Here is a 288,358-nt window from a genome sequence, read left to right as displayed (position 1 = left end):
TTAACGGGGAGTTGGTGGGGATGAATAGGGCCAGGAGGAATGAATGGGGGGCTAGGGGGACAACCAGGGGGCTGGGACCAGGCAGACCCCCCCAATGGTCCCTCCCCCGCTTCTCCAGCCCCCGCCCCAAGTCCATACTTACCTGCTATGAAGCTGGGTCTAGGTCCCTACAGCCTGCTTGCCCCACACAAGCAAGCTGAGCTAGCTACCAGAACATCTCTGTGGAGGGCCGAGCCTCTGGTTGCCTCAGGGCATGGTCCAGGACTGAGCCCTGCCCCGCTTTTTTCCCCTAGGGTATTTTTTGACTCCTGGATATCGCAGAGAACATCTTTTTGTTCCTGTACATGCTGTAAGAGGCACATGCGCACTCGCCTGTATAAATGACAGAAGATTCTAGCTTTTCACTCCCTATAGATTCAGAAGCAACTATCCCTCGTAACTTGCAGGCATTGGGTAATATTACAAAATATTATCGCTGTATCACCATTTGTTCAGATGACTGAATTTGCAGATACCAGAAAACATTAATATGGTCACTTATAACCAGCTGCTTTGGAGGACTTATCTGATGTAGCTACAGAAGTTTTACAGTTTTCTCTTAACCCCAAACCCAACCAAAACAAGCCATTAAGAATGATACTTGGATTCTGTAATATTAATCTGGCAAAAGCCCTATTTATACAACAGTATCATCATTTATTAATATGGTAATCATTAACATTTAAACAACATGTCACTATTACAAAAGTGCTTTATTAACATTAAAAATGCACTCAGAAAATAACCAAGAGATAGTTAGTTATTATTATCCCCATATTATTAATGAGAAAAAATAGAAGCATAGCAGTTAAATGATTTGCCAAAATATGCAGAATGAATTAGGGACAGAGCTCAGCTCAGAGCACAAGAATTTCTGGCTTCTGAGCACAGAACATTAGCATAGGAACATGGAGCTACCAGCTTCCTTATTATATCTATCTATTACCTGGAACCAGAAGTTCCTGATATAATTGCCACAAGGCTCTGATTGCTGCGATTTAGGGAAATGAAGACTGACACAGCTGCATGATTAGTCAAAGAGAATTTAATATTTATACAGTGCAAACAAACTAATCAAGAAGCTTATCTATCAACCATTCCCTATGAGGTGAAATAAAATCACATACTGGTTTTTCACAATGCTAAACATTCACTTCCAAAACTCTGACTAGTAAATAAAGAATCTTTTTGTACTTTATTTCTCTCCCCAACTGATAGAGTTAAATTTATAACATTGTGCTAGAATGATGTATACTGCTCACTGACTGGAGGATCCTGACTGTACTGTTTACTTGGTTGCCATCATAAAGAGCTGTTATGCAGGGTTTAGTGGAATGCACCAAAACTGCTTTTATTTGGATTATACAAACTAAGAAAAAAAATCATTAATTTCTTGTTGGTTCAGGAAACAACATTGTTTACTTGAAATAAATATGCTGATTAAGGATATTAAGTGATATGAAGGAGTCAGCACTGAGTGCTGTAATCCCATTTTTATTGATTATGACGTATTTTTAAGTTAGGTATTGATGTTAAGATGTAAGGAAAAAGAGTAAAGTACTATCCCATAACCAACAGATTTCTCAAGTATTACTAAGATTAAATCAAATCCAATATAATATATTTTTTAAAATGCCCCTTAATATCAAACAGATATTAACTATAAACCGTCTCTGAAAATCCTTCTACATTAGTTGAAATATACTGATTATGAAAATACACAGTTCCATAATGCTGTGTAGTCACATCTTAAATTCCACAAATTCAGTGAACAGATGTTAACCAGATTCTCCATGCAACGTCATTAAAATACATTTTAGAATGCACATACAATGATACAAAGACATAATTCTGATGGACTTAAAATTTCAATTTCTGGTGGTCCAGTGTCCACACTACAGGATTTGCAAACACACTTGGCACTCCCTGTTGAAAATTTGTATGCATATTTTATATACTGAATTGCCTTTTCATTGCTAAAGGTGGCTCTCACTCCTACTGTTTATTATAAACTGTTTTTATATATATAGTAAAATGCCACACAGTCACACTAATTGGAACCAGCCCCATGTGGCTATGAAAACATGCAGTTGATTGTTAATCTCTCAAAATATGATTGAAATACCATCTAACTAAAAGACATTGTATTGTAAAATACTTTCTTAACAAGCTGACTCCGCTGTAAACTGATGTCTGTTTTTTTCTTTTACTTCAGCATGGATGGGGGTGGGAAACAAGTAGGAAGAACTGGAAGTCCTTGTACCATCAATGAATTATGGCATGATTGAAATAACAGAGATTTGGTGGGATAGCTCAAATGACTGGAGTACTGCCATGGATGGGTACAAACTGTTTAGGAAGGAGAGGCATGGGAGATGAAGAGGAGGAATTGCACTGTATGTAAAAGAGCTGTATGATTGCTCAGAGCTTCAGTGTGAAACTGGAGATAGGTCTGTTGAAAGTCTCTGGGTTAAGGTCACAGGGGAGAGGAACAAAGGTGATGTTGTGGTGGATGTGTGCTATGGACCACCAGACTGGAAAGATGAGGTAGAGGAGGTTTTCTTCAGACAAATAGTGGAAGTTTCCAGGTGACAGGCCCTGGTTCTCTTGGGTGACATCAATCACCCTGACATCTGCTGGGAAGGCAATACAGCAGTGCACAGGGAATCCAGGAAGATTTTGGAGAGAGTTGGAAACAACTTCCTGGTGCAAGTGCTGAAAGAGCCAACTAGGGGCCATGTTCTTCTTGACCTGCTGCTCACAAACAGGAAGTATTGGTGGGGGATATAGAAGTGGATGGCAACTTGGGCAGCAGTGACCATGAGATGATCAAGTTCAGGACCTGACAAAAGGAAGAAAGGAGAGGAGCAGAGTATGACCCTAGAGTTCAGAAAAGCAGACTTTGACTCCTTCAGGGAACTAATGGGCAGGAACCCCTGGGAGGCTAGTCTGAGGGGTAAAGGTGTCCAGGAGAGCTGGTTATATTTGTAAAGAAGCCTTACTGAGGGTGCAGGAAAAAAACATCCCACTGTGCAAGAAGAACACAAAGTATGGCAGGCAACCAATTTGGCTTAGCAGAGAACTCTTCAGTGAGCTTAAACACAAAAAGGATGCTTACAAGAAGTGGAAACTTGGACAGATGACTAGGGAGGAGATTAAGAATATTGCTTGGGCATGCAGGGATGAAGTCAGGAAGGCCAAAGCACAATTGGAGTTGCAGCTAGCAAGGGATGTAAAGGGTAACAAGAAAGGTGTCTACAAATATACTAGCAACAAGAGGAAGGTCAGGTTAAGTGTGGGTCTCTTACTGAATGGGGGAGGCAATCTATTGACAGATGATGTAGAGAAGACTGAAATAATGCCTTTTTTTATCTTAGTTTTCACAGGTCAGCTACCAGAATACTGTACCGGGCAGCACAGTTTGGGGAGGAGGTAAGCAGCCCTCAGTGGTGGGAGCTAACAGGTTAGAGCTATTTAGAAAACTAGATATGTACAAGTCCATGGGGCTGGATGCAATGCATCTGAGGGTGCTGATGTGATTGCAGAGTTGCTGGCTATTACCTTTGAAAACTTGTGGCGATCAGAGGAGGTCTCAGATGATTGGAAAAGGGGCAAATACAGTATTCTCTTTAAGAAAGGGAAGAAGGAGGATCCAGGGAACTATAGACCAGTCAGCCTTACCTCAGTCCTCAAAAAAAAACCATTGAGCAGGTCCTCAAGGAATCTATTTCTAAGCATTTGGAAGAAAAGAAAGTGATCAGGAACAGTCAAGGCCTGGATTGACAAAGCCCTGGCTGGGATGATCTAGTTGGGGATGGTCCTGCTTTGAGCAGGGGTTTGGACTAAATGACCTCCTGAGGTCTCTTCCAACCCTAATTTTCTATGGGTCTTTGATTTCTCTAATTTTCATTGGGAGATTAGGTGCCTAAATAGGAATCAAGTTTTTAAATACATTTACTGGAATTGGTCTTTAGCTACTAATCTAATACATGATGACATTTTTTGTAAGATGGCCCGGCACTTACTGTCCATCGCAAATTAATGCTCTTCAAATATAACAGTTGAAGATCCTGTGTGGATTCCTGCAACTAAATGTACTATGTAAATTGATTAGTCATCCACTTCCTTACATTGTTCTAAATTTCCTTTAGTTAGTACCAGGGATGCAGACTTACTTTCAAGTCCATTTTGTAGATTCATACTTTCAGCATGTGTGATTATGAATTATTCAAAAGTTGTAACATAATGGATCAATTTTAACTGATGCTTTTGCCAAGAAAAACAAACTAAACTACTTGCATAGTATTCTCAAGTTCCATTAACTATTTAAGTAAATTTAACAGAAAAGATAGCTGTATCACACTGCGGTGTGTTGTTACAGAAGCTAGTTATTTTGCTTGCATTTTATATTTATATTAACTTTGCTTTCATGGCATCTCAGTCATAGAACCACAGAGAATTAGGATAGAAAGGGACATCAGGAGGTCATCTAGTCCAGTGGTTCTGAATCTTTTTCTGTACCAGGACCCATTTGTAAACATCAATGGCCAGTCCTGACCCAGTAAATAATTTAAGTAGAAAAGAGACTCCTGGCCCTGCTGGTGCCCCTCACTGACCCACAGCCTTGCTAGTGCTTTCCCAGAGCTGGAACTGATCTACAGCCCCCCATCCCCCAACCCTGCTGGTGCCCTTCACTCCTGCCCACTCCCCCCACCTCATGGCCCCAGCCTTCTAGTGTGTGGGGTGGGGGTGGGGGTGCGGGTTTGGGAAGGGTATGGAGGGACATGTTCCCCCAAGATTTTTGTGCCTACAGCAGACATGGGATTGCAGCCTGGCTGGACTGGCACAGGCAGGAGCCAACTCTGCAGCCCAGCAGGCAGGACCTGGAGTGGGAGGTAGGATATGGGCAACTGGTGTCACTTTAGTTGGGAAGGGGGGCACATGCCTCCCCAGTGACCAGTCAGTTACCGGGGGAGTCCAATTTCACCAACCAGGGGTGGTCCCCCTGTGGCCAATCATGAAGTAGCTGTAGCACTTCCATTCCCTGGCCGGCACTCACGGGGGCGGGCACCAGTGCTCCTGCCTGGCCCCCCCACCCATCACCTAAGTGGCAAGTGCGGCCTGTCAGGGGGGCATCAGTGCTCTCAGGGTGTGCACATGCATCCCATGCACCCCCTATGCATTGCCACTGAGGTAGGAGGTAGGAATGACTCATTGCTGTGGCTGCCAGGACCCCTGTGCCAGCTCTGTTGCCAGCAGTACAAGGAGTAACAGGGGGATGGGAGGCCACACTGCCATCACCTCCTTGTGCCACCAGCTGCTCATGTGGCAGGCTATGAATCTACCCTGCTGCCATGGCCTGGCTGCCACCATCACCACCACTCCCCTCAGGCTGCCCATGCTGCCCACCACCCCACCTTCCCTCTGAGGTAAAGCCGCAGCCTTAAGGGAGTGGCAGTGAAGGTGGCAGCCAGGCCATGGCAGCAGGTTAGAGCCACAGTCTGATGTGTGAGCAGCTGGCAGCAGGAGATGAGGACAGAGCAGCCCCCACATCCATTACTCCTCGAGCTGCTGGCAGCGTGGATGATGTGGGGGTCCCAGAAGTGGCAGCAATGAGTCTCGCCACCCTGCTCCACCCAGAGCTGACCTAAGCAGGGTGCAGGGCCCCAGGCAAATCAGCCCATGTGGGGCCCCACCCCCACTCTGATCCCAGGCCTTAGACCCAAAGAAGCATCAGTGGCAGGGGGAAGGATAATGAGTGGCTTCATGTGGAGCCGCCATTCCACCCAGCTCCATGCCACCACTGCTCTGCCCCACTCCACAGGGCCCCCCAAAGCATGGGACCTGCAGCCTGGGGCAGGTGCCCTTATTTGCCCCTCCCTAGGGACAGCTCTGGCTCCACCCTCCCACAACAGGTCCTGCCTGTTGTGCTTCAGAGGCAGCTCCTGCCCATGCTGGTCTGGCCAGGCTGCAGTCCCATGCCCACTGTGGGCAGACAAATCTGGGGAAGCATGTGCCCCCTCATGCCCCCAGACTCATCACCTGTGCCCCCCAGCCTCCCCGATGTGTTGTCTGTGTTCCCCCACATAGATTTACCTGCTGGGAACTGCAGAAGGTGCTCTCCACGCTGCCTGACTGCCACATGCATGTGTGCACATGCACGTGGTGCCCCCTGCCTGATCACTTTCCTATTGCTACCCCCAGCCTCAAGCAGCCTCTTGCAGGCTGCAACTCTGCCAGCCTGCAAGGGAGAAACCCATAGTTTACTATGTTTTTCTCCTTTAAAGGAGAAGATCTGCATTTTTCTGCATTTTTCCATGGCAAACAGAAAATCCAGCTCCCTGTTTATTGGCATGTGCAGCATTAATATATGGTGAAGCACAAGTAGCATCTATTTTTTTAAATGTATGCAAAATATGATCCATTTTTAAAGTTTGTGCATGACCCTTTCATATATTGTTGCAACCCACTTTTGGGTCACAACCCACAGGTTTTAGAAACACTGATCTAGTCCAAACTCTTACTCAAAACATGACTACCCCCAACTAGATCATCCCAGCCAAGGCTTCATCTTAAAAACCTCAAAGAATAGAATATATTAACAAATTTGGCTATTAAAGAAAGATGGCCAGTTTTCTTTTCAATTCTGTGAATAGTAAATCAAATTATCATGCTCCAAAAATGCCAAATGCAATTCAGTCCTCTAATTACCACTTACAAAAGCATTTTTTCTCACCTATGTGGCTGAAAAAGTTATAAAAACTGATTATAAGTTGATAGCTACTTTAAAAGTGTCAAAACTGAAATTATTCAAGGGACCAAGTGTATAAATATTTGAATTGTCAACACTGTGCGATAAGAAGAAAATTGAACAATATTAGTAGACTTTTTATAATATTATTCAAATGAACCCTTACTGTAAAATTTAAACCAAAAATTGTTTTGAAGCGATTTTCTCAAAATTCCATTTTCAAATATAGAGAGTACTTCTAGTATTTGATAGTGCTTCTAACTAGCAAAAAGAATGTACAATCAAATGAGTCATTGAGGATTTCAAGATTTTTAGCATATCAGTAAAGTTGACTATTTAATGCAGTTGAATACTGATAGACAAAGGAAACAGTATATTTATCAGTATGGAGGTATGCATCAATTTAATAGAAAATAGAAAACTAAATTATTGTGTAATTCTATTAATGTAACCAGCATACTACATTAAAACATTTTTAAGAATCACCAGAACCTATTCTGTCAAGCTCAATACTTAAATACAAAGTAATGCCTCAATCCACTGCATAGAACAAAACCCACTATTCATAAATTGTAAGAAAGCTTTGTCCTATACAGGTCTTTATTTTCTATTTGAAAAGTTTTTTGCTGCCCATAAGATTAGATGAGGGGTTGGCAAAATACAGCCTGCAGGCTGCATCTGGCCCACCAGGCCATTCTATCTGGCCCACAGGACCCCTAAAATATTTAGAAAATATTTTTCTGCTCCTGACTGTCTGTCAAAGACAACAGAAGTCAGGGACAGTAGGACTCAGGGGAAGCCGGCAGCAGGAGGCACGAGCCCAGATCCTCCCACCCCCAGCCATTTCCCTGCTTCTTGCCCCTGCCCCTGCCCTCTCCAGCACCACATGGCTCCTGGCTGCATGGCTGGACTGGGAAGCATAGGGCTGCACCAGTACAGGGGGTGGTGTGCATACGTGCAGGCAGGGGCAGAGAGTGTGCACGTGTAGACGGGGCAAAGTGTGTTTGTGTAGGCAAGGCAGAGTGTGTGTGTGTGTGTGTGTGTGTGTGTGTGTGTGTGTGTGTGTAGACGGGGCAGAGTGTGTGTGTACAGGCAGGGGCAGAGTGTGTGTGTGTGTGTGTGTGTGTGTGTGTGTGTGTTCATAGGGTGAATCCCACATGCACACCCCACCATACAAATGCACCCACAGCCCCCCTTGCACAGCCATATATGCAGACCCCCCCACACACCCCAGCCACCCTCTCACTACACACAGCCTCCCATAAGCCCCATACACACCTACATAGCCACACATACACCCACATGCTCCCTCACCCCACTTACCCACACACCCACAGCCCCTCAAAAACCTATACCCACCCCCCCACAATATACAAGCCTAAGACTTCTAAACTTTTTAAGCTATTGTGCAATCACCTCTACATATACTACACAAACACATGTAAATCAGGACAAAAATATTTTTTGAAATCAAATTAATGAATGTTTTAGACATTCACTTTTTAGAATATAATTTGGTATTTTTCTGGTTCTGAGATGGAAAAACCCTTTGCTGAAAGTAGTACTTCCTGGAGCAAGGGGAGGGACTTCTGGTGGCAAAGGTCAAGTTAGGGGGTGGGACTTATGGTCCCAAGATGGCAACCAGAGGGTGGGACACCTTTCAAGGGGTGGGGCTACCCAGGCAGCCTTCAACAGCTTGCCAAAACTCGGTAAGCATCCCTCCACCTGAAATAATTGCCTGCTCATGGATTAGATGGAGAAGATGTTTGTCAGATTGCTGATTATTGTTATAATTCTTAGACTGATTTAATGGCAGCACTTTACAGTGCCAAAGGTGCTTGTCCCAGAGGCCAGGGTGACATCGGGAACTCACCGGCAGCAGGAGTCGACACTCCAGAGAAACCTGCGCAGCTTGTGAGCCGGCTCTTCATTCAGCTGCAGCTGGCTGGCGACGTCAGCGTTGAACGCTGGCCAGTGAAGATAAAAGCGGTGGTGGCTGTAACGGAGGGGGCGGATGGCCCCAAAGAGGGAAATCTGTCGACGGAGGAAGAGGAGGGTGAGGCCCCGCGGCGTCCTGGGAAGGACAGGGAGCCAGAGCAGGAGATGCCAGAGAGAAGGAGCTGGCGGCAGCTTCCAGGAGTCGGCGGCAGACAGGAGGTGTCTGAACTGGATAGCGGTGAAGGGAAGTCACCACAGAGGACCCGCCGGAGCCAGGTGCACGCTGGGTGCAGTAGGGCGGCAAGGATCCCTAAGGAGGAGCTAGATCGGGACGGGGTCGCCGCTGGGACCGCGGGTGCCCAAGCCTACTAGAAACATAGGTCCTAAGGGCTGAGGGTCTGGAGCCAGATCCATAACTATAGAGGCTCGACCCTTTTGGTATACAGAAAAGGGGTAAAGGAAGGCAGCAGATGGGCAAGAGGAGCCACGTGCCTCCTCTTCAGGGCCAGCTCCAGAAGGTGGTATAAGGCCGGGGTGTAGGGGTGGTTGGAGCCCCGTGTACATCTGTTGGGTGGACCCGGGCAACGAGAACCCATCAGATGACTCCCTCCCATTGACAATACACCAAGAAGTGGCAGGCAAGAGCGGGGGTGATAACACGGTAAAAGAACATCCGCTTTGCCCTCAAGGTCCCGGGGCAGAGCCGACATCCATACCACTCTAAATTGAATGTGCAGGGCCAATCAGGATAGTGCAAAGCTGACTGGGGCAGTGCTGAGCAGTGCAGGGCCGACTGGGCATCACAGAGTGGTATGGATCCAGTTGGGTTAGTGTGGAGCAGCAGGGAACAGACTGCAGTGCAAATGGGACCAGGCATTATGGAGCACCCTGGGAAGTGAAGAAGCGGGGTGTAGTCGTGCCAAGTGGCAGCCCTACGTTTAAGGTTCCTTTGGTGATCTGTTTTTCTGTTTCCCCAGGTGAAGGGGTCTAGGGGCCATGATCTTTTGAGTTCCCCCAAGTGTCAGGGCTGAGGGGAGAGCCTTGCAGATTTTCTTTATGTTTCCCTGAGAGAAGGGGCTGGAGGGAAGGCGGAAGGCAGGGTAGGGACAGAGCTGAGAGAACAGGTCCTGCGTTGGCGAACAGTAATAGCAGGCAGCCAGCAGAAGGGCACAGCTCCACAGAGGAGGCCGAGGCCAAGGGGGAACAGCGCACATGAGGTGGAGTGAGGCCAGGGTGTAGAGATGACGGAGCCCTGTGAATGACTGCCGGACAAACCACGGGCCACTGAGTGAACCAGGCGATCAACCCCGTCCACTGAGGAACCAATAAATCGTGGCAGGCGAGAGCAGGGAAGGTGAGTCATGGAGGAGACACCTGCTCGGCCAAAGACATGAGCCCAGAGAACGCCCAACGTCCACCACCCAGGTGAAGGCCGCTCGAGAACAGATACTCGAAGTCCAACAGTCACAGCAAGACAAGCCAGTTGTCTGTTTTTAGCCACTGGGTTGGCATGAATGAGCACGGGGCAGCATGGAACAGCAGGAGACAAGCAAAGTGGGGCAGAGGGACACAGGTGCAGGGCCTGGGGCAAATCAGCCTGTGCGGGGCCCCGCTCCCAGACGCAAGGAAGCCGGTGGTGGATACAGTGGCAGGGGTGGGTGGCAAGCAGCCGGATGTGAAGCTGGCAGCAGTATAGAGTCACTGTGGCTGCTCCACCCAGCTCCGTGTGGCCCCCCAAAGCATGGGGCCTGGGGTGGTCACCCCGATTCGCACCCCACTAAGGTCAGCCCTGCTGAACACTGTATGTGGTCGTCCACCGCCATTTCATAGTAGCAGGATTTCTCTTTCTCTCTTTAACTGTAGGAACCATTGTCCATTGCAGTTCTGGGGACAATGTTAACATCAGTTCCAAACTAATACATTTCTAGTACAGTTCCAAACTAACCAGTTCCAAAATAACACTTGATCTGAGCCTTCAAGATGATCCTACACCACTGACTGGTATAGGATCAGCTTTGCCATTGACTTTAACATATACAAGATCTGGCCCTTAATAATGGATTGTCCCAGAGGTGTGACTGGAAAAGACATCAGAACATTGTAATTTTACCGAACTGTATCAAATCGGCTTTTAGAATCTAACTTGGAAATAAAATATGTCTTAAGTTTGAAACTTTCCTCTGCTCCATTGCTAGTTGAGAATAACTTGTTATATTTTCTTGCACGCAACTCAAATAATTTAACTTGTCTGAACTTGTAATTACCTGGAATGGCAGCAGTTCATCACCTTGAACTTTTTTTTAACATTCTTAAAATACAATTATGGTCTGATTTCTCCACAACTATGATGGCCCTGCACCTGTGTCCCTCTGCCCCACTTTGCTTGTCTCCTGCTGTTCCATGCTGCCCCGTGCTCATTCATGCCAACCCAGTGGCTAAAAACAGACAACTGGCTTGTCTTGCTGTGACTGTTGGACTTCGATAGTAAAGACTGGATAGTTGCAAAAGTGATAAGGCTGTAATTACATATCAAAGGTGTTTTAAACTGTTTAACTGAAGTTAACTATTTACAGTGACCCATCATTTTGTCATTTTGTTTGTAACTTCCTTCTCTGCCTGAGAATCAAATGTTTCTCTGACTTCTTAGGATTATCCCTGAAGGATTTCCAAATATGATCTAGACTTCCTGCTTTTCTCTCCCACTCACTTGAACTGTGCCATTATGATAGTATTTCAAGCAGCCCTTAGAAACATAGACATCTTACATACATCATTGTTTTAAATGCAAGTATTTGGTTACAGAAATTAGATTGCACAATACAAATATTTACATTTAAAATACCACTTTTTTTTAAACTTTTTTGTATAAGATTTGAATACTTCTGATTTAATCAAAGCAGAGAATTTTCTTCTGTAGGAATAGCTATTTTAGATCACAACAATGGTCCATTTAGTCCATATCCTATCTTTGATGTTGACCACTAGAAAATGTTTCAGAGAAAGGTGCAAGAACCTGCAGCAAGTAATTATGAAAAAGAAGTCAATGCCACTGGCAGTTTACTGTTGTTACAAGACTGACTTGTTCAGAACCTAAAAAGATGTCATATCTTAACAACTTACTTGTCCATTAAGCATATTTTAAAAGAAATGTTAATACCATATTTTTCTTTGATTCATAGATTCATAAATTGTTAGGGGCTGGAAGGGACCTTGCAAATCATCAGGTCCTGCCCCTCACTCTAGACAGGAAGACAACTGGGGTCAAGTGGCCCCAGTGAGGTGACTGTCCGGTCTCCTCTTGAAATCTTCCAGGGTAGATGACTGTACCACCTCTGGAGGGAGTTTATTCCACAGTCTGGACACCGTGGCTGTGAAGGAGTTTTTCCTGGTATTATGCCTGAAGCAGCTTTCCAGGAGTTTATATCCATTGGTCCTGGTCTTCCACAGGGGTGCCCTAGTGAACAGTTGTTCACCAAGCTCCTGATGCACTCCTCTGATATAGAGGTGAGCCGCTATCAAGTTCCTTCTCAACCTTCTCTGCTTTAGGCTGAAGAGGCCCAGGTCCCTCCGCCTTTCCTCGTATGGCTTGCCTTGCAAGTCCCTGATCATATGGGTGGCTCTTTTCTGGACCCTCTCAAGTTTTTCCAAGTCTTTACTGAAGTGTGGTGCCCCGAACTGGATGCAGTACTCCAACTGCAGTCTCACCAGTGCTGAGTACAGCGGGAGTATCACTTCCTTAGTCTTATACAAGATGCATCGGTTGATGCATGCCAGCATGTTATTTGTCCTGCTGGTCATCCCATCGCACTGATGGCTCATGTTCATGTGATGGTCAGTTATTACCCCTAGGTCCCTTTCGACTGTGGTGCAAGTCAAGCTGTCACTTCTGAGCCTGCAGGTATGCTGAAGGTTATTTGCCCCAAGATGGAGCATCTTACACTTGGAAGTGTTAAACTTCATCTGGTTCAAGTCTGCCCAACTCTCAAGCCTGTCTAGGTCTGCCTGTATCTGCAACCTATCTTCTGCATGGCCACACTGCCCCATAACTTGGTGTCATCCGTGAACTTGGCCAGCAAACTTTTCACTCCCCATCCAAATCATTGATAAATCCAATCATTGCTGAAAAGGAAGCTTCTTTGGCATTCCTGTGCTGGGTGCTTTTAATAAGGGGTGCTGGGTGCTTTCATACTTTCAAAATTGTGATTAAAGGTGCTGAAAAGGTCTTGGATATGGCTCTTAAGTCATACATGCCCAAAGTAATGAAATTACCTTTCGTCCACAACAACAGACCCATTTAATTCTATAAAAATAATACAGACCAAAATCTGTTAGTGCCATCTATATGTAAATTTTCTGCCTTCTATTACAATTACTTTAAGTTGGTTGTAAATTTACTAGGAGGATAAATTCAGCAGGAGGGTGTCACCCTAATGTCAGAATTAGACCTTAGAAAAGTTGACCCAAATTTGGCTAGGTTATGAGTGGGCCTTGCACTTTTCAGTGTTTATTCATTTAATTTGGGGAATGAGAGAGGAGCATTTCCAGTTCTATGCAGATGTCCTAACACTGGGATTTGGAGAATTATAATTTTGTATATACTGCTGTATGAAGCTGTTTTGAGGGTAATTTCCCAAATTCTGTTCTAAATAGGATCTACTTTAATTTCATTACATGTATAAAAATGACTTACTTGTTATCTTAAATGTGTATTCTTGCTTTTGAGCCCCTGGATTACCATCTGTAGCAGGGCACTAAGGTGCCTGCTACTTGGAAAGCTGGAGTAGTGGCTCAGGTGCTGGTTGCTAGGGGTAACCAGGAGGAGCTAAGGGCCCACAACTGGTGAGTCAGCTGACTGGAAGGGGCAGGGCTGACTACTATAAAACAGACTGGAGGCTGCCAATGCTGTCTGTCAGCTGGCAGCCAGGAAGAAGGAGTACTACCTGACTAAGGAAAAGAGCTTGGCCCTGAATGTGGGAAAGGGAAAGGGCTGGATGTACAAGCCGCTAGTCACATGGGTGAGAGATGTAGTATGGTTTGGAGAACGTTTAGCCAGGAAGCTTAGATTTGTGTTATAGCCGACTGGTTTGTGTTATTGGTTTTGTTGTTGTTGTTACACTGGAAGACCGGGTGAGGCTATTAGGGGTTGGAGGAGGCCTTATAGGGGCTCCACAGTAGCATGAGGACCCTGGTGCCAAAGAGGACACAACATTCAGGAGTGCACTGACCCCAGCCCTGAGAAGGGGAGCAGAGGACTGGGGGGGGCCAGGTAAGTCCAAGGCCACCTGAGCCCTACAGGAGGTTTAAGAACCAAGGAGGAGATTTGGGGGCCGGGCACGGCTATGGCCACCTGAGCCCCAAGGCGAGAAGCCCCAGAGCGGGCAGTTGCGAGAAGCCCCAGAGCAGGGCTGGAGATTGCTGATGAGTGCCAGGGAGCATGGTTGCAAGGCAAGCCAGAAGTGCTGGTGGGGCGCAGGAGAGTGAAATCAACTAAACAGCGTTTGGTACATCTGCGAGGCTTGGGGTGTGGTACAGGGGTGGTTGGAGCCACACGTAGCCCATAAGGCTGGGGTGCCTGAAACCCCATTATAGAACTGAGCCACAGGGGGAACCAGTGGAACCGTAGCCAAGGGAACGAAGGGCAGCCTCCCTACATAACTACAGAACATCAAAGACGTGGCGGGCAAGATTGTGAGGGTGCTTTAACACCAACTTGGTGGGGTAGGGGGCACTAGGGGAGAGCACAGCAACCCTAGGACTCCACCCTGTCACACAATGCATTATCTTTTGTATAGTCCTCATTTGCAGTAAGCCTTCATTTTCTACAACAGATATATTTACTGTAAGAAGCAATTAATATTTAATAATATAATTAAAGTGCACTGACCACTAAAAAACAGTGTTCTGACATGCTGGGTGCATCTACACTTGCCGCTCTGGCGATGTTGTTACTGCACCATCATTTAGTATACTTCCTTTTGGAAGAACTAAAAGATTGCACAATTACAGCCTGTACTGTGTTGCATGCACTGCACATGGTTATTTTTAGGCAGTTCGTTACCATAGGTCTTAGCAACACACTATAATGGGGGAATGTGTCGCTATAGCGATGTAGTTGCAGCACCACGGTTCTTGCCCATGGTTGCTATGTCACTGTAGTACATTGCTACAGCAACATAGTGTCACGTGTAGATATGTCCTGTATGTATTGTAATCCCATAGTGCTTTCATATCTTCTTTCACTCATGTTCTTGCAATGATGATCACATGTTTTCTTCTATGTTCTTGCACAAGGAAACATTTTTTAAAATTGCATCCACAGTTTGTAATACATGGTTGTTGTAAGTGTACAATCCTTCCTGTTTATGGTCCAATAGACATGCAAGAATTTGCTGCCACGTATCAATTATGATAGGTTTAAAGTGCCCAACATGAATTAATATTAGGTACTAGCCCAGAGGCAGGGTCATCTCTAATAAACAAATTGCATAAGAATAAGATGAAGTCAACTTGAACTGAGTAACCATTTCTGGTAAAATGAAAAGCTCTAAGTTGTAAGAATATTAAAAACCATTATTTTGAATCTAAATAACTTTGTAAGGCCTGTGACTTAAAAATAAGGAGACTTAGAATATAGTAGTACTTTTATGGCACTTTTTATATCTCAGAGTGCTCATTGCTTTACCAATGAAAGTAACCACCATTATCACCGTTTTCCAGAAGGGGAAGTAGGGGCATAGAGAGATTAAGTCCCTTGTTTATAGTTACAGAACCAGGAAGAGCCCCGGGACTCTCTGATTAGCTCAGTGCTCTATTACCTTGACCACACTGACATGAGGAATCCAAATGTATACCCTCAAATTATAAACAGGGGAATATTCAAAAGGAATATGTACTAAATGTTATCAACAGCAATAAACATTTACAACAAACTACTGAACTGCAAGGGTGCCCCTAATCTTTGCCATTCCAGCAGTTTCAGATACACAGGAATGTGTGTTCGCAGCACAAATAGTAGCAGCACAAATTGTGCTGCAGTGCACACCCCTGCTTGTGCAGTTTGCACTGGGGTAGTGGGCACTGGCTGGGGCAGCAGGCAGCCCCTGCACTGAGGCACCCTGTGCCCTAGCCACTGGGGAGAGGCATGTGGAGACAGGAGCATGCAGCCTGTGGAGCCCCTGTGCTGAGGCACTTAGAAACAAGTCCCCCATCTTGAGGCACTCTACACCCCAGCCAGCCAGGGAGCAGCTAGCTGGGGTGCAGGGTGCCTCAAGACAGGGGCTGTGCAGTGCTTAGAGGCAGGGGAGCAGGCAGTCCTGAGTTGCCTGTTTCCCTGCCTCCCTGTTTATTCCAGCACATTGCACTTTAGCATGCTTTGCGACACCTTTTTTCTGGTTTTTTGCTACCAGAAAATTCTGGTAGCAAAGTTTGCCCCAGTGCTACAAATTAGCAGTGCGGGGCACAGTTTAATATGCAACACATGCAGTTTGTGGCACCACAAACCATACGTGCCTGCATGTCTGGATCTGGCCATGAAGTGCTGATGGAGTTGCTGGGAAGCAGCGGGGATAAATTCAGTTTCAGTTGGAAACCTTAACTTTAGAGAAGAAGATCTCGCTTCTGACTTTGGATAACTTCAGTCCTTGATTGCATGATTCAAAGCAGGAAAAATAAAAAAAAGACTAAATGTGTTGGTGTTAATGGGTACATCTACACAAGACACTTTATTGTGCAGCAGATTAATTTTTTGTGCAGTACAGCATCACTGTCTACACATGCATGGCAATTAGGGCACAATGGACTAATTTACTGTGCTATTTGATAATCCTGTCAGATACAGGTGGTATCCAGAAGCACAGTAAATAATTACATTTAAACACACATGCAGACGGTGACATCAGGATTACTGTATTTTGGCTCAAATTAAGCCAGATTACATTCAGTCATATTAATTGTACATGTAGATGTGCCCATTAAATATGAATTCTTTTCTCTTTTTTTTCTTTCTTCTCTTTTTGCTATTAAAAGTTTTGGCCCATGGATTTCACCCAGCTCTTGTAAGAAACAGAGTATTAAAATTAGGTGTATTATGAAATTTCTATTGCTTGGCAACAAAAAAACCTGGCAATAAGAACTTGTACTGCTTTGTGTTTTCTGTCATATATCTTGCTATCTTCTTGATGGCATAAGACTAGCTGAATCACAGATGCATACCTGATAGCCTGCTCTCTGCATATCTTTTCACGGCATCTGATGAACTGAGATCTTATTCACAAAAGCTTATGCATCTCTGATTCAATTATTCTATAAGTGCATCTCCACTCATACTTCTGCTTGACTTCAGACTAACATAGCTTACTACCTCTCTATGCCATCCAGCGCAGGGTGTCAAAGGCCTGCAGCAAGGCAGTAACCCGTGACTTCAGGAGGGCCTATTTCAATGAGTTAAGAAGATTAGTCCAGGAGGCACTGAGGTCCCAGAGTGGAGGGGAGTTTGGAGTCCAAGACCAGTTGTCGTTCCTTAAAGAGACGATCCTCCGAGCCCAAAGGGTGACAGTCCCAATGCGAATCAAAGGGGGCAAGGGTGCTCAAAAGCCCCCATGGCTCACCAAAGGCATTCAGAAATGTCTGAAAGCTAAAAAGGACACCATTTTTAAAGGGCTAATTGCGTACACCCAATGGAAGGGAGGAGCCATCACCAAGGAGGATTGTACCTCATTGGTCGAGATTGTAGCAGGGCTGTTAGGAAGTCTAAGGCAGAGACAGAAATAGGACACGCAACCTGGATCAAAGATAACAAGAAGTCCTTGTTTAAATACATAGGGAGTAAAAAGAAGGCACCGGATAACGTGGAGCCCCTGCAGGATACACTTGGTAATCTGGTGGTTGCACCAGACGATAAAGCTGACCTCTTTAACAAATTCTTTGCCTCCATTTTCCTGAGCAGAGACTGGAACACCCCCCACTGGGATTCCAGGTGACTCAGGAGAGGCCCAGCCAGGCCTAGGGTCAGAGAGGACCTAGTTAGGGAACTTCTGGTGGGGCTGGACATGTTCAAATCAGCAGGTCCAGATGATCTCCACGCCAGGGTACTGAGGGACTTGGCAGAGGTCATTGTGGGACCCCTGGCATGGCTTTGCAAGCACACGTGGTGCTCTAGTGAGGTGCCAGAGGACTGGAAAAGGGCCAACATAGTCCCCATTTTCAAAAAAAGGAGGAAGGAGGACCCAGGAAACTATAGGTCTCTTATTCTTACCTTGGCCCCGTGGAAGCTCTTTGAGAAAATTATCCAGGAGCACATCTGCGAGGGACTAGCAGGGGAGGATTATGCTTAGGGGCAACCAACATAGGTTCATTAGAGGCAGATCCTGTCAGACCAACCTGGTGGCCTTCTACAAACAGGTCACAAGATCCTTAGATGCAGGTGTCACAGTAGACATAGTCTTTCTGTACTTTAGGAAGGCCTTTGACACTGTCTCCCACCCCATTCTCATTAAAAACTTAGGTGACTGTGGCATCAATGCCTACACAGTCATATGGGTTGCAAATTGGCTGGAGGGCCACACCCAAAGAGTGGTGGTGGACAGGTCATTTTCAACCCCAAGGGATGTGGGCAGTGGGGTCCCGCAGGGCTCAGTCCTTGGGCCTACACTGTTCAACATCTTCATCAGTGACTTGGACAAGGGGGTGAAAAACACTGTGTTCTAATTTGCGGATGACACTAAGATGTGGGGCAAAGTGGGCATGATAGAAGGAGGGACAGGCTACAGGTAGACCTGAACAGGTTACAGGGGTGGTAGGATGAGAATAAGATGGGATTCAGTACTGACAAGTGCAGGGTACTGCACCTAGGGAGGAAGAACCATCAGCATACCTACAGGCTGGGAAACTCCCTTCTTGTCAGTACAGAGGCAGAAAAGGATCTTGGAGTCATTACTGATTCCAAGATGAACATGGGCTGCCAATGTGGGTACGCAGTCAGGAAGGCTAACCACACCTCATCATGCATCCATAGATGCATCATGAGCAGATCCAAGGAGGTGATCCTCCTCCTCTATGTGACACTGGTCAGGCTGCAGTTGGAGTACTGCATCCAGTTCTAGTGCCACACTTCAGGAGGGATGTGGGCAGCATGGAGAGGGTCCAGAGGAGAGCCACTCACATCATCAGAGGGCAGCAGGGCAGGCCCTATGAGGAGAGGCTACGGGACCTGAACCTGTTCAGCCTCCACAAGAGAAGGCTGAGAGGGGATCTGGTGGTCATCTATAAACTCACCAAGGAGGACCAGCAGGGAATGGGAGAATCCCTCATCACCTGAGCACCACCAGGAGTAGCTAGGAATAACTGCCATAAGTTGACCGAGAGTAGATTCAGGCTAGGCATCAGGAAGCACTACTTCATAGTTAGGGTGGCTAGGACCTGGAACCAACTTCCAAGGGAAGTGGTGCTCACTCCTACCCTGGGGGTCTGCAAAAGGAGGCTGGATAATCACCTAGCAGGGTCATTTGTTCCCAGCATTCTTTCTTGCCCATTGCAGGGGGTCAGACTTGATGATCTGCTCAGGTCCCTTCTGACCCTTCATACTATGAAACTATGAAGTTTTGTAGACTAGCTGGGTAATCTGAACTTTGTGCGTATACAGAGCATTCAACCTGGCCCATATGCAGATATTATATATGTGTTGCCTTGTGACTAAGGTTAGTGAGAATAAGCCTTCTGATGCCATTTGGGGGGCAGGAAATCTGCCAGGCTAGCAGGAACTGTGAATGCTTTTTAAAGTCTTTCCCTGCTCCATGCCACCGGGGGAAATGAAATGGGAATGTAGTGCTCCATCCTCTGTTTTTTCTTTCTCTCTTATGCTTCAGGATTATAAATGCTTTACAGATCTGACCTATATACAATATTTTGGACACTTAGAGCATGGAATAAGTGACCCTACTTAAATTCCTTAATGAGGATAAGTGTATGTCCATACCAAGTTGTATATTTCAAACTCCAACCATTCCTACTGCAGCCCTGTTTTGAAAAGCCTAGGGTGTTTACACAGTGAAAGATGTTTATATGTATTTATGCTCTGCTAATTCAGAAACAGGGAAATAGAATTTACTCAATTTGAAACAAAACAAATCACCTAAAGATAGAGAGCAAGTATGGACATGGACACATTCAACCCAAAAAGTAATTGTTCTGGAATGCCATAAGTTTGTAAGACCAGATAAATTAATGGAAAATGTTTTGCCATCATAACTTTGCAGATTTACATATGGGTTTTACATATGGGTTTAATTGTATGCTTTGTGACTAATCCCACTAAAGAGTAAGACTAGTCACAGTGTTTCAAGTTAAACATGTGGAAGTTGTGCAGTCATGGATGTTAAGATTTTACTTCAGATACCTATGTGGTACCTTTATAATGTTAAACATACCAAATGAAAAAGCTTCTTGTAAAGGAGGGAGCAGAAAAGAAGAGAGGAAATCTTGCCATCGTATCACACAGATAACGACTCAAGGACATTTTGTAAATGTATGCAGTAATAGTTTAAGGTGCATGTCTGTCAACAGGAGAGTGGTCAGATGTGTTCCTCTTTTTAGACTTCATAGCTATAACTTGGTTAATAATAAAACACTGTACTTTAAAAAACAAAAACAAAAGAGGATGTGATTTAAAATGCAGCCGGCTCTTATACATCCATGTAACTTTGGGTGAAAAATTAGTTTCACTGACTTTCAGAGAACTGCTCACATGGGCCAGGCTCAGACTTGTAGGTTTGGAACCAAAATGATCATATGAGAGATGCACTCCTTGTGACTTCACATCCATGCCCTCCTCCATTTTTTTAAAAATAAAACACCTTAATATGTAAAACATCTTTAAAGAAAACATTTTAACATGATGCCATTTGTTGGCACATGTGTTGCCTTTTGTTTTCTCTTTCCAGCCCTTTCCACTGAGAGCTTTCAATTCAGTGTGCTGGTTGAAAGCTCCTTGCCTTGCTCCTAGCCAAACAGCTGCTTTGCCAAGGTGGGTGTTAGCTGTGTTTGGCTGATGGGGAAAGTGGAGGTATTGCCCAACCCCAGTGGCAGCTTGGCTTGTTCAGCCTCTTCTCTTTCTCCCCTCCTCAGATGGACTCTGCACCAGCTTCTTCTTCAAAGAAGGCAAAGCTGGTTCAGGGAGTTAGGAGTTCTTGTAGGGGCATCTGACCAACTGGCTGTCACTGTCCTAGGGAAAGCTGGTGCCTCTCTAAATCAGTTGGTTTCAAGGGTTTCCACCCTGCCCTGCCTTCTGCCTAGAGAAGAGGGCTTTGGTGGGATGCCCTGGTTGAGTTGCTTGTTCTCAGAAAGCTGCCAGCAGCACGGTGCCTCCAAGACAGGCATGAGCCTGTCCCTCATCAGGACTCCAGCTAGGGAGGCTGTGACCCAACTTTTTACCTCCCCATCTACGTCTATATACACACACACACAGCTCCAGGTGAGACCTGCCCCTCTCATCCCCCACAACACTGCCCCTCACACCCCCATGCCTCTCCACACACCCACACCCACACACACACACACACACACACCTGTCCATGCACGGCCCCCCCAACGGCCCCAGGTGAGACCTGCTCCCTTCACCCCCTCATGCGTACACGCCCCCACGCCCAACACTTCCCTTTCACCCACACATCCCCACACAAACACCTCCCCCCCCCCCACACACCCCTCACAGCCCCAGGTGAGATCTGCCCCCCTCATCTGCCCACACTCCCCCTTTCACAGCTCCAGGCGAGAGCCGCACCCCCCCCCAGCCCGGGGCGGGGCGGGGCGGCGCGGTGCTGGGCGGGGGAGGAGGTCCCCGGGGCGGGGCGGGGCCGGGGTTGTGTCGGGGCTCGGGACGCAGCAGCGCGGGGCTGTGCGGGCACCTCGGCGCGGGGCCATGCGGGCGGTAGGCGCTGCCGCGCGGGGGGACGCTGGAGCCCGGGCCGCGCCGCTCCTCACCTGCTGCCGCCTCTCTTTGCAGGTCGCGGCCATGCTCCGCCTGGCGCTGCTGGTCCCGTGGGCTGCCGGGCTGAACTTCACGTACCACCACCAGCTGGAGATGGAAACTTTCCTGCGGGGCGTGGAGGAGCAGCACCCCGGCCTCGCGCACCTGCACAGCGTGGGGCGCTCCGTGCAAGGTAGGCGCGCAGAGAGCGGGAAGGGGGATGACTCTGAAACGGCTGTTTTCTTTCTAAAGAAACGCCACTCTGTGCAGCTTCTCCGTCCCCCTCCCTCGCCAGCCTGCACAGGACCCCGGGGCCCCGCGAGCGGAGGAAAATCTCCTTCCTGTAACGCCCCGAGATCGAGGACTCCTGCGCGCTGTCATTCGCTCGCTCAGTCCTCGGGGTGCGCACAGACGTTGCTTTAGTCACCACTCAAGCGCTATATTGCCCTGACTTCACAGAAGCCTCCACTTGAAAAATGAGCACAGCGCTTCAATTAACCCTTGTTAAATGGAGGTGTTAAATTTGGAGCGCTGTATTTTAACAGCTGCATTTCTAAACCTGGGAGTTGTGACCCAAAAGTGGGTGGCAAGAATATATGAAAGGGTCCTGAACAAACTTTAGAAATGGATTCTCCTTTAAAAGAGAAGAACATGGGAACCCGTGGGTTTTCCCATGTGGACTGGCAGAGCTCCAGCCTGCAAGGGGGTGCTTGGGGGCCCCCCATGCCCCACACACCCACCTCCTTCCCCACACATGCCCTTTGTCCCACACTGGTGGGCTGGGGGCAGCAGGTCAGGAGTGAGGGGCACTGAGCTGGGACTGGTCGTTGATGTTTACAAATGGATCCTGGAACTAAAAAGGTTGAGAACCATTGTTTTGCAGTACTTTAAATAACTTCTGTATGCTGATCAAGTTTCTGCCCAGTGGGGAAACCCCAGGAGGCTGTGGAGTGCCCCCTAACACCTAGCCTAGAAAGTGCAGGGACACTCATAAACCCCCTTCAGCCTCCCCTCATCAAATATTGTACTTCTGTCATGTTTTAAGAGCACTGTACCTTTATAGCGCTATAAAAAAGTTTTCTGATGCCTGAGAGCAGATGCTTTTACTGGCTTAAGTAGGGGGTTGAAATGGAACAAGGTTGGCAGCTTGCTCAGATGTGGTAGTTCCTAGAATTGTCTGCTTAAATCTGCCTGGCCAAAAACATCTTTTTTTTATTCTGGCAACGTCTGCTAGGTATTGTTCTTGCCACCCCAATAAACGTTGCTGGAGTCAGTGCATTTCAGGTAATGTCTGTTGCAGTGAGTCATAACTTCTCCAAAGTTACACCGTGAAACCTCTGATCTGAGGCCACACCATGAAACTAGATGTTTTTGGTTGCTGACTTCAAAAGCCAAAGGGATTAAAAGGAGATTCTTATTGTTCAGGGCTATAGTATATAGTATAGTATGATGGTATTGCAGCATGTGTGTGTGTAGGTTTCGTTTTATGTTGTTTCGTTTCCCCCCCCCCCAGCTTAGAATCATAGAAAATTACGGTTGGAAGGAACCTAGTCCAACCTCCTGCTCAAAGCAGGGCCATCCTCAACTAGATCATCCCAGCCAAGGCTGTATCTACCTGGGTCTTAGAAACTTCTAATGATGGGGATTGTACCTACAACCTCTCTGGGTAGCCTTATAACTTGCAGATAACTTTGAAAAATATTTTATTTCTGGATTTGTTCATTATTCTAACATACTAGACTAATTACAAAAAATACTCTGTATGACATGCTGAAAACCTGCCTTTCATTCCCTTCCTTTTTTGGCACCAAGTTTCAAACTCAGCAGGAGAGTATGCCTCTAGCTATAACTGGTTTTCTGTCTGTGTGTATTTTAGTTTGCTCTATCTTCATTCAATTTCAGCATTCACTAAGAATTTTATTAGGGCATTGACACATTCATGTCTTTTGAAATGAGATGTTAGCAACAGGAGTTCTCACTTGATCAGGAAAAATGAAATTAAGATGTAAGCTATAGAATTAGAGATGAAGGGTTCTTCAGTTTCTTGAGCAATGTCATATGTAAGTATAGTCTTCGCAACAATTAAATCTGTGACTTTTTTTTCCAGTAGATCCACACCACTCTATCACAGTTCAGGTAGATCGGTATGAAGAAATGGAGTATCTAGAACAGTGGTTTTCAAACTGTCATTTACAGGCCTCTTTGGAAATTTTGAAGGGAGGTACAGACCTCTTTGAATAGTAAATGTGGGTATTCACTTACTTTTGATTGGTCCGCGTCATCCTTCCGCAGACCCCTTAGACATAGTCTGCAGACCTGCAAGGGTCCATGGACCACAGCTTGAAAACCACGTATCTAGAACGTCTCTGCCAATTAGAGCAGAAAATAAAATACGGCTAAATATGTGGTTTCATCAGGGGCCCTTTTCAAGGAAAGCATTTTTGTTTCTAAGAGTCTTGACTTTTCTGGTTCCTTCCACACACTGTTTGTGTCATCTGTGGAACCAATTGCCATACCAATGCTAGTATGCACAAACTCAGTTATGCTCTCTTTCACTTTAAGAAAAGAACCAAATAGTAACGAGGAAGTATTAAACTAGTTAGAGAACTGAACATTTTAGAAATAGAATGAATACATTAAGTTGTTTGCTCCATTCATGCCAATGGAGAATTGCTCCCAAATGTTAATATTTTACTATGAGGGATCTTAACAAATAATAGGTCCAAATTCTGTCCTCATTGGAAATAATGAACCCCAGGGGTTTCATTCTGTATAGTCAGTGGTTGTCTTTGGACTTCATTTAATCACAACCTTTTTCAGTCTGAGAACTTAAACGTTGGCTCCAATTTATTAAGCAACTCCACAACTGCCATTCAAAAAAACCCAAAAACTACCTCTCTAAGTTGAATCAGTTCAGGAAAGTAGCCCTCCACTCCTTGCTCTGCTTATACATGTAGGAGGGCAGAAAGCATGCTATCAAGTGAGCATCATACCTGCATCATTCAAAGTGGGAAGGGAAATACTTTGTCCTTGTTCATCCTCATGTGGTGATTAGTTTAAAAGAAAATACAAGTAGAACAATTGCAGCACGAGGGACTGAATCTGTCCACTTCTAGATTATTGGGGCAATTGCCCAATAAGTTGGAGACCTTAGTTTTATGTCAAGTCAGGCCCAGTAGATTTGCATGTGGAGGATCTACATTCATAATGTGGGTCCTAACTACTAGGACAGGGGTGGACAATTATTTGGACCAGTGGGCCACATAGGTAGTTTTGGGGAGCTGTTCCAGGCCAGTCACCACCCCCCACACACCCACCCACAACAACCTGGAGCCCACACGCCCTGTGGCTCCTCCTCGCCACTGCCGCCACCACCAGTGCCCAGCAGCAGCTGAGTACACAGCTTACCTCACCCCAGTCCATGCTCGACTTGCCCTGCCTGGGGTGGACCAGCTCTAGATCAGCCAGAACCCATGCATACAGCCCCGAACTTGGCCCTGGCCTGCCCTGTGCCTGCTCTGGACCCGCCCCTGATATATATACAACACCATATGTTTTCTATGTATACAACACTCAAATAATATAGGCCTTTTTCTCATTCAGTGTGCTCTACCCATCTCCTGTCTATACTTAATTCCTTATTTCTAAGCATACAGTGAGTCTTTGTTACAGTTTAGTTGTGGCCTAAAAATGTGGGGTCTGGTACATGACTGGGGCTTCTAGGTGCTATTGCAATTTAAATAATGTTTCACAGTATTATTCTAAAATGATGCAAGTAAATAATCACAGCTTGGGTGGATCCAAAGTGTTGCAATGGTGCAAAAGCACTGCAGATGACTGCACTACAGGAGAAGGACCTGGGGACATTTTTTTAAGCCCCCAAAGCAAATAAGAATTTCTACCTCCCTTCCTCTCTATGCTTAGCGGCATGGCCTCCCCTACCCACTGCTGTCACTGCCTCTGGCAGCCCTTGGTGGGGAGGGACTGGGGCTGGAGGGAGAGGGAGCTTCAGAGCCACTCCATCTGGGCTCTGCTTGGAGCTGGGCTCATCTAGGGATCCCGGCAGCAGCAGCAGGTGAGTCCCTCCTCCCCTTCTCCCTGCCTGGTTTCTACCTCTCTTACTTCCTTCCCCACTCTTCCCTCCTGCCCCCCATCCCTCTGTTCCCTACCAGACTAGGAGCAGGTGCAGAGGATGGGAGCCCATTTGCTGCTGCTACTGCCTCTAGCCAAGCATGGCTCCAGGGCAGGAGTGGCTCTGGAGTATCCCCTGCCCCTGCTTCAGCTGGGGACAGCAGCATAAGTGGGCAGTGGAGTGGAAGGAGTGTGCTGCTGATCGTGGAGGCAGGAGGAGGAGGGAGGGTTTGTTGCGGGTAGGTCTTGTTTGACCAATCTCATTTCCTACTATGACTAGGTGACCTATCACCTGGACGAGGGAGAAGAGATTGATGTCATATATCTTGACTTCAAAAAAGCTTTTGATCTGGTATCCCATGATCACCTCTTGGCAAACTGGCCAGTTGCAGCCTTGGCTCCACCACGATCTGCTGGCTGGGAAATTGGCTCCGTGGTCAGACCCAGAGGGTTGTAATTGATGGCAGTCACTCATCGTGGTGCCCTGTGACCAGTGGGGTCCCTCAAGGCTCTTTCCTGGGACCCATACTGTTCAACATCTTCATTAACGATGTGGACTTTGGAGTCAGGAGTGGACTGGCCAAGTTCACCGATGACACCAAACTTTGGGGCAAAGCATCCATGCCAGAAGACAGGCGGGTGATCCAGGCTGACCTGGACAAGCTCAGCAAAAGGGCAGACGAGAACCTGATGGTGTTTAACACCGAAAAATGCAAGGTTCTCTACCTTGGGAGGAAAAACCTGCAGCATCCTTATAGGCTCAGCAGTGCTACATTGGATAGCACTACAGAAGAAAGAGACTTGGGGGTCATCATTGACCACAAGATAAACATGAGCCTGCAATGTGATGCTGCGGCTAATAAAGCGACCAAACGCTGGCTTGCATCCATAGATGCTTCTCGAGCAAATCCCGGGACGTCATTCTCCCCTTGTACTCGGCCTTGGTGAAGCCGCAGCTGGAGTACTGCGTCCAGTTTTGGGCTCCACAATTCAAAAAGGATGTGGAGAAGCTTGAGAGAGTCCAGAGGAGAGCCACGCGCATGATCAGAGGTCAGGAAAACATCTTACGATGACAGGTTGAGAGACATGGGACTCTTTAGCCTGGAAAAGCGCAGGCTCAGGGGTGATCTGATGGCCACCTATAAGTTTATCAAGGGTGACCACCAGGATCTGGGGGAACGTTTGTTCACCAGAGCACCCCAAGGGATGACGAGGTTGAACGGTCACAAACTCCTGCAAGACCGTTTCAGGCTGGACATAAGGAAGAATTTCTTTACTGTCTGAGCCCCCAAGGTCTGGAACAGTCTGCCATCGGAAGTGATTCAAGCACCTACATTGAACACCTTCAAGAGTAAATTGGATGCTTATCTTGCTGGGATCCTATGACCCCAGCTGACTTCCTGCCCTTTGGGCAGGGGGCTGGATTCGATGATCTCCCGAGGTCCCTTCCAGCCCTGATGTCTATGAAATCTATGAAATCCTTACCTGCTTGAGAGACTTTAAACATGCCTGGCTGCTGCTTCCACAGCATGGTCCGTCCACACTGGTGTGTGGGGTGGAGGGAGGCTGGGAGCCAGCATGCAGCCACCCCTGCAGCACAAGTTGCTGCTCTGCACCCCACCTTTCTGAAATCCTGCATCCACCCATGATTGCAGCTATATTTACCTCTATAAAGAACGCAAAGGGTAACTTATTAAAACCAGACTTATAGCCAAACGTGACATTATTTTTTCACTCTCTACCCAGCATTAGCACTTTCATACTAGGCCGCATTAAATGGAGGCTTTGGAGAGAGCCAGTTAGTGCCCAGACAGAAGAAATAAGAGCAGCCAAGATTGTGATTTGTGTTATAAACATGTATGACCTCCTTGAACAAAGCCAGGGCCAGAGCTGTCTATTACAACAGTGTATATCTTTGATTTCAACATTTACTATGAATTTATGCAAATCATTAGATGCAGGGGTAGCAGTGGACATAGTCTTCCTGGACTTCCGGAAGGCTTTCGACACTGTCTCTCACCCCATTCTCATCAAGAAACTGGGGGGCTGTGGTGTCGACACCCACACAGTTAAATGGGTCACCAACTGGCTGGAGGGCCGCACCCAAAGGGTGGTAGTGGATGGGTCCTTCTCAACCTGGAAGGACGTGGGCAGTGGGGTTCAGCAGAGCTCGGTCCTCGGGCCCGCACTGTTCAACATCTTCATCAGTGACTTGGACAAGGGGGTTAAAAGCACCCTGTTCAAATCTGCTGATGACACTAAGATGTGGGGGGATGTGGGCACGGTAGAAGGAAGCAACAGACTACAATCGGACTTAGACAGGTTACAAGGGTGGGCGAACGAGAATAGGATGGGATTCAACACAGACAAGTGCAAAGTGATGCACCTGGGGAGGAACAACCAGCACCATACCTACAGGTTGGGGAACTCCCCTCTTGTCAGTGCAGAGGTGGAAAAGGATCTTGGAGTCATCATTGACTCCAAGATGAACATGGGCCAGCAGTGTGGGGAGGCAGTCAGGAAGGCCAACTGTACCTTGTCAGGCATCCACAGATGCATCTCAAGCAGGTCCAAGGAGGTGATCCTCCCCCTCTATGCGGCGCTGGTCAGGCCGCAGCTGGAGTACTGCATCCAGTTCTGGGCGCCGCACTTCAATAGGGATGTGGACAGCATGGAGAGGGTCCAGAGGAGGGCCACTCGTATGATCAGAGGACAGCAGGTCAGGCCCTACGAGGAGAGGCTGAGGGACTTGAACCTGTTCAGGCTCCATAAGAGAAGGCTGAGGGGGGATCTAGTGGCCTGTTATAAACTAGTCAGAGGGGACCAGCAGGCATTGGGGAAGTCCCTGTTCCCCCAAGCACTGCCAGGAGTGACCAGGAATAATGGTCACAAGCTGGTGGAGGATAGATTTAGGCTGGATATCAGGAGACGCTACTTCACGGTCAGGGCGGCTAGGATCTGGAACCAACTTCCAAGAGAAGTGGTATAGGCTCCTACCCTGGGGGTTTTAAAGAGGAGGCTAGATGAACACCTTGCTGGGGTCATTTGACCCCAGTACTCTTTCCTGCCATGGCAGGGGGTTGGACTAGATGGTCTACTCAGGTCCCTTCCGACCCTAGAAACTATGAAACTATGCTGAGGTAACTGACAGTTTGGGCTTACCCAAGTGTAACTGAGGCCCTGAGTACCTTTATTTGAAACTTTTAATTGTTTTAAATAAGTAACACCTGAAATGTGTTTCTGGCCTTCCAGTTTTTACAAGCAGAGTACCAGTCCTGTCAGTCTAAAGAATGGCAGATAAGAGGATATTGCAATGTCCTAATAATTGGTTAATCTTTCTATGAATAAAGCAAAGCCTGGCACATTTAAATGGTCAGCAAGTTATATTGTGGTTCTACATTTCAGCAAAATCTTGCGTCACCAAAGGCAAAAATATACTCTGCCTTTGTCCTGAATCCCGTGACAAGTCAACTGAAAACAAATTCTTCTTTTAGTTTTGGACACATGTGTAGACTGGGGCTTGGCAACATTTTCTTGCAGTAGAACAATTGCCCAGCATGGGTGAAAGGAGGCCTTCCACTTCTCCCTACCACCGCTTCTCTCTGCCTAACCGTGGCATGGCAGGTACAAAGCACCCAGCCATGGTGCAGTGTGGACAAAGCCCTCTGCTGCCAAAGCTCCTGCTCCATGGATTGGATCCAATAGCTGTAGAAAGTCCAAGTCCAAGGCACATAGCTGGGATGGTAGTAAATCATCTTTATCTTTCATCTTTATCTAGTCAAATACATTTCTACTCATTGGTGAACCTGTGGATCAAGCACTTTTAATTATTCTCAATATTGAGCTTCCCAGTTCTAGATATTTCTCAGTAGCTCAGTCTGTTCCTCTATTCCTATTTCCTATTCCTTTATCAGATCTAACTTTTTTCTGCTCTTAATTCTGAGGTGATCAAACCATACGTATCAATAATACTTTACTAGGTTACTGATCTTTTCTCCAAGCCTTAATCCAAAATGTTCAGAGGTGCCTCTAATATAGAAATTTGTTACAGGACACTGAAAAAGACATTGAAGTCAAAGGAAAAGCTCCCACTGACTTCACTGAGCTCTGAACTGGGCTTCAGAGCTTCATAGAAGTGGAACATGTAAGGATATTGTGTATTAGTGAAACTCTGCCCCTCACTTTTGCGGAATAGCTGTTGTCCTGGTTCCTTCCTTCTCTTTTCATGACTTTTACCTGTTAGCTTTGTCATCTTTCTTGGCCAGCATTGATCTGTTTTTTGTCAGCAGCTGGGGCATTTTAGATAATGAATTTTAGGTAAGGAATTAATGTCCATTTTATAACCAAATGGATGGTTGGGTTTGGCATAATAATAGTCTTGTAAAATCTGTTCACAAGGCATTCTGTGCATAGTGGGAATGGAAAGTGGGGAAAGATTGTCTGTCTTTTGGGCTTGTCTAGCCTACCCTAAAACATGTATTTTTAAAATGCATTAGCTCATAAATTTTGATCTTTGGTTCCCCGCTCTTCAAGTTGTGTATTAAAATACAACTTTCTTGTTGACGCTATAGTTAATGTTGTAGTTAACACATTTCAAAACCCATGTATTAGCCTAAGCTAGACAAGCCCTTATTGAGGCTGTTGTTTACAGGGATGGAAGAATCTATGTTTTAAATACATCTTATATCTAATTGTAGGAGGAAATACAGTACTTATTCTTACATCAGCAGCTTAAGTGGCTAGTATAATTATATGGCTATTATAGTTTGACCCAGATACTTATTGCAGATTTGTATGTGTATTAAGAACAGGGTGTTGTCTGGTGGTAACAATTATTTTACCAGACTTTCCTGTGAAGCCTGTGTGGTCAGTATGATAGCAGGATGTGTTTGGTTTTGCTTGATTTATTAAAGTCTTTTATTTTTTGTTTGTATTCTGTGTTTGTGTATGATAGACACTGGTGAAAGGTATCAAATTTACCTGAATCTGAGATGACTCCAGGGGGAGGTGGCGGTGAGGCAATCAGCAGGAGAGTCAAGTGGTCCGATCCTGCCTTTAGCCATTTGTTCCCCCCTCACCTCCTCCTCTTCATCTCTGGTGCCTGCCTCTGCTACTTGCTCCTCCTGCCTGCCTGGTCCTGCAGTGCCTGCCTCCTTGGGCACCTGTCCCCATTCTTCCCACTCTGTTGCCTCCCACCCTCTGCCTACTGCCAGTTTCTTTGCTCTCCCACTTCTCCTTACCTTCCCCTTGGAAGTTTGGCTTCTGCTGGGGCTCAGCTCTGGACTGCGGCAGGGAGAATGGAGCACATGCTACATCTTGCTTCAGCCTGGCCAGCACCAGCTTTTGTGGCAGCAGCAGTTTCAGCCCCAGCCTGGGAGCCAGTGCCAGAGTTGTTGGGCTTGGGCTGGAGATCGCTTGTGTTCTATGCGTCCTGCCTCCCACCAAAGCATGGCTATAGTGGGAGCCAGAGCTGCAAAGGGAAGACAAGCAGCAGCAGGAAGCAAAGGCAGAGAGGAAGAGAGGCTGTGAGGGGCAGGTCAGGGGGCAGCTACTGGGGGCCCTGCCCCTCCCCTCCCTTGCCTTGAAATCTAAGACCCACATTGAAGCGGGGGGGGTGGTAACAGATCTTGGATTCAGGTAAATCCAGTAATATTTGTGCTGTCAGCATACTTAACTTGCATTACAAATAAATTTTCTTTATATGCCATAATTAATTATCAAAATAACCACTTTTTAAAATGTTCTCTCATAGGAAAATATACTAGATAAGATGTCCTCTTGACGATTTGATATCAAGTGGAACATGGTGAATGTTGCTTGTGTACAGGCCAAAATTAAAAAAAAAAGTGGGAACCTGCAAAGTTGCATTAAAGTACATGGTGTCATTTTTATGAAGTTGGTAACTTCCTTTTTGGATCGGAAATGCAATGCCCCTAAAGTGCTTTAAGAATTATTTCAGTTTCAACTTCTGCAAAAGAGACCATTTGCAGCTGAAGTTGTCTTTGGGTCCCTGTTTCATAAAAGTACTTTGAAAATGAATACAAAATATTCTTTGGTATCATTTAAACCATTGTGACTTCTTTGTAAAAACTATCAGGTTCAAGCACAAAGAGCAAAGAGATTTAAAAACTACAGTCTATATGTTCTATAAGTAGAACATTTGTTTTCATTATCTATTCTATAGTAAGCAGGAATCTAAGATTGTCCCACTGAGAAATACTTTGGTAACTTGTCTGAAACCTAATGGCTGCTGCTAATTTGTATGCACCAAAGTAAATTGTAACTCCTCCCTCTCAATAAGGAGGTGCAATTTGTATAAATTAATTTTGGCATGCTGTGCCTTATCCAAATAAATCTGTCTCCCTGGGTCACCCCTCCATATTCAAGATGATAGTGATTTGTAGATCATATAATCTAAATTATATGATCCACGTATGATATAGAACATGTAATCTAAATGTAGATCATATAATCTAAATATAATCTAATGTTTAGTCTTGTAAGCAGAAAGAAGTGAAGGAACTAATTTACCAAACATACAAACAAACAAATGTCCTTCTAATTGTGTTGAAACTGATGACTACTTTAGGTATCCTAAATTATACATCCTTTGAATGATCAAAATTGAACAGCCTTACTTTTTCAAAACATCTTGGCCTAATGATAAAAATTATCTGCAGGTAGCAGATCTGAGGAGTGACAGCTATTTTGGGTTCGTTTCTAACACAAAAATATTTCAGGTTGCCGCCCCCTTTTTCTTTCTGTGCTTTCGACAAAAAGAGCTTATAGAGCTTATACAAATCAGTGAGATACAGAGGTGATGCGTAGGGGGTGCACACGGGTGCATGTGCACCCCCTGAGTGTGACTGTGCACCCCCTGCAAAAAAGTGGCACTGTCGGTGGTGCCTACGGGCAGTCACCGCTTGCCACCCTGCCACCAGTGGTGGCGTCTGCGGGCGGTCTGTGATTCCCGCTGGCTGTTGCCGCCCCCCCGACAGTGCCAGTGGCATCTGCAGGAGCTCCCCAACTTACTGCCGCTGTGTTCTCACTGCTGCTGCTGCTGCTGTGCTCCCCCACCCGCTGGAGGCATACACTGTTCATGGTGAGATATTTCTGCATTTCAGTGTTTGGCTTGAAATAGGCAGGCAAAGCAAATGGATGATAGAATTTTTTGCCTGTGAACCTAAACAAAGTGGGTTAATTTAATACTGCCAGAATCTGTGTGAGGACCAGAAGCAGTAAATTCTATTGATCCATGCATTTGTGCCTACCTGTCTTTGGAAGGTGTCATATGGCTTTGGCTTTCTCTTACTGGGCTCCTTGCCCCCAAGCGACATCAGGGTGAGGTTTGAGCTTGGATGCCACCTGGTGGTATGGGTGCTTCCCTTACTAGCCTGTCACCACTACAGTGTTCTTGTTGGGGAGGCAGTTCCCTTCAGGTGCCCCCCCCACCCACGAGGATGAAGACACCTCAATCCCTGTTCTTGCTTCGTGGGGCTCCAAACCTCCCCTTTGCCCCGCTGTTACCACATCCACAGCCAGGATGGATACTATCCTTTCCCTCTTTGCATGGCTTGCCCACCTCCCAGTGGGTCAAGCCTTCCCGGTCAGTTTGCCCTTTACCATAGCTGGTTCCTTGACTTCCGGCTGATTAGTGCCTATAAGCCGGCCCTGTCTTCAGGCTAGTTAGGGCTTCCAACAAAAATCAACACCTGGATTTCCACCAGAGGGTTCCCCCTGGGATCTCGTCTCCTAGTACCCCTTTTATGGTCCAAAGTAAAGAAGAAACTTGAAGGAACAGATGCGGTACCCACTTGTCCCTGTGCCCTGGGTGACTATGGGGGTAGGCTGCCATTCTGTGCCCCCACCCTGGTCCAGCTCCTCAGTTTGGCCAGCACTGGCCCCTAGCTAACCTGGAGTCACTCCTGGTCTTCCCCGGCTTGGAAGAGTGTGTGGTTCCCATGCTGGGTTGCTCATGCCCCGCCCTGCTGTGCCCCCCGTGTCAGGTAACTGCTCCTGCTGGTGCCTCCCACCTCCTGTGCCAGGGTCCTCTGCTCCCCCTTTCTTGCCTGCAGCTGGGCAATCTTCCTCCTCATTGCTTGCATGTCTGGATCGATGTCCTTTCTCCCCTCTGCTGGCGTCTCTGAACTGGTGCTTTCTTTTTCCTCCAGCGTCTCTGGGTCAGCGTCCTCTTCTTTCCCCGCCGGCATCTCTGGGTCAGCTTCCTTCTCTTCCTTCCCCAGCGTCTCTGGGTCGGTGTCCTTTTCTCCCACTGTTCGCCGCCCCTCAGTTGTTTTCCCGCCTGGTATCTGAGCAGCCTGCGGTTTGCAGAGGCTGCACCCACATCCTTATAGTGGCAATTTACAGCTGTAGCTCCCAGTTGTACTTTTTGCTTCTAAAATGTTAACTGGTGTCAGTGCTAGGTTGAGTTTGGAGAAGTTGCACCTTAAGGCTAAAAACCTTCTCCAGCTGCCAACCACCTGCACAGCTGAAGCCTGACTAGGAGGTACAGCTGTGAGTTGCCACTACAGGGCTGGTGTGAGATGGGGTGGGGTGGAGGGACATAAGAAGTAGCTTAAAAATAATACAGTAAAAGCTGCGCTATCCGGCATCTTACAAGCTGGCATGCTCTACTAACCAGTATGCCAGCTTGTAAGATAAAGTGAAACTGAAAGTGCCCACCACGGTACTTCCAGTTTCTCCAAGCCGCCACACCTGGGGGCAAAGCAGCCTGTGCTGCCGAGCCCTCATGGCCTGGGGCATAACAAGCTGCTTAGGCTGTGCAGGGCCTGCCTTCCTGTCCCATGTGCGGGATGGACGGTGATGCAGTGAGAGGGATGGTAATGCCACAGAAGGGGCGGAGGGACGCCCCAGACGCGGCGGGAGAAGTGGTGGCCGGGGCTGCTCAATTAATCAGCAAATTTTGTTATCCAGCATTCCCCATTCCCAGGGGATGCCAGATAACAGAGCTTTTACTGTAAAAAAAAAATAAAGAAGATCTCATTTTAATAAATTGGGACTGGGGTGTGGGAGATGCTAGTTGTGCTTCCCAGGGTGGCTAGGAGGTGGGAACAACTGCCCCTGGCCTTCTGTGGGACCCCATTTTCCCCTCTACATCTCCCCCACTTCCTTCCCCACCGTACTCCTGGACCCATCTGTGCGTTGCAAATGGGTTGTGCTAGGAGGGGGATGGGGGGCTATTGCCACCTCAAAATTTGCTTTAGCCCTCCCACCATAGCCACCCCTCTGAGCGCTGCCGCTTCCCCCAGGCCACTACCACCTGCCCCGTGCAGCTGAGCCGCTCACCCCCCGACACTGGGAGGAGACTGGTGCTGCCCCTGCTTGCAATCTAGCTAGCTGGTATGTGCTCTGCAAGCTATTTGCATGGGGTTGCGCCCCAGGGAGTGGGAGGGAGAGTTGGCTTGGTGCCAGAACTGTCCCATGAGCAGTAGAGTTCAGGGGGTGGAAAGTTTGTCCATGCAGAATAGGAGGGAGGGAGAGGGAGCACTGTATCTTGGGATTCTGGAAGACTGTAAATTGGGCACCTTATCTGTGGAGAGAGGCTACACATTCATGGAACCAAGAGCTGGTAATACGGATCATAGATAAACCTGCCTTGGAGTGGAGTAACTATAAGCCACCTAAAGTATGCTTAACATTAGTTTTAGGTGCCAATGGGTGCCAATCCAGGAATTAAGAGCTCCAGGTGCCACCTAAAATTAATGTGCAACAAGGCCCTAAAAGCCCTTAGAAACCATAAGGAGCTTCTCTCTCAGTAGAACACTGGTAATTGGGATTTTATTGACTCACCAGGGTTCCCTCATTAAAACCCCAGTTGTGTATTTAAGGTCTGTATTTAGATGCATCTGTTTCAGTGTTTTGGAGGCTGTTTTCAAGGTAAAGCTGTATGCTTTTTCCTTGGCTCTAGCCTCCAAATCAAGCTGAGATACAGAGATGGTATCAGAAGTAATTCTTGCATCTGCTAGAGGACTAAGGATGGGGTGGGGAGGGGCATCCTTAAATCTTAATGACTTTCCATTTGAATAGAAACACCCTTAGATGAATAACAAACCTCACTCTGTGATGGGGTTGGGAACCAAGTAGTGCATCATTTGATAGGGTTTGATGCTGTCAACCTGACAGGAGATTGCAAAATTTTAGAGAAATAAATGGCTAGATTCACAAAAGGACTAGAATTTTTTGCCTAACCTTTGGGTGTCTTGCTGCTTAGTAGAATCTAAAGAAGTAAGTTAAGCATTGAAAAAATGTAAGTGCGTGGGGGAAATTATGTATGTAAAGAGTGGGTTCCATAGAAAGTAGCATGCTGAATGGGAAGCTACCTAAGTCAGTTAATGGGAAATGGTGAAAAGAAGTATACATCTTTGGTACCGAAGCCAAGCGAGCCTTAAGCACTTAGCCCTTCCATGTATTCCACAGTTTCCCACTGGTTTTGGATTCAAAGCTCTGAAGCCTCTCCAGAAGGCAAGAAATTAAGGTGGTTGTTACTGATGCAACTGGAAGAGGAAGTGGTGCCTTTTTCAATGGATACAGCACTCGTTGACAATATTTGAGGGACAAATCCCAGAATTCTGTCATCCCTGGGTTATAAAGCATTCTGGGGTTTCCCTCAGTCCTTCTCATTGAAGCAGCTCCACTTTGCATGGCAGAATTAAGTACTCATTAGCCCAAGAGAGAGAACACAAAGGGGTGACAATCACCAACCAATTGTCAAATGACTCGTGAGCTCGTGTGTGCGGGGGGGGGCGGCGGGTTGTTGGTTTTTCCCATAAATCTCTAAATGTCTTGTGCTGTCTTTGAGTAAAGTGTTATCCTTTTAGAATTCCCTGCTTTTTTTTTTTAAGCAGCAACAAAAGCAACCCCTCCCCTTGTGTTTTTGCTTCAGTTAGCATGGAACCTGAATGGTTAAACTTTATATCAGCATATACCCATATAGATTGGGTAAATCTCACACCAGGGAGGAATGCAGAGACTTAGGGCACCTGTACACATGACAGAGCTCTGCTAATTAGCATGCGTCAGAGCAGACTTGATTAATCTAGTCTGCTAGAGCATGTTAATTAGCATGCTGCAGGAGCCTCCCCGTCATGTGTATTCAGTGTCCCTGCTTTTCAAAATGGCAGCTTTAGTTAAAGTACTCATGGAAAAAGCTTTAGTTAAAGTGCCCCCATCGCCATTTTGAAGTGTGGAATACTGAATACACGTGATGCTGCGGGCGTTTAAAGTGCCCCCTCCTACCCCCTCCCCACCCCACCTTACCCCACCCAAGAGCACACGTATAGATGTCCTAAGGTTCTAGGCACCATAACTGACTTTTCTGGAACAGTTAGTCTGGAAACTCTCAGGAAGAAAAGGCTATTTTCGATTTAATCCTAAATGGTGCACTGGACTTGGTACAAGGAGTAACAACTGTTGCTGAGCTGCTAGCTTTTAACTTTAAAAAGAACAGCTTAGAAAAAAGTGAGGATGCTAGTTAGAAGCAAGAAAAGGAGCAATAAAGAAGGTTAAACATTTGTGGGCAGCAGGGGAAACGCCATATTGAAGACACAGAAGCTGCACCTACATAAGAGTTTGCTGCAGTTGCCTACTTAGCTCCGCAGTAAATGTCTCAGCATTTACACATGCAGTGCTATTAGGACAGAGTAAACTAATTAACTCTGCAGGAAGATAGTACTTGTAAATACAAGTACTATCCTACTGCATTTTTTTTACTCTGCAGCAGCGCATGTATAGATGCCGACGGGGCTGGTGGAGCACAGGGATACTTCTGTGCGGGGGCTGCCTCCACACCACGCTGAGCCAGATCAGAGCAGTCCCAGCCTGGCAGGCTGAGCCCCTGGGCCTCCTGCCAGGCAGGGATGCTCCAGCCCAGCTCAATCTGCTGTGGTCCTGGGATCATATTCAAATGGCACATCTGGGAGCAATAAACTCCAGCACAATATGTGCTGGAGTTTATTGCTGTGTGCTAATATCATGTGTAGACATGCCCAGAGTGAATGCATGCTGCAAATAAAAAAAATTAAAAGTGCGGGAAGGGGTGGAATTGGACCAAAATGGAATGTATCATTAACCCTTTACACATGGTGTACCCAGACCTTGAATACTCTATCTGTTTTTTGTCCCCTCACTTCTAAAAGGATACAGAAAAACTAGAAAAGGTACAGAGAAAGGCAACAAGGATGATCAGAGGTAGAGGCAGGTTGCCACATGAGGAGAAACTAAATAGACTAGGATATTTTTGCTTAAAAAGGAGATGCCTCGGTGGGGGCATGATAGATGTTTACAAAAATAATGATGAGAATATACATTTATAATGTACTATATCTTGAAATCCTAGAACTAAGGGACATAAAATGGAACTATTAGATAGTAGGTTTAGAACTAACAGAAGGGAGTTCTTGTTTCACATAGCATTTAACTAACTTGTGAAATTCATTGCCACAAGATGTTGTGCAGGCTGATAGTTGACCTCAGTTCAAAAGGGAATTGGGCTCAGCCTTGTTCTTGAGAGCTTGGGATGGAAGTACTCAAGGAGTCCATTCCTTGTAAATGGTGCCAGACAGCTTCTGTTACTACTGTCTACAAGGCCCGAGCCAGTGCTTTGTTGCTAAAGCCTTTCAAAATCTGGGGGCATTTTTACACATGCAAGTGTGAAGAAAATGGTGGTGTACTTTTGAACTAAAGTACTTTGGGGGTGTTTTAGTTTAAATGTGCACATTAGTGACGTGTAGAGGGTGCACGTGGGTGCATGTTTATCCCTTGAGCTTGGCAGTGCACCCCCTGCAAAAAGTGCCATCGCCGCTGCCAGTGGTGCCTGCAGGCGGTTGCCCCTTGCTGCCCCTCCCACCACTGACACCACTGGCAGCGTCTGTGGGTGGTCCACATTTGCCACTGGCTGCTGCCGGGCTCACCCCCCCGCCACCAACATTGCTGTAGCTGCCTGTGGGAGCTCCCCACTCACTGCCACTACACCACTGTTGCTGCCACCTGCGGACAGTTACCATGCCCCCCAGCCTCCAGGGGCACGCAGCATTCATGAATACGCACCGTCATTTTCTCCACACTGACATGCATTTTGTTGTTTATACAACTGCAAGCAGCGCTGTGTGTCGGCTCCCATGCAGACCAGACTCGATTAATCGAGTCTGAAGTAGTGGATCTCCAGCGCATCCAAGAATTAAAAAGTATGTGTATAAATGCCCTGGGTGAACTCAGAACCAAGCAAAGCTGCCTGCTAAGTGTTCAGCAGAGGGAGCTCAACCACATACATGAAACTAATCTTTGTGTCAGAAGCTTTTTTTTTAAAGACCAAAAAAAGAGAGGTTGGTCAGACTGGACCCATTTGGAAATCCAGGCTATTATGCTCAATAATTCTTGCATCAAGGCCACATACCTGCACATAGCACCATGAATTCAGTTAGCACTCATGACTTGATTTTACCTGTAAATTTTCCAGAGATAAATCCTATTTGAATAAGATCATCCTACTGGAACCCAGCTAGATATATCATCCATAGTAAATGGATTCTCTCTCATGTGCTTCCACCTAGTCACAGGTGCATTTTTGCTAAAAGCCAAAATTAAAATGGGAAAATCTTTTATAAGGGATTAACTGGATGCATGTGTGGGTTTTTTTTGTCAGTTGTATATGATGGTCCAAAACTAGGTTAAAGTACAAAGCTCACTTTGATACAATTAAGCATGAGATTGAACTCAAAAAACCAAGTGAAAAACAAAAGACCCTAGGCAGTATTTCTTTTATGGCAAAAGCTAAGTTATACCTTACATTGCAGGCAGTTGTAATGCCTGGAATTCAGTTACCGTAGAATTTGTTAAAGACTTTTCTTTGTCTGTCATTAGTATTTCCAAAGGATATATAGAATCTTGTTTCTTATTTTAAGGATAAAATCATGGAACAGCTAATGAAATTGAAATGAGTTAGTTTTACTAGCATCTGATAATGTTAATATGGATGTTTTAAATTGGAATTTTAAAACAAGTTTGGTTTAGTGGACTGTTTGCACAATTTTGCTAAATAAGGCTGAAAAGTGATTGAATTTATAGGTTTCAACATACTTTCTTTGCAGTATGTAACTTCTTTTAGAGCTTCTGGCTATAATAAATGGACATACTTTACATATAGGTGAGTACTGACATGTGTGGGACACTAATAGTAAGTTCCTTCTCTATATAACTTACTTAAATTTCCATGTCCTCCTGTGCAGTTTTGGTATGGGTCTAAATTTTGAGATGTGTGTATTGAGTTAAGGAATCCATGATGCTTGGAGCATAGGTGTAGACCTTTATTTCCTAGAAAGTGACAATATAAACTTCATGTCAAACCACTTGTCACTTTTTTTTTTAATGAAGCTTTGTGCCCAAACTGATCCTGTTGTCCTGGCCAGACTACATAGAAGCAAAATCTATATTTAAGATAATCAAAAGCTATCAAGCAAAATTTGCTTTTATTTTCCACGTATATAATTTAATAAAATAATCCAATTAAAACTGAATAGTTGGGGAAAAAAGTTGTTCTCAACTGAATAATTTTTCTGTAGTATCACACTTGTCTCCAAAAGAGGAACATGGATGAAAAATGTAACAAATCATATGTTTTTACATATAGTGTTTAAAACCCTTTTACAGCAGGAACAGAACAAAACGCACAAATTTACTGAAGTAATAATATAAGCCTTTTTATTGTACGTAACAAGGAAAGCCTGTTCAGTTTAAGTGGCCTCTTACATGATGGGCATTCGGTTCCTGCCAGTGACCAATGTTGAGCAAAAGCACTCAACATTGCAGTACAGTACAAAAATTATCTATAAAATTACAGTGTAGATGCTGTGCTGTACGTGGGCAATATTTTCTGTAGTTATGATTTTAAGAAAGTACTTGGGTCAGTGGCAATAAAGGGCACTTGTGCCAATGTATATGTGACCTATGATTGTTTAGGAGAATGGCTACCAGTATCACAGGTCCCTTGGGAATATGCGAAGAAGTTGTGACCTTGTCAAGGTCCAGGGGGGATAATCATTAGGGAAAACATCAGTGAATATAGACTGTTATTTTAAGATCTGAGGTTCAACCCTACCTGCGTTCCTCCTCCAAATGCACAGTACCTTGTTTTTAAAAGGCTGTCTGCTCACTGGGAGTCAGTCACTGGTCAGAGATCCCAAGGAGCAGAACTGCAGGTACTGAACATAAACTCAGCCTGCTGAGTGAATTGTAGTTAGCGCATGAAGCTCTGTCAGTGTGGAAGAATTGTGTGATTCCATTTAAAAGAGACAACATGCCAAATCTGAGTGTGAGCAAGGGCACTGAGAGACAAGTATACGTGTGCATGTAGTTTCCATTCTATGCCTGTGTCGCAGGGCACTAAGGTGCCTGCTCCTTATAGGAGAAAAACTGTGTTGGGAGAGGGCCCTAGCAGTCGGGTAGGAACCCCACAGGTGCAGGTTGACAGAATTAGCCTGCACCTGCACCTGCACCTGGTTATCTGACTAGAAGAGGCAGGGCCCTGGGCACATGTAAACCCCAGGGCTGGGACTAGAGAGACAGTTCTCTGCCAACAGCCAAGGGGAAGGTGTTCTCTTAAAGGAAGCTAAGTGAAGATGCTTGACTGCCTGTTCTGCTTCTGGTAGGATTAAAGGACTCCAGGAGCTCATCAGATACCCTGGCATACAAGGCAAGTAGTGCTGGGAGGAAAGGTCACTCTTTTAAAGCGACAGAGCACTCCCTGAACTGCTTCTATTATGTTATAGCCTAGGGGCTCATGTTTTGATTACTATTGATAAACTGGTGGATCGGGCTGAGGCTACTGGGGAAGGAGGAAACCACACTGGGGGGCCCACTACAGTGGGGACCCCAGCACCAGTGTGGGCACCATGACAGGGAGTTGAGCAGACCCAAGCCCCAGAGGTTGCCGTGACAGGGGGGTGAGCAGACTCCAGCGCCAGTGTGGGCGCAGTGATGGGGGGGTGAGCAGACCCCACCGCCAGAGATGGCATAGTTACTGAGGCTGGACTAAGCTGAGGCCTCAACACAAGGACACAACATTTACATAACATCTGTGAGGCATGGGGCATGATAAAGGAGCAGTTTTGGAGTCACGCATCTAGCCCGTAAGGCTTGGGGGTATAGCAATGCACCTCCTGAGTGTGGGACCCAATGAAGGGGTCCAGCTATCCACAGGGTTTAGAAGAGACTGTCAGTACTGTGACCGAGCAGCAACTCGAGGGAAGCCTTCCATTCCATCATTTATGACAGCAAGACGTGGCAGGAGAGATTACTAGGCACCCATAGGGCGGAGCTAGCATGGTCACAGTGCCCTAGGGACATCACGGCCATCCCTGGGGTGGCTGTATCATGACAGCTTGTAATAGCAGTCTCAGTCAGTGGGCAAACTACATCTTAGTGTCATCTGCAAATTTGAACAAGGTGCTTTTCACCCCCTCATCAAAGTCACTGATGAAGATGTTGAACAGTGTGGGCCCAAGGACTGAGCCCTGGGGGACCCCACTGCCCACATCCCTCCAGGTTGAAAATGATACTCAATGATATAGTTAGCTTAGATGCAAGTAATTGGTATCTTCAAAGTTGTTTCTTTTTCAGATACCTGACAGAAACCCTCTAGGTTCAAAAAAGGCTGTCAGAAACGGTCATCGTGGTTCTGTTCAGAATGTGCATCTAGCTGAACTATTGGGCAAATGTCTTGCAGAAGACCTTCTCCCAACCCATTTTTGATTTGCAAGCTTGCATTGCTACTCATGTCTATGGTTAAAGAAGGGCCAGGAAGCAATTTTACTCAGTGGTCATATTGGTATAGATGGGGGTGGGCGGGGGGATTGCCTTCTTCTGTAGTGGGGGGCATGGTCCTCTTCCTTGGATCTCACTAGTGAATTTTAGCAATCCTTGCAATAGCAGGACGCTGGGTGCCATTGTTCCCCCACTTTACCTATGGCACTTTACTGTGCATTTGACAGGGTACACTATACCTTGTGCTTGCGTCTCAGGGTTGACTGTGTAGTTTTGCTAATACGGTAAACAAGGATTTGTATAGGATAGTTTAGATAGGGATCATCTAGTTCAACCCTCTCACCCGCTTCCTGGATGACCTCTGGAGGTCCCTTGCAGCCCTGCCATTTCTGGAATTCTAAAAGTACTTATTACAGAAAGCAAGAGCATGCTCCCCAAAGGGCCAAGGTACTGGTTGGACAACTACAGCATCACTAAACTCCACATTCTTTCAGTTGTTGTAATGTTCTTTTGCTGGAAGATGGTTGAGTTGCCCTGGTATAACAGAAGATAACCTAAATATTTTTTTTTAAACTAAAACTTAAAGGTTTTGTGGTACAATGCTAATTCTTGGAATTACTAGGCATCCTATATATCCATTACGGCAAGGGTGTCAAACATGTGGCCTGTCTGATGGGTCCTGCCTATGGAGCCATGTGATCTAGCCCATGGGCACTGCACAGAGCACAGGAGGCCAGCACAGTGTGCACGGATGGTTCTGCATGCTGGCAGTGGTGCCAATCCAGGTTGGGACCCTGGCCTTCTGTGTGCACTGGAGCCAGCACACAGGGCCAGTCTGGCAGGGTGCTTCATGCAGTGCAAGCCCAATCCCAATCCCAGTCCCCTGTGCTGCTTATGCCACATACAGCACCCTGGGGTGTCCCACTGACCCTAGCTCTAGAAAATGCAGACAGCCTAAGGCCCGATCTGGACTTGTCCCAGAGTCGGCATGCAGGGGTGGTCTGGTGCATGTGCCACATAGCCTTTGCCCCGGACAAGGTGTGCCACATGTAGTCCACTCTACATGCTGTATGCATGGAGTGGTGTTAGTGTGTGTGGCATATGGGCTGGACCTGCAGACTGACCCAGCAACCCTCATCTGGCTTGTTTGACATGTCTGCACTACAGAAATGACTATATTAGTAGCTGCCTGTTCCAGGAATGCAACAAGTGTTTTTTATTTTGTTCTCCTAGAATAGCATATTTGGTTGATTTGTAATCCTAAAGGGTCTTCTATAAAATCTGCTATAGCTTCCAGAGCTATTCAGATGTCCAGTTTTACCTGTCAGTGTACCCTTTTCTCATTAAATATTGGAAACATTTTCTCGCCTACTAATAGGACAGTGCCTCACTGGTAAAGGAAATAATGCAGGCTACAAGTGGCAATAGTGGAAGTGACATATTTAATGCTGTCTGCCTTCCTCCGTTAAAGTCAAACTGTGGCAAAGTGGAAACTCCCTGACAAGCCACAGTGCTAATCTCCTCACCTGCCTCTGGGCACGCTGGCTGCCTTTTTTGCCTGCCATGCCTTGTTGTCTTTTAGTTGGTTCTTAATAAGGTGGGAGGCTGCCCTTCGGACGCCCTGTTCTCCTGGGGCTTATGTATGCAGCTCCAACCACCCCAGTACTGCATCTTAAGCCTTGCAGATGTTCCCAACAGCTGAGCTCTGCTCTAGTCTGAGGCCAGGCTCAACTCATCCCAGTGTTAGGCCTCTCACTTTCTTCCCTATTATGGGCCACACTCATACTGCCTCCCTCTCACTGAGGCTTCTCCAACTCCACTGCCTCTCACACGCACTCTCTATTACTGCCCCTTTGCAGGGCCACTCTCATATCACCCCATCTTTTCCTGGGGCCACACTTACCCTGCCCTCACCCAAAGGGCCCTGGGGCTTGTTTCCCTGCACTCCCTGGCCAGCAAGCATGCAGCCTCTCCCATGAACCTCATCCGAGCAAGTGCTGGGCGGTTTGCAAAACACTGGGGTGACTGCCTCTAGTCCCTCACTGGGTCACTCACCCAGCTGCTCTGAATTAAGGGCTCCTGACTCACCCTGTTGTTTACCCTTGGCGCTTCCTCAGCCACTCCACCCAATCGGCCCACCTGTGGCCTCAGGCACCCCAAGGCTTACCTGGACCCAACCCGGCCCTCATGTTAGCAAGGCCTACCCTTGAGCTCCCTGCTCACCAGGACCACTTCATGCCATTTCCTTACAGGGCCTCACTACTCACCCCTCTCAGCATTCACATGTAACTATATCCTGTCCCCGAACTCCAGCCTCTCTCCTTGGGCTTTGAGTCCCTCACTGGGCTCCTTCCCCACCCCACCTGCCCCTCCCCACAGTCAGGGCTCCTAGCCTCTGGGCTCCTTGCCTCTTCCCTAGCTGCCATGCCCCTTGCTAGGCTCTCCAGGCCTCCCAAGTGCCACTCTGGTGCAGACTGTCAGGTGCCCCACTGCATCCTGCTCTACACCTCTGCTTCCACTGAGGCCCATTCTTCCCCCCTTATGCTGGGGCCTGGGGTCACCCCCCCCCCACAGGTTAATGTGGCTGCAGCTGTGCCTGGCCCCCAACTATCTCTGATGTTAATTGACCCACCTGAAGGTGGAGGCTGGGGTTTAGGTGTCCCAACCCACCTTTCACCGGGGTGGTATCTCCTGGGGGCTCCTGCACCACTGGGAGCCTCACCATGCCACCCATCCCCAGCAGGGTGCAGTTTTAGGTCATGCCTAGGACCAAGAGCCTCCTAATCATCCCCATCAGCTCTTGCCCATACCTCCTTGTGTTACCAGAGCAGCAGCTCCACCAGGAGGTATTGCTTTCTTGGTGCCGGGCAGCCAAGTCCTGCCTCCAGCTCTGCTGGCTTGCATCTTAAAGTGGCTGCTTGTCAGAGCTGGGCTGCACCTGCCAGTTGCCTCTTCAGGCTCTTACAGTGGCAGACACCAGAGGTGCTCTGCCACACACCTTCTCCCCCTCAGAATAGTTCCTGGGGGAGGTTCCCCCTGCTGCTCCCCCAAAGCAGGCTCCCTTCAGAGCCTGTGAAAGCCCTCGAGTGGCAAGCACCCCAAAGTATTGAGTCTGGCTGAAGGGTTGTACATTGGCTGAAGGGTCGTACTCAGAGGGTGGTGGTGGACGGGTCATATTCGACCTGGGGAAAAGTGGGCAGCGGAGTCCCCCAGGGCCCGCGCTGTTCAATTTCTTTATCGGTGATTTGGACGATGGGGTGAAATGCAACCTGTTTAAATTTGCTGATGATACCAAAATTTGGGGTGAGGTGAGCACACTAGTAGCGAGGGAAAGACTGCAGCAAGGCCTGGATAGGTTACAGGGGTGGGCTAACAAAAACAGGATATGTTTCAATACTGACAAGTGCAGGGTGCTGCACTTGGGCAGTAGTAACCAGCAGCACACTTATAAGATGGGAAACTCCCTTCTTGAGAGCACGGAGGCAGAAATGGATCTTGGTGTCATTATTGACTCCAAGATGAACATGGGCCGACAATGCAAGGTCACGGTTGGCAGGGCTAACCGGACCTTGTTGTGCATCCACAGGTGTATGTCAAGCAAGGCCAAGGAGGTGATCCTCCCCCTCTACGCGACACTGGTCAGGCCACAGCTGGAGTACTGTGTCCAGTTCTGTGCGCTGCACTTCAGGAGGGATGTGGACAACATTGAGAGGGTCCAGAGGAGGGCCACCCTCATGATCCGGGGACAACAGGGCAGACCCTACAATGAGAGACTGCGGACCTGAACCTGTTCGGCCTTCACAAGAGAAGGCTTAGGGGATGACCGTCTATAAATTCACTAGGGGGGACCAGAAGGGTTTGGGAGAGTCCTTGTTTCCCCTAGCACTCCCTGGCATAACAAGGAATAACGGCCATAAATTGTTGGAGAGTAGGTTTAGATTAGACATCCGTAAGAACTACTTCACAGTTAGGGCAGCTAGGATCTGGAACCAACTTCCAAGGGAAGTGGTGCTGGCTCCTACCCTGGGGGTCTTTAAGAAGAGGCTTGATGCCTACCTGGCTGGAGTCATTTGAGCCCAGTTTTCCTCCTGCCCAGGCAGGGGATCCGACTTGAAGATCTACAAGGTCCCTTCCGACCCTGCTTCTATGATTCTATGATTACGCATGCCATATTGTTTTTTTTTTCTCTGCCCTCACCTAAATGTGCCCTCACCCTCACCTAAATGTTTGTCCCCTTCACCTGTCTGTTACCTCTCTTTAGATTCTAAGCTGGTGGTTCTCAGCCTTTTTAGAGTCAAAGCATGCCTTGGAAAATGCCTGCTCTGTTTTTTCTGTTTTTGACAGAAAAATAATAGAACGGTTCTTCTGTTGTGATCTTTCTGGGTGCTTCCCAACAGGTTCAAGTTGGTGTGTGTATTTTTTGACACTATGGAATCCTATTTGAAATCTATGGGTTTATCTTTTAAGGGCCTATATGTAATTCAAAAACCTAAAAGTGCTAATATTTCATGGCACCCCACAGCACCTTTAAAAGGAGCTCATAGCACCCCTGGGTACTGCTGCACATTGGTTGAGAATCACTGTTCTAAGTTCTTTAGAATTTCATTTACTATGTGCATCTGGAGCCAATGGGGTAGCTTTCTAGTGCTGTCATAAGTAGTTAATAACTATCTGAAGAAGGTCAATTTAGTTTTTATGTTGCTTACATTTTTATAGTTAGTTTTACCACCCATTCTTTGTTATGCTACCACCCACATGCCCTAATTAAGATCAGGGCTCCTTTGTGGTAGGCCTGCTAGAAAAGACAGCATCCTACTACTAAAGAGCTTATTACTAGGCCTGTGCAAATAAGGAAGTATTCGATTCGGATTCAGCCAATTTGGAGGCCAGTGATTTGGTTTGGAGATTCGGATTGCTGTTCTGAATTGATTTGGCCAAATCAGCTTCAGAAGATTCAGAGCCAATTTGGAGATTTGGCCATAGAGTATAATAGGAAATCACTGAAATACCTATCACTTTTTTATTTTTTGGCTGATTCAGATGAAATTTGCAAGGATGGTAGCCCCTTCTGAGGGCATGAAGCCTGACATGTTTCAAGGAGATAGGTGCAGGGGTTTCTGGGAAACTGCATCACAAGCTGCTGACAACCAAAACTTGTGACATGAGGAACACTGCGTGTGTGTTAAGGCACAGGGAGATGAAAACTTCAGGGATGGCAGCCCCTTGGCTTGAAGCCTGCCAGGTTTCAAAGAGAGAGGTGCAGGGGGTTCTGGGAAACTACCTCAAGCTGCTGACAAGCAAAGCTTGTGGCATGGGTAACTTTGTGTGTGTGTGTTAAGGTGCAGCAGGGTGAAAACTGCAGACCTGTTAGGCACCACTGTGGCCATGAAGCCTGCCAACTGTCAAGGAGATAGGTGCAGGGGGTTCTGGCTTCTAGGACCCTGAACCTCAGCCTGCTGACAGGTAAAACCCATGACAGGTGGGTGACACTGTGTGTCTGTGTCTGTCTGTGTCTGTGTCTGTGTGTGTTAAGGTGCACCCTCACTGGTGCTGGGGCATCTACACGACACAGTAGTTTGCCCCAATGAGGCTGCCTCCTCCCATACGGCCTCAGTCCAGTCCACCTCTTTAAATAACAACAGGTATAAAATAACTTAGTGAGCGCTAGCACAGTAGTACCAGCAGCATCTCAGGAATCCAGACTGTGACAGAGCCCTTCTTTCCTCTCCTGCAGGATCTTCTTCTCCAGTGTGTGTGTTAAGGTGCATCCTCACTGTCTGACTGTGTGTCTGTGTTAAGGTGCGCCCTCACTGGCACTAGGGTCTCCACACGACATGGCAGTGTGCCCCAGTGAGGTTGCATCCTCCCCTACACCCTCAGTCTGATATATGACTGACTGTGTCTGACTTCTGTGTTGTGTTTTGTTTACAGCTGTATATTGTTGTATACAGTGTACCTAAAAATCTATTTTCTTCTTCTACTGTGACTGACTTATGTGAATCTGTATCTGAGTTCTGTGCTGTCCCTAGTGTGATTTGTACTAGATATGATTGGTGGTCTTCTGTGACTTTCTCCCTGACTTCTGTGATGTTAATATAAATCTGTGACTACTTCTTCTGTGTTGTGTTTTATTTACTGTTCTGTTCTGTTGTTTCATCTAAAATATCTATTTTCTCCTCCTCCTCCTTTTTTCTTTTTCTTCGACTGAGTGTCTGACTTCCATGTTGTGTTAATTTGATTTCTTCTTCTGTGTTGTTTTTAATCGGTACGTAACTAATAACTGTAATTAATACTATTAATAACTATATATAATATCCTTCTTCTATGAATGTGTGACTTCTTCTATGTTGTAATAATATCTGACTATTTCTTCTATGATGTGTAACATGTGCTTCCCTGCACAGTGATGGATCACACTGCCAGGGGAAATACAGCTTTCTTTTTTAAAAGTTTTTTTTGGGAAAAAAATGCAAAAAGAAATATAAGTTGAAAGAAATGGATAAGTAGAGGGATTCTAATTAGTAACCTAAGCTATATCCAATTCTTTCCAAGACCAAAAAGTAGTAAGAAACTGACTAGGAAGCCAAGCCAGTCCAGTACCTTTCATACATTGTTGCTTAGGCAGAAACAACTCACAAAAGCACAGAAAGCCTGCAAACAGAGGCTTATATACTGTTTCTATGTCCCTCCCCAGGACACTGTGATTGGAAGGGGACTCAGGGAGAGATCACAGTCACTGGTCAGCTAGAAATGTCAGTCCTTCCCCTGCCCTGCTCCCCTTCGTTCTTCTCAGTTTCTGTTCTCCTGAAAGACCACCTCCAAATCTTTTCAGACCCTCTGAATTGATTCAGAAAATTTTAAGCTTCTCCCATTTTTTTCGATTCAGATTTAGAGATTCGGCCTCTGAATCGGGCTGAATCTTCTCCGAATTGAATCATGGACCGAAGCTTTGCACAGCCTTACTTAACATTAAACAAAACTCTGACAAATTAATCTGAAAATCAGTACTAGGGAGGATGAATTAAGTAACAGACACAAGTTAATGTGACTGCAATAAACAAGTTTATTTGAGGGAGTTTGAGTTTTTTGCACTTGACCTATTCACCATGTTGAATTGTTGTTTGGTTTTTATGATGTGTTTTAAAAGAGCATGAATGGATCAACATAGATTCTTGCCTGGCTCTTAGGTATTTTTTAGGATCCCTGAAACAAGGCCAGCTTTCCTAATTAGTGGGTGGGCAGAGCCACTTTGTGCAAATTTCATCAAAGAGAACTGAATTTGGGTCACCACACAGCCCTCAGTTGTACTGTAATATGGACAAATGTACACTTGGAACCCAATCCAAAAGGGAGGTCCTGAAATGTTCCAACAATTACGTGTGGACAAGCCAGAAGCAATACAAATGTAGTAAGAACAACTTGTTTCTGGCTTATCCACATGCAGCTGCTGGAAGGCATTAGCAGCTCTCTGAATACCTCTTCCCTTCCTGTAGGTAACTATTAGGACATAACACCTGCTGTGTAATTCGGAGCAAGGGTTTCCCCCTCCCCTTTTGATATGGCTCCAAATATACATTAGTGCATACACTGGGACACGGTTGTCCAAGTTCTGCATGGTCTGCAGGGTCCCTGGCTGTACACTGTGCAAACTGCATTGCCCTAAGCTGCCTACTGTGCCCTATTACGCTGCTCCCCTCTCCTCTCCCACCCCCAGCGCTGCAGGCATACGCTGTCAGCTGCACCATATGTGTCCTTCCTGCTGTGCAGTAGATGACATGCTGTACAATGCTACTCCCTCATGCTGTGCTTCACAAGGTCCCTGGGTCTCCCCAAGCCACCTGGCCATGTGCTTCCTCAGCCTCGTCTCCAAGGGAGGAGTGGGCAGCAGAAGCTGGAGAAGGGAGGGGGAGCTCCGAGACTCCAGTGGCAATTGGAGTGGTGGGGAGAGGAGCAGTGCCGAGACCAGGAACCCAGGGGCCATATATTAACCCCTCAGACGCTACATGGCAGGCAACCAGTTGGACAGCTCTGCCCTAAGAGTCTTGGCTACTCCTGATTTCAACAAGAAAAAGACCTGTTGCTGTGCAGATTGAGATGGTAGACATCAAATAGAGAAATGGGAGCTGGTGAGTGAAACGGACAAGACGGGAAATTGAAAAGGGACGCAAGTCCAACAGGGCTGACCAGAGCGTGGATAGATGATTGAATTTCCTTCCTGTTGGATCTGGTGTCCTAATCCCCTTCCCTCTGCTTTGACTGATTTGCTTGGGATATTGGTATTTTATGCTAGTAAACGAAGAAATCTGATCACACTGCTAAGGACTACATGATCTGACTTGTAGCAGCATTCACTTCAAAGTCCAAGTATCCTACACTCTGACATGGTTGCAGATGCAAGCTTGCTTGATTATTTGAAATGCTATTAATGGATCAGCTGATGTCTGTTTTAGGCTGGTATGAAGAAAGGCTTTCTGGATTTATTTAGTAGATTTACTAGTTAGGAGGAGAGTATATAATATGCAAGAATAAGAAGTAATCTTATTGTTGATTAAAGAAAGCTTATTTTATATGTGGAATTTATCCAATATAGCAGGGTTTTTCAACCTGGGAGTACTTTGGAAGGCCCCAGGGGTTATATGGCAGCGGTGCAGAGAAGCCAACAGTACTTTTGGTTTAGCTGCTGTGTGCCATGCAGGGGACCTGCCCCCGCCCCTCCCCAGCTTGTCTACTGGCCACTGGGGGACTCCCTACTTCTTGACTGGCTGTCAGAGGTACCCCAACCAAAAACGGTTCATAACCCCTGCAATATAGCAGTGATTCACTGAATGTAGAAATAAGTCGCCCATCATCTATCTTGGAAATTCATCAAGTACTACAAGCTATGCAATACAAAATACAAAAAAAATAATTTGAGTCTTTAATGATAAGGTTGATACTTAGAAGCTGGAAATGCCAGAAAATAATTAAAGGGCTCACTTTATGGGAGCATATTTAGATGAACCTTATACAAACTATAATCCAGATGTCTAAATATAGGTGTTGGAAAGATTAACCCACATCTCTACTCAGTTATTATCTATGTGGAGCTTTTCCTTAAATTTCCCAGCAGTGCAACAACACCATGGTGACAGCAATAGTGGATCATAGGACAGTAGGACTGGAAGGGACATCACAAGGTCATCTAGTCCAGCCCCTTGCTCAAGGCAGGATCATCCCTGACTAAACCACCCCAGCCAAGTGTCTGTGCAACCTGCTCTTGAAAATTTCCAAGAATGGAAATTCCACAGGTTCTTTAAGAAGACTGTTCCAATGTCTGACCAGCCTCATAGTCAGAAAGTTTCTCCTCATTTTCAACCTAAATGTCTTCTGCCTCAGTTTGAGGCCATTGCTGCTAGTTGCCCTATTGGTTTTTTCAGTTCTGTGTCAAGAAGCTACATTCTAGAGAAGGAAGAAATAAGGGATACTATGGAGATATAAGGGATACTATGGTGGCTTTCTCAGAGACCACCTCTAGATTGGCCCAGAAGTGATGATACACAGAGACGCAAGCAGTGTTTGGTGGGAGCAGATAGTCCTGGGGACCTGGGATGATGAGCAGTAGCAGCAGAACTTTAGGATGAGCTGGGTACCACTGTGTAAAGCCCAAGCAAATGCAGAGAACAATTCTTTTCTTGGTTTTAAACCAAACATACCTTTTTATTAAGCATTTAAACTGATCAAATGTTATGTGCTGTATCCATGAAGCAAGCAAAGTGATATGCAAACTGAGGGTGTGAGAATAATTCAGTTTGGTCTGGAGAAAGGGAAAAGGGGTGATGTGCAGTCCTTGAAAGTGGCCCAGAAACAGTCTAGCTCTGGTCTTGTGAGCTTACTTGGGGAGAGGAGGGTGTTCTTGTGGGTTGAGTGACAGGACAGGATGCTGCTGCATTGTGCAGTGGAATTGAAGGGGCTGCAGTTCACACCATGCTATCTTCCCTTGATGTTCTAACCCAGGAGCAGGCAATTATTTCAGGTGGAGGGACACTTACTGAGTTTTGGCAAGCCATCGAGGGCCACATAACAGGCAGCCGGGCAGATAAATATTCATTTTCTAGATTTTTTTAGGAGTCCCGCAGACCAGATAGAATGGCCTGGTGAGCCACATCTGGCCCATGGGCTGCATTTTGCCCACTCCTGTGAATCTAATCACAGAGGTCAAGGATGTGGTTCCTAACCCCATGTTCCTAAGCGTTCACCATGACTTGAAAAGGTCTGTGCTAGGGGGACTGCATGCAATGGGTATTACCACATGTTTTATTCAGATGGGCTTCACTAACCTATCCTTGTGATAGGTTCTCATCAGTATGTTTGCTCAATATGGGCCATGTGTTTTATAGTCATGCTCAGTGTTGGCTGTGTTTAATCAACTTCATAGCTGGCTTCCATTGCTGAGCACATGCTGTTTTTGGCAGCAGTTTAATGATGGACAGCATATTATTTCATGAGATTTCCTTGTGTGTGGATGTAAGACATGCCCCACCCCCATACTGATTGGTGGGGGGAGTTCATCTTGTATTCAAGCAAATATGGTAAATAGTTTGGTTTGTGAATCTCTGGGGGGGGGAACTGGAGTGGCTCTTTGCCAGAGCAATTACCTTTCCCCTCCCAAAGCATTTATTGTGAAACTTATTTTAAAAAAAATCTGTTTTACTCAAATGTTTTCATTCTAGGGCTAGAGCAAATAATGTTTTTATACTCCTAAGAATGACTAGTGATGGGTGCAGCCTTAGCTACATTTCTATTTGAGTCATAGTGACAGGTGAACTGCAACAGTACAGATTGCAAACCCCTTGATAATACTCTTGCTGGGGACAAAGGATCCTCTGTCAAAGAAATCCTGCTATGGGGACAGTCTTCCAGAGGATATCAGGCAGTCCAGGGGCAGAGATCACATTTCTGAAAGATGCCTAATGTCTGTGAAGAGATAGGTAGTTAGCTGTATTAGTTTGATGTCAGGCAGAAGACAGGGCAGGGTCTCCTATGAAAGCTTATGCCTTTCTGAACAAGTTAGTCTTTAAAGTGTCACCCTGCCCTGCTTATTTGAGAGGCTCCCTGCTGTGATTCTCACAGTTCAAAGGCCCTTTTTATTCTCTAATCCAGGGTTTCTCAGCCTCTTGGCCCATGGAGCCATTGCATCTGGCCCGTAGGTTTGGCCACAGGTTAGGAAATGTGGTGGCAGAGAAGCAGTGGCCATTAATACTGCCACCCTCCCGCACTGCCAAATTCCTAAACCCTGCATGGCAGGTCAGAGCCAGGCCATGACCCCCTCCCCCTGCACATCTGGAATGGGACTTTCTGCTCCCTTCTCCCTGCACAACTGAATCAGGGCCAGACCATGCTCTCTTCTGTGGTCAGGTTAGGGCCAAGTTACAGCCCCTTCCCCGCTTTGGAGACAGGTTGAAGCCCCTTTGCTCCGCATGGCTGGATTGGGGCTGTGCTGCCCCCTGCCCCATTCCACGCAGTCAGATAGGGCTCTACTGCTTCCACTCTGGGTTCTGGCTCGGGGCCACCAGCCAGATCCAGCCCAGAAACAGATTGGGCACTACCCATCTGGCCTGCCAAGGGGGAAGAAGGTTGATCTTAACTCCCCATCAAAAATATACTTAAAGCATATTTTTGTGCCAAAAAGGGAAGAAGGGCCAGTGACTCTATGAAATTCATTAGGAACTTGCTATTGATGTGGGATGTTTTTATTGAAGATACTCAGCTGCTGCAGTGATGGGCAGTAGCATAACACTCTTAAATACTTAGTTTCTTTTCCATCAGTTATTGTGTCCGGCCTTTGCTGCTGAGGGCTAAATTCTATCACCTTTTTTTACATTAAGTAGAAACTTAACTCTGCAGGTAGTTCTGATACCACTGTGATTATTTGTGCAGTAAAGTTTTACTAGATAGTAACAGTGTTGGTTGTTAAGACCTGGTTGAATTGTATTAACTAAATATGAAGTGAACTTTAGGACTCTTTTGAGGTGGATGAGGAGGAGAGTGCGTGCTGTGCTTTATGAAGAATTCCCAGTCAGTCTAGCTCTGAAAATCAGCTTGTGTATCAAATAAATACATTAAACATGTATCTTGCATGGGGGGTTCCCAGTATTTGTTATCGAACTGATCACCCAGATATTTAGGATGGGGAACAAACATTTCGTATTCCATAGTACTTCTTCAAATGTCTTGTGTAGGCAAGTTTCTGAAGCTTCATGACTACAAATGATCAAATAGTTAGACTGAAGCTCTAATGGTCACAAATATTTTCTGATTTGAATACATGCAACATTAAGTCTGATTTGGGCTAAAGTGTGTATATAATACATCAACAAACAGCAATCAGTTGCAAACAGTTCACTCTGAGGTACAACACATCTGATGATAAGTAGCTTAAAAATGCATGTTGATTGAAAACAGCAGGCACACAATTCCACCAAACAAAGCAGTGGTTTTGTTTCTATGCACTTTCATGTTGATTCTTACTCTGAATATTACAGTTATGTGTAATTAAATTTGTATGTTTAAATACAAATAATATGTACCCATCACTTAAAATGGCTTTTCCTTGTTGTTGTTTTTTTAAATTATAATTGAGATGCTGCATACCAGTAGGCTGTTAATAGGAACAACCATACAGGTATGATTGCACAACATGTATAGGACAGGTCTTATGTGAATTCACTCAGTGCTGCTCAGCCTCCTGGTCCTGCAGAGTCTGGAAGAATGGTGTGGAGCTAGTCTGTAGGCTAGATCCCAGGGGTGGTGTCAGTCTGCAGGCCACATCTAGCTTGAGGTCAGTGTGCAGGGTGGCCCTGTGTGTTTAATCCAGCCATAGAGTGGCCCCACACACCAGTGCAAATCAGTGTGGGGGCTGTTTCCTCCAGCCTACAGAACTCCCATTGGGTCTGGAAATTTGGCAAGTAGGGAATGATGGCGGCAGCATTAATTGCCATGGCTTGGGAAGCCGCAACAATTAACGCTTCCACCTAAGCCCAAGAGAAACAGATAGTTTTTTCTGCCACCTAACTTGTATTCCCCAGCCGCCAAATTTCTAGATCCATTGGGGTGCCCTGCAGGCTGGGTGACAAGGCCCTGTGGGCTGGAGGTGGACCACCACTGCAGTGTTTCTAGTTAAGTAATGTGTGCTCTGGTTGTATTTCAGGTAGGGTTTGCAGTTGACATGGTAAAATTAGATTTGCTGAAACTCAGGACTTTCTCAAGCTGATTGCTCTACTTCTTGTCCAAGGGTCTTTTGCATGTTGGTTCCCATTTAAATTCTGCAGTTTCTGCAACTAGCATAGGCCTGCTCCACTGAGTAATGATTGTAAAACTTGACCTAGGCACTAGCAGCTGGTTCTCAGGCAAAGTATAGACATTCAAAAAGCCTGAGGCTGAATCAATTCAGTCTTTGCAGGTTAGTCTAAGCTACACAGAGTAAATTGAAACAGAAGTGAACAGATATTTACCTTTTGATTCAGGAAATGCAGCCACACACCTGCAGTGGCTTAGGCCAGAACCCCAGGGGGAGGGGGTGGACTAGAGCACAGCTCTCTGGTTTCATAGTTTCCTAGTTTCTAGGGTCGGAAGGGACCTGAGCAGATCATCTAGTCTGACCCCCTTGTGCGTGTTCACTTTTTCTCCTGCTGCCCCCAAGGTCAGCTGTCCAGAACCACAGCAGCAGGACTTGACAGGGTTACTCATAACTTCCTCTTCCTGTTTCCAGGTGCCTCTGGGATTTGTAGTCCACAGTTGCAGTCTGCAGTAAGTTTGAGTTGGGGAAGAGGTATTTAACACTCCTCCCTAGCCCCAGACCCCAGCTGGGGTTTGCCTGCTGGGGACGGTAGTTGTCCCCCACCCTGTAGACTGGGCTGCATCTCCAGCCAGGTTTGCACCACCCCACTTGACCCCCATCCCCTTGTCAGCCAGCCCTCCCTGCTCTAGCTAGGGAGCAGAGGGGCAGGGTCAGCCCTGCTCTCTGGTGCAGACAGCACAGCACAGCCCAGGGCTGGAAAGCATGCTGGGGGGACTCTGATTTAACTTGAACCAGAAAAATAACAGTGAAATTCTTCTGTTGAAATCTCTGGTTTATCTTGTGAATCGTATAGGTGTTTGTGTACCTAAGAGTGCTAATATGGTGCATCACCCTTAACAGGGTCTCACAGCACCTAGGGTATCACTGCACCCTAGTTAGAAATCAGTGAGCTATCACTAGAGTGGGTTAGAAAAAAAAAGAATCAGTGAAAAACTTCCCTTCCCCTATTTTTTTGTTTTTTATGTCTCGGTTTGTCAGAATTGACAAACATCTGACACACCAAACAAGCTTTCTTGCTAGCAGGAGTTTCAGGCTTCCAATTTCCTTATAGCCCATCTGAAAGCGTGATTTGAGCCAGCACATCCAGGTGGAATTGTGCAGAAAATGGCTTGCCCATCTGATGAAAATTTAAGATTTGTTATTTATGTATTTTTCTGTATCAGGACAGAACAGCATTTTAAAAGGCAGTTTTGGACCCAAAATAACCAGTGGACTGGTGGGTAGGGTAATCAGTTGCAATAAGGGAGGCCAAGGTTCAAAGTTCTTGTTCTTTCTGATTCAGATCAGGATTTGAGCCTCTTGTTTCCCATACCCTAAGTGAGTATCCTAACCATTAGGCATTGTATGTTCTAGTGTGTCTTCTGCATGCAAGAAACAACCCCCAACCCCCAGCCAAAGTTTCATTTAAATCAATTAATTCAAATTGATTCTGGATATTTTCTGCCAGAAGAGCTCTGCCCGGATGAATTCCGAAGGCTTCCTTTCCACATGACTAGGTGGGCTATTGAAAAGGTTTTCTAGACACCCAGGTTTCTGAGCTACCCATCAGGCTCTGGCCCTTGTTATGAGCCTGGTCCAATGTCATTGCTGCAGTTCTGTGGCAGACAGCTATGAAATAAACTTCATTCAAAACTGCCACCTTTTCTGCAACCCACCAAAAAGCATTTTAATTTCAGAAAAAAGGTTTCTGAAACAAAATCTTGTGATTTTGACACTTTTTGTGCTATGAAAAGATTCAGGCTTGTCTTGATTCATGAGTTTCCAAAACTCTATTTTTTTTTCCTAACTGAAATCAGGGTTCTTAGTCATTCTAGTTCACGTCTAATTAATGGTAATTCTAATTAACTCATTTTTATGACTCATTCTTTATCCATATTAATCTTAGAAAAATACATTTGGTTACAATAATGTCTCCAGATGTCTAACTAACAATCCATGAACATTTTTATTATGCAAGTTGATACTCTTGCTTTATATGGTGTTGAAATAGTTTACTTAAGGACAGGCAAAGTATTACCCAAAGTTGTGTTTTTAATGTTTTTGTTTGTAGCTGATTCTTAGTGGTTATCTTCAGATCTATCTTGCTCAATAAGCATGAATGAAAAAAATGAATTTGTTTAAAGTATAGGTAAACACTTCAAAAAGTGCAGTTTTGGTAAACAAGAAAATAATCTCATACATATTTAACTTGGGCTTTGAAGGAAAAACAATAAACAGTTCTGATATCTAACAATAAATAGGTATTATTTTAGAGTTCTATTTTTGTAAGCTGTGTGGAGGATAGACTGCAGGGTTTGTTCTATAATGGACAACTCTTAATTTATTTTTAATTTTGTATTCTTTGACACTTTTTGTAAAATGATTTTTTTTCCCCTTCCCCTCTTAAAGGTAGAAACCTGTGGGTTCTTGTTCTGGGAAGGTGTCCAACCAAACATAGGATTGGCATACCAGAGTTCAAGTATATTGCTAATATGCATGGGGATGAGGTACGTCTACAATTTCAATTTCTGCAATGTCATTTATAGCAACATGCTTACCAGAGATGTTAGAAGGAAATTTTTTCATGCACATACTACTTTTATTGGGTTCTACCCCAGTCTGTTAGCAGCTTCCACACTGTTAAAGATGACCTACAAATTTTTTTTTTCAATTGGACTTGTTCCCTTTTTCTCACTTTAGGATGGACAAAGGTGGTTTTAAATATGCATTTCTGTTTTGTGGATTTTTGCTTAACCTCAGACATCTCAGGAATGTCAAATCTGGTATTCCCATTTGGGTGGAAGGCCTTAGGGATATTTGTTTTGAACTCCAGCACCTTCATTTGAGGGACTTTTTTTAACAAAGGCTTTCTTTCTCCAAAATCTGCTATAGAGTTATAGATGTATGTGAAATATGCAGAAAAAAAATTAGATGGACTAAGATGCTCCCTTTGTATAACTCGGTCCTGCCTAACTCAGGCCTGTGAAACTGTCAGTTTCACTAATCCAGTCTGTTTTGTAGCCCAGGAAAGACCTGCATTTTTAAAAAACTTTATAAAGCCTTATCTCTGACCTGTACAGGTCCCTTCTAAAACCTCAGAGTGAGAACACTAGGAGTTAAATTCCAAGTGTTTCTTTAGGTGCCTGAACTCCACCAAAGTTCCACAGAGAAATTCAAAATGGCCCTGGGTCAGCATAAAACTCTTCAGGTATCTAAATTCTAAACACATAGGTGTCCCCATTTGGGACTGCAAAGTGTCTTAGACATCCATGTATTCAGAAGCAATTTGTTCAATTGGGCATATCACAATATCTGAATATTGTTAGGAAGCATCTTGACTCCTCCACCTAGGCCCAAAAGAAACAGATATTTTTCTGCCACCTAATTTGCATCAACAGCACTGAATTCAGGTCACAATTCTTGATGGACTTTGTATCTACATTTTGCCCAATAGCCTGGTCATTAGACCATTTGCCCAAAAGAGGAGCATATGACCTTTAGGCTTTTCCTTAACCTGAGACGGTTTGGACCATCATTGCTTCTTTCCCAAGGAGTGCCATAACCACCAGGCTACAAAATAGGCATGCCACCCTTCTTGATGAAGCTAGGCTACTCTGCAGCTAATAGCATGAGATTCAGGAGACCAAAAGGAAAGCAAGCAAGAATGGAGCCTGACTCTTAATATTGTGATTATGACACTGCTGTGGGAGAGTGAAATCCTAGAGCCTCTGTACAAACCACAGAACTGGCCTCTGAAGTGGAGTAAATGCCCTTTTGCAGTGCTTTAATGGAGTTGCTGTTTACACTCTTGGTGGCATATTGCACTTTAAATTACTTTGGTACGTAGCAAGGTAAAACACCTCCAAGGTGTTTTAATTTGCTACCCTAACAAAGTACAACAGCCAGAGGGAAGCACTGAGCCCTGCACAGCTCAGGCTGCGTGGCCCGGCAGCAGCCTGTGCAGGCAGGCTTCACTGAAGGGCAAAAAAAAAAAAGCAGCGAGCCTGATCTTTTTTTTTCTTCTTCTTCCTGGAGTCTGCTTGCCTGAGCTGCGTGGGGGCCCAGTGCTTCTCTCTGTGGCTGTGGGGAGGCCAGTGCTTCCCTCCTCAGCTGCAGTGCTCCAAGAAACTGCCTGGGCCAGGTGCCAGCAGGTGGGTCCTGCCCGGCGGGTGCTGCCACCGTGGAACAAAGCATTCCCCGCCCCCAGCTCAGGGACTGCTCAGCCCACTGGCAGCTCACTCCCCACTCCCCTGCCCCTGCTGCCAGAGAGGGAGGTAAGGGTCAGGCCCCCAACCTTGTGTACATACCATGGGGGTTTAGTTTGGTTTAATTCTCCCTCAATTGAAGCAGTAGTTTAAAAAACCCACTGTTTCAATTGAGGGAGAATTAAACTGAATTAAACCCCCGTGGCGTGTACAAGCCCCCTACATTCCAGTCTCTGCTTCCAGCACTGTTTTTGTATTTTACATTTTAGTCATTAGTTGAAAGGCAGAAGCAAGCCTGCTGCCAGGTTTCTTGAGCAAGTGCTTTAACGACTAGATAATTTGGCTTCTTTCCCCTCAGTGACTGTCTCTGTGGTAGGACTCCACAATGCAAATAGAGATGCTTAACGGACAGTTTGATATATGGGCCTACAGTCAAACACACATTACTGTGCATTAAGTGTTTCTATTGGCTACATCTTGGCAGCTCTGGGCTTTTTGAATAGCCCATTGAGGTGCCTACTGCTTCTTTACATAAAACACCAGGATGCTAAAATCTAAATCACTCTTAGGAGTCTCTGAAGACTCTTCATTGATTTGTAAATGATCCTAGGCACCTAACTGACTCATTTTGATTTACACATTGCCCCACCTAACTTCAAATACTACTCCAGTAAGGCAATTCAGTGAGACACATTGCCCCCAGCCTATTTTGAATCCCAGCCTAAATTTCCTACGTGGTATCTGGACCTAATGTCAAATATCTAGAGATTCTAACACATAGGGCCTGGGTCCAAAACTCAATGGAGAATGCATTGGACCTCTCTTTCATCAGCTAAAGCATAAAGGAAACTTTACAAATACTCTGGATAATACGCAGAGGCTCTAACCTTGCTGAAAAGAGTGCAATGTTCCAGACTGTGTGGGAAGGTGCTACAGTTTTGAATCATGCCTTATCACTAATAGAATATAGCCAAGCCATCCTAAAGATGAATGATAATTGCCCTGCCTAGCACTAAATGGCATATTCTAGGAATGCCAGATTTATCTTGGTAACCATCCTGAAAAGAAAGGTATGACTGAGAAAGCAGATTATGAATACAAAGTAATGAATTTGCACATTTTGCATTGTGGAAAGAATGCCTTTTACTGAAGGCACAGTGATTATTGCTTGGTGAGAGGCAGTTTACCTCCTGATACTCATAAGTCACTCTAATCAAGAAACTCACCTAAGTGTTAAAAATATAACATAAGAAAGAGGAGACTTTCTTTTATCCTTTAGCTACAAGTGTTTTCAATAGGCAGGCTTAAGGTTCTGTCAATAGTACATCAAAATAATACATTTCACTGTTATTCCAAAATCACAGGCAATTGGCAAGAGTTCAGCAGAATGATATACTCAACAGTGTAAATTCTTGAAATCTAGAAAGCTACAGATTACATAGTATATGCTTCCTTCTTACAGCTATAATTTACAAATACTGAGGAGAGAGAGGTAAGTAGTTGTGTTAGTCTGAAGTCAGTCTGAAGTCAGGCAGAAGGCAGGGTAGAGCTGCACTTTTTTAGACAAATAAACTAGATATAGTAAGTCTAACTAACTATAGTCTGTTTAATTAGTCTCTAAGGTGCATCTCTACCCTGCCTTCTTTCTCTCGCTATTGTGCATTTGTACCCAGAAGCAAATGTGACAACTGTAAAGGATTTTGTAGATTTCTAGAGTCAGAAGGGACCTGGTAGATCATTGGGTCTGACTCCCTGCTCCAGGCAGGAAAGAGCACTGGGGTTAAGTAATCCCAGCCAGATGCCTGTCTAATCTCCTCTTGTACACCTCCAAGGTAGGGGAAAGCACCACCTCCCTTGGACGCTCATTCCATATTTTGGCAATCCTTATTATAAATAATTTCTTCCTTATGTCCAATCTAAATCTGTTCTTCTTCAGTTTGTGGCCATTATTTCTGGTAACCTCGAGGGGCGCCCTGGTAAACAGAGTATCCCCTATTCCCTGCTGATCCCCTCTTCCCCCCGATGAGTTTGTAGGCAGCCACAAGATTGCCTCTCAGCCTTCTCTTGTGGAGGCTGAGGGGATTCAGATCCCTCAGTCTGTCTTCATAGGGTCTTACCTGCAGGCCCTCAACCATATGAGTAGCCCTCCTCTGAACCCTCTCAAGGTTATCCACATCCCTCTTGAAGTGCAGCCCCCAAAACTGGATGCAGTACTCCAGCTGCAGTCTCACCAATGCTGCATAAAGGAGAATGATAACTTCCCTAGAACTGCTTGGGATACTCCCGCTGATGCAAGCAAGGCTACCTGCACTCTTTCTTATTACCTCGTCACACTGGCGACTCATGTCCATTTTTGCATCAACCAGGACTCTGAGATCTCAGTTCCACTGTTGTGGTTCTCAGAATGATCCCCTCCCACCCTCAGTCTATAGGTGTGTTGGAGACTCTTTCCCCACAGCTGCAGCACCTTGCATTTATCTTTGTTGAATTGCATCCTATTCTGATCTGCTCACTTCTCCAGTCTGTCCAAATCTGCTTGAATTTGCTCCCTGCCCTCCAGTGTGTTTACTATGCCCCATAGTTTAGTGTCATCTGTAAATTTGGACAAGGTGCTTTCAACACCTTCATCCAAATTGCTGATGAAGATATTAAACAGAACTGGTCCAAGGACAGAGCCTTGGGGGACACCACTGCCCACATCCCTCCAGGAAGAAACCGACCCATCCACCACCAGTCTTTGGGTGTGTCCCATAAGCCAGTTTTTCACCCACCTTACTGTGAAAAAATCCACATCACAGCTACTCGGTTTGCTCATAAGAATTGGGTGAGACACTGTGTCAAAAGCCTTTTAAAATGCAGGTAAATAATATCTACTTCCTCCCCTGCATCTAAACACTTTGTGACCTAGTCATAAAAAGAAAATCGGGTTAGTCAGGCAGGATCTGCCTGCTATAAACCCATGCTGGCTGCCCCTTAACATTGTGCTACCTGCTGGGCCCCTGCAAATGTGACCCTTTATGACTTTTTCTAAGGTCTTGCCGAGAACAGATTTCTCCAAATTAAACTGGCTTTACTTTGTTTTACTCAAGTGGCCAAGCTAAAAATATGACTGTACAGAGCCTCAGCTGAAGTGGACCATGTTGTGTGACAGGCTTCTTGTGGGAAGGAAAGCCATATACATGCATTCATTACATTTCTGCCACATTTCAGTACTTCAGCTGATCAGATTCTTTAAATGACCAGAGTCTTGAGGCTTAACTGAAACAAAGCAATTGCATGCACATTTTGTATTTTTTTTTAAAAAAAAGCAACAGTTGACTAGCTGAGACATGTTCCTGAAAAGCTTATTTCTGGGATCTATAATCACTTTTGGCTTATATTCTGCATATGGATTTAACATATTCACAGTGGGTATGTCTGCATGTTCATTAATGTGCAGGAGTTACTGTGCATTTAATATAGTACTTGCTTAATGAAGTACTAACTAAATGCGCAGTAACTAGAGTTACTGCACAATAGTGCCAGCAAATACCTTTTTAGTGATGCTACTGTGCAGTAGTGTAATAATACTGAACAGTAGCGTATTAGCACTGTCCATGCTGTGACGTGCTACAGTGCAGTGTTGTTAGGCTACTGCACATTAAGTACCTTGTGTAGGTGTGCCCAGTTAGTATTTGTTTTTCCTATTTGTCCAGCAATGGATTTCAGATTACAGGAAACAGTCTCAGAGTGCAAAGCATCAGAAAAGTTGAATATAAAATTCTGTTAGGCTAGTTCCTGTTGAGAGATTCAACTTCTCCTATAATCTATTAAGCAGATTGTTGTTGCACTGAGTATGCAGTATGAATTGATTTGTTATGCGCGGTCCTTCATAGCATACCATTGCAGGATCGGAGTTATATCAGTGAAACTAGTGTGTTTTAGAGAGACCCGGAACAAGCTTACATTCTGTTTGGCCAAGTTTTTCCCACTGCTGTATCTGAATTGGATTTGAAAACAATGTTAAAATTGTTGGACTTTCTATAAATTTAACCAGGCCAGATATCAACTGATGACCAGAGGTATGAATCACTTGTCAGCTAAACTAAATTTCATCTAAAATATGTTGTTTTGTCAAAATTACAGTGATTTGCAGAGATGTGAGGTGTGTTATTTCATCTGTTAGGAAGGTGAGGGGAGTGAAGCATGTCATCTCCCATGTGAGAATCTCTGCTTGATTCAGAGTAAAGACTTTCATGCTATGTCGTTAAGAGTCAGGCAGAGGAAGACTTGAGTTGTGATCTAGTATGACCTGGGTCAGTACCCTGCCCAGTCAGAGGCTGTGACCTCTCAACCCCTCCAGCACTCATTCTTATTCACTACCGAACTGAAAAAAAAATAAAAAAAATAAGACATATTGACAATTTCCATTTTCACTAAAATATTTGGAAATAAAAATCTTTAATGCAAGCAAAACATTTTGAACCTTCAGCGAAGGTCACAGAATGGAGCCACAGCCCTCCAAGCAGTTGCAGTGATGATTTAGTCATCATCTTTACCACTGAAGACAATGAATCCACATGCGATATGATCTTCTGTCATGATAGAAAAGGTGCAAGAGCAACTGCACATAAACTAAAGCCAGTAAATGTTACCTACCTGGATATTTCAGTTTAATTCACCACTGGGCTACCTGAGCACATGGATTCTTTTTAACTTCAAGTCCTCTGTAATGAAAGCTCCAGTTCAGTATCTTATTACGAACCCCCCCAAACCATCCCATTCACAGTATTCTCCTTTAATTACAACTATGTAATATTTTTTTCATTGCAAGAAATGGGGCACTGTAGTAAGGAGCAAGGAAAAAATAAAGATGCTAAGCAAGGAGCATGAAAAAGGGAAAAAGTTTAATTGTGTAGTGGGCTATTTTCCTTCCTGCTAAATTCCTAACTTTCAGTGCCAGCACAAAACCATTTTAAAAACTGTTATAGGTTGTTCCAGAGTAAAACAAAAACAAAAAGCAAACACAATACTGTATGTCTGAGCCATCTTTAATAGTTTTATACAAATATTAAATATAAGTCTAATATTAAAGACATATTGTTTATGCAAGTGTTCTAGGAGTAGCAGAGTCAACAGGGCCAGTTTAATCTCTGATGCAACTGCATTGCCCTAGATGGAGTTATGCTAGTGTTATGTCACCCTAGTTTTACAAAGTCAATACACTCAGTAGCTGGAGCCAAAACCTGTGAGTTTCTGGCACTCAGTCCCATGTCTAGTTCTGACTGTGCACATCCACTCCATACTGACTTACTAACGAGAAGTGATTTTGCTATGCAGTGCACTGAAACTGGCAGTATTTGTACACCTCAGCACCAAAAGGCTACACATGTCATTAGGTCAGCATGGGTGCTTGGAGAAGCTTGGTATGCATATACTACAGTCACACCATTGAACTGGGTTTAAGATGGCTAACTCGGGTATTGATCATGGGGTAACCAGCAGTACAGAGGTCAACGTGGTCTAAACCAGCGGTTTTAAGCCTTTTTTCATTTGCAGACCCCTTTGGACATTTTGAATAGAGGTGCAGACCACTTTGAAGTGTAAGTGTGGACATTCACATACTTTTGATCATAGTCATCTTTTGCAGACCCCTTAAACATAGTCTGCAGATCCCCAGAGGTCTGTGAATCACAGGTTGAAAACCACTGGTTTAAACACTTGAATATTTAATGAGGTTTTCCAGTGGGTTTTTTGAAGCCCATGCTGAGCTCTATGATACTGCAGGTTACCAGCTATCCATGCCTGAGATAACTAATATAAAGCTAGTTCAGGGATAGCCACCTGAGCCTCAGTGACACATTGTGAATGCAGCGAGGCCACAGTCACTGATGCATATTTTGCAATTTCAAGACCCCTACTAAGTGCTACTGAAGGGATTTGCTTCTGCCTCTGCATTGTCCATTGTTTCTAGTATCTGGTGACATCTGAAAACACCTAGGGAAACTTGATGGCCATCTTAGCCCTTGGGACCCAGGGGAAAGTTTTCCTGGGATCTGATATAATGATTTTCATTTGCCATCTGAACTGCAGACATACAATATGCCTGGGCATAAAGCTACCTTAAGATGTTCCAAATAGTATGGAATACTGTGGCCTGTCTCTTTAGCAAGACAGACTACAGTGAGCACAATCTGATCTGCCCTGCTCCCCACGGTGGCTTTTTGCAGAATAACAAGCAAATATCAAGTGTCAGTCCTGATCTTCAGAACACTCGTTGGCCAGGGCCCAGCAAAGCTAAGAGACAACCAGGAGCTCAGGGATGACAACAAAAATTGCCAAGTGTGTTCCTTAGTTTTACTAGGAACCCGTCCCCCAGGAGAGTAAGTTTCATCTCAGCAGGAGATGGAGTTTTAGAAGGGGCCTGTTCAAGACTGTGCAATGTGTTCCCACAGGAACTAAGGCCCCTCTCAAGACTTGCCACCTTTTGCTTCTAGTATAAAGTAAATTTCTTCAGCCTTGCCTTCTCTAATGAATGCAGTGCAGCATGTACATTGTAAACAAACACATCGAAAGCAAAAAAACCTACAACCCCACTGAAATAAAGTATTCCCTTAAACTCTTCCCTGGGAAATAAATGATGGGACTGATGGCACATGATGTGCACTCAGCAACATGGCTGATGTCCAACTTTAAGGACATTGAATACAACAGCAACAACCATAAAACTAGGTGGTGTAAGCTTGACTGTAATCATGTTTTGACCATAAGCATGCTTTTACTGCTATGCATTTGGTAAGTACTAGTCCTGCGTGCCCATGAATGTCATTAGTAGAGCATGTAATCTGAGAAGTTTACATTTGAAGGGCTGTCTATTGTCGGGTATCACCGCCCCCTGTGGACCTGACAGACGCCGCCTAGGGTTTTATCAGCTAAATTGGGGATCTTACACGTATGTTTGTCCTGCCACGACTTGGTGTTAACGGAGTTGGTTCAGATACCTTCACGTGTAGTCCAATTATTAGTCTCACTGTCGTCCCATGAGGTCCCAAGTTTGAGGGCTCCGCCACCCCTACACCCTCACCCGTTCCACCAGGTGGTGGCCAGCCAATTGGTCCAGCCACGTGTCCTCAGTTCCTCTCGAACAAACAGCAAAAGCAAGGTCAAAAAGAAAAACACAAAAAAAGGAGAAGGCTCTCCTGGCCTGTGTCACTGCTCCGGCTGTCTGCAGCCACACTCAAAATCAGACCTGACCTTTGTCGGGTCAGTCTCACTTGTTGGCTCTCTCTCTCTCTCTTTCTCTGAGAGGCCTTTGTAGAGCTTGCCACGATTTCTCTTACCAGCTTAAGTCTATACTATTGTCTTGTGCCACTATTACATGTACTATGGTACCTCAACGTCAATAGTGCCCCTCCATTAGGGTTATTACGGTACCCTTCTCCCTCCAGGCTCAGCCAGCTCCCAGCCGGTAAACAAACAGTTCTACTCCCGGCAGGGGCCAGCAAGCGGGGTTCCAAAAGCCCGCTGGGGTTTTGCTCTCTGCCAGAGGCTCCAGCAGCACCCACCGTTGCTTTTCGAGTTCCCTGCAGCATGTGCCGGCGTGCTCCTCCGCCTCCTCTTTCCGGTTCTGCATTGTTGCTTCCTGCTTGTCCCGGGCTCTTCTTTATACTGGCAGGAGAATTATCGGCCCCTCCCTTCCCGACACACCTGGGTAAGGGGAATCTCTGCCGGGCTTCTTGGAGCTGCGGATGCGGGGCCGCTAAACCTTTGATTAGCCCGTAAGTCTTGGAGCCTGGTGGCTCCTTCTCTCTTTCACACCTACCATTTATGAAGAAATAGGGAAAGAGGAAGATGGAGGAGACAAACAGGACAAGAATAGACAGCAGCTGGGAACAGAAAATCATTATAACCTTGCTTAGCTACTCTTGAACAGATTATGATATGGCACCATGTGACCATCCGACAAATGCTTTTGTTACCTGTAAATGTTTATTCTTCCCTACCATCTCCTGCCTTCTCTGTTCCTTCCCTCTCTGTTCTGCTCTTGAGCCCCCACAAGCATTTAATGAACACATAGTTGGAGTTCAACAGAAAGAAAAGAGGTTAATTTAACGTCCAGGGATTGGGGCAGTCCTCTCTGTGGGAGGGGGCTTTCATATATTTCTCCATGAACCAGACTCCTCTCTCACTGGCAGGGCCATGACTTGGCCATCTCTTCTCCCTTCTCTTTTTTCTACTCTGTTGTGTTTCCCATCTAAGCTGTTCCCCTGCTGAGCCCAATACTGCTTTTAAGAAACAAGCCCAGTTACTTATGCTCTGTAGGCTCTGGTCAGGTGTTGTTGCTTCCCTCCTTGTTAAGTTTTACATACAATAAAATGAGCTAACTCCTGAAGCACTCTTCCCCTGGTAATAGAACAGGCTTTTTTCCCCCCCAAGAAGTTAAATTCCATGGAAACTAGGACAAATATGCAGAGTTAGTGAGGTAGCATACAGTTTTTTAAAAACTTTTCCCTGGCAGGCTGCTCTGAGTGGCTTCCTAGAATCCATTCACAAAAGAGAAAGACAGAAGTCAAGCATTTCAGCTGCAAATCTGGCATGGGGGGTAAGGGAACCCTGTCCCTTTACCCACACAAACAGTAGAGGGAGGTCCTGTGAGTGCCTGTGCAGGGACAACTAACATGAAAATCCAAATATAACCTCTCTAGGAGGGTATCATTGTAGGTGAAGGGTCTAGACTTGGCTACTACACATGTGATTCCAAGTCAGTTATGGTCAGGGCACATGTTGCTTGTAACCAGAAGAACAACAGAGTGTGTGTGCTAACCTTTCCCAAACCCCACCCAGTGTGGGGGGATGTGGGTACGCTAGAAGGAAGGAATAGGCTACAATCAGACCTAGACAGGTTACAGGGGTGGGCAGACAAGAATAGGATGGGATTCAACACTGACAAATGCATGGTGATGCACCTGGGGAGGAAGAACCAGCAGCATACCTACAAGGCTGGGAAACTCCCTTCTTATCAGTGCAGAGGCAGAAAAGGATCTTGGAGTCATCACTGATGCCAAGATGAACATGGGCCAGCAGTGTGGGGATGCAGTCAGGAAGGCCAACCATACCTTGTCAGACATCCACAGATGCATCTCAAGCAGGTCCAAGGAGGTGATACTCCCCCTCTATGCGACACTGGTCAGACCGCAGCTGGAGTACTGTGTCCAGTTCTGGGCGCTGCACTTCAGAAGAGATGTGGACAACATGGAGAGGGTCCAGAAGAGGGCCACTCGCATGATCGGGGGCAGCAGGGCAGGCCCTATGAGGAGAGGCTACGGGACCTAAACTTGTTCAGCCTCCACAAGAGAAGGCTGAGGGGGGATCTAGTGGCCTGTTACAAACTAGTCAGAGGGGACCAGCAGGCACTGGGGGAGTCCCTGTTCCCCCGAGGACTACCAGGAGTGACTAGAAATAACAGTCACAAGCTGCCAGAGGGTAGATTCAGACTAAACATCAGGAGGTGCTACTTCACTGTCAGGGCGGCTAGGATCTGGAACCAACTTCCAAGCAAAGTGGTGCTGGCTCCTACCCTGGGGGTCTTTAAGACAAGGCTAGACAATCACCTTGCTGGGGTCATTTGACCCCAGTACTCTATCCTGCCATGGCAGGGGGTCAGATTTGATGATCTGCTCCGGTCCTTTCCAACCCTACTAACCATGACACTATGAAACTATGAATCCCTACCAGTCTGGTTCCTGAAGCAGAGTTCTTGCTAGACGGCATGTTTGCTCTTTGTTTGCTGCATGAGCCAGAGTAGGAAATATCTGAGCGCAAACAGTTGTAGAGAATTACTTTCCCCTTTCTCCTGTACTGTTTCTTCCTATGCTGTAACCTGTGCCCACTCTCAAGCAGGGAGATGCTTATCTATAGAGAGCACTGGCTTCATCCAATATAACTATGGTATGCTTCTTGGTCTTGATATTTTTTTTTATTATACAAATATCTTAGTGGTGAAATGCTATTCTAAAAAAGCACTGAAATGCCATGGCACTAAAAGGGAACCCACGCATAAGCTTGCTATAACTTGCAAGACTGTTCTGCTAGTGTCAATGAATATGCTGGAGCATATATACTCACAAGTCTTGGCCTATTCCCACCCCAGCTATGGAGCTACAATCATTCAGAATCATCAGAGGGACAACCCTGGGAAATAAAAGCATCCTTTGGGGAAGTGATGTTAGCCAGAGAAGGGAGTGTATTCTCTGTCCTGGCCAAAGCAGGAGCTAATTGTAAGAAGTGAGGAGTAGGTCTTCTGCCTAGATGTGATTTCATGACAGCTCTGTTACAAGTCCCCATGCTGTCAGAGTAGTTCACCTTGTTGTCAGTGGTTCTGTTGAGTCGCTTCCAATCATTAAGCCCCATGGTGATTCTGCCATAATCTTTCTTTACATCTTTCTTAATTAGCGTGGATAAGAAAACTCCTGACAGAAGAGACCCCTGCTCCAATTTTGAATCGGTATCATTTTTGTTTTTCAATTTAAAGCTTTATGTCTGTAGCTTTACCTTAACTTTGACTGCTTGTACCCAGTCTTTTTGTGAAGCAACTTCATCTGTTTTAACTGCCAGATTTTTTTTAAGTGGGGTCTGTCCTGCACAACCAGACCATGCAGCTTTATATCTTATCACTGGCATCCCTGAAGGAAGTAAAATCCTGCAGAATAAACATTCTTAAACCCAAAGTTTTGCTTGGCAGAGAGATCAGTAGTGTAAATGTTGCATATTGTGTAGGTGTCAAGGATTTGAGAGGGAACAACACTTGTTCAGCTACAATTGTGTTTGAACATTGTGGTTGTGTCTTTTTTCTCCTGAGGATTACATTAATCAAAGTTTGCTTTAAGTTATTCGCAAGAGCCTTGTGAATAATGTTTCTTCAACTGGCACACATATATATAACCTTTTGGGGAGCACAGCAGGTGCCTACAGAGTGCATGAGAGGAAGGAATGAGGAAGGAGAAATAAAAAGGGAGGGAAAGGAAAAAAATGAAAAAATTAAAAATGCCTCTAAAATATCTCTAAGCATTTTGGAGAAGCTCCAGTTTAGTTGTAATGACATCAAGTGTTACACACATATGAATACATCCCTCTTACGCACGGTTCCAAGTAGCTGTGAGCGCAGATGAGGCCATAGTCTCAGAATTTCCTGTAGTCTTTGTTCCAAATCTTAAAGACAGAATTCTGTTAATTATTTAACTTTCTTTTAGTTTTTCAAGACTCCACAAGCCTTTGTATTGTGCTGAACTCTAAAACACTGGTTTAAAACTTTGATTTATGTACCCACACATTATATTTAATCCTAGCAATTGGTCTACACTAAAAAACACAGTCATTCTGTAGAGAGAGTTTGAGTGTGTGTGTGTGCGTGTGTGGATGCACATGTGTATACAAACATACAGAGAAGTCTAGGAGCACTGTTACCTCCCTGGAAGATAGAACTGGCACTTACTGGGGCAGTTGTCTTGGTTGAATTCTAGGCCCTGAAAGAGTAAAAACAAAATAGAGACATTGGTAATTCCATGCAGATGCCCAAGGTTATGTCCACAGAGAGAGAGAGAGAAAGAGAGAAATGCAGCTTTCTGTCTGCCCATGCCTCTCTCTGACCCAGTACTCAGTAGTTTTTTTCCTCATCTGAAATGAATTGCATGTGCCCTGATGAACTCAATTCATGTCAAACACTACATGAAATGTGATAATGGACATGAGGGTAGATTGTGCCACATCCCATTCATCTCCAACTGGGGTTGGACCTTTCCTGTCTTTGCATCCCAACAGATACCAAAATACAAGCTTAAAAACAAAAAACAACAAACCACATAAACTAAATACATGTAATTATCTAGAGGCTGAGAACTGTGACAAAGCAATGCTGACCATAACATTTTTTATTTTGGATTGATTGCTAGAATTGTGTTTATATTGTGCAGTATTATCTTTGCCAGATCCTACAAGCATTGTGTTGAATTCATCCTTCTCTTCACCACTGACTTAAAAAACCTTAAATCTGTGCTTCTTATCACAGACAGTTGGGAGGGAATTGCTGCTTCATTTAATACAATTCCTGGTGGACAAGGATCAGCAAGACCCAGTCATCACAAAGCTACTCGATAACACCCGGATTCATATCATGCCATCAATGAATCCAGATGGATTTGAAGCTACAAAAATACCTAATTGCTTTTTCTCAAAAGGAAGGTAAGGTGTGTGTGGAAGTGGGTGTGAATTTTTTTTAATAGTTAGAGGGGGCATGTCATAACAGGTGAGTAATTATTAATGCAGCCTAAGCTGACTTAGAGATAAATTTGGCCTGTAGTGTTCTGACGACATAATGCTATGGCACGAAGCTTGGCAGAGGACTGACTGATCCAAGCCTCTGCTTGTAAGTGTTTGTTCTTTGAGAGAATTGATCACAGTTTAAAGTGGTTTAAACTTTAAGCTACATATATCTGATTTCTAAATAGAAATACAACATCTCTGGATCCTTAGGGTGCCAAAAATGAAAATAGTCACAGAATTAATGGCAGGCAAAAGGACCTTTTCCTCATTTTCAGATTAGGTAGAGGATGGCTGTTTTCAGTTTGCTGGACAAAAAGGAGAAAATGTTTTAACACTACAGATGTTCAAACCCAGCTTGTTATCTCTCTCATCAACAAAGAAAACAATATAACAATTCTTAAACAATTTTGTCAATTTTTTTATTAAATAAAAGCACAGGTTCCCAGCACTGCCATAAACCTACTGTAAAACGCTTTCTGCAGCTCAGATGATTTGTGTTCTGCATCAGTTGTAGGCAGAATGGACCACTAGAGAGGGCTCTGTCCCTGAGGAGGTGCTGTGTAGTGGCTTCTACCAAAACAGTATTGCTCAGATAATTTAAGGCACTTCTTCAGCTGTCCACCCCAAAGCTTGAAGCCCATACAGCAGCCTTTTCAGTTCCAGATTTGACTTTCAACAAATTGAGATAGAAGCTGCTGATATGTCTGCCATTCTTCCATGATGGCTGAGCTGATGCTAGGTCAACAACAGGAAAATTATGTGAAGCCTCCAAAGACTAGGCTTTGGTTACACTGGCAAAATATCCATAGTGACAAAAAAAAGTTTAATAAGTTCATCCCATTGTGGGCAGTCTTGGTAACAGGGATGAGTGCAAACTGTGGTGAACTCATGGCAGCTATCGGGCGGAACCAGAGGCACAGCAGCAGAGCTTCTGTTGAGAGCTCTATGAGCTCACTGGCTGGTCAGCGTGGGGTTTACCTGGAGTCCCTGCTCACATGCAGCTGTGGAACCCAGGGGTAAGTGCTCTTACTGTTCACTTTGCCCTTCCCTTGCTCCCCTCCACCCCAATTACCCTTGATTTCAGCAGCAAGGAAAAGAAGGGACAGAGGGAGCCCAGGGGCTGTGCACTACTGCTGCCCATCCCCTCTCCTCTGTTTTCCTGCTGCTGATAGGGAAGGAAGAGAGGGGAAGAGCAAAACACAGTGGTACTAATTCCCTGGGCTCCAGAGCTGCTTGAAAGCAGGGTCTCTGGGCAGATGAGCATTCTTCACTGCTCATGTAGCTCACTGCTGAAGGGGACAGGGCTATATCCCTGTCAGTGCAACCCTGGATCTGCCCCATGGCAGCTGTGTAAGGAATTTGTTGTAGAAGGAGTGTTTGTGTAACACTGCCCTGCCTGCAGTCCTTGCATATTCTAATGCAAATTGCTACAGAGATCAAAACAGGGAAGAAAATTTAAAAACCTAGAAAAAGGAGAACAATGAGAGAGCACAGACAAAGACAAAGAAGAAATGACAGGAAGAAGGAGACCAGAGGAACAAATTTGGGAAGATACAGAAAAGCAGAAAGTAGCCAACACAACTCTTACTAATACAGTAGGAGTACTTGTGTAGCTAAGGATCAAGATCTTTTGGATCTTTTATTTTAGCTGCCATAGCAGCATTAGGGGGAACCAATGTGTCATGTAGATGCACATACTACTTGGCACACTACACAACTAAAGTAGGCCCTGTTTAAAATAACTTACTCCTGAAACAAGTAGGTCGTTCTTTTGTGGGGGGTTCCAGTGGCTGAAGCATGCTGGGGATTGACACTAAAAAAAATGAGATTGTTTAAAAGGAACAAATCCCTAGCTAAATGCTAATCACAGTGACTTTGCAGTAGAGGAGAAAGGAAGAAGTATGGGATTGGTGGAACAGGTTGGCACTCCAAATACTCTCAGACATGAAAAGGGCACCCTTTTGGTAGGTGCATTGTTTTTATTGCTTCACAGGATGAGGATGATGGCATTACAAGTGGCTCAGCCATAGGAGAGACGCATACGTTCCCAAACAAGTAGAAAAAACACGCTGTGCATTCTCTATTTGACTTATGCCACAATATTGTTTTTTCTGAGAGACAGAAAAGGAATCAGTGTTTCCATTTGAAATACTCTTGTCATGGTAGAATAATTATTCTATTGTATGCAGAGGCCAATAGCTTCTATGATGTGGAATTATGTGAGTTTATTTGATGGTTAAGTGAGAACAGGTTCATGCTCATTTACCTATGCACTGTTTAAATAATCCTGTTTCCTCCAGCCTCTAGCACATCACAGAAACAAAGCATTGTAAATCATTTAAGGTTGATCAAGTTGTTGGAAATGTCTACATGCAAGCAAATAGGATTTTGTTTTTTCTGTAAGATACAATATGAATCACAAAGATCTGAATAGGAATTTCCCTGATGTCTTCGAAAGTAACGGGGTCCAAACTCAACCAGAGACTGAAGCAGTGATGAAATGGATACAAAACGAAACATTTGTTCTTTCAGCTAACTTGCATGGTGGGGCACTTGTTGCCAGTTACCCATTTGATAACAGTTACTCAGGTAAGCTAATACCTGTGTTTCTCCTTTAAGAGCTTTAGTAACAAAAACCTAAATTCCCTGAAGTTTTGAACAGGGCCTTGCAAACTTAGAGCTGAGGGAGCGGGGTGGAGAAAAATGATTGATCAAGAGGAAGAAAATCTTTTAGAGGTCAAAAAGGTAGAAAAATAAAGTAAGAATCGACAAAGGCTTAAGTGCATTGGACTTTGCAAAGAAAATTAAAACAAACAGCAGGTGCTTCTTCAGCCATTTGAACAGGTATGGCAGGGCACATTTGGGGTGGTTGCCACGTGGCAGGGACTGCAGTAGAGTGGGACAAAGCCAGTGGAGAAGGCAGCCAAGTGAAGCCCCTGAATGTCATGATTAAGGGGGAAAGGTGTGTGGTGGAGCACCGTTGGGGGTGCTTGCCACTTGAGGACTTTCACAGGCTCTGAGGGGAACCTGCTTTGGCAAAGCAGCAGGGGAAACCTCCCCCAGGAACTATTCTAAGTGGGGAGGTGTGTGGCAGAACAGCCCCCAGGAAATGCCAGGCCAATTACCACCCTGGTGGAAGGCGAGTAGGGGAGCCTAAACCCCAGCCCCTGCCTTCGGCTGGGTTATTTAACATCGGAGGCAGTTGGGGCCAGGCACGGCTGCAGCCACCTGAGCCCACGTGGGGTGCAAGACCCCGAGGACTGAGAGTGGTGGGCCAGACACACCGGTGAGTGGCACCTGAGCCTGCGGGGTGGGGTGTTTGACCCTGGGCCCCAGCATAGGGGGCTGAGTATGTGCCTCAGTGGAGGCAGAGATGTAGGGCAGGGTACAGTGGGACATCTAATGGCCTTCACTAGAGTGGCAGTTGGGAGGCGTGGAGAGCCTAGCAAAGGGCATGGAGCCTAGCGAAGAGGCAAGAAGCCCAGAGGTTAGGAGCCCCAATTGTGTGTGGGGGGGGGGGAAGGAGCCCAGGGAGAATGAGGGGCTCAGAGCCCAAGGAGAGAGGCCAAAGTTAGGGGCTGGGATATGGTTACAACATGTGAATGCCGAGAGGGGCGAGTAGTGAGGCCCTCTGAACAGGGGCCCTGAGATGAGGCCTGTGAGGAAAGGGTGTGAAGTGGGCCCTGGTGAGCAGGGGCCTCAAGGGTAGGCCCTGCTAACATGGAGGCCAGGTTAGGTCCAGGTAAGCCTTCAGGGGCCTGAGGCCACAGGTGGGCCAGAGGCCAGTTGGGTGGGACGGCTGAGGAAGTGCCACGGGAAAACAATGGGGCGAGTCAGGAGCCCCTAATTCAGAGCAGCTGGGTGAGTGATGAGAGACAGAGTCACTCTGGTGTTCTGCAGACCGCCCAGCGCTCACTCGGATGAGGGTTGGGGGAGAGGCCCAAGAGGCCGTGTGCTTGCTGGCCGGGGAGTGCAGGGAAACAAGCCCCAGGACCCTTTGGGTGAGGGCAGGGTGAGTGTGGCCCCGGGAAAAAGAGGGGCGGTATGAGAGTGGCCCTGCAAAGGGGCAGTATGAGAGAGACTGGGTGAGGGGTGGAGTGAGAGAGGCCTTGGTCAGAGGGAGGCAGTATGAGTATGGACCGTGATAGGGAAGAAAGCAAGGCCTAACACTGGGATGAGTTGAGCCCAGCCTGAGACTGGAGCAGAGCTGTTAGGAATATCTGCAAGGTTTGGGATGCAGTATAGGGATCATTGGAGCTGTATGCATAGGCCCAGGAGAACATAGGCTTCCCGCCTAATTAAGACCTTAATTTTTGAACAACAAGGCATGGCAGGAGAGAAGGGTGGGCAGCATGCCCAGAGGCAGGTGGGAGACTAGCACTGTGGCTAGTCCGGGACTTCCCACTTTGCTACGCAGGAAAGAACCAGAAGGCTGTTGAGTTTGCTTGGATTGCTGGGGTAGCGACAGGGGATTAAGGAGGGGGCTGGCTTTCCTCTATAACATGAGGCATGGTGCTCTTCCTAGGATCATCAGAGCATGTGTTTATTTAACTAATTTCCTACCATTACAGATCTACCAAGCCCTTTTTCTGTCCTTTTTTCCTGTGGGATATGTTGGGACACAAGAAACTGATAGGCAGGTTTGAGGGCTTCATATCTTTTTGTGAAATACAGAGCTATTCATTGTAACATTGATCAGGGTCATACCATCACCATCTTCATTGCACAGATACGGTAACTACAGAACGCTATAGTGCCACCCAAGATGATGATGTTTTCAAATACCTTGCAAAATCCTATGCTTCCCACCATGCCATCATGTCCAGAGGAATTTCATGTAGCACTCCAAATGTGGAAAGCTTTCCAGGTGGTATTACAAATGGATATGCATGGTACCCATTGAAAGGTAAGAGTGTCAATGTTTTCCTCTCCTCTCCATTGCTTTTATTGTATGCTGGGACACAGGTTTGTTCCTGAACTCCATAACAGCTGTGGCTTTACCTGCAATAGAATTTTTTGAAGTCTGAACTGACTGCCAGTGAAGTTGGTATGTGCAGACATGTTGCACCTGTTATTGTGGACCGTGTAAAGCACAAGCATTTGCAGAGTCTCTGAACTAGCACATACGTGAACGTTGCCCCGAGCCTTTCTGGATAGGGATCCAAATCTAAACAACAGCCAGCTTCCACTGACTGGGTCTTCAGCTCCTCCCTCTGCTTAGGCCCATGTCTTTTGCTGTTGCTGTAGGAAAAATGCAGCTAGCTGGAGAGCTTGCACAGATCACTTCTGATTGACAAGCTACTGCTAAGGTTTCTCCTTTCCCTTCTGCTGTCAACCTGTTTTTGTGCATTAACATAGGTGCCCAAATATATTGAGCCTCTTGGGCCAAAATCCTACTACTTATACTTAGTCAATCAAGTGTAGGGCCACTACTGGCAACAGGTTTCATCTAGAATAGCTAAGATCAAATCTGCCACTTTCTTTTAGAAAGGAGACAACTAATACCACTATCACGTAACAGCTTTCTACCTGGCTAATTACTGAAATGAATGCACTGATTTATTTCTGTATGTAGTTAACCGTATACATGCTTCTGGTTAACCACACTCTGTGGCTTCATATTGTTACGGGAAGTGACACTGTACAAGTTTAGAAGGCTATTTTGGTCATCAACTGGTATTTTTTTCACCAAGCTTGATGAAGCCTTCATACTTCCCAAAAGTCTCCTTATTACTGACCATGACAGACCTTGTTTCAAATGTGGATTTGTCTGTCCCTGAATGGTTACAAACATTTTCACAAGAGTTTTGGAGAAGGGCTGACTAAACTGAAGCTAGCATTGCTCTAGGAAGAGCACCACACATTATAGCTGGAGGTGTTTGGGTTTTGTTAAAACAACAAGCTGGCTTTCCACGGGGGATTGTAAAACTAAGTGACTGCAGAACTGAAAAGTAGTTGCACTTTTCAGCTGGTAGTAGTTTGTCTGACTGACTTATACTTGCCTTCCCGAAATACTTCCTTAGATTGTTATGTAGCAGGTTAGGGAAAATTTGACATTTCCTCACCCCCTTCTTACCGACTGCTGCTCTCAACATTAATCATTAACACTTACTTTTAGGTGGGATGCAGGATTATAACTATGTCTGGGGACAGTGTTTTGAAATTACATTGGAGCTGTCATGCTGTAAATATCCACCAGAAGGAAAACTGAAGCAGTTCTGGAATGACAACAGGGCTTCTTTGATTGAATACATTAAACAAGTTCATCTGGGTGAGTAGGCTTTGTTATTTTAACAGGTAGTAAAGCTGAGCTGCTCTGACCTGGGAACAGAAATACAACCTGCTCTCCAGTGGCCGGCTAGAACTGAGCGCTGCTGCTATCAGGTTTTCTTGGTTCTTGTTGAATTAACAAGGTAGATAGCAGAGCTGTGTGTGCCCTTCTCATTTTAGAAACCAGATAATGAGCATGGGAAGCATCGATTAGAAACCTCACAAGCCACTGACCATGCAGAGGGTCAATTTCTACAGCCATTTGCATAAATACAAATCCAGAGACCTTGCAGCTGCTTGATGAAAGGGATGTGTTGACACTTCCACTGCAAGGCAGCAGTGGACAGGAGAGTTCTTTTTATTGAGTGCCACAGGGAGCTCCCAGGGCTCCCAGCCAGATCTGCCAGGACTTTGGAGTCCTGCTTTGGCTGCAGGAACAGTTTGCTGAATCAGAGGTGATTTGAATTAAGTATTGTGGGCCCAATGAACCAGAATTTTTAATCAAAACTTTGCTCCATCAGAAAATTTCCAGCAGTCTCTCTCATGCAGATCTACCACACAGCTGAAGTCACTAAAAATAATGTCTTGCATTCACTTGGAGATTCAGGGAAATTGAGTACAAACACACCATGACAAATCCCGTGGGCACTCTGAGTAGTCACACAAATATTTCCGCCTCTAGCAGTCAGTAATGGAGATGTGCCTTGCTTTCCAGCTCTGCCCTCGAATACTACAGATTTGGGAGGGAAAAGAAGAGGCACAAAGACTTTAGGATTAGGAGCTACAGGGGATTTGGCATTGACAGATGTGCCAAGCAACTCCTGGTTCCAAGCAACTCCTGTGCCTGGGAAAAACTGAGACCCGGTAGCCCCTGCCCTGGCTACCCTATCCCTGGTGGTGCTAAGCAACAGGGACAGGGCATCCTGGAAGTGTCCCCGATGGCTCCTGCTGGGTGGGCTGTCAGGGATCCAGTTTCTGTCCTTTCCTCCCTCCCTCTGCCTTGGAGGTGGAAGGGAGGCAGAGCAGAGCACTGTGAGATTGTGGAGGGTTAGAGACCTGGCTAGGTGTCAAATTTGTCTTGGTACAACAAAGGAGTTGCTGTTTGAATTGGCAATTTCTTGTGGGACTGCCGTGTTTGTGTGGCAAATCAGCCATTATTCTCTTGGGACAAATCCCTTTAATATTTGGCATGCTACCGTGCATTGTGAGAGAGATGCATATATCCTGCAACAATGCAGCATCCTGAGGGGGCAGCGGCTATTGTGCCAGCTCCAAAGGTTCAAAATCATTCACATCAAAAGATTTAAAATACTGGTCTAAAGCTGAGGCTAAAAAGAAAACACCCTGGATTCTCATTATTTGTGCTTTCTGGTCCTTTAGCATCTACTTGGGGCACATTTTTTCAAGTGTTTTTCCATGGTGTTGAGGTCTGAAATTGTACTTTATTCACTAAGATTCTCATACCACAGCTTGAAAAAAACAAAATGCTGCAAAATTTGGTAACACTAACCATCATGCCCATCTCTTGTAATACTGGCCCTTGTGGAAACAACCTAAGCACCTCATCTTGATCTGCACAAGGAGAAGGAATATTTGCCCATGTTCCCATAAACAGGGTCTAAATAGAAAACTTGCCTGTCAGCTCAGGGTGGCGACTCATGTCACCGCAGAGGAGCCCTTCCAGCTGCACCCCCCCAGCATCAGGGAAGCACCAAGCCCTGAACTACTTTTTTTAAACCTGTAGTTTGAGATTGAATGGCCTTTAATTTTCTGTGCAATGCAGTACACCTAAAATGGTAACTGTCACACTTCAGAGGGTCTAAGGGCTCTGAACAATTAAATGGCTGGAGCAGGGGGTAGATGGGAGATGGGAGAGTTTTTGTATTGGGATGTTCACTAACTAAAGACTAGAGCTTTGGTTTCCTTTCACAGAGACCCAGCCTGTGTAAAGAATTAGGTTTTTTAGCAGTGATGCATAGCGATGCTGCCTCCACGTGGTCAAAAACTGTACAAGTGGGCAGCAAGGAACGGAGAAGCATGGGTGATTTGAAGTGAGACCAACCATATATAAACGGCTTATACTCCTGTATAAGCTGCCTTTCCATTCTGGGCCCTGTACAGTAGCTTGTTTCTAGTTTCCATGTGAATTCCTCATGAATCCATGAGGCCATTCAGTGCTCAAAGACAGACTCGCTTGCATGTGCTCTATCTAATTCCTTGTCCTAGAAAGAAAAGGAAGGAGCAGATTTCTATTTAACAGAGCTCTGGTATTTTATAGTGAATTAGAAAGTCACAGGGTCTGTAGAAATGTAGCATTTTTTTTTTTTAAAAACATGAGTGTAGAAACTGGTTTGGATACCAGCAGGCAGGATGACACCATGCTTTAATTGTTGTAACGCCTTAGGTTTCCAGGCTACAAGTAAGGACCGTGCTGTGCCGGAACTGGGCAAGTAAAGCAGAGAAGTCTTGGGCCTCAGAGAGTGCATAGTTCATGGGATCTTCTTGGAACTGGTTGGGGGTGGAAGCAAGGAAGCTATCAAATACAGGTTTCCCTTGATTTATGCGGGTTCTTTATATGCAAATTTGCTCTTATGCAGTGAACATATTTAGACCCACAATTTGTTATATGCGAGGTAAATTCACTCTTATGTGCTCAGCATAGATGCCCCCACTGCCCCCCCACTGCCCAACAGGTAAGTTCTGAAACACCCTCCCTCAGTGGTAGAAGAGCCATGTGCCATTCACCTCAAAGGCATGCCAGGATGTCCAGTCACCATTTACCGTGCTTCCCAGTTTAACAGCCAGGGTGCTACAGCACTCCCTGGTGTGGCTATTCAGCTGGGCCAATCTGGACTGGACTGCAGCTTTCTCTGCAGTGTGACTCCAAGAGATTGTGCAGTGACCTGGCTGTTTCTGTTAAGGAGCAGTGTCTGGATGTTTTTTTGAAATACTTTTTGGCAGGGGGGATAAAAATCGACTACTTTTTTCTTTAAATAAAAAAATTGGATGCAATTATATTTATTTTTTGTTAAGATGCTTTTTAAAAAAATAAAACCATCTGTCTTGATATCAGTTTAATTTAAGATATGTTAAAAGATCAAAGATATATCATTTTGGAATAGGGATTATAACTTCTAATTATATACTATTTGAGATGATATATTCATGTAATCTTTTAAAAATTTTTATAAAATAGGTCACAACAGGCCATGGACTATTAGGGGCCCATTCTTATGGGTTTCCCAAAGGCTCCTCTACAAATTAGTAAATATTAAAAGAAAACCACTCTACCCAGTAGGACCGCTCTACCCAGTACTCAGTCTAGAAAATCCCTTTAAGCATCTCCATGATGTTTAGTTTCAGTTATCAATGGATTTGTGTCTCCAGAGAGAACATCCTTGTTAACAGCAGTATATGGAGATGACAACTAACAGACCTGATTATCTACCCCTCATCCCTCTTGTCTCTCTACAAGTTTGTGTACACAGTTAAGCCCTTACTTACCTCTAAAAGTGCAAAGTTTCAAGAAGTTAAATGAATAAAGGACATCAAACAACAAGAAAGCACTTTTTGTAGAAAACAATGATTAAATCAAGGCTTCCTGACCAATGATTCCAATCATGATTTAAATCCCTGCTTTTTGGAGTATAGCTTTTCCTCTTTGCTGTGTAGGGAATGGAGAGGATTATTCCTGCTGCAGCCAGGAATAACATTTCATAGACATTAGGGCTGGAAAGGACCTTGAAGATCAAAAAGGCATAACCTGAATAAGCTAGTCCTGTTACAGCCCACTTGGGGCACAGCTATACCACAAACTTCCTATGCAGGGCAGCAGTGGCCTTAAAAAGTCTGGCTGGCTCCATGCTGACTGCCTCCCAAACTGGGAGCTGTGTGGCTTCCTTCATGTAGTGCTGCAGATAGATCTGGTACTATTGCTCAGCAATGCTCTTTAACCTGCCAGCTGCAGTGCCAACAGCTATACCACAGCCTACGTGGAGAAGCACAGTTAAAGGCATTGTTGCCTGACCTGGCCGCCATGGTGATTTAGACGTGTCTCAAGTACTAACTCTTTCACCTCGTAGTGGAGGAAATAAATAGAACTGGCACTGAACACAGTGCATTCAACTTTGAAAGGACTTGCCCTGCCAGGCCAGAAACTGAACCTGACACTTTGTCATATTTGCACCCTCACTCTCTCTCACCCTTGCTCCTAGGTGTTAAAGGTCAAGTTTTTGATGGGTCTGGAAAACCCATACCGAATGCAATCGTGGAAGCTGAAGGAAGGCAACACGTGTGTCCTTACAAAACCAACAAACATGGAGAATATTATCTTCTTCTCCTGCCTGGAAAATACAAAATTAATGTAAGACTCTTGCTTTACTTAAATCTTGGTTCCTATTTATGTTCAGAGAGTTTTGGAAACCACAAGACAGTAAATACTATGAAATTTAGGACTTTTTTCATAAACATGCAGTATCTGCACAGGCAGAAATTCCACCTAAGTGTGGGTTTACCTTTTGATAGCAACATCAACCAATGCTGATCAAGCTGGCATTTAGGAAGTGAGCAGTTTAAGGGTTCAAGAGGCCTAATGTGAGCACAGATCAAAGGTGAGGTAGCAGCAGAGACTAGCATGACAGAACAAAACTACTGCCTGTCAGTGAGATGCTTGAACAGATTGTGCTTTTGCATATTTTGAATGTTTTTTCTACTGATGCTTTCAGTTAAAATGGAGGTGGTAATGAGGAAAACAGGTTGTGAAAAAAAATGGCACCTTTTCACTGTGTATACAGACCTGTTTGCGAACATTAACTACCAAAAATGTTTCTTAGAAAACTCTTCAGGATTTTCTGAAGATTGCATAGCTGGACAAACCTTAGCACCTAGGTGCTGAACCAACCAGCTAAAGACTTATGTGACCTCAATATTGGTGACAAATGAAGTTACTCACTACAGGAAGTAGAGCACATTGTTCTGTTAGCCTTAACAGGGCTGGCACAACACACGTGATCTACACTGTGCGTGTAAAGGGCACTTCATGCTCCCACTCAATTCAACCACAGACTCCCAGAGTGCCATGGGGCTCTGTATAAGAGGATAGGATCTAGAACATGTATACGGAGAAGACATCTCAAACCTCCCTACTTTCTGTATTAAATGATTTCTTTCTCCTTTGAGCTGTTGCCCATAGGGCCATCCCAGTGTTGGTGATCCCATACCTCCACGGGAGATAGTCTCTTGCAGCCCTAGGCAAAAACAAATTGCAGGACTGCATTCTCTAACAGAGAGTCTGATCTGGAAGCTTCAATGGTGACAGCGCTCAATGACAATAAAACTAGAGGCACATGTGGCTACCTTGTGTCTCGCCTACACATCTGCATTCTTGAGAAGTCACAGATGATAGCTGAGCCCTGGTGGAGCATGTGCTCTGACCACTGCTGAAGGCTCCATCTTTGCCATCTTGCAATACACCACAAAATCAGATTTACTTTTACAGCATGTAGATGGAGATTGCCCTGTGCCCTTTGACCTTTCCACTATGGCAGCACAGAGCCACAGGAGTGATCTAAAAGTCATCTGTAGCTAGAAGACCAGGTCTGCCTGACATCTCAAGTATGAAGTGATGCCTCTGCCTTTGAGAAGTGCTGTTTTAGGAAGAACACTGTCAGACAGGTCTGTTGGCTGGGGAAACTTTAATAGCTTTGGGCAGAAACTTGGAACACATCTCCAAGGAGACCTCATCTAGAAGGAACATGGTGCCTTGAGGATTTGCCATTAGCAGATGGGTCTCGCCTATTCTTGTAAGTAAAAACTTGTCTGCTGACCAGGAAGAAAAGAGGTTAGGGTGACCAAGTTATAGCTGACCTGCACCTGGTTCTGAAAAGTCCTTGTGCTCCAGAGACAGGGGAGCTGCTGGTGGAGAAGCAGCAGCAAGCAAGGCCAAAAGATCAAGACCTTGATCTATGTGGTCTTTAAAAATCAACCTTTAAGTGGTTTCAATACTGAAGACCAGTCCATTTACATGGACATAAAAGGAGACTATAGACTCTGGGAAGGGTGTCTCACAGGCCACTTCTCTCACTGGAAAGGTTTCTGGATTCTTAGCAAGAGGCAAAGGAATAGGAAGGAGATAGCCTTGCAGGGGAAGGGCGCACAGGTCAGAGTCCAGGTCATTTCCAGAATGATCAATGAGCAGCCTCTCAGATAAGAAGCCCGGGAGCAGCAGTTCAAAGGCTGATACAGAGGGCCTTCATGCCAATGAGGGCTCCAGCATGGAGTCTGATGCTGACAGTTCAGACTGGCCTGGCACCTTTCTTGGCAAGACATCAAGGAGCAATATTGACACAGAAGGTGCCCTAATGCCATGAAGGGTGGCAGCACCACAGGTAATGGATGCTGGCAGCTGGAGTGAATGCAAGAGCTGCTTTTAGTTGCTGTATGCCAGTGGATCAGACGGTGCCAATTAGAGATACATCACTCCGATATTGGATCGGTACTGATACAAAGAAAACTGGCTGTATCAGATATCAGCCCAATGGGGCCAATAATTTGGCTGATAAATGCCTGTGCACAGCTGCAGCGCATCACTTGGGCAGCAAGGAACACAGCTGGCAGCTGGAGAGCTGCCTCCAGCTGGTAAGTCTGGTAGGGTGGAAGGTGTGGGGGTGAGGGGGCAGATCCACAGCCCCTGCAGTGAGGGAGGGGGCAGGGGCATGTACCGCCCAGGCAGCGGGAGAAAGGGGAAGACTGTTCCTGCTACTGCTTACACCCTGAGAGGGGTGTGCCCCCCAAATCTGTGCAAGGCAGGGCAGGCTGCAGCTGGGGCTCTTCTCAGCAGGAGCTGGGCATGTAGCGAGCGCCAGCGGTGCTGGGAGGATGCTGCATTGACCCGATTTCACCGCCACTCCACTCCCAGTGCAGCCACCACTGCCAGCCACCAGTGCATCCCCAGCTCTTCCCAGCAGGTGGCTGGAGAAGGGGCATTGAGCCAGGGCTGTGCTGGCGGCAGCACTGAGAGCGAAGCTGTGGCCAAATCTGGGGTGGATACAGCATTCTCCCAGTGCCGCCAGTGCCTGCTCCAAACCCAGCCACCACTGAGAAGAGCCCCACGCAGCCTTAGTTGCAGCCCGCCCCACACAGATCCAGGGGGGGCACAAGCCCCCTGCCCCTTGCCCTCCTGGGATGCAAGCAGCAGTAGGAGCCACATTCCCTCTCCCCTTGCTGGGCAGCGCCTGCCCCTGCCACCTCCCTTACTGCGGGGGCATTGATCTGCCTCCCCCCACACACTGCTTCCCTTCCTCCTCCTCTGCCACCATACTACTTACCAGCTGTATCAGAAATTGGATTGCATCAGCCCCAATAATAAATAATCAGCCTTACCCAGAGAGGCTCAGGGAGAAAAGATGTCATTTTAAAAATAACAGATGTGACTGCACCCAGGGAAAGGATTGGTTAAGCAAGAGACTGCTATTTTTATATGGTTATTCTTCATGGTAGAAATGTGTTTTAAAAACAAAGAAAACAGTGACATCTGACATCTGTCACAAGACTGACATCTGACTAGTGTGGTTGCTTTATGCAAGCCTCTTCAGACTGAATTTTCATTCCTGTTACCTGATGCAGACTTAATTTCTTTCCTCTGATAGGTGACCACAAGTTTAGTCATCCAATAGTTTTCCCCTCCGAAGGGTTTCTAAATCGCATTGATGACCAAGTTAACCATTCATTCTTTTAATCAACACATAAAATAAAGCAAAGTTAACTAAATCCTAACTGAAAAGGAAAATCAACTAATCATCACTGAAAAAGATTGCCAAATGAGACCATATTCCCACATTATCTGTATTTTTCATTGTAGATAGGCTAAAATATTTGTAAAAGATGTCATACTCTTCTCATTTAAATGGCTAATTCAATAACTTTAACACATTTGGACGACCACCTAGGCTATGCAAAGAAGCACTCAACAATGTTTGTAATGGAAACTATACAACTAAAATGACTTGAATGAGCAAACCAAGCTAGTGTGAACCCTCTTCTATTTGTCCTTAGGCTACAGTACCCGGAGTTCCATCAAAACTGAAGCAACTGGACATACCAGATGGGACTGCTAACTTAAGTGCTTTCAGACTTGACTTTACTTTCCCGGATTTCATTCAGACACCAAAGGAGCTTTTGTGCCCTACAGAACCTCTTTATCAGATCAGTTCTTCGACAGCTTTCAGACCTACTCTGCTGCTCTTGCCTTTAACAACCCTTTTGCATGCAGTTTTGGAATAAAGCCAAGAAAGAATAAAGGAAGAAGTGAGGGTGTGAAGCTTTGCAGATTAACATACAAGTGTGTTTTTAAAGCAAAGAATTATATTTGCAAAAGAATGTATATTGTACAATTGAATTCTGCAGATTTTTAATCAAGTTTACTATATTTTTATAAAATATTGGCAGGACAATCCAAATAGTTTTGATAATTTGGCTATCCCAGACTGTCCTATTTTTATATATTTTTAATCAAAACTAATTATTGTGTCGTTTATACAAGATAGACTTTACAGAATGTGAATACAGAAACTGGGGACTTATTTGTTAACACTTTTGTACAGTTTGAGATACAGAGAGTACAAAAAGAAATGAATTGCAAGTATTTTTATGTACACTTCACACATACTGACTGAAACAGAAATGTGTGCCTGAAAAATATTAGTAGGCCTAGCTCTGGTCTTGCACCAGTAAAATCAGTGCTAAGTTCACTGAAGTCATGGGGAGTTCACTGAAGTCATGGGGAGTTACATGAATAAGAGATCTAAATCAGACTCATGGGGCAGGTTTACATCTGTCATTATAGCAAAGTTACAACTGTGCTATGATTTAGTACTTCCTTCTAGCATGCGCCGCACATACCGTACTGAGCGGTATGTGCGGCGCATGCTTATTTAGCAGCTACTTTATTATAGTGATGCGCTATACTGGGGGAATACATCGCTATAGCTAAGTAGCTGCTGGTCACGTGTAGACGCACCCAGTCTCTAAGGAGACTATTATATACACGCACACAGACAGGGCTGGTTACGGCTTAAATTAAGAAAAGGGATGAATAGCAGAAAGGTGAATTTTATGAAGAAAGTGGGAAAGAAACTCTCAAGCCCTTTCTTTAGCCAGCTTTATTTCAGCACCCTCTCTTAATCTACCTGCACTGATAAAGGACAATACTCAGATCCTTCTGAACATGTAGTATTCCACATTCTGTTTTTACCAATTTTTTTTTTTTACTGATAAAGTTCTTGATTTTTTTTTTTAAGTCATTCAGTTTTTACTGATTTACACCTTTTTTCAGTTCAAATCCCTGTTAACCAGTATGAGTGGGGAATAGCCCATTCCCCACTTGTGTGGGTTAACAGGGATTTGAACCAAAAAACAGGTGGTGCTGGTAAGCTAAAAGTGCTGCTGTCCCTGTTACTTGAGGCACAGGTTTCTGGCTGGATGTGGTGGGGGAAAAGAGGGTGGTGGCTGCATGGGGGCCAGGGGAGGGTGGAGGGCAGCCTGGGCCGTGGGAATCTCTCCCGGGGCAGGTGGGTCCGAGCTGCACCCTGGCGGCTCTGGCTTCAGCCCTACCCCGGGTGCTGGGAACTGCAGGCCCCCCCTGGGTGGGGCAGACAGGAGAGCCTGGCTCCATTCCTTGCAGCAGGTGCTGCACTCAGCTGCTCTGCATGGGCCCCTAAGGCTGGAGCTGCTGCCTGGGGGCACAGGGCTCCTGGCTCTGACCCCAGGCAGGGCAGGAAGTGCCAGGGCTGGGTTCCCCCTTCTCCTCCCCCACATCCGGCTGCACGCCACTCCCTTCTCCCCAGACACCAGGGCAGCCCAGCAGGGGAGAGGCATGAAAGCAGCCAGGGAAGAAAGGCAGGGTGCAATGCCATGTGCTTCCTACCGCTGATCTGGGGGCATGGGCCCCCTGAGAAGGGCCCAGCACAACCCCAAGCCACAGCCCTCCCAGGGGGTGTGTAGCAGCAAGAGCCACGCCCCCTTGACCCTGCACCCACCTACAGCTCCCCCAGCTTTGCTCCCTGCTGCAGCCCCAGGAATGGCTGATGTGCTGCGCTGCACCCCTCCCCCCACCCCTTTCCTAGTCCCAGCCTTACCTCCCCCTCCCCACTAATTTTTCCCCAATTCAAATTGATTTTTTTTACTTTTCTTCTTTTTATCCTGATTTCATCCAGGTTTTTGTTTTGAAGATAAATCAGGGAATTTTTTCAGGGTTTTGTTGGTTTTTTTTAAAATAAAAACTGAGAACGTGGAACACTATGAACATGCAATACCGTGGACTTTAATTTTTATTCTTTGGTGGGAAGGAGGTCACTGCAGTTCTGTAAAATTGATTTAGTTAACTGAATTGGCTAACTTTATCTTGCCAATTTTGCACACTGATACTACTGCTTACATCAGACTTTTTCAGGTTGAGCAATTAGTTTAGCTGTCTTTTTCTTACATTACTTCTGACCATGTTTCACAACCTTACTGCTTTTAACACAGTTGTCTAGTTGGCTCTTTTTCTGATCGTACTTTAAGCATAGAAGTCTACTGTTATCTCATTATATAAAATGGAGTGTGTCACAGGTGTGAACTATAACAGGGCCTTTGACAATTTTCTTATGAAATATACACTATTTACCACTGTTCACTAGCAGTGACATTGTATTTGGGATTGCCTGTGCAATTAATGTGTGTTCACAGCAAACCAAGACCTGTAGCATTAATTACTTATGTACCTATTTTCTGGTAGTCTGTTTCACATAATCCTGCTTCAGGCCAAATAAACTCCAAACCTAAAGCCTGAAGTTTGTTACCATATTAAAAAATTCTGGGAAACAATGCCATTTTTTGCTATAGCTTGGCATTTTTCTGTGCTGGATGGAAAAAAATTTAGATCAATCCAGTTTCCTCTGATGGCATCAGCAAATCAGAGTGAACAGATTTATATACAAGTCCAGTAAATATTTAACTGCGTAGTGCTTAAGTTCCAACTGAAACAATCCCATACCTGTAATTGGTCCTACTAAAATAGCTGTATGTTCTTAAATAGGACTTAGCTGCTCTTTTACTTGCATAGTTACTTCACAGATTGCATATCCGCATACTGAAATTTAGTTCACTTACTGAATATGTTTGATACAATTTGTTACTGGTTGTAATTACCAGGGATCCAGGTTTTCCATTTGCTGCAGGAAAAAAACCACGCATTTCTCTGTTAAAGGAGAAGAAAAAAAATCTGCATTTTTTCAGTGAATGGAAAACCCAGATCCCTGGTAATTACAGATTTCTCCTTTAAAAAGGAGAAAAAATGTGAGAAATGTTTACTGATATGCTTACAATTTTAAAGCAATTTGGAAGCCTATTAGTGCCTCAGTGAAGCATATGGGGTGGGAGGTATACACACAAAATCCATACAAGTGGCGTTTCATTTTAATCACAGAAAATCATGGATTTTAAGATTAGAGGATTTGGGATTTTTTAAACAGAGAAAACCAGGGTCCCTGGTAATTACCAAAGGTACTTACGTATATGTAGTTAGCAGTATTTTAATAATGCAGTTTTATTGGACAAAATAACCAGCCATGTCCAAAGTAACAGACTTCTGCTCCCTCTCACCATAAGAATTTTCCTCTGTTGTTAATCTGTTCTTGAGGAGGGAGCCAAGGATCGTTATTTAACTTTTGTTAGGGTTTAAAGATGAGCTCCTCACTAGTCAACGCACTCCAAGAGAATACCATGGATGGCCCTACAAACCTGTGGCACAGGAGAGCTCAGAAGATTCCTGCTGGTAGTACTCACACATGGTTCAGATTCTGTCTCAGCGAACCTGGACAATACATCTTCAAAAGCACCATCCAAAACCTGCTGAAGGCATTGAGAAGAATTACTTCCATTTAAAAAGACACTTTAGAAGCGTCTTTTTAAAAAAAAAAAACCTCACACAGCCTGATTCAAAGAATCAGTAAAAAAAGGAAAATATTAGCTGGAACAAGAATTTGTTCAGCATTAAGATCTCAGTTCTACCAGGAAAAATAAGTGCTCTGAACTTGCAAATCTTTTGAATTAAATTGCTTTGATTACCTGTAAAAGATTAAGAGACAAGTGTAGCAGGAATATATTAAAAAAGGTCTTTATTCAGTCTGCACTATTTTTAAACAGAAAATAAAATCTAAAATTCATCAAGAAAGTTGCTTATTTCAAACAAGAACAAGATGTAAATAGGCAGCCAATAATAATAATATTCCTCTCTCCATCCCCATCCCCCAAGAAATGAAATTACTTCTCTTCAAGTGAACTCGCTCACACGTGCACTTTTTAAGTCCATTTCATTTTAATGGAAAGTTGAAAACAAAGTTGAGTACAGTAAAAGCCTTGTTTTCCAGCATGAGTGGGGAACGGGGTGCCGGGTATCTAAAAACACCGGTTACCTGAGGCACAAGGGTTTCCGGCCGCATGCAGAGCAGTGGGTGGCGCAGTCACATGCAGAGCAGCAGCAGCACAGGGCGGTGGCTGCTGCATGGGAGCTTTCCCTACTGTGTCCAGCCAGAAATGCCAATTAGTAAAATACTGGATAACAGGGCTTTTACTGTATTTGTTATTACAAATCCTTTCTAGAATACTTAATATCATAAGCCATTAAAATCATCCATGTACCTCAGCTCCATGTGTAGTGGCCTCATTGTATAGGTATTTGAAATTACTACAAAACAGTCTTTTATGTCAAGCATTAAGGTCCCAGTCCTACAATGCTTCTGTATTCAAGAGCAATAAGATATTTTAGGTGCAAAAAGCCCTGCAGGACTAAGCCTGTATATTTACCTTTTCTTACTCTTACCACAGTAGTGCTTATCCATATTACCTGAAACATTTGAATTTTCAGCCAAAAAAACTGATGCCTTTTTAAAGTCAGCCTTCTTAAAGTAATATACCGATAAAATCAGGAGACAGGTGCCATTCCTATACTACGGCTAATAAAAATCTAGCATAAAATTTATTACAAAGATTTGTTCACTTGGAACTTTCAAGGTGCCTGTGTTATTACAGTATAACAGCGTACAGTACTTGGAAGCAACAACATAGGCTTTTCTTCATTTTTTAAAACATTTTTACTGGACTGTAAGGAGGTTGTTGCATAATTTTTTTTTTAAAATCCTATTGCAAATACCCCATCTGCACCAAAACGAATTTATTTTAGAACTGTGTAAATGTGGAGTTTGGTTTTACCTTTATATAAGATGTGCACAGAAGACTCCACTTCTGTTGGAACTGCTTAGGCAATCTTGGGTACAAATTTCCATGAGGAAAATTGCTGAGTTTTTCTTCTAAAACAATGAAGTGAACACAAAGGCAGATGCATTTACAGGAACACCCTCTCCCTACCCAAGACCCTCACACACTCAAAACCAGCCCATTTCCAATATGAAGTTTTATCTTACTCAAGCACAGAAACAAGTGCTGGTGACATCCCGAGCCTAACCAACACTACAGGAACAATTTGAAACATTAATAGAAAAGACACAAGCACCATCTTTTTTGGGGGTACTCTTAAGAGAAACATTTCGAAGCATTGTACCTTTTGTATTTAACTGCTGCCTGCCTGAAATTTTACGAAGTCAAATCTATGGACAAACAAGATCCTTGTTCAATGGTTTTAAAGATTTTGCTGAGAGATCTTCCAGGTTTTTCCTGCTTTGCTGGTCATTTATTTGTAGCCAAGCAGAACTCATTATCAAACAAGGTTTCCTTCCATAGTCTTTGAGCTTGTGTTAGTTTTCCACTGAATGAAATACAACATGAAAAGCACAAGGAACCAGTCTTCAACCTCTCAGTTGCAGCCAGGGATGTCGTGAATCTGTGGAAAGCGGGTGGGTGCTGAAGAATTCTTGCTACAATAGCACCAATCAGGACCTGTTGGATTTTCAGAGGACTCCAGCTGCTACATTTTTTTTTTTAAATACTAATTTTGCAGTTTTAACTTCCCAGTTTCATTAACAGAAAACTCTGTTAATGAAGTACATAGGACCCTTGGAAAGACGATGGAAGAAGCAAGCCCACTCCGTATTATAGAATATTTACTCTCATAAATTTTCAGCTCCATAAAAAAACAAAAACAGAAAGCAAGCCTATTTGATCTCAAATAAAAAAAGGCCTGCTTTTAGGTTTATGTACACAATAAATTATATCCATGTAAATAATAAATTAAAGCTAGCAAGCACTGCTAAAACAGACATACCTGACCACTTAGAGGCAATAATAAATGAACACAACTGAATTACAACATTTAAGTGTGTTGAATTTTAGAACTATGCAAGTACTGAGCCTGTGACGTTTCTTTAGCATTGTTTTTCTACTCTTGTTCTATTATACCCAGTTCATTAATTTACCTACCAATAATTTAAACATTAAGAAATGGAGATGGTCTGAAGATTGGTCACCATCAACCAGCCTTCATTTCGCTTAATTTGCCCAGTTTTATAGAAACTGAAACAGAACTCTTAGTGAACTCTTGGGGCCCACCTCCACAAAGGTATTTAGGCATTTAACTCCCATTGACTTCAAGAGGAACCAGGCATTTAAATACATTTGTGGATTAGGGCTGTGGTCCTCAACACTTATATCAGACTTAAGAAAAAAAAATTGAGCGAATCTGACCCTGATGCCAACTGCATGCAGATATGCTAATGTGCATTTGATTGATTAGTTTGGACTTCTTCCTCGTTTTAAGACACGTTTTTGAAGGCTTCTCCAACTGTGGTTTAAAACAAAGTAATTACTTTTCTCTCTCTTTTTTTTTTTTAATTGGCCAAATGAGATTGTCTCTCGTTTCTTTCTAATCTTTGAATTCAGAAAGAATTCACAAGACTAGAGAAAAGAATGGGATTGAACATCTGTAACAAATAATGTGGTTTGTTGTGCCAACTGACACTTTTTTTCTTTTAGGTAAAGCACATAAAATTTTCTGGACTATATTTTAAACCCTACTGAAGAAAAGTTCATAAACATTTTTTGTAATGAAATAAGCTGTGCACAGAGTTTCCCAGAAAAGACCTAATCTGCCCAAGAACATGGAAGCCATGAAATCCATTTCTACAATATTGTGTGGAATGCAAAAACATTTTAGTGGTTCGTTTCCACAATTTGCATGCAAGAATTGTCCAACCTTTTCTTATGAGTACGTTCCCCTGTTACGCTACTCAAACCATGTAGCCATGTACAGGCATCTAGCACTCCAAAAGGTTCTACAGACAGCAAGGAGGGGGAAACCATATTTGTGGCCTGCTTTTTTCTTGCTAATGCAGATAGTGACCTGAAAGAGTATTATACTGTGGGGAAAGACATGCTTTCCAAATACTAATACCACTGACATCTTGCAAAACTATGAGGATTAGGGACCCAATGTAGTGGCTAAACCTGCTGGGGTTTTTTAGAATAAAGCTGCAACTTTTGTTATAATTCAGATGCCATGGGGTGAAGGAGAAGGGACATAAAGGATAAACATGCAATGTCACAGCAACTGTTTCCAACTGAAATTAATGAGAAAAAAAGACCTTTGGCTTCAAAAAGTTTCAGATTTGGAATACTGGACTTATCCTTTTGCCTTGTCCTGCGACTTCCCCTGCAGCCACTATAAAACGCTTACACTGAAGCATAGGACTGGGATGGCATCAAGGAGACAGTCAAAAATAAGTTCTACTGCGTTTTCTCATGTACAACGTACCCCTGAAAAGAGTATGCACCTTGTTTTTGAATGGCAGAATGATGGGTGGGGAAATATTTCCTTGAAACCCCCTGGAGGGGGGGGTAGGGAGGTGTAGAGAAAGACTGTGTCCACAACTAGTAGCTAAGGTGCCCTACATGTAGCATTGGTGCAGCTTTACTTTCACTTTCCAGGGCTGAGGCTTAAGTAGAAGAAACTACCATATTTCATCAATTATAAATGTGCACCCCAATTTCCAGCAGCTGAATTTTTGATGGGAAGTCATGATTGTTGTATACAAAAATACAGTATTTGATATGGTCAATGTGGCTGCTTAATCATGTCCCTTAAACTACATGCAACTCTGCATTTATTCTTCCCTTACTGCCTACAACCCCCAACCTCTTGGTTTTCTCTACAGAAGCTGCTGAAAGTTTCATCACCTTTATTTATTAACACAGCATAAAAAAATAGGAAGAAGCTGTGCTTTTTAAGAGCTCTTAAAAGCTGCACCTATACTTTAACTGTCAGAAAACATCACCTGATGAAGATCAAAAGATGCTCATCTATTACAAAAGAATGAGTTTGGACCTACTGTTGTGGCGTGAATACATTTCCTCCACGCCACTAAAGTTTGGTGGGCTCTTTTCAACATATGCAGATGAGAAAAAGAGGCATGCATCAGACACCACAAATATTTCTAAGAAAGGGGAACAAGCTGTTTTCTTGTAGGAGTATTTATGATTCATTCCTTGGGAGACTAATATGTTGAAGAGCCAAAAGGAACTATACACATCAGATACAGTAAAGGCTGTGTTAACCCACATTTTAGTAACTGGAACACTCTACTAAACTGGAATTACTGGCTGACTGGCCAGATGCAAAGGGGGAGGGTGGGGGGAGCTCGCATGCCACTGCTGCCACCCCCCACCGTGTGCTGCTGCTGCTCCGCATCCAGCCGCTGCCACCCCCCCATTGATATCTGGCATGAGTGGGGAATGGGGAGGTGCCAGTAAACATCTTTTACTGTAATGAGAAACATCAGCTTTAAAAACACTCCAACCAGAAGAATAAAGTTGTTAAGAAGGGAAACACCTCTTGCCAAAACTCAGGAGGAAAAGGTTACTACTGACCAATATGAAGAGCCTCCAACTAATGACAAAAATTGCATTGCAATGCTGAAAAGTAAGGATTTACAAATGAGCAAAACTGAAAAAATATCCAAGATGTCTTTTGATAAACAATAGCAAGGAAACACTGAATCACAGTTATGCCCCAATTTAAAAAAAAAAAAAACATACTAGACAAACATTCTGAGTTGTATTTTGCAAAAATAAATGACAAAAAACCTTACTACCATTCTAGGCAATTCAGTCTCTGTTAAAAACTGAGGCAAGAAAAAATTCTTTATGTGCAAATTAAAATCAACAATGCCAGTAAGATTCTACTGTGTAGTTTCTGATTCTTCATTCCTTCATCATCGACTTGGCCACCTCCTGGTCGTCTGTGAATCTTGGACTTGGCCTACACAGATTCTGTATGACTACTATCGTCATAGGCGCTATTTTTTTAAAAACGTAAATAGCATCGACAATGACACCCCCTTCCCATACAAGAATAATTTATAATGAACAAGCATTTTTAGACCAGTTTTGGAGCTTCCAAGCTAAGAGAGCTGTAGTACAAGCAAGCAGTGCAATCTTTGTAAATCACAGAGGATCTCAGTATCTGAAGTCAAAAACATTTATATTTTCACCACTCTTTATTTGGTGGACTTTGTGGGAACACTGCCTCTCAAAGTTAGATAGACCCCCAAAATCTGCTCTTCTAATCTTACTTTCTTCAGGAGCACCACATCAGGTAACAGAAAGGATAAACTCCCAATAAGGATATTATACAGAAGTAGCTATTCAAAGCAAACCGAATAACTTCACTGCATAAGAATCATTTAGTATATGATTTAGTAGCACTTTTGCTACCTCTAGGAATTCACCACAAAAATATGCAACCAGTTCATTCTGTAAATATCCTACAGAAATTATGCAATGCTTCCTAGATAAGGTGTAGTTAGTTTTATTTCTCCCTTTTTGGTAAAGTATACTGATTTTTTTTTAAAAAATTGTAACTAACAAGACTGTAAGAGTTAAAAAACTGTAACTCTATTTTAAACACATTACAATTTTCCCTATAATGTCATAACAAAATGGTTTTTAAAATCTTACTTCAGCAAGTAACTGGCTGGTCTAGTACCTCAAAACTCTTCAACTATCAGAAATAAGCCAAGAAAAATACAACCACCTTAGAGCATAGGCATAAACAACAGGAAAATTACTGACTTTAAAAATGCTTATGCCTTTAAAACCTTAACTCCTATTTTGATTTGGCTGACTTTGAAGTAAGGCTCATTAGAACTCTAATGAATGCATTTTAGTTATGCTCATTAGAAAAACTAACTTTGAAGTTAGGCTCAAGAAGTGTACTATTTTCAACAATGGATGGTGTCAAAACCACAAGTTATATAGTGACTAAAATGTAGCTTTGTTTTTGTAAAAATAACGGCCCCCCACTTCCTAAACTCACTCCTTTCCATTCCTTTTTTTAATTGAAACAGATGACTATTAGAAATGCTTTACTAATTTTCACATTTTTGAGGTTACTTCAAGTCAGCAGAAGTACTTCCCCTTAATTTACCTATCCATATCAATTGTAAGGATGAATGAGTCAAACTGTTATTTTTCCAAAAAGTTATTTCTCTGGAGTTCTAAGCTTCTATTATGTCTTCGCTAAGAAAGACAGACTAGAATTTATTGCTTTTACTTCCCCATCTCTTTACAAATGTTCTATATAGTGATTAAACAGAAGCAGGACTTCCAAGAATACACACTTCTACAAGAAGTCTCTTCTGACAAGCCTTGAATTTCTGTTTTTACAACACGCATGTCACCCACTTATACAGGTATCATTACTATTTGCATGTGAAATGTGACTCTTGGTAGAAAATCTTGCTCCAGATCTTGAAACAAACTTATCTCCATTTTAGAGAACCTCCAAAATGACTAAAAGTAGAATGCATTCAGCTATAAACCCAGTGCAAACGTTATCTGTGTCAGGCGCAAACCTCCAAAATAAGTCTTCAAACATACAAAAATAATTTGTGGCTTTTTTAAAATCAGAGTTTCAGTCCATGAAATCTTGCAATGTTTTAGCTTTACTGCACTTGTTCTGTTCAACATCCTCCTAACCAAAATAAGTTAACACAATCATTTCAATTGGCTGCCTACAGACAGGACAGGGCTTATTCCGCTTTTTTAGTTTCCGTGCACATGTAAAACATGACATGAGATGCCCCGTCTTACCATGTACTATGCAGCCATTTTTTGGTCTACTTTGACATATAACACAGGGCTCTATGCTGGTAATAGGTAGACTGGATTCTGTATTTTCCTCTTTCTCTTGTGACTCTTTGTCCTCTTGACTGCTACAGAAGATATTGCTAGATGTAGATGGCTGAGAGTACTCACTTTCCTGAGATTCAGAGGCTTGTACTGCAGTGTCATCACTTTCTTCAACATCTGGCTCTTTACCTTCATCCATCTTCACCTTCTTACAGTCTGGAACATCAAAACCTTCTTCAGGTTCAAGCTGAGTGGAACTTTTTAATTCGCTCTTTTCCAATATGGAGTTCTTTTCATCAGGAAGCCAGTCCTCACGAAGAGCCCAGCATCTGTGGCAATGCCGTGGGAGAGGTGGGTTCATTTCACTACACTTAGGGCACTTCCAATAATCCTTCAGTAAATCGAAAGGAAAAAATAGTTAAGTCGTTTGGCATTCCTACCATTAGAACACTTCTAGATTAGAGAAACTGCTACTGAGAAAATATTTATTCATAACTGTTGTAAACACAACACTAACTGCTTTGAAATATCTGGCAAGAGCTTTGGCTAGATCAAAGTTTAAATAAATTATACCGGGATTCTATTTTTAAAAGGCAGAAATAGGCAAGAAATCATCTTTACTTCCAATCTGCCATGTGGGAGGAAAAAGACAAAATGTCACCCCCTTTTAAAACTAAATGGGAATAACAACACTGAAAAATACCATTATGCAGGCAGTGCGCCAAAAATAACTATCATAGACACAAGACTCAAATCTATCCTATATACTTAAAAAGCTCCAAAAACCTGATCTTTTACCACTCAAATGCAAATTTGCACACTGTTCAAAAACTCTCATGTGTGTCTATATTTCCAAAGGGGACTGGAGCATGAGTGTGTTGGGAGGGAAACTATTCACAAATGGAATTAGAAGCTGCAAGCATTTCTGAGGAAGTTAAAATTACGATATAATTATGCTAAGACCAAGCATATACAAGTGTTGGTTACACCTGAAAAAAAATTAATACACATTAAGGTAAGAAAATACACAAGGTATCCAACCAATGTCAGCTCTGTCTTTTAATTATTCTATTTAACTAGCTTAACAACAGATTGTGGCTCCATTTCAGCTGGTAGGCTGCAGTAGGTAAGACTGGAACCCTTTTCCTATTCTTCAAATTCACCGCATCTGGTTACCTTTAAAAAAGTCTCTGGCTGGTAGAATCACTGAGATGGGTTTACACTTTCAAAGCTAATGTAACTGATGCAGTGATGACCATCTGTATTCTAAACACCCAAAACAACACCTAAGGGCAAGAACTGACTCACTCCTCTTAGTACATGCCAATTCGCTCATTCAGCTGTAGCACTAAAAATGTCAACTTTGTTCTGAGTACACGAAGAGTATTTTTACTTATTCTGGTAAAGTTGTTAGACAATACCAGCAGAATTTTGCTAGTACAGATTCGGCTTACACTGGCAAAGCTAGACTTTTTATTGGTACAGCTTATTCTGCAAACATACACACCAAGCAAAACAAGCTATACCAGTACGAGCAGTTTTGCAGTGTAACTGTTCCTCTCCATGGAAAACTTTAGTAAAAGGCAAAACATGTATGCAATCTCAAGACATTACACTGTGGTTTTTTTACAGGACAGCTGTCAGCCAAAAATGGTGTAATGGATGTCACTATGCTATAAGTCTGTAGCAAAGACATGGCCTTACTGTTGAAACTAGTGGGGGGTCATACTTTTTGGGAGGTGTGCCATAATTTAGCCTTCAGGAGACAGTAAGCCCAACCCAGCAGGGTATAGGAGTTCTCAAACTTAGAGAAGGGAGGTGTGCCTCTCAGAGCGGGACTGAGGCCAGAAGCATGCAAGATCCTATTCTGAACATCTGCACAACTGTCAGCAAGTGCTGCATCAGGCAGGTGCTTGCACTTAGCAATAAATCACCACTATTTTTATGAGTCGATTTAACCCCATTTTCTAATGAATGCATTTTAGTGTTTTAGTGGCTCAGAGTAATTTAGCAAGCTTTTATTTCTCCCTCCTAACAGTATTAATAAATATTTGGGATTAACATGTATTTTCTACCATTATTTTTCTTAATTGACAATTTATCTACAAAAATAAATTAATACAAAAAAAACAAATACTCTCCTTAGAGAAATTTGTGAATGCTTACATAACAGCTGCTCTCTCTATTATTCCCAATGGACACATGGTCCTAAACCAGCAGCTGATGTCTCCCACTGCTCCCAAGCACAGAGAGAACAAGTTAACATCTCTGTATTGTCACGAGATGGAGAACACTGGTTACTCAAGATGAGTGGTGCTCAATCTCTGGCCCATGGGCTGAATCTGCCCATGGGGCTCCCCACATTTCCAGAAATTTGGCAGCAGGAGAACAGTGGCAGTATTAATTGCTACAGCTTCCAGAGCTGGGCTGGCGCATCAGACTGCACCCATGGACTGACACCATGCTGGACTGGATTGGACCTACGGACTCTCATCATGGACTGGCCCCATCGAGCTGGAAGGTTAACACCACTGCTCAAGACTATGGAATATAGATGCTCTTCTCCAAAATGACCAGCAGAGGGCAGTCTGTGACTTCAGTGCCACTGCAAACCGGCGACAGCAGCCATTTTAAGAGTGTAGTTTTCCGTAGCACTCTGTTGTAAAACCTTATTCTTTAGTCTGAAGAGGCTCTTGCATTTTCAAGAAAACCTGAAAGTGACCTTTAATGTTGTAAGAAATTTTTCAAAGAAGTGACCCAACACAGAGGATGAATAACTAAGTCCTATGGGATAGCTATTATTCAGGACCTAACACAAAATAGCCTGACACCAAATGCTAGAATTTCTTAAAGGACCCACTTCAACTAACATGCATATTGATAAAATACTTCTCTCTATAGTCCAAGAGAAAGTATTGTCATTGTAGAGAGGGGTTTGCCCTGCACTTTGCATACATAATGAAGGCTGAAACTCTCCCTTATGTTCAAAGCTCACCCTCAGCTTTATAGAGCTGCAAGTGGCTACACCATAATAAGAAGGCTTCAAACTATTTTGGATGTTACCTCTTACTCAGATTTGAGCTGTGGAGAGGAATTATAAATAGAAAGTACATTTGTTTTTTCATTCTAAAATAACTTAGATATTCTAAGTCTCACATTTAAAAAGAACCCTTAAACTCTAGGCAGGGAACTTACACAAAAATGAGAAAGATGGAAAGAAGTTAAATGGAGCAGTTAAAAATGTAAAACACCTGCCAACAACCTGGAAGCCATTTAAAAAAAAAAATCTGTATTAGAGGCTCAGGAAAAAGAGTGTATACGATCATTCAAAACAGGTACCACGCAGTCCAATTAAACTCCTGAATGCTTTAACAGCAGAGTTAGGAGGCCATCCGAGGCAAAAAGGAACCCTTCAAAAAACAAAAACAAAAACAACCCCCCCCCAAAAAACAAAAACCTAGCTCAATGAGCTGGCAGCCCGTATCAAGTGGAGTGTCCAAGCATTGACCGCACCCTCAGCAAGTTAGCAGATGACACTTGAATTAATGGCTATTTGACAGAATCTATGAAGAATAAAAATCAGCAGTCACATGGACAAATACAAGCTGCCGGGGAAGTTTCGTAAAAGGAAACCCTGCCCCACACAATCTGCTGAGAGTTTTTTGAGCATGTTAGTAAGCAGACGGACAAAGGGCTTCCAGTTCACATATCTGGGTTTTCAAAAAGCTTTCAAAAAAGGTTCCCTGCCAAAGGCTTCAAAAATAAAAAATAAAAAAATTCATAAACATTTTTGGACCTGATCTTTTAACTCCGAAGATTTGCGATGCTTTGTGAATTAAGACTTTACTTACAGCTAGTGAAATTTCAGGATCTTCATCAAATGAATCGGCATCACTCTCTTCAGTCTGATATATAGTTACTTGATACACCTGATGAAAGAATGAATATTTTAGTTTCATTTTGCTCGGTATTTTATTTCCCACTAAACTTAAAGCAGGTAGTTCAGCATAACTAGGAATATTTAAAACAAAAACATACTTTTAAGATAGGAAAATTAAATGATGCATACATGAGCAGATGCTGCACATATTTCCTCTGTGAACTGAATTTAGGATAAGCACTGCTTTTTATGGTTAGAGACTAGTTAGTCCAAGTGTTGGAAGCTTTTGTTCTCAAATGTAAACTATTTGAGAGGTGCGCAATGCACACATCCTCAAATGGTCCATGTCCACTATGAATGACATTTTTAGCAATAAGAAAACATTTCACTCATTACTACAGCAGGAATGAAAAAGATTGCTGTAATCTAGTGCATATTTTAAACATTAAAAATACAAAATCTAGATGTCTGTAAAGGTCTGTATTCCTAATTTTAAGGTTACGTTCATGGAGTTAAAAACTATTTTAAAATAAAGCATAAATCAAAAAACTCATTTCTATCAACCCATTTCTCCTCTCAAACTTTTGGGCAGGATATCAGTGGGCTCCTGTTCACATTGCAGCTTCACACAGAATCAGAACCTAATCTCATAACAAAAAGTTCTTAGTCCTGAAAGACAACTATGCAAATGCTCTGGGGTGAGATGCAAAACAAAATTATATTTCTGTTTTTCTTCCAAATAAAAACAATACATGCCTCATCATCTTCGTCTGTGAGCTCCTGTCCTTCTTCATTGTGGCTATAATCTTCTGAATAAATAGACTCTACTTCAAACTCAACACTGAATTGGTCCGAGACAGAACTATGATCAAGCCAATCAGAGTTTTCACTTACTGAACGAGCATCAAGATCCTGAACAGAAAAAGACAGAAAATAAATTTAGCTTCATGAATTTATTCTGATAACTACAACTGCTTGATGTGTACACAGAGAAATAATAGTGAAGTGAAACTTCTGCTGCCGCATTGACAGCAATTTGAATTATTGCAGTCAAATGCTTTCAAGGATCTTGGATGCAACCACACAATTCTATGACAAAATACCTGGCTCTGTGGATGCCGGGAAAGCAGTAGACACGATACAGATACAGTCGACTTTAGCAAGGATTTGGATACAATCCCCATAGCATTCTTGCAAGCAAGCAAGCTGAGGAAGGACAGGCTAGATGAATGGACTAGAACAGGGGCAGGCAACGTTTTTTGGCCGGAGTGCTGAAAAACACCACAATGTCTACCTCGGAAGGTGCCGGAGTGCCGGCATGGCAGAAAAACCAAAGTGAGGGCAAGGGGTACATGCCAGGATGCATGCCAGATCTGGGGGCACAAAACCCCCAACCCTCTGGGTGCAAGCAGCAGCAGGAGCTGTCCCCACCCCATGAGCCGCACCTCTGTCCTGTGGCCCCACCCCCAGCTGGGCAGCACCTGCCCCTGCCCCCTCTTCAATGTGGGGGGGCACTGATCTGTCCCCCCACACCCCTTCCCTCCCTTCCTGACTTACCAGCAGGAGGCAGCTCTCCATCCTGCCAACTGCTCTGTGCAGCATTTATCAGCCAAATTATCAGCCCCATCGGGCCGATATCAGATCTACAAAATCTTCTTTATATCGGTACTGATCCGATATCAGACTGATATCAGTGCACCTTTAGTTAAAGAGCTGAGGTGCACAACTTCTGAGGAGAGGCTGAGGGAACTGGGCTTAGTCTGCAGAAAAGAAGACTGGGAGAGGGAGGATCTGATAGCAACCTTTAACTACCGAAAGTTGTAACAAGGGAGGTTTGGGTTGGATATTAGAAAAAAAAAACAAAAAAAACTCACTAGATGGGTGGCGAAGCACTGGAACGGGTTACCTACAGAGGTGGTGGAATCTCCATCCTTGGAGGTTTTAAAGTCTGGCTTGACAAAGCCCTAGCTGGAATGACCTAGTTGGTGACCGTCCTATTTTGAGCAGAGGGCTGGACTAGATCACCTCCTGAGGTCCCTTCCAACCCTCATTTTCTATGATTCTATGAATTCAGAAATATTATCCTTAAATAATGTTTAATTTTTTTTAATATTCACACTATTCTTCAGAACCAGGAAGTCAGAATGAGACAAGTGAAATGTAAACATATATTTCAAAATATAAACTATTAAAGAAAAATACAAGTAAATTAAACAAAAATATTTCTCATCCACCTACTAACTAGACAACTGGTGCTCAACCTTTTGGCCCCATAGGCAAGATGAATGAGGCAGCATTGGTCTGTGGGCCAGATCAGGCCCCCTATGCTTGAACTGGCGGGGGGGGGCAATCACGCCTATGCATTGGGATAGGCCTCTAGGGGCTCAGCATCACTCCAGGGTGCCCCTGCATACCATATTTGATCCCTGGGGCCCCAGCACTGCCTCCCTCCCACTGGGACTGGTCCTTGGAGGCCTGGTACCACTGCCTGCTGTCCCAGAGCACTAAGATTGGGCCTTCAGGCCCAGTGCTACCCCCTGCCAGTTCCCTACTTGCTGGGACTGGACCTTGAAGCCTGGTGTCAGCGCTGTATGCTAGAATTGGGTGCAAGGCCTGGGGCTCCCCACAGGTCCAGAAATCTGGTGAGATGAGCCCCCCCTCCATGGTAGACTGTAAAACCATGGTGCGAGAAAAAGCCTAGTCTTGAATTTGAGCTCCAGCCTGGGACCAGGGCAGGAGTTGCTACCTGGGTAGCTCAAAGGTGGCTTGTACAGCAGGGTGTGGGGGGCGAGACTGCAGGGTGAAGGGGGGTGCAGGGGAGCTGCTCTGGTTCTGATCCTGCCCCAGACCAGAACTGCTGCAGGCACACTGGGTAACTAGGGGGAGGAGAGGGGAAGAAGCAGGCAAAAATCGGGAGGAGGCAAGTGGCAGGGTTCTGGCTGCCTGCCCCCCACCACTGCTTTTCCCGTTGCAGTGGTGGGGCAGATTAATTTAAAAGGAACCCCCACAATAATTAGATTCTATACATACAAAGTTGTATAGAATTTCTAATTTTCCATGTATTAGAATCCAATTACTGAAGGGGAAAGGAAGGTTGCCTTAAATGCGAAGTTTTCTTGGATTTGGGTAATACTTCTCTGCTATAGACACTTAAAGTTATGTAAACATTAACTCACATGTTATAGATGGGAAACTAGGGATAAGACAGGTTAAGCTTAGTCTAATCTTAAACTGTTGTCCATCTTGAAGTACACATACAAGACCATGGGTCTTTGCCTTAAATTAAACAAGGAGATGGCTGTTAAAAGGGAGATAAGTATACAAATAGAAAAAAGTCCGATTGCTATAATTGTTTCAAAATAGCCATGAACTTTAAAACACCAGAGCCGATGTAACATTTGATTAGAGAGGCAGCAACTCCAGGTATTTAACATTCAGCATGACACCCAGTAATCAATTTGGCATTCAGTGAAAATAGAGCACCAGCAGAGGCCAGGTCAGTGATGGGGTAATATGCACCATCTGAATAACAGGGAATTGAAAAGAACTTAAAATGGCAGCTGAGACAAAACTAACTAACTATTTGTGATTTTGCTTCTATCAATCTCATAACACACGGACAGTCAGATCCAGCACTTGCTTGATCCTGTACCAAGAAGTAAAAATGTATTTATTTTCTTTCTGAATACATGTAAAGAAGATACAACACTAGAATTACAGAAGTCCTCAAATACTACTGGTTAATGTGCATATTTCAAATCATAAATGCATGCCAAATTATGAAATTTGAAAACGTAATATCAATGCAACAAATCTCTACTTACAGGAATTGAAGGAGAGTCTGTTGAATCGCTGCTGTTGCTTCTTTCTCTGCATAGCCCACTTACTACACACCATGACAGGCTTTCATCAAAAGTCAGCGAAATGCTGTCTGACTTGTGCCGTTTTCTTCTTTCACTAGGCCATTCATCCGAGGAATCATCTTCTTCATGTGTGTGATAGAGAAAGTGTAGTAAGACAAAGGCATATAATGTAGTTTACCATTTGCATGCAGTTGAGTCAGTTAAAATGAAATTATTTATGAAATTCAATGTGAAAAGTCATTTAGCATTTTACAATAGGCAGGGGAGGGAATCAAAGGAATGCAACGTTTCAAAAAGAGAAGGGAATACTTCTAAAACAGAAACAATATGAAAAATGCTTGGGACTGATATTTCTGCTGCCCCATCATTAAAACATATGAACAGTAATTTCTACAGGCAGTAGAAATAATTCTAGAATCTTATATGCTTTCACCACTTTCAGGCACCTGTGAAAGCTCTGCATTTTATAAGTACATAGCATATAGTCGTACATATTTGGATGGCAGATTTTTTACTATGATCCCCCATTTTTAAGAGTTAATAATTCCGTGCTTAATGCGCCTTTGGGGTAATGCATGATGTACAAGATATCAACCATAGGTCACTGTTTTAAACTGGACCCAGAAAAATGTTTGATTTGAAGGCAGCAAACCAATGCTTTTTGGGTGTTTCACATGTTTCAAATGCTTTCCAGTAGCATAAAGAAGGAGATGGGGAACAGCATTTGGGGACAGGGTAAATGAGTCAAAGTTCAACTCCACTGACTTCAAGAAGTGGCGCTTAAGTGTCTGTCAAAATCCCTCATAAGATCAACTGTGAAGTCAATGTGTAACCGTGGAGCGAAATTCTCAACCAGCATTGTGTAATTGGCTTAATAACGCTTCAAAAGAGCTTGCTGTCCCCTACTGGTGCCTACTGCACACAGCCTCTATTGCCCAGGGCTTATTCTGCACTGTAAAAAAAGTTGAAACTCCACAGATTTCTAAAACTAGCTTCTTTAACTTTAAGAGAAAAGAGAACAGAACACTTGTACATACTTTGTGACTCCTCTTACTTTCCCTTGGTCCTTCTTGGCTCAGTCCCTTTCTTTTCTTTTCTTGCCCTGAGAGCCCCAACATTCAAAATTAGGTGCCCCCAGGCCCAACCGTTGCTCCTGTCCATCGTTGTCCGCATTAAAGTTGTCATCTCTCCGTGATGTACTGATAGCATACCACACCACAAGGGTTCTAAACACTACAGGGAAATATCAGTGGCTCCAAAGGAGCCACTACCATCCCATTGTAACAAGTATAGTGGTTTAAGGGGAAGGTTTCCTATAAATTAAAAAAAAAATTGTACATAAAACACACTATATTAAAAGACCTTTTAAGGCTGTAACAAACTAACAAATGGATGCAAAAACAAAGTTAATGATCAAGCCTGCAATAAGTAGCACCTTATTGCGAAGCTGTGCTAAATATCACTAGTCATGATCCTTAACTGTGAAATTTCATCCTTTTACTAGTTTGAATTACAACATTAAAGATGTTCTTTTAATTTAGTGTGAAATGCTTAATCAATGCGGTATAGTTTTAGAATAGGCTAATAAGTGCCTACAAACTAAAAAACAAACATGATACCTTAGAGATCTAGCAACCAAACAGTGTTCCTGAGCAATAGAGAAAAAAATAAAATACCATGCAGTGATTTTAGGCTACAATTAGTCAATTAATTACAATTATCAATAGTCAGCAGGTAAGTGATGGAAGGTAGTTTGGTAGGGAGGATTCTAAAACATTGTCAGTTACAACAAAAAGTTTGGTGGTGGTGCTCCATAAAGGTTGAAAATTATACCCAACTCCAAACATACCAGCTAGTCAGCCATTAAATATTAGATATAACGTCACATTTTCAGGATGCATTTGCTCATAAATGTCAAGCTGTCATGCTAGTGATGAAAGGGAATGAAGAGACTCAAAGGACCAGACTTTCAAAGTATCTGCGAAGATACTGTGAAAATGTGCCCCTTCATAACTAGATACAATAAAGCTTTTCACCTCTATGTCACTGACTTAAACTGAACACACAGAAGCTTACAAACAGCATAATTTATCTCCTGGTCGCTGCTTACAAAGTTATATGAAATGAGCATAATGGTGTCAACCTCTGCGCAAAAAGATGCTCATATCAGGCTATAACTGCTACACAACTGGTAGTGGCGTTAGAAAAAAAAAAAAAGGTGGATTAAATGGGCACTAAGACTGAGTTACTCTCTGACCCTAAGGGTACTTCTTGAAGATGAAGATTGTAGCATTCTGGCTGGGTGGCTTGGGGTGCCATCTTGTACCTATTTTGCAGATGAGCAAAGGGACTTAGTTTCTAGGACTGTCAATCAATACCTTTTACAGCGGAGAATTTAACATGGAAAAGGGTATTTCCATAAAAGAAAAAACAACAACAGCCAGTGACATGCAGAGGTATGCCCCAAGTTAAATGTTATTACAGATATAAAGTATTGAAAATCCAGTGTTAAACATCTGTACATACCAGATTCACTGTGGGTTCTTCTAGAAGAGGTAGTGGGTCTAACACTTGAATGCGTGGAGGTCTGTTTCTCCAAGTCCTGCATGCCTTCCTATTTAAAAAAAAAGAAAAACAAATAACAAAAGTGTTAACTAAAACAGCACAAGATACTACTGTTAATCTTCCAATTGCATCCAAATCTCAGTGCCAAAGCTAATAAGATTATTAACTTAAAAATCACGGTGTTAAAAACATATCAAGCAGTTAGATCACCTTTAGAACATTTCCTTTTTCAAGAGTAGAGCTGGCATCAGTCTCTGATGTGTTAGAAGCTGTAGATTCTGAAAAAGAAAAATACATAATGCAGTGCATACTTTAGGCTCAAAGTACAAGCTGAAAAGTGAAATAAAACAAAATAATTGTAGGCACTGAAGCAGCAAATACTTAAATTTCACAAATGTATAATTTTGAAACAAGGGGAAAATAAATCAGTTTATACTCTTAAGTGTTTAAGGCTTTTCTGTAACATTACAAATGAGAAAAAGATAAAAATCTCGTTTTAAAGGTCACACCCTTATTATGAGCTTTTTAATGTGCTCAGAATTATAGTCCTGTCTGGTTTGTGTTTTGGGGATTTTCCACAGATGAAAAAAAATATTGTGAGAAGTAAAAGTATTACACAATAATGTATAAATAACTGGTTCAATATTAATGCTGAATATTAAAAATAAAACAATTTTAAACTTATATCAACATAACTGTACTATACTACTCATTAGGAATTATACTGAATTACAAAGGCTTTAAACCACGGGTGTTCAAACAAAAAACTCTCCATCCATAAACAGAAGTTAATTGAATACTGTCTGTTCTGCAAGGCATGGCAATAAAAAACTACAACCAACCATCCTAAACGATCTTACCTTGTGGACTGACAGCTACCAAGTTTCTGGAAATCATTGAATATACTTTCCTTGGAGGGGAACAAGATAAACAATTTGTAAATCAGAAGTATAGTACACCAGCTCATATATAATGTTTTAAATTTATGTATGCTGAAACTTTTTTTGTGACTGATGATCAAAGCTGGTCAAAAAGGAGGGGGGGGCGTTCTGTGAATACATACCATAGAAATGGAAAAGTTCTCTCTTGCTCAATTATTGTTTAATGTTTGGAAGCTAGCTGTTTCATTTTTTTGGTGAAAACAAACCTCACTTTTTAACCTTTGCCTTCCCCATTTTTTTTAAAGAATACGAAAAGGCAAAGCAGTAGCAAAATTTACTCACCAAAACAAAAGTTTTCTGTTTAAAAATATATATATTTTATGGGAAGTATTTTGTAAGAGTTTTGGTTTCGTCTAGAAATGCCCTCTCACCAAATCATTAGTTTGATGAATCTAGTCAGGGTTCAAATTATCTTTAATAGACAGTTTAGTGTCTGTATGCTGTAATTATGTTGTCATTACTCAATGGTTGAGTGGGCAAAATAAAAATTCTTCAGAACAGAGAACAGCCTAAACCTACTGCACACTTCTGAAGTTTGCAGATCTTCTGAGGTGTGGCAACTATGAAAATAAACCTAGGATGAGCTGGGTCTTCAGAGGAAGACCTGGACAAGGTGGTATGCAATTATAAAAATGGTTTCATGAAAATAAAAAATAAAAAAATGCAACAAATTACAGAACACAGCATAAAATTCACTTCACTTTACTTTAACTTCAGTATTGATCATTCATGAGGAATACAAAAATGTTACCTGTGCTCTTTTACTGAAAAGCTTGGTACTCCAAAGAGATCCCCAAGATGATCATTTTCACAGTGGACAATATGCTGCTCTCTTTCATCATATAATTGTTTGGTCATAATATATTGGCCAAGATAGAACATTACCTATAATACAAGTCAAACATACTGACATTAAATACGTTTAACTTTGCAGCACAGAACTAACCAAAATCCCCTACTATCAAACCCACTGAAAAGTCTGCAACTTCCCTTACACAGCAATTTTCATCCACAGTTCTCATAGTTCTGTACAGTTCCCCATTTTGCAAGTGAGCAAGCTGTAGTTTACATGTTAAGCGACTTGTTCAAGGTTACAAAGCAAGTCAACAGCAGAGTCAGGAACAGAACTGTTTCCCAATTTCCTATGCCCAATCCAGTGAGTGAACTACACTACTACACTTGTTCACTCATAAATAAAAGGAGAATGAACTTGTAAGAAGGCAATTTACTGTTATCCATCTTTATTAATGGGATGTTTTGCTTACTTACCTCCTTCATAGTAAAAGTATCCTTTTCTGCCCCAGCAAACTTCAACAACTTCAGCAACAAAGGTTTTGGTCTAACCTGAATAAACAGAAGAAAACAACACATTTAATTTAGAAAGTTATAAATGCTTCCTAAAGCATCTAAAGCACTTTAAAAAACTGTATGACATGTGTACAAAGCTATGTTAAAAGGAAAGTTTTTCAGGTTGCAAAGTCAAACATTTGAAAATTACCACGTAAAAAATTAATTCTTTTCTTTAAAAAAAAGTAAATATAAGCCCCCTATGACATGCAACTATAACCATCCCTCCATGAACCCTGAACCACACAGACTGCTTCCATTGGAGCTACAGGAACAGCTACAGTAGCTGGTTGCAGTAGAAGGCTATCATCCCACAGGTATAGGGGGATACTGGGTTAAGGGAGTTCAGACTACCTTTCTGACCCTCTCTCAGAAACGCAAGAATTTCTATAGCAGATAATGTCCAAAGAAGAGCCATTGCTGCTCACAGCAAGACATGCCATTATGGCTATCCTAATCCTCAGTCTTTCTACTGGTATCACAACCAGGTGTGTAACAGTTACAGACTGCTTGATGTTAGATGATAAACTTGGGCACTGATGGAGATAAACCCAGTCAGCTTCTCCTCCCTCCATCAAGTACACCTGTTCTGACCTGCCTCTAAGTAGTCCCAACACCAGTGGTAGCACTGCTGCCTCAGTGGCAGCACACATCTAGTTTTAAAGCTTTATGTACACATAAGTGTGTACACAGCCAACATTTTTTTCTGAAGTTCTCAGGTGACAGAAGGAAAACAGTAATTTTCAATAGGCTCTCTTAGCAAACCCTAAGAAGAATTGCACAGGCCCCAAAACCCCAGATACTTGGAATCATAGAAAATTAGGTTTGGAAGGAACCTCAGGGAGGTCATCTAGTTCAACCCCCTGCTCAAAGAAAGATCATTCCCAACTAGATCATCCCAGTCAAGGTTCTGCCTAGCCAGTAAAAACCTCCACAGATGGAGATTCCACAACTTTTTAGCCCAATGCCTTCACCCATACTCACATTTCAAAGGCCTGCTGTAAACAGCAAAAGGTATCTGAGCTTCTTCAAAATAGCTAAAAGCACCTTTTTACGTAGAAAAGAATTAACCTAAATACTGGGTTGCTATTAGACACCCCAATACACACACATTTTCACCAATTACTTTCATGCAAGAGCTGTATGCAACACACAAGTTCTGTAAAAAGTGAACATCCCACCAAAAGAGGAAAAAGCATACCATGTATACGCAGGAGTTTACAAAGCCCTGCAATTAGGCCTATGCTTGAAGATTCCTGAGTATGCCTATAGACATGCTGCAGTAATGTCTGAATTAGCAGCAGCATGGCCACATTAGAGCCACACTGACCAAAACCCTCTGCAACATGCTTCAGCATGGCACTGCCCGACGCCGCACAGCTATACCCTCTGTGTCGGCAAGGAGCCTGCCAATCTTGGGGCTCTAACACCATTCATTCAGGTATGATCACAGACTGGGCTTTACACTGATGATCAGTTCCATGAGAAAGTCTAAAAGTCTCTATATCCCCGTCTTTTTAAAAAGTAGCTTTTATATCCTACTGTACTTGCAAGAGTAGAAAAACACGCATGAGAGAACAGCATCTTCCTAACACTTCACCACCAAAGCCTCCCACAACTGAAATCATGCCGTAGCTCCAGTAAGAGCTAGAACATAAAAAGTTAGGGTTGGAAAGGACCTCAGGAGGTCGCCTACAGTGAAAAAAAAAATCATGAGACTCCTGATTTCCAAGTCAAATTAACTCTGACGCATGATCTCCTGACAGACAAATCAAGCCTTGGGATTTTTTTCTTCTGGCATGTTCAGAAAGTGCCACGCTGGTAAGTCTATGGAGGGGAAGAGACGGGACAGAGAAAGGGCCACAACCCCCCCAGCCCTGCTGCTGACCCACAGTACCCCGCATCCTCCCAGGGTGTGCGGGGACCTCCCTCTCCAGGCTCCAAACCCCACACACCCCCAGAGCTTCACAAATAACACTCCTGCCCCGAAAGGCACACTTTAAAAACAGCATCTCATGATTTACATTCTAAATTACTTGATTTTGAAGAGTTTGCCTCATGATTTTTGACACAGTGGGATTAGCAAATGTTTTCGCTCGATGTGAGCCTTCAAGAGGCCGAGAAGCGATTAAACTGATAAGAACAGATTGAAGAATAAATGTTTTCGCTCCATCTGAGCCTTCAAGAGGCCGAGAAGCAATCTACACGGAGTCCAACTCCCTGGTCAAAACGGGACCAGCCCCAACCAGATCATCCCAGCCAGGGCTTTGTCCAGGTGGGTCTTAAAAACCTCCAAGGATGGAGCTTCCCCCACCTCTTGGGGTGGCCTGTTCCAGTGTTTTACTTTCTTTGTGAGTTTGTCCCACTATCTAACCTAACTTCACTTGCTGTGACTTGAGACATTGCTGCTTCAGTGTTGCCAATTTGTGATTTTTGGCATTGTTCCTAAAGTCGATGCTTTGGGAATGTGAAAAAAACTTAGCTCTTTCTTTTATATAGGTATATAAGAGAGCCAAGTTTTTCACATTCCCAACGCACAGGCTTTAAGAACAACGCCAACAATCACAAGAGCTGGCAATACTACTCCTTGTAGTAAATACCAGGCAAAGCGGGAGCTCAACAGCACTCCAGCCTTTCAGACTCAGGCAGCCTGTGGAAAACAATGCGGCTTGACCCTTATTTGTTGCTTTTGGTTATCTGTTGGCTCCGAAAGCAACCAGGGCAGAAGGGTCTTCTGCTGCAAGAGACCCGGGGTTTGTCCCGGGAAGCAGGTGGGGGACGGGGAGGTAGCTGGCAGGCAGGCAGGGGACAAGCGAGGATCTCCATTCTTCCCAGCTGTCAAGAGCAGGTGGAGGCCGCTCGGCTGTGTGGTGCAGCCGCGGGATCCTGATCCTGATCCTGCCCTGAGCAGGGCACGGGCTAGGCGGCTTTGCCAGGTCCCCAGGCCTGCCCCGGGCAGTGCGGGGCAGGAGGGGCGCGCGGGCCCGGAGGCAGGCCGCCAGCCCCGCGCCCGGCACAAGCCCCCCCCCCTCCCCTCGCCCCGGGGACCCCCAGCCCTGCCCCCAGCACTGACCAGCGCTTCCTGCTCGGCTGCGGCAGCGTCCGGGCACTCCGCGGCGGCGGACATGGCGGCGCGGGGCTGGCGCTGCACATCCGCCTGCAGGCGACAGACGCGGGCAACGAGCGCCGCCGCCGGCCTTTAAACGGCGCCGCTCGGGGCAAGTCGGGGCTTAGCTCGGCCGCGACATGTCCGAGCTTGACCCGGCGGCGGCCGCTGACTCACCCACCCCGCCCGGCCCGCACCCCGCTTCCGGCTCAGTGCCCCGCGCCGCCATCTCATGCCGCCCCGGCGCCCCCTGGCGGGCGGGCGGTAGGGGTGGAGCGGGAACGGCGGCGGCGCCTCGGCCTGCCTACCCCGGCTCCGCTCAGTCTTCTCAGCCGCGGGCGGGAGCAGGCGGCTACCTCGTCCGCCGCCTCCGCACCGGCCCCTGAGCCCGGAGCGGAGAGGCGGGGGCTGGGGACCTCTTCCCCCTCCCCGGACTTCATCCATCGCTGCCAGGCGGCGCCATGTCAGCATCACCCGCTTGCCCTAGCGGTGGTTTTCCTCAGCACCGCCGTGAAGCCTGCCCCGGCCACAAGATGGGGCAGAGCATCGGACGGTCTTGCCAAGGCCCCGGGCCGCCTGGTCCCCCGGCCCGGCTCTGCTCGAGCTCTGTGCGACCAGGGAGGCGGCTCTGGCCGGGAGGCCCCGGGGCATTGCGAGAACGTTTCCCGGCCTTGTCCGATCGCGTCTCCGCGCAGTTTCACTGGGCAGCGTCCGCTGACTCCTTGGACTTGTCTGAGGGGCCGTGGGTGCCCTGCTCCTTGTTCCCCGCAGCGGGCTCGTGAACCCACGACCTTTGCTCCCATCCCTGCTTCCTTCTTTTGGTGCCCAAGTAATCAGTGGGCTTCAAGGAAGACTGCGCCCTACTTGCCCAGGTTCCCTCTATTAACGGAGGGACTATCTTGCTCCATGGGGCTAAGGCTCATGACACCACTTTGCATGTCCATAAGGCCTGTGTCAGGGGCAGACAGCGGATGCTGCAGGGCAGAGTGAACGGTGCATGGTCAGGTCTCCCCCTTCCTCTTACTTGCAGCCTCCAGCATTTAAGGTCAAGTCAGTTCTGATTCAGACGCTACACCCCTAACCCCCATGCTCCATTGCTACTGGTACCCCTTTTCAGAGCCATCCCTTGGCGGGGGCGTGAATTGGGGCAAATCTTTGGGGGGCCCTGTGGGCAGCGCCACTAGCACATGATGAGAGTGCCACCGCTCACCAGACCCCGTCCACACAGGCTGATATGCCTCAGGCCTTGCACACCCCTAGGGTTGGCTCTCCCCGCTTTGATCCAAGAATTTGTCCAGTCTCATTTTGAATCTGGCTAACCTGTCATCTGGTGGCAATGAGTTTCACACTTTAATGGCTCACTGTGTGAAAAACAACTTCCTTGCATTTGTTTTAAATTTACTATCTACCAGTTTCATTTTGAGGCTTCTAATTCTTGAGAGAGTAAAAAATAAATTCCTCTTTACTCTCGTTTTGCCATATAATATTTTGTAAACCCTTTTTCATGCATGTCCCCTCCCCCCCTCAGCCCAAACATCTTTTCTAAACTGAATAGGCCTAGATTCTTAAGGTTTTCCTCATACAGAAGCCCCTCCATACCACTAATCTTCCTTATTGCCCTTCTCTAGTTCTTCTTTACCCTTTTTGAGGTGTGGGGATCAGCACTGGGCACAATATTCAAGGTGGAAACCTGCCATGGATTTAACGGGATATAATGACATTTTCCGTTTTGATCACAATTCCCTCCTTAATAATCCCTAACATTTTGTTTGCCTTTTTGGCAGCTGGTGAGCACGGAGCTAATGTTTTTACTGAACTGTCCACAATGACTCCCAGATCTCTTTCCCATGCGGTAACAGCTAATGCGGAGCCCATCAGAGAGCAAGTGTAGTTTGGGTAATTTTTGCCCAGGTGCATCACTTTATATCACTTTGCATCACCTACTCTGAAGGATAGAGGCAAGTATCTCTTCTGGAGATGTTGGAGCCACAATTTAAAACTTGAGGGGGGTGGGGAGAAGGGGAGGAGAGGGGAGACAGAGGGTGGAGAGGAGGCTTCATTGAAAAAGACTTCCAGAATTATTTCAGTTCAATGCTGTGAAATAGAAACAACTGAGAGGTTTTTCCCATTTTTTTTCCAATCAATGTTCATTCTCTGCCACTGTGTGACAGCCCTTTTTGCCATGGCATGGGGAATGTGGGCCAATGCCCAACCAGTAAGTAGAAGCTTCCCTTAAAAAGGGTGACCACTAAAGACATAGTGACAAGTTTCTTGGGACAGATCACAAGAAAACAGAAAGGAGTGAGGGTTAATAAGGCATCTGAAGGGGATACCAAGCAGAGCACACTAGCCAGCACCCATTGCCCTCCGAACAAGGCAAGGTAGCTTGTAGATGCTGACCAGTAAAACTCTGCCTGAAGATGTGAGTGGAGGAGTGAGAAGAGGAAGACCCACCCTCACTTGGGTCCCCACAGCCAGAGCCTCCTTTTTGGTCCTGATGCTGGGCAAGATGGATCTATGGTCTGATCCAGTAAATGGCAATTATGTTCATGTCCACTCTAACCTGCTGATGGTCTCAGGAAGAAGGCTGAACATGCATGGGCATGTAAACTCTTCTATCCTCTTATTCCTGGAAACTGACATTTCAGGTCAGGTTTGAGCTGTCTCATCAGGGTAGCTACCTCTAATTAATCTGCTTTATGGATAAATAAGATTATCACTTTTCATGACTATTAAAAAAAATCAATAAAACTATAACTCTTTAATTGATAACAGTTTTTTTTTCCACTCAAGGGTGAGGTTTTTATTCTGTAAATATAAAAGTTAACAATCTGAGCAGAAACAAAGGCATCAGGCAACAATACAACTGGCAATACTGTATTTAAATCAAAAGTAAATATATGCAACTGGAGCAGAATTTCAGTACAAGAATCTGAACCATGTCTCAGGACCTCAGGCTTGTTCTGTGCTTTGGTGATGCTGCATGTTACAATGCAATACTGACTTTAGGAGGCAGGGTTTTAAAATAAATTATGGACCTGTAACAAACACAATAGTAGGGAGTTAGAAGAACGATAGTCAGCCAAGTCTTCAGAGAATTCTGAAAAGTTGGAAGAACTAAAGATTTTTGTAAGAAATCATTAGTAAAACCTATAAGGAACCAAAAGGCATACCTGATTTGTATGGGAGTAAGTAGGGATTAAAGGTAAGAACTGCAAGTTTTTAATGTTATTAATTTGAATGGACATACTGTATGGTAAAACCTTGATTATTAGAACACCATGGAAACCAGAGAGTCAGTCTGCTCTGAGGTTTTGGATAGTGAAAATTTTCATTATAGGACACAAATCTCTTTCAGTTAGAGTTTAAATATGTACTGTATTAGAATAAGCAATAATCACAAGAACTAATTGTCTGTGACAATTAGCTTATACACACAAGGGGCAGGCAGCTGTCCGGACTTGTCCGCTGGATAAACTGTGTTTCAACAACAAGAAGATCTTGTAAAGATTCCAGTGATAATTAAATCTGGGCAGTTTGTGCAACCACTTAGATTTTCAAGACAAGCTTGTTATCCTTCCAGAGCAGGTAGATCAAGGTTCAGGTGCTTACACAGAGAATGGCATTTGAACAATTGTCAGAATTTTTTTAATGTATTTACATTTCATTAACTCCAGAATTTCAAGGCATAGAAAGGTTGTTTTTATGATGGTTGAATGTCTTGTCCTATAGCTAACAGAGCACAATCCCTTGGGTCATGACCTCTACAGCCTCCTTACCCAAGTTTAGCCAAAGTCTGAGGTAATCATTACTTGAACAATACTTGTATAAAAAGTACAACAAAGGGAATTGCCAGATTTTCTGCTATTGGATTAACACAGAACAGCAGTGATTTTAGTGGTCATTCAACCAATTTCTAGCACTAAGTAAACACTACTTCTCTCCTACGTGGAAGATGATACAAAAGCAAAGCAAATCAAAAAAAAGAAACAAACAAAAATAAACCACTTGGCCTTCATTTAGCCTTTACAAATCCATGTCAAATTATTGAATCTTGCAGAAGTGTTGATGGCATCAGTTTGCTCAGGATGTTAAGAAAAAGCTTTTAAATCACTAGTAAGCTTTTTCTGTTCTTAATATCGTCCAAAGCCTCCTGAAACAGGCATGTCTGTCTGTCTTTTTCCACTTCTCAGCCAGCTATTAGCTCACTGTGACTAATAATAAGCATGTGATTAACTTTGCATTCTTCAAGGAATAACAACCCTTCCCAGGAGATCTAACAATAGGAACAAAAAGTTTCAATCCATGATTTTTATTATTTTTTTAGGACAAATCATGCCTTGCTTCTCAGGACTGATTAGTATAAAGAATTAAATATTAGAATTAGTATTAAGTCAACAGGGGCTGTGCCTGAAATAACATTTACTGTAGATGTGCACTGATATATCGGTTGCATATTGGATTGGCACCATATAAGAGGAAAATAAACGTTATCAGCTATCAGCTTTTTGTGGCTGGTGTTGCCGATAATGTCACTGATAAATATAATAAGGCTTCTGACCGGGGCCCCTGAATGTAGGGCTATCCCTGGTGGGGGGAAGGGGGCAGGGGGCAAATCGGGGCAACTGCCCCAGGCTCTGTACTTTGGGGGGCCCCGTGGAGCTGGGCGGAGCAGCAGCTCCTCATCCAGCTGCTCGTTACCCCTCCCCTCACTGCCACCGGTGCCAACAGTGGCGGCAGCTTCTTCAGGTCTGGGGCCCATGGGACTGGAGCAGGGGCGGGGCCCTGCACGGGCTCATTTGCCCCAGGCCCCACACCCTGCTTGGGTCGCCTCTGCCTGGACGTTGCATGCACGCACACAGCAGGACACATGCATGTGGCCGGGAATACTGTAGCATGAACTGAACTAATGTAGCCAGGCAGCATGGAGAGCAGTGCCCGACAGGTAAGTCTATGGAGGGGAAGGGGTGTACGGGAGGCATATCAAAGCATCCACAGTGATGGAGGGAGGGGGTCAGGAGCAGGGGATGCTGCCCAGTCAGGGCAGTGAATAGAACCCAGGGCTGGGGCAGGGAGTGGGATGAAGCCATAGACAGCTTGTCCAGGGAGTGTGGGGTGGATGGGCGGCTCCCACCGCTGCGCGCAGCCCTGAGGGAAGCATGGCGGGCATCTGACCCCTCCCAATTTGTGCATGGAGTGGAGGCGGGCTGCCCACTGTGGGCTCAGGGCTCCCTGCTCTGCTGCTTTTGCCCCGGGAGCCACACGCTGGCCATAAATCCCCTGCCTGCCTTGCAAGCTATGCCGCCCACCCTGCGAGCTGTGCCTCCTGCTGTCAGGCGGGCAGGGGGCATGCAATCAGCGCACAGCTCCCAGAGTAAAGGCAGCAGAGTGGAGAGCCCCAAGCCCACAGTGAGCAACCCGTCTCTGCCCTTGCCCTGATCGTCTCCACTTCTAAAAGCATCCCTGCACTTAAAAATGGTGCCGGCGGTGCTTGAACTAGAATTCAGAGCTTTAGTTCAAGAGGCTGCCACCATTTTTAAGCACCAGGACACCGATTCCCTCAGCTGGGCCCCAGGGTTCTATTCACTGCTCTGGGCTGGGCAGTGTCCCCAGCCCATGTCCCCCTCCCTCCCTCCCTATGGGGGCCCTCGATCTACACCCCCCCCACATTCCTTCCCCACCACACACACCTGTAGGGAGTTGCTCTTCAAGCTGTTTGGCTGTAAACTGGTTATTGGATCAGTATTGGCTGATATATCCGGTGAATAATCAGCTATCACTATCAGCCAAGAAAATCTTTATCAGTGCACCTCTAATTTACTGGTGTCCCTCTAATAAAACTGGAGACAAAGTTTGCACATTGACCCAGCACAGCAAGTGAGAAATAATTTGGGCGTTGATCAAAGGCCTCTTGATTCTAGGAAGGTGTTACAAAAAGTGACCTTTGAAATTAAAAATTGTAGGTCATACTGAGTGACTGACTAAGCTCCATAATGAACACAGTAGATCAGTTGTGGCTCAGCCTTCCAGCCCTGTGGCCTAGATGAGTGGTACAGGGCCAGTCTATGCATCAGATCCAGTGTGTCATGTCAGTCCATGGGTTCAAACTGGCATGCTGGGCTGGCCATATGCATCAGCCTGACTCTATGCATCTGCCCTGAGCTGCCACTGCTCTCCTGCTGCCAAATTTTTGGATGTGTGGAGATACATGGGCCAGAGATGTTAAATATCTCTTCAGTAGAACAGATTGTAAATGTTCAGCTTTACTGAAAGCAGCATTCAGTTTAGTCCAGAAGAGGCATGGATCATTTATGCAGCGAGTATTTCTTTTTATTGACAGTTTGACTTTTTACAAAATGTGAACGTATACAAGACCAAATAGCTACTCTCCAGGGTTAATATTCAGTGCTTCGAAATAGCTTTTCAGTAAAGGTCTTTCTCTCTCAAACAGCGTGTATTGGCTTTAATAACATGGGCCACATACAACTTGGTTGATAGAGAGATATACCCAGTATGTGTGAAGCTGGCCAAATATCTGAGAAAAGAGTCTCTACCCTCTTGATTTTCCTTGAGGGTGGGTTTCCCTGTGCAGTTTGAGAGGTGCTGGAGTTACCTCAGTATCAGATCTTGGGTAGCATCTTCTGCACTGGAGGGAATGAGTTGTGTCTGAGCCTTTCCTTTGGCATGGGCAGCAGCTGCCCTTTGGGGGCCAGCACCCCATTCATTATGGGGGTGGGCTGGGGATTAGTCAGCCCCTGGGTGAAGGGTTGATGCTGGGATGGGATAGCGGGGGCAGGAGTTGGTCAGGGTTAGTCAAGGTTGCCTCCTTGAGGTGCAGTGTGTGACGCAGTTGGAGGGGTTGTGGAAAGTGGAAGTGGGCTGGTGTGTGTGTTCAAGTGTTTCAGGCTGTAGCCTACCTTCAGGCTAGCTGGCATCATGATCACAGGACTGCCTTCTGGTAAGCATTGTGGAAAGCAAGAAGCTTTCTTTTGGCAGGAGTTTGCCAGTTGATTCCTGAGTCTGGCATGAAAGCATGCTGTGAGCCCCGGTAGCAGACTCAACTAACCTGGACCTTTTCTTAGTAGAGTGAGACTCACAGGGAAGAGTGAACCTAGTCAGTCACCAACACATCTGCTTATCTCCTGTCCAAATAAGTGCCAGACTCAAACAAGCTTAATTGTTACAGTCTCTGATGAGACTATGACCTGAGATGCTACTTAAATGCAAACCTAAGCCAGGGAAAAAATTAAGGCGGGGGGGGGAAAAACTAGTCATGTGTTCTTACTTCCCTCTTAAACATATTCAGTTCAAGTGCAGCCCTGCTGTTTAGAGCAGTAAGTACAAGCTGTTCCCCAAACACTTGAAACTGGAACAACATCAGATGAGAACAGAAACTTCCTTTGCTTTGTTTTTCCCATCATGCATTTCTAGTCAGTCGCTGCTTGCTCAGATCAGATCCGATCCCATTCATGCTGCCTCTTGGTAACAGCTCAACTCACTACAAGCAGAACTCTCAGCACTAATTTTGTCCATCTGCCACGGAGACTTCAATTGTCACAAACAGAAAAATAAATAAAATCCTTTGTGTGTAGAAGTCCCAGCATCTAGAATGTAAATGAAGTATTATAATTTAAACCTTATCTACCCCACAAGAATTGTTTTTAAAACAAAAGTTAAAGAACTTCTGCAAATACAGTTCGGCTGGTGTAAACAGGGCCCGGCCCACATTTATTCAAACTATTTGTAAATAACTTTTGGTTGCAAGGTAATTGAGGCATATTTTTATGGTGTAAGAGAAACTGGAAGAAGGTCCTTTGAAATTCATGGTAGCTTTCACTAAAACATTACTGAGTGGGAAAGCAACATGTCAATTGCTAATGAAGAGCCATGAGGTCCCTGTGTAACTAACCAGCTCTACTTATCACCAGTTGTGGAAGGAGAATTCTCTAGTGATGATCACTCTGGTTTCTGGTTTCACTTTAAATCTGATGACAGAAACCCTAGCTCAACCTAGAATAGTTTATCAGTTTGATTAAAAACAAACCAGGGTAACAAAATTTGCTATTTGGGACTCTTTTATTCAGGTTACCATTGTCACTTTAATGCACCACTTAGTTGCACACAAAGCAAATGTCTGTGGTGAGTAAGTGGCTGAAGACGACCTTATAATCACTGGCTAATAAGATAAATGCTAAAGGCAACAACCACAGAGCAATTTAAAAAATGCACATGCCCTCCCCGCCTAAAGAACCATTAGCCCTCTCTCTTCAAGAGCCTCTAGTACCCTATACAGTCAAAGTAATGGTTGATAGGTGAGGTTCAAGATCATTAATATGGTCAGGATGCCATTCAGAGGAGTGGGTAAGCAGATAAAAGATGAAAGATAAGAAATTGTTTTCCACTGACTGGCTGGACTTTGGATTGACTGACTTTTGGTTGAGTTTAAAGTTTAAACTTAACCCAGACTTCATGACTTGTCATTTCCTTCTCAACTCAGCTGCACCCTACTTGGTGCTATATTTGCATACATCACTTCTCAGCCTCTTGTGGGCTAAGATCAAGTATACTTGAGCTCTTGGGTGTCTGGTGCCTCTCAAGTCAGGGGGAGCATGTGCCCACTGACACCAGTCAGCAACCGAGGTTGGGGTCCCCAGGCAGCCAATCTCACTCACCGTAAAAGTGGCCGTGCCACTTCCGGAACTCCCATGGCCACTTCTGGAAGCGTCATGGCTGCTTTTGCCGGCGGCCCCACTTCGCAGACGGCACTTGCAGCAGGGGTACTGGTGCTCTTGCCTGCCCTCCTGCCCATGGGCTAAACAGAGAGCACAGCCTGACAAGGGGTGCACCAGCGCTCTTAGGGGGTGTACATGCACCCCTGCGCACCCCCTCCGCGTCACCTCTGCTTAAGCTAAAATGCAGTTAAAATGGCACTATGTAGTGTAGGGTGCACCCATGTCTGCATGTGGACAGGACTCGGTACGAGAGCCTCATAGGCAGCTTCCCATTGGCTAGTGGGAGGATTTTGGCTACATTCTGATTTTATGGAAATGGGAGACTCTTCCCTAGCTTGCTCCTGCAGCCATACAGCTGAGGCCAAGCAAAACTCGGGGGCATCCAAACCCCAAGCCTCCGGGCTTGGGCTTGCCTGCCAAAGGTTTTGGAAGTATCTGAAGCCCCAGGCTGAAAAGTCTGGCGTGCAGGATACTTGCCGGTTGTAGGGCCACATAAGGTTTTTGAACGATTAAAGGATTTGGAACTGATCTGGCTAATTTGACCTGGTACACAAAATTTTTTTCCAAAATATATATTAAAAAAACTGCATACATCTGTCCTGTTTTTATCCCTTTCTTCCATTTTGCCCCTTATGTATGGACTTCTGTCCTTCAACTTGTCCACAGAGCCACTACTCTAACCTCCTTTCAGGACTTTAGTTGTGGCCTTTCTACACTTGAAAATTTTGCTGCCACAGCTGTATAGATCAGGAGGCTGATTTTTTTGTCACCTATGGCAGCTGTGCCAGCATAATGCCTAAAATAGTTGCAGTTTTACTGGCAAAACAATCTGATCCCATAAATGGAACTTGTATATGCAAAGCCAGTAAGATCTCTTTTTACCAGTGTAAGCTATTCCTTGACTGGGGGAGTTACTGTTACGGTTTGACTGACAAGCCCTTTTCAGTGCAGACCAGATCTGTCCTGCTGGCTCTGGCCCAGACCCAGTTCCTCCTCCTGTCTTGGCTCTGGCCCCGTCTTCCTCATTGGAGGCCCTCAGGCCCACTCCTGCTCCATCTCAACCTGGGTCTGTCCCCAGAGGCCTTCAAGGCAACTCCTGCTCCTGGCTCCATCCTTCCAGCCCCTCAGGCCTCTCCCTATTCTTTCTGGAAAGCTACAGAAATTTTCTATGCCCTGCCTACTGAAGCTTACAGAAGGAAAAGAAAGTTTCATGTCCCACAGAAAGAGAGCAAAATATTTGGAGTATGGGAAGTACGAAGCCAGCTGACAGTCCCATTGGGGGGAGGGAGATGAAGATACTCACCGGGACCCTACCAGGCAGCCCAGCCTAGACTCATTGCCTAGTTTGTCAAATCTGCCAGAGCCAGCCCCACTGTGGCTGACGATGGCCACTCTTAGGACCTCTTAATTGGTTGCTGGGAAGAGTAGCTTCTTCCTTTCAGTCCATCTGCAGCAGCATACTGCAAGTGAGACAATAGCTCTTTGCCTGAAGGATTGCTGGGGTAAATCTATCTGGATCCTGGACTTTTTTGGTTTTCTGGATTCTGGCCCTGCTCAGCTCTGCTTCTGGGAGCTCCACTTTGGTGACTTGGTCCCTGACTTGACCTATGACTTGGGCTCTGCACCCCTTCAGGTTCCCAACTCCTGTCTCTAGCGCTCCTCTGGTGAGAGCTAGGCCAGACCACCTATGACCTGGCCCCTTACACTGTCTTTTCTCTATGAATAACCAAACACAGATACAACTTGCGAGCGGTGACCACAGTGGCAGGGTTTCAAGCATAGGTAATTTGGTCACAACACAAGCAGTAAGTCCTGCTTCTAATAACACCGCAAAGCCACTGGAGGTGCTCCATGCAATGAGTGCTGCTGCTGCGCTACTCTCATCAGATGAATTCCCATACCCCTCACCAGCCACAGCCCACCTGAGACCAATTCCCCATTCTCTCCCTCTTCCCCCCGCCCTTAGCAGAAGAGCCACATACTCTGAGGGAAGGGTCCTTCATGAATTTTTAAAACATCTTTTTCCTCTATTGCCAGCATAAAGAGGTGGAGAGAAAGAGAAAGGGGATGATGGGGAGGCAAACTACCTCCTAGGGGCCTGTGGCCTTGTAACCATCCATGTTTACTGAATTATAAATACTCCACCACTTCTCTCTCTCTTTTCAATGCAAACAACATCAGCCTTGGTATATTACTATGTATCAGCTAGTCAAGCATTAGAAGCTTTTTTTTTGTATTCTTACTTCTGAGTCTTGGATTAACTTCCTATTTGTGCAGTGTCACTGTTATAACATCCACATGGGCACAGCAGCATTACAGCAAACACTAAATTACAAGTGCCATATCATGTCAAATTCACTAGCATCCACACCTGAACACAGTTACTTCTACATAGCAAGATTTTTCCACAAGACAATATACGTAGTAATCCTAATGAAATAACTTATGTAAAAGCTGTATACAGTTTTTACTACTTATCTTTGGATAAACAGTCTAATCACAAAGCATCTCTTGCCCGATGCCCCCAAGTGCCACGTCATTCTGTAGAGTTCTCTTCTCTCGCTGTTAAGGGAACTCTCACAGGCATATGCATATCCTGCTCCCACCTATAAGTAATATTATCTCCCTTGCTCTCACAAAGGTTATGCAAAACTATCCTAAGAGGAGGATGTTTCTTATCAGCGTCTGGCTTTGACATCAGGGATTCTTGATTCCAATGCACATTCCAACAATTCTGCAATGATAGAATAAGGGTACACTCCTCCTTTTCAGACAAGTGTCCAGCAAAAGCCTTCATAAGCCAGGAGGAGAGGGTCTCTGATGCATCTCAGAATGAACAGAGGAATGATAACACTATTAATGTCTACAGAGATTAAGAGTGCGAATAATTCATTTTGTTGAAAAAAGTAAGCTTAAGTTTCTAAAGATCCTTATGTCTAGAGTGCTCCACTTATTGATGAACCCAACCATGCAAAACCATTAATCAATTAATCATCAATTAAACAGTGCCCAGTCTTGAAAGTGTGAGGCAGAATGCCTTCTTGAGAGCAGCACAAATTTCCATTACCACAGTCCCAACAGATGATCCAATATCAATGCATATCGCTAAAAAGCCCCAAATTGCATACAAGACAGTAAAACAGCAGTGCACTACGGGATATCCAACCAAGCTACAGAGCACTTCTCTCTCAACTTTTACCGTTCTTTGTAGAGACAAAATGAGGAAAAAGGGCCTAGATTTAAAAAAAAACACTGCTGGGTGTGTGCACTGTTGGTACAAGTCTCACTGCAGATCTTTGCAGATGTCTTACCTCATCTACAACAAAACGCATGGAAAATTTCAAATGTACACATGTACACTAAATTTATATTTTAAACAATCTGACTCAAACACAGATACTAGCAGATAAAGTGTGATAGAACAGTTATACTGCATAGTTTATATACAACTATATAACTATATAGTTGTAACTATAACTATAACCAGAGTTCCCTCTTGCAGCACATGCAGCCACGCAGGCGTACTCATGCCACGCTGCTAGGTGTGCCTGCATGGCCACGCATGCCACACAGCTTAGAGGGAACACCGACTGTAAGCCTTTTTAATACATTAAATAACTATAGAGAGAGCAGAGAAAGGAAAAGGAGAGAAATCCAAGCCTACAGCCTACTCTTCCCTGTGGAAAGACCTGGAACTTCTCTGGATGGATCTGTGGCTCAAGCATTGGACTGCTAAGTCATCTCAAGACCCATCAATAGTGGCAGAGATCATCCATGAATTGAGGGATTACCGATGATAGAAACAAATCAGATTCCACACAGATAAGCATGGGTACCCTAATTTGCTACTTGGCCCAGTTAGTTATCCCCTCATAGTTAAACCTCACCATCTTCTCAAGTATCTTTCAGGTATAATCTGCAAGGGCCTTGGCACTTCCTGCACATTATACTTGTGGCCATAGGCAACACATAGTGGAGGTACCAGAGGCACGCGCCCCCCTTCCCTACCGACAGTGCTGCCGCCACCTGCGAGAGCTTGCTAGCTCCTTCCCCCCGCCAAAGACGGTGCCTGTGGGTGCCCCACCAGACTCAGGAGGCACCAGTCACCCATGCTTGTGGCAGCCCAACCAAACCTGATTCTGTCTTACCTTGGTATTTATCCTCCCTGTAGGGCAGAGCTGTACTGCTACCCGGTGTGTCCACAGGTGGTGGACAGTGGAATGACCTTCAGGGAAGGTTAGCTGTGAAATAAGCAGGGGACACTCGGATGAATAAGCACTCATGGTGAGGACAGCACACAGCAATGGTTTCCCTCCTGAAAAGCCGTATGTATCTTTTGACGGTACTGTGACATGGTGAGTACAGGCTGCCACTATAATAAGCCTGCCCAGCCTCCAGCTATGGGTATTCAAGTCCTCAATGACAAAGCAGGTGGAAAAAGATGTTAGAATCTCAACAACTGGGAAGGCGGACGAAGGCTGCAGCAGAATGAGATCCCCAGTTTTGGTTTCCATGCCATTGGATTAAGTTCCTGGTTCTGTCAAGAGCAGTGTGGAAGCTGATATGCAGCAGCTTCTCCACAATAAAAGAAGTCATGCACAAGCATCTTCCATGCCACCACATTCCTTAAGCCCTTTGGCAACCAGCTAATGGTGATGGGAGCCCGATTGTGAGGTCTGTAAGCTCCTAGTCATGAACTGGCACAAAGGCAGCATTACAAGTAGGTTGTCTAGCATTTGGATGAAACAGAAGTGTGATTTGGCAGCTATAGCTGTGACTGAGCAGCCCTCTCCAGGATCCTCTGCCCTGACTCATGATGCCGCTGATGAAACCAAGAAGAAATTCTATACCAACCTTGACAAAGTCCTTTCTGACATTGCAGAGGGAGATAGACTTATTCTTCTCAGTGATTTCAATACCAGAGTTGGAAGGGACTTTAACCTCTGGAATGGAATTATCAGCAAGGAAGGAGTAGAAAAGGTCAACTCCAGTAGCAGCCTACCCTTAACCAGATGTGTGGAACATGGACTCACCATCACTAACACCCTGTTCTGCTACAAGAACAAGCACAAGACATCGTGGCAACATCCACAATCTAAGCATTGGCACCTGATTATGCCATCATCTGTGCCCGGGATCACAAAGATGTCCACATGACCCAAGCTGTGCTAGGTGCTGATGATTACTGGACTGATCACCAACTCATCCTCTTGGTCAAACTGGCTCCCAAATGACAGCTGCAGCAGAAGCAATACTGACAGAGCATCAACACTGAAGGACTCAAGGATCCAAGCAATTGAGACCTCTTCCACCATGCTTCAATGAAAAACTGGTGAATTCCACCCACCAACAATAGGAGAATGTCAGCAGCATGTGGGGTGCCCTCAAGGCCACCATAATGAGCACCGGTGAAGAGACACTTGAATTCTCTATCGGGGAAACATCAAGACTGGTTTGATGACAATGACCAGGAGATCCAAGTGTTGATCCATCACAAGTGGAGGGTCTTTTGTGCTTGGCAAAATGACACCAACTCCAACCTTATTGGAAATTGAATCTCCAATAAGCCAAGATAGAGGTCCAAAGGTGGACATGCGATTTGAAGAACAAATGGTGGGAAGACAAAGCAAAGGAGATTCAACATCTGGCTGACATCCATGATTTATGCGGCTTCTTTGGTGCCATTAAAGCCATCTATGGACTGAGCACTCAGGGGCCAATACCCTTGAGACCTAAGGGTGGAAGAGACCTGATCAAGCAAAGGGGAGCAATTAATGTTGGAAGGAGAATTTTGAAGACCTTCCCAAATGCTGTTGACGAGAGTGTTCTTAACTTCATCCCACAACACCCAGTCAGAGATGATCTCAGAATCCCTCTAATCCTTGAAGAGGTGAGGAAAGTCATCAAGCAGATGAAAAACAACAAGGTACCTGGAGTGGATAGAATCCCCACTGAAATCTTAAAAGAGGAGCTCACATCACAGCTTCATGCCCTCATCTTAAGGATCTGGAATGAGAAGGAAATCCCAAATGACCTCAGGGACATCATGACCGTGACAATCTTCAAGAAAGGAGACAAGTCCAACTATGGAAACTACAGAGGGATCACCTTCCTGTCCATGACATGAACGATCAATGTGAAAACCCTTCCACTTGCTGCAGAGCTCCTCCCAGAATCAGTGTGGGCTTAGGGAATCAAGAGGCACAACTGACATGATCTTCACAGCTCATGAGCTGCAGGACAAATGTCAGGAACAACATAAATATCTCTACATTGTCTTCTTCGACCTCACAAAAGCTTTTGATATGGTCAGCCAAGAAATCTTGTGGAGGATCCTTCTGAAGCATGGAAGCTCACTGTTCAGAAAGGACAGTCAGGGGAGAAGAGGAGGAGTTGCACTTTATGTAAAAAAGACATATGATTGCTCAGAGCTCCAGTATGAAACTGAAGATAGGTTGGTTGAAAGTCTCTGGGTTAAGATTGGAGGGGAAAGCAATGAGGGTGATGTTGTAGTGGGGGTCTGCGATAGACTACCAAATCAGGAGGAAGTGGTGGATGAGGCTTTCTTCAAACAGCTAGTGGAAGTTTCTGGATCATAGGTTCTGGTTCTCATGGGAGACTTCAATCACCCTGACATCTGCTGGGAGGGCAATATAGCAGTGTGCAGGAAATCTAGGCAGTTTCTGGAGAGTGTTAGAGACAACTTCCTGGTGCAAGTGCTGGAGTGGCCAACTAGGGGCTGTGCTCTTCTTGACCTGCTGCTCATAAACAGGAAAGAATTGGTGCTGGATGTAGTATAGTGGATACAACTTGGGCAGCAGTGACCATGAGATGATCAAGTTCAGATTCCTGAGGAAAGGAAGGATGGAGAGCAGCAGAGTAAGGACTCTGGACTTCAGAAAGGCAGGCTTTGACTCACTCAGGGAACTCATGGGCACGATCCCCTAGGAAGGCAGTTTGAGAGGGAGAGGAGTCCAGGAGAGCTGGTTGTACTGTAAAGAAACCTTACAGAGAATGCAGGAACAAACCATCCCGATGTGCAGGAAGACTAACGAGTATGGCAGAAGACCAGCTTGGCTTAGCAGGAAACTTTTCAGTAACCTAAAACACAACAAGGAAGCTTATAAGAAGTGGAAACCTGGACAAATAACACGGGAGGAATATAAGAGCATTGTGCTTGGGCATTCAGGGATGAAATCAGGAAGGCCAAAGCACAACTGGAGTTGCAGCTAGCAAGGAATGCAAAGAGTAACAAGAAGGATTTCTACAAGTATGTTGGTAGCAAAAGGAGGATCAGAGAAAGTGTGGATCCATTACTGAATGGAGGATGCAATCTCGTGACAGAGGATCCATGAATGCCTTTTTTGCCTCAGTCTTCATGGGCAAGGTTAGCTCCCAAGCTACTGCACCAGGCAGCCCAGTTTGGGGAAGAGGTGAGCAACCAACAGCGGCAAAAGAACAGGTTAGGGACTGGTCAGAAATGTTGGATATGTACAAGTCCATGGGGTGGGATAGGATGCACCCAAGAGTGCTACAGGAGTTGGCTGAGATTGCAGAACCATTGGCCATCATCTTTGAAAACTCATGGTGATCCGGAGAGGTCCTGGATTACTCAAAAAAAGGCAAACATAGTGCCCATTTTTAAGAAAGGAAAAAAAAGAGGATCACAGAACTACAATCAGCTTCACCTCAGTCCCTGGAAAAATCATGGAGCAGATCCTCAATAAATCTATTTGTAAGCACAGGAGGAGAAGAAGGTGATTAGGAACAGTCGGCATGGATTCACCAAGGGCAAAACATGCCTGACCAACCTGATCACCTTCTATGATGAAATTACTGGCTCTGTGGATGTGGGGAGACCGGTGTATATGGTGTACCTTGATTTTAGCAAGGCTTTTGATATGGTGTCCCACAACATTCTTGCAGGCAGGCTAAGGAAGTATGGGCTGGATGAATGGACTGTAAGGTGGATACAAAACTGGCTGGAGCATTAGGCTCAGAGGGTAGTAATGAATGGCTTGATGTCTAGCTGGCCACTGGTATCAAGTGAGAGTCCCAGGGGTCAATCTTGGGTCCAATTTTGTTTAACATCTTCATCAATGACATGGAAGATGGTGTAGAGTGTATCCTCAGCAAGTTTGCAGATGACACCAAGCTGGGGGCAGTAGTAGATAGGCTGGAGGGTAGGGCTAGGATTCAGAGTGACCTAGACAAATAGGAGCACTGGGCCAAAAGAAATTTCAGAGGTTCAACAGGGACAAGTGCAAAGTCCTGCACTTAGGATGGAACAATCCCATGCACCAGTACAGGCTGGGGGCTGACTCACTGGGCAGCAGCTTTGCAGAAAAGGACCTGGCGTTTACAGACAATAAGCTGAATATGAGCCAGCAGTGTGCCCTTGTTGCCAAGAAGGCTAATGGCATACTGGGCTGCATTGGTAGAAGTGTTGCAGGTCAAGGGAAGCTATTATTCCCTTCTATTCAGCACTGGTGAGGCTACAACTGGAGTACTGTGTTCAATTTTGGACTCCTCAGTACAGAAAGGATGTGGACAAATTGGAGAGAGTCCAGTGGAGGGCAATAAAAATGGTTTGGGCACTGGGGGACATGACTTCTGAGGACAGGCTGATGAAACTGGGCTTATTTAATCTAGAGAAGAGAAGACTAAAAGGGGATTTAATAGCAGCCTTCGACTACCTGAAGGGAGGTTCAAAAAAGGATAGAGCTAGACCAGGGTGGGCAAAATGTGGCCCACCAGGCCATTTCATCTGGCCCACAGGACACCTAAAAAAATTCAGAAAATTCATATTTATCTGCCCCTGACTGTCTGTCATGTGGTCCTTGATGGCTTGCCAAAACTCAGTAAGTGGCCCTCTATCCAAAATAATTGCCCGCCCCTGTTCTCAGTGGTGGCAGATGACAGAACAAGGAACAATAGCCTCAAGTTGCAGCAAGGGAAGTTTAGGTTAGATATTAGGAAGAATTTTCTCACTAGGAGGGTAGTAAACCACTAGAATAGGCTACCCATAGAGAGATTGTGGAATCTCCATCCTTGGAGGTTAAGACCCAGCTAGACAAAGCTTTGGCTGGGATGATCTAGTTGCGAATGGTCCTGCTTTGGGTTGGACTAGATGACCTCCCGAGCCCTTTCCAGCCCTAGTTTTCTATGATCGGACCTATATACAAAGAGATCATAATCTAAGGCTGAAATTCTGAAAACACTTATCTATATCCTTAATTTTTCTGCAAACTTGTACATCATTTTTTGTAGGATTCCAGGAAGAGAGGCAAAATAAGATAGTATGAGGCTTTATAGCATCATAGTCTTCTTTCTTCTCCTTAGCAGGTCTAAAGTTATGGGAGAAAAGATTACCTGAAATCAGGTGCTCTGAAATGAGCCTGGAACCCCAGGAGAACCTTCCAAGAAGGGCGGATCTAGATTAGCTAACGTGGTGATGCCCGATTTGCCTGTGCATGCAAACTCAAAGATCAAAACCAAACATGATCAAATGGGGCTACTCTAATGACACAAATAGATGCAAGTGCAGTGAAATGCAAACTATGGAGCACATGCTTGTTTGCTGACTTCTTGGTGAGACTTGTATGAAGAAGGTCCTTTCCACAGCAGCGGAAAGTCATTGCTTGTGCATGATTCTGGAAAAAAAACATCTAGTTTATGACAAGGACACAAAACGACACAAAATGAAGAAGTAGCAGCTTTCTTTCTATGTTCTTTCTGAAAAAATAACAAATATACCCATGAAGCAACTTTGTATCTTGATTCAATACACCTCATTTTCCAAAACAGTGACAAAAGTCAAATGATGCCACATCATGGCATCCCAGAAATGCTGGGACTTTGCTCCCTAAAATAAATATGTAGCTGGCTCTACCCATAGGATGGAGAACTGATCATCAATCACTCAGTTAAGAACATGAATCTGTGTAGTCATATGTAGTTGTTTACTGGGCCCAGCTGGACAGGATGAGTAACATTCTTGCAAATGAATTGTTTTTGTTCTTAAAATAAATTATTTCCATTAACTGTGGAACAAAGAAAGCATAAGGGGGTTCCCCCACTGCTAGCCACATAGGTGCAAATGCTCAAGACAGCCTTGGGAGTTAAAGCAGATAAAAGAACAGGGGCATCAAACTCACTTGGCCGAGTGGTGCAGGACCTGCCCTATGAGCTAGATCCAGCACTCCAACCGGTCAAAGACTGGGTGGGAAGAGACTTGGCATCCTGGACACAGCTGCTGCTGCAGGAACAGGCTGCAGTGCTGGGCTGCTCCCACAGTGCTTCTGGGGTTCCAGCACCAGTGCTTTCACCTGGGTGCTTGGAGGCCAAGGCAAGAAGAGCCATGGTTTTGGCCCCTCAGCAGCACCATGCTTCTTCCCCATGACGGCAGTCAACTTGCAGTGCCAGGCTTCTTCCTGCGGCGCAGCTGGGGAGCTCCAGCACTGTGGGTCTCTCCCAGGTGCTTGGCTGCCACCAGGGGAAGGTGTCTCATCATGGGCTGGGTGACCCAACTCTACGGGCCAGATGTTTGGCATGCCTGAATTACAAGAACTGGTGCATGTTTTATGAAGGAGACAAGGTTAGGGAAAAAGAAATAAAATTGCTGGAGAAAGGACATCTGTAAAGGAAGAGGTGAGGAGGAGAGGGGGCAGGGAAACTGCAAACTGAGAAGCTTCACAGTCAGTCAAAAAGGGCATTGTACTTCCTTTGCTAAGTGATTCCTTCAAGGTAAAATTTATTTTAAGAATCACTCAAGAGACCTTTGTTTTAGGATCAGAATAAAATCCATGTTCTTTACAAGGGCAGGCAAAGTTATTTGAGTAGATGTGATATTTTTTATTAGACCAACTGAGTAGTTAGAAAAAAGGTCTTTGCAAGCTTTGGGGTGCAATCGCCCTTCTTCAGGCATAGGAAGCCTCTGCTGTTCTGAGACTCCAAGGAATGAAAGAAGCTAAAAGTGAGAATGTAAATAGGTGGAAACTAGAAAAACCAAAAAGGCAGTGGTGCAGGGAAGAGAGGGGGGAAAAAAGCCAAGGGTAAATAAGGGAGACTCTACTGTAGTAGTTTTCCAAGGTAGGAAAGAAGCTGTCTGTGAAAAAAGGAAATAGCTGGAAATTAGGAAGACAAAAAGTAGAAAAGGAAGGGAAAGGCAGAAGGGAGGCGTGGGAAGAAAAGTATAAAAGGTCAGGTCTGGCAAGTAGCTGGTGAATCAGATGTTACGCAGGTTGTAATGCGTCATAAATCCAATGTCTATATCGAGTCCATGATTTTTTGTATCCAGTAGATTTACAAGGGACCATCACAGGAATGTGCTAGTAACAGTGCCATCTAGTGGCAACAAAAGTCAGCTTTATAAAAAAACTCTTGAGATCAGGATCTTGGAAGTTAATGAAAAATGCTGCAGATAATTTAGTCTTGTGGGGGCCAATCTTTTTGGCAGGCATGCCACAAAGTAAGCCCCACACCCTCTAAGTGCCTCTCCAATCCCCTTCCTGACATGTTGCTCTGATTTCTGCTCCCTGCCCTATCTGCCAGTGTGTTTCTTCCTCACCAGTGCGTCACGTGCCACACACACAGGCTCCCTGCTCTGCTTGTGGCATAAATTCATAGATTGTAGAGTCGGAAGGGACCACAATGGATCATCATGTCCGACCCCCTGCCCCTAGCAGGAAAGAGGACCGAGGTCAGATAACCCCAGCCAGGTGACTGTCAAGCCTCCTGTTGAACACCTCCAAGTTAGGTGATAGTACCACCTCTCTTGGCAGCCCGTTCCAGATTCTGGCCACCCTTACTGTAAAATAGCTCTTCCTAATGTCTAACCTGAATCTGCTCTCCACTAGTTTGCATCCATTATTCCTAGTTAGTCCCTGGGGTGCTCTGGTAGATAGCACATCTTCAATTCTCCGTTATCCTCCCTTGGTAAACTTATAGGTGGCTACAAGGTCTCCCCTCAGCTGTCTCTTGTGAAGGCTGAAGAGATCCAGATCCCTCAACCTCCCCTTGTAGGGTCTTTCACGGAGGCCACTAATCATGTGAGTGGCCCTCCTCTGAACCCTCTCCACATTCTCCGTGTCCCTCTTGAAGTGTGGCACCCAAAACTGGACACAGCACAGTACTCCAGCTGTGGCCTGACCAATGCCGCACAGATGGGAAGCATCACCTCCCTCGATCTGTTGGTCATACATCTGATAATGTAATGCACGACAAGGTGTGATTGGCTTTGCTGACGGCCTCGTTACACTGCTGGCTCATGTTCATCTTGGAGTCAACTGTGACTCCAAGATCCCGCTGAGCTGCTGAGGAGGTCATTCCCTAACCTGTAGGTGTGCTGGGGATTCCTCCTCCATAGGTGGCGTACCTTGCATTTATCTTTATTGAACTGCATCCTATTTCGTTCTGCCCATTGACCCAACCTGTCCAGACTGGACTGTATCTGCTCCCTGCCCTCCAGTGTGTTAACTTTGCCCCATTAACTTGGTATCATCTGCAAACTTGGAGAGGGTGCTCTCCACTTGCTTGCCCAAATTGCTGATGAAGATATTAAACAACACCGGTCCAAGGACCAAACCCTGTGGGACCCCACTGCCCACCTCCTTCCAGGCCGAGAATGACCTGGTCCACCACCACTCTCTGGGTGTCGTCCCCAAGCCAGTTGCCACTCACATGCCATAGGTGGGCAACTCCTGCCACAGACCATCTAGAGTCAATTCCTCTACAAAACCAGGGAAGTCTGAACATCAGATCATTTCTACTCTTGATCACAGAAGGCTGCACTGACTTTTCTATATGTTCTGCCCCATATTTAATTTGACTCCATTCAAATTTGTCACATAATATAACCTATCTTTTGCCTCCAGAATTTAAGCCAAAGAGTTTCAGCTTAGACACCTTCCTTACAGTTCATCACAGGCACAAATAAAACTGGACAAAGCAGATGCTGCAGCTCAGGAGGAGTACACCAATAAAAGAAAGAAATGACTGGGACATGCCCAGCATCACTCTAAAGCAGCTGCATTGCTTCCATTGAAGGAGAAAGCACGTGAGACATGCCTCACTGATACACTCCTGAGCCAGGTACTGAGGTGATGTAAACATCACCTGATGTAAAACAGAAACCCATAGCAGCTGACTGAGCCTTCTGCCTCTGTTATTTGACTTTCATTTACCTGGACTGGCTTGTCTCACAGTTTGTGTCCCAGCACATTCACACCAGAGACATGTTAGGGTGCAGACACACAACACACAGCTCTTTTAAAATGCAGTTTAAACTGCTAGTGTCCAGATGCACAAGCCAGTATAAAATGGTTTAAAACTTCCTGGAACATTTCAAAAGCATACCTGGATGATCAAGTCCTCTGTGAAACAGTTTGGTGTCATGTATGGACACCAAGCTTTCCATGACTAGTATCTGGTCACTCTTTCAGGCATCCCACAATGCATACATACCTGCTTCCCTACTCCAACTTCCACAGGACAACTGTCTGTTTTGGTAATGCTCATCGCTCAGGGGGTGGGGAGGGATGAATTGGAATAAATTGAGCAGCTTTCTAGGAAAAAATGTTTTTAAAGCTGTAGGCTTAGACACACAAACCTTGTGCAGCCCCCAGAATACCTCATCCCCTGGCAATGCACAAGCAGGGGTCCACGCAGCTATAACCAACCCCATCCAGGCAATTGGGGTCTTCCGCCCGGCTAGGAGATTCCTGGGGTAGCTCCAGGCACTGGGAAGCATGCTGGGCTGGGTACTCACCCCCACCCCTTGGTGACTGTGTCAGCACTGCAATGCCTGAAGGCAACTGCTTTGATCCTGCCTTGGTTGTGTACATGCAGATACCTCCGATTCATAATCCAGTTCCAAATTAGTGACATTCTTGAAACAGTTCACTTGTTATGTGTCTGCACCCTTGTTGTTTACAATGAGTTGTGTCTAATCTCCAGCAATTTTCCTCTGCCAATAATTACTCACAATTATTGTGTCTAGGATAATTAAAAGGTGTATATATTACCTCTGATGCTTGCTTTAGCTTGCTCTATCCCACTTTTCCTGCAGTGCAATGTTACAGAGTTATTTTCTCTGCAGTACTTGGTGCAAGATACTGATTATAGTCATTTTCAGGGCAGCTGCTGTTCCCTTTCCCCTAGTTCCTGGATCTGTACCTCAAGCTGAACCTGCTTTATGGAAACTTTTTCAGCTAAAGGGCTTCTTCTCAGCTATAAAGTTACACCTCAGTGTTTTGGAATCCTTCTGTACCTTGGCTTATAGGAATTACTTATTTATGATGGCAAGAGAGGCTGAAACTTGCATCTTTTCAGCTTCATCTTAATTCCAAAGCTAAACCTATCCAGTAACTCCAATCAGAGAAAAATAAAAATACAATGTTAATAGCATTGCTCCCCCCAACAAAAGAGTGCAAGACAACAGAAATCTTGAGGGACTCACCAAAGGTAAACAGGACAGAGGCTCTTTTTGTTAGAATGTATCACAGATACAATGTTTAAGGCCAGATATGTCAAATATAGGTTCCCAAAATAAGATCTCTAACTCCAGAGTAATGCATCTAAAAGAAAGCAGCCTCCTTTTCAGGATCCAAGAATCTGCCATTCTCTATTTACTGCCATGGAAGTAAAGTTGCCTGTTCATCTCTGAAAAGTCTGATCAATTTATCCCAGTACCTAACAATGAAGTTTAATGCCCACATTTAGGTACCATATTGAAAATCGTGGGACATAGTTCCTGTGTTCATTTCTCAGTTTATTCCCTTATCCCATTATCTGATACTTTGTTTTTTCAGCCTAGTACTCTCTTCCGGAGCTTCCAAGTCTCTAATGAACATGCAGGTTCTACATGAACTTTCCCGTTCGAACACAGGCAGAGGTAGAGAAACTAACCCACTTAAACTTAAAAGCTGTCTTTCCCAAGATCATTAGAAATTACAATTCTTTTTTACGCTTCATCCAGGAAAGACTGGCCAATTCAGGTCCTCTGTCTGCTCTGAAGGTAACAGAGCCATCTTTTTACTATTTATGGTTATCAAAATAAGTCCGTCTCATCTGTGACACATTTCTTGTGAATCCTGTTGGTGTTAGTTAACTAGCTAGTTTTTTTGGCATATTTGTGTGCTTTGATATGGAACACACATTCTCATTCCAAAAGTTACTGATATTTTTATGAGTTTTGCTCACGCCTCCCTTAATTACTCACTTCAAACAAAGTAATTTATTCCTCATTGCTGCTGCAGTTAGTTTGCCAACTAGACTGTCATGGTTCTTGCTTTACACATAATAGCAAACATGCCCATTCACTGCTGAACTACAGGAACTATGTAGGGACACACAAGTACCATATCAGCAAATTACATATTATCTTAGGTTACATGACTCCCTACACATTTCTTGGAAAAGTTGACTTTTTACTACGTTGGAGGGCATATCCAGGGTGCACACTCTGTGCAACAGGTAAGGGACCAGGTAAGAAGGGAAAAGGTCAAGGTCTTGGATAATAATGTAAATATTCAGGCATATTTTCTCCGATTTCCAGAACTAGTTGAAACATATAAACATATATATTTAAATCATGGGTTTAAAACACTCTGAAGCAGGAAAGAGATTTTTTTCTTGCTTCATCCAAGGAGAACAGGGCAGGGTTTTGTGCTTGCCCAAGGCTGCAGAAGGTGGGGGACCTGCTCTGCACTCTTTCTTACCATAGGCCTAGTACAGAGGGGATCATAACCACCAGCCCAAAGCCTTGGCTAGGTCCACAGCACAGCTGATCTGGTGCTAGGGTGATGGGTTTAACAGAATCTCTAAAGGGCTGTGCCTTTTAGTTCCTGGAGTATTACAGCATAAGAACTTTAAAAAAGCAAACTAGACAAAAAGGACTTTATAATTTAAGTTCCACAATGTGAACCGGAGGCGAGGCAAAAGCTCTCTCCTTCTCTCAAGAAGCGTATGGCCTCTAAGAGAGCGCTCTGGTAAAATCTCCATGAGATGCAGTTTTACAATTGCTGCAGCCAATCGTTTATTTTTCACATGGGATTCATATTTCCAAGCATTACTGAAAGCTATTCTAAACCAAGTGTGCAGTATTATGGTGTACTGAAAGCTCACATGCAATTCTGATCTTTGATTCTTTGAAAAAAAACACCTGGAGATAAACTAAGAGCCTCTTCTGCACTGTATTTCTTAGCCTGCGGGGGTTTCACATGATGTTTATTTGTTTGAAACTAGAAACTCCATAGCTCAAGAAGTCATCAGCTCCTGCTACTTATTCCTCCCTTCCTTAAGGCAATAATTTTCTGCAAGTGACACCACAATCTCCATAGTAATTAACTGTGATGTCAAATATAAAGGCTGGAACATTGGTGGCGGGATAAAGGAAGCAGCAAAAGGAAAATGATTTTTTAAGGAACGGAGTTCAATGGCCCAGGAAGAGGTACTTAGTGATAATCGAGTGTAGACAAGTGTTTGAAAAGAAGATAAAACTGCCTCATTAGAAATTATGAGAGTGAAACATGTTTTCAAGATCTTTTGCCAGCCTTTGCTGTTTACTTACCATCACTATATATGTTTTGTTTTTGCTAAAAGGAGGTACTGTTCTATAAGTAAGTTACTCCAGTGCATGATAGCTTCAGTTCTGCTGTATTTAAAATGCAGCTAAAGCACCCACTAATCAAATGGGATGAGCACAGGTTGACTGGGGAACAAAACATTTTCCAAGCAGACTGGCTTTTCAGCCTCCTGCCTAGTTAAGCTTTCCATCAGTTTCTGAAAACTGCAGCCAAAGGGTTCTCTTGCCCATCATCTATTGAGTCCCTGTTGCCTCTGCCTCTTTCCTGCTTTTCCAAGTATGCTGGCAATCACCACTAGCAGGGCACTAGCACATGGTCTATAACTATATCATTGTCAAATGTATTACTACTATCTGCATAGCAACAAATTTGTATTCCCTCACAGGTGTTAAGCAAGAGCAAAATCCCTGAGCATTTACAACCCAAGTGCATAAATAGACAAAAACCAGATGGAGCAGGGGGGTGTATTTCAGTGAGTTTTGCAGAGCAGATGTGCTAAATCAGCAGTTGGTTAGAACCAAGTTATATATCCAAATGCTTTAAATGTTTCTGCAGCTACTACTGTGTGTGAAGTCATTTGGAATTCAGTCATTTTTATCTTCAGAGCTTCACAAATATTTTTTTTTCCTAGCCTTATCTACAGAATAAACCCTCTATCAAAAGTGATCTACCTGCTGGTATGTCTCAGAGAAACTTAATCAACTGACAGGCAGACTGAATAAGGCTTTAATGTTCCTTTGGCCCCTGCTACAACCATGCATTCATTCAGCATAAGCAGACAGAGCCAGCATATATTTCTGCTGAACTGGAGCTCTGTCCTGAAGGCAGACTTGCAGGAAGACAAGCTCCCTTTTCACCAAGAAGCTGCACAACATATTCCTTCTACCTCAAGTCTAAGAATGCAGCTGTTTTCCCATCAGCAAAAACTCCCCTGGAACAGTACACTGAACCCCTGCCCTAACTTATCAAGTCATACAAGATCAGCAGATACAAAATGCTGCCAAACGCACAAGGTTATCAACGTTACAGAAAATAGTGAGCCTTGAAATAGTGAACAGTCCTAATGTGAGCCAAATTTAAAAAAAAAAAAAATCAAGGCTTAATGTTTACTTTTTTAGGGGTAAAAAAACCCCATCAGAGGACAGTGACCTCAGATTTTTTTCCCCTAGAATTTCCCAGCAATATCTCTGACAGCAACAGTGCCAGTAAAGACAAGATGCCACAAGCCACTGGTGTTTTAACCACAGTCGGTCTACTTTGAGTATGCTCAGATAACACAATGGTTGAAGTGCCAGCAGCACGTCAAGCCAAGCACTCCAACTTGGAACTGCTGTGGTGGAAGCAATATCGAGAAAATTTAGAAAGAACTGCTAATACAGGGGATGCTTTGCATTTTCATCATAGGATAGAACCATGGCCTAGCTCCTTAACACAGCTCAGTCACCTTTGGAAAATGAAGTCCAACAACAAGCAACACATATTTACTACTCATTGCAGTCTTCCTGCAAACCCAGAGCTGGTTTTAGTAGAGAACCCCTTGATTCCTTTCTCCCCAAACCTCAAAGACCTTTAAATAAAGAATATAACAATATTTTAGTGTACTGTTTGCTGTCCCTTCACTTCTAAGGAAGCGTGAAAGCGTAGTGAGTACATTGCAGAACAAATATAATAAGCCTATAAATGCATTCCTGGTACATTTCTAATGCATTATTTCAGTAGCTGCTCATTGGATATATAGTTATGGTTGTTAAAATATTATATACAGTGCAATTCTACTGGTAAGGTCAGGTAAAAGATAGGAACCACACATACTAAAGACATTAATTGCGTTTTTCCTCTTCATGCAAACAAAAGTAACTGAAATAGAGATGTTAGAAGAATAATATTAAAATAACATTTTGTGTATTAAACGTTTTCCCCCCCATTGAACAAACAATTTGAGACAGATTGTTGATTTGTATATATAAAAAACCCCCAAACCCAAAAACAAACAACCCCCCGCTTTCCAGTAAGCAGGATTACTTTTACCTCAAGTTTGCCAAGTTTGGCTGCATTTTCACTACATGACTTCTAGCACAGAGAACATTTGTAATAAAAATAAAAAACACTCACAGAGCACCTAACAAGCAAATGTCCCAGGACCACCAAATCCAAATACTTGTTTCTAAATCCAAGAACCGGTTGATGGCAACCATTTTCATTTTCCAGCCCCATCTCATTTCTGCCCAAGATCCCCCATACTGCTTAAAAGGTGGACAACCTGAAAGACTTCTTTGTACACACAGAGCTCTGGCATGTGGAGAAAGCAGCATCCCTGCCACCAGACAAGGGTTGATGGGTGGATATACAGGGACCCTGGTGCAGGGATAAAGGATGACTACAGAGTCCCCAGTTATGGAGAAAGGGTGGGGGGAATAATGCCATTTATAAAAGCTATAGTGAAAATGGGGAACATACACAGTCCCTTGCATGAGTGAAGAGACAGAATGAGTTTATAAGGAATCCCTGAAGTAGAGGAGGATGGGAGGATGGCACATGAAGAGCCTGACAGGTAGAAGAGGGATGAAAAGAGTCTCCTGTGTGTACAACTAGCATAACTAAACAAAAACTACAAAGGGTGCATCCACATATACAAGTTTAGCACCACTTGTAGCTTTGTGTCTTGTAGTGCAGATGCTGTATTTAAGTAAAGAGCCAGCCAATTCAATCAAACCCGGAAACATATGCAGCAGCAATTCCTGCCCCCCAAATATAACAAGTAACTAAAATTCTGTGTGTTCCCCAGGACATTGATGCTTAAGCTACATAACTGTATCAAGGCAGCAATGTCATCCCAAGATTAGGCAAGTCTGGCTGTTAATGTCATGAAACATTTGATAAAGAAAAAGACAAAAAGAAAAGTCCAAGAAATTATTTTATTCATTAGGCATAATGGGCAAAACCCAAAGTAAAACTGTTCAATATATGAAAAATATCCAGTCAAGCACCCTACAGGACTTTCCAGCAACAGAGAGTATTTATTGTGTACCCTCTTAAATAGCCAGTGTTTAAATCACTTCCTTAATTTTCTCTTGCAGTTTTGAAGATCTGCTCCTGTCCCATTTTTAAGGAGCCATTTTTACTATCACACATTTTTGGCTAGTTTTCTCCCCATGTAATCTATTCACATCAATCCCATCTTAGGTCTGGTCATACAGGCTTCGAAATCAGTCATTTCATTTCTAACTCTAAAATGTAAATAAATCACAAGGACATTCTTAAAGGAGCTTGTGCACAGCACAAATTAGTGCAACCTGCTTTCTCAGTGCACAGACTGAAGAATGTGCACCTAGAGATCAGACAGTTCTAAACACATTTCTCAGCACTTCAGGTTGGTTTTTAAGCTAACAAATTATAGGATTTATAAAAATGTTTATAAAAGAAATTTTCCTTGGACCTGTCCAATGCCTAAGACACAGTTGGTAAAGACACAAAATTCTTTAGCTGTTCATAATACTGAAACAATACAGAATAGTATGATGTAAACTTAGGCTACCCTACCCAAGAGAAATAGATTTTTCAAAAAATCAAGTACTTTGAAAATTGAATAAATAATTTACAAGCCTGAAAACAGGCTTCACTGTAAAAGGTGACTGAGATTGCTTCTTGCACATTAAAACAACATTAAAGTTTTTGATCATTTGCAATGTTAAAAAGCTTAGAGGACCCAGCTATCCAGTCATTTTTGTGGGTTGCTGTAAAACCCAAACACCTGTTTCTGCTTATAACTTAAAACTACTGCAGATAGACATAAAAATGCAATGATTAAAGTAGTGCAAATAAATTTTAAGCACTTGCAGATCTGGTAAACACATTTAACAGATTTATTGAAAGCAGGAAAATTGTCATGTTAATGTTTTTTATAAGATGGTTCTTTAGCCTTTCCCAAATGGCTAAAAAACTAAGCCTGGCTTTGGCACAGAGCAGTCATTTATACACCACAAATTACTGCAGAACATGTGCCCACCACAAGCTCCTCATTGGTTGCTGCAGATTTCCTGAAGGAACCCCAACGTAAGATTCCCAGCAATTCTTTGGGTTCTTATACAAACAGTGAACCTTTTCAGGGAAAGGTATCCGCATGGGTGAGATGCAGAAGAGCAAAAACTAGAACAGTACGAGGTTCACACAACTTTCTACCCCAATGACAGTTTACACATACTTATTAAAAAGATCCCTTTGGGCCACATCTGGACAGTTTTTTTAGCTGCCCCCAATAGTTCCACGTGCTAACCATAAAGCAATTCTCATTAATGTAAGAAAAATGTGAAGCAGAAACAGGAAATGTTCCAAATATCAGTGACTTTATCAAATACTGTTAGATCTAAAGATCAACTCAAAGTGCAGATCTTGTTTTCAACATCTCCAGCATTTGGGGGGCGGGGGGGGCGGGAAGCGGGTTCAAGTTGATCATTACAGCTGCTGTCTCCATTCATCATTTCACTAATAATTCTACTCGAACCATTCAGCTGAAAGTAATTCACATAGTTAACCAGGATCCCTACATATGTATTTTGCTTTTCTCCGATTTAAAAAAATCCCCAATTTTTGGTTAAAAAGTAATCCCAAATCCACATTTTTCCATGTTTAAAATGAACGACCATTGTATGTATGCATGCATATATATATTAGTGGTGTTTCATTTAAATGACAGAAAAATGTGGATTTGGGGTTACTTTTTTTTTTAACTGGAAATTGGGGATTTTTTTAAAATCAGAGAAGACCAGGATCCCTATACATAAGGAATCATGTTGGAACCAGGTTATGGTTGACAGCTTTTTTAACATAAACAGCAAAAAAGCAAGGTGCCCTTTCATTGTCTAAAAGTCAAAAAGGCAGCAAGTGTCTTTATATATTGGAATACCTGCACGTATAGGCCTCAAAGCTTCTTTACAATAATAATAATAATAATACTGTCAGGATCACAGAGTCAGAATTCCTTCAATATTTACTGAAAGAGTAGTCACCATTAGTTCATTTGGTATGGATGTGAAAGTCACAGCAACTCTCAGAACATTTACCCCCTGATATAATGAACACTTTTCTCAAGAAATGTTGGTTTATGGACGCTGAACCAATTTACTCTTACTGCCTTCCTGTTCACCAAGTTTGAAGTGGGTATATGCTAAAATGCCTAACAATGTGCACAGAATCCCAAGACCTTGATTTACTGATAATGGATCCTTAAATAAGATGTACCCTCCCAGAAGAGTGATGCAGAACTTGAAGTGTCCAAACATATTATACCTGCGTATCTGTTAAGGATAACAATTGTCAAAAAAACAAATCACCATCTAAACTAAAAATAAACTGTGGCATTTCACAGAGATTTCTTTCCCCACAACTTTCCATTTTAATCTGTGCAATTACAATACGTGACAAACTGCATTTACATGAGATGTTTCATCCAACTTGCTGCACAAATCAAGCAATACACAAACAACAATCACTTTATACACTTCTTACAGAGCCACAAAAGTACATGCAAATGTTCTCAGAGACAAAAAGATCACATTACTGCATTAACGACCAGTGTCTAAATGAACCATAAGAAAACAGGCTAAAACTGGATTGAGCTCTTCCAATTGTAATATTCAGGATAAAGTTGGTAAATTTCCAATTTGCCCAGGCTTTTATTTCCATTATAATATATAGCTGAGTTACCACAAATCCTATTTATTTGAAAATAGGAAGTGACAAACACAAAGGATACGTGACAGGAGAGGTATTTCCAATGATCCAGTAAATGGACAAGTTTACCATAAAGGCTATTATACCAGACAGCAGCACCATTATCTGTGGATTAACAGACACAGTCAGTAATCCAACATATTTCTCACCGTCTTCAGTTATACCTCAAGTTGTTTAAGTTTCTTTACTTTTAAATACAAATCAGGAAACATCACATATGAGAACAAAGAAAATTGAGAACCAAAAAAATCAAATATTATTTCAAATTCAGTGCAGACAACTTGAGTAAGAAGTTCAAAACATGTTTGTGAAAGCCAAGCAGTACTACAACACGCATTGTTTCTTCTTTATTCCCTCTGTCTGAGGCAGTGGCCCCGGAAATTCAACTGAGCCCTCACACAACAATTTTATGCAATAGGTATATTTGAAGGTAATTTGCCATTTCCTTGATTTCTTGTAACTAAGACTCCTACACGCAAACATGAATGGGCTGAAAAAGACACTCAGTCAAATCTACTGACAAAGATGCCAAAGTGGCACAAAGTCACCCCTCTCACTTCCTTTACTGTCAAAAGCTATATTTGAACCTGTTGTACTAAGTGATAAAAGCACTGGTATCTAATTTAAAATAAAATAAAAAGAAGAAATAAATCTTACCACAGCAGAAAGCGTCCATGGTCCAAATATCCCCCCTTCTCCAAATACTGGCTCAAAGAAGGGTACGGTACAGAACAACATGGCACAGGACATTGGTGCCTGATAGTACAACAACTGCATAGAGTTCACCTGCAGCTCATGCTGCTTGGCTCCCACCCACTAAAACCAAGAGGAAAAATGGTGTTAAACGTGAGAAAAACCAAACCCTAACATAAAAGCAAACTTGGTCACTGATGTGGAGGGAATTTAATATGGACAGTATAGTTTTCCACCTCTCCTTATGTCTCAACCAGAGATGTACTGGTCTTCACTTTACTGTGGGTAGGCAGTGCTGAGCAGACCGACGAGGAAAAAAAAAAAAAGAACATGAATACTTTCTTTCAACTAGCTAACTAACAGTTAGCTCTTGACTTTTTTTTCCCCTTTGTTTCTCCTATATCTCTTCCCATATTTTATGAGAAAAGTCTTCTACCCAAGTACAGACAGAACAGTGGAAGGGTTGTAAAACTGCTGGCTCCTGTCTTTCTAATACTACACTCCAAACCAAGCATAAAAACATACTGAGTGCCTTCCACAAAAACAGCAAACAGAATTGTGAGAGCTATTAGTACTTGTAATATTCTGTATTGGGGGATGCCACAACATGATTATCAAAGTTGCAACAGACTACACCAAGTTACTGGCATGCTATCAACATAAAACTGTTAAAAATCTCACATATTTTAACACAGAATATTTTATGCTGTTCCTCAAAGTATAACAACTTTGCAGTGTTCCTTATGACAGAGGTCCACAGGGAACCAATATTTCAAGTACTACATGGTATCATTACATTACAAATAAAGCTCCTACCATAATATGCATGTTACTTATCCTTACCTCTTCCTTTTTATTTTCCACTTCATTTACCATTAACCACTATATTGAACAAACATGCATGATGAATACCAATTTAGCTTTCAGTTATACTATGCATGAATTTATTTTGATATAGAAAACCCCAGTTTTAAACAATATGCATAATTCAGAATAACTGCTGCATGTTAATTTCTATGATTACTAAAATGAATGTTATAAAAAGCTGGGAGGCAAAGGATTTTTAATGCTTAATCTGGCATTTTACTGAAGACATGCTCTACAGCTAATGTTTAATAAAATTAATACAGTGAAATGATCATAGTTCTAAATTAAAAACATCATAGCTTTCTGTGAAAGTACAAGACATGATTTCACCTAAATAGCAATGAAGATTTTTGCAAGATACATGCAGTCTGACTATTCCAGGTAACGGTGCCTGTTTCTCGTTTCTTTTAATACATTTTAAGACTAAATAGAACCTTTATCTTCATGTAGTCCAGGGGTGGGCAATTATTTTGGGCGGAAGGTCGCTTACCGAGTTTTGGCAAGCCATTGAGGGCCATATGACAGGCAGCCCAGGGCAGCTGAATATTAATTTTCTAAATTTTTTAGGGGTCCTGCAGTCCGGATAGAATGGCTTGACAGGCCGCATCCAGCCCGCAGCCCACATTTTGCCCACCCCCTAATGTAGTCTGACCTCTTGAAATACAGGCCAATTCACTCTACCAATTCACTCTACCCAGAGATACTTTTTGTGCTACCACTTGTGAATCAGAAAGGTATCTAGTTTAGGCATTTTGATCTAAAGATACCAAGTGATGAAGGATCCACCTCAACAGGATGAGAACTCTATCCTGGGAAAAAGGAATTCGTAAAAGGACTTTGGGATCCTGATGGATAATAGGCCAACTCTGAGCTTCCAGTGGGAGGCCAGGGCTAAATGTAGCCCTGGATGCATAAACAGGGGAATGTCAGACAGGAATGCTATACTACCTCTTTATTTGTCATGGGTGCAACCACTACTGAAATACAGTGTCCCACTATGGTATTTATTCACAGTTCAAGAAGGATGTTGAAAAATTGGAGACAGTTTAGGGAAGAGCCATGAGAATAATTAAAGGATTAGAAAACATGCCTTAAAGTGGGACACAGGGAGCTCAATCTGTTAAATTTAACAAAGAGAAGGTTAAGGGGTTACTAACAGGGAAATAATTCTGATAATAGAGAGCTCTTCAATCTCAGACAAAAGTGTAAGAAGGTCCAACAGCTGCAAGACGAAAGTAAGCACAAGGTTTTGACTCTTAAGGATAATCAAAACTAGAACAACTCACCAAGCACTGTGGTAGATCGTCTGTGACTAGAAATTTTTAAGTCAAGAATGGATGTTTGTCTTTTCTAAAAGATATATGCCAATTCAAGTAGATATCAACTCAGGTAAGCCCAATGTCTTGCATTAAGACAGGAGAGCAGCCTAGATGTCCACAATAATCCCCTATAACTTTATAATCTTAGAATCCTAAAATAACTGTCAGTCCCTTGCACTGTTAAAAATGTGCACATTTTCTGAAATAGCCCACAAGCATTTTAGTCACTGTATCTATATACCTTTTTCTGCTAGAACAAAGAGATGTCTATTAAATGAAATCTCTTTCCCATCTAGGCACTGGTATAGTGTTGCAATAGCTTTAAAACATTTTTAGACCATTCAGCTCATTGACATTATGTTCCAATATTTGAAACAGTCAGTTCTGTTGCAACACTTGGTGAAAAATAAAAAATAAACAATAATAGTTACCAACCACTTGATACAGAGATGTAACCAGAACACCCAGGGTAGCAAACACAATTCCAAGGAAGTTAAACTTGACATCGTAATAGGAGTTTAAGAACACGCCTAAAGTTATGGGAATCTGCAAGAAAAACCACAGAGCAGTTGATATTATTTACATTTACTGGAGGTGGAAGTCAAAGGCTTGAAACTTAGTCTACCCATGATGCTTTGGAAGTGCCTTCCCCCATCCATCCAGTAACCAGCTGACCCAGGATTCCCCAGGCCTTCCAGGAGTTACAGAACAAGAACCACTGACATTCAACGTCCACACGCAACTTTGCAGCTGTCCCCATCTCACCGCTTCAGGCAGACCTGCATTTCGTCCCCGGCTGGCTCCTACCCAGGCTCATCAGAGATGAGACTTGAGCCATGTATCCCTCAACACGTGAAAAGCAGAAAACTGCCACAACCCCACCAAGCCTGAGCCAGACATTAGGGCTCTGCCGAGTGGCCTGTCAGGGCCCGTGGGGCGGCTGTGGTGTTGGTTCCAGGGGGTTTAAGGGACCGGGATGTGCCCAAGGCAGTGGCACCCCAGCACGGAGCAGCCCAACACGCCTTTCTTGCCCAGAGGCTTTGCCAAAGGGCTGGGCCTGGAAGAGGCAGGGCAAGTGAGGGAAAGGCCCCTGCCACACACCCTCGCCCATGGTCCGCCCCAAGCTCTCTGAGCCCCGGTGGCAGAGGGCCCCCCTCACCACGGTGAGCTTGATGCGCAGGGGGAAGGTCTTGCCGTAGGCCAGGGTCTGGATGGCCACGATGGCTGGGGTGGTCATGGCCTTGGCCAGCTGATAGGTCCCGATGGTGTTGTTCTGCAGGGACAGGTTGGTGAAGACCACGAAGCCGCAGAAGCTGAGGGCCAGCGGCAGCACCTGGCCAGGCCGCAGGCTCTTGGGGGCAAAAACGCCCAGCGCCTGGCACAGCGACAGGCCGAGCCAGGTGGCACCGAAGTGCACGAGCGTGAGGCTCAGGTTGGGGAAGCCCAGGTGCACGTACAGCCACTTGTTCAGGAACACGATGCAGATGGACGAGCCCAGGTTGGCCACCAGCGCCGCCGCCAGCCGGCCCCGCGCCGCCGCGCCGCCCATCTCCTGCTGCTGCGGCGGCGGCCCCGGCAGCGCGTAGGGCGCGGGCAGCCCGGGCCCGGGCCCGGCCAGCGCTCCCCGGGGCGGGCGCCGAGCTGCTGCCCCCGCCCACCGCGGACCCGCGTGTCTGCGGCGCAGGATCTTCCGGTTGCACAGGAAGGGGGCGGGGCCGACCTCGCAATACGCGCAGGCAGCCCCTCCCATCACCCCTCTCTCAGGCGCATGCACCACCTCGCACGTCTCGCAACTCCCATGCACCCCCCCCCACCGCGCACACCCACCCCTCACACAGCCCCTCTCCAGCACCCCCCCATACCCCCCCCACACACACACACACGCGCGCGCGCGCGCGCGCCCTTTGACATCCCCCCCCGGGAGATTCACCTACCTACATGTCACACAACCCCACACATGGATACCCCCTCCCCAACCCCCCTTGGCACACACCTTCACTCATCCCCCCAAGCACATACACTTTCACCCCCCCCACACACATCCCCTTGATACACCATTGCCCCCTCCCACCTGGGGGGCAGTCCCTCCCACAGGTCAGCATCCATCATTTTTGGTCTTTGGCAAGAGAAAAAGCAGGTACCCAAAATCATTTTTTCATCCATTCGCACCTGTGCCCCCTTACCTGTCACAAACCTCTGAATCCCTCCCTGAACAAACACCCTTCTTCAGGCAAACGGAGAGGCTACAGCTTCTCCCTCTGCCTGAAGAAGGGTTTTTGTACCTGAAAGTTTGCAAAGAACAATTTTTCCAACTATTTTGTTTGTTTAATAAAAGATATCACATTTACCCCAAGAAATGGCTGCAACATTCCAGCTGCTTCATTCTCCAGTCCCCAAAAGTGCTTGTGCTGTAAGGATTTATACACCGTGAAATTGAGTAAATTAAGTCGAGGTTTGAAGTCCAATTTTTAGTTCTTGAAATTCAACCTTGACTTATACACCGTATCACCCTGCGAGTGGTGCTGAGTCCACTCGCAGCAGACAGGGCCTGCTGGTGTGGCCCCATCTCCCGTAAGCCCAGCGGTGCTTGCAGGGGACAGGGATAGGGATGGGGCAGGGTCTGGGCTTGGTGCTTGGCTGGGGATATGCCGCTTGCAGTGGACAGGCTTGGTGCTCGGCTGGCGCAGGCCCATCCGGTGACTGGCCCCAGGCCTGCAAGGGACGGTGGCCCTGTCTGCTGCGAGTGGCACTGCTGAGTGTGGAGTCCAGTGCTCAACAGTGCCTCGTGGATGGGGCTGGGAATTGGTACTTGGCTGGTGCAGCCCAGGCAGCACCGCTCACAGGGGGTGGAGCCGCAACAGCCAAGCGTGGAGTCCAGCCCCGACTTATACATCACGCTTATGAAAATCCTCGCTTTTCAAATCAGAAAGCTGGGGAGGGGTCAACCCATATACCATTAAATACAATAGGTCTGCAGAACTTATTACGAGTAGCAAGGAAGGAATGAAGAGAAGCTAGGGTTTGACTTGGATCTGGGAAATTTGCACTTAAACTGAACTTACAAAGACACTAAGTTCTTATACACAACCTGATGGCTCATGTTTAGCTCTCAGAACTTACTCAAAAGTCCTCACTTTCTGATCCCAGCCTTTGTTAGGCTCCGTACTATTCCCAGCCCTTGAAAGCAGGGTGGATTTTTTTTTTGTTATTCTGTGCCCACTATAGAGAAAGCAATGACAGAGTAGTATTGCCCGATGCTTATTAATACAGCTTCTTCATATACATATAGTCTGTGTGAAACAATTAGAGTTTCCTCTTCTATTGCTGGACCAGAAATTTCTAAGCATGGACTACCTAAATTAAAAATCCTCATGCAAAATGCCCCTAGGCTCTTCATATTCTTTCAGAGATGACAAGAAATACAGCTTCAGGTCTCAGTTGAAATAAGAACTAAAACAGATTTGAACATGCACAAGTGAGTTTTGTTTTGTTTTTTAAAGGAAATAGCCAGTCATCCCTGTTTATGCATTCTCAAATTTGCATAATATAGACAGACTACTCTTCCTTCCAGTTGGAGATCACACAACCCTGAAGCAGTTATGTTACTACTTACAAGCAGCAGCAGCACACACACATTTTTAACAACCTTGAAAGCAGTAGGTAGCCTTTCTTTTTGAGAAGTCTTAGTAACTTCAAACTATTTTTTGCTCATCATTTAATGCCCCTTCTTTCTGACTGTTGTCTTCTGTGCTCTCCAAGAACTTTTTTTTGCAGCCTCATTTCCTTCTCCACTGCATTCCTAGACATTCTTCTTCGGTTCCAAATCACAAGCAGTTCCTGTGGAAACTGCCTGGTTACACAGGTACTGGGGTTTGCTCACACGGAGCCACTTGCACATAGGACAGAAAAAACCCACTAAGATTTGTGCCTGTCAGCAATTTTATTGGAAAAAGACATACTAGAAAATGCTGAATGGCCAATGTTATCCATGCAGCTTAAATCAGCATTTTTCCAATACAAAAATTCAAATCTCAATTATTTTATTTTACAAATGTCAAGACATTACAGTCCCCTAAACCTGATAAATATATTTACTTTTTCAAACAGAATATGATGTCCAAACTTCCTGTGCAGAAGTTCTGTCAACATATTCTACAGCTATGACTGAATTTCATATCCCAGAGGATCAAGACCCTGGTCCAAGAGCATTACAGAAGATTCCCTTAGCTTCTGTAGTAGCTTCTTGAGTTCTTCCTTAGAAAACACCTATGAATAAAAATATGAAGACATGAGGTTATATTTTCTTTTGTATATGAGAATACATTTGAAAGTAAGCAATGGATTAGCATGCCTAAAATAAGTTGAACAGGTTGAATCTAAGTGTTGAGACTTAGACACAACAAAAATTAGAATAAAAAAGCCTAGTAATCGTCAATCAGCCCAGAAGAGTGGCAGTACTCCAGCTCCAAAGTTGCTCACAAATCTCAAAACTGCTTAACATTTCTACTAGAAAGATAAGCAGGGAAACATTTAATAGTAACAAAGATGGTGACTGGAATTCAGACCCCCTTGTAGAAATAGAGAGATCACGATTCTTAGAGTAGTTGGTTTACCTGCAAACCCTGCCTCACAGTCCATTGTTAAAATGCAATTCCCTCCCTTCCCCCTGCTATTTTGCAGCCAGAAGGATTAAAACCAAGAATGCTTCTGTATCTTTGGAAGCACTGGTAGGCCATGTCCAGACAAATATGTCCAGACAAATATGGACGTTTGTTTCCCTGGGGACAAGGAGCAGCAGCAGCATACCTTGTGCCTGGGGAATTCCCACACTCTGGAGTGCAGCAGGTTACCTTGGGTGGGGTAGGGGAGGCTGGGGCCAGCAACTGTTCTGGTCCAGCAGTCTTACATGCGGTCCTGGGGGCCTTGGTGAGCTGCAGCCAATGCTCCTGCAGCTGGGAGCATGACTTTGGCTGGCCAGGCTAAGGTTTTGGGCGGCATGGCTTTTTTAGACCCTAGGATCTCCCAGAATCAAAAACCCCCAAACCTGTGCTGCAAGGTAGCAGTGCAGGGAATGCCTGCATGTTCAGTGTGTGGTACCGCAAATGGGTCTGTGGTACCACATACCGCACGCACATCCACGTTAGCCTGAATGTGGCCATATAGTGCATGAGGCTTGGTTGCTAGTAGTGAAATGCAACAGCAGAACAATGAATCTTTATCTTATGATTTGGGAGGGAAATAAACACATGCACAAACATAGCACTATTTAGAGGAAATATTCAGATAACCAAATTTCTCAGGCCTACCTCTTACAGGCCTTAATGACTTTTAAAGAACACACAGCAAAAGGCCAAAGTTAATCCTTTATACCAGTGGTTATCAATCTTTTTAGTTTGAAAGCACCACCCTCAGAAAATGCCAGCTCTTAGCTTTCACTTGTTTTTCAAATATGGAGAGCAATTTTTCTGCTGTAAAGACCTCAAAAATACCCCAATATCAGAATAGTTTTGACACTACGGATTCCTATTTAAAATGTCTGAGGTTATCTTGTGAATCACATGTAGATGTTTGCATGTTTAACAGTGGTAATACTATGTGGTACCCTTAAAGGGTCTCAAGGCATCCCCACGGTGCTGCAACGCCATGGCTGAAAATCACTGATGGGGAAGTCCTTTACTATTGCAACTAACAGGATAAAACAGGAAAGATTCCAGATTATACTAATCATAACTTTGTATCTTCTTTTATTAACAGCTATTTTCTAAGCAACTGTATGCTTCTTTAAATTAGTTTTAAAAGTAAAATCAAGAAGCTCTAACTCACCATGTACAGTTTATGCCGCTCTGAAGCAACAGTATCAGCTAGCCTCAGACATTCCTGATATTGCCCAGTACTGTGTAGAACTGTATGAAGTAAAAAGCACATCATGGGCAGGCACAGCTTTCTCAGCAAAATCATCTGATGTGTTCGTTCAGGATCATCTTTAGCATCCTTTTACCAGGAAAAGATGCATTAGTTTGAAATACATTTCCTTTACGCAGTTTTACAACAAAGATGGCCAATCTGCAGCATGTGTGGCACAAGCAGCCTGTGCATGTGTGGCAGATCAGGGAGGGAGCAGGCAGCACAGCTTCAGATATGGCAGGGAGCAGGAAGCAAAGCAGAAGATTGAGCAGGCAGCATAGGACAGGGAGCAAAAAACAGAGCAGCACATTGGGCAGGGAAGAGGATTGGAGTAGCACTTGGACAGGGTATGGGGCTTGTTTTGTGGCACACCTGCCAAAAAGACTGCTTTACACCCCCACCCCTACCCCCACAAAGCAACAGTGTCAGAATCAAGACATTGGAACAGACAGACTACAGGTCTGATGGGTATGGCAACTGCTCATATTCCAAACTATGGAAAAAAATCCATTCAAGCTAGTAAAGCCACGAGAGCAAATTATATAAGCAAACAGACAAGAGAAACAGAAATTTGAGAATGCCAAAAGATTCTTATTATTGAGTAAAGACAGCAATTTAAGATCTGTTCCAGGGTACAAGAATCTGTTTACCTCTCTAACATCAACCATCCATCCTCCATCAACAAACAGCAAGACATTATACATTTTTTCTTTTACATCAGCTGTTAGTGCATCCAAGAGACCTTTCCAAATTCCATAATCCATCTGGAGAAGAAACATTACAGTAAATAGCGTATGTATATATTGCTGAAAAGAACAACATCCAAAGCCTACACAACATCTTATGTACAGAGGCTAATGTGCAGTTCTAATTCTAAATAAAAAACTTAAGTTTTTAGCTGTTGGCCTGCAATGCCAGCTGCCAACAGGCATTTGCATACATGCTTAATAGTCTGTTTAAAGAGAGTAAAAACAGATGGTTCAGGAGTAAATGCAACCCTTCACAGAAAGCGATAATATTTTGACAACTTATTCTGCCATATTCTCTAGAACAAATTGCACGCTTCAATTCAACTGCATGCTGTACATTTCATACTTTCCGATATATGCAGTGGGGACTTTTGGTGAGAAAAAACAGCAACAATCTTATGGGAAGGGTGTGATAAATGTAGTAGGTCCTTCCACAAAACAGTACTGCCCTTTATTCTCCATGGAAGAGTTAATGGCAAAACGTTGCAATGAAGTTTTACATTAAAAAAAAAAAAAATTAATCAGTTTTAGTAATCTACTATTATGCTATGAAGTCCTGCAAGTAAAGTTGCAACAGAATACAAATAGAAAACACAAACCTTATAAAGAAAGCAGTCTTATGCTTTTTGGAATTTTTCATTCACTGTTAGAGTTCACAGTGAGTCAAATCAGTCATGCCAATTAGTCGATTTCTACTGTATTCTAGTCAAACCAGAACCGTTCCTTTAAACAGGAACATGCAACACTCATGTCTGATAATTTATTACAACGTATTTTATCAACAGAAGAACTGTATTTTAGTAGATCTTAATAAACAAGATCTACATACCTCATATTTTTTCTCTTTATGTTCATGAGCTACTTTCTCAGTGAAGCTTGCTTGTGGCAGCAGTGTAGGTTTCTGTGGAGCTGAGTTCATATGTTTAAACCATTCATTGAAGGTTTCATGGGCTTCCTAATTTGCATTGCAAAAAAGAAGAGTTTGCCATTAAAGATTACTACTCGGACATTTTGAATTGATCCATGGATCACTCTGTTATATCTTTTCAGTCTTGTTCTCATTAAAAGCTACTTAAAAAGTTTTTTTTTCATGAAGTCATCAAACAGAAAAATTAACATCACTTGCTTCTCTAAATGTACAGAATCAACATTTGGTATATACTACATTACAAGCTTCTCAATCCTTTAAAACGGAGGTCAAACTCATCAGGCACAGAGGGCTGGACGAGCAGCACAGGGCTGGTCTGCAATCTAGATGAGTGCTAGGGGGCCGCCAGGCAGTATCATGAGCCAGGTAATAGGGCTCCATGGGTGAGGTCCAGCCTGTGGGTCATCTCTGACACCTACCCCCTCCTTTAAAATCCCCCCCAAAAGTGCACCCAACACAATGTTGCTCAAATACATGCAACTTCTTTGGAATCATAGGAACATGTTTACTCCTTTGGCAAAGTCAAGTACTCATCATTCAGTGCATTTGAGTCTTACCAGGTATGCTCTAATACATAAATGTTCTCTTATAGCATTATCATCTTCAGGTGGAAGAGGACTATCCATTCCTTGTTCCTCCCACTGATTATATATTTCTGCTATGGAGTCATGCGGAATCTTCACAAACACGTCTTTTGCTGCTTCGTGTTTTTTGGATGCTGTGAGAACAGAGTCTTAGTGTCAGCACTTTTATTTTACAAAATTTGTTAATGCTGTCAATTAAGCATGATGCAAATTCTCTATAATTTCAAGACTGCAAATCCTCTATAATTTCACCACCTTGTTTCTGTTCCTTAATAAGATAGGTAGGGATGTATCCAAAGTCCAATGCTCTTAGATAACCATTATTGCACTTACAAGACTATGAATAGTATGTTTAAATCTACTAAAATCAACAAAATCTATAATATTATCTTACCCAAGAACTTCCGCATTATAGCATTGCTTTGCTTAAGTGCTTCAGCCCTCTGTGCAGGATCAAACACCAGCCAGTCAATTACATCTATCTTCAAGCGATCCTCCTATAAGAAGCCAATATACTTATTAGACATAAACAGGATTTCTTCAAGGATCAGCCAGTGTTGAATCTACTAAGTCAAAAATATGTATATAAACAGTGTTCTTCCTAGAAGTCTTCAGGCAACATTATGAGATACTTATGGTAGTTTACTTTAAACACAATTTTTGTATCAACTGTCTAAAAAAAGAGGAACTGTCCAGTAGCCCAGATCTATTCAAATCCATTCCAAGCATCTCTCTCTTTCCCCCACCTACAGGGCAAACTGCTGATCTTCCCTTAAAAGTCCTAGCAGAATTCGTTTGAATTGTTAGTAGTTGCATCTACACATGCATTAATGTGCTTTTCCTAACGCACATTAAACATGTGCGCCTTTGGTACTGTGCATTAGGGCAGCCAAATACATTTATTTAGTGCCTCACATTGAAGGTGCTAAATTTAAAGTGATTCTTAATGCACAGTAGCTTATTTTACTGTGCATTAGCATGATTGCACCTTTTTTACGTAACGCTTTAATGCACAGTAACATAGGCTACTATGGATTAAAGCGCATGTGTAGATGTACCCACTGAAGAAAACAAGTTATCAAGACTCCTCCTTCAGCTCCACTCAGTCAATTGTTTCCTGAATAGTAATTTGAGAAATGCCCATAGTCAATTACAATATGCCTTTATTATGTCACTGTTATTGTCTGATCAGAGGCATAACAGTTCAATGGTGTTGACAAAGAACCCACAGCAGAAGGCAAGTTTTCAATTTCTTCATTTGATTGAGAATTAGAATTGGGCACATGTGCGAGCGTGTGCATGCATACATAGAATTATTCAGGCAGAACAAGCTTGCTGTTTTAGCACGAAAATTGGTAAACTATTTTAATAACAGCTGTCATTCTCCCTCCCAGCAGACCTTCTTTCACATTTTTGCCACAGATGAGCCACTGATTTTATCTTCCCTTCCTGTTACTCAAACACGTACTGCAGCCACGAAGATTCAAGAAATATGCAAAAAATCGAAATCGAAACCCAAACCCTGTTCTTGTTCCCCAGGTATGCATCTCACATTCACTCACTCAGAAAATACTGCTCTAAACTTCAGTTAAAAAACAGAAACACTGGGGACACTGCATGCCCTGAGACTCGTGTTCAGTTGTTACATGGGAGAACATTTGTTTTACTGACTTTGCGGACATTTACCTCTGTTGTGCCACTATCTAGTGCAAGGTCATGGTGAGTGAACTCGCCAGCATCTTTCTTGCGAATGTTTTCAACAACTGTTTTTGTTATGGTTGCAACATCCAAACCTACATTTAAAGACAAAATTATATAAGCAATATTTAACTATCAATTTAGATTGCCAGCAAGAAGAATTTTATTGGGAGTTTATTGGTCCTTTTACTTTGGTACTAAACATTCTTAATTGTTTGTTTTTATGTTCAGAGTTTCAGGCTGAGCCATATGTTTCTGGAATGGGTAATTTATCGTTGCCTTTCAGAAAGAGGGGACTGGAGTTTAAGAAAAAATAAAAACATTGGGAAGGGGCAGGATTAAAAAAAAAGCAAGTTTGACATATCCTTTTCAGTCTCTGCAAAAGGGGAGGCATAGACACATTTCTTAAGAATTAACTATTCTCATAACCTTGGATTAAAGGGGCAAAAACTGGTTTAACAGGAGTTGGATGAGGGGGACCCCAGAGCCATGCACTTTTGTAGATTCTCCCCAAATGTGAGAGCCAAGTTGTCTCCTACTTGTATAGTTTGTCTTGCAAAAAACAAAAGAAGGCAGGATTTGTCATATATAACAAGAACTTTGGAACCCAGGTTATATGAGTAGGAGTTGAACTAACTGAGAAAGTACAGCAGTGGAGATATTGGTTTGAGAATGGTACTAGGTGTCTCCCAAGGAAGGAGTCAAGCAGATCATTTTACTTTTCTTTCTTTTTTTTTTTTTAATTTTGTGGGTAAGAACAGAAAGGAAAGATTGTAAATTACTCTGACATTACAGTAGATATTTTGAAGGATCATTAAAGCAGCACAGAAGAAAGCTTTACACCAAATAATACCTGAAGTAGTATCTGGGTCTGTCATGAGTCTTTCCTACATAATCTTTAGTTTAGGGAAAGACAAGAATTGGGAAAAGCCTTGGGCCCTTTAGTATGTCTGCTATTAACTTAGCAGTTCTTTCTGTCTGGCTTGGAAGTGATTACATGTTCAAATATTGTGCTGAGTTTAGAAAGAAAAGTCCAACCTCAAGAAAAAAGTACAAAGACAATGTTATCCTCTCAAACCAGAAATCATTCTGAAAGGCTTAATTTTTTCCAAACATCACCACCAATCTAAATGTAAGAGACACTGAGAAAGGATACATCCATCAAGGAGGAATTCGTCCCACATTTGTATGGCTGGGACCGGTGGTACCAAATTAACATCACTGAAAGATAACATAGCTGACAAATAATGGAAGGTAAGCACTTAATTAGCTAGCTTCAGCTGGTCTCACCTGCTTCCTTTGCTAGTTCAAGACAGTGATGGCGTTGCTCAGTTTCCATGACATCTTCTAAGAATACAGCATACTGAGCAACAGCGAGCTCCTGAGGCAAATGGCTGACATAGAAGGCTATCAGATCCGTGTGCTTCTCAGCCATCATTTGCTGAAGAATAAAACCCAGCAGCATGTACACAGGTAATGAATGTATACTTCTGTACAAATTCTATATTTCCTGTGGGTATTTTTAATACATACAACTGAACACAAATAACAGCTATCAGACAACATGGAACACAAATTTCTGAGGTTCCCCGACTCCCCGCTCTTATTTTGGCATTCCTACTACAAAGTCTGGCAGGTGTGGCTGAGGACCTGGATATCTATTAGGAGATTATAATTAATATTTTCCTGAAGGCTCATGCATTTTTTTTTTTTTTTTTTTTTACAACTTTAAAGCTTATTTTCTTCCTCAGCCATTAATCATAAGCCAAGCAGGACAAGATACTTTTGAAAGCTTACCTGAATGTAAGTCTTTAAGACTTCAACAGAAACTTCTTCCTGAATGGGAAAGAAGAATTTTAATTTTGAATAAAATAATGCTATGAAATCAACTAAACTTCTCTTTGTGCAATTTTATAGCTTACTGCATACCGAAGATTACATACATAAGAGCTATACGCATATAAAGCTAACTGCATACCATGTCTTCAGTAATCTACTCCTTGTAGCAAGCTACAACAGAAAATGCATTTCTGTGATGTGCTCTTCTGAGGCTGACAGACCCAAAAGATAGGTCTACATAGCACAAGGTAGTGCAGGGGTGTCACTTGCCTTATGCCCTGGGCTGGCTCTGGACTGGAACATGTGGTGGCAGCAGCTCTGGCCCTGGACAGGAGCATGCTTCGGCTCTGTACCAGAGCACATGGTGGAGGCTTCTGTCCATGTGTGCCCCATGCCATAGCTCCAGCCACACATGCTCCAGTTGAGCTCTGGCTCCCACACAGGGCACATTACAGAGGCTGATGGACAGAAAGGGAGGGCTGTGGCAAAGTGGCCAGAGGGCAACCAAGGCTGTGTAAGCCATTACTCATCCTTCTTGCCACTGATTGCCATTCTGCAGTAGGCCACTCCTACCAGCCCCACCCGTAGTCTGGTGGCCGGTATGGAATGGCTCTATGGACTGGATCTGGCCCACAGGCCACACGTTTGACATCCTTGCTGTAGAGAAAGCCAAACTGGTTCTCCATGCAGCAGCTCCCAAATTAGAAGCAAAGCAAGCATTTGTCTGGTACTGCATTTGAGCCAATTGCTCTGCTGAAAAGAGGTTTCAAAATTCTCTGGATTTTACTGCTTACAGTTTCTGGTTTATTAGAAATATATAACCATTAGCTGTCCCCAAAATACTAATGGAAGAACATACATATCTTTTCCTCGTGCATTCTCTCTAAGTTACCATGTTCTTTTGATTACATGAGACAGAAAGATGCAGAAAGGTCAAGTTGCTACTGGCTGAAGAATATTCTGAGCATCGCTAGCTATTTTACAGAGAATTTCTGCATTCCTATGTTATAGAATGATTGAAGTAGAGCATCTCTCCACATCAGCTGGATAACCTGTCATATTTTACTCACAGGAACAGTTTCAGACTGTAGAGAATGCAATTAACCGAGACTACCTTAGCTTAGAAGAATGGAGCAATCCTTATTATGAGGAATTGCCAGTTTAATGTAATGATGATATAGTATCAAATACACTGGTTCTGTACAAGCACAACTGCTTGCATGGCAGCAGAGCAGGTGGTGAGAATGATACCACCTCACGTAGTTTTCAATCTTGTATTGCTTTGAACTACTAGATGTGCTTAGAGATCTGTGTCTAACTACTGGCAACTGGCTATATTTTGTGGCTTCTTATGGCCACCTGATATTCCAAGAAATTCCAAGACCATAACCATGGGGAACTGTTACTGCCTACCCTATATAGGCAAAAAGTGTCAACTGTCTATCAAAAGGTGGTGACCGGTTTTGTTCATGGGCATCAGGCTTATTAGCTCAGATGATAACCTCACTATCCTTCATCTACCTTAAATATAATGAAATGGCAAAGGAACAAGCCCCAGAAAAACATGGATTTGATAGATCTTCTACATCTCCAGTCTGGTTCCAGACTTGGGATAAGTGATATTTACTATCTATGACAGGTATTCTTCTGCTGATAGACTAAATAAAACTGATTATGAGATATTAACAGCTTTGAATGCTACTGAGGTTGACATCTCCAGCACTGCAAATCCCAAGAATTACAAGTCATGAGATAAGATCTGCAAAGCCATGAGATAAAAACAGGGTTTTTTGCCTCTATTTTGACCTGTTTGGGGTACTCAGGTCATGTCTGAGCTTTCCTTTAGAATCATGAAGAATGGAAATTTTTTTTTTTTTTAAATGAAACCTAATATTCTCCCCGACCACATGAATGAAAAAGGGGATGCCTTAAGAAAAACAACATAATGGTACTTTGCAAGACCGCCTCTTTGAGAAGTCTACTGAGAAATGATGGCCATTTAACTAAATTCACTCTGTTCCTCCTCAGAAATCCTAAAGTGTAGTAATCAAGGTACAGGGTACAGATTTTGGTTATCAGAATCTAATTTAAGAAACTCGAGCTGCATGTTAGCATCAAAATCCAAATGCCTATAGCATTCCAGCATGGGCATTATCCAACACTTAATCTCACTCAGTAGAATCAAAGTCTGAAAGCACACTTTGTATGTACAAGCTTTTACCCTCACCAGCTGTTAGAATCAGGTCTGCGCACACATACTCTGCACAACTAGGTTGCTATGCAATGGTCAGCAACTACTAAGCATGAGTGTGCCACTGCGTCCAACAGTAAGCAAGAGTGGAAAGGCTTTAGCCTCTCCAAAAGAGGAACTTTATTGAAAGAGTCACAAGCAGCTGGGAAAAAACAAAGGGAAGTGGCAGTTAAACTTAGCATCTCAATCAACTCTCAACAGAATTTTAAAGCTAAAAGGTAAGCTTGAATCCACTGGTATTGGGAACCTCTATGACCACCATAATACGCAAGGGAATAGGGAGAAAAGACATTGAGACAGAAATAGCACTGCTGCTTGGGTACGCACACACACACCAACCTAATCAATGCATTAATCAATGTTTACTTTGCTCCTCACTCTGCCACTGCTCAACAGAATCACTGCTTATTAGCATCAAAAGGGCTCTGCCAAATGCGATTCTAATAAGTAGTGGATGCTGTAGTCACCCTCTTAACTGTGCATAATCGTCTTCTTACCCCCTTCTGCTAAATGTAGTATGTTGGTACCTAGTTCTATGTTCCTTTACCTCCATCTCTTTTTTAATCAAATTTAGATTCTACAGTTTCACTACTTTCTTGGTGCCTGGCTGAGAAAGAGATCCATCTATAGACAAAGTTTTGAAGAAAATCCTGACAAATTATTAAAGTGTCAACTGTAGATATTGGAAAAAAACTAGAGGGAAGGGCTAGGATAGGATCTGCATCAGGTAAGCTCTAATCATCTTACCAAAATAGTTTGCAACTATCAGCTTCTATTGAACTCATACCCACCAGATTTTTTAGGTAGGAGAAATGGTTTATAGTGCTTTTCATTATCTGGAATTGGTCATGAAGCTGAAGCTACACATTTCAAGGCAGTCTTTGTCTCTGAGAAGCAAGTTGGGTATGCTATGGGTGTGTGGGAGTGTGGGTAAGCTTGAAGAACACCTGACAGCTTCAGCTGGTGCATATATGGAGCTGCACATCTTAACTGGAGGACCTTAAAAGCAAATCAACACCAGGTGCAATTTCAGGTGCTGGTTATGATCCTTAAAAGCTTGAATTCTACAACATCTGGTTATCCATAAGACCTTGTCTTCCCTCATATCTATGTTAGCCAAAATGCTCTTGACATCAATTCTTAAATCGAGAGACCGGCAAAAGTCTCTCTCTCAGTAACAGGCTATGTTAGATTCTCCTTACACACGGATCTGAGAAGCACTGCAGCATACATTCAATTTTATTCTGTGTTTGTTTGTCCTTTCAATTTTATTTTGATGCTGAATTTGGATTATAGCATTGACAACTGGTCTATTTAGGTATATCACTATTTGGCAGCCTATTTGTAATTTCGCCGTCATTTCTGTATAGCTTCTGCTATGAACTTTTAGATTATAAAGCACATATTTTCAGTGAAGGTCCCCACTGTACTAGACAGAATACAGTTAAAATTATCTTACCTTTGTCTGAAGCCCCAAAGTGTGGAAAAATAGAATGAGATGCGTCATGAACCGAAGGAGGTGCCCCGGGAGAACACTCCTGTCTTTGGAAAGCCACTTGTTAAATTCGTCCATCAAACCTATAGCCACCAAGTACACAGTTATATTACCATTAGGAAAAGGGAGGCAAAGAAATATTTCAAAACAACATATATGCTCAATTAATAAAACATACATGTGGGAGCCAGAACACACCATCAAAAGTGTATCAATTTGTAAAAATTTATGCGGTTGCCATGAAGTCTAGTATTCATTCTGAAAAGTGCTAATATAAAAGTATCATGTACAAGTTCAAATTGGTTTAATATAATTTTTTATTAAACTAATCTTTTTCCTACAAGTATTCAGATTTGAACACCTTCTTTACTAAATTAAAATTTTATAAATATTTGCTTCTAGAACTGGCAGGGCCAGTGTAACTCGGAGAAGCACAGCTAAAATTCTGACGCTTTCTTGATCGCTTCGTATCAGCCAGAAAAAAATCAATTTAAGTTTCAGATTGAGTATGCATACCTGGCAATAGTAAAACATGTTCACTTATGGAAAACTTCCATTAAGATCCTAAGTACTGCAATGAATTAACTTAAAAAAAAAAATTACTTGGGGGAAAAAAAAAAAAACACTTACCATCTACATCTCCCAAAATAATGAATTTCTGAATCACATGATAGTGTTCTTGATTCTCCTCTAGAACTCTCTGAAAAACAGATCAAATTTTCAGTAAAAAAACCCCAACTGATGCATGATGAAATATCACCTTTTACATGCAAAAAAGTAGGTCCCTCTCTGAAACAGGCATATCTGAATAAGAGGATACTGTGAAAAAACCCTGAGAGAGTACACCTGAAGTACAGCCTGGTACTATGGAGTCATGTTATAAGAAGAGAACTGGTGAACTGAAAAAAAAAAGCAAAAAGGAACAGGTTGATAAGCTAAGGCGTCAGTGCCTGGAGGATGAAGGGTGTTTGTGAAGTGTGTTTTTCAGAGACAAGAATAAATATGAGGCTGCAGAAAATAGTGAGACACACCTAAGAGGATGATAGAATAGATATGGGCACTTAAAGAAGACTGTGTGCGCCTTAAGGGGATTTAGGAGGCATTCCATCACAGACAGGAATACAGATGCAACTGTAAATATATCTCAACAAAATTCATCATTGTCAGAGTTCCACAAGGTAGAAGGGATGGCAACTATACACTTAGTTAAATAACATATATCTGCATGTTCTTCTTCAAACCATTAAGATGAATTCCATCTATAAACACAGTGCTCGTATAGTCCAGCAAATATTAATAGGGAAATTCTATGCAAGCAAAAAGGCATCTGATACATATAGTTTAAATTGACATCCTGCACATTAATAGTACAGCAGGTACCCAAAGTGAATAAAATCTTATATAGCTCCGAGATGTATACTATGCACGTTATATAAAAGCTTAAACATCTTAATGGTACATTTAACTTAATCATAGGTGAAAATTTTACCTGTTATAGCAAACAAGATTAGAAAAAGTTCTATTTTTATAATTTGCCCATTCTGTATATTTGATGGGGCTTCATAATCAGCTTCACTGTTTCTTTAGTATAACCAGTCACTCTGGCATGGGGACAGAGCCAAGTGTGCCTCATTTTTTAAATCTGATAGGTTTTCAGTTTGCTCATTTCCCTTTCACTGTCAAAGGTACTAAAAATGTGAAGGAAGAGGAAATTTCTATCTTAATTCCTTTATATTCAAGAAAATACCTGCTGGAGACTGGAAAACTATGTTAAAATTCTATAATATGAAATTAAAGTCTGACTGACTTTTTAAAAGTCTAACTTTACTTCTGATTTCTTCAGTCTCAGCGTATTATTTGTAGGATCATTCTCTTAACAACCAGATTAAAAGTAGTTGCCCAAACAAACAATATCAATAAAAAGGCACAATACATATTTACCGTTTTGTCTGCAGCCTGAAGTTCTTCAAAAACCTTTTCTAATGTCCAGCTTCAACAAGGAAAAATGCAAGAAAAGCAACAGTTAGTCTGAATAATAATTCTAGGTCACAGAGGACTTTTATTGAGGTTAAAATATACAATGCTACTGAAAACCTACTTTGTCTCTAAATACTCTCTGGGGAGTTCTTCCATCTCTTCTGTGCTCATTACTGATGTACGGATTTCCTGTTCTACAAGAGTGTCCACCATAACCCTGAAATATGCCCAGACTGTATCTTCCCAGGTGTCACAAACTGGAAGCAGCTTTATGTTTCAAACAGACAAACAAAGACAAGAAAAAGACCAACAACATTAACAAATCTGAAAAAATACCAGAATGTGATCATACAAATATGAGAGGCACAAGAATTTCTTAGGATGATAACTTTTATTGGACCAACTGCATAGTTGGGATAGAGTGAGCCAAGCTTTCAAAGGCAAGACATTCTTCTTCAGATCTCCTGATAAAAAAGAAAGTCTTGCCTTCAAAAACTTGGCTCACTCTATCCCAACTATGCAGCTGATCCAGTAAAACAGGTGTCAGACATCTGCCTGCAGCCTTGATAGGGGACCTTCTCGCAGCAGCAGGCACGTGCCTGGTTGAGACCTGCAGTGCTGGAGCCCCAGCAGTACCACAGCTTGTTCTCAGTGGCAGCCAAGCACCCGCAATGCCAGTCTTCTTCCCATGGTGCTACTGAGGCTCCAGCACTCCTGCTCTCACCCAGGTGCTTGGCAGCCAACCCAGTAAAAGTCATGCCACTGGAGCCCCAGCACTGCAAGAAGACACCTGGCATTTCAGCTTGTTTTCATGGTTGCAGCCAATTACCCAGGTGAAATCAGTGGCATCATGGCTTATTCCTGTGGCTGCAGTCAATCATCCAGGCAAGAACAGCAGCGCTGGAGCCCCAGCACCACAGGACGAAGTCCAGCACTACAGCTTGTCCAACAGGGGCAGCCAAGTGCCCAGGATGCCAGACCTTTTCCAGGCAGTGACAGCAAGCACTTCATGCACTGGATCCGTCATGGGCAGGGGTCCAGAGACAAGATCTGGCCCGTGGGATTAGCCCTATGCCACTGATCAGGGCCCATGGACCAATCATGTATAATGCATTCAGCCTATGGGGCCAAATCAGTTTGGCATCTCTGCAGTAAAAGATATCACCCTAAGAAATCCTTGTCATTTGCATAATTCCTAGACTAGCATGGCTACACAATATAACTCTAACACTACTATCATACAAATGGCCATTTGAGATCAGATGTATGGTCTATTTAGTTGAGTGCCCTGTTTTAAACAGCAGTCTGAGGCTTCAGTGAAAGGTGCAAGAAAACCTGCAGTAGTATAACCTTGCTAGTTAGAAAGTTTTTTTAATTATTATGATGTGCTGAAGCATACCTTAAGCTTATAGTTTATATACTTTAGCTTTTCTTTGTTTACCTTGATATTGTAGCTCTAGAAATTCTTGCTCCACTAAAATAAGATTCCCAAAGGAGCAAGGCCACCATGTGAGACTGAAAAAAAAATCAGTGAGATTTGTATTGTAGTGCACTTAAAACTCCCTTGAAATTCCCAGGCCTTTTGTCCAACTCTTCTCTGAATCCTGGCAAGTTCCTGGCATCACTGAATGTGTGTGGCAAGGAGTTCAAAAGGTTAACTTTAGGTTTCATTATGGAATCTTCTATACCTTCAATCATTCCTCCTGGCATTTTCTGAATCCCCCTCCTATGATAGTTTTTCATGATGCAACAACCAGAACCAAACATTATATCCAAAGTAGAAGCATACTACCAAATCATACAATGACACACTAATAGTCTGTTCCTTTCCTTGTGCATCCCAGCACCACTTCATTTTATTTTTCTTACTGCTACACATCAGAGGTTCACATGGAGAAATCTACAGCAATGCTCATGTCCTTTAGTTACTAGTTAATGCAGTACTTAGAAAAGCCTACTCCTATATCTAGATGCCTCCACCTACCTATTCTGCCACTGAGGTTTGAATGACTACATAAAGAAAAAGTAGGCAGAGCTTGCTCAAACTGCAAGATAAAGGTGCAGAAGAAATCAAACACATCTGAACTGTCCCCAAGAAAAGAGATTAATTTAAGATGTTAAAGTAGTCATACGAAAAACTGAAAAAAGGTAAAGTCTGGCTCAATATCATGAATACCTTACAAAAGTAAGGTGAGGTTGCTGAAGTCTCTTGAGGTTGTGAGAACCTAGTTATTTGAAATTTAAGATTAGACTAGACAAACCAATGACAGTATTTTGTGTGTCAAGCAGAGATGGATTAGCTCAGCGGTTCTCAACTTTTTGAACCTCATGTCCCACCAACCATTTTGTTAAAAAACCCTGGTCCCACCATGATAAAAACAAAACCCCCACAACATTTCACTGTTCAAGATAGCTGTTGATTCATCTATTTGAAGTGCAAACAACTTTGATTTTTTCCAATCAGGCAATGAGTTGAACTCCCATCTACTCAACCTTCGCATCCCACCAGTGGGATGCGTTCCACTGGTTGAGAAACACTGGACTAGATAACCTAGTAGGGCTCTCCCCTCCCCAATCTGAAACATTCATGATTAGAGAGAAAGTAGTTTAATACCGTCAAAGAATTCTGAAATACAGGCTAACCAAAATGGCAAAAGTAGAATTGGTTTTACTGGCCAGATTTATACACGTATTTTTCTTAACTGATTAATCAAATATGATAAAGATGTCCACCACAATGGTAGGTTTAGTGTTTCTTTTTTGGTTACTAAGCTTTTAGAAATGGAAGATATTATACATGGAATTATTCGATTTTAAACAGCTGCCAGTCAGCGATGAGAAAAAACAATGTATTTCCAATAAATATTACTTATATGAAGCACCACATACCTGTTTGAGGTTCCCACTGAGTGCTGCATAGATTGCTCTCTCATATCTATTAAACTGATCCTACAGTAAACAATAAAAACAAAAAAAACAAAAAAACCCCCAGAAATTTAGGAAGCTTGAGAATTTTTTTCATTTGATGTCAGAATCAATTGACATTTTAGTAGGTACTATTCCACAAACAACTTATTTAATAGTTTCCACAATAACTGAACTGTAGTGACAGATGAACCTCCATGATGAATGGATCAAGAATCCACTTACTGTAGAACCATTTTCTGCCAGCTGCCAATTGGATCATTTCAACAAAAGGCACATAGCCAACAATATACCCAGCCAAGAGATACTACAATGAGGTGGGAAAATGTGATTTTTCCTGAACTCATTGCATGAGCTTATACAAACCAGACTGAAGGACAGTTCCTGTTATTTTATCCTACTCATATCTGCATGTTTACTCTCCTTAATCCATTTGCTGCAATAACTGGTTTCAGTTCCAGATATTCATTAGGCCACATAAATATGCTCAAGGAACCCTTTTAGTAATACTGAAAACAAATCTCTATGAGAAGCAAGTGCACAAAGCAGAGACTTAACTATACAGAAGCTGATAGAAATATCAGTTCAATTAAAGTAAAGAAGTTTTCCATTTACAGTATCAAACAATTCAATACCATCTTACATCTTCTGCCATTCGCCAACAACTTATTTTCCAAATGCATCTGTATGGATTCCCTTCCACTGGTTCCAGCTCTGTTCCTACAAAGAAAATAATTTAAAGGCAGTTGGTATTTAAAATGGTATTAATTACTAACCGAAGTTGCATATTGCTGCTATTATGAGCTCAATTTCAACTCTGCTGGGGCTTCCCCAAAAACATCTGATCCTTCTGAAGCTGAAGGAGACATCGGGCTCCAAAAGTAATTTCCTGGGAAATTTGGTATATTTCTGTTTTAAAATGATAGCATTTGAAAGTTTAGCCACAGGTTAGCCAATCATTGAAAAGATTTAACTTTTTTTTTGGCTCTCAGTCTCTACATTGACTAGAAGCTCCATATTTATTTTGTTAACCTTATTGAGATGTAGCCAAAGGCAAGGGCACAGAGTATGGGATATTGACTCAAAGATGCAGCAGGGCAGGAGGGTGAGTAGTTAAAGGGAGCTGTGTTCTCTCATTTTGGAATTCAGGCATAGAAAGGGAGAGACTGGACTAGACAAGAGGCAATGTACAGAGGGGTAAGACGCTGGTGGGACACAGATGAGAAACAACGGAATAAAAGAGACCCAGATACAGAGGGATTCGTTTTGAAATGTTCTGAACAAGGTAAAAAGGGGCTTAGTGACTATACACAGGGTGTATACAAAGAAAAGGGGAAAGGGGAAATCCATTTCACCCATGTGGCTGAAGGTATCATCTTTTTCTGCATTTCCTACTCCCCTAAGTGGGAAGAGAAAGTATCAGCTACAAAGATACAGAAGACTCTCCCTCAATACACATAGCACTCGAGCATTTTTTTTTAAGAAACAAAGGCACTTTAAGTTGGCAAAGAAAGGCTTGTGCCTCCTTGAGACCAACCTAATGTTTTATGTTTATGTTCATGTTCACCTGATGTGCATACCTCCTTTTATGTTGGGATCATGATGCAATTTCCATCCTTCAAGCGTTGCAGCTCTCCAGGCCTGACCACATCGTTTGCACAGGCGTTGTGCCTGAAAAACAACAGACTCTCTCAGCAAGTCTTCCAGATGGTGAAAATGCTTGTATCTAAGTAGTACTAGAGCCTGCTGGTTGCACAAAAACATTCTTATTTGCTAACTTATGCTTATGTTTCAAAAACTCTAAACTCAGACTAAGTTTTTGAGAAATGAAAAATATTTACACAATAAATAAAAGTATTACTAATTTTTAACAAGATTAGAGTTTTGCAAAGATATAGGATGACGATTTTTTTCATTTAGTCCAACTCTTGGTAGATGGACTGATATAAAAAACTGTTGTTTTATTTCCCAATGAATATTTTAAATATTTTTAAGTCAGAAAATGCAAAAATGTTACTTCTCATTTTACAAAGACACCTTTCCCAGCTTAATCTGTTATTGTACATCTTTTAATTATAATTTGTTTTAGGTTAAATCTTTTATAGTTTGTGAAATCATACCCCTTGTTGCATACACCTAAGACTTGCGGATGAATGCCAGAAGTCCACAGGTGCCTTTAAAAATCCCATTTTGTGCTGACAAAATGCATCAGGCTATTCACTGGCACAGTTTGTGTTATTTAAGAACTATATTTCTCCCAGGCTGGTTTTAGTGTCTTGTCTAGCAATATGAAACAGCAAGAATTAAAGTGTTAGGGAGAAAAATAGGCTTATTAGCAGTAAGCAGATCTCTGTGAAGTAAACAGGCAGTGCTCAAGAAAGATTAATATGTAATGACGTTAGTAAAATAACTAAGTAATTTCATGACTGACAGAGAACAACCAAAATAGTAGGGCAGACTTAAATTGTGGTTGTAATTTTTTAAAAATCAAACTTGACTCTTTTCAAATAGGAAAATCTTCAATAAATTGACTTTTTGAAGAAGGGACTTAGAAAATGAGCATGTAGTTGATGCTGCAACTAGGAACCTTTTCTCCAGAGACAGAGGACTGATCCTGCAAGAATACTGCTGGGTTAAAGGCACTGGCAGCACATGCATGCACTATGCCTACCTCACCTCAACAATGTTATACTTCCTTTCAGATCTGTAGGCAGTGAATTTATACCACAAATACTGTAAGTTAGCAAAAGAACCAGAACTATATTTAGCTACAGGATTAATGGAAAAGAAAACCAATCTGCTGGTGAAAACAAAGATTCTTAATTTTCTAGTCATGCCTATCCACAGGTACTTTCAGAGAGATTTTACTTCTGAAGTCCCTGTCAAGCTGTAAATTCAAAGGAAACAGAACACCACTCCCACCCCACAAAAAACAAAAGTAGAATACAATAAGTGGAGTACAATACAATAATTGAAAGCAATTAATAAGCTTTACACATCATCCTAACAGGGTGAAACCTTAAGTTTTACTGTCAGATGATCAGGTGCTGTTTCCCTAGTTTGAAATTAGAGTTAAATGTAAGAAAGTATTAATTGTTAATATCTAAACAACAATCATAATAGTAATATATCAATGGAGGAAAAAGTGCATTTGTAATGAAGGTACTTTTAGAAATCTGAGAAGAACTGATTTTATATTCCAAGTTTGCGTTGTTCTAACATATGATAACAGACAAGCACATGACAATGTAGTACTCACAAGATATCCAACCTGTAAGTTCCATTCATGCATTATGCAGCATTCCACCATCAGCCCAAAACTACCACAGTAACAAGTCCGATAATTAGCATGTTAGCTTAACAGCATCAAAACCTGAAGTTCAGCTTATTTACTATAACCATCCTCAACTCATAAAGTTACATCAGTATAGCTAAAGTCTTAATTAAACCTGTGTAAACCTCTAGATGCAGAAAATTTGTATAATTTTAAGCCTGGCTTATAGCAGTTTAGCTGACAACTATAGTTATGTAAAAGCTGAACTGCTATAAGCCAAGTTTAAACTGTATGGATATGCAGGCACAGAGCTCTGCATTAGTTTCAACAAAATCAGGGCACCTATACGTGATCACCAGGCTCCAGCAGCCTCCTGCATCTTATATATCAGCATCCCTGTGTTTAAAAATGGAGGCACTGAATGAGCTTTAGTTCAAGTTCTCCCGCTACCATTTTTAAATGCAAAGATGCTGATCACAGGTAACACAATGGCACTTAAATTAGAGCGGCTCTCTGAGCCACTCTAATTAAAGCACCACCCCTCCTCCCTGCCAAGCACATGTAAGAGTGCCCTTAGTTTGTAAAATGTTGATACAAACTCTAAACCATGCACACTACAAGTGCCTCTTACCTCATCTGTCATTCCTGCTCTGATAAGAGTGAAAAGGTACTTGAGTAACCTTGCATCATCTTCCCGATCCAAGTCATCAAGTGGCATTTTCTGTCTTATGGGAGCATCTGGATCCTGCAAGGGAAAACAATAATCAGTGAAACCTTTGTTCTACACACTGCAGATATTTGTCTCTGTCAACGCATAAAGATTATAAGTGACAGTAAACCAGTCCATAATCACTTTTCCCTGTTCAGGCAACAGTCTGACAAGCTGCATAAAACTTGGCATGCTATTCTCTCTTCCCTCTTCCTCAAACATTTTCTCTCCTACTCACCTGTCAGCAGCCCAAGGCTGCTTACTCACCTGCTTACTAATTTCAACCTCTATACCCATAACTCCTTTATCCTCAGGCTCTTTTCACCTATATTATTCCCCCGTCTCTCAGCCTTCCTTATCACTTACATTTCTAACCATCAAAACATCTGTCCCTTCTTTTCTAGGAATTCACAGAAGTTTGTTTGCATTGCACAGACTTCTCTCTTTCTTGTGAATAATGCATTTAAGTTACATGTCTTTTGCACAGTTATTAGCATCTTATACTCCCTTCTACAAAACAGCTAATGACACACTTAATCACAGTCTTTTCTTGAGTAGCCCCTCCAACCATGATTTCCTTCAATTAAGAAAGTATATCACTGTTCCTAAACTCACAAATCAGTAGTGTGAGTGCTTGTTTAAGGGCGTTTATTTGGGCATCTCTAATATTTTGGGGAATTAAAAAAAAAAGTGCTGGAAAGTATTTCTACAAAAAGGGAGAAGGTTGAAAGGGAAAGAAAATCCATGCATCTAAATAACATAGGATTAGAAGGGACTCATGGATCATCAAGCTGAGTCTTCTGTTATCGAACCAATCCAGGTCTTAAAATCCCCCTGAAAAATTGATCAAGTTACATCTCAAAAAATCGTTCGGTTTCTTACTTTCACTACTCCTATGAGAAGGCTGTTCCAGAACCTCATTTTCTCCAACTGTTAGAACCTTTGTTTTAATTTCCAGTAACTTAATTCATAGCTAGTTGATACCTATTTGGTCTTGTGCCAAAGTTGTCCTTTAGTTTAAACCCTTGGTCCCTGGTGTATTTACACATTTAAATAATAAATATCCACTCCTTGCTAGGCTAAATATGCCTAGCTCTTTCCAGTTTGCCAAAACAGGACCGATATTTCTCAAATCATTCTATGGTGGTATAACAGCAATTTCAGGCTGTGATGGTCCAGAAATTATGCAAGAGGTAAGCATTTCCTCAGGCAATATCTTTTACTGGACCAAGTATGTAGTCTGAAAGTGATCAGAAAACTCAGCACACTACAGCCTATGCTCAACAAAGATCAGAAATGAGAGAAATATTCCTAGCCCTTCTGCTCTTGGCTTTCAAACAGCTCCCTAACCTTGCTCAACTCATCAGCAGAAGCAAACTCTCCACTGCCTAACAGACATCAAGTGGAACACAGCCTTGCCTTGCCAAGAAATGCTTAACTTGTGACGCTTACTCTGCCTGACCAAGGGTAATTGTACCCAAAAGGTCGCAAAGAAGAATTTTTCTAACTATCTGAGTTGGTCTAATAAAAGATGTATAATCATCTACCCAAAGAACGTTGTCTAACCTGTCAGCACAATCTCCACTACCACTACTATCAACACGCCCCCGCAGCCCCATAACAAAACCATCAATATCCATGGTTCCTACCCATGCTTTTTTCAAAATGCAATAAAGCTGATCCAATGTACCAAGTGCACAACAACTATGTGGGTAAAACAACAAAGCAACTACACAGTAGAATGTGTTCTATGAACTCTCATAGAAAAAACAGGAAGGACAGAGACCCACCCCGCCTCCACCCCATTAGGAGTACAATTCTCACAAAACAAACACTCCCACTCTGATCTCACTATCCTCATGCTCAAGGGAAATCTACTAAACACCTTTAAAAGGCAAACTTGGGGACAAACATTCATAAGCTGCCCAGACACCAAGAACAGAACAACGCCACATCAGGGTGGATTTGATTTAAATCGAATAGATTAAAATCATGATTCAAATCACAATTAACATGTCTGGGCAGAAAGCCTTGATTTAACCATTGGTTTCTACAAAAAGTGCATTCTTGCTGTTTGATGTCCTTTATTCATTTAACTTCTTGAAACCTCACACTTTTAGAGAGAGGCAAGGGCTTGACTCTGTGTACACAAACTTTCAGAGACAAGAGGGCTGATGGGTGGGTAATCAGCAGGGATCTGGGTTTTCCATTTCCCATGGAAAAACAGAGAAAACCACAGATGCCTTCCTTTTTACCGTGGAGAAAATGTGGATTTTCCCTTTTAGCAGAGAAATCTGTAGATTCATAGCTTTTGCAAAGAGCTCTTGCAGACTGCTACAGTTCCAGCCTGCAAGAGCTGATTGCAGAAAGGGCAGAAAGCCTCCAACCTTGCCTGGAGGGGGAAGGAGAGGGGGAAGGGCACGGCCTGAGCCTCTGAGTCATCCAAGGCTCAGCTCAGGCTCACCCTTCACCCCTGGAGCCCAGAGGTAAGTGGGGCAGGGCTGGGGGTGGGGGAAGGTAGCTGGGGGCTGAGGGGGCATGCTGGGTGCCACTGGCTCCAGGCAGAACACAACAGCACTTCCCTACCCTCCATCTCAGTCTGGGGGTGAGGGAGGGGTGCCCCTCTGTGGGCTGCGCACACACTGGCTGGCCAGGGGGGTTCGCACACTGTGGCTGCCACTGCATCACTATGCCCCGTGCTGCCTTCCTGTAGCCGACTGCATGGCTTTTCAGGCAGGCGGCATGGGGTGTGACAGTGGTGGCTGCCACATGTGGGCTACACACACCACCCGGCCAGTGGGGAGAGAAGGGGTAGCTTGCATGTGGCGGCTGCCACCGCACCACTGCTGCTGCCCCTCGTGCCCGGAGGACCGGGGGTGGGGTGGGAGGCGGGGGGCCTCGCACCTGGCGGATGCCTCTGCACTAGCATGGCTCCATAGGCAAGCTGAAGTGGTGGCAGTCCCCTGTGTGCAAGCCCCCCCCCAGCCAGCATGCAGCCACCACCCTGCACCGCTGTGGAGCTGTGCGGCCAGTTGCGGCACAGAAGTAGCAGTGCAGTGGTGGCTGCCACATGTGAGCCTGAGCCTCCCCCCAGCAGTCTGCCAGCCAGGCAACATGTGTGTTGCCCACACGCTGTTGCTGCCACTGCCACGCCCCACGCTGCTTGCCCACAAAGCCATGTGGCCATGTAGCATGGGGTGTAGCAGTAGAGTTGGGGTGGTGGCCACCATGTGCAAACCCTTACTTCCTGATTTGGCTCCCCCAACACCTTCCCTTTCCCCTGCCCTGCCCCCAACACACACCTGCTGCTGGGGTGGGTGTCAGTATCTGTGAGTGTGTGTCTGTGCCTCTGTGTGGGGCTGGGGGGCTGTTGTGGGGGAGAGAGGGGGTTAAGGGGCATCAGGAGGGCTGAGGAGGCTGGTGGGGGGGGAGTGAGGGGCACCAGCAGCACTGGTAGGGTGGGGTGGGGGGGGCTTTAATTTTAATCACGAATTTGCGGTTTTTAAATCAGAGAATTTGCAATTTTTTAAATCAAAGAAAACCAGGATCCCTGGTAATCAGGTCTGTTATCTCTCATCTCCATATACTTTTGTTAACAGGAATGTTATCTCTGGAGACAAATCCAGTCTGAGAACTGAAACACAGCATCACAGAGACGTTTAATGAGATCTTCTAGTCTGAGCACTGAGTCCTATAGGGTAGAGTGGTTACATGAATATATCATTTCCAATAGTACATGATTAGCAGTTATAATCCCTATTCCACGATGATATCTTTGAGCTTTAACATATTTAAATTAAAATCATCTTTATATAGGTGTTTTTTTAAAAAGCATCTTAACAAAAAAACCCAAAACACAATTAAATAAAAAAACTGATTTAAATAAAAAATGTGATTTTAATTTTTTTTAAAACTTGTTCCAGTTTGAATTCCCCTATTCAACACGAGCAAGCAGAATTATACACAATATTACAACAGATGCAATCTTCCCAGTGCCTTGGCATTAATATTTCTTTATCTCTACTATGAACTTCACTTCATAGATCTACTGGATACAAAAAGTCATGGACTAAATAAAGACACTGGATTTATGACACATAACCTCCCTGACATCTGAGAACTCCAGGTAACCTCTCTACAGTTTACTAGCTGTATTCTTTCACCAGGTCAACATTCCCTTTCCCCAGCCCACCCACTCATTTTTGTGGAAGTTGTGTCATTTAAAAAAAAAAAACACAAAACCCTAGTTAATCACATATACAATTTAGTGATACTCTGAAATCAAACTCCATTTTAAATAATACTTACTAATTCAGTTACCAGGGACCGACCACTTCCAACATGTGTGTTTAGGTGTCTCTGCTTCAAAATATGTAGAGTGTTCTCCCTGAAGACAGCAAGATAAGTTATTTTTAGAAACACATTTACTCAATCTTTTTCACATCAAAAATGAAATAATGGATATTTTGATTAAGGACACCAAAAGTACATAAGCCAAAATGAGCATAGTTTGGAAACTGGGTACATTGAGAACCAGTCAGATATAAACCCGAATTAATCTGAAAACATGAAAGTGTAACACCATAGGGTATATGATCCAATTAATCTAGATCACTTCTCTTTCAAAATCATACTCATAAGCCAATCATTCACTTGTCCAAATTATGGAATCATTTCAGTGTGATGAAGTATCACAGACCATTTATGGGAGAATATTAAAATTCACCCAAGATTAATCTAGGACAGTACATTAAGATCAGGACCAACTCAATATTTCAGAATTTATCATCATTAGCCTTTAAAATATGATTAATTATAGAGATGTGAGATACATGTGGTAGTTGATATTTTCTATCTTGGAACCCATTGCTAATTGTACGTAAAACAATAACTACTGTTGTGAAAAGGTTAACAACACAGTAGTATAGTAAGGTGAAAAAAGTGATCACTGTAAAAAAATACATACTAGTATGATCCATTTTATCCAGCTTAAATAATAATACAACCTGGCTAACAGGTGGCCATCTAATATCACTTTTTATTTCCATTGCATTATACCCAAAAAGCTCAAAACAGAGATTACGGTCCCATTGTGCTGGGCACTGTACGAACAACACAGATTGCACTTTGCTGGAGAAAAATAGTAATATTCTAGTTTGTATTTTCAAAATCCTATAAATAAGCAAATGAAGAGGAATATAGCAACAGTGAAGACAGGTCTATAAAGGATAACTACAGTGATGTCAGCAGCCTAACAACTATGGACAAATTAATTCTTTTCCTTTAGGGACACTGCAATATATACACACACACAAAATATTAATTTACTCCCAGGTTAATCTTAAACCATTCACTTCAACACTCATGTAACCCCTGAGAAACACACTCATTCTTCTTGAAAATCCCTGCATCAACCATTAGGATCAAAACCCAAACCTTACCTTCTCAAATTGCTAAGACTTAATGAAGAAGAATACAAGAAAAGAAAAGCCACAAGGGTTCTATGACTCACCAATACACAGATTTTGCATAAAACTCAATCTTGTCAGAAAAATCTCCAATTTCATCTTTGGCAATGCTCTCTAACCAATCTACCACCAGCTGGAAAAAAATGAAGGTGGTTATTTTTTAACAAACAACACTGCTGCAAATGTTACAATACCACCCCCCTGCTTTACAGTATTCTGGTCTGTTCATGTATACTAATGAATGTGAAATGAATTTATCTGCATATCACTCTGCTCTTATTTCCAAAATACCCAGCAGAACTGCCTGCGCTCACATCTGTTAGTGGCTGCAGTTAGAGCAATATGGCTTAACAGTTAAAGAAGCTCAATATGTAAAGAATGAGAAGCATAATATACATCTCAATCTCAATACATCTGATCTACAGCAGGCCATTCACACACAATACGTGTAAGATCCTACTGAGATTATAGAAACAAATTCAGTTAGTTATCGAGAAATCTTTTACATTAGGAGTTAAAATACCTCAGAGAAATTGCATGGCTCAAAAAGTGTACCAAACATCCAAAATTTACCTATTCCTATATCTCTCTCTTAAAATTGTTGTCCTACCTGGCTTTGTCGAACCAGTGAATCCTTCTGAAATAAGATGTTCACGGCCATCTTTTCACTAGCATTTAGAACCTATTTAAGAAAAAAATCCTGATTATTTTGTAGTATGTAAGAGGATGTGTCACTAGAATACATGCATTATGCCATACTGTTTTCTGAATAGACAAACTGAGGGGAAAATACTTGTAGGAAACTGGTAAATGTGATATTTAGGAAATACTTAATATTGTTTATATTGCCTTTCTTATTTGAGAGGAAGTTTTATATTATTTGTATTAAGAAATAAAGTCATGGAAAAGTATGACTGAAGAATCAATGTGTTACAAATTAGATGATGACACCAAATAATGGTTCTTCATGAGTCTCGTTAAGTTGTTCAAGTATTCTTTTCAGATTTGAATAAAAATAAAAAGGGGTATTTATCCAAGACTCTTAGCACACCACATAACAGTATAAAACAAAAATGGAATTAAGCATACATAAGATTCTAAGATTCTTCTTCCATATAAATTTATCTCTATTATCAAAAAGATGTAAAGTTTATTTTGAGTCTATTTATTTATTTATTTTTGCAGAGAAAGGGTGGGAGGACAAACTGCAAGAAGGAGGTTGATTTTTGGCAGAGATAAATTTTATTTAGATATGCTGATAGGCACTTCCTGCCTGAATTAAAATAGCTTCTACTGCTGTTGCGAGACAAAGAAAAGAGCATCTGCAGCTCACATTTCACAAAATTATTTTATCTTTCTAAACATATTCTATCAGCACAGATTACAACAGTACTTTGTTACACAAACAAGGAGACATGCAGCCCAGAAAGGGGTTTCAAGACTCCAGCTTCTCTAAAGAAATAAAGATTGTGAAATATTAGAAATCCTGAGACTCCCCAATGAAACAGTACTTCAAGGTAGTGTCTGAACTCTTGCCTATCCCCAGAGGAATATCATAGTCTAGGTTGATGGCACGTGTCAGAATGTACAAACATCTACCTCACAAAAGCGATTTTCAACCAGGGTGCCGGGGCAGGATCAGGCTCTCCCTGCCTAGCTGCTCTCCCACCCCCACACCCTTCTCCCTCTGCAACGAGGTATAAATAAATTCATTTTTGAAATAAGGTGCCACTGGATTCACAAAAGTTCACAGGGGTGCCTCAAGTTTAATGAGAGGTGTTGTGAGTCTAAAAAGGTTCAGAACCACTCACTTCCAATTGTACATATGAAGATTCCATGTTATAAATATGCAATTTTTAATCTTCGTCTCCATTTGGATAATGGAATCAGTTTCAATTTGTTTATATTCACTTTTACTTTCAACCTTCAAATAGAACACTTAGACAGCAAACAATGTAGACAAGTCATTTTAAATTTTAAAAGCTTGAAAAGGCTTGCTATAACACAAAACTTACTGCAATATCAAATACAGTTTCATCTTCTAGGGCAGACTGTATTCTGTCTCTAAAAAGTGAAGCACAAATATTATCAAAGTTAATACTAAGATTGTTAATTCAACCAGAATATAACAAGATGTTATTTCAACCAGAAGTACTAACATATTATAAAAACAACTTTAGAAATATTTCTACACAAAATTTACATGCTAGGAAGTAAAACTGTAATAAAACTCGGTGGCTACTTACAAGTTTGAACATACACATTATTTCCATCAATAAATGGATATTAAATTAAAAGACTTAAACTGCACTGCTTAGCATAAATGCACTACATTTCTTGATAAAGAAGATGAATTTAACATAGACTATATGACTGGTGAAAAAAATTAATATAATTGTTAATGTCAGATATAAAGCTGAAGAGAAGAATTTAAGCAAGTGCTCCATTTCTCTTATTTTAGGTAAAAATACTTGAATGAAGAGCCTAGGAAATAAACTGACAGAGAAGAGTAAAGCTAGAGGCAACAATAATGGAGAACATCAAGCATTCCTATTAAGCCAGTTCTTAACAGAGGATTCTGCTACAGAAGCATCAATTTCTTTCTTCCTGAAAAGCAATTCTAGAGCACTCCTGTCACGAATGATTTCATTTTGCTCTCCAAGAAAAAATGTGAAGCAAGTGACTCTCAAAGCCAGGTTGAAGAGAAAGAAAGAATGGACTCCTTTCATTTGGTACCGACTAGTTTTCATATGTTAGGTCATCATTTATGGTGTCACAGAGCAAAAATATACTGTTCTTTGAGAGAAGGGAAGCATCTGATAATGCTCAAGGACAAGCCACATGTGAACAACTATGAATTTCCAAGACAAACTGGCTGAGGCACAGTAACCTATCTCGGTCCAACCTACACCTGAAATACTGTCAAACTTATTGAAAAATAGTAATTGCTAGAAGCCACAGAACCCATTCATTGTGTTTGGGAAATCTGGTGTATATGGCTATTATACATTTCCCGTCAAGAAATATGGCTTAATTATCCTTCTTCCAGCCTCCAAATTTGTAGTCTGATAGACCCTACAACCAAATGACAACCATATTCTTCTAATTATAAACTTGGCTCTGAATACAAGTCAACACTATTATTTTCAGGTTGAATTTAAGGATGAACAACTCTTCCCTGTATACAGGTCAAAAGCCACAGATGTACTTCTACTATCTCTGCAAAGTCACACAGGAGAATCAGCTATCTAAGAAAAGGACCCAAAAGTTTAAATGCACTAAAAATATTAAAATTAATAATAATAAAAAACTGTACTGAAAAAAATCTGATCTGGTATTTTTATTGCATGAACAAAAAAATAACCAAGTACAGTATTTATTAGTTGATCCAGTGTTGAAGTCAAGTGTAATATTTGTTTTCTTGAAGGGAGGGTGGAAATGGTCAACTTAGGCAGACAAAATACAGCAAGTCACCGCAGAAGTATAACTGAACTGTTTTTAAAAAAGAATTACCTATAGAGTGAGGAGAGCAGTCTCCATGTTACCATTTCTTGCTTGAGAAGCCACAGCACGCTGGCAGTTTTTGAAAACTTCTGCTGTCCAGGAGTTGCTCGGTAAACTATTTTCCCCAGTATGTTCACCTGACAAAAATATATATTGCACACAGAAGGTTACCTGTTTTCTATTTTGTTGCACGCCTGTTGGATAAATTTTTTCATTGCTCTAAGTGCTCTCACTTGATGCCTAAGACAGCTTTTAAGGTAAGCATCTTTTATCTCAGTTGGGAGCAGACATACTAAGCCTACATACTGCATGAACTATTATTATTGTTATGACAGAGTTTAGAAATCTCAAATGAGATCAAGGCCCTGCCAATCAAACACAGAAAACAGAACAAAAAAGTATTAATAAACATTAATCCTGAACACTGAAAAGTCCTATCATCTGTGAGAATATATGTGGCTCTTGAAAAAATGTACTTGCCTACTTACTCCAGGTAAATTTGGGGGACCCAAGATGCTACTTTCTGGAGGATTTAGAAATATTTAAAAGAGTTTCTAATAGTTATGAAGACAAAATGGCAGAGGGGTCAGACTAGATGATCTGTCTAGGTCCCTTCCGACTCATTGATTCTATGATTCTAAAAAAGTGAATGGAATACAAGTTAAGCAATGCTGTTTTCTTGGGTTCAAAGAACTGTAACTAACTACTTAAAATTTTGCCTACCCGTCATATTTCTAAGGGTGATATTCAAGTTAGCTGAGTATCAACTATCCAGGGGTTGATTGGAAACTGAGACCCAAGCTGATAGAAAAACAGCTATTTGGGTTATTTTTAGATCCCCAGCATCCTCCATCTTATCTACAGCTGTAAATGAAAACCATGTTTCTCCTGGAGCACAATCCAACTTCAGACAGAAATAAAATACCTAATAGGTGCTTGCCCTTGGATTTTTTATATATCAAGAGAAGTAAAACACATTCGTTACTTTTTCAGGCACAGAAAGGAAATCACCACCTTTTAAATTCAATCCCAAACTCCATAACCTCACATAAAGGCCAGTTTCCATTTATTATTTCTCTTTTTTCTCCCATCCACAAGGAAACAAGGACTGCAAAGGCCAGACACAGATATCTGAGACTGAAGAACCTGGGATTTTGTGCTGGATCCTCAACCTACAGAATTTAACACACACACACACATCACCTCCTACCCATAATTCCTTTGTCTAACAGGCACCAAGGGGCAAAGTCCCTTGATAAACACTGAAATTCTCTTCAAAGCCTCACTTCTCTTTTCTGACCAGTAGTTTTACAAACATAGCAGCTCAGATCCTCCCCTTTTTTAACTTAGTGTCACTTAGCTGCAATTAAATTAATAATTAATTATTAATTATCAATTGTTAATAATTATTAGCCCATCAAATTAATAACACCATGAGGATAAATCAGAGGTGGTTATGGTTTGATACCTAGACTTCTAATGGCAGCTTGCAAGGAGTTCAACAGGAAACATCTGAATTACCTTACCCCACCCCCACAAAAAACAAAAGATCTCTTCCCACAAATGCAAAAAAATATTCCACATTTTCAAATTCTGCAGGATGCACTGTGGGCAATCCTGAGCTAAAAGAACACCCCTTTCTAATAAACTAGTATCTACTACAACTAATGGGTCATAAAGTTACTGTATTTACGTGAAGACAAGATGAAGTTTTATTCCCTAATCAGCATATGGGGAAAAAAGCTCCTCGTCTTATAGCAGCATACAAGAAAACCTTATTAAATACACTGTATCATTTAACTGATGCCAAAAGCAGCATTTGCTCAAGAATGAAAACCAAGTTGATTAAATGCAGCCAACACTAAGCAGGACTATAAATGGTCATGAGTGGGGGGCTAATTAGCACATTAGAGTCTTTGTGTGGGTGGGTGGGGAGGTGGAGTATACACACACTGAATGGTGCCGAGCTGTGAAGCCACCATGGCATGAAATGCTGGTGACTGCCGAGGCCCAGCCCAATGATTGACACAGTAAACCATGAGCCTTTTAGGTTTGAACTAACATCATGCACGGTTTGTACTATATATGGGTAAGTACAAGAATGCTGCTTAAAACTATGTTTATGAAGTACCTGTGCTAAAACTTGCAGCAGTCTCAAAAAAGGTAAACTGCAAAAATTCTGGATGAACTAGGTCTATGGGTATCTGTAACAATTTGCCCATGTGCAAATTACTACAGGTATGTTTATTTCAAGGTCAGCATTTTCAAATTCACATTTCACTTCCGTGTGCTCAGAGAGACCAGGGTCTGACAGTAAAGAAGGGGAAAGGGCTTCAAGACAAAGAAGCTGGGGGAGTGGCAGTGGGCAAGGGGCTACCTGACCTTCCATATTTATTTTTCTGGGCTGTAGAAGTGGGAAAAGAAACATTCAGGGCTAACCTCCAATAATTAGATGCTATATTTGGAAAATTATAACAAATCTATAGCATTTTCCCTATATGGAATCTATATATTAGAGGGCCGTCTTATAATCAGGGTCATCTTACATCCATGTAAATGTGGTATATCCAGCTGTCAGATTTTGGGGATCAATCCTAAGTACAGCGACCTCTTAACTGAAAGAAAACAAATTCCTAGTTTCGGCAGCCAGTTTCTGGAAAGGAGTGTGGTGAAAACATTTCAAACAAATTACCTGACTGTTACAAATATTCTCATATTCTTCTACAAGTTCAAAGACTGTAGTTGAAGTGTGCTTCAAAAAGGAATGCAGAAAATCCGAGTACATGCTCATTGTAGCTACAACACATTAAAAAAAAAGAAAAAGAACAAGAGGCACATCAGAATGCCATAGGAAAAACATTTTTCACAGGGAAATTTAAAGTCTCAATTTCCCATGAAAGTTCAAAAGTCCATTTTACAATGAAATACGACTTGCAGAAGTTATCCAACATAACAAGAGAAAGTAAAATGCAAACAATGCCAACATGAATTGTCATCAACTGCCTGTGACCCATGTTGTACAGAACGTTAACTGCTCACACTAAAGAGTCACAAAGTTCTATTAACTGGGTAAGAGACTTTAGGAGCTCTCTCACCAACAAGCAGCAGAACGAGGAAAATGAAGGAAAGAGAACACACAGGTCAGCATGCCACAGTCAAAAATGCTGCGGTTAGCTTTTTAATGAAAACTCCAAGTCATCTCACCAGCTTCTCCAGGATCATCTTCACGCAACAGCACAGCACTCATTGTGATATCTTCAGTCATATTGGACAAGTCCAAGTTTGCAAACATTCCTGTACGGTGAGGTGTGAGTGCAACTGTCCAATTACTCTCATCCATCTAAAAAACAACACAGAACAGCAAAAGGAAAATAAACAAAAAAAAGAAATCTCAGACTGTCATAAGCCTAACTCCAGCCTATTATTAGCTCTTGTAGCCATAAGCAGAGTAGAACTTGAAATGAAGAATGAACTGATCACCTTTTAGACATGACACACACGCTTCTTAAAGTGTACAAGTAGATGTGATAGAAGATTCAACTTCATTTATTCAGGTTAAACCAGCAAGATCTTTGTCTCTTGTATGAAGGGTGCAGTATTTGACTCCTGAGCTTAACACACATTACTTACCGCCCCCCCGGACCCTTCTGTGCTTTCCTCAACCTGGTTGAAAGTCCTATGGTGTCCAACACAGGTAGGAGAAGGCAGAATCATTTCAACTTTTATAAGTTGCTTGCAAACCAAGTGTTGGAAGGAAGACCCCAAAGAACAAAGATAAAAAATGATGTAAGCAGAATTTATCTAAGCCGGAACTTTTCATTAGGGGGTTTCAAGTCTCTCAGAATGATTATAAAAGATCATATTATGGTCAGATTAGAATACCTTTAAAATAAAAGGGAGCATGCAGAAATGGATTATGCAAGTTATTTGGGTTTAAATTTACAGCTATGATAGAAATATTTTAAAAAAAATAAAAAAGCTAAGGGAACACCTGTTAACTTGCCCAGATGACATAGCAGCAAGTTGACCAAAAGTAGCAAAGACATCACCTCTCAGACTTAGTTCCTTAACAATAGAGGTGTACTGCTACATCAGTTCAATATCGGATTGGAACAGATATAAAGAAAAGTGTCTACATCTGATATCAGCCTGATAGGGCCAATAAATGCCTGTGCAGCACACAGCCACAGCACAGAGCAGAGCCAGCAGCATGAAGAGCTGCCTCCAGCTGGTAAGTTGGGAGGGAAGGGGTGTGGAGGGGCAGATCAACCCCCGTGGTGAGGGAGGGGGTAGGTGTTGCCAGCTGGGGTGGGGGGGGAAGGGGGAGAATGGTGCATGCAGGACTGAGGCGTGGCTCATGGGGTGGGGGCAGCTCCTGCCACTGCTTGCACCCTGGGAGGGCGGTGGAGCATGGTACCCTAGTTCTGTATGGTGTGGGGCAGGCTGTAGCTTTGAAAAGGTGAATACAAGCAGAAAAGGATGGTAAGGAAGGTTAAGTGAAAATGTAACATTTTTAAAGGTTCAACACTTCTATTTTTTTCTTGTTAAATTTAACTAAATATTATTAAATCATACATTTTGGGGGAGCATAACAAGCAAAATCAAGTGTCTTGCAACAAATCTATGACCCCAATTTACTTTTAGTTCTGGGAGTACTAAATTAACATAAAATAAAATAAAAATACCACTCTAAAACCCTTATTTCTCAAAGCATCAACCGAAGACCATTCATATGCCATAATTATGCAGCTGATATGCAATTAACTGCACCTTCTGCTTATGTCAAGCTAGGTTTAAAACACTAGGAACTTCTACCATTTTTAAGATTCATAGGAACAAAGAAGGGAGAACATGATGTATAACCTGCATACCATAGACATATTGCCATACAATCCAGTAGTCTGCATAAGCTGAGGAGATTTCCCTACTGTTCCCAGGAAGGTGGATACATCTGGCTGCTTCATGGAACTTCGAGTTTGTGAAGTAACTGAAAAGTAAAAAAAATGTTAAAAGCCAGAGTGCTTTGCTAGGGAGTTCCTACGATTAGTAACCAAGATTAAAAGTAATTAACTGTGGAAAAAGGTGAACCAGTTTCTCTCCCAAATTATTCTCTATTAACTTTCTGGATTCTGAGAGGAGGCTTGAACAGAAAGAGAATATCAGCTCCAGCAAACTTTATATATAAAGAAGTAAAACAATGCGTGTAGAATCACAAACTGCAAGTAATCCATACATGGAATTACACATTAAAGGAGAAAAAGAAGGATTCTTACAGGGGTGACGAAATAATGATACCGGAGTTTGGGGAACCAATTGGTTCTTTGGTGTTGCACTACCAGGCCTGTCATCCAAAGATGCAAGACCTGATGAACAAGTTAAGAAAAAGTCTCCTAAACTTTGTTTCATATTTACTAATAACAGAACTACTACTGAAATACTTTATCAGATAAGCAAATCATCTCTGCTGCTAGCATTAAAGAAAAATTGCAAAGCACTTCAGGTATGTACATCTAACCCAGGAGCGGGCATATTCCAACCTGCAGGCCGCATTGGGCCTGCAACGGACCCCATGGCCTAGCAGCCCCTGCTCGTGTTGCTGCAGCTGGATTCCATGGAGACTCCAGGAGCAGCAGGGCCATGGGTTTCCATGCAGTACTGGCAGGGTGTGCAGCTGGGCAGGAAGCTGCTCTGTAACCAGGATCTTAAGCTAATTTTGCATTAGTTCCAGAAAGTAACAGAAAGAACAGACACACTAGAATTCTTTACCATCAAAATCGGAAAATTACTACCACATTCATTAAATTTATACAAAATTATTTTAATAATAAAATAGCCATTTTGAAAATGAAACACTGACATATCCATTTCCATAGTCAATTATATTAATTTGCTAAATCAAAACCCCCAAATTTTCTAATAATGTTGAAAAATTTTAAAAATAATAATACAAAAGTCAGAATTAAAATGTTCCAGGTGTTACTCCGAATTATCACTACTAATTTTTTCTACCCCTTTCAGCTTGACAGACGTGCAAAAATTAGGAAAAACTGGCTATATGTTGGATACAGTAAAATTAACAAAATACAAATGCTGTTGAGAGCCTAAGTCCAACAGAGGGATTGTTTGTACTACGTAATCTTTCACCAGTAGACACACACTACTTTTGAACATTAGATTTAAAGTTCTTAGAAGTGGTATTTCAAAATTAGTGAGTGATATTTCAAAGTTAGTGATGTTCCTTTATATTATGAATGAACAGGACAAGAAAATGCAAGTTTCATATTAGTGCTATTTCAAATTTGCATAATTTCAAGGAATACAGTACTCTACAGCAGTTGAAAATTAACTAGATCTCATGAGCGCCCATAATTGCTATAAGCCAAAACCAAGAAAAAATAACTATTCCATGGTGCAGTCAGAATATTAAGGGTTTCACAAACATACAAAAACCCTGACAGAGAAAGGATACTAGAAACTCTTTTTTGAGAACTCTGTTTTCGAGCAGGCCTAGTCATCTCCGCATCTTGTGGGGATGCCACATTTCCAAAATCAGTCCTACAAAACAGAAATGGAGTAAACAAACAGATACAAGTAAACAAACAGATTTAAGTAGGATGAACTATGGGAGAATAATTCTATTTTCTTTTGCTAATTGGATTGTATGACCAATAACTACTCTCAAATAATACTTTAGAAAGGAAAATAAGTGTAGCCAGTAGACTGAAATTAAAAAGAAACTATTTTCTCAAAACAACCCTCTCTCTCCCCCCCTCCAAAAAAAAAAAAAAAAACCTCTTGTGTTTGTTTCTATCCAGCAATGTCCTTTAAGTTAAAGGAAGAGGGAAATGTTTGAGAAGAAACAAGTTCTCCACAGTGCTGAAAAGGTTACTCTACAAATATGAAGTAACTAACTCCAGGGGAAATATTCTAACAGATACGCAGTAGTCCCTCCCACAGCTAGTCCAATTTTAACTAAGACCCTTGACAAACGTTAACATTTATGCTGAAGTTCTAATACTAGCTGATTTTACATGAGAACAGAATGTTTCTGAAAAAGTTTAAACAAATCACATAATGAGTTTGAGAGACATAATATTTAAAATAAAGAACGAAGTGATCGCACACCTTTGATTCTTTACCCACATATTTTGATTGATCTTTGGCCCATGAAGTTGACCTGTGCTAGGGAGAAGGGCAGATTTAGCTTTCCCATGCAGCAAAATGCTTGTGAAATGCATAACTGCATATAGACCCCCAAATACGCTATATTTGTAAGGACTCTGTGGAAAGCTTCAGAATCCAAAGAATCAACTTTTATGCACAGAGGAAACTGGAACTTCACTTAAATGAGTAAGTTCAAAGGCCTGAAGAGACCAGCCTCCACACCATGACACTCCTGTATAACACAGACCTAAGGAACTCCCACAGCAATTCCTGCTCCAAGTGCTCAGCTTGTTTGAACTATAGCAGGGCTATCAAAGTTGATTGGTTCATTTCCCCCACATCACTCCCAGCTAGATTGGATTGCAGCACTCCTCTCAGGCTGGATCCAGATCTCCAGCAGCAGGGCAAAGCAGTGGTGACATTAAATAGGCAGTTTATGCAGAGGCTCAGACATTTCAGGGAATCAAAGCTTAATACATCTGTTGCTCACCCTGCCAAAACACATTCCCAGTGGGACTTCATACTCTGGAATTCAGGGGCAGGACTCATCCCTGCTCACCCCCAAGTTCCCAACCCCTTCAGGAGCACCATATGCCAGATGACACAGCTACGCAAACCAGATCCACCCTACAATGACACCCCCCCCGCCCCAACTACATTCCTTTAGAAAGATACCCCACTTTGATTTAAAGACGTCACGTGACAGACTACCCTATATCTGCAGATAAGTTGTACCATTGGTTAGTTACCCTCTTAAAAATGTGCACCTCGTTTCTAGTTGAAGCTATGTGAGCTCCCAACTTCTGATCCTCATGCCTCCTTGTGGCTTTTTCTACAAGGCATGTGTACATTCAAAAGCTCTTTCCCTGCTAGCACTAACCTCATTGCCTTCTCTGGTATAAAAAAAAATAAACTGAACTCCGATAACACTTTTTTTTCAACCCTCGTTAAAACCCCTGGCAGTTTTTCATAGATTCATAGATGTTAGGGGCTGGAAGGGACCTCACAAGATAATTCAGTTCAGCCCTCCTGCACTTGGGCAGGAAAGACTGCCAGGGTCAGATGACCCCAGCAAGGTGCATGTCAAATCGTTTTTTTAAGGTCTCCAGGGTAGGTGACTGTACCACCTCTGGGGGGAGTCTGTTCCAGACCCTGGAGACTTCAATGGTGAAAAAATTTCTCCTTATGTCCAATCACAAACGATCTTCAACCAGTTTGTGTCCGTTGTTTCTTGTCTTCTCCTTGAGGGTGCCTTGGTGAACAGATGCTCCCCCAGCCCCTGGCTGTGCATCCCAATATATTGAGGCTGCCAAGGCCCCTCTAAGTCTTCTTTTCTTCAGGCTGAACAGTCTCATGTTGTCCAGCCTTTCCTTGTATGACCTGCTCTCTAGACCTCTAATCATGCATGGGGACCTTCTTTGGACAATCTTGAGCTTCTCCCCACCCTTCTTGAAGTGTGGCACCCAGAACTGGACACAGTACTCCAGTTAGTCTCACCAAGGCTGAGTAGAGCGGGAGGAGAACAGCCTTAGTCTTACTTGAGATACATCAGTAGATGCGTGCTCATATTTGATTTGCTCTGTCAGCTACAGCATTGCATTGGTGGCTCTGTTACAACCTCCAGATCTCTTTCAGCTACGGTGCTGGCAAGTATAGCACTGTCAAGCCTGTAAGTGTGTTGTGGATTATTCCTCCATGCAATAATGATGGAGCGCTTTACATTTCTCAGTGTTAAACATCATCAGGTTTTGATCCACTCACCTTGCAAGCCTGTCCAGACCTGTCCTATATCCCTAGCCTGTCCTCCAGCGTGACTGAGCTCCCCCATAATTTGGTGTCATCCACGAATTTTGCCAGTCTGCTTTTAACACACAAATCCAAATCACTGATGAACATGCTGAAAAGCACTAGTCCGAGCACCAAACCCCGAGGGATGCCACTGGTCACTTTCTGTTGTGTTGACTCAGTGCCGTCCATTAATAGTTTCTGGGTGCAACTTGCACTCAGAGCTAGTCACCTAGCCTGGCAAGTGCACTACCTAGCCTCACAGCCAGTTTCAACCCTTTCAATGTAATCACTCGTAGCTTTTTTCTGAACCTTTCCCAAATGACACCACAGTCCTGCTCCCATTGCATTCAGGAATACCACATTGCTACTACGCCTGCTCCTGTCCTCCTGCAGAGCTCTCACTCCCCCTTTCTTCAACTGTACACCTGCCTCAATGCAAGTCTCCTAGAGATGCTGCTTTCAGGACACCACCCTCCTTCTTCAACACATTTCCTTCCCTCCCACATGTACCTCCTAGCGCTAAGGGGCACCGAAACACAGGGTGTCAACAAATGCAGACTAGCAAGACAGTGCATGTGTGAACAAGGAGGGCACTTCCCGCCAGCACAAGGAGAGGCAATGCCCGCCGACAGGGCGCCCTACTGTTTGGTTAGGAAACCGGCGGTGTCGGCGGGTCTCGCCCAGACCGGGAACGAGCTGCCAATACCGCGGCCCCACTATCAGTCCGCTCAAGGAGGGCGGCTCTGCGGCGGAGGCGCCACACGAGAGCCGGCACTGCCCCTCCGCAAGCTCCTGGAGCCGGCGCACAAGCAACACCGGACAAGCGACCAAGCGAAGGCCTCCGACACAAGCTCTGAGGAGAGGCCGCGCCAGAGCAGCCAGCAGCCCAAGCCAGGGAGACAGCTACGGCGCAGCCAGCACCTTCTTCCGCCCTGAGCGCATCGGGCACAGGAGCCCCTGGCAGCCTCCACCCGGCGCTAGCTAGGGAATGGGAATGGGGGAAGCGTGGGCGCTTACCCATCCATGCTAGCAGCCCCGGCCACAGCCGCTACTTCAGCCTTCCCGCTTTCCGGAAGTACCCGCCCGCCACCGGAAGGTGACCCCACGCTCTGGCGCCGCGCACGGAAGGCGCATGCGCCCCCTGCCGTACTCCTGCGCACTGCTGCCTGCGATGGACGGGCAGAGCTGTGGGTGTGCGCATGCGCACATTAGCCTGCGGTGGCTCGGGCGTGCTTCGTCCCCCACCGCGGCGCAAGGGGCGGGGCGGGGCGCGCCTTTGCTCTGCGGCCTGCCGGGGCTGTCGGTGAAGCTTAGTGCTTCTCGCAAGTGAGTCTTGCGGCAGGCATCAGGCCTGAGCAGGAAACGGCGCTGGGGCGCGCCCGCCCTTGGGAACAGACAGGGCCTGGGGTGGGGTCTCTCCCTGTGTCACTTCTGCCTGCAAACTTCAGCGCATCTTGCACTCAGAGCTCCTCGAGCAGCATAGCTTCCTTGGCACAGGCACAGGCTTGTACCCTGATTTTTTTTTTTTAAATTAGTATATTTCGCGTTCCAGGTCAAGTCAGCCAAATCATACGAATGGAGCAGAACTCAAATCGTTCTGAAAACCCCATTGAGGGAGCAGGCAGAACTCAATCCCTTCAAAACACCATGCATGATGCTACAACCAGCGAGCATCCTCTGTCTCAGGCTCTCACTCCAGGAATTCAGGTACTTCCAAGTCTACTGGCAGGCATCCTAGTGCAGGCCCAAGGCCAGAGGGCTTAGAATTTAGGTGCCCCAACTCGATCTTAGCCCACAAGAGGCCCAGAAGCTTGCACTCTGATGGGCCAGGTGGCTAACGTTATTGCAGCAGAACAAGGGGAGCACAGGTGTGAAGATGATACATCATCCCTTTATGGACAGGATCCTAGAGAAGGCCGGATGGATGGGGGCTTCTGGCATCACCCAACATCCTACAGTAAAGCAGCCAACATCCTAGTTCTGTAAAACATTGTCAACATTTACAAGCATTGAAAAAAAATATAGGCTCAAGAGATCTGGGGAAGAGGGCCATACCCCAACTCTGCAAAGGAAGGCAACCCTCCACTCTCCCCTGTCCATCCCCCATCTGCCCCCATTGGTTATTTGGCACTGAACAGAGACCTTCCCCTTTCTACCTTTTTGCATTTTTTTTCCTTTTTCTTTAAATTTAGTTCAGCCATAAGCACCTGAACTATGCTTGGTTGTCCTTAAGCACAGTAAATAAGGAATTTTTTTTTACATTATTTAGTTACACCTACCAGATAATAGTTTATCATTGCTAGTGGACAATCCCAGGAGTTAGTTCCAAGTAATTCAAATCAGACCAATTTTCCATAGATAAGGATTACCCACAATTATGCCAGTACATTTCAGGACTAGATGCACAAAAGGGGTTTTGAACCATCTGGGGCACCTATCTGAATTCATGTTTGTGTCTTACACCATATGAAAATAAGGCTTTAACACAGGCAGGCAAAGTCCAGCCCATGGGCCAGATCCAGCCAGCAGTGGACTGTCTTTCCCAGCAGCCCCTGCCCAGTGGCTGGAGCCAGTTTCCGTGGAGAACCCAGCAGCAGTTACCCCCATAGCATGGGGCCAGGGTTTCCATGGAGACCAGCCCCAGCAGCACTGGCAGGCAGCCACAGTGCCAGTTGCTTTCTGGTGGAGTTGGGGGGAGACTGTACTACATAAGCAGGGCAGGCTCAGCTGCTGCCACCTGTGTAGGGTGGGCAATGGAGGAAGCCCCCTTGGGAGGGGTGGCTGTGGGGAATTGAGGGGTTGCTCCAGCCGCTCCAAGCCCCACCCGCAGCACCTCCCCTGCTGGCAGGGCAGATTGCTGCTTTGGAGCGGAGCTGGGATCTTTTGGCAGTGAGGGCCTGATCCAGAGCTTGGGTAGAGCCATGACCCTCTACCTACACACCCCAGCCCAGGGCATGCATGGTGCAGATCACGTGGTCACTGCCGAAAGATCCCAGCCCAGCTCCAGAGCAGCTCTGCACCCTGCCAGTGCTGGTCTCCATGGAAACCCTGGCCTCCCATCATCACAGCACAGCTGCTCCTGGGGTGTCCAGAGACTAGCCCCAGCTGCACAGGCAAGGGCTGCTGGGAAATGGAGTCCAGCTGCTAGCCAGATCACCCATTTTGCCCACCCCTGCTTTAACAATTCACGAGTTGTAAGAAAAATACCTGCTCTCTCCCTAAAAAAGCCATTAAAATGATTATTAAAAACCAACAGTAAGAAATCCATCATACAAAAACACAGGAGAACTAGCAAAGCAAAACATTTACTTGAACTGCCTCGAGAACAAACAAGCAATAGGCACATCCACGTTGCTTCCCTTACTCTTGGCAGTCAGTAGGGTGCAAGGTCTTACCACCCTCCCCTTCCAAATGATATACTGTCAACAGCTTGTAATGTCAGATTCTAAACTAATATGTTGTCCTATACTAGTGAAAGAAAGTGAATGTGCCAACTTTATTTTAAAATCATTTCTGCTCTTTCATTTACACAATACAGAAAGTAGGAGAACCCAGCAATCTGGATTTTGGCTCACAAGCCTACTACTCTTAGGTGTTACAGAGGTCAGTGGGGCAGCCTTCCTAGTTCTTTATAAATTGGAGAAGTAACATGCTGTGCTAGACTAAAAATTCTATTTTCTTAAACTGTAGAACAATCATTTGGTAGCGGGGGGAGGGAGAAGAGAAGGAAGCTTCGTTGTGCCCAATGTAAAACATAGGGATTTAATATATGGGTAACTAGGAGTTTCAGGGATTGAAATGCATACTCCTCTTTCACCTGAAATATTACTGTGTTTTTGTAGAGAAGAATAGAAGCTTTTATTCTTGAATATACCCAGCATGACTGAAGCAACTGATCAACTTCCTTCTAGGACTTAAGGAATTATGTATGATGTGGTTAAAAAGTACATGAAAAGTTCAGTTACACTGAACACAGGAGGAAATAACTACAACTGCAATTTCATTTTAAAATCAGACACAGATCTTTTAATAGGCAGGCAGAGATACTGCATTTGGAAAAAGTTTATTTCCCAGTAACTTTAGTTCAGCTATGGTCCTTTCAAACAGTGGTGGCAGTGAAAGTAGAAAATACTGAAACTGCAATTCTGCACTCTGCAGAGCTTCCTCTTTGAATGTGTTACAGGAGCATGGAATTAAATGCTAGTCATTTTGCTTAATCTGTGATTCTGCCCCTTTACCATACTGTTTCAGCAGAAGAACTTAAAACAGCACTGATACAAACTAGCCCCAAAGAAAGTGGAAAGATGGTCCTCATCTTATCCAGGTCTTAGATTACCAAAAAAATTTTAGAATTTAATGAAACTAAGGCTACAAGAATGGATTCTGTAGCTATTTAAACATTTGTATGAAGACAACCACATACAAAACAAAATGAAGATTTACTACAGGGTTTAAAACCCACAGTGCAACATAAATTTGAAATCAGAGTACAAATGGACTCAGCTGTGCCATTTCATTTTTCTACCCAACCTGGAAGAGAGAAGAAGTAAGAAATCATGGAATCTTACAATTTTAAGTATGTTATTAAAAAAAAAATTGAATAGGTTTTTTAAAACAAACAAACAAAAAAATCCAACTTGACCATGGCACACTCACTAAAAAGAGAAAAGCAAATTAAGTAATTGAGGTAGACCAACTGCAGGTATAAGAACTGAATTTGATTAAGAGTTCTGTTTGTCTAATCTTGTTAGATATGCCTTCAGGTATATACAGTTGTAGTTCTTTGAAGTTTAAGTTGCTTTCACTCCAGTTTTCCTGTTCCTATTCTCTAAACAAGCTGGACACAAAGGTCTAGAGACTGTTGTCATTCATGTATGAAATTCTTTGGAAAAAAAAGTTTGGATGGAAGCTCAAGGATTTTTATGCATCTTCATGCTTAGCTACATCTGCATTACAATTGAAAGAAAAACATTACACACACACCCCTGCATACAGACTATCCAATTTTTCTTTTTCAAAGAGGAATAGCGTAGTGTTGCTCAGACAGACAGGTTTCAACTGAAAAAACAAAGAAACTTTAATTCAGACTGAGTAACCACTGGGGGTCTAGGGGATGAGGATTGGAGGAGAGAGGCTTGGCCTCAATTACAAGAGAAGAAAAGCTTCCAACTCTAAAAAAAAAAAAAAAAAAAAAAAAAAAAAAAAAGTGCAGTAAGGTTTGCAAAGCACCAGTAATTTAGGATTTGTATCTATACTACTTAATTTAAGTCTTCCCCAGATTGTAGTTATCATCTCTAAATCTCACATGCCTTGCAACAGCAATTCACAGATCCAATCCATAAGCAAGACAGAAACCTACTGATCTATCCAGAACTCTCTCAAGCTTTTTCCACCTCCTTTTAAAGGCAAAAATATCAATCGAGCTTCAAATATCAAATGAGCATTCAACTTTGTGGTACTTCTCCTCAAGTTTAGGTACTGTTTTACTTGAAATTACTTGTTTCAAGTGGTGAGGTCTTCCAGCCATGGGGCTCTTTAGCCTGGAAAAGTGCAAGCTCAGGGGTGACCATCAGGATCTGAGAGAACGTTTGATCCCCAGAGCGCCCCAAGGGATGATGAAGTCAAACAGTCATAAACTACTGCGAGACTGTTTCAGGCTGGGCATAAGGAAGAATTTCTTTACTGTCCGAGCCCCCAAGGTCTGGAACGGTCTGCCATTGGAGGTGGCTCAAGCACCTACTCTGAACACCTTCAAGAGTAAACTGGATGCTTATCTTGCTGGGATCCTATGACCCCAGCTGACTTCCTGCCCTTTGGGCGGGGGGCTGGACTCGATGATCTCCCGAGGTCCCTTCCAGCCCTAATATCTATGAAATCTATGAAGTTAGGGATTTGAAGCCATTTTATAAATTAAGTTTCAAAACACCCTTACAAGATGTAAAACAGAAATATTCAGAGTTGGGACTCAGCGACTCCCCCAAGGTAAAGGCAGAGTTTGGGAGGAAGCTGACACTCAGATTCTGCTTTTAAAGAGGAATGTCTTTATACATTTGGCCAATGAATAGTATCTTTTAGAGAAAACCTTAAGAAACTTATTAAAAAAAATAACGCGACAGACATGCAAATTCCAGAGTGTAACCAATTTTCAGCTCAGTATCTTTTGCCTACTATTGTCTATATATAAATAACTCCACACAGTAGCATATAAGAAAGAATGCCAGATTTCAGTGCAAACATTTAATGATGATCAAGTGCATGAACTAGCAAAACTACATACAGTTCTTATATTTGCTGGGTGGAAAAAACCTTCAAAGGCTAGTGAGAAGCTTGCATTTTTAAGACCCAACATAAAACCTTGTTTCTTCTGAGAGCAGATTTTGGTTCCTTCACCAATCCCGTGGAAAAAAGATGAAATGAAAAGAAAGATAAGGCAATCTATATTCCCAAAGTGTACTTGCTGCAATATATTACTACACTGTTAACCAATAGCATGCCCTTTTTTAAACAGATGCAGAAAAATGTTTGCCTTACACCTTTTATTGTATTTAAAAAATGTTAAATTCTTACAGACATAGAAGTAAGTCTGACCTTGGACCTTTCCTTCAAGGTCTTTCAATGCTTCCTTCCAAGCTTGCTAACCAAACAGGTTAAATATAAAAGGAACCTCTCCCTCCCTCCCTCTCTCTCTCTCTCTCTCTCTCACACACACACACACACACACACACACACACACACACACACACACACACACACACACACACACACACACACACACACACACACACACACACACACACCCCGCCCCCCATCTGTTCATGATGCTTTAATTCATGAAAACGTAGTAATTCCTTTCACATTGAACAAACCATCAACAACATTCCAGGAACAAAAGACAACTACAATTCTTTTCTACTTCCTCAAGTGACAGTGGTATCTCCCACATTGTTACTTGATCTCCATTGCTGCCACTCCCTCAATGTCTTTCCTTAAGTGGCTTCCCTAATTGCTGAAGTAGTGTCCTCAAGTCTACCAGGTTTTGCTTATGAAAGGTTCCTCTATAGGAGGCATACACAGTACTACAGGACTTCACTAAGTCTATGACCTGGGTAACAGGCAGTCATCATTTTACCCATATTTGGGAGTGAGCTCAGCATCAGAGAGGTGATATACAAGATACAATTGCTTTTTGTTTTTTTTAAATGACACTTGGTCTATATACAGTTAATACTTCCACTACTTGCCAGCTGTTTGTGTGACCCTTCATATATACCAGTTCTTTTCCCCTTCACAAGAATCCACTGAAGTTGGATGCTTCCTGAGCAACTACAGTCAATACTGCTGCTGAGATGTTCATTCTAGAATTCAAAGATTCATAATCAGCTCAGATTTTTATCCAAGCTGATTATGCTGCATTTACCAAAGGCTCTACCTTGATACAGCCAATAGAGCACATTTTTCCTTTAAAGCGATGACAGGAAGGATCAGAATTCCCTTCCCCCGCCCCCCACCAAGACCAAACTTGAGTTTCCAGCAAGACTCTCAGAACTCAGTTTGAAGGTCACCATAACCTCCCACATTACAAAACTTTACTGCAAGATTAATTTATGAAATAAAATTTATTGTATGTGTGCATGCCTGTGTGTGTAAAACTGAAAATATATTCAACACAAAAAATCCTTTAAGTATGGGAAAAAATAGTGCTAATGCTCCCTTTAGTGTTAAATTTTGGAACTTTTAAGGTCCATTTTATACTTTCACAAGTATGGCAGAGCATATTGGCCAGCTTTTGAAAAGCTAGTCATACCTTCTCACTAGCAGTAACAAGCTAACTGATCTTGTTATAAAAAGAAAAACATTCCATAAAGTAAAGTCAAGTCAAAACAGTAGTAATAGGCAATACACTTCAAGTACCCCCAACCCATCACTAATTAATCATTAAAACAATATCAAAAGCCCCATATACACTTTCTATATACAGCTTCCTCTAGAAAAAAATCTGTGCCCCAAAGGGAATGCTTAAAAAAGTGGAAGTTGCTAATATTTTGTGCTACTGCTAGTATTTTGGCAACTAACCAGGATTAGTCTTTCACCTAATGAGGTATTTCTTCAAAGAGCTTTTACTTACCTGTATGTTAAACTGGAGGAACTGTTAGGTCTAGCTTCGTGAATATGAGGCCAGAGCCTCTTTTGGTCTCAGATGTATGAATCCACACTGTGCAAGATGCTCTGCTCTCAATTGTATTTAGAGAGAGGATGTAATATTTACTAGCGCTGTTAAAACACTACACAAAGCATTCAAGTAGTAGATAACTGTAATGCAAGCCCTTGCATGGCAATCCAAATTTATTGAACTACTGATGCTAAGTCATACAAAATTGCACCACTTTAATTAAGGCTTTTAGTTTACATTTGGCCACCTCAAAGCAGTTGTAACATTAGGTTGGTCAATTTAAATACTGTGGCTCCCTGTTGGATATACACACAATCTTTACACCCAAACGTTAATGCATACAAAGCAACAAGGCATTGTTAAATAAAATCAGCAAAAGTTAAGTACTGCAACTTAGGCCCTGTGACCAATTACACATGATTAAAATTACTTCCCACATTCACATCCACAGTACTCTTCCACCATTTAACATCTCAACCAAAACGTTACACATGTAAAACAATCACTAACAGGCAAAAGTACTAAACCTGTATATTTGGTATTGCAAATACACTTATGCATGAGCAAGCAAGGGAATTCACAGTGAGAATCTACAGCTGCAGAAGCCCAAAAATGATTTACAAAAAATTGTTAAATCATTAAAAAATTGTTTTAAAATATACACTTCTTGTTGTAGACCCCCACTGTACACACAACTATAAACATTGTTCCCTATGTAAACAAGGAAAAGGAAACATACAATAAAAGGTTGAAAAGTCTGGACATTTCCTTCCCAACAGATATTAAAGGCCATGTCTTTAGTCAGACATTATACTGAAAGGACTCTTAAAGACTAGATTCACTGTCTCCACAGGTTTTTCCTAAAATTAAAAAACTATATAGCTGTTGTGTTAATCAAAGCGCTTTTGTACAATACAATGATGATGATCCTGTATTTCTTTAAAAAAGTTACAATAAGCTACAAATACCGATGAAGCAAAGTTATCTGGAGTAGTCTATAGAGGAGCTCTTTGGACTTTCTTTTATTATGCTAAAATAGTGGTGCTTTTAGGATTTACATTATTGTACTCTCCAATAGAAAGTATGGGGATTGTTGAAGTATACAGTACATAGTTTTCATACATGTACAACATTGGTGGATGAACAATGTCTCTTATCAGTAATACTGGATGTAGGCTCTGGTTTTACCAGTTGCATACATTTAGAATATTTATAAGTAAAAATCTCTCGTGACACTGGAAAGTGATTAGAATGTGCAAACTGATGTAGTAGCTTTCATCCATTTCTTAAAGGGTACCACCACAGGAAAGTCCATTTATGATGTTGGTAGGTTTAATAAAGTTGGAATGCTGGCACTGTTGCATTGGGCAACAGTTCTTCAGACCTGTAACAGTGAAACAAGTAATTAGCCTCAGAAAAACATGAATACCAACATATTGTTTTGCAGTTAAGAAAACTAATACATTTTAATTGTTCAACACCTCTCTCCAAGACTTTCCTGATGTGATTTTGTCAGGGTTCCCCCCCACAGAAAAAAGTCTCCCCCCTTTACAGAGGAACTGACCAAAGAGATATACACAAAGCAAAAAAATCGTGTGTGTGTGGTGTGCGAGTTACTTGAAACATTATTAGATACAGACATTATTTGAGTTACTGGTACCCACATCGCTTCTTCCCAACTCCCCAGCATACTTGTTCATCCTGGGTCTATACAGGGGATTGGACTAGATGATCTCTGAAGTCCATTTTATCCAAATAGTTCTATTCTTTACATATCTATGAAGATCAGATCTTTAGAAGACAGCTGTGCATTTCCCCTGAAGTACCTCATTTGCATTCACATACAGAGCCACAAATATTCACTTGTGAAAATCCTAAACCACCATATAGTAACTAAGTAGATTTTGGAATGAACAGCACAGAAGGCATATTTATAAAAGTTATACAAAAAGTGAGATACTTGATGGCACTCAAAAATGTAGTTGAAGTAGTTTTATTAAAAAGAGCCAAACCATTATGAACAGTTTTAGTTTAAAAGCGTCCTCCCCCACCCCCGGCTTTAATTTTCTTCCAAGTATGAGTATATATAATGGTTAAAGACAACACACATTTTTATAAGCACATTAATGTGCACTTTATAACTGTAATTAGAAAAAGGAAGATAATGCAAATACTGTTGATCAGAAGAAAACTGGTACACTAATTACATATCAATTTACCTTCGGCCTCAACATACCATAATTATGTGAATATTCAAAGTATCCAGACACCTGATTGTATGCTCATTTATAACTCATTACCTAAGCCTGGGTACAACTTTTCAAATGGACATAACATTCTGTTCATTTACTTGGCATCAAGACTAAATGAACTGATAATAGGATGATGAACACTGACTGGTCTCTGACCCCTATTAGCAGTTTTCAAGTGTCATCATTTGACAGTAAGGTCTGTGGCCTCAGAGGCCAGGGTCCAAAGGGCAGAATTTATACCACAAGAACTACTAAATTCATCTAAAAGCTTATGAGTAAATTCAGGTGGTTTGCTCACTGAAGGTGTGTGGAGCACTTTAGCCAAACCAAATTCAAGGCCATTTTGAATTCACAGTACAAGGCCTAAATCCTACACCAAAATCCACATGGGTGAAATTCTGCACCCAAAGATGCAAGAGAAGAAAGACAGGTGTGCAACTTGTCTGCACGGATAACAGGCTACAACCAAGAATGAATGAAGTTCCACAGAGTCTTGTCAAACTGGGTTTTTGAACACATTCATTTTTTGAAGTGCACCAGTATATTGGTCACACCAATAACAGGAAAATTAACATAATTGGCAATAGACTTCTTTTTAGATGATAATGTTACCGATAAATGCTGTGCGCATTCGCAACAAGCATGCAGCCAGGAATGCAGCCTGGCAGTCTGGAGAGCAGACTCCTGCCTATAAGTCCATGGAAGGGAAGGGGCATGGGGAAGGCAAATTGAGGCCCCCACAGTGACAGAGGGAGTGGAGCAGGGGTTGTGCAGCCAGGACGGCAAATGTGATCCCAGAGCAGGGCATGGGGCAAAGCTGCAGGTGGCTCATCCAGGGGGTGTGGAGGGCTGGGCAGCTCCTGCTGCTGCATGTACCCCAAGGGGAGGCATGGGGGAGGGTATGTCCCCCCTGGATGTGTGTGGGGCAAGAGCAGGCTGCCCGCTGTGGGCTGCACCAGCCTATTCCTGGTGGGAGGCTGGACCAGGGCTGCACTCAGGGTACATAGGCAGCAGCAGCAGTTTGGAGGGCTATAGCCACCCTAAAATTCCCAGTAGCACCCTCCCACCCCCCCCGTAGCCACTCCTCCCAGCGCTGCTGCCACCTCCTGCCCTGAACAGCCCCCTGATCAGGAAGAGGTTGGCACAGCCCCTGGCCCTGAGCCTACAGCTTGCCTTCTCCCTATGCACAAGTCTGGGGGGGAGGTGCACATACCCACCATGCCTCACCCATGGATGCGGGCAGCAGCAGGGAGCCACCCACTCCTCACTCCTCCCTCCCCCCCCCCGGTGCCCTCGGGATGAGCCGCCTATGGGTCTGTCCTGCTCCCCACCCCAGAGTGGCTTTCAGTGCCCTGGCTAGGCAGCACCTACCCCAGCCCCACTCTCTCCTTCACCGTAGGGCAGGGATGGGTAGCGGGCTGGATCTGGCCCATGAGGCCATTCTATCTGGCCCATGGGGCCCTTAAAAAATTTAGAAAATAAATATTTAATCTTTCTTTGGTTCCTGTCAAAAAAGTGACAAGAACCAGGGGCAGTAGGACCCAGGGGAAGCCCGGCAGGCTCCTGCAACAGCAGGGCCTGCCTGGCCCAGCCTCCCCCAATCCAGAAGCCCCAGCAGGGGCTTCTGACCTAGGACCATGCAGCTGCAGCACACTGGAAACTCAGTTGAGGGCAGAGGTGGTGGGGAGGGCAGGGAAGGAGCCCAGGGAAAAGTGGCCCCTTGCCTGCTGCCCTCTGGCCGGCGCTCCCTGCTGCAGCCCACACAGGGTTGTCCCGAGCAAGCACTGGCAGCCCCACGGGGCACTGGCCACAGGGTGAGTAAGGGGCTGCTTTTCCCTGTGCTCAGCACCAGCTTGTAACCCACCCCCACTGCCAACGTGGGCCCCTTACTGGCTCACCCATTGGGGCTGCACTGTAGTGGCAGCAGCTACCCCTCCCCCCCCACTTGACACGTCAGGCAGTGTTGGCTACTGCTGCCCGCCAAGAGCTCGTGCACTGGGCAGCCCAAAGGCGGTAGTGGCAAACACTGCCTGGCACAGCAAGCGAGGGGGCCGCAGCTGCTCCCACCATGGTACAGCCCCAACGGGCAAGCCCGGAGCCAGCACGGGGCCCAGGCTGGCAGTGGGGGTGGGTTACAAGCTGGTGCTGAACGCAGGAAAAGCGGCCCCTTGCCCACCCCATGGCTGGCACCCTGTGCTGCAGCCTTTCACAGCCTGCGTGGAGCTATTTGTGCCTGCTCAGGACAGCCCCGTGTGGGCTGTGAGCGACTGGAACAGGGAGCACTGGCCACGGGGTGGGGGAGGGACTGCTTTTCCCTGCGCTCAGCACCAGCTCATTCCCTGCTGCAGAGCAGGGGGTCGGGGCTGCACACTGCCCCCCGCCTGTACCGCAGGGCTGGGGGGTACTGGGAGTAAGTGGGCGCAGGGTCCACACTGGTGTTCTGGAGCCAGCGCTGGTGGGGCCCAGAGCAGGGCAGCAGGAGTACAGGGGTCCTGGTGGGCAGGGGCTCTATGGAGCTGGGCCCGGGTCCCCCCTCTCCCTGCTGGTACAGCCTAGCCCAGCCTTCCTGACTGCGTCCCCACATTGTCAGCCCATATTCATCTTGGAGTCTAATTAGCTTGAGTTTAGTTAGTTGTTTATTATGAATGAAATTACAATAAAATGCTGGAGATGTGAACTTAGCTTCCTGTTTCTTGCCCCATTCAACGCCACCCAAAGTTAGAGGCCCTCTGATATATTTGAAAAACAAAACATCACTTAAAATTGCAAGATTTGAGAATGGTTTCTAGTAGACTGTATAGCCTTTGTTAACTTTTAATTTTCACTTTCCTGTACAGTCAGGTTTCACTTTCAACATTTTCCCAATGTGCTCTGCCTACTGTGCTGAATCACTAGCACAAATCATATGAAAATCTGCTACCTCTCACAGACACTTGGACTGTTGGGGGGGGAGAGGGAGGGGCAAGATCGAATGTAGATGCTGATGCACCCAGATGGCAACATATGACAATACTATTTTGATGAGATTGGGGAAATATTGGCATAAATGCATTTAAATGACTTAAGGAACAATCCTATTTACTATTCAAAAAATCATACATGTTATAGAACTGTGATGCAGAATTGGTTAAATGGTGTAACTATGTGCTAGAGAACCAAAAAACCCAAGAGCCAGGAACAAAACTTATTTTACGGCAAGTATGTAAAACTCTAGTAGTTCTTCTTTCAAGTCTGCTGTCCAGTTCCTGGGTAGATTCCCCTTTCAATCAATGAGTTCTGACATACTAACTTTCATTTTCCCCAGATCAGGCAGTATTATACAACATTAGGTTATAAGCTCAAACATGAGGTTCAGAGGTTGTTGTCTAGTTTATTATTCTTTCCCTTGGTTGCTGTTTAGCTTATGCATATACATACTTAATGGAATGCTACCAAATTTGTAGAGGGGGAAAAAAATTTATTTTCAGTCTTTTTGGGTGATCTATAAAGAGGGACTTTGTGGGAGCTGCTCCCCGATTTCATGGGCAGAATGCACGCCTGGGCAGCCGTTTCACAGGTGAAGCACAGTGCACCCGCTCCCCCAATTGGGCATGGCCATTGGGGGCTGCTCGACCATCACCACGGATTGGCTGTGGGGGCTGTCTGTCATGTAGCCCCCCCTCTCACTGCCAATTAGTGAAGGGAACATGAGTCCCCATGAAGGGACTCATGAACATGAGTCGTCAATCTGACAAAATCAGCAAAACTAACCGCACTTTATCATGCATCAGCAGATGCATGACAAACAGAACCAAGGACGTGATACTTCCCCTCTATGCTGCATTGGTCAGAACACAGTTGGCGTACTGCATCCAGTTTTGGGCGCCGTACTTCAAAAAGGATGTTGATAGACTTGAGAGGGTCCAGAGGAGGGCCACTTGTATGGTTAAGGGCTTACATGACAAGCCCTATGAGAAGAGACTGAGGGACCTGGACCTCTTCAGCCTCTGCAAGAGAAGGCTGAGAGGGGATCTTGTGGTTGCCTACAAATTCATTAGGGGGACACAGCAAGGGATCGGAGATGTTCTGTTCACCAAGGCATCTCTTGGGGTAACACGGAGCAATGGTCACAAACTGACAGAGAGCAGATTTAAGCTAGATATCAGGAAAAACATCTTCACAGTAAGGGTGGCCAAAATTTGGAATGGACTTCCAAGTGAGGTGGTGCTCTCCTCTACCTTGGGGGTCTTTAAGAGAAGACTGGGCAGGCATCTGGCTGGGGTCATCTGACCCCAGCACTCTTTCCTGCCATGGGCAGGGGGTCTGACTCGATCTGTCAAGGTCCCTTCTGACCTTCGCATCTATGAATATGGATGGAGTCACATAACAGGCAGCCCTCTCAGCCAATCAGTAGTGAGGGGCAAGGTGGCAGCCATCTTGGTGGCAGCCCCCCATACCCTCCAGCGAGCTGCCACAGCACTTAGCGCGACTCTACCCCTTCCCCCCGCAGTGGATTTTGTGGGCATTGCCGATTTCATGTAATCCACACAACTGCAAATTCAGTAGGCCCCTACCTATAAATCAAGTCTCTAAATTCATTTCAGTCCAGAAGCTAAACAAAACTGGTTTGGAATGCTAACAGTTTGCAAAAAGGTCATCCAATTTCACTACTTCTATTAAAGTGCCAAAATAATGAGTTAAACATACTGATATGTTTTTGTTAGTCACACCTCAAAACCAATTTACGTTAAAAAAAGAAAGACCAAGCATTGTGGAGCCTTAGGTAAGGATGAGATTTCTGCGCACATGAATCAATCTAATTTTTAAAAGGGGACACACACCCAATTCTGCAGTCATTACACTTTAGACCAGGGGTTAATATTTTCAGGTTGTGGAGCCCTACTTTAGATTATAGAACATTCATAAAAAGTCTAACAAAGCGCTCCACCAGCTACTGTTCTGCTGTATTTCATATGATGCAAGTCTGTGCAATGCTATTTTTTTTTTACAGTGCTCTTAAAAATTGAACTCTGCCATAGCTAGGGCCAGAGAGAGATTCCATTGGAAGACTAATCTCTATATTTGAAGATCTAGAGACAGGCTAAATGACAGCACTGTTACCAATACAGCACCCTGATGAGGGAGAGGATTGTTCTTGAAGCATTATCCAAATTGTTTTAGGGCAGCACACCAGTGTATGCAGATATACCATATCTGGTATGCTACTTGAAATTAGAGTATAGTTATTATAGATTATTCAGATATACTTCAAGTCACCTCATTTACTTCTGAAGTCAATGTACCAACTTGAAAGTTAATTATCCATGGCTTTAAAGATCCATAGTGACACACTGAGTCACACCAGCAACAAAAAGGTACCCTCACAGGTTTTAGGCTTGTAGCACTACAAACATAAGCTGCTTTATTTTTCACCAGCAGCAGCTTAAGTCATCTTCAAGGATGGCCTCAAATAGAATGTGCCTTATAGTACCCTATTCCTTTGACTTCAAGTTTCGTTTAATTATAATCAGAGGGATGTAGGGAAGATGTACTACCAGAATTAACAACAGCTAGAGAATAAGCCCAATCCTTAAACTGAAAACCCAATTCAACATACGGCACAAACATTCCTTCCATCCTCCTCCTATGCGTCTGGCATCATAATGTAAATCTCAAAGTCACTTTACTCAGCCCAAGGCAGTTTGCCTATAAACTGTAAAGCAAAAGACACCACACTGCCTGCATGCTAGCATAGATCTCCATGCTATAGCTGCATTAATACAAAAGCTACAACAGTAAAATTATCTCCCTCCAGAGACCTCAAATACACTGAGTAGAAGGATGACAAAACCAAAAAAACCCCTATGCAGCATGGCACTGACAAAGAACAGAACCAGTAAAGTGTAATTCTATCCATCTGAACAGCCTGGATCAGCAGACAAGTCCACACCTTATGGTCAGTGATATCAAAGGCTAAAAACAGACCTGAAAGTACCAAAATGAATAGATAGTTGCACTAAAAGCAGGGGTAGGGAACCTGCAGAATACATGCTGGAGCATGGGACGCAGGCATTTTGTTTGACAGGTACACCTCAGAGCAGATGCCAGTGGAGCCACAAGGAGTCCAATCTTTGTTGTGCCAGTGCAGCCCCAACCCCTTCCCTGCCATCCGCCTCAGGGTGCACATGAACCTGCCACTGGCAACAAGCAGCCCAGGCTTTGTGGCAGACAGCAGGGGCCTGCCCAGAGCCCATGCTGGCTGTGGCAGGCACCTGGGAGGCTGCAAGTAGCTGCACCGGGGTCAACTGAGCCCTGGCCCAGCTTATCACTGGCACTAGGTGCATGCACATCTTGATGTGGATGGTGGGGAAGGGGCCAGGGTTGCACTGCCATAAGGATCGAACCCCACGTGGCTCCCCCACCATCCGCCCCTAGCATGGCAATGTCTTACAGGTTGTAAGGTTAGAAGGTAGGGGTGCACCGATAGAGATTTTTTTGAGCCGATACTGATAGCCGCTTTTTAACAAGCCATATTGGCTGATACCAATCCAATTGCTGATATGCAGCCCGGCAGAATGGAGAGCAGCATCTGACTGGTAAGTCTGTTGTGGGGGAAGGGGCAAAAAGGGAAGGAAGGAAGTGGGGGGCAGACAGAGGCCCCTACAATGAGGGAGGGAGTGGGGCTAGTGTTGGGGCAGACGCTGCACAGCCAGGGTGGGGCAAAGCTGTGGTTCGTCTGGGGGGTACAGGGAGGCAGCTCCTTTCACTGCACACAATGCCAGAAGGGCATGTGGGGCATGCACTCCCCAGATATGCATGTCGGGAGATGGTAAGCTACAGCAAATTTTGGGGTGGCTGTAGCCCGCCCCTATAGTCTCCTCTCCCAGCACCACCACTGGCACAGCCCTAGCTCAACACCCTCCACACTCCCCTGGGAAGATCCCAGCACCAGCCCTGGCCCCAGCCTGCAGCAGTAGCTTGTCCTCACCCCACGCACAGATTCAGCGGGCATGTGCCCCCCTCCCCGTGCTCTTCCTGGGTGCATGCAGTGGTGGGAGCTGCTGCCCCCGCTCCCCAGACAAGCCACTCAGCCCTAGCCCCACTCCTTCCCTCACTGCAAGGGCCTTGGTTTATCCCCCTACACCCTTTCCCCCACAGTAGGCTTACCAGCCGGACACTGCTCTCCACACTGCCAGGCAGCACTCCTGGCCACCTACATGCTGTGCCATGACTTCACTCACGCACAAATCTTTTATCAACGACATTAAAATCAGCCACATCAGCCAAAAAAAGCCAATTGTCGATAATGTAAATTTTCCTTATTTTGGTGCTGATACAATATGAACCAATGTATCAGTGCACCTCTACTTAAATGTGTTTTTGGCACACTACCCAAAAATATTGCTGACCCTTTCACTAAAGAGACTGATGTGCCCAGGCTGAAAACTCAACTGTCAAGGAGCAAGGAAGTCTGAGGATACAATGATAACAGTTGACTCACTTCCAAGTTGTCAAAAACAGCATTCTGAAGATTACTCTGAGCCTTCAATGGCATTCTTAAAGTATGAGTTTAGCCTTGCCAAACTTAAGTCAATTGTCATACTACTTTAAAGTGAAATAACCCAATAGTTCTAAATCAAAACATTAAGGACAATAAGAAGTCCTTTTTTAAATACATAGGGGGCAAAAAGAAGGTCCCGGGTAACATGGGGCCCTTGCAGGACGCATTGGGGAATTTGGTCATTACACCAGATGACAAAGCTAACATGTTTAACGATTTTTTTGCCTCTGTCTTCCTAAGTAGGGACCAGAACAGCCACCTCCCTACTGGGCCCCCCTCGGGCCCCAGGGGAGGCACACCTGGGCCAAAGGTTAGTGAAGAACTAGTTAGGGAGCTTCTGGAGGGGCTGGATGTATTCAAGTCAGCCGGCCCGGGCAATCTCCACCCTAGAGTTCTAAAGGAATTGGCCAAGGTCATTGCAGGACCCCTGGCACAGCTTTACAAGTACTCGTGGTGCTCCAGTGTGGTGCCGGAGGACTGGAAGAGGGCCAACGTGGTTCCCATCTTCAAAAAAGGGAGGAAGGAGGACCCAGGAAACTATAGGCCAGTTAGTCTCACCTCAATCCTAGGCAAGCTGTTTGAGAAAATTATGCTAGCACACATCCACGAGGGGCCAGCAGGGGACTGCATGCTTAGGGGCAACCAAAACAGGTTCATCAGTGGCAGGTCCTGTCAGACCAACCTGGTGGCCTTCTACAATCAGATTAGCAGATCATTAGCTGCAGGGGTAACAGTGGACATAGTCTTCCTGGACTTCCGGAAGGCTTTCGACACTGTCTCCCACCCCGTTCTCATTAAGAAACTGGGGGACTGTGATGTTGATGCCCACACAGTCAATTGGGTCGCCAACTGGCTGGAGGGCCGCACCCAGAGGGTGGTAGTGGATGGGTCCTTCTCAGCCTGGAAGGACATGGGCAGTGGGGTTCCGCAGGGCTCGGTCCTTGGGCCTGCACTGTTCAACATCTTCATCAGAGATTTGGACAAGGGGGTAAAAAGCACCCTGTTCAAATTTGCTGATGACACTAAGATGTGGGGGGATGTGGGCACTCTAGAAGGAAGCATCAGGCTACAATCAGACCTAGACAAGTTACAAGGGTGGGCGGATGCGAATAGGATGGGATTCAACACAGACAAGTGCAAGGTGATGCACCTCGGGAGGAACAACCGGCACCATACCTACAGGTTGGGGAACTCCCCTCTTGTCAGCACGGAAGCGGAAAAGGATCTGGGGGTCATCACTGTCTCCAAGATGAACATGGGCCGGCAGTGTGGAGAGGGAGTTAGGAAGGCCAACCGCACCTTGGCACGCATCCACAGATGCATCTCGAGCAGGTCCAAAGAGGTGATCCTCCCCCTCTATGCGGCGCTGGTCAGGCCGCAGTTGGAGTACCGCGTCCAGTTCTGGGCGCTGCACTTCAAGAGGGATGTGGATAGCACCGAGAGGGTCCAGAGGAAGGCCACTTGCATGACCAGGCGACAGCAGGGCAGGCCCTATGTGGAGAGGCTACGGGACCTAAACCTGTTCAGCCTCCAAAAGAGAAACTATTATAAACTAGTCAGGGGGGGACCAGCAGGCATTGGGGGAGTCCCTGTTCCCCTGAGCACTGCCAGGAGTGACCAGGAATAGCGGCCACAAGCTGGCAGAGGGCAGGTTTAGGCTAGATATCAGGAAGCGCTACTTCACAGTCAGGGCGGCTAGGACCTGGAACCAACTTCCAAGAGAAGTGGTGCTGGCTCCTACCCTGGGGGTTTTTAAGAGGAGGTTGGATGAACTTCTTGCTGGGGTCATTTGACCCCAGTATTATTTCCTGCCACGGCAGGGGGTTGGACTAGATGATCTATTGAGGTCCCTTCTGACCCTAGAAACTATTTCTTAGCAATATAGGACTGCCCCATGGCTTTCTTCCAAATAAAAGTTGTATCATACTTTATAGATTAAGTTCTAAACAAGACAACATACATTTTAAAGTTATCCCTTACAGTGCTGTGGACTTTAAGTAGCTAAATGCATATTCTTATGAACCTATATACAAAAAGTAAAGTGACATTTTATGTTGAGCAGAATATTGCAGTTTGCAAGGCATTTATATGTTCTATCAGCCCCTTTTATACAAATGAGCCCATTTTTTTTTTAACTGAGGTCATAAAATGTAGCTATCTTCAAAGTTAGTGTGGTATACACTTTTTTTAATATTAGGTTGTTTCTTTAGTCTGTCAAATCACTTTTGTCCATCACTACAAACACCACACCTTAAAAGCTACAAAGGCGTACTTACACTATAATGACAATGTCAAAACAGTCATTTGAAATACCTTTATCAAAGAGCTCGACTCAATTTGCGTTCACCATTACTTAAAAGTAAAAAAGAATACTTAAAGCAAGGTACCCATAAGTCAATAGAAACAACAACAAAAAAGTGAGGAAACTAAAAATAGGAGAACCTACCTGGCTCAGAGCTACAGTACAGCTATGCATTAAAGTAGCTGACAAGATGACTTTTTGCGTGCTTTTCCAGGCACTGGAGTTTTTCTGTTAATTTGCCGCACAAGGTCATAAAAGATCTAAGAACACACACAAAAAGAGAGCTGCTGAAAGGGAGAAAAATAACCTGTATGTGCCTCATGCATTTACCCCACAGAAACATTTAATTTAGTATCAGAAAACATTAAACTAATTATGTATGCCACTAGTACCTACTTGCTTTCTGAGTCAGATATACTGAATGATGCCAAGGTTCTTCCAGTCTAAAAATGAGGTGTATACATAACACTATATTTGGCATCCACAGCAGACACCGATGAGAAGTTTTCCGTATCAACACTTGGAATACCATGATGGAGCATGTACAATTTGTAATCGGGTGCTCATACCAAGACAGCCACATACACTAGACAGAGCCAAAAGCATGTTTATACTTTTGTAGAATTACACCTAAAACGAGCCTTTTCCCTTGAAGAAAGTTCTAGTCTATTTGTTTTGTATGTTTTACCATTTTACATACACCTGAAAATGGTTAAGGTTACACACTGGATACTGTTTATCAAAACTTCTGAGTCGCACTGGACCAGGATGTTTTGTTTTTGTTTTTTTATAAGTTACTTTTGATATCTCAGTACTATAATATATTGATTTTGTACAAAAAATTAAACATCAATTTGTTAGCACCTTCAGCAGTACACGACAACAGTAACAGCCCACAGCAAAAACACTTAAGGTTACCACACTCTGCCTTAACTCCTCTACATGAACTGTAAAAGGATGAGGATTTTCCAAGATCTCTAATTAAAGAGCAACTCAATAAGCTTCAAATACTACAATTAAATAGCTTTTGCTTCAATTAACATTCGCTCCCATCATGTCTCCTTTCAATCTCTGAATATTCTAAAACAAGGAAATGCATTGGCTGCAGAAACACTAGTAGTTTTAGTCATTTTCCATATTAGCATATGCTACTTCTACAAAAGGAGTCTTTTAAATACACGAATAGAAGTTCTATAAGCCATTAACTATACTGCTTTAACAGTTTACATAATGGAATTCTCAATTTGTTAATATACAGATGAATAGTCTCCAAAAAATCCAGTGAGTCAAATGCTTGCATTTACTGATACATACTTTTAAAACCAGATATGCCTCAAGTCATTTATATTAACCAAACTGATAGCTACATTGTGGAGGGGCATTTCCTGTGGAATAACTGGCTAACGTTAACCATACTCAATACAGGACTCCAAGTTAACCAACACTTCAGTTACAGTCACACAGCAAAAACCCTTTTGAGAAAAGGCAATAAACATACATTCTTTCCAACGTTTTCAATACAGTATATTAACACAGTCCTTACACACCACACAGAATGCATTAAGCAAGCAGAAATAAGGGATTAATACTCCAAAACCATGTGTTTATGGTAACGAAGCTAGCTTTAAGTTATAACGAGACCTATCTGTTAAGCCTGTGCTAACAGGGAAGTATTTGATTTGGATTCGGCCAATTTGGAGGACAGTGATTGAATTCGGAGATTCAGAATGCTGTCCTGAATCGATTCGGCTGAATTGGCTTTGGAAGATTCAGCAATTTGGATTAGCTGGGGAGTGGCGATTGGGACCTCTGGACACTCATGGCAGAGCCCCCCCACCAGTACAGGGCAGTGGGGATTGCCCCTCTCACCCCACTTGGCACCCACATGGCAGCTGCCCCCTGGCATGGGTGGAGCACAGCTCGGCAAGATGCTGCATGCTGTCTGGGAGCTGGGGTGGCTCCATGTGGCAGCGCTCAGCCCTAGTGGCCCCAACTCTCAGGCAGTGCACGGTGTCCTGCTGAGCTGTGCTGTACCCACGCCATGGGGCAGCTGTTACGTGGGTGCCAAGCAGGGGGACAGGGGCAATTCCCACTGCCCTGCATTATATTTGGGGGGGCGGGGGGGCGCTCTGCCACAAGTGTCCAGAGGCCCTAATTGCTGCTGCTTCAGCTGGTGGGTATGGGGCTTTTTTTTTCCCCCCCCCCAAGTGCCAGGACTAGACTGGGGCTGGGCAGGGCAGCCATGGAGGCTTCTCCTGCATCTCCCACAGCTGCCCGTCTCTGCCACAGCAGGGGGAGCCAAAGGAGTTATGCCTTGCTGCCACTTGCCCAGTTGGTGTGAGGAGGTGGGGGCTGCAATGCAGGCGCAACTTGCTTTGGGCAGCAGCAGGGCATAGCCCCTGCTCCCAGTGCTGCCACACCCGCATCAGTGCTGGGAGAAGGGGCTCTGCCTTGCTGCCGCCTGCCAGCTGGCATGGACGGGGTGTGTGGAATGTGGGAGCAGCAATGATGCAAGCAGAGGCTCTGCCCTGCTGCCACTTGCCCCCTTCTGCCTGGGGCGAGCCGTGCCCGCATCTTGTCCCCCCCACTCTACCCCCCCGCCCCAGCTGAGCAAGCAGCAGCAGGGCAGAGCCCCTGCTCCCAGTGCTACTGTGCCTGCATCCTGCACCTCCCACCCTGAGTAATGCACCCCAACTGGGCAGCTTGTCCCAGCCCCAATCCCTCCCCCACGTCCCTTGCCCCCTCTGTCAACCCAAACAGACTTACCAAATCAGTCAAATCTTTTTCCTAATCAGTTCGGATGCTTCGAATTGATTCAGAGCTTTTACTTGGTCTCCAAATTCGATTCAGATTTGAAGATTCAGTCCCCAAATCAGGCCGAATCTCCTCTGAATCAAATCAGCTACCAAAGCTTTGTACAGCCCTACTATCTGTTACTACACATATCTGACAATGTAAAATTTCTTGCATTGTTACGGGAAAGTTGTGCCAGCCGAACTCAAGGGGCACCGTTAGGAGAAACCAAAATCTGGTCCCTAGGTAATATTAAGCAGCAAAGCAGAACATCAATTTATTTCTTTATTAGGTCTGAAATCTTACCTCATTAACATTTATCTTTGATTTTGCAGATGACTCTAAGAATGCGCAATTATTCCATTGCCTTGCTAGGTTCTGACCTTGTTCCTTTCCCACAACTCTTTCATCTTCCAAGTCACACTTGTTGCCAACCAGAATCATAGGCACCTAATCAGGACAGATATTAAGTTATACATAAACTTTAAAACCAGAAATAGAATATAGTCATAAACAGGGGACAACACCAGCCTACATGAAAAACTCATTTCTTTATATCAGGGGTGTCAAAATTCATGTGGTCCTGTGGGCCACATGCGTGGTGCAGGACCAGTCCACAGTCCAGATGCAAGGCTGGCCTCAAATGTCCGATCAAGACCATACAGCTCCCCTCCCTCCCTGCACACTGGATCCAGCACCCATAATGCTTGCTCCAGCCAGCCCAGGACTGCACTGCATATAGCAACAGATCAGGATGCACATTGTACATGACATACACTCTGGGGTGAGTGCTGAGGGTCCTGGACTGGCTGGATTGGGCACTGTGTGTAACCTGTGCCCTGAACCAGCCATAGTGGGTATTACACCGACAGCAACAAGACAGCACAATCCTCCATCACAAAATTAAGTTTCATTATGGTTTAATCCTGAAATCCTCAATCTTCTTAGGTTTGTACATACACAACATAAACACAGCCAATTAAAGGTTTGTTCATCAATTAAACACATCTAGAGCCTTTTACCACCCAACAAATTTAAGAGATATCATCAACTTTCTTGAAACAAGTGACCATATTTACTCAAATACAAGACAAAAGTGCCTTCCCCTCCCCTGACCGAACCCAACCAGCATGTGGGAAAAGCTACTCGTCTTACATTCACATACAAAGCCTCATTAAATATACTGTCTATTGTTAAACTGTTGCCAAAAGCTGCACGTGCTCAGTAAGAAACCAACTATGAAGTTAATTAAATACAGCCAACACTGAGCATGGCTAAGACACATAGGCCACATTAGGCAACCATACTGATGGGAACTGTGCATGTGTGCCTTAAAAAAAGCAAAACAATAAAATAAAATAAAAGGGTGGGTGTTTTCTCCACAGGGAACTGGTACCATTTCTGGAGGTACTACAATACTAGGTTGCCACCAGGAATGCCAGAGCCAGCCCTCATACCCTCCCCTTGGTACCAAACATGCTATTGTTGTTCTTAGCCAAAAAGGTAGAGATGCTGATGGGAAAGATAGGAGACTGCAGCCCTTCTAAATAAAAAATACGATAGTGCCTATTGTAGTCAGTGCCTATAAGGGCCAACTCTTTTACAAGTCATGGTGAACCACCACACATAGGCTATGGGAGTGAAGAGGAAGTTAAAACTGGTTTCTTTCCCATTTCTCATGTGTCCTGCTTCTTCACCAGCCTTAAACACTGGCAAGCATCACCAAACAAGTCCAAACAACTCAGAATCTCTCTGTCTGTTGCATATAATTAGTGTGACCCTTCCCTTTGTGAGGCAAAGCCTGACCTGGCTGCCCTGTGCCTTATCTGCATATACATTTTTGGAGGATCCCAGGACATGTGACAAGAACACATGGTTCCAGTCTTTGAGGGGGTGGTAATTAGCACATGAATCCTCTGGGGGCAGGAGGGTAAAGGGGGACGGTCATATCTTTCCTCATTTCCATGTGGGCAGGGAGAGCATGGTCTGACAGTTAGAAGGGGAAGAAATTGGAAGGGCCATTCCCCCCCAGTTTAAAATTATTCTTGCTGTAGCAGTGGGAGGTGGACAAATTCAAGATAAAACCAACAATGATTAGATGCTATACCTGGAAAACATTAAGTCTATAATGTATTTTCCATATACAGAATCTAATTATTGAGGGGGTGGGGTTTGGTAATGTGTTTCCTAAATTCACAGTTACCAATAAAACAAGTAGAAGAATACATCTAAATGTATACTTAAGTTTCTGTCTCACATGTATACTTGTTCATCCCCTTACCCAGTTACCACCAAGGCATTAGTTGCAGCAGCATAGCTTTTTCAGGGGAACAATGTAAAAACAGTGGCTGCTATTTGGAGTAATCAACTTCAAAGAAAAAAATCCAAATGCCTTCTCCCTACTCCCAAAAAGATAATTCACAAGCCAGCATCGCTAGCAGAGCACCAAAATAGCCTGCTGTATCATGCAGGAAGGGAAGAGATGTTTGTTCCTTCCTCCCAATCTTTATTAGCATCCAAAAAGACCCCAAGCAGCAAGAGAAAGATGAGTTGATGTGAACTGGATACCAAGCATATAAACTGAGCACTACCAGACATATATGGCCCTCTAGCTACAGAATTCCTGTAGATGTTAATGTGATTTAGGTAGAATTTTACCCACAGGTTTCTCCCATGTCAAGGAGGAAGGAAATTTTAGCATATCTGCATGCATGATCTGCACACAATTACTCCTCAAAAAGAATAAAGATAATAAAAGAGAAAGAAAAAGAGTATCAAGATTTGCTACTGTGATGCTCTAGAAGTTAGCCTTAATAGCAGCCCAGTTGCTTCTGAAGTATTTTAAGCAAGAAAACAAAGAGAAAGGAGTTCCTGTTCTATGCTGCAGCCCACTTTAAGCACTTAAGAAAAATCTACTTTTGCCAGAGAATATTGCAAAAATAAGATTTTAAGCCTATCTGCAACTTGAAAATAGACCCTACTTATTAATCTAAATGCCCTTAAAGTTCAGCAACTGAACAGAAGGGGAGGTAGCAGCAGAGACCTGAAATATGTATTTAACACATTAAGCTAAGGGTGAGTGAAAAGAAAGAGAGCCTTTTCCTTTACTACTTATATAAGTAAAGAGCATGGTTAAACCCTGTACAAACTAGGGGCTGTGACAAGCTTAGTGACGCCCCACACATGCATTTTATAAAAAAGCTAAACACTGTTCTGATATAAAATTTTCCCCAACAAGCCAACACAGAAAAGAGAACAGCAACTAAAAGTAAATAAAGAACACAGATATAACGCACACAGTGGTGCAAGTCACTCTTCTCATTAGCTTTTCTGGGGTTTTTACACTGGAGGAAAAGGGGCAAGAAAGAAGCAGGCATGGGCAGCAGCACAGGTACATGAAGTAAAACAACCACCAATCTCCAGCTAGCCTTAACAGTTAAAACTGCAGCCAGTTTAAAAATGGGCCTATCCCACCCCCAGCAAAAGAAAGCAAAGAATCCAACAGAAAATGAGGAGGTAAACAAAGCATAAAAAGATTTCATATAATCCTTTGGTAGCAAATAAGTGGCTATGGGAGTTTAAGTTTAGGACTTAACAGATGACTTGTGGTCAAAAAACCCAATGGATATAGTTTACTGAAGGTCCTTTGCCAAATTCTTCTCGCCTTGCCAGGAAATATTAACTTTGTATTCCTCCATCTTCCCAAAAATATCTTTCCTAATTGTATTTATTAGTAAAATACTGCAAAAAAAAGATTCAGTCGCTACACAGGAGTAGGCAATTATTTCGGGCAGAGGGCCACTCACTGAATTTTGGCAAGCCAAAGGCCACATGACAGGCAACTAGGGGCAGATAAATATGAATTCTCTAAAATTTTTAGGAGCCCCACAGGCTGGATAGAATGGCGTGGCAGGCCACATCTGGCCCACGAGCCACATTTTCCCCACCCCTGCACTACCAGGTACTCAAGTAGGGGATGACCTAAATCAGCAACCTAGTGATCGATGGGAAGCTGGGAGACAACAACCATGAGCTGATCATCTTCACTATCGCCGTAAAGCTGGCAAGTTAGTCAGCAACACTGAAGTCCTTGACTTCAGGAAAGCAGACTTTGACAAGCTCAGGAGGCTTGTCAGTGAGGCCCTAGGGGACCACAACCCCAGATGGAAGGGAGTTCAGGAAGAGCAGTTGCTCCTCAAGGGAGCAATCCTCAGTGAAAAAGCTAATGCTATTCTATCTCGGAGGAAAGGCAGCAAGAGGGCAAAGCAGCCCCCATGGCTCTCCAGGGATCTAGCAGACCTCCTGAGGCTAAAAAGAAAGGCCTACAAAGGATGGAGGATGGGATTCACCTCCAAGGAGGAATATTCTGCACTGGTCCAGGTCCTGCAGGGAGCAAACTAGGAAAGCCAAGGCTGCAACTGAACTCCAACTAGCTTCAGGCATCAAGGACAACAAAAAGTCCTTTTTCACATATGTGGGGAGCCGGAGGAAAAGCAACGGCAACACTGGACCCCTGCTCCACCAGATGGGACAGCTGACGCCCAGGAAAAAAAACAACCTATTAAACAGGTATTTTGCATTGGTCTTTCATCAGTCCCATGGGACACCCACGCCCACTACGGGACAGGGAGGTCAGGGTGAGCCTGCCTTCCACCAATGCTGACCTCATGAAGCCTTGAGAGGCTGGATACTTTCAAGTCAGCCAGCCCTGACAATCTACACCCCAGGGTACTCAAGGAGCTGGCGAGCATCATAGCCCAGAACTTTGAGAACTCCTGGAGCTCTGGTGAAGTGAATAGCAAGGGCCAATAGCAAGGAAGACTGGAAGAAGGCCAATGTGGTGCCGATCTTCAAGAAAAGGAGGAAAAAGTGGATCCAGCTAACTATAGGCCCATCAGCCTGACTTCTAACCCAGGGAAGATCTTAGAAAAGTTTATTAAAAAGGCCATCCTTAATGGACTGGCCAATGCCAACATCTTGAGGGACAGCCAGCACAGGTTTGTTGCGGGTAGGTCTTGCTTGACCAATCTCATTTCCTTCTACGACCAGGTGACCTATCACCTGGACAAGGGAGAAGAGATTGATGTCATATATCTTGACTTCAAAAAAGCCTTTGAGCTGGTATCCCATGATCACCTCTTGGTGAAACCTGGCCAATTGGGGCCTTGGGTCCACCATGATCTGCTGGCTGGGGAATTGGCTCTGTGGTTGGACCCAGAGGGTGGTAATTGACGGAAGTCAATCATTGTGGTGCCCTGTAACCAGTGGGGTCCCCAAGGCTCCGTCCTTGGACCTATATTGTTCAACATCTTTGTTAATGATGTGGACACTGGAGTCAGAAGCAGACTGGCCAAGTTTGGATGACACCAAACTTTGGGGCAAAGCATCCACACCAAAAGACAGGAGGGTGATCCAGGCAAACCTGGACAGGTTCTGCAAATGGGTAGACGAGAACCTGATGGTGTTTAACACTGAAAAATGCAAGGTTTTCCACACCTTGGGAAGAAAAACCTGCAGCATCCTTACAGGCTCAGCAGTGCTACGCTGGCTAGTACTATGGAAGAAAGAGACTTGGGGGTCATGATTGACCACAAGATGAACATGAGCTTGTAATGCGATGCTGCAGCTAGTAAAGTGACCAAAATGCTGGCTTGCATCCATAGATGCTTCTCAAGCAAATCCCGGGACGTCCTTCTCCCCTTGTACTCTGCCGTGGTGAGGCCGTAGCTGGAGTACTGTGTCCAGATTTGAGCTCCACAATTCAAAAAGGATGTGGATAAGCTTGAGAGAATCTGGAGAAGAGCCACGTGCATGATTAGAGGTCAGGAAAACAGACCTTACAACAACAGGCTGAGATCTATGAGGCTCTTTGTGCCACTTAGGGTGATCTGATGGCCACCTATAAGTTTATCGGGGTGACCACCAGTATTTGGGGGAATGTTTGTTCACCAGAGCGCCCCAAGGGATGACGAGGTCATTTATCAGATCGGAGATAATCCAAAGTGATTCGGAAACATCAAGAAGATTATATGAATGTGTTAGAATTAAGTTTTTTGAGAACACCTGTTTCTAGTAACTCAGCTTTTGCCTCCACACATCCCATTTGTTGTGGAAGAAACAATAGGGCCTATACTACATTGGTATAAGGGCTATGATGTTAAGAACTTAAGGGAAAGTTTGCACAGCCTATCAAGTTCTGCCACTGACATTTATAATATAAGCAGAAGCCAGGGCAGAGTGGTACCTTGTAGACCACAGGTGGCCAACCTGCAGCATGTGAGCCCTAAGTGGCACAAGAACTCTCTGTGTAGGACACAAATCAGGAAGATGACAGGCATCACAGGAAAGGAACAGAGTAGGCAAGGAGATACAGCAGAGAGCAGAAAGCCGAGCAGCAGATTAGGCAGGGGAAGCAGATCAAAGTAGCACACCTGCCAAAAAAAGTTAGCTCTTACTGTTACAGACTAACTCTGCCCTAGTTTGGAACCAGTTGATTTTCTAGGATCATCCAAAATATATTTGCTAAAAAGTTATGAAAGAAATACAGGAAACCCATGCTATTCACAAACTCTGGGTTTGCGGATTCAAATATTTGCAGGGGAGGGCAGAGCCAGGAGGCAGGCAGAGAGCAAGCCCTGGGACATGGAGGGAGATGGCAGCAGCACCTTCTCCCCCAGCGGCATTTTTTTGTCGCCACCGCCAGAGGCAGCCGTGGCAGCACTTGAAGCAGCTGCGGCCGCACTCGGGGGAAGGGGATGGTCTCCAGGTGCTGTGGGGGAGCAGAAAGCAGCTGTGGGGCCTGACATGGAGCCCCATCAGTATTCGCAGATTTCACCAATTACAGGGATCTCCAGAATGTATCCCCTGTGAATGGCGAGGATCTCCTGTACTGCTATTCAATTTTACATAAAGTGTTTTGCTTCTACCCAAGTCATACTGGCTTACTCTAGTAAGACAGTTTTTAACTCCACTCTTGTTATGCAGGGCTACAGTTACAGAAGGAGGAGCTGGATTATACTCTTCTCGTGTCTTAATAGACGATCTATTTACAGGGCCAGCTGCAATTATGAAAACCCTTCTTAGAGCAGCAAGTTTGCATATATATTACCAAAATGATACATGAGGAAGGAGTGCGGAGGGGGGGGAATCCGCTGACATGGCAAAACAAGCAATTAGAAAAATAACCTTAACGTTTAACCTTTGTGGTACAAAAATCCCACAAAGTCTTTATTGGATCAATCAATCAGTTAAAGCAAAACTGAATTCGAAGGACAAATCACAGTTTTTCAGGCAAAACTTTTATCAGGTTTAATAAATAAGGGTTGTAGAATCTGGCTTACGAGAGTTTACCTAGACATATCTTAAAATGACTTTCCGGACCAAACTGGTCAATTTGCCTTTCAAATTAAAGCTTGGAATGAATAAAATCATACTTCTGGTTAAAGTATGAACAGTTTTTAAAAATATTAGGATGAGGACTTTAAAATATCAGTTTTTCTACAGTGTTTTTTTAGGCTACTCACATCATCAGTGTCTTTGACTCGAAGAATCTGTTCTCGTAGGTCCTGTAAATCATTAAATGTGGATTGTGCTGTGATAGAATATACTAATGCAAAGCCTTGTCCATTTTTCATGTAGAGGTCTCTCATTGCCGTAAACTGTTCCTGTAATAAGGAGAGACATTGGATTTGATTTTGTGCTTTTTTACTTACTGAAATCATACACAACTGAAGGATAAGCCACACAAGGTTAATGCAAGTAATGACAATTTTTACATCTTAAAACCTTTTGTTAAAAAAAGTTTAACCTATGCATTGTGCTTTATGAATAGTATTGGGTTTTAAGTATGTGTATATAAACAAAATATCTGCACTAAAACTATTATTTGGGAAAATGCTAAGAACTGTAGTCTCCAGGTCATTTGATCTGGCTGGAAAAGCTTTGTGAGTCCAAAAAAGGAGACATGATACAGAAAAATTACAATGATTCTAACCTCAGAGAATCCTATTGCCTCCGTTAAAAAGTAGGAACAACTGCAAAGAGTTTATTAAAATAATGCACTGTTTTAATTTCATAATAACTTATTCAGTCACAAGAGGCACTGTCTGAAATGAAAGCTCCTGGTTAAAACAAGTATACAGTCAAGTTCTCACTAGTTAAGACCCATTCTCTCTTATAACTTAAACACTAGGGCAAACAAACTCAAGACAGTGACATTTACTTGCTTTTGCTGTACCTGACTGAACCTTGGAATAGAACAGAACAATGCGTGGGGTCACATTCAACTAAAATGAGAAAACTGTACAAGAGACTAGGTCTTTTAAAAACTGGTAAGGTTCTGATTTGACGCTCTTCCATTGTATGGATATAGTGAAACATGAATTCTCAGATTCTTCCATTTTAAAAAACACAAGCAAGAAGAAACTAAATTCAAATTAAGTTTCATCAACCACTCATTTGTTTGGCCTCAGTCCATGACATTTGTATTGGAACACCAGATACAAGACTGGAAAGAATCTCCCACATTGTTAAATCCAACTCTCTAACACTGTAGGTAGGCAAAACACAATCCTTTCTACAAACTGATTAAATTGATTCTTAAAAGTAGTTTAACAAAAAAACCCCAAAAAACAACAAATCAAAAAACCCACTTACTAGCACCTCCTTGAAATTCTAACAGAAGACTGATCCACATCTTACTGCTCTGTTTATTATGTGGCTGCTTGAGACTATAGGAGACCAACTCAATGAACTGGTATTTCCCATCCACGCCTTTATTTCAAAGTTCAACTACTCCTTCACAGCTTTAATACCACTATTTTTAAATTCTAGGTGGTTGAAAATGAAATAAGTGCTCCTGAATTAAGTGAAATATATCAGATGCTAGATGGCACACAAACTCATTACAGTGATATTTACAAATATACAAGCTTCACATTTCACATAGGGTCTCATTTCAAGGGTCCAACACTATTTTGTTCTACTGTAATAACTGAAGATAGACACAACTGTACATTTGAATGCTCGATCCTGAGCAGTCTGAAGAGATTCTGCACCTTTTGAGAAGCACAAATCCCTTCCGAATGGCTCTTTGTTATTTAATTATAAATGAGGATAAAAGTACTATTAAAAAAAAAAGAGAGAGATGAGACACTGGCAAAGACTTAAATTAGATTCAACTAAAAAATTAAAACTTGGTATGACCAGAAGGAGTGTCTAAAATTAAGGGAAATTAAACTTTAAAGTAATAAATTATAGCAAAAGGCAGCCAATACTATGCAATGCCTCTGCATGCTGCTGTTGTTCTATTACTAATGCTTCTGGCATTCAAAGTTGGATAAAAATATTAGCTGTTTTGATTAAAATGCCACTCTGTCTTTACATAGTTCTGCACCATTTTAAGTGAAACGCTTATTTATCCCATGGAAGTGATACTGGAGCACAACCCCAGAGCTCCCAGTTTCTTGTTACTGTACAACTGCTTATCCCAAGGAAAAGGCTGTGGTTTGCCTTGGGATAACTCCTTATCCCCACAGTTCCACTGCCCTTATAACTGGGAATCTCTGGCAGTTCTAGGTGGCCCACATGTTGGGTCATGAAAGAAATTTTAGGTTTCCCTTTCCAGAGAAAGGTCTAGCCTGGAATACCACTTGCCCAGAAATCACTCTCTCTGCAGGCAAGCAATAAAAGGAGACAAAGCAACAAAATGATTTATTAATACAGGAGAAGAGAATTTTACAAGAAAAGCTGACCATAAGTTTGGAAACAGAAAAGCAAGACAAGTAAAGTTACTTACACTCATCTGGCTATACCCTAGCCTTTGTGAGAGCCCTGTCAGTATGTCCAGAAAAATAAGGCTTCTTGCCAATTCTGCCAGCCCTGGCTGCTGGGGACCCTGGACTCTCCTTAGCCTGGGATCATCCAAAGACCCCAATTCTATCCTAACTAATCTCTAAAAACCTTGAGTCAGCATCCCCTCATCACTATTATTTTAACTGCTAATGAGTCACAGAATTCCCCAGAGATTTGTTGTCCTGGTTCTGATCAGACCTAAGGAAGGATGTCTTGTATTCGAAAGTTTGTCTAACTCTATCCCAGGGACAAGGAGGCGATCCTCCCCCTCTATGCAACACTGGTCAGGCCACAGCTGGAGTACTGTGTCCAATTCTGTGCGCCCCACTTCAGGAGGGATGTGGACAACATTGAGAGGGTCCAGAGGAGGGCCACCCAAATAATCCAGGGACAGCAGGGCAGACCTTACAATGAGAGACTGTGGGACCTGAACCTGTTCAGCCTTCACAAGAGAAGGCTGAGGGGGGACCTGGTGGCCATCTGTAAACTCACGGGGGGGGGGGGGGGGGGGGGGGGGGGACACGACAAGAAGGGTTTGGGAAAGACCTTGTTTCCCCTAGCGCCCCCTGGCATAACAAGGAATAACAATCATAAGTTGTTGGAGAGTAGGTTTGGATTAGACATCCGTTAAGAACTACTTCACAGTTAAGGCGGCTAGGATCTAGAACCAACTTCCAAGGGAAGTGGTGCTGGCTCCTACCCTGGGGGTCTTTAGGAGGAGGCTTGATGCCTACCTGGCTGGAGTCATTTGAGCCCAGTTTTACTCCTGCCCAGGCAGGGGGTTGGACTTGAAGATCTACAAGGTCCCTTCTGACCCTATGTCTATGATTCTATGATCCCAATGACATAATTCACCCAATAAAAGATAACATCCTAAGAAATCCTTGTCTCTCGAATAATTTCTGGACCATCACAACTACAGGATCACTCTTACACTACCACTGTCTCCCCAACGCACTTGGCCTATTAGCCATAGGTGCTCCATTTCTCTCAAATGCCTTTGCTATTGTCCAGTTGTTTTTCCCCAGTACAGGCCGACAATGCCTTGTGTGTCCAACCCAATAATGTCTCCTGCCTGTGTCTGGTAGTGGCAATTGTTTAACTATGCACGCTTCAGTCCCTTGGCTAAACTATGCCCCAAATTATAAAAAAGACATATATAGACAGTATAATCTATAGAGCAATAAAAGCAACATAAATGGACACATGGGCTTTCCAGTGAGACCACGCATAGCATATCAGAACAAAACACAAAAAAAGGGTGAGGATACCTGATGTTTTGGTGGTTTAATGGGGTTTATAACAACCATATACTGTTACTGTATACACCCCTTCCCTCAAACACCCCCGCCCCCTTCACTAAATGTTGATCAGGCCATAAAGGCAAAATTCACCCGTGTCTAGCCTGTCAGCATAAATGGTATTCAAGTAATGCATAGGCTTTATGTCCAACATTGCCTAAATAAACAGGAAGCAACACTAAGTGTTAGAGACCATCCCATACCTTAAAATAAAGGAAAAGACACAATGTGGAATCTCTAACAGTAATACTGTGACTACTCCAAACTATCACCTTTGGGTTAAATTTAAGACTCATGCACAGGTGAATTATCCTTTATAAAATGCTGGCAGAAGGCCTACGCTGATCACCATGCTTAATTTTATGTTTTCCTAATAAGACAGAATGAATCATAAGCAACTACAATTCATTTTCTGCAGTTCCAATTCTGCTTAAAAGGCTGGTCTGGTGAACAGCTGTCTTCAGGGGATAAGTGTGATCAGTATAACCATTTTTGTCATTCCCTTTCCTGCAATAATTCAGCTTTAAATTGCCTTAAGTCTTGTGAATATGTACTTAGGATAGCTGGTTTTACATACCGTTCCTGCAGTATCTAAGATTTCAAGCATACACTGTTGTGCATCTACTTCAACTTGCTGCCAATGGAAGAGAGAGACCATGTTAAAATATTTTTCTTCTCAAAACAAGTACAATCAAATAGGAAACTTATTTTATACAATCAAGCGTATTATGCACAAGTTAAAGTAACGGGGAAAAAATCTTGAGTTTTTAAGCTCACACACCAGAAGCAGGCAATATTTTCAAGAATGACTGACACTCGATTCATTTTTGAAAGCGATACTTTGATGCTTTCAAAAACTTACCCACATACTAAAAAGGAGCCATTATTTTTAAACATAGTAACTAGCAATAAAACAGCTAATTTCTACTTGTTTCATGTGCTCACTGTGAACACATATACTCAATATTTTAGGGGAAAAAATATTCAAAAGCTAGAGCCAGAGTAGCATCCCTGCAATCATTAGAAGAGCAATTTAGATCAACAAGGGGATAGAAGAAAAGATAACATATATACAAGCTTATAAGCAGACTGATAACCTAATCTGTGTTTTTCCTAGCCATATCAGTTCATTTCATCTGTTGGTTTGCCAACTGAGGACCAACAGCCTTGCTCTGCAAATTCATACCTATAGCAGAATTTTTTGCATGTGTATAAGCAGCACAAATTTATTCAGAAGCGAGCCCAAGATTGTAGAAGGACAATGAATATTACGTTTTCATGTCCTTTGCTCCTTTTACATTCTTCTGATTCTGACAAAAATTAAATCCCATCAGCAAGAAATATTCACTTCAAACTACCTGTACAGGGAAGCTGTTAAGTAGAATTAGTTTCCTTTATAAAGGTATCTTTGGGAAATGAATTTCAGGCTTAAAATTTCAACCCAACAGTATGCCTAAATAAATCAGATATGTAATCACTGAATTAAAGTTTTAAAGAACAAATTTTATAAATAAAGCAAATCATAGGTTGAAAATATTTGATGAAAGTTGTATCAAGTTAAGATGCCAAAATGTTTTCTAACATACAAGCCATGAAGATGGCTAAAAATGCTATCACTCAATACCAGTTTTCTCCCTCTACTGTCAATTCAAGAATCAGGTCAATTCAGAGAACAAGAAAATTAAGGAATTTCCTTAGTCAGTCAAGACCCACACCAAGCGAGACAGATGGATTTGTCATTATAAATACCTTGCTGAAAAACCTCATTAAAACAAAAAACAATATGATTTTGTTCCCTGAACCCACCTGAGTTTTACATATCTCATAAAACAGCTAGGGGTTCTAATCTTGTTTGAAAGGTGATTTGGAAGATGTCACATGTCTTAAGATGACCTCCCAAATGATGAAAACCATACTATACAGAAAATGTTTTGCATATTTGTAATGTCTGCCTTCGTTTTGGTGTAGTATAGTACGGGGGACAAACCGATCTCCGGCTCAAAATTCCTGTCCCTATTTGTAGAACATATTTTAAGCAGCACGTTGCCGTGTCAATTTTTCTTTCTGGTTTCTTGTATGTTAATTTCAGTTCCAAATCAAGTTTTGTATGCCCAGTCAATGGTAATCAAATAAAGCCACAAAATGCAGGATTACCCTTTTGGCTTTCAGTGATCCTTCTCTGCAGCAGTCACCTTGCTGACAGAGAAGCACTCTAGATGATATAGGAGGATGTGGGGGGGTCAAGATGAAAGCAGGCAAGGGTTAGACTGGCCCTGCACCTCCAGGCTGCAGACAGGTGGTACACACGGTGCTAGACAACTCTCTAGAACAGCCATTTCATTGCTCTGCAAAGCTAGCTATTTCTAGCAGAATGACTTTTCTTTATTTTAAGACCACAAACTGCTTAAATGTCTATATGCTTACTATCTGTTGGGAACAGGGTAATTCAACCCTAAAACAACTAAACTCAAGAGAGATCATCTAAAATAGCGGTTCCCAATCTGTGATACACAGACAACCTATCAATGGTACATGGTAACAGACTTTTATAATTACTTGATATGACAAAAATTTGCTGATGGTACTTAAGGTTGAACTAAAAAATTTGCTGATAGTACTTAATGTTGCATCATTTTCAATTGGTGGTGCATAATCTGTCAGTTTGGGAGCTGCTGACCTAGAATATTTACCACCATTCCAGGTTTACTGCATCAGAAACACACTGCTACAATCAATGCATCCCTGTAATGCACACCAAGTTAATTTAGTTTGCTAGCCAGCAACACTTTTAAAGTTTTCACTGCAGGATTTTAAAATTGGAGTTATCCTTTTAGGCAGGCTCTTCAAAAGGAGGTCACCAGCAGAGACCATACCGATATGTTTGAGCGCCAGAGGTAGTGACCTAAAAGACTTGCACTTCCTGGACTTGACATGGATGTGCTATAAACACCTTGCTTGTCATTTGTATTTTGATTGTCAAAATCTATTAACTTGTTCATTTCAGCATTTTAATACAGTATTAATTGTACATCTATAGCATGTACCTTTCTGTAAGAGTCTTCTATCGTTGGATCGTATTTTTCAACAAATATTCCTTGAACAAACTGTACGGTCTGTAACAAAAAGAGTGTTTCCGTAAACAAACTTTTCTTGGCCACGTATATGAAACATCTTAAAACACAAAGCATCTTTCCAGGTCTACATAAAAACTGCCAACAGTATATTTGTTTTTATTGTAGGCACATGAATATTTGGGTAATGCTTCTGAACTGCTATAAAAAAGTTGTACAAAAGAATTCCCTCCCCATGATTATTAAAGAAAATAAAAGCCTATAGGCATGGTTACCTCAGACACATTTATATTTTATGTATGTCCCAAAATAGTTTGGATAATTGTTTAAAAGCAAAATTTGTGTTCACAGTATTGCAAGCATTGAAGTCACTAAGAAATCATTATTTAAGTACACTGGACAAAATCTTAATAAATCAGCAACAAAATTTAATAAATAAATGTTATATATTTTGTTATGCACCCTTTAACCCAAAATTCAGATTACTGACTTGTCAATAGCTGATTTTTCTGAATACAAATCTAAAATATGCAGCCTGGACTAACTGCCAGTCTTTTTTAGACTTCTGAACTATTCAAGCCAAGCCCTCTTCTTCTTTTTGCAACAGGCTGTTCTCCTGCAAAGACACAATGTATCAGGGCAAAATTCAAGCGGCTTATGAAAGACCATTCAAAACAGTTCCATGCTGCATAAGCTACTCTTTCTGCATGCCTGCTGAGCCTCTATGGGTCTAGCACAGTGGTTCTCAACCTCACTGGATTCAAGGCACCCCTCAGAAAATTCCAGGTCTGAAACTTTCACTCATTTTTCTGACTATGAAAAATAGGGACAGGCCATACAACTTCTGAGTGGTTATGGGCTGCAATGTATGGTCCCATTTCTCCAATGCACAGTGGGCGAATCCTGCTGCACTGCACCAATACCCCCCAGGCACCACTAAGACCCCCAGTTGCAGGTTTTTTTAGCCCCCCCACCCGGTATGAACTGTCCTGCCCCTAGGGGTGGAGGCAGGAATCAGAAGTAGGAAGGAGGGGGAAGGGGATCTTGAAGATTTTGGCAGTAGCAAAAAAACAATGTGGGGAGCACCACGCAGACCAGGAACCTGGGGGTCCACAGGTTAACTGTCCAGGGCCACACATGGCCCACAGTCCAGGTCAACATGTCTTTGGCCCTATGGATTCCTTTTTGAAATCTTTGGGTTTACCCTGTGAATTGTGTAGGTGTCTGCACACCTAACAGTGCTAATGTTGTGTGGCACTCTAGGTGAGAATCATGGATTTAGTATCAGCGTACAGGGACCATGTATGTATGACTGGTGCCTCCTGAGACTTGGGCGTACCATTTGTAGGTAGCAGCGGTAAGCAGGGACCACCTGCAGATGCTGGCGGCGGCAAGGGGGGACGGGTGGCAGGAGGTGACCACCTGCAGATACCAGTGGCAGCCAATCTCAGGGGGGCATGCCCCCCCATTTATCCCCCCCTTACAACTAGCTTATGGTAGGAACTACAGAACTCCTGCTCTGTTGAGCCAACTAACATAGCCTTAGCAAAAAGTTTGCCTAATAATATCTTTTTCTTATAAAAACAGGTTTTGTTTGGATCCTGCAGGCTTCTGACGTAAGCTGAAGTGAGTACTAAAAACCTGGAAATTCTGAAACCCAAAATACTTTCCCAGCATGCACAGGAACTCTGAATTATAGGTCAGGGTTACCAAGGTTTTCCATGATGCAAGATCTATTTTACAATATCTTGTTATTAACTTATCTCTGTAGTTGGAAGACATGTTGGATGTGCCCAAAATCTTATCTTCATACCTCTGCTGACGATAAAGTTGCATCTAAATAAGACAGATCCAGTGCAACCTCATTTTTAAAAACAACACACTGCAAACCAAGTGACTTTATTATAGCAAACACCATCTTTCAACAATCTTTTTTCCTGGTCCCACGAGGGTTTGTTATAAATGAGATTGTAATTGTATTACACAGCGAATCTTGCCTCTCACACATTCTCTAAACCATTACAGCTACAACACTACTACAAACTTTTCCACAGCCTCGACAGCATTTTATTAGACTTTGCCGGACACCTTCCCTCTCATTCACAGTCATGCAACATTTGTTACAACTGCACAGACTGTTTGCATAGGAAGTTAAATGCATTTACATGAGCCCTTTAAATACAAGTTAAATGCAGGAGACAACAAACTGGTACAAACCACTGTCCACAAACCATTAGCAAGTGTTATACAGGTTGAGGTTCTAGAGTCACCCTAGGTTTGTCCAGTGGGAAATAAGCTTTCTAGGAGGCTGACAAATTTAGGAACAAATAAAACATTGCCTATTGTCAGTTTTGCGTTAGTGTTCTTGCATTAAGCTTAGGGCCCCTACACAAATGTAGACCTAACACACTAGGCATCGCTCAAGTAAGATCATCCTTTGCTCACGTGAATTTAGTCTGTAATCTAAACCAGTGTTTCTCAACCCATGGGTCACAAGTATATATGACTGCAAAAACAACTTTACAATGGATTATCGTTTAAAAGAGAAAAACATGGGAAACTGTGGCTGCTATAGTTCCAGCCTGCAAGTGGCTGCTTGGGATCCCTTCCCATATCCCCTACACTTCCACCCCCACCCCCACCCCACCTCCCTCCAGCCCCACACATGGGAGGTCTGGGGCAGGACTGGCCAATGTTTATAAAAGGGTGGTGGTACAAAAAAAGATTGAGAACCACTGATCTAAACGATATGCAACGTGTTGAGTTTATCGCAGGAAACAAAGATAAGACATAATGCAGGACTGAGTTGCAAGGGAATAGCTTATCAAGGGAGAGATCGGCAAGTCACTGGCATGACGGTAATCAAAACTAATTATCTAAATCACCAGTTTTAAGTTTGATTTAAAACATGCAAATCAGCCATGTCACCACTTACCCCCTCAAAATTATGTAAAACTGCCAAAAACAGCCTTCTTTCACCCTAACAGTCCTCAGTTTCTCCCCAACTTTCCTCTCCACTCAGAAGTTAATTCCATGTTTTTATATAGGATTTCCTGAATAAGTGCGTCTCCATCTACATTCGTGCTACAACTTTCCCCCTCTGCTCTTAATGCATGTTGCTGCTGCACTTTCTAGGCTTGAGATCCAAGGGGACTTTGGACCTAAATTCGGTGGCACACTGGCACAAGAGACTGAAAATTCTATTAGATATGAAAATAATTAAAGAGAATCAGTAAGTAGCCACCCACCCCAACACATTTTCTAGAACTATACTATTAATGTCATTAACATACTGCAAATTTCTATTGGTAATGTGCAATTTTATTACAGAAGTTTCTATAAGCTCTGGCAGCTTGGCATAGCTGAAACATCATTGAATCAAGGATGAATGTGCTTATTTAGAAGTTTCAAATTAAGTGATACAATAGATCAGCTTGGAAAGAGTTCAAATAAAATTTATACTAAAATGTTACTCTTTTTTACATTTCAGCCAACAATCCACTGAAATGAACAGGTTAGTTCAATCCTCTTACAGCTGTTGTCCAAGTTGCCTATAACCTCAGGAAGAGGCTACTCTCAACACAGACTTCCTAATTTAGCTTGACAGCCATGAGCAAAGTTTATTTAAGTACAAAAATTGTAGCACCATTCTGTGACAGCCAAAGATGCTGTCCTGTCAACAACAGCTTCTGCAGTAAGATCCTCACTACCCAAACTACGATATATTCAGTAACTAAGGTTCTCCAAGATATGTCTATCCCACAGTAGCTGCACTACCTATTCCGCACATGAGACTGCATTATTTTTAACTGCAGCATCCACTGGGGTTACACATCTACTTTGGTTGTGTCCACACATGTGCTTTAATGTGCATTAACCTATTTTAATATGCATTAAAGCATGACAACAAAAACATGCTTTTTAGCTAGTGCACATTAAAATAGGCTAATGCACCTTCTTCTAGTACCCCTGCAATAGAGGTACTAGATTTAATGAGTATTATCTAAAGTGCATTAATGAACATGCAGACATGCCTTTTGTTACTACTTGTGATTCTAAGTGATCACAACCCTCCTTCTGTTTCTTTCTAATTAAAAAAAGATCCAAATTCGCCAGACTCCAAAAATATTAATGTAAAGATTCATACCAACTACACTGCAAAGCAAATAAAAGTTTACTTTGAAGTACATTGATTTTAAACACACAGTAGTCTGTGAAGATGAGAAAAACAGGTTTCATCAGCAGTGACTATAGGACACACTCCTAAACCTAGCTTCACACCTATTCCTAAATCCAAAATGTAGAGGTCAACATATCTGTGAGTTATTCCACACTGTTGAAGATATCCAGTATTAGCCCATTCCTGAAGCAGGCAAAATACTGTAGCTCATTCTACGTTATTCCAAGGCCAGTGAGGACAGAGATACTGGATAACAAGTGCGATCCATTTAGAGATTTTCTACACATGCATGCACCGCCATACCCCCACATTGTGAGGGTCTCAATCTAGCTTTCATTTTTGGAAGAGTGCAGTTTTGGGTAGATTGATTCAATCTAATCACAGCTTAAGACCACCACCTGGGACTGAGACTTTTTAGGTAAGACTTCACTACCAAATGGTCCATACAGAATGTCATACAGGAAAATTCAAGTGTCAGTGGTTGAAGCTTGGTCACTTCTGACCAAAGTGGAAACCATAAATAAAAATAAAAATCAGCCATTCCAAAATTAGCTTGAGGACTGCTGGAGGTCCCTAGCAAGAGTAGGTAGGATAAACATTTGTTCGAGGGTTAAGCAAGAAAAGATCAAACTTGACTGCACAGGCAGAATTCAAGCTGAGCTGCCAGGCAGACCTTAAAGCCAATTGAAAAGGCAGTCTATTCCAAGCAATAGGAAGGATCTTCAGTGCATACCATGCTGGTTTGCCCATATTAAAGAACATCTTCCATTTAGTTGGATAATTCTTGTTTGTCTATTTCTTTTACCCTGCAAGAGGAATTTTTGGACATGGAGGAAGCAGTCCCTGTATGCTCCCTCAATCGTCATTAACCACGTCAGATCCAGCAGCAGTGTGTGCAGACAAAAGTGCAGCTCCCTGCTGTAACTCAGAATGCTTTGCAGGAAACACTGAGTTACAACGATCTCCTGGACCAAACAGAAGTTCACTATTGGTTCCAGGGGGAAGGGGAATCTAGCTGCTGGCTGCCAGCCTGTAGCTGGTTTTCTCTAGCAACAGCCCCTCCACCCTGCCAGCCAGAGCTGTTTTCAGAATTGGAGGGAGAAAAAGGGAACTGAGGGAGCTTCTTCTAGGGGTTCCCCACCAGTGTTGGAGGGTGGGCTGGGAGAACTGGAGACCTTACACCTCAGAGAAGGAAAGGGGGAGAGCTCCAATTCACCCACCCCACCCCACCCTCCAGTGGGGCCAAAGAAGCCCCAAACTGAACTGCCTCAGCTCCCTTTCTCCCCTCCCATTCTGCAAACAGCTCCAAGGCTGGCAGGCAGCGCAGACACAAGTTACAGAAGATGTTATGCTTTGAAACGTTTTCAACTGAACCCTTATGCAATGAGGGTTCAGATTTTCACCCAATCAGCCACTTTTAAGGGGTCTCCAACCACACACTTCCGTTTGGCCACAACTATAAACTGCTTTCTGTGGCGAGATTGGGTGAAAATTGTCATGCTTTGTATGTACGTCAATAGTGCTGCAAGGTCAAAATCAGATATATTCAACTTCCTAAGTTGAATTCATGTTTCAGGTTGATCAGCCAAAACTGTCTTCCAGTTGGGAGTTTCGATGATTTGTGGGTTTTTCTCCTTTATATTTTATATCGTTCTGGACATCAGGAGGCAAAGACAAAATTTTCAAAATATGTTCCAGATAGGATGTGAGCTGATCAAGAATTCTGCCATGTGGTGCTGACACTGATAATAAACAAGTCTATCAGAGGGCTCCTTCACAGGAAAACTGCTTGGGATACACCTCTGTAGTAACTGCTTGCAAGTTAGAAAAACTGGAAGTTATCTGCTCAGAAAATGTGAACTTATTCACCACTCTTGAGAGCCATCCAGACTGTTCCATGTTCAGAGTTTGATAGCTTCCAAAATAGAAGATTGATAGCTTCCAAAATAGAAGATGGATGCGTTCCTTTCTGTCAGCTGACAGTGCATTGTGTGATAATGCCCATCAGGATCCACACTTTCGAGTTTTGAACAACTAGTAATTAAGTCATACATGCTAGTCTAAGTGTGGATGCCCATAACATCTGAGGACAAGGTACCTGGTATTTGTAGGTTTGCCCAAGTTGGCTCCCCAATCTGGCCCCAATGCATCCATGATTAAAAAAAATCATGGCTGAGTAAGCAATGGTACACCTCCAAACACATCCTGCAGTCTGGAAGTGAAATTATCACCTTGTTCATTTGGAATTTTACTGGAGAATAGGACAACCAAAACAAAAGATGAAGAAGTCAAACAAAAGTTGATAATATTTGTGTGTCTGAACACAATGCTATGGCTTAGTAACCTCAGAAATGCGCACACCACCAGAGTATGTTTGGCTTCTATTCAACGAACAGCAACTGGGAAAAAAAAAAAAAAAAAAGACAACAGACCTAGGTTTGAAGACCTGGTACACACTATGACCTGGACTCTCAAGGCTTTCAGGAGCTCCTTGTGATAACAGCATAAAACGTAGCTGAATCAACAGTGAGAGAACAATCTAGGCTCCCATGATCTCCTGCTGGGATCTGCATTTGATAAGCCCTCCAGATAATCGCTGACACAAATAACTTCCCTTCTGAGATTTCCACTACTGCTAGGCACTTTAAAGATTCCTGATGCAATCCAAAGCTCAGGAATCAGTATTGTCTACTGGTACTAGCTGGTTCTATGATAAGCTTCTGGTATTTCCTGTGGGTCATATTGTTTACTAGATGGAAATTTGTATCCTGTAAAGTGGCATAACCTGCCTTTTGCCTTAAAAGATGAGACAATAGAAGTATTACCTAAATGAGGCCAAGTCCTTCAATTATAAGTAGTGAGAGAGAAGAGTTGGCAACTCTTAATATTTCCTTAGGTGCTACTACTATGGGTCCTAGACAAAGCATCAAGGCCACTCTTGTGCTCGCAACAGGCTCTTATGCAAAGGATCCCTGAAGAGGAATGGGAAGAAGGTAAATCGAGATGTAGAAGTGTACTAGATAGCTTTGAGAAATGTCCAATGCCTGTTTGTTGTATACTAGCAGCCCACACCAAAAGGTAGGGAAAAACAGTTCCTAGAGGTGGGGGCAGGTTTCCAGTGACTGAACACTACAGTAAAACTCCCTGCATCTAAGGATGGAGAGCATTCCTCAGATAAATTTGCCTTCCTTTAAGCTATTCTGACAGTTTACTCTAGCAATGGGATGAGATCCTCTGCTGTGCTTGGAACTTGTATGGTTCCCTATAAAAGGAAATTATTATGTACATTTTAAAGAACTAAAATGTAGTCCATGAGAGTATGAGGCATTATTTCTGTTCTTTGGCTGAAGAGCACTATCCAAAGGACAAAGTACTGCAAAATCCATGCATCCTCTATGGTAGTGTTTTTCAACCCATGGGTCACAAGAATATATGAAAGGGTCACAAAGAAACTTTAAAAATGGATCAACACACTTTAAAAATTAGTTCTCTTTTAAAGGAGAAAATAAACCCATGCAAAACCATGGGTTTTCCCTTCCAGGTTGGCAGAGTTCCAGTCTGCAAGGCTGCTTGGGGTCCCCCATTCCTCACACACTGGGGGGGACTTGGGCTTAGGGGTGGCAGGCAGTGGGGTCAGGAGTGAGGGGCACCAGCAGGGGCAGGGGGCTGTTTTCTGCTTAAACTATTTATTGGGTTGGGGCTGGCCACTGATGTTTACAAGTGGTCCTGGCACGAAAAAAAGTTGAGAACCACTGTTCTATAGCACTTTAGATGCCTAGGGCCAGAAGATCCAACTTACAGGGCAGCCAAATGATTCTGGAGCCCTATCAGATAGGGACTAGGCCACCTATTAATTATGTCCTTGTAACCATCTGGCCTACCTTGATGCACTTCCTTCAAATATTTCTTATTCTCCTGTGAAATTTCAGATGGGTAGCTCTCTCCCAACTAAAACCTGTTTGCTACATCTAGTTTTTCTTCATAAAATTGAGGGGGTTGGTAGACTTTTTTGGATACAGAGTATACTAAAGGACAGGGCTAAGATTCAGAGAGACCTAGACAAATTGGAAGACTGGACCAAAAAGAAATCTCATAAGGTTCAATAGGGACAAGTGGTAATTATACATCACCACTATGCTGGTGAACAGAAACAAGGAAATATTAGGGTATGAACAAAAGATACCATTGTCTAACTAGCTGGCAGGTTTATCCAGGCACGGCACTGACTGGACTCAGAATGTAAGTCCTGGTTCTATTTATATTTACAGCTCTCTGACCCTTTGAGCTAAGCAAATCATTTCACCTTAGCAGCCAAAATTTCTCATCTGTGAAAGGATAATGATACTTGGCTTCAACTGCAAAACAGATTTACAACATAAGAGAACTGTACAAGGGCTAGGTATTATTAGCAAAAAACAGATGGATAAAGTCAAACATATCTCAGATTCCAATTTTAAGCTTCAAGCTGAGACCATACAGAAGACTGAGTTGTTGTTAACATTTTAAACTTAAGCACTCTTTTTAATACCAAGGGTCTGATTTCCAGAAATTGAATAAGTGTACTTTCTTGCACAAAAGTAGTTACAGCTGATGAATGTCTATGCACAAACCACCGGAGGCAGAGATGAACATTGAGTTAAGTGACTATCTAGCAATATATACTCACAAGTCACAGTATGTTTATGAACGTACATCTACCTGCTTACTGAAAAGAACTTATAAGCAGCATGCCCTCTAAAAGAGAAAAATTACTTATAGTAGTTAAAGAAATACTACTTACCAGAGCAGACTTTCCAACACCTCCCGAACCAAGAACCACTAGCTTGTATTCACGCATGATGGAAGCGTTGGCTTACCCCCTTGATACCTAAAATACACAATAAATTACTTAGCAATCCTGTACTACAGAAATACTAATTTAGATCTTTATTTTACAGTGTCTTTATGTTAGCAGTTAATTCCTATCCAATTGTCAAACAACAAAAAGCTCTTTTTAACATTAATTTTATATCCACTAACTGCAGAATAGATACCACTCACTATATGAGTAATAACCACTATTATTCTGTAATATTACTTTCAGGGTTAGTATGTATAATGCAGTTTATCACTTATCCACATAGTAAAAAAAGAATCTTTCAGAATATTTTCTTCACCAACAGAACAGGTAAGCTGGTATCTTTTAAAAGAACTGTTTCTCACTCAGTGCTGAAGTTTTCAGTGAATACTTGTGAATGGGACCTATGCTAAGCTTCATTAAACAACTCCTAGTCTTCCAGCTCCCTGAAGACTTGTGCCTACTTATCTTCAGCCCCCAGGCCACCCTCCACAAAATTAGACACAACCCCACAGCCCATTTCCCTCCCTCATCTTTGCCAGTACTATGTAAAAGCAGCTCTGCTACTTTTCATGCTAAAATCAATCCACAACTAAGCAGTTTGGCACCAGGAACATTTAGCTGGGTGTGTGGGGGGAGGAAGCAAGGAAGTAATCAGCAGGCTGCTCCCTGCCAATGGACAGTCTACTGAACCAGGGTATCAAATCTTTTGTTTAAGGGCATTTTGTCCACTGCTTTATAGATTTCATAGACATTAGGGCTGAAAGGGACCTCACAAGATCATCAGATCCAGCCCCCTACCCAAGGGGCAGGAAGTGAGCTGGGGTCAGATCACCCCAGGAAAATAAGCATCCAAGCATTTCTTAAAAGGTATTGAATAGGTGCTCGCACCACTTCTGGGGGGGAATCTATTCCAGAGTCCGGAGACTCAGACATTTTTCCTTATGTTCAGTCAAAACCATCTTCCAGCAATGGTCTTCCTGTTTGTTCCATCTGTGGTTCTCTTGTGAACCCTTCCCAACTTTTCTACAACTTGGTTAAAGTGCTGACACTTCAACTAGATGCAGTATTTAATTCCTGGTGTGACCAGTGTTTTAGAAGATAAAGTCTCTACTCCTACTCACTTTCCCCACTATATGCATCCAAGGATCAAACAGAGTTCAGAGTGGACAAATCAAATGAACCTTAAATTCTTTTAAGAGGTGCTGCTTTTCAGATACTATCTCTTGCTTTCTCTTTCATGATCATGGCTTTTCGTCAAGCAATGGACCCCTCTTAAAGAATGCTCTTAAAAGAGTTACCTCATGTAAGATGCCGAGCCTTCTGCACTACAAAGTGACCTATAATTTTAGAAATTAATTTTTTTTTGTTACTGGCTATACAAGATCTTTATTATGGAGGCAAGTCCCCCATGATAATACAAGGGTTCTGATTTGATTAAAGGGTCTCTTGATTCGATTTGGCTGCTGAATTGGACCAAATCTCTACTGAATCGAATCAGTGACTGAAGCTTCACACAGCCGTACCGCATAGATTCATAGATTGTAAGGACGGAAGGGACCCTGGAAGTTCATTGGGTCCAGCCCCCTGCACCAAGCAGGAAAAACAACTGGGGGTCAAGTGACCCCAGCAAGGTGACTGTCTAGTCTCCTCTTGAAGATTTCCAGGGTAGGCGATTGTAACAGTTAAATCAGGGGTGGGCAATTATTTTGGGTGGAGGGCCACTTACTGAGTTTTGGCAAGCCATGAAGGGCCACATGACAGGCAGCCAGAGGCAGGTAACTATTAATTTTCTAAATTTTTTAGGGGCCCCGCAGGCCAGCTAGAACAGCCTGGCAGGCCACATGTTTGCCCACCCCCGAGTTAAATAGTTTGCAAGCATCCTGAGGCCGGCCTTCCTTTTACCCTGCCTACTGTCATGTCAGCCCATTGACAAAAGTATGCTATTTTTCAGGGAATGGCTGCTAAGAGGCACTGGAATATCATAATACCACATCTGAAATAATCTAAATAAGCTCATCAAATAAAGGACCGCTACCCTAATACTCTCTGCCGTACATGCATTAGGGGTATTTGTTGCACTGATGTCTCTTTGCTCTGCGTTCTTTTTCCATCCTCCCCTGAAACTTCATACTAGAGTCAACTACAAGACATTATCATCATTTCAGATGGTAAAACATTCACTTATCACATAGGTATGCATGTTTTCATCCAAAATTTCAAACTGAACCCTGGACGCACAGAAGGCAAAAGAAGAAATATAGTAACAGACAAAACAGAGGAATAGCTTTTAACTCCAGGATACATTTACCTGAATTAATGCTCAAGATTTCCATACGTGAACTTTTACAGTCAGAGAGTATAATCCAAAACAACATCCCTAAAGAACACACTGTAATTACTCAAAAGAAGTCGACCCCCCGCAACCAGCCCAGAGAAAAAGCCCCTCAATCCTACCTTCATATACAAAGAAACCTCAATAAATACAGTCCATTTTTGAATTGCTGCTAAAAGCAGCATGTGTTCAGTAAAAAAAACCAACTATGAAGCTGATTAAATGCAGCCAACACTAAGCATGACAAAATACATGGCCCATATTGCAGAAACATGCCAACTGGCAACCATCAGATTAAGAAACATGGATATCTTAGTGCTCACTGAGCACAGTCCCCTTCAGCACCGACTCTTTTAGAGTCATGGTGAATACTAATTTTTGACTTCCTCTTTACTCCCACAGCTGAGCTGGACCTTTGCTTCCCATTTCCAATGATTCCCATTTCTTCACCAGCCTTAAATGTCTAGCGAACATCACCAAATGAGGCCCCAAATAGTTCACCTAGAATCCCCCCTTTCTCAGCCTGTCACATAGAACTGGTGTGGCCCACCCTCCATGAGGTAGAACTGGACCAGGTTGCCTTGCACCTCATTTGCATATCAGCTTCTGGAGGATCCCAAGACTTGTGACAAGAACACCCAGTTCATCATGAGTGACAGCTAATTACCACATAGATCCTTTGTGTGCACGGGGGCAGGGTGGTATCTGGAGTACACACATACTGAACAGCACTGAGCTATGCAGTCACCATGGCTTGAAATGTTGTTGAGTCTGCTGGGACCCAGACCAATTAACTATATGGTATACCATAAGCCTTTTGGCTTTAGACTAATATTATGCATAGCTTATGTTATATACAAGTAAATGCCAAAATACTCCTAGAAACTGTATTTCATGCTAGAACTTGCAACAGTTTTTATAAAGCTAAAATGCATTGACTCTGGATCAACTAAATCTATGGGTACCACATGCAAATGACTGTAACTGTTTATTTCAAGGCTTTTCTTCTCCCCACCCCAACATTTGTTCCTCATTTCTAAGCACTGAAAGAGCAGGGTCTGATAGGGAGGAGGAGAAGGAGCTACAGACAGAAGCAGTTGGCAAAGGGGCTACATGACCCCCAGGTTTATTTTTCCCTGCTATAGTAGTGGAACGGGGGGCAAAACTAAGACAAACCTCTAAATAATTAAATTATCTATATAGAAAATTTAGACATTTTCCAGGGATTAAATTTAATCTTAAAAATCAGATGCAGCTTGTATTTGAGTAAATATGATACTTCATTTCCAGTCTGTCTTACATTAGAAATGAGCAATTAAACACTAAATTATACTTGCAGTGCATTATCTCCACTTTTTAAAACTGTTTGCAACAATTTTATTCAACAAATTAAGAAGAAAACAACTTTTCCTTGGGGTAATTAATGAGTTTTACAGTGCTAAAGTTTGCATGTTAACTACTTTTAGAGGTGCACTGATACATTGGTCCCCTATCAGATCAGCACTAACACAGGGAAATTTGACAGTATCAGCAATTGGCTTTTGGGGGGTTGATGTGGCTGATAAGTACCCCATGCATGTGCCAATAAATACACCAGCCTGCAGAGGCACCCCGGGGCACATGCCCCCCATACCCTCCTGGGGCACACGCAGTGGCAGGAGCTATTCCCCTCCACCCCCCAAATGAGCTGCTCACAGCTCCGTCCTGCACTCCACCCCAGCTGTGTCCAGCCCCAGCTCATCCCTCACCTCAGGGGCATCAATCTGCAAGCTCCCCCCCACCCCCACACACACCCCTTCCCTCCCCTCACAACAGACTTACTGGTCTCCAAGCCACTGGGCTGCTTACTGGAACTGGATCGGTATTGACCGATATGGCTCGTTAAAAATCAGCCATCAGTATCTGCCCAAAAAATCTCTATCGGTGCACCCCTAACTACTTTATAAGATAGCAGTAACAAGAGATGCAGACAGCAATATTTAAGTGAATACAACATGTATTCTCTATGAAAGCCCACACGTTTTGTCATCTTTTCAAGTCAAATGCTATGATAAAATACTATTTCTGTAGGAATTACTATACTAGACCAGACCAAAAACTTCAGCAACAAAATTCTTTCGGGGCTAGTACTTCAGAGTGGAATGATCCAGAACCATAAAGCTCCTGAAGAAGGAAGGTGAGGTCACTGAAATTAGTATTAAAAAAATCCCAGTTTTTATCTGAAAACTGACTGAATGCTTAGTCATTAAATTAGTTGGCATAAAAGCACTTTAAGAGCTGCAATAAATAAGTGAAATGTGTATCAAGTATTACCTGTGTGTGCATATACACCTCATATTTCATTAAAATGCGAACAACAGGCAATCATGCTATCTATGTAGGTGGCCAACAGCCTGGACACTCCCAACAGCATTTTTAGCTGCAGACAGAAACCAAAACAAGCTGCTAGTTAATTCTGTTCTTCTGCAACACACTGCCATGTGGGAGATCATTTACGCATCTAAAAAAAAATTCTAACACCTTTACCAAGCAACAGTTGGGAGCGTAGGGAGATGAAAACAGGCAAACAGGACTGACTAGATGCTCAATAAAAACCAATATAGAAGGTATTCCTCCAGGCTGGTAAAGTTGTAATAAGCATCATTAGTAATTCTAGTACATTTTACATGGAAGTGAACCATTTCAGGCAGATGTGGGTTTTGGAATTACAGAACAGAAAATCCTTCCAACCTTCCTCTGAGACATTTGGTGTCCTCCCTGTACTAAACTATTTCAATTGCAGATCCTACTAACTAGCAGAACCCATTTACATGTTATTACAACACTCCTCACTTTGATCTGCCCATTAAGCAGTTCTCTAGAATAGAGATGCAATACTTCAGTGCATCACTATGATATGCAGGCTCAAGCCTAATGACATTCAGCTATTTTACTAATCACTTTTTGCAGAAACATTCAAGTGATACAATTATCCAATAGTTCTTTTTGTTTTGGGGATATGCCACTAGAATGAGGCTGCAAATTCAGTGGGAATGTAACAAGGTAAAAAACAGGGTAGAGTCTGAAGGAACTGGGAGAGTTAAAAGCAGTGGACTTACAGGATGTTGGAAGAATCAGAGACATTTGCTCGTCATAGACAAAGATTTAAAGCAACAGTTTTTGCACCTGGAAGCCTGCAATAGAGGTGCACTGATAAAAGAAAAATTAATATTACTGGCAATTGGCTTTTTTTGGCCAGTGTAGCTGATAATGTCACCGATAAATGTTGCATGTATGTGTGCAGCCACAACTTGCATGTGGCCAAGAATGCAGCCTGGCAGCTTGAAGATCAGTGTCCAGCCAATAAGTCTGTGGCAAAAGGGGGGGGGGGCAGATCAAGGCCTCCACAGTGAAGGAAGGAGTGGGGCAGGGGCAGGCACTACCCAGCCAGGGTGGTGAATGAGACTCCATGGGCTGCTCATCCAGAAGGTGTAGGGGGTGGGGAGGGGAGGCGTCTCCCCAATGCTGCACGCCCCCCCCCCCCAGGGAGGCCTGTGCCCCCCCAGATTTGTAAGCAGGTCAAAGGCAGGCTGCCCATTACAGGCTCAGGGCCAGGGGCTGTGCTGACCACTTTCCAGCAGAGACTGCGCTCAGGGTGGGCAGTGGGGACAGCAGCACTGCTGGGAGGGGTGGCTATGGAGAAAGCTATTCACTGCCCTAGCTGTGTAGTGCCTGTCCCTGCCCCCCACCTCCCACCACTCCCTGTGGGGGCTTTAATCTGCTCCCCCCCCACCCCTTCCCTCTTGCCCCACCCCCAACTTACCAGCCAGATGCTTCTCTCCAAGCTGCCAGACTGCATTTCTGTATATTGGTTATCAAATCAGTATTGGCCAATATAGCTGGTTAATAATCAGCTATCAGTACTGCTCAAGAAAATCTTTACCAGTTCACCTCACGTCAGCAATGCTGCAAGCTACAAGCATTCAAAATATTTTTTTTATATTGAAATGCAGAAGTCCACTTTGCCCTCTAAAGTAGGGTGTTTAACATTAGCCCATATTCAAATTTATATTTTATTTCACTGCATACTGTTGTGGCATGGTGGCAAGTTGCATACCTGCCTGCCTTTAGGACAAATTTAAAACTCCCTTTTCAAGGCTCATTATAGCCAAAAAGTCTAGGTAAACCTCATCTAATCTCCACCAATTTGTAATTGAACTAAGCCCACTTCAGACAATTTGGGCAGAAAACTCTGACCCCCATCTCTTTCCTCAGCTCAGTAAGGAAGCAATAAGCAACACGTATGAGATCCCACTGTCCTTTCCCTTGGAGAGCTGCTTTATCATCATGCTCAACCAGTTCTCTTCCAGCTACACAAGAGGAACCTCAGATCAGCATACCTACACCAGTGTAAAGCAGGGGCCCTAAGAGCAGCCCTGCATAATTTTTTTGAATTTAGGAGCACCCTTTGTAGATGCACAGGCAACTTCCCCCCCCCCAACATTTAACTTAATGCATGAAGCCCTGGGGGCAACCCCAGCCCACTGGAAAGTGCGAAGGCAAGGGCTGCGTATACTGTGTCCTGTCTACAGTGGTGGCATTGCCAGTCTCCTTCTGCAGCCCAGCAGGAGCAGTATCAAGGGACCCCTTCTGTCAGGCTGGGGTGCAGTCTGAGTCCCCACCTCCTGCCATAGCTACCACAGCTGCTTTCTGGTCTGGCCCTACATAGCCGCTCATTTAAACATAGTATAGGAGGGCACTTCTACCTGCTGGCCAGGATGGGCACCATGGTTGAGGAATCACTGGTGCAGAGAACTTTAAACCAGTGTTCCTTAACCCATGGGTCGCAACCAAAAGGTGGGTTGCAAGAATATATAAAAGGGGTCGCAAACAAACTTTAAAAGTGGATAAACAAGCTTTAAAAATGAATTTTCCATTAAAGGAGAGAAACATGGGAAACTGTGGCTTTTCTCTTGCAGGCTGGCAGAGTTACAGCCTGCAAGGGGCTGCTTTGGGGCTCCCCATGCCCCACACATTGGGGGACTGGGGGTAGGGGGCCATCGAATCAGGAGGAAGGGGCACTGGGTTGGGACTGGCCAATGTTTACAAATGGGTCCTGGTACAAAAAAAGTTCAGAACCACTGCTTTAAACCACCTAACTCAGGTACCAGACAACAACCCAGCCACAGCACCATGTAGCCACTTCTTGGGAAGCAGTGTAAATTAACCCATGATGAGACAGATTCATGCTTCCATAGCTAGCCTGCTTTCCAGTACTTGAGCAAGGTCAAGTACCTCTGCACAGTACTGCAGTCTGCAGGGTAGCTTACTTTGCATTCTACTCTCACTTGGGCTTAAACAACTACTAACAGCTTAATGCTTCTGTCCCAAAGTTACTTAGCTTCTTCTGTAGTTCTGTAACAACCAAAAAATATGGCAACCTTCTCCAAGTAAAACTTCTAGGCAAAGAAAATTTTCCCCCTCAACATGCAAGTGTTAAGAAGGGTTTAAAATCCTGGCCTGGCAGGCAGGAGAAGTATGAGGGTCTCCAAAACAGTTTTCCCCCTACCAGTCCCCCAGAAAGAGTACAAGACACTTTCTTTTCTAAATAATATGTAGAAATATGGAGGGAAGAGGGAAGAAAAAAGAAACCAGAAATCAGAAACAATAAGTTACACCTTCACTAGCAAGAAATGCCAATATACCACTTATTTTTCAGTATGGAATTGACTGCACTGAAAGTGCTACTCTCTCTCTCTCTCACACATTTCAACTACTGTCCAAGCCTATTTTCATGCTATAAAGATGGTTGAAGTCAAAGTAAGAGAAGGAACAAAGAATGCGGAGATGCTGACTGCTCTCCTACCAAGCCTTATATTTAGGCGGATCAAGAAACAGAAGTCTAAGCCATAACATTATCATATTAGTACTTAATAAAACCCAGGGTTTTTCTAAATATACTTTAACAAACTCTTTTCCTGAACCATGCCAGCAAGATGGAGTGAAAAAAAGGATCTTTCCAGGGTCTGGTAAATGTGAAAGCAGTTCCAAGGCTGGCAAACCTCAATGCTCCCCAATAATAAGCATAATCTAGGAATCAAAGAATACCAACACAGATGAGAAGCCAAATTCTGTTAAAATATTAAAAACGGTATGCACAAGTGAACAGAAATTCCTTCAGTTTCAATTTATTTTCTTATTCGGGAATGGGAAGCCTACCCCAACAAATGTCACCTGAGAGAGATCATAGACAAGACATGAAGAACTAAATAAGTAATCACCTAGATTTACGTTCAAGGTTGAAGGATTGAACGCCATATGTGGTCACCACCTGATGAACAGTCTACTGGGACTATGCCTAGACTGATTATTCAGGCAAAGAACCAAACAAATTCCCCCCTTCCAGAAGCATTAGCAACACTTACCTGAGGCCTACTCCTAGAGTAAACAAGTTTTGGGGTTGGTTTTGTTTTTTGTTCATTTATTTGGGGGGGGGGGGAAATCAGGTGCTTTACATCCAATATAACTTCATCATAACTATCAGAATTCAGAGCAATACAGATTACTATGAAAACTGATTTGTCATTAATGCCATCTCTGTGGACAAGGCCTCAATTACATCTTTCCAAAACCAGGGACAACAGGTATTATTAAATAGTCTACTATGTGGTAGAAATTGCTTGAGACTGGGATTTATCTGGGATTAAGACAATGCTTTGGCCAGGCTTAACTGCTGAGAGCAGGGGAAGTGGAGAGTTGACTTTTATCAAGACATGAAGGAGACCGGTCTTTTACAAAAAAAGAAAAAAGGGGAGGAGGCATATATGATCAGGGCCTAGGCCTTACAGAGAGAAAGTAAATCTTTGGCTGGAGGAAATGATAGAGAACAGGTCAAAGGAAGCACATGGGGCTGGAAAGATTAAAATGGTATTGGAAGAGAAATCGAGAGCGGTAGAAAAAGTTTCCTGAAGGATATCAAGAGAAACTGACCCAAGTTTAAAAAATATATTCCAGAGTAGGGAACCTGAGGCAACAAAGTATACTCAGGTTGTCATTTTTGCCTAGATCTCAGTATTACTTGCATTAATAGAAAAAGAGCAAGGCTGCAGGCAGAAATTCCTGAAAAGCTGGACATCAACCAGAAGGCTCCTACCTTCAACAACCAGTTCTGGTATAGCAGGGGTGGGAAAATGCAGTCTGGACAGGCCAGATGCAGCCCGCCAGGCGACTCTATCTGGCCCATGGGGCCCCTAAACAATGTAGAGAATTAATATTTATCTGCCCCCAGCCACCAATCATGCGGCCCTCTAAGGCTCGCTAAAACTCAGTAAGCAGCCCTCTGCCCAAAATAACTGCCCACCCCTGTGGTATAGGAAGCTACTCAGCCAGCAAAAAAAACAAAACAAAAAAAAACAAGAAGATTATTATAGAAGCAAGATTATTGTTATGCTAAATATGACCAAACCTTAGGTTCACAAAAGCACTTCACCATCTAAATTCCACTTTAGCCTAAGAATGTGATCCACAAAACTTGTGCTTTAGTATTAATTGCTGTTACTACACCTAACTTTTTATATGATTCAGACAAAGAAGATGCCCACCTTTCATATAAAAAGTTAGGCAAGGTAACACCTAGAGTTATTTGACCACCACTTCGTTGTTGATTTGGACCACAGCTCCCTTAAAAAGACGCTAGATCAAGGGTGAAGTCCTGGCCCCTATGTGAACTTTGAATTATAAACGAGAATTCCTCTTAAAACACTTACAATATTTTAATTAGACTGACTTACTATACAGAGAGAGGCAGAGAGCTGCTGGGAAGGGATGGCCTCCACCTCTCTCCACTGAGGAGGAGGCTCTTTCTCAGCCAAACCAGCTGTCCTGCTCCACCGGGCTTTAAACTAAGCCTGCCGAGGAACTGGCGGTGGAACAGGGAGAGAAGGACTACCGCCACTGTTGGACCGCTGAGCAACCCTTGCAAAGCCAGCAGGCCAAGGCGCTTAAGGGAACCCACTACTGCCCTGGAATAATTTGTGGGCAAGGCAAGGACCACCAAGGGGACACTTGCCTGCCTGTACACAAATGGTAGGAGCTTGAGAAATAAACAGGAAGAACTTGTCCTCCTGCTTAACACAAATAATTACAATGTCTTAGGGATAACGGAGACCCAGTGGGACTCCACCCATGACTGGACCACGGGTATAAACAGCTATACCCTGTACAGGAGAGATCGAGTAGACAAAAGGGGTGGGGGCGTAGCTCTCTATGTCAAAGAGAGCTACACGTCCTTGCAAGCTGATATGGGCAACCAGAGTGGATGGCTGGAAGACCCTCTGGGTTAAAATCTGTGGGGAACATGGCACAGGGGACACGACGGTGGGAGTCTACTACAAACCTCCCACCCAAAGTCAAAAGCTTGACCACGAGTTCACCAGGGAATTGGCTGAGGCCGCATGCTTCAGCTCCATGGTTGTCATGGGAGACTTCAGCTACCCAGACATCTCATGGGAAAAGCGCTCAGCTAAATCCGAGTGGTCACAAAGCTTCCTCTCATGAGTGGATGACCTCCATCTGACACAAGAGGTCTACGGGCCAACGAGAAGTAAAGCACTGCTCGACCTGGTACTGGCAACCAGGGATGACCTAATCAGCAACCCTCCTGGCTCTCCAAGGGCCTAGTGGACCTCCTACGGCTACAAAGGATGGAGAACGGGATCCACCTCCAAGGAGGAATATTCTGCACTGGTCTGGACTGGTCTGGACCCGCAAACCACGAAAGCCAAGGCTGCAACAGAACTCCAACTAGCTAGCTACAAGTATCAAGGACAATAGAGTCCTTGTTTAGATATGTGGGGAGCCAGAGAAAAAGCAAGGGCAACACTGGACCCCTGCTAAACCAGATGTGACAACTGACAACCAACGCCCAGGAAAAAGCCAACCTATTAAATGGGTACTTTGCATTGGTTTTTCATGAGTCCCACAGGACGCCCCTGCCCACTAAGGTATAGGGAGGCCTGGGTGAGGGAGATTCCCTGCCCTCCATCAATGCTGACTTCATGAAGGAACACCTTGAGAGGCTAGACACTTTCAAGTCAGCTGGCCCCAGGGTACTCAAGGAGCTGGCAAGCATCATAGCTCAGGCCCTGGCACAGACCTTCGAGAACTTCTGATGTTCTGGTGAAGTGCCTCTCAAGCAAATCCCAGTACGTCATTCTCCCATTGTACTCGGCCTTGGTGAGGCCACAGCTGGAGTACTGCGTCCAGTTTTGGGCTCCTCAATTCAAAAAGGATGTGGAAAAGCTTGAGAGTCCAGAGGAGAGCCATGTGCATGATCACAGGTCAGGAAAACAAACCTTACAACGATAGGCTGAGAGCTATGGGACTCTTTAGCCTGGAAAAGTGCAGGCTCAGGGGTGATCTATCAGGGGTGTTCACCAGGATCTGGGGAAACGATTGTTCACCAGAGTGCCTCATGGGATGACAAGGTAGAACAGCTATAAACTTCTGCAAAACTGTTTCAGGCTGGACATAAGGAAGAATTTCTTCATTATCTGAGCCTCCAAGGTCTGGAATAGCCTGCCATCAGAGGTGGCTCAAGCACCTACACTGAATGCCTTCAAGAGAAATTTGGATGATTATCTTGCTGGGATCCTATGACCCCAGCTGACTCCCTGTCCCTGGGGCAGGGGGTTGGACTCTATGATCTTCCGAAGTCCCTTCCAGCCCTAATGTCTATTAAATCTATGAGACATACAGAAAACTGTAGGAACAGACAGAAAACAAAATTTGTTGACATTTTCAAAAACTTCTTTATCTATGGCACCAAGTACAAGCATCTTGGAAATGAGGCTCTCTTTTCTAAATACAAAGCTGCTAAAACAAAATTGAAGCTGCAAGACTGTGCATCTTAACCAAGAAAGGGAAAGAGTGCAGCTTTTACAACAGTTAAGCAGGCCAGGCTGCAACTATTTTGACAAGAGCCAAATTTACTTCTACATCTATAACACACAAAGTTATCAAAACAGGTACAAATTAAATCATTGCTTATGTTGGCTGAATACCAAACAACTTCCTTCAAATCAATCTTATGAAAATACAAAAAGCATTTACACAAACCAGCCCGCTCAATGCCATCTTCAAATTGTAAAGAGTTAATGTCTCAGACTAAGCGTTTACCATAAGCAGGGATCCTGGTATTCCCTGATAAAAGCAGCAAATTCTCCAATAACCACCCCCCCCAATATCCATGATTAAAATGAAAGCCCCCTGAGCCCCCTCCCCCCCGAGCCCCTCAGTCCTGCTGGTGCACCTGGCCCCCCTACCCACAGCTCCTACTCTCCCAACCCTGCTGGACTGGGTTGCCAGCTGCCAGGGCAATGAAGCCAGGGACCCAGGTCCAGAGCCCCCTGCCTATGGCAGGAGACAGCAGCTGGTGCAGTAAATCTGAGCCCAGTTCCCCCTCTCCCGCCCCAACCCGCTGTCTGCCTGCTGGGGGCTTAGCCAGTGAGGGGTGGCTCCCCGCTGTACTGCACACTCCCAGGGTGCAGAGGGACCCGTGTTTCCCAAATCTGTGTACACAGCAAGGGCCATGCACTGCCTACTGCAGGCTCCCACTCTGCTGTCTTCCCCCAGGGACTCCACAGCCCAGCGTGTGCAACCCAGCATAGCACGGCCGCACAGCAAAGCTGCTTGCCACTGCGAACTCCACACTGCCCTGGCAACACATGTCCCCTGCTCTCATGGCTGTATCCTGCAAGGCAATGCAGGAAAGCTGCTTGCCACCGTGAGCTCCACGCTGCCCTGGCAACATGCCCTCTGTGCACAACGCTGCACTGCTGCTCCCACTGCAGCCACAAGCGCAGGGGACACAGTGTTCCCTGGGCAGTGCAAAACTCACAGGGGTAAGTAACTTTCCTGCATGGCCATGCTGTGCCCTGCAGCATAGGGTCTTGCACACTGAGCTATTGGAGGCCTGAAGGGAAGGCAGCAGGGCAGGAGCCTGAGTCTGAATTGGGCAGCCTGCGCCCGTGACCCACTCACAGTTCTGCATCCCGTGCCCTGAGAGTGCATGCAGCAGTGAGGAACTGGCCCCACCTCCCCACAGACAAGCCACCCACATCCCCATCCTGCTGCCCCCCAGGGCCCTGGAGCCATGCATTGCAGCCGGCCCCAAGCCCCAGTCACTGCCCAGCTGGGCAGCTGCTCCAGCCCCAGGCCATGGAGGCCCCCACCTTACTTGCTGGCACTGCCCTCCAAGCTACCTGGCAGCCACATGCTTATAGCTGCACAGGGCACCCCTTGCCTGATCACCCTCCTCTCACTCTCTCCCAGCCCTTTGCAGGCTGGAACTCTGCCAACCTGCAGAGAGCTTGTTGCAAATTTCAAAATCCTTGGGTTTCTCCAATAAAATAAGAAACCAGTGTTTACCTTGGGTAAAAGGTTAAATCTGCGGTTTTCTCCGTTTTTCCATGATAAATGGAAAACCCAGATCCCTGATCATAAGTTAGGATGGAGAATGTTATCAAGTGATATGATCACAGCAAAAAAGAGCTTCAGACATTCATTGCCAAACATTACACTTCAGAAGAAATATTTTATTCAACAAATAAAAGCTAAACTAAGATAGTAATTGGCTTCAAATAGGGAAAACACTTCCTAATGCAAGACAGTATATCAAGTGCAATGCTGAATGCAATTAGGCTTTAAGTCCATTTGTTTTCTAACTCTGAAATGAAGGTGTATCGATGCTCTGTAGTTAAGTCTGCAAAGTACTAAAGTTCACAAACCCTCCAAAAACAAAATGAACACAGAGATGAATTCAATTCAAAGTTTAACATCATGTTGAAAGTTTGGTGTCACTGTGAAAACTTAAAACATTCCAAATTCAGACTTAATAAATGCACAGTGCTATTGAGATTTTGAAAATATTAAGCAAACTCAACAAAAAAATACTATTATCCATTTTGTTTAATTTAATCCTAGTCTAACGATTATCCTGCTCCATCACATTTTTGTAAATCCCCTTCCCCCCCATCCATCCTCTGCCAATTAGTCTTTCCTTCCTCTATGCACATTCACCAGCTTGACCAACAGTCAACTTTTTGCTGAGGTGAAGTCAGAAGATCCCTACACATGAAGAGCATAAACAACTGGAGAAATTAGGAAAGTGCTTGGCATGTGGAAAAGAAATTTGCAGGTAGTAACTGGAAGGCAAAAAAACAGCATTTTTAAAAAAATACTGAACACCAAACCATATATTTTTAAGAGCTGTATATTTGTTATATTTCAAGTATCTGTGCCAATCACCATGGTTATTTGAATACATTAGCTACAAGTCAAACATTCAACTGTCCAGTGAATTGTGAAAATTAATGTTGCATGATTTGTATTTTGCCATCAGGAAGAGACCAAGAACTGCTGTCCTTTCATGAAGTTTATCTCTCTGGAGGTACAACATATGCAGCGGCTTACTCCTGTATTAACAGAAATACAGGCCACCACTAGTGTGCTTCATGAGTAACTGGGCCTTTGAATTACTTCCTTGGATTGGGGAATGCTATACTTTAAAAGCAAAAATAGGTGTTCATATGCACTGTGTTTCTAATTTCTGCATAACTAATTTCACTTGCAGGTTGGGAAACATGAACGTTTCAGACAGAGTCATGGTATTTTCTTAACGCTTGCTGATTGTGGTTCAGTTTTGCTTGAGATATTATTGATTGCCTGCTGAGCCACTAAGCCTTTGTGTTTGGTTCCCTTGATGTGAATGGCCTTTATTGACATTAGACAACGCATAGTTCACAAACTATGATGCTATTATCCTGTTGTGACTGTAGTTCTTTGTTACCCGCACTTGTTTATGTCATGCAATCAACAGGCGTTGCATACATCATTAGCAAGTGCTCCTAACTGGTGGTCTGGCGTGAAGAATCATCACTAACTGTACTGCCTTTAATGCCAGCAATATTTTTTCTCACTTATTTTCATTTTGACACTTTTCTGTGCCCCATTATGTACCAAGTAGACTTCACAGCTGTTTATATGGACCTGGTGTTACTAAGGCTCTTGAAGGAACTGGTACAGGTCCTCTGCATAAACATACAGCTATTCCAAGCACCACCTGGGGGATTTTTCTAACAACCCAAAGGGTTGCTGGATCTCATCTCCTCATGGTTTATAGTCACCAACTTGGAAAAGACATGTTCATAATCAACTGTGGTTTTGAGGAAGTACCAATATATATATTCAATTTCCAGTAATTTACAACAGTTCAGGCAAGTAGTAAAATACCTAGTCACTGAGCCACCTTTTGAAGTTTTGCATGCTTTGCCTCCTTTTTCAGTTAAAGGATATGCTATCCACAAGCACGGAACTTATCACAGCAGACTGATGTTATATGCTTACTAGAACAAAAGAATCCATTCTTTTCAATAACTGCTACTGCTTCTGGAGAATTAGCTACACAATAGTCCAGATATGAATATCTTCTACAAAGATTCCTAAAATTCTTAATGTGATCAGGGCAGACCAACTGCTAAATAAGGCAGTCATTGATTAAAGACCACTAGTGATAACGATTATTCATATAAAGTTACCTATAGTACTTGGAATGCATCATGTTTTCACTCTTCAGAGAGAGGTAGTTAGCCATGTTAGTCTGAAGTCAAACAAAAGGCAAGGTAGATTTGCACCTTACAGACCAACTAAATGAAGTAAGCTGCTTCTTATGAAAACATAGGCATCTCTGATTTGGCTGGATCAGGGGTGGCAATTATTTGGACCCGAGGACCACACATCCTGTTCTGGTGAGCTGTTGTGGGCCAAGTCATCCTCACCCCTCCCTATGCAACAACTCACCAATACCACTACGTGGGATGGGACCTGAGATAGGGTGTTCAGGAATGGGATGGGCAGATACAGGTTCCAAGGGCAGGGCCATGCAGAGCAGATCTCAGCTCTGCTCCACCTGATCCCCATGCTGTTGCTGCTTCACAATCCAAGCTCAAGCCCCAGATGCAGATCCCCACCCACCCCACAGCTTCTCAGAACTGTCAGGGGCTGGGATCTTGGGGAGGTGACAGCATGGGGTCAGGGCAGAGCTTGAAACCACTGCCAGACCTCATTGGGGGGCACGGCACCTTACAAGGGGGACAGGAGGGCTGTGAGCCCCATGGAGGTGGCTTGGGAGGCAAAGGAGGGAAGGCAGGGGACAGCTGCATTTCACCACCAAGCCTGATAAGTGGGGGCAACTTCGCTTCCATTCACCCTTCCCTCACCAGTCCTTCCCCCACCTCCCCCGGCCTGGGGCATGCAGCCCACAGACAGAGGAGAGAGAGGGTGGACCTGGTAGTATCTCCACGCCCCGCCACACACTTGGAAGCAGTGGCCAGGACCAGGCCAGGGTTGGGGAGGCAGGTGGTTCTGGGGATACCCGTCCTGCCCCAGCCCACAGCTCACTCCAGTATGCCCGCACAGTGGCAGTAGCCATCAGCCCCACCAGTTCAGCATGGGGTAAAGCAGCACGAAGCAGTGCAGGGGCAGTGGCAACCCCACTGAGGGTGCTGGGGCCAGAGCCAAGGCCAGTCTCTACGGAGATTGCAGGCAGGGAGCAGCATGCAGGGCAGGGGCTGCTCTCATTAGGGCTCCTGCTGCTGCCACTGCCCCCACACTACTCTATTCCGCCCCATTCCAAGCCAGCAGGTCTGGGGGATGCCACTGCCACATAGGTATCCCAGAGTAAGCTGTGGACTGGCACAGGACTGGGGTGCCACACTGCCACCCATCTCTCCTGGCCCCAATTGCTGCTTCCGCACCCCCTCACCTGGTTGCACGTGGTCTTCAGAGAGACTGGCTCCCAGTCCCAGACGCAGCTCCCTATCCAGCTATGCATGGTCTCCATGGAGATCATGCCCTGGCCCCAGACAGCACCCTCACTGGGGCTCCTGCTGCTGCCACTGCCCCCACACTGTGCCACTCTGCCTTATGGTGAGCCAGCAGGGCTGGGGACTGCCACCACCATGTGGGCAACCCGGGGCAAGCTGCAGGTTGACATGGGACAGGGTGCCCCAGTGCCGCCCAGCAGGGCCAAGGGACCTGCTGAGGGCTGGGCAAAAAATAAATAAAACAAACAATAACAATCTCTCTCTGCAGGCCACAACTGGCCCATGAGTATTTTGTCCCCCTGAGTTAGACTATAGGATGCACTGACATTTATCAGTGACACTAATCGGCTACACCAGCAAAAAAAAAGTGACCACCAATAATGTCAATTTTCCTTTTATCGGTGCCAATCCAATATGGATCAATATACCAGTGCATATTTACTGGTTTTAGTGAATCTGCATAAGGGCTTTGCATCAGATCAACTAGACTGACTTTAAAAATCAGCTTTGTAAAGCCAGTGCAAAATTTGTGTCACCAAGACCTGACTTCTGGTCCCTTCCATCTTTTAGGCAAATTTGTTCTTATTGTGTTACATGTCTCTCCAATAAAGCCACTGTTACAAGTACATTAATGTTAGATTAAACTGGCACTCTGGATTACTGTACAGTAACTTTTCTGGCAGCTCCACCTAGTTATACAGATTTAACAAGAACCCCTAACTTTTGTTGGAAAGAACTAAGTTGGGGGTCGACAATGTTTTGCTACTGTAGGGGGCTGCTTAAACAAAGCTTACCTCAGAGCACTGAGCGCTTCCGACCTGGTCCATACTGCTGGAGCTGGAGCCAACCCTACTGCTTCTCTTGACTTGAAGAGGAAAGTCCCCAGCTTTGGGGGCCAGAGAAAAAGCCTCTGTAGGCCACAAGGTGCCAACCCCCACTATAAGCAGTTCAGAGTATTCCTTTGTATATGCAATATTTGATAGCTATCCCCACTATGACCATAAACATAGCAAGGGAACACCTCTCACTGCTATCATTAGTTAAAGCTGTCTTCTTAAATTATGACATTCAGTTATGTCATGTAAAACTATTTTGGCAAAGGTCATACAGCTACTCTGGGACTTCTGTTTATGCTCTGCTCTAACACTTACCAGAAGAGTTACTGTTTTGAGAGAGAGAAAACATAAATAAGTAAATAAATAAAATCTTGTATTGGACCAAACTGCAGCTGGGAGAGATGGCAAACAAGCCATTAGGCAAAGTGCCCTTCCTCAGGTCTGAGCTGAGGAAGGAAACCTAGCGGACAAGCTTTCAGGGATGAGCTCTCCCAACTATACACTCTGGTCCAATAACAGATAACAGCCTTAAAAAACAACAACAACAACAACCACCCTTGTTTCAGTATGAAGCAATTATCTATCCCAGCTATAAGCTTCGGCGAATCAACAGTCCTCTACATTTGTTATGGTGTTCTCATTCTGACAAAACTGTCCTCTGTTCTAGTGAGTAATATTACTTCAGTCTGTTTTGTAGGGAAGTCTGCCATCGCTCTATTTCTGGGGGGAGAGGTGGAGCTTTTTTTGTTTGTTTGTTTTTTAATTACCAGACCAGTCAGACCCTCATTATAAAAGAACACACCCTCAAATGTTGGCCTACAAGACTTATAATACAACTAGTTCTGAAATAAAGGCTTACAAAGATATCAAACTGATGTAGACAAGTTTTACAAAATTACAGGTCATCTTAAAAATGAGCTTGTGTACTTTTGCCTCCTTGAAAAAGAGCTCTAGAAACTGTTTATAGAAAGGTCTGTTTTCCCCCCAATCACCTTGGAAAAGTTCTGTAATACAAACTCATCTTCCCTGGTTTTACTATGATACATTGAAGGTCTCCATTTTTATTTTAGCACTTGCACTTACCCTAAAGTGGCAATGTCTTCCATTTTAAAGTCATCCTTTCTTCATAATATTTAGAAACATAGTTGACAGAACTGTAAAGCTAGTTTTAAGAAGTCCCCCTCCCCCTTCTGGTTCTTCAAAACTATTGAAATGAAATTAAAAATCATCGTAACTTTTCTTTTCAAGTAGCTAGGATCAAAATTTCTAATGTAAAAAGAGAATTAGAAAGATCAGGACTTTTATACATGAGAGAAGTTGAAGGGTACCAACACTTTTTTTTCTTTCCTTTAAAAACTGCAATATGCAATCTGCTGCCATTTCCCGGTTGACTTCTTAAATATACAAGCATAACTCAGGCTGTTTTCTTTTATTTAAAAAAAAAAAATTAAAGAACCAAAAAAAGAAAACAAAACCCAGTAACTTCAAAGCTCAGCTGAATTGGAAAACATCTGGTATTAGTAGAAACACCGACAATTAAGGTGGCCTAACACTTTCCAGTATGAGACCCTGTTTTCAGTTTTTCAGAGGTTTACCAAACTTCATCTGCTCATACTGGCATCTTCCAAGAAGGATCTCTGCCTCAAGCTGAATTTTTCAGTTCAGCTTTTTCCTCAAGAATGTTTACAGGGTTTAAAACAAAAGCTCTTAAAAAAAGGGTTAAATTTTCCTTGAAACCATTTCAATGAGTTGTTGAGATCAGGTCCCTAAATTTACCAGAAAGACTACTTTGGAGTAGAGCAGTGGTTCTCAATCTCTTTGGACTCAAAACACCCCTCAGAACCTGCTCATTCTTAGCTTCCACTTGTTTTTTGACTATGGAAAAAATAGTAGAACAATTTTTCTGTTGCAAAGTACTAAGGAAGACCACAACAGGTCAGTATACTTTTAACACTATGGATTCTTATTTGAAATCTCTGGGTTTACCTTGTGAACCATGTTTGCACAATTTAACCCTATGTTAACCCTGTGTGGTACCCAGTGGCATTTCTGAAAACTTCTTAAGGCACCTCAGGGTGCAAGAGCACCCTGTTTGAGAATTGCTGGTGTATAGGATGTGCCTTTGATGTGAAAGTCCATACAACTAGGCCATGTTTATGGGGGGAATCTCAGTTTACATTTCTTCAGGGATGTGTTTGAAGCTGGCATCATTCACATAAGTTGCCACCTGCACAAACAATACTTAATTCCCACATTGTTCTTACATACCGAGCAAACACTGTGTCCTTACCAGAATAGCTAAGCACATTTATACTAAAGCAGGAAAAGCTGAGGAAGCAGGGAGCTTTACCTGAATTTGCTCCTCCAAGCAACCAAGAGGACTGTAGAGCCACATGGGACACTGCCTCTTTCTGCTTTCTGTATCTCTTGCTGACATCCAGGCAGCATCAAGGAGGGGGAAAAAAAAGGCTGCCTGGCTTGCCCAAAAGTAGTGACGAGAAGAGAATGAGTAAGAATATGCAAGAAAGAGCAAAACTCATTAACCATAACACTCATTCCCCTTCTGAACCTAGAACTGAACTCAGGATTAAGTCTCAAAATTCAATCCATCACTAGCTGCTGACAACACCCATGCATGTTTCTTCACCCCCTCTAGTGGCTCATCTACATAAAGAATAGCAACCCACTACTGCTACCAGCTATCCTATTATGTTTAAGTGATAGAAGACTGCTGTGGATCTGAAGATTCCCACTCTTATGGTCCGTATCAGGATAAATGTGTATTTACACTATAAAATTTGATCATTCAGTTTGTCTTCCCTTTTTTTCTAAACAAAAAGCAAAGCATGGTAAAAACTACACCTAAATACCCTTCAAAATCAAGCACTCAAAAGTTAGATGTCATGAGAGTTGTTGGGGTTTTATTTGTTTTTTTTTTTTTATAGTACAGACGCCAGTCTCATTCAGTGGACCATTTTAAGGAATGGTGTTGCTGGCCTTAAGCTCCCTATCTTGCTTACTGCTGCAGAAGCCAAAAGGTCTGTAAAAAAACACAAGTATAGAGATAGAGAGTAAGGATAGTCTTGTGGTTAAGGAAAATGAATGCCATGATGCAGAATTAGACTCTATCCCTAGCTATTCCAAGTTGTTAAGCAATGCTGGGTTGATCACTTCAACTGATCTTTTCACATATAGACATTTAATGTTCTTCATTATCTGTCTACCTAACAGAGAATACAAGGCGTAATTCCTAAAAAGTATTGAGAATTCAAATGCAACTGAAGTAAATAGAAGCTGTATTTAGAACATAGTAAAAGTTATAAAAACGCTAAACACTGAAGTCTGGATCTAGGCATTAAACCTGGTGAATTCTTTACTTGTCCTCAGCACTTCACCTCTCAGATAAAGATAAACTCAACAGTGAAAATGGAGTACAGTAAATTAGTTTACAAAGAACTCAGATCCTATAATGATACGCACTCTCAGAAAAGTCCAATAAGAAGTTAAGACAGAACTCAATAAATAAAGCATACAGCTATTCAGTAAATCAAGAGGAAAATAAGTGAATAGCTACTTATTCAGTATAAAGGAAGACACCCCACAAGGAAAAAAAAAAAGTTTGTTTCCATGCAGCTAAGATAACACAAAACATATACAGCCTTCACTAACAACCTGGATGAAGGGGTAAAAAACCCACTGGCCAAGTTCCTGGATGACACTAAGACATGCAGTTGTGAGGACACACCTGCAGACAGGCTGCAGATACAAGCAGACCTAGACAGGCTGGTTGGCATGTTGGGCAGAACGGAACCAGATGAGGTTCAACATACAGAAATGCAAAGTGCTGCATCTGGGAAGGAAGAACCCCCAGAACAGCTACAGGCTAGGCATTGCTAACCTGACCAGCACTACAAATGAAAGGGATCTGGGGGTAACAATAGACCCCAGCATGAATATGAGCCGGCAATGCGACACAGTAGCCACTAGGGCCAATAAACTCTGGCGTGCATCAACCGATGCATCTCCAGTAAATCCAAAGAAGTGATTCTCCCGCTTTACTCAACATTGGTGCAGTTGCAGCTGGAGTACTACGTCCAGTTCTGGGCACCGCACTTCAACAAGGATGTGCTAAAGCTCGAGAGGGACTAGAGTAGGGTCATCCATGTGATCAGAGACTTTCATGACAAGCCATACGAGGAGAGCCTGATTCTTCAGCCTAAAGAAAATAAGGCTGAGATGGGACCTGACTGCATCTTACCATTATATCGGAGGCGTATATCAGGAGCTTGGTGAACAACTGTTCACCAGGGTACCCTGGGGGAAAACTAGAAACAACGGCCACAAACTCCTGGAAGATAGTTTCAGGCTGAACATTAGGAAAAACTTCTTCACAACTAGGGTGTCCAAACTATGGAACAAGCTCCCCCACAGATGATGCAATCATTTACCCTACAGGTTTTCAAGAGAAGACTGGATGGTCACCTGACCCCAGTTTGTTTTTCCTGCTCATGCAGGGGGCTGGACCCAATGATCCTTCAGGGTCCCTTCCAGCCCTATAATTCTACGATAAGTCCAAAGGTTTGAATAATTAAGGGCAACCTTAATTACGGCATTTCCTAACTTTTGAGAGTTTGACTGCAATTTAATAACCACATTCTTAAAAGAACACTGTTAAACTGGCAATAACTCAACTACACCTCAAAACCAGAATTCATCCCATCAGACCCCAGCTGATTTCCTACCCTTTAGGCATGGGGCTGGACCTGATGATCTTGCAAGTTCCTTCCAGCCCTAATGTGTGTTGTAGCTGTGATGGTCCAGAGAAACCTATGAAATCCCACTTACCAAAACAAGAAGCCGTTCTGAGAAAATGAAGAAATTCACAGCTAAAAAAAGCTTAGAACAGGGTTGCTGCCTACCTCTTTCAAACTGTCCAAGTCATATGAACTCCTTCACATTTTTACAAGGTCACGTGGATTGAGCAAAGGGTATCTGCAGAGATATAGTATTAAGACACATGCACATCTAATGCTTGCGTAACTACTCAGCTAAGCTTGGTCACACATGCAAGAGCAGTTCAATTTCTCAACTGCAATGTTACAAGCTTAGCAAATAAATCCAATATGAAGTGTACTTTAAGTGTGGAGAATGAGATTCAGAAAGTCATAACCTGAAGACAGGAATAAGTTTCACTTAAGTGCACTTCAATGGTAGCTGGAATGTGGAATGGAAACTTTCTACTTCTGGTCATTTAAACTTTACTTATTTTCAGAATAGTTCAAACATTTATGATCACGACTCCTCTGAATTATTTTTGCTTAAACGTCTCTCAATAAAGTTAACTTTTAATTACAGGCAAAACAGAAATTTCAAGCCGTGAGTTTAAAGAGAGAGAAAAACTGTGTTGAATTTTGCACAGGGATAAAATGGATACCACCAAACATATTAGCTGTTTCTAAACTTCCCACTACAACTGCCTAACTAACCCAAGTTTACACACAGTACACTGGAATTCAGCTTCATCTTAAAAGTTAACTTTCCATCCCACTTTTTTAGAGCAGAAATATAGATGGGTTGTGGCCTGATCCAATGTCTGATGAACATAAAACTTAGTTTTCAAAGCTTGGGTTCTCCCTACCTCCATACATTTGTCCATTAAATATTTTGAAAAAAAAAAAGCAAGTTTAACAAGACCCTTGTGAATGCTCCTAAAACAGGAAATCTAGAATACCTTCAAGATTCTCAAAAAGTCTACTAGCAAAACAAGAAAAAGGCCTGAATTATGGTTATACAGATTTCTAATACACATGTGAATATACACCATGAAGCAAAAAAAATACAAGCCCAATTTAAAAAAATATTTCAGAGTTATCTATAACACTATTCTTTTGATCCAAAAAAAGAAAAAAAAAATGTTGCTTCTTGCATATTCCCCAGACCATCACAGCTACAACACAACTCCAAACCTATCACAGCTTATGTGAAAAAGGAAGTTTCAGTGTAGTTCTAAGATTATTTAGACACATCAATTCAGTTTTGAAGTTACTAGTAAAACACCACTGTCACAGAACCTTCTTTGTTTAGAAGAACTGGACAAGGGGCCCAGGAACCTCACAGTACATGTAAGAACATGTAAAAGGCATGAAATCCAGGCTCCCAGCCACAATTCCTAGGAAAGAAAACCCTAAATCCAATAGAAGTGTTAGGCCAGGGGTTGCCAACCCCCAGGCCATGAAGGGTTAGCTACTGGTCCGCAGAAGGGTTGGCTGCCATGGACCAGAAGTGACCAGCATACCAAGGACCAGAAAACTACAGACTGGAAGTGATGAGCATCCTGCAGACCGGCAGCCAACCCTTTTTTATACGGAAGGGTATACTGAGTATAAAAAAGGGTTGGCTGTCTGTCCGCAGTATGCCAGTCACTACTGGTCTAGAGTTCGCCAGTCCTCAGCATAAAAAGGTTGGGAACCCCTGAGCTAGGCTATCCTAATCTGTTCTCTGGTCTTTCTCCCTATGTACCTGCTCAGCTGGGCAGTTTTTTCTCCCTGCCTACATATTAGAAGTCACTTCAACTAGAGTCAACTCCAATACAGATGTTTAGTTATGGATCCAAAATTAAGATTGAGGGATACTGCAGAATGCGGTTCCCCTCCCCACTCAATCCAAAGAGTAACCTGCTGAGGGTGTAGCTGGTGAGTAAGAAGAATTAGAGAGTCAAAGTAGAAGGCAAGACTAGTAAACAAAAACAGCTTTTGAATAACAGAGATGAGCTACAAATTAATTTTGTGTCCCATAAAAGGGCTCCCAACCCAACCCATCCGCAGCACGAGCAGCTCAGTAAAAAACTGATTTAATTTCATCTTGGAAAAGGGCCTTTTACTATAATATATTCAATAGGGATGTTGATCTTCGCTAGATAGCTTCAACCATGAAGCTCTTGCCAAGTGCTGGTCTAACACATGGCAATAAACTGGTATAGCTACAAGAGAATAGCCATTCCACTGTAATGATACCAGCCAGTTTCCATATAAGCACAAGGAGAAAACAAAAAAAAGAAAAGACTCAAAAGGCTCTTTAAGAACATAAACACTGGATGTTTCAGTCAGTGCTCTTTAAATGGTATTAGTAACTGGCACAGAAAAGGCTGAACAACTTTCTCCTTGGAACAGCATTTAAGGTATTTCACCTAACTTAAAGAAAGAGAGAAATAGGTAGAAAAACTCTAGAGAGTCTTTGAGGCCCTGACTCAGGCACACCTGACCAGAGGAGTCACATGCACTTGAAAGTTATTTCAGATAACACTTCAACATTGTAGAACAGAAAGAAAATTGTGTAAAATCTCTCCGCCTTTGGCTCTGGTGCATCTGGCTGGACAGTATCTGCCCTAACTCAACAGGAACTCAGAGATCACAAAGCACATTGGTCCCAACGCCAAATGCATGCAATAGCTATGCAACTGTACACCAAATGTACCTAATGCTATCATAATAAAGGAACTACTAAATCTATTCTAAGTTAAAAAGGACAGGTAAATTTCCACTGAGATATGTGACAGTCTGAGGAATTTTAGTTTTTGCAAGAAGCAAACTGGGGGTTTTCAACAGAGTATCCTTTAGATCCACAATGTCATGACAGGAGAGAGATTTTATTTAGATTCCTAGTCAACCTTATGAACTGCTAGATGTTAACTAAGCTAAGTACACTCCAGCACATTCTTCTTCCTTCTCAATCCTCTGAAAAGGTTCTACTTTCCTTCTCTCTCAGATTCATACCTGTGCAGCTACTGCTCTAGAATGACCCTATTTCTTTTTGGTTGAGCTTCTCTTACCACATAAAGCTCACACAGCATGAAACAAGAGATTGGTGAGGCTCACACCTACATTAGTCTTGATGGACTGTCTGACAGTGGAGTTCTAAAAAGACAGCACAGTTCAATCCAACATACTCTGTCGTCCCATACTGACCTGTCATCTGAACCAAACACTATATAAAACCAGGGCACATAAAAGGAAATAACTTTCTTCTCTTTTATTCCTTCAGTTTGTATATTTGCAAGTCAGTTTCACAGTTTCTTTTACAGAGGCCTTTTTAACACAGGGGAGGGAGGGAGACTGACTGACTAACTATGTAAAATAGTGGGGGACCAGGAAAACCGCTAAGCAAACTCCAGGTTTATTCTTGAAGACAGAAATTAACTTTTTCCAACTTAACAATAGCAAACAGATAGCATAGTTCTAGCCTGTAAGTAACAGGATAAAAATTATTGCTGAGTTAGTCTTTACTAGGAGTAGGGTATGGAGGGAAGGGCTGATCCAGTAGTCCTAAGCATGATCAATTTTGTTGCAAGAGGTATTATGCAAGAAAGGCCTGAATACTTAAGTTCAAGACTCATGGCTATCCTGTAACTTTCAGAAATCTCCTAGCACCGTTAGAAGACATGTCCCTACAATAGGCAGGAACCTAGAGAAGGTGAACTGCTTTAACCAAACACAGCCAATATCACTGCCAAAGCTTTTGCTATCTAACAGTTACAACAGAAGCCAGAGTACATTTTACAGATCAGTTAGCAATCTCAGTTCTAGCCAGAAGGAAGAAAACATTTTATACTGTAGATTCTTCCCAGTGAAAGGAGAAATAAGGAACTAGAATCCTGAACAAAGCAGATAAAAGCACTTAAAAGCACCCTGAATTAACTTCTTCCACAGGTTCCATTTAACAAAGGCATAAGTCAGACATGAACCCGTTGCACAATTAAGGAAACCATTACTATGAGTTTACCAAAGGGTAGAAAAACCCCTTTGAAGCCTCAAAGTATGACCTGGTATAACAAGGAACTGTGTCAGCCTTGTATCTAAGTATTTGTTGTACAGCAGATGCATCAAGTAGGTTAGCCACACTTAATTAGGGCATCTCTCAGTTACAGGACATTTGTTATAACTGAAAAATGAGTTTCCGATATCCTTTTTTGGAATAGAAATATTTAGGTGAACCCACATTATAAAAAAAGCTTGGGAAAGCACCCCCTCCACTAGCTCACTGCCAAAACATTTGGAAGTGGAGCTGATGTGTGTTGGAACTGAAACCAGACCTTTAACGCAGCAAAGTTCCTCTAGAAAAGACTAATGTTCTGTACAATCACATTTTGGACTAGATTAGTGATTGTCATCCTTTTTTGGACCAGGACCCATTTGCAAACATCAATGGCCAGTCTCAACTGAGTGCCTTCCACCCCCAGTGTGCCGAGCAGGAGGTGGCTGTGTAGGCCCTGGGGGGCCCAAGCAGCCTCTTGCAGGCAGGAGCTCTGCCAGCCAGTAAGGGAAAACCCACAGATTCCCACACTTTTCTCCTTTAAAGCAGCATCTGTTTTTTAAAGTTTATTTGTGACCCTTTCATATATTCTGCTGACCCACTTTTGGGTTGTGACCTACCGGCTGAGAAAGGCTAGACTAGATGATGACCTCTGCACGTCCGTTCCAGCCCAACTTATGATTGTCTATGGTTTACCTAAGCAAACTTAGTAGAGACAACCCAACCCAGATTGTTAGCGCTGCTTGAACCAGACAATATCTGTGATAAATGCCTAAGCATTTTCCTTTGGAACCGGACATTATTTCTTTAAAGGGACAGCTTGCAGGAAAGGGCGATACACAGCAGATCGGTAGAGGTTTCATGGCCCGCCACCTCTTTGGGCTGGCCCAGAGCCTAACGCCCTAAACACAGCCCGGACATATTCCGCTGGGGCGCGGCGGGGGCTCCGGAGCCGGGGTCTGTTCAGGCCGCGGCGACTCTCCAACGTGTTGCCCCCGAGCTCCTAGCTGCTAAGGCGACTGGGGGGAGGGGGAACAGAGGGACCCTCCACAGGGAGCCGCTCGGCGCGGCTCCGCACACAATAGCGCATGGGGGAGCGGAGACCCCGCGGCAAGTTGGGCAGGACCCCGCGGCCGGGAAGGCGCTGCGGACCCCTCCCCGCGGCGGGGCGCCCGGCCTAAGCGGGGCCGTGGGCTGCCGGGGCGCCGCAGACCGACCCCGCCCCGCCGCCTCGCAACTTTCCGCTTCCGCTACAACTTGGGCGGCGGCGGCGGCGGCGCCGGGCCGGGGCCGGGGCTGCCTCCGCCATGTTCCCGCACTTGCCCCGCTACCATCGCGGCCCCCTCGTCCCCGGCCCCGCTCCCCGCCTACCGGCCGGCGCCACCCCCGCCGCCGCTGCTGCCCGTGTGGCCTCCGGCCGGACGCGCCGCTCCCGCGCGCACCCGCTGCCGCTGCTGGGCGAGGCTCCGGGCCGCCGCCGTGACGCCACACGCCCAGCCTCGCTCTGGCGTCCCGGCTCGGCCTGGGGGCGGGGCAGGAAGCGAGCGGGGGGCGGGGGTGACCTCTTCCCCCCCCCCCCCCCCGGCTCGCAGTGCGCAGGCGCAGGCTGTCGCGGCGCCGTCCCTTCGGCGGGGTGGCGGTGTTATGGCCACCTGGCTCCAGGCGCGGGAGAGCGCCCCCTTTTACCCGCTGTTTGTCAAGGTTGCAGACAGCGGGCCCGGCCCTCACCCCGTGGTTGCAAGTGCTCCCGTGTCCTCAGCCCCACTAGCAGAGGCCTGGCCTCGCCTGGGTGGAAAGGCCTCATTCTACATACCCACCATTGGTCTGTACCTGGGTCACCTCTGCTAGCCACGGATCTGAGCCGCTTCCATGACTCAAAAACCTGTGAAATGTGTGTAAGAAACAGAAGTGCGAGGCCCCTGATTCTCAAACACCTCAGATGCTCGCCCACATAGCAGCAGAAACCACAAAACGCTATTACTCTTCCCTTGCATTATTAAGCCTCCTGACAACTAGAGTTAGCCTCCACTGAAATGCAGCAGGAGATCCGTTAATGTGGAAAGAATGGCAACGTGTTTTGGCTCTTCTCCCTGCTCCACATACATTCATTTTCTATTGAAAAAGGAGCCCTGGTGACTTTTGGAAAAAAAATTATTCTATTATTTAATAGAAAATGCCTTTTTTTTTCCAAAAGTCACCAGGGCTCCTTTTCTCCCCAGATCAGAGTGGGTTAGAAGGGTAAATGTTAAAAATAAAGAAGTCAGCTCTTCTGGGAAAAGCTTGGTAGCGAGCAAACAGTTAATACACCATGGCAGATAACACTTATTCAGAGGAAGTCCACCACAGTGAGAAACTGACAGGAAGTTGCAATGGTGCTGCTGGCAGAGGGAGTGGGTGTAGAGGAAGCACTCACTTTTTGTTTGTAGCGCAAGAGATAGTAGAAGCGGGGGGGGCGGGGAAGATTACATTTCCCTCCAAATGCATGGTAGTGGGGCATTACTTGCTGTAGTGCTTGGAGGTCATACTGTTTAGAATAAAAGTAGAGTGGAAGCGGCCAAAGTAGTCAGCAGAGTGACTAAGTCCACATTACATGTCCTATCTACATTCAGGTCATCAAGTTCTTCTTTTTACTTTTAAAAATAGTTTCCCTTAGGCCCTTGCACCAAAACTCTACAAAGTGCCGTAAGATTTCTTGGTCTTTTTACAGCTAACCCTGTGTACAGCACTTGGATAATGAATCCCTATAAATGGCAGATCATTAAAGGGGACTCAGGCAGGGAGAAATTAAGTACATAGGCAGTTGGTCCCTTCTGGTTCACTTTTCAGGGTAAAAATCATTCATCTGGGACATATTGGTTGCTTAACTAGATATATTTACAAGGGGCTATTTTAAGTAAAATGATACTCTTGTGTTTCTTGAGACTATTTTTTTTTATTATTTACTCTTAAAATAAGAATATTTGTGTTTTAGCATACTTTTATTCCTGTTCATGTAATTTCTATCAGCTCCCTCAAACATCCGACAGATTAAAAGAGAAACACTGAAATACGTATCTTGTGCCTTCTCTTAAAAAAAAATCCACAGCTTTCCTGTATGAACTAATCACAAATAATAAATGCAGTACTTAGTGCTGATAGAAGTACTGTTAATCGCAGCAAAAAGGTAGCAATGGCTATAGTTAAGGTTACAAATTAGTTTCTATTATGATAATACCTTACCCACCCCAGCACTTTTCCTAACAGTGAGCTAAATCTTGCCCCTTTATTATACTAAATGATGACTGATGACACAGAAGAGCTTGAGGGAGTTTGTGAGAGTCTTTAAGCTTGGTAACAGAGTTTCTTAGAAATCAGCTAATAAGAAGTACAGGCATACCTCGTTTTATTGCTCTTCACTTTATTGCACTTTGCAGATACTGCGTTTTTTACAAATTGACAACCTTGCATTGAGCAAGTCTATCGGCGCCATTTTTCCAACAGCATTTGCTCACTTGGTGTCTCTGTGTCACATTTTGGTAATTCTCTTAATATTTCAAACTTTTTCATTATTATTGTATTTGTTATGGTGATCTGTGATCAGTGATCTTTGATGTTACTATTGTAATTGTTTTGGGGTGCCACGAACCGCGTCCATATAAGACAGTGAACTTAATTGATAAATATTGTGTGTGTTCTGACTGCTCCACCGACATAATGCTATTGCACACTTAACAGACTACAGTATAGTGTAAACATAACTTTTATATGCACTGGGAAACCAAAAAATTTGTGTGACTCGCTTTATTGCGATATTCGCTTTATTGCGGTGGTCTGGAACTGAACCTGCAATATCTCCGAGGTATGCCTGTATAGACATGCGTGATGTGGACTCAGAACAGCTAATTGCTAAATATTACTACAGTTAGAAGAATTAAGCAGGTGGGATCTCACTTGTGGCAAAAGGCTGAGTCTACTTTCTCACCTGACCACACTCTTTTAAGGTAACTGAAGTCTTTAAGTTTGAGAACTCTCAGCCAGCCCACACAAAAATACTTAGGCCAGCCTTGATTATTTTCCCCCTGTTCTGCACTGGTGAAGCCACATCCTGAGTGTCCAGTTTTGGGCCCTCCACTATAGAAAGGATGTGGCCAAGTTGGAGAGAATCCAGTAGAGGGCAATGAAAATGGCTAAGGGTCTGGGGCATATGACTTATGAGGGAACTGGGCTTATTTAGTCTGGAGAAGAGAAGACTGAGGGGGGATTTGATAGTGCCTTTTAACTAACTGAAGGTTAGTTCCAAAGAGGATGGAGCTAGACTGTTCTCACTGGTGGCAAATGACAGAACAAGGAGCAATGGTCTCAAGTTGCAGCAAGGGAAGTTTAGGCTGGATATTAGGAAAAACTGTCTCACTAGGAGGGTAGTGAAGCACTGGAAAAGATTCTCTAGAGAGGTGGTGGAATCTCCATCCTTGGAGGTTGTTAAGGCCCAGCTTGACAAAGCCCTGGCTGGAATGATCTAGTTGGAGATGGTCCTGCTCTGAGCAGGGTTTTGGACTAAATGACCTCCTGAGGTCCCTTCCAACCCTCACTGTCTATGATTCTATTTACTGTGGTCATGGTGAACAGGTTTTGGGGGGGAGGCAACCAGTTTGTTTGCTAAATGCTCAGCTTATTAAATGTTTCATATTCAAGTCCATCAGCTGCTCTCGTGTGGATGTGCCCACTATGAGATATAAATTATTGCTAAGGGAATGTCCTTTTTCTGTGTCTTTCTCCCTAGTACTGCTAGGATGGGTTGCATCATATGTTCTCTGGAGAACTGTTATTGAGAAAGAAGATAGAAGCTTATGTTCCCTAACCACTGCATGCAAGTCCCATGTCAAGAGAGACTCATTTCCCAGTTACCAAAGGTCCCTATATGCTTTTTTTCCTAAGTATCACTCACTTTGGGGGTCAAAATGATCTACTGCTACTCAACCAGCAAAATGATCTATTGCTCAGAGGCAGCCGGACATCCTACCTACAAATACTTCTACTACATGCTGCAAGGGAAACTGCCTAATATTTCCATGGCTATACTTAGGAAAAACTACAAGGGCTCATATAGGCAATATTCTATGATGTTCTAGAAGGGAGGACTCATGGAGAGAGTGGGAGAGAAAAGACCGATGTATCTGAGCATGGGGAGCTTGATAGATTTGACATAACTAGAAGCTTCAGTGGATTTGCTATGGTCAAAGTTTTTCCTGTGCCTAACAGCCCATAAAGTAATGTGGCTAAAGCATGCCAGTTCAGGCAGCCAGCATCAGTCAATTGCTTTTGATTATGCAGTCTGAAGGATCAGATGCCTATTTACAGCAGAGTCAACTGAAGACATTCTTTAGTACAGAACAAGGCTTAAACTCATGTCTCTAGAGCCAAAGTAAGAAACTATCACTGTTTTGCCATTGCATCTCTATTCACAGGTCTGCAGTGGGTAAAATGTGGACTCGATAGATTATTTTGGGCAGAGAGGAGAGTATGAAAATGATGGGCTTTTGGGGACACAGGGGAATATGTTCTTAAAGAGCTCCTTGATGAAAGGTTAGCAGCATATCCCTGGGTTACCCCGGGGCACCTTTTCTAACTTTATTGTTATTATTCTCAGTAAAGCAGGAAGGCTGTAACAGGACAAAATGTAGTGCTGTCTGTATATTTCACTTTCATTACATCTAAATACAGGGTCTGAGGTGGCATGTGCATTAAGCCATGCTGCTGACAGCCCAAAAGGTTGCCCAAAAATTTGAGGCAGTAGCAGAAGTGCTCACTGTTCTTTGCAGGCAACTCTGAAGTTTAATGGGCATGTGTCAAAGAATATTAAGACAATTGCTTGCCAGTTAACTACTGTGGACTTTCTAGAAATTTGTCCCAAAGGGAATGAAAATGTCACTTGTCCCTTCTGGGTAGATTCTTTGCTTTTAGAAGAAGGAAAATCCTTGTTTTGTGAGTGAAATGAAGGGCTGAATTCCTAGCTTGAAACCTCAATTTAAGAGAGCAGACTGTGGTGTTATGGTGGGAACAAACACTCCGATTCTCAGGAAAGTGATAACAGTTTTATTAATGGACACAGAGACAGATTTATAGAGGGATTCAGGCCTCAGCATGGCCATGTCTAACTTTTAGGCTCTTGGGTACTGGAGTGGGGAAGAGTTAGGAACCTAGGAATGGGATTCACAATAGCAATTCATTGAGTTGAGAGAAAGAAATGTGTCTCAAATCTTTCCTCTCTCCTTGATTTGCATACCTACATGAGACTAGGATTTGGATGCAAACATCTAAGTGGTCCCTTAGTGTCACTCGTTTTTATGATTGCAACAGTGGTGGTTGCAGGCCTCTTAATAACCTACTGAGTACAGCACTTGCCCAGATGTCTAGCACCATATCAACTGGGAGGATTCAAACTTACATTTCCCACATCACAAGAGATTAACCTAACCACCAGGATTGGTTGAGACAGGGCCTTTTTCCAGCTTTTCCTTTAAATCTGTGCCACTGTTGAGAAAGGAATGTGATTACTGTAGCCAGATATAGAGGAAGCACGACTGCAGTCCAGTGATAAGGGCACTGCCCTGAGAGTCCATATCTAATTTACACCTCAGACTTACCATGTAATGCAGCAGTGTGCTCTGCATGCTGTTACATGTGGGTTACCTCCCAAACTAGAATTAATGTAGCCTTGCCTGGCTCCATGGGTGCCTTTAGATTCCTATGGCCTTTCAGGTCTAAAACCCCTAATGGTCAGGCTGGGTTTTTCTGGATAATTCACTTGGATTTAGATGCCTAAAATGCACTTTAGGGCTGTGTCCAGACAAGCAGAGCCATGCAGTATGTGACACTGGAAACATGTCTGCGGTACCACATACCGCACAGTCAAGTGTTCTCTGTGCTTCAAGGTAGCAGCAAGCAGGGGGCGGGGGTGGGGGAGAGGAGGTAGGTTGACCCTGGGAGATGCCAGGGCCAAAAAACCCATCACAAAAAAAAAAAAAATCAGGGCGGTCCACACAGGGACAGCATATGCCACCCCAAATCAGAGCCTGGCCACCCGAAGCCACACTCCAGTTGCCACCCATGTGCCGAGTGGCAGAATTGCCCCTGCTGCAGCCCCAGGAGGACCTCGGGATGGAAGCTAAGGTTGCTGAGGCCAGTCCAGTGCTGGCCCCAGCCTCCCCTACCTCACCTGGGGTAAACTGCTGTGCACCAGAGGGTGCATGGCACAAACATTCTCCAGGGACAACTAGCAGAGGTACAAGGTATACTGCTGCTTCTTGTCCTCAGTGAAACAAACATCCATGCTTGTGTAGATGTTGCCTAGGAGTGCGTATAACCATTCACCACACCCAGTCTACGTTCAAGTGGCTTACTTTTAGCCACATGTACATAGGCCAGGAGTGGTGCATGCTGGTCCCAGGAGTCACATGGGGAAACTAGAATAAGTAACTTGTGGTTGAATGAGGAATGGATAGAATTGCAGAGGCTAGGAAATCGAGGAGGAGGATGGCGGGTGTTAGACAGGGGTGTCCATCTCAGGGTAGGGGAGTCAGGAGCTAAAAACAGCTCGCTCAGGGTTGAAGGGGTAGGAAGAGCACAGTCCTGTTGGTGGGGTGAGCAACTGGGGCTGCACTCCAAATGCACACAGGCATTCAATAGATCAGGTTAACCCATTCCTGATATAAGAACTAACTTAGATTGGGCCCACCATTTTTCCCTTATTTAACTCCCCTGAATGCCTGCACAGATGAGCATTTAGACTGACCTAAACTAGTGAGGTTGATCTAAATCTAATGGCTGTAGATACTTTAGGTGTGCAAGCCCTTTTTTCGATTTTGTCTACAGATGTTATTTACAATACAGCATAGTTTTCATCTGGTATTTTTCTAAATACTAAGTCTTGGCTTATAAATACTTTGCCTAGTTTGTTCAAGTCTACCTCAATTTTCCCTTTCCCCAATGTGTATATTTGCATATAGCTCTTTACCAGGATGACTTACACACTACACACTGTCTCTAGGTGTTCTCATCTCCTTGTACAGCTTTAACTTTCTTTTTTACACTGATGACCCTTTCTCTTCATTCCTGACGTGACTTTCTCCATGCAATCATGAATCTTAGCCTGCCTCCCCAACATTTCCTAGATGTCTTTCCAATAGCTTAAACACAACATGGCTCAAACTGAATTCCTGAATTTTCTTTCAAAACCATCTCCTTCATCCACTTCCTCTTGTCACTGCTGAACATAACCTTCAGTCCCATCTTCAGTCTCTTTCCTGCTTCTCTCTCCCTTCAAAACTGCATCAAGTTTGAGCTCCTTCTTGTTATCACCTTAACAAACCCTGTGTGTTCATCCTTGCTTCCTATTATCCTGCCTCCATCTCCACCATTCTACCATTCTCAAAATCCTATTGTTTGCTTGTATAAGGTGTTCCCCCTCTCTCACCTTTCATTTGTCCTTTTAGATTGTGTGCTCTCTGAGCTGGGGATTGACATTTTTCCATAACAAGATACAAGCCTAACATGTGATGAGCACTACTACTGTCTAAATAATAACAAATGTCAATATTTATTTACAGTGGGGTGGTTTTTTTGGTTTGGTTTTTTGGGGGGGGAGTTGTTTTTTTGTTTTTTTTATCTTTTCCCTCTGTTTACTGGAGACTGCTTTATCTAAAACAACAACAACAAAAGTAAAAACATAAGGAATAAGACACAACATGACTATGTGATCATAGTGGGGTTCAAGAGGATGTCCTTGGCCTTGAAAATGAAACTAAGAAATACATGTTATTTTGGTAAAAGGAAAGGCTTAATTCATTTTGTCCTCTGTTGAAAATGTCTTCCAAATCACATTGGACAACAACCTGATCAGATAAGGAACAAGACTGTCACAGCAATAGCAACATTTTAATGGAGGAAATGAATAGTAATGCATTTGTTTGGAACTAGAGAGGGAATGTATTTACCTGAGGGAGAATGTAGCTGGGATATGGACTAACACCTCTAACCTTGCAAGAAATGTCATAGGTATTTTACTAGTTTCATGGGCATTTTACTAGTTTCAATGTTCAGGACCTTGGTTTTGCTTCTTTTACAAAAGACAGCCCTTCTAGCAACACATACCTCCTGGTTCAGTACTGACTCAAGAGGATTACTGTCTCCTGAGTCACCAGGCCCACTTCCTGCAGTACCTGGATTTTTCTTAGAGGTCTTCCATCAAAGGAGTGGCAGGGTGCAACCCCACTTAAGTAATTTCAAGGTAGTATGACAGCATAGGCTTTAACAAACTCATGTGATTCCCTCTATGTGACTGTTTCACACTGTACTGGAAACTGATGCAAAGCCTTTCCTCAGTCTGCTTTTATTTTACAGCACTGAATCCAAAATAAAACCTAAACCACGTGGGGAAAGGGAACATATGGGCTGAATCCTGTAGTTCCAGTGAAGTAAATGGAAGTCCTGCTTGAATTAGAACTGAGCTGTAGGAATGAAAGCATAGTGTTGATGGGCTCCAGAGGGGCTTGGGTCTAAGCCAAGTTGGTCAGAAGGGTAGGACAATCAGTCTGAAGATGGGATGACAGATGAGGATTTGTGAGCCTGAGGATCCCTCCTCCCCTTAGAAAAAAATTGTGGGGGGCGGGGGAAGGAAGGGAAGCAACATTATCACACCTGTGGAAAAGATGCTTTTACTTTAGAAACACAAGATTCTTGAATTCCAAAAACAATACTCTGCGTTGTACATCAATTTCAAAATATTCTTTTTTTTCCCTTCTTTCTTCTTGCTAGTACTCATTAATGGCCAGATTCATCGTCCATTCAAGTCAGTGGAAAATATTCCACTAACTTTAGTAGGCTTTGTATCAGGATTTGGGTTCATCCATCCTCCAAGGCTATGCAATGTTTAACAATACTGATTTCTTAAAATATATTCACTTCTGTGTTTATTTAAAACTAAAAAAGGAGATGGTCTAAAACTATTCGATACTTTTTTGCCTTGCTTTGCCCAGCAGCAGACTCCTGCCAGCTTCAGAATGCAACCTAATTAACACATTGGGCTAAAAGTATCTAGAGAAATCTCTTGAAATTGTTAGAGTTACATTAGGAATAAATTAGGCCCATTTTTCTTTTCTGTTTGCTGCCCATCTTCAGCAGCAGAACAAAATGCAGAGCATGGCCAGCAGAATTTATTTTATACTTTTATTAGGATTGTTTTCTATTTGATTAATGAGAGGTAGTTAGCCACATTAGTCTGAGGTCAGACACAAAGCAGGAAGGGTGGCCCCTTAATGACTAACTTGTTCAGAAAACCATAGCCTTTTATAGGCAACAGCCTACTTCTTCAGTACTGATGAAGTATCTGACAAAGCAGCCTGTTGCATATGAAAGTTTATGCTGTTCTGAAGGAGTTAGTCTTTAAGGGCACCCATGCACATACACGGAGTCTGTTTTGATGCGCTGGAATTCCACTGTATTGGAGTAGACTCAATTAATAGAGTCTGCTGGAGTGTAGCATTTCTCGTGCTCCAGCAGCCTCCTGCATCTCATGTATCAGTGCCCCATGCTTAAAACTGGTGATGGGGCACCATCAAAAAGCTCAAACAAGCTTTAGTTCAAGTGCCCCTGCCACCATTTTTAAGCATGAGGACGCTGATACAGGAAATGCAGCAGTGCTTTAATGAGAGTGGCTGTCAGAGCCTCCCCCACACACACTGATTAATCCAGGATTTGGTCCATGATTAGATTTGAAATAAGGTCAATACTTTTTCACATGTTATTATAATCAATTAAATTAATCCTTTATACTCTTTCATACTCCCTCCAAGTACAATGTGATTCAATGCACATCAGTCCTGTCGGGCTTTGAACCGAAGACTTGTTAATATCCTGTGCCTATTGCATTTTTTTTTCACTGAATGATGATGCTTCTACTTTGTTATATTTCCCAGTTTTGTATTATTTGAAATATCAATTTAAAAAACAAAAGTCACCCTCTCCCCTTTCCAATGTTTTTTCCAAGCTGCCTGACAGCTGGAATGACACTTCAGGACATTTCTTGTACAAAAAGAACTACAAACACTAATAAGTTGTGTTATTATTAAAAAAAACTTATCATCCAGTAAATTGCATAAAATAGATTTAGATTAGCTGTCAGGAAAAAGAAAGAAAGAACTTTCTTGCTGTCAGAGCAGTTAGGCAGTGGGGTGGACTGCTCAAGGAAGTCAGGGAATTTTCTTCATCACAGGTTTTTTAGATGAGGCTGGATAAACACTGGAGGGGATGGATTAAGAATAACATTTATATAGGGGGAACTGGGCCAGACTAATCAACTCTTGAGTTGCCTTCCAACTCTATGATTTTATAACTCAAGATTAAGAGTAAAGCAGGATGGATCCCTGGTACCTCCTGGTTTGCGTATCTGTCCTATCCAATGGATAAGCAAATGCTTTAGTTTTCATAGGGGTGTAGGTTGTAGCCATGCTGGTCTAAGGGCATAGGCAGACAAGGTTCTTTGCATGAATCTGATATCTTTTATTAGTTTTCATACACATTCTGTCTTTGACATCTTTGCTTAGACTGATATTTAGAGCTGCTTGTAGTGTCAATTTATGTTATGTGGATACATATGCTTTAGACACTGGAATAGTTCCTACCCTGCATACATCTAGTTTGCTGCTGGTTTAAAGTAGGAGCAGGTTCTTGCCTCTGGTTTACTTGGTGAAAGGTTGGCCAATATTTAACATTGCTTTCTAGTCTAGTAAAAAGCATGATATGTTATGTAGAATTCATAAAAATTAGGTTTTATTCTCTTCATGAGTGAATCTGAACTGATCTCAACGTGCTGGGAGTGGACAGAAAGGCAGCTTAAACACCATGAGCACTTTAAATCAGCTTTGCACAGCAATGACCAGTACAGAGACACAACTGTTTCTTGGTGTCATTCTGAGTAGCACAAAAGCTGTTCAGTCTTGTGTCCACTACCAGTGGTCCCAATGCACTTTTTCAATGTCCACGTTTTTTGAGGTAAAGTGTCCCTTTCCCATGACCATGCCTCACATACTAGTTACAGGCAGAAGGATAGTGTCACGTGTGTCACTTTGGCTTATCCTCCTGTAGTTTACTATGCTGGTTTTATTGTGTGTGGTTTGAAGCAGACCAAGTGCAGAAAAGAATGTGATCTTAGATCTTAAATTACAAAACATAAAGTTAAACATATATATATGGGATTTGAGGGACCTGGTTATTGTTTGTGTCAAATGGCAGCCATTATATTTGTAAACAAACCAAATCAAATATATATATGATCCAACTGACTTCAGTGACAGTTTTGATGAGTAAGGACTGTAGGATAGAATTATAGAAAGTAAGGGCTAGAAGAGATCTCTAAAGATCGAGTCCACCCCCCCTTTTTTTCAGAAAGAAAAAAAATAAAATTCTTTTACAGTATATTTTGTGACATTTTATTACTATTAACCAGAGATTTGGTTTGTTTACAAATATAATGGCTGCCATATGATGCAAACAATAAAAAAGTCTCTCCAAATATTAAAATTTTACATCATGATTTTTGTTAACCTGAGTAGTTGTTGCTGCATCAAAAATGAATAGGGAGTAACTAACTAAAGCAAAAATAACTGTTTTTCAGAATTAAATTTAGAAATTAATTGAGAAGCTTGCATAGAAGTTTCAAAGAGAGATTCTCCTATTAGTGTAAAAAAGAAATCAAATTCTTTCCACAATGAACACTGTTTTAGCTCCAATATTTACTTTATTATACTTTTCACATGTTTATAATCTATTTCATACTTTGTCATATTTAATTGCATTATCTATGGCATAGCAAACCATTTTTGATTTTTACCATTTCTTGTATCTTGTATCCCTTACATTTCAACACAACACTCTGAAGATAAGCTTGCTCTAGGGTGTGGTTATTGATATAATCAACCTGAAGATAGTCTTTCAGTTGTACCATAAAACTGAAACCTGAGTTCCTAGATCAGCACTTAATCTTATTTTACTTGTTTATGCCCTTCTAATGGCAGAAAAAAGGAAAAGATTATACCTTCTCACAGAAGACACTCTTGTAAAACATCATTTTTTCATAATCCTTAGAAAACAGAAAGCTCAGAGCCTTGAAATTATCAGTCATTTTCAAAGGAATACTTAGGAATAATATTTTCCTTTTCCTTTTTCCCCCTTGTGCAATCAGTGATGGAGTGAAAGCCATGAAGATAAAACCCGTCCACTTACAGAAGTGCTATGGCAGTCAAACTTCCTGGCTGGTACCTTCTGGTGTATGCATCTGTCTTGTCCAAGGGATAAGCAAATGCTTTAGTTTCCATACACATTCTATCCTTGACTTCTTTGTTTAAACTGATATTTAGAGGTGCTTGGAGTAGCAATTTATGTGATGTGGATAAATATGCCTTAGAAACAGAACAGAAACTACCAATCTTATTTTACTTATTTTATGTGGAACACCTGATTATAATAACTTTCAATCACTACCAGCCTGGGCAGAATTCAAAATAGTGACCTGTAGCTGGAAAATTCTACAGCCAGTGATTCTCAATGTTTCCTTACTAGAAACTCCTACTAATTTAGCCAGGATTTAGTTGGATGCCCTTCCCAGGTAACAATATAGGAAAGTGAATGGTTATAACCCCCTGACATCTGATCATTACCCCATTACAGCTACAGTGCCCATGTTGAGAAGCTATGCCTGCATCTTTCCAACTACTTTTCACTTAATTCCTTTCAGCTAATTCTATAGCTCCTTTAGAGACAGTGAGCGTCTTTTTTATCTGTATGCATAATGCCTAGCACAATGGGATCACAATCTATGACTAAGGGTTCTAGCTGCTACAGTAATATGATTAATAAATAAATAAAAAATATTTTTGGAGTGTCACATTGACCAAAAAGCCAGCCAGCAGAACTTGTGGGGGGGACATGAAATTTTTTAAAGGTCAGTTTAAAATGTGTTACATACTGACTGTTCCATGTGATTTGGCACAGTTAACACAAAACACATTTAGTTCATGGATAACTCTATCCTCTTCTCTGTTCACACAATATATAGATAGTGACATAAAATAATACCTTGTGCATATAGGAGAAGATAATGTTGAAACATAAACAGTGGTAAGTTCATTTGTTCACATCAATTATAAAAATAGTACAGAAAAAGTTTAATTGACTTTTTATCTATATACCACATACTGTTTTTGGTGATTTAGCTGAATCAGCCATTTTCTGCCAAAATCTTCAAAAGGCCTGTTTCTATCCAAATGAATCAAATCTCTTAGGATTATGACTATCTGGTAAGACTCATGAAATGTCGTAGATTCTTAAAAATTATAGGTGTCTTGCAAAAATTTCCACTGACAAACAGAGGTCCTAGACAATAGGTGTATCTCTCTATTCTCCAACATGTATGTTTGTGTGCATGTGCATGTGTTGCAAAGACAGACAAGATGGAAAATCTCTTTGAGAACAGTGGATGGAGGATTTCTCTGATATTCTAGATAGAAAATCTCAGAGTAGAAATGGGGAGGCAGATAGTCTCTGTGGAGGAGGATAATAAGTTAATTATAGAATAGTTTTAAATACATCTCCAGCATGAAATTCATCTTCTTCTCATCCAGTTATCTATGGGATGTATAAAAATGCATTTTTGAGGGACAGTTTTCTTTCTAATTTGCCACTATTATCCATGGATATTGAAAGGCCCCACTGTGAATATACATGAAAGACATACTTAAATTGCACTGGGAAATTTAATTCTTAATTTCCTCACTTATATACAACTAAATGTTCAACCGTCACCACGTATTAACATATTATTTTCTTATTTAATATAGGGATAAAATTAGGACACAACACACAGCTGAATGTCTCAGAGCCTTCAGGCTCCTGATTATCTCAGGATAATTGTGTCTTTCTGGAGTTGCTCAACTACAGGCATTCATTTTTTATTGTGAAGAAAGCAACCTTCCCCCTCACGCCCCCTGCCCTGATAAGAATTATTCAGAAGAAATTCCTAATTGTTCAAGTAAACAGAAATAATTTGCCTCAAGCATTAGTTGTGGTTAGGTGTGGTTTTTGTACAATCAAGAAATGTCTTTGACTAGTATACACTCAGTGTTGTGTCATCCTTTTATTTTAATTGACAATGATTATTTCACTTATTCAAATGTATTTACAAATCTTGATTAATTCACAATAGTGAAGTGTCAATATACACGTGGAGGTTTTATACACTAGAAGTGCTATTCACTTCTTCACTGTTTGAACAGTTGACAGACTATAAAGCAGGCATTGATTAGATTAGAGCCAGCCATAGTAGCCCAAGATGCAATATGGTAGAAGCTGGGATCTGAGTAATGATGAAGATATCCTGGTAGATGATTGTTCTTCCTGATTAAGCTGTCTTTAAAGATAAATCACTTTTCTTGGGCTTGCAGTCTGGAATGAGGCCCAGTGCTCTTCAGGCTGGAGAGAGATGTATCTAGCCTGTCCAGGGCCACTATGAAGCTTCTAAATCCATCAGTCGACTGGATTAGAGCACTAAAGTTCTGTAGCTGCCTCAGTTTCTGTGGAGACTACAAGCCATACAGAAGTTCATGCAGGCATTTTGCAATTTGTCCTTTTCATCATGTACTTCATATGTTTTTAGACATGTTGTTTCGTATTAAAATGGGAAACAACAGGCTTCGTGCAGCAGCAGGAGCTGCCCTTCCCCAAGCCGGTTGCGGCTATGTCCAGTGCGGCTGTTCAGCACCTACCCCTGCCCCACTCCCACCCTCACTGGAAGAGCCCAGTGCTGCCCTGGCCACAGCCATAGCCCACCCCATGCACAGATCTGGGGCACATGGCCCCCATGCCTTCCTGGGGTTGCATGCAGCTGCGGGGGCCACCCCCCACAGGCCCTGGATGAGTCACTCGCAGCTCCATCCCACACCTTGTCCTGCCCCAGCTGTGCAGCACCTATCCCAGCCCCACTCCCTCCCTCACTGCTGGGGCCTCAATCTGCCCCCCAAAATATAAGGGGGTACAGGAGTCAAACTTTGAGTTAGAAGGAGTACATTTATTTTAAAAGGTTGAAAACCCCTGTTGTAGTGCTTATATTGAGGGTTCCAGTTACATTTGATTTGTATTACTTATCAAAAATCAGTTCATAGAATCATAGAATCAATGAGTCAGAAGGGACCTAGACAGATCATCTAGTTCTACCCCCTGCCATGGGCAGAAATGAGCACTGTGGGTGGCAGGGGTCATAAGACCCCAGCCAGGTGCCTATCCAGTCTCCTCTTGAAGATTTCCAGGGAAGGTGAGAGCACCACCTCTCTGGGAAGCCTAGTCCAGGCTCTGGCCACCCTTACGCTGAAGTAGTTCTTCCTAATATCTAACCTAAACCTATCCTCCCTCAGCTTGTGGCTATTGTTCCTGGTGACTCCAAGGCGGGCCCTGGTCAACAGACTTTCCCCGAGTCGCTGCTGGTGGCCCCTGATAAGGTTGTAGGCAGCCACAAGATCCTGCCTCAGTCTCCTCTTGCGGAGACTGAAGAGATTCAGGTCCCTCAGCCTTTTCTCACAGGGCTGGCCATGGAGGCCACCAACCATATGAGTGGCCCTCCTCTGGACCCTCTCCAGGATCTCTGCGTCCAGTTTGTGTATTGTTTTTCCATGCATAGCAATTGGGCTGGTGGCCTTTCCCGGATGTTTCGAATCTGACTATTCCCTGAATTAAAAGAAGAAAAATGATTGGGTTATTTTATTCTATTACTTTTTCCCATTTTGGGGAAGTCTTACATTAAGCACCTATGGACATAGCGCATATTTTTATCACACTAAGAATTACGATATGTATAGCATTGCCTTTGTGTACAAAAATTGTTGTTAGGTCATGTATTGTATACTGGTTTTGTTTAGAGTTTTTCACCATTTGCTTTATCCAAGGTGTAGAACTTAAATTAAAATATTTTTTCATCTTCATTTCAAAATGTCCAGGACTCTTCCTTTGCCAAAAGCATCTTTCCTGTATGTGGGCTTGGATATACACATGTAACAAGGTATACAAGTAACAGTATACTCATTGTAATTAATAGGAAGTATCCATGAGGGAAAAATAACCAGAATATCTATGGCTGCTATGGAATAAACTCTCTTGCTTTAAATTCCTACCCTTCCTTTATCTGGAATAGTCTTGATACATAAACTCCAATATCATAATCTTAGAATGAGAATATCAACATTTTAGAATTAGAACTACTGGTAATAGATCACTATACTACTATAACAATTCAGAGGTGTATACTATAAACATTTAATTACAACTGTAAATTACAAAACTTTTACTGAAGCTGTGGACTGCCACAGAAGTGTCAAAACTTGTTTTTCAACATTTGTGGTTTGTTAAAATTAACAACACCTAAGAGCTGTTCTCTTTCTAGAACAGGCACTCACAACTCTATCTTAAAAACCATTTACAAGCCTAGGCTGTTCTGCTTTCTACTCAGCTCCAGCCTTAATGCTACTCTCTTTCCACCACAAGTGCTGAGCTTTACAGAAGTTATTCTTGAGATTCCCACTGCTAGAAGGAAGTGGGGACACATCTCCATTTTCACATGAACCAGACTTGTGGGTATGTCTGCTAACACAAGAGGGTGTAGCAGAATATTCCAAAAGGAAACAAGAAATGGGACATAGTTGCTAAAAACAATGAAACAGATTAAAAATAATTTACTCAGCAGTTCTCAAGCTGTGTTACATGCACCACAGATGAAACCCAGGTTGCAATCATGTGGTACATAGATTGATTTAAAAAAGAGTGTAAAATAATCTATTATAATCATGCTAATACAGATTACAAAGATGCATGGCATACTTTTGAGTTTTAGCTGTCGTATGGTAAGGCTTATGGGTTAGATCCAGGCTGATATAGCTGCCTACATGGGAATTAAGCAGAATTTAGGTCAGAAAGGTTCAAAAAGTTATTTAGAAAATCTCTAAAGATGCCACAAGATCCTCATGAAATACCAACATTTTGCACTGCAAAGATCCCTAGGTGCCTAAAGTTAGGTTTCTGTACATACATGGAAGCCGCTGACCCTAAATAGCTAGCCACCAAAGGCAGTGGTGGCCAACCAGTATGGCCACAAGTTAAGCTCTGCCCAGTCTCCTGCTTGGCTCACCACCCTCTGCCCAATCTGCCGCATGCCAAAAAGCAGCTGCAGTGCCACTTCTGACATTCATGCTGGGGGTTGACTACACTTGTTCTAAGGTAAGTTGAGATCCATATACAAAGTAGAACACTGCCTAAACTCCACTCAAATACCTGGATGGGGCTGAACTAATAAGCTCAGAGCATTCATATTAAAGTACCCACTGTCAGGTTCTGTTACACCCTCTAGTTATATAAGTGCCCCCATTATTGGAACTGGGAGATGCCTGCTAGGTTCTGTGCGAAATGGCACTGTTCCATTTCAACTTGAGTTTTGAGGTTTGACGGGAATAGCGTTTTGTTTCAAATTTCATTTTGAGTCGAAGCAGCTGTTCCATTTCACTTCATCAAAATAATGAGCCTGTTTTGACGCTGTTTCGATGTTTCGCCTATTGGCTATAATGGGGAAACTCGAAACAGCCTTTGTCATCTGGCAGGCAGATTGGGGCCCAACCCTGGGAGGGCTGTTGGGGCTGTACTAGTCATCCCAGGGCTGAGGGCCCCCAATCTGCCTGACAGATGAGAGAGGGAAGCTGATGCCGCCACCTGGGACTGGGGAAGAAAACTGAGCCCAATTGCTCAGTTCCCCTCCCCAGTGCGATGGTTGTGCTAGGGAGGGGAACTCAGCCCTGCTGGGCTGAGTTTGTTCTCTAGCACATGGTCGTGCTGGAGTTGGGAATTCACCCCAGCTGGGCTGAGTTGCCTTCCCCAGCCCAATTGTAGGGCTGGGGAGGGAAACAGAGTGATCCAGCTCAGTTCCCTTCTCCAGCCCGATTGCAGCCAGGGCTCAGTTCCCTTCCTGTGCTCTGTGATCAGCTTCCCCCACAGGAGGTAGGGAGAGCAGGGCTGCGCTCCCTGCCTGGCTGAGCCTGGAGCTTCTGGGAGCGCAGCTCTGGTTCTCCCGTCTCCCATCACCTGGCTGCTGGCTGCTTCGAAACTCAAAACGTTTTGAAACTTTAGAAACGTTTTGACTAGCCTCGTTTTGTTTCAAGGCTGTTTTGAAGTCCTTCGTTTCATTTTGATTTTGGTGTTTCAAGCTCAAAATGAGTCGAAAGTGTATCGAAATGAAACTGCCAGGGAAATCTCGCACAGCCCTAATGCCTGGATGCCTCTGAAAGGTGATCGTATTTTTATAATGGGGGCACTTACATATGCAAAGCGGGCAATGGAATAGCTCCTACAGCATAGATGGCTAGCTCAGGGTTAATCTTAAACTGCACTTTGGTTGTCCACTAGATGAAATAATTGTGCCCCTAATGTGCAGCCCAGTGTCAGGTATGTAATCTTTGCATTTCCTATTCAAAGGCATATTGGTGGAACAGAAATCTCCTCCAGTCAGATCTCTCTATCTGGAAAGTAGGATGAATATTCAATGCTAACCATGTAGCTACCCACTGGCTCTCTTTGACAAGTCTGTGGAGAAATGTTATATTCCCTAGCTACCTACTGTAAGGAGTTTAGTATCATAGGAAAGTGGGACTGGAAGGGACCTGACAAGGTTATTCAGTCCAGCACCTCACTAAAGATAGGATCATCCCTGATTAAACCTTCCCAAACATGTTTCTGTCTAATCTGCTCCTGAAAACTTGCAAGATATAATGTTCCTAGGTAGCCTGTTCCAATGCTTAACTACCCACATAGTCAGAACATTTGTCCTAATCTCCAATCTGAATTTTCCCTGCTGCAGCTTGATGCCATTGTTTGTAGTCCTGTCCAATATGATCACAGAAAAAAGCCCACCTCTATCCTCTGTCCTCTCTGTAATCACCCTTCAGGTATCTGAAGACCATTATCAAACCCTGCCTTGGTCTTCTCTTCTCTAGACTAAATAACTTTAATTCTCTCAGCCTTTCCTCAGAAATCTTGCCTCCCACATTCTTCATCAGTTGTGTTGCTCTATGCTAGACTTTTTTCAAAATGTCCACATCCTTTTTGAAGCGTTGGGCTCAAAACTGAACAAAATACTCCAGGTGAGGCTTCACCAGTGCTGTGTTGGCAATTCCTCGGTTCAAGGATGGTCTCTACCATGGCTCATTGATGGGTCTTGAGGTGTCTTAAGAGGCCAATCCTTGAGCCACAGACCCATCCGCAGAAGTTACAGGTCTTTCTTCAGGGGTGCATAAACTGTAGGCCAGGAGTCCCTTCTTTTCCTTCCTCCATTCTCACTTCCCTGCGTCAAGGACAGAGTGCTCAACGGAATGGAAGAATCACTCTCCCTGATTTGAAAGTGACACTCCTTTTAATGCAACCCAGTATGCTGTTGGCTTTTTTTGCAACAGGAGTACGCTAAAATATTCAGCTTTGGTGTACTGTAACCTCAGGTTCTTCTGTGTAGTACTGCAGTGTAGCCAGGCATTCTCCAGTGTGTATTTGAGCATGCACTTATTCTGTTCCAAGTGCAGGACTTTGCATTTGTCCTTGCCAAATCTCATCTGGTTGATTGTGGACCATTTTCTTAGTTTATCCAGACCAGTCTGGCTCCTAGTCGTACACTTTGGAGTCTCTGCATGGACTCAGTCCCATCATCCAAACAATTAAAGGAGCTATTAAACAATACTGGACCCAGGACAGACCCCTGGTGAACCCTACATGATACCACCTCCCAACTAGACATTGAGCCATTGACTCGTTAAGTACAATGATCCGACCAGTTACATATCCATCTTTCAACTACTCTGTATTTCCTTAGCTTGTTAATGAGAATGTTGTGGTTGTGGGAGACTGTATCATAAGCATTGCTAAAGTCAAGGTATATTTAGGTTTAGCAGAATTCAATTTTTATTTTTATCTTTTTTAAAATGATGGCTAAAATCAATGTATATTTCTAAGCATTTATTTCAATTTTTGTTGATTGAAATTTTCAAGACAGCACAAAATTAGGGGTGTTTTTCAATTTTTATCAATTTAGTATGTGTGTGCACACACGCACACACACACACATGCAGTAGCCACAGAAGAAATTGGGGGCTGTGCTGGTAAGGCTGTGTCAGGAGGAGGGTTGGAGGGGCAGGGCTGGCAGCACCTGGGAGCCTGATGCTTCTGACACTTTGCTCTGCCCAGGCCCCAGCCAAAGCACGGGCCAAACTCCCATGAAGCCCAGCCTGGCCTGGCCTCCGCAGGAGTTTGGCCCTTGCCCCAATCATCCAGGGGCCAAACTCCTGTGGAGGCCAGACCAGCAACATGGGCAGAGCAAGCGGCCAGTGGCACCAGGATCCCTGTTACTACCAGCCCTGCCTCCTTCAACCCTGTTCCCAGCACAGCTTTATTGGCACAGCTCCCGGCTCCTGCAGTGGCTGCCATGTGTGTTTGTGTGTGCGCACATGCCTACAATGCTCCCTGCACTGGATTTCTTTACAATCCTGGATTTTATTTTACATTTTTACAATTTATGTAAGTTTTGATGATTACTGATGGAACTATTTTTCTGTTGGTCTGTGAATGTGAGGTGAAATCGATATTTATTGATGCCTGTCAATAAAAATTGAATCCTGCCAAGCCTAGGTATATCACATCCACTGTTCTCCCCCTGTCCATAGAGCCTGTTGCTTTATCACAGAAGGAAATCAGCTTGGTCAGACACAGCTTGGTCTTAATTAATCCATGCTAGCTGTTCCTGATCACTTTGTTCTCCAGTAGGTGCTTCACAATAGATTCCATGAGGACCTGCTTCATGATCTTTTCAGGTGCTGAGGTCAGGCTGACTAGTCTATAATTTCCTCCTTTGATGACCAAACTCATTGATTTCTCAACCATCTAAGTGTAGTTATTGGTGTAGTACCCCAACATGTCATGTTATATATCAGAGAAACTAAACAGCATAAAAGTTACAATATCTGACAAAACATTTCAGCAAACAACTGAAAGATAATGACAGGTTTCAGAGACTTTTTTTTCTAGTAACATCAAGTACAAAACACACATAGCTGCAGAGATATTTGCACTGAAATAAATCAGTAAAGACCAAAGAACTAATCTTTTCTTTTCACTACTCAGCCTGCATCATTCCCCTCTCCAAATTCCTTGATTTCCTTTCTTCCTCACAGGGTTCAAGCACCTTGCATTGACCGTTAAGGTCCTATAAACCTGCACAGATCTCCACCTACATTTCTGGTCTCATTTCCTTCTTCTCCCTCTGCACTTCCCCTGCTTCCTCTACATTCCATTTGAGCTATTCCATCTTTTGTTCTTCTCTCACTTATTTTCATGCTTCCCTCTATGTCCCCTTCACTTTTAGGTATTGCCTTCCTTTCTTGATAAATCCATAGCTTCCTATTTTCTAATGAACACTTTTCATTTATTTTGAAAAGCTTTTTGGCGCTGTTCTAACAGACAAAAAATGTACACTTTCATGCTGAAATTGTCCGTGATGTGCCCTACAGACTGGCACTCTTCTGCTAGAGGCACTATGGCTAGGTACAGACATTATACTTTTACTACCATAAGTGATTGAAAACTGGTCTGTATTCATAACAGAAGTTCAGCACACATAAAATGGTATAAAAATGGTGGAACCAGTCTAAGATTTGCCACCCTACCAAAGGATGAATGCATGTTCTGTTCACTTCTGATCTCAAGTACACTGTTTACAGAAAACCACATAATTACATTGATTCCTTGTGCTTTTTGAATGTCTGTACCTAGCCAGAGTTAGGAAAGCAAGTGTAAGCAGCCAGTGGAAGATTCTAAGAAGGTGAAATCTGAAATCTTGGGACATGTAGCTGTATGCCCACCTCCCTGTTACAGGTATTACTTAGCCTAGTTTAGAGCAGCCCCAGACCTACCATGACTTTTTTTTGGCTGAGAGACTACAAAAAGCTAGTAGACCGCTGCTGCATTCCAATTGATCCAGTTGGCTTTTTGTAGCTAAAAAAAGTCATGGTAAGTCTGGGGCTGCTCTAAACTAGGCTAGGTCCTCCTCTGTGCAGACCTTTGCCACACCTATTACCTGATTTAGGTTGTATTCCTGTAAAGGGATTATCTGAATTAGGGCGTCTTTACATGTGCTCTGGGGGTGGCGGAGGCACTTGAATTAAAGCAGCTCTCAGGAGCCACTCTAACTAAAGTACCTACAGTGCAATGTTCTGTGTATTCAGCAGCCTGTACTTCAAAATGGTGAGGGGGGCACTTTAATTCGTATGATGAGCCTTAGTTAAAGTGCCCTCACTGCCATTTTGAAATGTGGCGACACTGAATGCATGAGATGTTGGGGCTGCTGGAGCATGCTAATTAGTATGCTCCAGCAGACTTGATCAATTGAGTCTACTCTGACACACTGCAATTACAGCGCATCAGAGCAGGCATCCTGCATGTCTATGGTCACTGAAGTTGACAGTGCAGGCCACTTGTTACCATTCCTGTTTATACAGGCCCATAAACACTTGCAGTGCTCTAGCAGGGTTTTTAAAATAATAGACTATGTCCCCAAAACTAGATTTTATTCCATCATAATCATACAACATCTGCCAAGTCTTTATAGTTATTAATATTATTCTCCAAATCTGTTTTGTATTGTTGCTTAATAACACTCATATATAACTAAGTTTCTTTAGAGCTCATTTTAGGCATGGTGTCCATTGTTTTGTATATCTTGAAAATAGTCCTCCAGAGGTTTGAGCAGACTTGTAATTGAGAGATAATTGAAGAGTAAAGTGAAACTGATAGAAAGGTTTGAATTTGAAGAAAAATCTGTACTGAAAGATGAAATTAGGTTTTTTTTTCAAAATGTTCAATTTTGACTCTCAAATAGGCATTTTTTCTTGCATGCTTTATTTTAAATACAGCACAGAATCTATTCTTCTTCAATCTATTCTGCAAAATTCTAAGATCCATCTCCCTTTTGTAGGCCAGTTATTTGAAGGAGGGGTTGTGTCTTTACTTTTATTCCTTCCTAAGCCTTTGCTATACAGGGGATGTATGAGGTAAATTGAGAGAGGGGATGTAAGATAAAATAGGCCATCTTTTAAGATCATTCAGCTTGATTTCTCAAAATGTAAAGAGGAGTTGAATCATGGCCCTGCTTCCGTCCTGTCTTCTTAATGACGCAAAGTTGCGGTGGGGAGCACTCTTTGTGCTTCCAGCAGTATTCAGAATGCAGCTCTCCCTGTCTCTGTAAAGGGTGTCTTTTTATCTTTTGCTTCTTGAAGGCTCAGATCAAATGCAGTCTATGCTTGCTTGGCAAGGAAAACACTGTGACCATGGAGGTGGTCTTCCTAGCTGCACCAGGGAAGGCTGCTGTCTTGGCATGGGGATACCTGCCAAGGTAATGTATAGTAAACCTCCCACTTAGCTTCTGGAGTGGGAAGGTAAGCACACTTTATGGAAATGGGAGACTTCTCCCTGGCTTGCCCTGGGGCCATATGGCTGAGGGCAAGAGAAACTTGGGGACATCCAAACCCCAAGGCTTCAAGTAGGATGCCCGCCAAAGGTTTTGGGAACATCTGAAGCCCTTGATAGGGGTGGAGGATGTTTGCTTGCAATAGGGCTGCTTGTGGATCTGGACTCTTGGATTTGGAATTAGTTTAGGCTAATTTGGCCTGGGATGCATCAAATTAAAAAAAAAAAGTCTCTGTATCTTTGGCCTAGACATCAGAAAGCATAATTCTAGTCCTACAATATTTTTTAATGAATCTTTTGTGTAGCATCTTTCATACAAACTACAACTCAAAACATTTTACAGAGTTATGGGCTTTTCGGAAGCCAGATAAAAATTATGGGTCTGCTAGACCCTCCTAGGGTCAAATTCTTTCCCTCAGGGAATTGATTTCAATGGAGGTTTCATCATTCACAGAGTTACAGGCCTAGTGGGTAATCCGGAAGCAGATATGATATACCTTGACTTTAGTAAGACTTTTGACACTACCCCACATGACATTCTCAGAAGCAAGCTAAAGAAATATGGTCTAGATGTAATCGTCACTGTCAGTTGTTGAAAAAACCCTTCACATTTAAGATACCCTTTAATTTATGACCAAATTTTCCAACAATTAGTTTTAAAAAAATCAAAATACATTACAAAGATACAGCCTCTGTGGTACATACAAGAGCTACCATATTTACAAATGAACAATATTCAGCAGTAACCTTTCTATTTGTATACATCATAGCATTCATGAATTTTGTTTTCCTTAAGGTGTGCATTATATTTATTTTGTTTTAATTATTTATGATATTATTTTATTTATTACATATTTACTTTCTATTTTTATTTATTCAAATTTAAGGTTCAAGCCATTTTTAGGAAAAAAGTATTTGGTTTTCATCAGTCTTAAATTTGCAGGGATGCAGTGCCCTCAACTGCATGACTG

The 288,358-nt window shown here is 43.3% G+C and overlaps 5 protein-coding genes across 7 annotated transcripts; 1 reads left to right on the top strand and 4 right to left on the bottom strand.

Moving 5' to 3' along the window:
- Window positions 1-21,582: 21,582 nt before the first annotated feature.
- Window positions 21,583-92,616, top strand: CPM (carboxypeptidase M). The gene is made up of 8 exons (XM_090042503.1): window positions 21,583-21,882; window positions 58,321-58,418; window positions 72,160-72,332; window positions 74,818-75,002; window positions 77,143-77,319; window positions 78,532-78,684; window positions 82,898-83,046; window positions 86,736-92,616. Exons 1-8 carry the CDS (start codon window positions 21,642-21,644, stop codon window positions 86,961-86,963), a joined length of 1,404 nt encoding a protein of 467 aa, XP_089898629.1. The 5' UTR covers window positions 21,583-21,641; the 3' UTR covers window positions 86,964-92,616.
- A 146-nt stretch (window positions 92,617-92,762) lies between these two features.
- MDM2 (MDM2 proto-oncogene) lies at window positions 92,763-113,967 on the bottom strand. Of its 2 annotated transcripts, none has more exons than XM_090042501.1 (10): window positions 113,810-113,967; window positions 110,318-110,392; window positions 109,800-109,933; window positions 108,968-109,017; window positions 108,318-108,385; window positions 108,069-108,156; window positions 105,504-105,664; window positions 102,436-102,591; window positions 101,651-101,728; window positions 92,763-98,190 (listed from the first exon to the last, which is right to left on the bottom strand). In XM_090042501.1, exons 1-10 carry the CDS (start codon window positions 113,939-113,941, stop codon window positions 97,642-97,644), a joined length of 1,491 nt encoding a protein of 496 aa, XP_089898627.1. In that variant the 5' UTR covers window positions 113,942-113,967; the 3' UTR covers window positions 92,763-97,641. The 2 variants fall into 2 exon arrangements, with proteins under 2 accessions (XP_089898627.1, XP_089898628.1); XM_090042502.1 differs by lacking the exon at window positions 113,810-113,967 and adding an exon at window positions 113,469-113,756.
- A 27,748-nt stretch (window positions 113,968-141,715) lies between these two features.
- SLC35E3 (solute carrier family 35 member E3) lies at window positions 141,716-149,114 on the bottom strand. The gene is made up of 5 exons (XM_090042500.1): window positions 148,588-149,114; window positions 147,864-147,974; window positions 145,207-145,365; window positions 144,572-144,654; window positions 141,716-144,105 (listed from the first exon to the last, which is right to left on the bottom strand). The coding sequence occupies exons 1-5, from the start codon at window positions 148,975-148,977 to the stop codon at window positions 143,919-143,921; spliced, it is 930 nt and encodes a 309-aa protein (XP_089898626.1). The 5' UTR covers window positions 148,978-149,114; the 3' UTR covers window positions 141,716-143,918.
- A 2,241-nt stretch (window positions 149,115-151,355) lies between these two features.
- Window positions 151,356-190,785, bottom strand: NUP107 (nucleoporin 107). The gene is made up of 28 exons (XM_090042499.1): window positions 190,703-190,785; window positions 187,203-187,288; window positions 186,007-186,096; window positions 185,605-185,720; window positions 183,938-184,073; window positions 183,426-183,529; window positions 180,743-180,870; window positions 179,245-179,293; window positions 177,840-177,911; window positions 177,274-177,362; window positions 176,070-176,148; window positions 171,684-171,797; window positions 169,359-169,449; window positions 168,422-168,498; window positions 167,743-167,802; window positions 164,975-165,120; window positions 164,818-164,866; window positions 163,507-163,576; window positions 162,841-162,959; window positions 159,089-159,127; window positions 158,582-158,732; window positions 157,280-157,386; window positions 155,988-156,090; window positions 155,567-155,727; window positions 154,911-155,036; window positions 153,983-154,096; window positions 153,252-153,419; window positions 151,356-151,694 (listed from the first exon to the last, which is right to left on the bottom strand). The coding sequence occupies exons 1-28, from the start codon at window positions 190,708-190,710 to the stop codon at window positions 151,587-151,589; spliced, it is 2,760 nt and encodes a 919-aa protein (XP_089898625.1). The 5' UTR covers window positions 190,711-190,785; the 3' UTR covers window positions 151,356-151,586.
- A 7,200-nt stretch (window positions 190,786-197,985) lies between these two features.
- RAP1B (RAP1B, member of RAS oncogene family) lies at window positions 197,986-264,354 on the bottom strand. 2 transcript variants are annotated; one of them, XM_090042497.1, is made up of 8 exons: window positions 264,195-264,354; window positions 235,927-236,013; window positions 226,940-227,008; window positions 224,473-224,529; window positions 220,266-220,406; window positions 213,049-213,192; window positions 210,094-210,209; window positions 197,986-199,239 (listed from the first exon to the last, which is right to left on the bottom strand). In XM_090042497.1, the coding sequence occupies exons 2-7, from the start codon at window positions 235,981-235,983 to the stop codon at window positions 210,123-210,125; spliced, it is 555 nt and encodes a 184-aa protein (XP_089898623.1). In that variant the 5' UTR covers window positions 235,984-236,013; window positions 264,195-264,354; the 3' UTR covers window positions 197,986-199,239; window positions 210,094-210,122. The 2 variants fall into 2 exon arrangements, with proteins under 2 accessions (XP_089898623.1, XP_089898624.1); XM_090042498.1 differs by having other exon boundaries at window positions 264,266-264,329.
- Between the last annotated feature and the right edge of the window lie 24,004 nt (window positions 264,355-288,358).

The sequence above is a fragment of the Crocodylus siamensis genome, chromosome 4, assembly GCF_052110815.1.
Source record: "Crocodylus siamensis isolate JL-2025a chromosome 4, ASM5211081v1, whole genome shotgun sequence".
Classification (NCBI taxonomy): Eukaryota; Metazoa; Chordata; order Crocodylia; family Crocodylidae; genus Crocodylus; species Crocodylus siamensis.
This window is presented reverse-complemented; position numbering and strand designations above follow the sequence as displayed.

What these genes read in the sequence shown, in the direction of transcription:
- CPM (XM_090042503.1), top strand. Translation starts at nt 21,642, where the DNA reads ATGCGGGCGGTAGGCGCTGCCGCGCGGGGGGACGCTGGAGCCCGGGCC. An exon ending in CTAATATGCATGGGGATGAG is followed by an intron (nt 58,419 to 72,159) that starts GTACGTCTACAA and finishes TTCTTATCACAG; the next exon opens with ACAGTTGGGAGGGAATTGCT. An exon ending in TGCATGGTACCCATTGAAAG is followed by an intron (nt 77,320 to 78,531) that starts GTAAGAGTGTCA and finishes ACTTACTTTTAG; the next exon opens with GTGGGATGCAGGATTATAAC.
- MDM2 (XM_090042501.1), bottom strand. Translation starts at nt 113,941, where the DNA reads ATGAAGTCCGGGGAGGGGGAAGAGGTCCCCAGCCCCCGCCTCTCCGCT. An exon ending in ATACTTTTACTATGAAGGAG is followed by an intron (nt 109,934 to 110,317) that starts GTAAGTAAGCAA and finishes CTTGTATTATAG; the next exon opens with GTAATGTTCTATCTTGGCCA. An exon ending in GGTAGCTGTCAGTCCACAAG is followed by an intron (nt 108,386 to 108,967) that starts GTAAGATCGTTT and finishes TTTCTTTTTCAG; the next exon opens with AATCTACAGCTTCTAACACA.
- SLC35E3 (XM_090042500.1), bottom strand. Translation starts at nt 148,977, where the DNA reads ATGGGCGGCGCGGCGGCGCGGGGCCGGCTGGCGGCGGCGCTGGTGGCC. An exon ending in TGCGCATCAAGCTCACCGTG is followed by an intron (nt 147,975 to 148,587) that starts GTGAGGGGGGCC and finishes TTTTTCTTGCAG; the next exon opens with ATTCCCATAACTTTAGGCGT. An exon ending in CATGGACGCTTTCTGCTGTG is followed by an intron (nt 144,655 to 145,206) that starts GTAAGATTTATT and finishes GTTAATCCACAG; the next exon opens with ATAATGGTGCTGCTGTCTGG.
- NUP107 (XM_090042499.1), bottom strand. An exon ending in TGATCCCAACATAAAAGGAG is followed by an intron (nt 168,499 to 169,358) that starts GTATGCACATCA and finishes TTTTCTTTGTAG; the next exon opens with GAACAGAGCTGGAACCAGTG. An exon ending in AGAGAGTATTTAGAGACAAA is followed by an intron (nt 164,867 to 164,974) that starts GTAGGTTTTCAG and finishes TCCTTGTTGAAG; the next exon opens with CTGGACATTAGAAAAGGTTT.
- RAP1B (XM_090042497.1), bottom strand. Translation starts at nt 235,983, where the DNA reads ATGCGTGAATACAAGCTAGTGGTTCTTGGTTCGGGAGGTGTTGGAAAG. An exon ending in GTGTTGGAAAGTCTGCTCTG is followed by an intron (nt 227,009 to 235,926) that starts GTAAGTAGTATT and finishes TTTTTGTTACAG; the next exon opens with ACCGTACAGTTTGTTCAAGG. An exon ending in CAAAGATAAATGTTAATGAG is followed by an intron (nt 210,210 to 213,048) that starts GTAAGATTTCAG and finishes GTGTGTTCTTAG; the next exon opens with ATCTTTTATGACCTTGTGCG.